General features: G+C 42.0%; 2 protein-coding genes and 1 long non-coding RNA gene across 10 annotated transcripts; 2 read left to right on the top strand and 1 right to left on the bottom strand.

Moving 5' to 3' along the window:
• Positions 1–66,662: 66,662 nt before the first annotated feature.
• UBR5 (ubiquitin protein ligase E3 component n-recognin 5) lies at positions 66,663–191,454 on the top strand. Of its 6 annotated transcripts, none has more exons than XM_054708410.1 (59): positions 66,663–67,221; positions 107,809–107,853; positions 108,242–108,323; positions 108,801–108,877; positions 110,443–110,562; positions 112,392–112,581; positions 112,759–112,918; positions 113,797–113,946; positions 115,629–115,822; positions 124,944–125,060; positions 125,142–125,252; positions 125,877–126,031; positions 126,808–126,925; positions 130,387–130,571; positions 133,035–133,144; positions 133,312–133,424; positions 136,390–136,533; positions 136,629–136,740; positions 136,988–137,142; positions 137,390–137,587; positions 141,974–142,184; positions 143,114–143,240; positions 147,153–147,304; positions 147,741–147,836; positions 148,199–148,322; positions 150,252–150,349; positions 151,166–151,314; positions 151,834–151,925; positions 153,017–153,163; positions 153,284–153,402; positions 153,485–153,611; positions 153,700–153,829; positions 155,571–155,731; positions 155,850–156,089; positions 159,896–160,019; positions 160,583–160,694; positions 161,757–161,888; positions 162,265–162,522; positions 163,054–163,322; positions 163,661–163,872; positions 167,512–167,742; positions 168,198–168,271; positions 169,430–169,602; positions 169,706–169,819; positions 170,771–170,991; positions 172,697–172,817; positions 172,901–172,999; positions 175,417–175,660; positions 177,190–177,301; positions 177,934–178,078; positions 178,981–179,111; positions 180,624–180,684; positions 182,454–182,629; positions 182,854–182,938; positions 184,008–184,163; positions 185,090–185,203; positions 186,709–186,853; positions 188,331–188,416; positions 190,848–191,454. In XM_054708410.1, the coding sequence occupies exons 1-59, from the start codon at positions 67,160–67,162 to the stop codon at positions 191,058–191,060; spliced, it is 8,379 nt and encodes a 2,792-aa protein (XP_054564385.1). In that variant the 5' UTR covers positions 66,663–67,159; the 3' UTR covers positions 191,061–191,454. The 6 variants fall into 6 exon arrangements, with proteins under 6 accessions (XP_054564385.1, XP_054564384.1, XP_054564386.1 ...); XM_054708409.1 differs by having other exon boundaries at positions 172,901–173,005; XM_054708411.1 differs by having other exon boundaries at positions 115,611–115,822; positions 147,792–147,836; positions 172,901–173,005.
• A 554-nt stretch (positions 191,455–192,008) lies between these two features.
• Positions 192,009–195,578, bottom strand: LOC129147208 (uncharacterized). The gene is made up of 2 exons (XR_008554550.1): positions 195,377–195,578; positions 192,009–194,868 (listed from the first exon to the last, which is right to left on the bottom strand). It is a non-coding gene; the product is annotated as an uncharacterized LOC129147208 (long non-coding RNA).
• A 267-nt stretch (positions 195,579–195,845) lies between these two features.
• RRM2B (ribonucleotide reductase regulatory TP53 inducible subunit M2B) lies at positions 195,846–227,941 on the top strand. 3 transcript variants are annotated; one of them, XM_054708489.1, is made up of 10 exons: positions 195,967–196,070; positions 204,378–204,533; positions 207,969–208,085; positions 208,859–208,992; positions 209,428–209,522; positions 214,689–214,822; positions 221,076–221,180; positions 222,522–222,635; positions 223,874–223,902; positions 224,096–224,201. In XM_054708489.1, exons 1-10 carry the CDS (start codon positions 196,023–196,025, stop codon positions 224,142–224,144), a joined length of 981 nt encoding a protein of 326 aa, XP_054564464.1. In that variant the 5' UTR covers positions 195,967–196,022; the 3' UTR covers positions 224,145–224,201. The 3 variants fall into 3 exon arrangements, with proteins under 3 accessions (XP_008146717.2, XP_054564464.1, XP_028011955.1); XM_008148495.3 differs by lacking the exon at positions 223,874–223,902 and having other exon boundaries at positions 195,846–196,070; positions 224,096–227,941; XM_028156154.2 differs by lacking the exon at positions 223,874–223,902 and having other exon boundaries at positions 196,014–196,070; positions 204,391–204,533; positions 224,096–227,941.
• The last annotated feature ends 60,417 nt before the right edge of the window (positions 227,942–288,358 follow it).

Raw genomic sequence — 288,358 nt, 5'->3', positions numbered from 1 at the left:
TTGTTCTGTACAGACTATTCATAGAGGCTAATTCTTTAGCCACTTCAGACTTGGCATTGACTCCTCAGATTAACAATTGAGTATTATCTGTAACATCTATCAACTCATCATGGGCCAAAGAAAACCACTCAAAATCATTTGCTTTGTTTTTTTAATTGACTACTAATGTTGCTCCAAAAGTGCTCAAATCTTCAAGTAATTCAAGAAAATCTAATAGACTTAAACATGTTAATTTTCTCTGGACACATTTCCTTGGTTGTTATAATCAAACTAGTATCCCTGTGCATGAATCCATGTGCCAGTAGCTCTCTGCCACCCTCCTGTAGCTCTCTGCATGCTGCCCCGCCCTCCTGTAGCTCCCCACTGCACCCCCCTCATAGCTTGCTGCCCTGCCCCCTCCTGTAGCTCTCCGCTGCCCGCTTGTAGTTCGCGGCCCCACCCTCCTGGAGATCCATGATCCGGTCATTACGTGGTCGGTCGTGAGGCGTAACAGATAATTATCATATTCCTCTCTTATTATATAGGATATGATCTCATTAACTCACTATGAATAAATGGCAATCCTTGCTTGGCTAATGATGGGCCACTCAAAAATGAGCCACTTTGGTTGCAGCCTCCTTTTCGTTTTTTATTTTTGTGAAGAAATTCTGTTGTCATGAGATATGCCATTTTTAATTCTGTATTTATTCTGGTTGTTGCTTTTCTGTGACTTTGGGAATATTGTGATGAGTGCTTAATCTAGTGATGTCGATGCACTTACTATTCTTGTAGCGTAGCTATATGATCACTACATGCTTTCCCATCAGGTTCAATATCAAAATAACCCACACTTCACTGTGCCTAAAATGTGACAGTCCAAGTCCATTCTTCTCTTTTTGTTTTGACATGACAGGTATGCACATATTATAAACATATAAAATAAAAAAATACCTATTAATGCCACCACACGGTGGTAGTGCTGACTCTCAAAATACTGTCCAGTTGTGACTGCCACTGCACCTGCAATTTGCGGAGCACCATTGCACTGATGCTCCCTGGAGTTAGGTCAGATTTCACAGGTTGAGGGCACAATTCCCCACAAAACGTCTTTCCCTTCAGACACCAGTCTCAACCTCTGCGGTTTCCAAGGTATCTACCTTTAACCGACTGGCTACAAATTTGGGGTTCAATAGTTCACTAGAGTGACTCACAGAACTCAGGAAAGTGCTATACTCATGGTTACAGTCTTATTATGAAAAAGTACAAGTCAGGATTAGCCCAATGAAGAGAAGCGCAGGGAGAAATCTGGAGGGTGGCGAACGTGGAGCTCTCCTCGTCCTCGGGCTGTGCCACTCTCGCGGCACATTGATGCGTTTCAACAACCAGGGAAGCTCACCCACGGTCTGTGTTTAAGAGTTTTTATTGGAGTTTCATTATGCAGACATGATTCATTGACGCAATGAGCAAGAGGATGAAGTCAATCTCCAGCTTCCCTCCTCTCCCCTCCCCAGAGATCATGCTGATATCCGCCCCAAATGGTTCTAATCACATGATTGGTCTTCCTGGTGTGGCCTGTCCCCATTCTGCCTCATCTCATCAGCATAAACTGTCCGGCATAAGTTCCCTGTAAGTCACCTCATTAGCATAAACCATCAGTAACCACCAAGCGTAACAGGGATACTTCTGTCACTTGGGAAACCGAGGACCTAGAAGATACCTCCCAGGAGCTAGGAATAAAGGCCAGCCCAATTCTTTATCGTACAACAGCCACTGGGCAGCATTGTAGATCAAAGAGGGTGCCACGTGGCTACAATCTGTGTCATTGTAGCGTGCATGGGAGCAGCCGTAGCTCAGACGTAAACAGATGAGTGAGTACCAATAAAACTTTATTTACGGGCACTGAAACTTGAATTTCATATAAGTCTCACATGTCATAAATCGTCTTCCTTTGTGTTTTCCAACCACTTTTTTTTTTTTTTTCAAATGTAAAAATCATCTTTAGCTCACAAGCTACCAAAACAGGAAGCAGGCCAGATTTGGCCCATGAGCTCTAATTTGCTGACTCCTCTCTCATCCAGGTCAAGGGCTGGTAAACTATAGCCTGTGAGGCGAATCCTGCACACTAACTGTTTTAATAAAGTTTTACTGACACAGCCATGCTCATTCATTAATGTATTGCCTCTGACTGCTTTGGGGCTGCAACAACAAAGCTGAGTAGTTGCAACAGAGACTGTATGACTTGCAGAGCCCAAAATATTTACAACGTGGCCCTTTTGAGAAAAATTTGCTGACCCTTTGCTAGATCAATGAAGGGGAGGAGTCCAGGTATATTGGCTTTATTAGTTCATCTAATTCTTTAACACAATTAGGTAGGAGATATTATCATTACTTTACAAATGGGTACCCAAAGCTTAGAGAGATGAAGGAAATTGTCCAAGGCCACACAGCTTATAAATAAATGTTGAAATTGGGGTCAAACGCAGACTTCTGGTGGCTATTGGCATTCCTTGGGATGTGGCCATATGACTCCAACCTGCTTTGTGTCACATTACTTTCTCTTCTTGCCTCTCTCTTATAAGGACACTTTGTGATTGCACACAGGATCCCCATTGCAAGATCCTTAATTTCATCACATCTGGAAAGACCTATCTTCAATATAAGGTACACAACATTGAGAGGTTCCAGGGATTATGGACCTGATATTGTTGAGAGCCATTATTAAACCTCCTACAAGTGGTACTGCCCAGTATCTGTGTGTGTATTATAGAGAAACTAGAGGCCAGGTGCATGAAATTCATGCACTGGGGGTGGGGAGGGGTGTCCCTCAGCCCAGCCTGCACCCTCTCCAATCTGGGACCCCTCAGGGGATGTCTGATTGCCAGTTTAGGCCCTGTGGGATCGGGCCTAAACCAGCATTTGGACATCACTCTCACAATCCGGGACTGCTGGCTCCTAACCACTCACCTGCCTGCCAGCCTGATCACCCCCCAACTGCCCTCCCCTGCTGGCCTGGTCACCCCCAACTGCTCCCCTGCCGGCCTGGTTGCCCCACACAGCCTGCTGTTCAGTCCTTTGGTCATCCCTCACTAACCCCCATGCTGGCCTGGTCGCTCCATGCAGCCTGCTTGTTCAATCATTTGGTCGCCCCTCACTAACCCCCCTGCCAACCTGGTTGTAGGCAGCCATCTTGTGAGGGCGTGAGGATTAATTTGCATATTACCTCTTTATTATATAGGATACACTGTATTTACATATATTTATATATGATAATGCCACTTTTCTAGAGAATTATTTACATATTTACTTGTACATCTATATCAAACGTATTTTACATAATATATAAGACATGCATGTTATAGAGAGCATGTGTGTATATGTACGTGTATCTCTTTTCCAGGTTATTCAGCCCTTTAGGCCCGTGGTCGGCAAACTGTGGCTCGTGAGCCACATGCGGCTCTTTGACCCCTTGAGTGTGGCTCTTCCACAAAATACCACAGCCTGGGCGAGTCTATTTTGAAGAAGTGGCGTTAGAAGAAGTTTAAGTGTAAAAATTTTGGCTCTCAAAAGAAATTTCAATCATTGTACTGTTGATATTTGGCTCTGTTGACTAATGAGTTTGCCGTCCACTGCTTTAGGCTTAAAATGAAATTCGTTGTAGCCCCTATTCCATGTTTGTGGAAAGTACAATATCCTGCCCCAGGCTTATCCAGATTCCCAGGGGCTCACTGCTGCCTCAAGTCTCATTCTCAGCCCACGGAGGCTCCGTTTTCTACTTCACTGCCCCAGCTCAGACGTGGGATTGAGCCACTTCCCTGAATTTCTCCAAAACGAGTTGCACAGGCAAGTGTGTGTGTGGCAGACTTTTCCTTGGTGTTCCGAGCACCACGTGGCTACCTTTCCGGCAGTAAGCATCTCCACGATCCCAGGCTCTGACCACAGTGAGGGCAGGCTTGGCCTTGGCCGTGGGTGGGCGTGGCCACAGTGGGCGTGGGCGTGGCCTTGGCCAAGGACTTGGCCATAGAGCTGGAGCCAGGGCAGGGCAGGTCCGCTCTCTAGGTTCTTCTCTCTTCAGTCCCCCCCTCCCTCTTTATCTCGTGCTCTCCACCCCAAGATTACAAACCATGACTCCCTGATGACTCTGTCAGAAGTCAGCCCGGGGCAGAAGAGACCAACACGGAGAAACTGAGTGGTGAGTCCCTCCCGCCTCCACCGGTCTCTAAGTCTGTCCCGCGCGTGCAGGCCCAGCCCATCGCTTGCTTCTCCAGCAAACGAGCAAACCCCAGCTCTCCCACTTACCGGCTGTGTGGTCCGGGGCACGGTTCTTCACGTGCCTCCGTTTCCTTATCCAGGAAACCAGGATGGCACTGACATCCTAGGGCTGCTGAGAATTAAGTGAGTTAAATACAAGAAGAGTACCTTTGAACGTGGTGATAGGCAAATGTTCTTAGAGCTGATAATGTGTAAAGTGCGTGGAATAATGTTTCGGCAAAAAGTAAACACTATGGAATGTTAGCTATTTTGTTTTTTTCTCTGCAAATATGAATTTTGCCTCACCTCACCCCTCCCATGAACATGCAGGAGCAGTTACAGGCAGTTCGATTTTGAATTAACGTATTTCCGTCAATAGCTATATCTAAAATACTGGGGGGAAATGTCAATATGTTGGAAGCGAGATGATGGTATTTATTTTTTCCTTTCATTTTCCTTGTGCCTTTTCAAGTTTTGTACATGGAGCATTTATTATTATTATTATTATTATTATTATTATTATTATTTTGCAGCTACGGAAAAATGCAAACTTTTTTCAAAAGAAAGGCAAGGAAAGCCTCATGGTCTGATAATGGTGTGGGTTAGAAATCTTTCCCCTGGGTAAGCGGGTCAAACCCTCAAGTCCAGGCACGGCTCCTTGGTTTTTTGGGAAATGGGTGGACTTGAAAATTAAGGATGCCCCGCTGTTGGCATCTCAGAAGAAATCTGTGATTATTTACTGCTCTCTAGACTTGCCATTTCAGCACCTTCGAAAGAAACCAAACAATGAAAGATTAAAATGCAACACTTGATTTGTTCCTACAAACCAAATTGTTCTGAAACCTCCCCCTTTGATTCCTAGATCTTAAGAGGCTAAACCTGCTTCCTGCCCCTAATTGCTCCATTAATTTAATCTGCTCAGAGTCTCCCCAGACGGTAAGTCGTGCGTCTTTGGGGCTGGCTCTGGCTGGGCTGGTCTCTTCCACAGAGTTGCATGGAGCTGCTTCTCATGTTCCCCTGAGTTCTGTTTTGCTAGCCTTTTCCTTCCAAGAGGGGTCCCGGACCCAATTAAAAGAGCTCTGGTGCTTGCGGGAAGTCGCACATTACGTGAAAGGATCTGGACTCGTTTTCCTTTTCTCCAGGAGAGAGTCATGGGCTACACATTTGTCCTCATTTTCCCGTCGTGGTCCCTGGTCATTTCTCTTATGGACACTCAGTAGCTTTACGTTTATCGAGCGTACATCGGTTCTTTGTGTAAAAACAGAACCCAAGCAAGTTAATTCACTTTCATTTCCTTATCTGTAAAGTGGGGATAAAAGCATATACTGGTATACTGGTTTCCTAGGAGTGCTGTAACAGATGATCGCACGCTTGGCTTAAAATGAAAGACGTGTCTTCCCTCCATAAGTCTAGAGGCCAGAAGTACAGAACTGAGGTGGCAGGAGGCCGTCTTCCTCCGAAGGCCCCGGGGAGGACCCTCCAGCTCCTGCCTTCCTGGGTTTGTGGCGACATCACTGCATCCTCTGCTTCCATCACCACGTGGCCTTCTTCACTGTCTGCCCGTTCCCTTCTAACGACACGCTTGAATGTGGGGCCTACTCTAAATCCAGGATGATCTTATCCCCAGATCCTTCATTACATCGGAAAGACCCTATTTCCAGAGAAGGTCACATTCAAAGGTACCCGGAATAATGATTGGGTTATATCGTGTTCAGTATCATGAGCTGAAGTGCAAGACCCCGCTTTTACTAAACCACTGATAAACTCACTCACACACACACACACCCTTGAGTGAGAGGCTTTTAAAAAATACATACTTTTTTTTTCTTTATTTCAGAGAGGAAGGGAGAGAGGGAGAGAGAGAGAAACATCAATGATGGGAGAGAATCATTAATCGGCTGCCTCCTGCACAACCCCCACCAGGGATTGAACCTGCAACCCAGGCGTGTGCTTTGACCAGGAATCGAATTATGACCTCCTGGTTCATAGGTCGACACTCAACCACTGAGCCATGCCTGCTAGGCTCCATTGCTTTTTAGAAAGAGTGGAAGGGAGGGATGGAGGGGGAAGGAGAGAGAGAGAGAGAGACAGAGAGAGAGAGAGAGAGAGATGTGAGAAAGACACATAGATTGGTTGCCTCCTGCATGGGCCCTGACCAGGCCCTGGGATCGAACCTGCAATGGAGGTACGTGCCCTTGACCAGGAATCAAACCGCTGACCCTTTGGTGTGCAGGCTGATGCTCCAACCACTGAGCCACGCCGGCCAGGGCTTAGCTTCCATTTTTGACACAAAAACCACCCCCCACAACCCACATGCACAGAAATTCCTCCCATATGCCAGGCCTCCCTTGCATATTTAAGTTTAATTTTAAAACACCAAAGTTTTAAAATTATCATTCCTAAGGAAAGGCTCTTTTTAAACTATCAAATTCGAAGGACAAATCACCGCCCCCCCCCCCCCATCCCTAGTTTTTGTCTGGATATTAGGGAAATGTGGTGATGGTTTAGTTTTCTAGTTACTCCAATTCCCAGTTTCCCCATCTATGAAATGAGGATGTAATAGCACTTGCTTTGTAGAAGTGATGTGAGAATGAGTACGTTAATGTGTAAAGTCCTTCACACAGTACTTGGCACATGATCCACTGAAAAATGTTACCTATTCTTTTTTTTTTTTATGTATTTTATTGATTTTTTACAGAGAGGAAGGGAGAGGGATAGATAGAAACATCGATGAGAGAGAAACATCGATCAGCTGCCTCCTGCACACCTCCCACTGGTGATGTGCCCGCAACCAAGGTCCATGCCCTTGACCGGAATCGAACCCGGGACCCCTCAGTCCGCAGGCTGACGCTCTATCCACTGAGCCAAACCGGTTAGGGCAATGTTACCTATTCTTATTTGTTCCCTCTGCGAGCTCTCCCAGCCACAGCGAATCACGCCTTCCGATTGCTCCCTCCAGGCAAGGAGGAATGCAAAGATGCACAAGACAAGCCCCCATAAGGGTTTTCAACCTGGAGGGAGAGAGGCAGGGGCATATAGGAGAGGTGATCCCAGGAAGCCAGGAAGCGGGCAGGGGAAGGACAAGCTGAGAGGTAAATGAACCAGCTTCAGGGTCTCGAGTTCAGAATCAGCAGCGTGGTCACGTTGCCAGGGCTGCCAGCCCGGAGGACCATCATGCAGTTCTTCGGTCAGCTTGTCATCTGTTGCTCCTTTTATCCCTGCCACTGCTGCACTGTGTTGATGATTTCAACATGAGTGTGCCCGTCGGGGCCCAGCAGGAAAGCAGAACCACTGTGAGCTACGGGATAAGGAATTCACTAGAGGAAATGGACCTTCCATACTTTGGGGGAGAGCTGGGGAAGTCAGGGTCTGGAAAGGGGAGTTGAAGGCTCAGAGACAAGTCACTACCCAGCCCTGACTTGCAGGGAATCTGGGCCCCAGGCACCACCAGCTGCTAGAGCAGGATCGGAGGGGGCTGGGGTAGAAGCCTCGGGGGGGATGGCTGGCTCCTCATGACGCCGCCTCTGAGCTTCACAGCACAGCATCTGCTGGCAGCGCCAGGGCTGCTGTGGCTGGCAGAGCAGGCAGACGGGAAGAATGAGGCCAAACCGGAGCCTGCTGGCACGTCTGAGTCTGTCTCGCCACCTCTTACCAACAGCAACCTTCAGGCGGTGGTATCTGCTTCGTTTCTGCTTCCAGAATCTCACACAGCTTCGCTTTTGGCCAAACTCAACCCAGAGTCAGACAGAGAAAGGAATTCTAGGAGAGAGTTCCCAGTGGAGTCATCCAGCACACCCTTCCCTGTGGATCTCAGCATTCCCTGCAAATTGGATACATGACTTGGTCACTAATACCTACTTCTTGGAACAAAGAATACAAAACACCAAGAGGGAAACGTTAGAGGCTCTGGGCAAATGGCAGGATCAAAATTTTAGAACAGAGTTCATCATGAGACTCCCACAAACACAGATACGGAATATAGGTTAGAGGTGGTTCTGCAACAATGGGGAAAGGACCGCCTTTTAAAGTAACTGGTGCTGGGCCAATTGGATGTCCAAATGGCACACACATGCATCTTTTTAAAAAATATATATTTTATTGATTTTTTTACAGAGAGGAAGGGAGGGGGATAGAGAGTTAGAAACATCGATGAGAGAGAAACATTGATCAGCTGCCCCCTGCACACCTCCTACTGGGGATTGTGCCTGCAACCAAGGTACATGCCCTTGACCGGAATCAAACCTGGGACCTTTCAGTCCACAGGCTGACGCTCTATCCACTGAGCCAAACCGGTTAGGGCACACACATGCATCTTGACCCCCTATGTCACAACATATGTAAACATCAACATCAAGATGTAGATCTAAGTGTGAAAGGTAAAACACTAAATCTTCTAGAAGATAAAACAGGAGAACATCTCCTTGGTTTTGAAGTCAGCGAAGATGTCTTAAATGGAACACTAAAAAGCACCACTAATCCCCTTTTGGAGAAAATGCAAAGCAGTTTTAAAGTACAGATGTTGGATGGAGTATAAGTCAGTCCTGCCACTTTGGAAACCTGTTTGATGCTGAGGGGAAGCAGAGATTGCTACCCTAAAATGTGCCTTTGGGGAGATTGATTGCCTTAAGCTGGTTATTTTTGAGAAACCAAAGACTCAGGAAAAATCTTTGACCTTCTTAACTATCTGAAAGAATTCGGACAGAGGACCTGCTCCAGGAAGGGAGATAGCATCACCTGTAACTATAGGTTAACAGGAACTAGGTACGATGGATCTGGATTGATGGATCGACGAGGGGAGGGTCGTAGCAGAGCCCATTTAGTCAAACTCCCCTCTGTGTCCCATTGTTAAAGACAACCCAGCAAACATTCATTTGCCAAACATTTGCTTTTTCATCTCCTCTGCATTGCCTGACTGCCCTTTGAAGCCCCAAACCACAACCCCCACTCTCTCCTAGCCTCCACGGCCTGATCTGTCCTTGTATCTCATATTCCTATGGAACCCCATCTGTTCAAAAGTAGTACATTTGGTCATTTTCTCCAGTTAATCTGTCTCATGTTAATTTGATTATTAGACCAGCCAAAATAACTTAAAAGGGTAGAAACTTATTTTTTCTTCAGTGGGTGTTTGTTAAAGTTTAATATAGTCGTATGCTATATTCCAGCAATTTCATTTCTACTTACATATGCAATGTAAATGTGTTATGTAGGTATACAAAAAGATGTATATAAGAATGTCTATAGCTGCTTTATTAATAGTCAAAACCAGGAAGCAAGCTCAATGTCCATCCACAGTTGAGCATAAAAATACATTTTGGTAGATTCACACTATGCGTTACTATACAGCAATGAACTGAACAAACCCCTGCATGCAACAACAAGGATGAATTTCACAAACATAATTTTGAGCAAAAGAAGCTACAGTGTTTGACTCAAAAAGCTCAAGTGGGCAAAACCAATGTATGCTGTTAGAAGTCAGGATGGCGGTTTCCTTTAGGTAGTGAGGGTTAATGATTGAGAGAGAGGAGGGAGGCTTTGGATATGATTGGGCATATCCTGGTGTTTGATCTGGAAGTTGGTTACAATCTGAGATAATTCATTAAGCTATACATGTATGATATATACTTCCTATATGTATGTTTTACTTAATGTTTTTTAAAGCTTATTTTTAGAAAAACTTCTAAAATATCCTTTTTTTAATCCATCATCAGTCATCATAGCTGGTAGTGTTTTTCTTCTCAACCTCTTTTATCTCTTCTATGTTATCTCCTTTCTTCCTGCTCTAAAAATGTTTTCTTTTCATAATTCTTCTTGCATCGTGGGCTCCTTTGTTACTCAACAATTATTTCTTGAGTACCCACAATATGCCCAGCCCTGAGCCAGGCCTGGAGTTTATGATGGTGAATACGCTAGCGAGGATCCTGACCTCCATCAGGTACCAGGTGTACCGGTTGATAATGCGGATTTTGTAATCAAAGAAAACACGATAATTTCAAGAGAAACATCAAAAATGCTTTATTCAAAGTAATGTCCATCGCTAGCTACACATTTCCCCCATCTTTCAGGTAATTTGTGGATACCGTCCCAATGGAACTTGTCTTGTTTTGAGGCAAACCATTCAGAGACCCAATTTTCCACTTCTTCATACCTTTGGAAGTGCTGCTCAGAAAGTGCGTGTGCCATCGATCGGAACAAGTGGTAATCTGAAGGAGCAAGGTCTGGTGAATACAGCAGGTGGGTTAATACTTCCCAGGCAAGATCTTTTAACGTGTCTTTAACCGGTTTTGAAGTGTGTGATGGTGCATCATCATGAAGCAAAATTACTTTGCCGTGTCTTCTGGCACATTCTGGTCGTGTTACGATCAAAGCGTGGTTCAAAATGATTATTGGATGTCGGTAGCGACCAGTACCAGTATGTCTGAAATGTGTGCGCCCACTCCTCCTCCTTTCCAGCTCTGTGGCTTCCATTCCAAGTTGAAATCCTTGCTCCTCATGTAGGTTTCCTTCGCAGAAATAGAAGCCACTGAAGCTAGCTTGAGCAGGACTCTGGTATAGATGGCTAACAAGTTGTTGAAAAATCTGGACAAGGCATCTGAAACAGAGCTTCCAGGAACAGCACCAACGCTTAGGATCTTACTACCTCTGTCAAGAATTAGAAAGGGACTCCTGTCATTACTGAAGTGCTTGCATCAGGAAGCAAGTGACCCTGGCACCATGTTGGCTCTGTGTCATTCATGCCAGCCAAGGGGATCCTTGTCCAGGAGTTTAGGTGCAAAGAAGTGAGTTATAGTTTCCAGGTTTCCAGCTTCAGTGGCACAGGTTAGAATGGATGTAGGTCTGCCAGTCCCCATGCCTCCCTTACCTCCTAGCACATCGCCCGGCTTCCCTGCTCTTCTCCATAATCCCATCCTCATTACTGCTTCTGGCTCTGATCACATCGCTCTGCAGCTCAAAAGCCTGTGATGACTCATCCTCTCCACTGACGGAGGTTAAAATGCCCTCACTTGTCACTCAAGGCCCAACTTGTTCTCCTGGTTTATGTCCTACTCCACTTCTGCAATTTTCTACAGATTCTGCTCTTTCCCACCTCGTGGGTTCGTGCATCCTCTAACCTCCCCACCATCATGTCCCATTAAAATATGTAACAGCATTCTAGCCCATTCCTAATGTCACTTTCTATATTCTCCTCTGATCCCCTTAACCAAAGTGGCCTCTCATTCCTGCTCTACAAAGAGCTCCTCTTACTTGATTTAGACAGGATGTCTTGGGCCGGAATCCTAGCTTTGCCTGGGCAAGTGAGATCATCCTGAACTCAAAGCCTCAGTTTCCTGCCTTGTCAAAAGGAGATAATGATAGTACCTACTTCATAGGCATGTTGGAAGGACTGGTCGAGATAAGAACCTACGCTGTTAGTGCACGCCCTCTACAGATGGCAATTATCATCTTGTCTGGTTTATCTTCGCACCCCCTCAACCAGGTACTTGCTTAATAAATTCTCGTGCAATGAATGGACAAATCTAACCAAGCAGCAAGGTAACAAGGTGGCCAGTGTCAGGGCCCTGGGCAGGGTCAGCTTAGGACCCGGGCATGAGCAGATGAAGGGTTTCCACTGTTCTATCGAGTGAGGGGAAATAAAGGCTAAGAGTCTTAGTAGTTGGGCTGGAACACAACCCCAGGGTGTAGGCCACAGCAAGTTACCTGCGCCTCATGGATTGAAAACAAGTTGGGAATGACGCCCCCCAAAAGCCTTTACTTGAAGGGCTCTCATCTCTGTGCTTGGGGACGTAGCTGTCAGAACACAGAGGGGTGAGAGGAGGCAGGAGGCCTCAGGTCAGGTGCATTTCCTTTTTTTAAAAAAATATGTTTTTATTTATTTCAGAGAGAAAGGGAGAGGGAGAATAGAAACATCAATGATGAGAGAGAATCATTAGGCTGCCTCCTGCATGCCCCCTCCTGGGGATTGAGCCCACAACCCAGGCAAGGGCCCTGACTGGGAATCGGACCTCCTGGTTCATAAGTCAACTCTCAACCACTGAGCCACACGCACCGGGCAGGGCAGGTGCATTTCCCTCTGAGCCCTGTGGTGGAGAATATTGGTGACATCTCACGTGCTGCTGGAGGAGTGAAGACGCTGGAGACCCCCTTTGGCCGTTCTTATGAAATATGCACATACTCTGTAGCCTAGCAGTTCCATGTCTAGTGTCCACCTAGGACACACTCACACAAGGAGACTCCATCACGGAGATGCATTGCTGCATTGTTTGTAAGATCAAGAAATAAAAAACAATCTGAGTACCTATCCATGGTGAAGACAAAAAAATGGGATACATGCTAAATTGAGCATTGTAGTTACTCTTGGGAAGAGAAACTAGACCAGGAATCATGAGGACTTAAAATTGTATCTGTAATTTTTTTCTCTTTTAATTAAAAAAAACTTGAAGCCTTCAAGGACAAACATTAACAACTGAATTTAGGATGGTGGTTGGGGTATAAGAACATTATTCTATATTGCAAAGATTCTTTTATTCTCAGAAAACAAAAATATGGCTATGAGTCTGACTTGGGGTATACTAGTATGTGTTGTGCTGTATTGTGTTGAGCAGGAAGACACTGGCGAATAACCTTGATCGTGATCCTTCAGGGATATCTATTTGCAGGCGACAGAAATTAATATTACCATGGCATTTAAATGTGAACAACTTGCTGAGGTTCTGAAACACCTTCCGACCTGTTGGACTCTCTGATGACAGCCACGACCTCTTGCCTCTAGGAGGGAATGTTCATATACACAGTTGGGCACATAATTCCAGGGGTGGCCCTCGGGTTAAGTCTGCACTACTGTAGGGTACCCAGAGGTTGGCTTTTTATGACCCTCAGAACAGCTGTTAGTGCAAGGGAAAGAGACCAGGGAGACTAGTTAAAATGTAATATAGAAATACAATGCTCTCTGTGCAGAATGACAGTTTGGAGTGCGTGTGTGTGTGTGTGTGTGTGTGTGTGTGTGTGTGTGTAAAGCGGCTGGAACCTTTTATGAGGTAAATAGGCACAGCTTTTCAAGAGCTTTCAGTTTGCACCCTGAAGTGTAACGCCAATAAGGCAGACGGTTCTGGGAAACGTGAGACGCAGGAGGCCCAGTTTCTGCCAGTGTCCACGCCAGCGCACCCGTCCTGGGAATCGGCTGCTCTCAGCCCAGAGCAAGGCATTTAGAGAAACCCGTCTGGGCTTGCAGAGGGACCGCAACGTCGGTTCCTGCCACAGGGACCACGTGGTGTCCAGCTTGCTGCGTGGCCAGCCTCTGTCGCCCCTTGCTGGAAGGCCTCGGGGTTTCAGCCAGCATGCCTGAAGGGACAATTTCCCATTCAGGGCCTATGCTGCCCCCCTTTTTTTTTGACCCCAACTTCAGGCTGGGACTAAGATGGCTTTTTAAACTAAATATTTTTGTTGTTGTTGTTGTTGATCCTCACCATAGGATATTCTTTCCATGGATTTTTAGAGAGAGTGGAAGGAAGGGAGGGATGGAGAGAGAGATAGAGAGAGATAGAGAGAGATAGAGAGATAGAGATAGAGATAGAGATAGAGATAGAGATAGAGATAGAGATAGAGATAGAGTGGCTGCCTCCTACACAAGCCCTAACCAGGGCCAGGGATCAACCTGCAACCAAGGTACATGCCCTTGACAACCCTTCAGTGCACAGGCCGATGCTCTAACCATTGAGCACACCAACCAGGACACTAAATATCTGTGTATTTTTATTATTACAGATATCTCCCATTTCCTCCCCTTCCCTCCCCCCGCTCCTTCCAGCCCCTACCCACCACCCCAGGTCTTCACTATCCTATTGCCTGTGTCCATGGGCTATGCATATCCTATGTAATAAAAGGGTAATATGCAAATGGACCTTAACGGCGAAATGATCGGGTCCTTTCCCCGGCTGGCAGGCTCTGATCACCCGATGGTGAACGGGGAACCGGGGGTGGGTGGCAGGGGATGCAGGTGGCGCCAGGCCAAGGCTCCCACCCCACCAATCACCCCACACACAGAGGGCAACCCGTGGTGGGGGCGGGGCCAGCAAGCGGGTGGGAACGGCCAACCTCTTGGTCCCTTCCCCTGGCTGTCAGGCTCTGATCACCCGATGGCAAAGGGGGAACCAGGGTGGGTGGTGGCGGGGGGCGGAGCCGGCTGCATGCAGCCAGGGAGGATGGCCCTGATTGCAGGCCAGGCCTAGGGACCATACCCACGCAGGAATTTCGTGTGCCGGGCCTCTAGTAAGTGTGTAAGTTCTTTGGTTTCTCTCTTCTCGTCCCCGCAACCTCACATCGAGGTATGTCCATCTGTTCCATGCTAAAGATCCTTTGAAACAATCATTTTGGTATTTGGAATTTTTGAATTTGACTTCTAGCAAAGGAAGAAAAATAGAGCGAATATAATGAGAACAGTAATAATGCAGGTTTTAGGTCTGCTGCATCCTTCCCAGTTGATGCAAAGGCCTGCTGAGTGGGGGGGACGAGCTGCCAGCACCCCAGGTGCAGAGCTCCTTGTGAGCATCCCCCCTGGCAGTGCTGTGGCCAAACCCCTAGAGAAGGCATGAGGCACTTACAGGCCTCATTTCATCTCTTCCAAATACCCGAGTCGGATGGAGCCTTAAATATTTTATAAGATCACTTGCTGACAGAGACAGCTGGCATAATGATCCCGGCCCAGAGTGTTCTGGAGCCATGAAAACCCTCTCAAGATACACATATAGACACAGAGTGGGGCAAACATCGGCTTCCCGTTGTTAGTGTGGAAAAGAATACAGCAATGAATAAATACTGACACGAGCATAAACTCTGTGTCCCCCACACGCATTTGCCAAGGTGAACTGGTTTCGGATTGGGCGAATAAAGCTGAGGTAGCTCTACTCTGAAACCCAGAGAAGAAAAGTGACAAGGGGGTGGGTGGGTTGGGGGGCGTTTCATGCAGAGCCCCCACTCTGCTTATGTGGAAACAAGAATTAGCCTCAACTCTCCTTAAACATCCCACCTGGGCGGATGGGGCAGGTCTGCAAGAATTCCTTGCCTGTGGACAAGCTGTGGTTCCCTGGGCCTCCCCTGGAACCTCCCGCAGGTTCTTGCTTAGAGACCCAACTGGGAAGTGCACACCGCCCTCCGGTGCCAGCTCTCTGGGGAAAACATTCATCCCCAAGAACACGCACTTGGCAGTGTTAGGATCCAGGCGGCAGCTGCACGCTGTGCACCTCTCTCTACCCCAGAAGGGATACCCTGGGCACCCCTAGTGCCCATGTGCCCTCTTGTTGCTTCTAAGCTCCATTCTGCTAACTTGGATGCTAAGGCAGATGTCAGCGGCTCCTGGAGAGCAGTGGTTCTCAAACGTTGGCTTCAGAATTACCTGGAGGGCTCTTTGAAACAGAAACCGTCTGGCCCCATCCCCAGGGTTTCTGAGTCAGTAGGTCTGGGGTGGTGGGAGCCAGCATTTGCATTTCTGGTGAGTTCCCAGGTAATGCTGAGGCTGCTGGTCCTCGGACCAGGCTTTGAGAATCACCGGTCTGTGCTTTGCATCTCAGATGCCCCTAATTCCTCAACTTGGACCCAATCCCTGAATGAAGCCCTAAACACGCAGCCCTCCTCTACATGGATGGTAGGGATGTAGTTCGGCAGACACAGAGTCCAAAGTCACTTATAAAACACCCCTTTCATTTTACATTCAGCAGAACACTCCATTCCATTCTAGAGACCACAAAGGGGCAGAGTCTGACGTGTACTATGTGGTTAGGCCTGTAATGGTTGCATCTGTACTGAACACGTATAGACTGTTTTTTCTTGTCATTATTCCCCAAAACAATACCATACAGCAACTACTTATATACTATCTACATTGTGTTCGGTATTATAAGGAATCTAGAGATGATTTAAAGTATACGGGAGGATGTGCATAGGTTATATGCGAATGCCAAGTCATTTCATATAAGGGACTTGAGCATGCTTCGATTTAGTAACTGAGGGGGTCCCGGCACCAATCCCCCTTGGCTACTGAGCGATGATGCCCTTCACTTCTGTGGTGTTCTTTCTCCGAACCCATAACTTCAGTATAACCATAAGGGAAACATGAGACAAACCCAAATTGAGGGACGTTCTACAAAATACCTGGCCAGGACTCTTCAAAGCTCTCAAGGTGGTGAAAAGACAAGGAAACGCTCAGAAACTCTCACAGAACGGAGGGGACTAGAACACGGTGACTAAGTGTAATGTGATGTCTCAGATAAGCTCCGGGAGCAGGAAAGGGATATTGGTGGAAATCCAAGTGAAGTACGGAGTTAAGTCAATAATCAGAGACAGAAACAAAACGCCAGGCAGTTCCCAGGCAGCCAGCTTGGCTCCGCGCTGCCATTAGGCACTTTAGAGCCACACCGGTAGACGAAGTTCTCAAACTTGGGTGTGCGGCAGACTCACCCAGGGAGTTAGCCCTGTCGGTCCCACCATAAAAGTTCTGAGGCAGTAGATTCATGGAATTTGGGGATATGCATATTTTATTAAAACAAGGGCCACTTATTTGTTTATTTGTTTGTTTATTTATTGCCCTTAAATTATACTTCAATGACATCCTTTTAAAAAAACACACAATATTTTTATTGATTTCAGAAAAGGGAGAGGGAGAGAGAGATAGAAACATCAATGATGAGAGAGAATCATTGATTGGCTGCCTCCTGTAGGCCCCACACTGGGGATCGAGCCCACAACCTGGACATGTGCCCTGACTTGGAATCGAACCCTGACCTCTTGGTTCATAGGTCAACGCTCAATCACTGAGCCATACCGGCTGAGCTTCAGTGAAATCCTTGAGATTCTTTGCTATTATTGTCCTTTACTACCACACAACCGCAGCCAACCAATCCACTCCGCAGCGTTTCCCCTCAGGGTCATCTTTACGGAGGCCTGCCCATCTCCCCGTTCCTTATTGTCGTGAAACTTAAATAGTTTGATTTGTTGTTCGGCACAAAGGGCTTCCACCTACTTGGCATACGTAGACTCATGACAGTTGGACGCAAGCACACAAAGATGGGCGTGGTGCCAAGACACTGGCAGCGTCACAAATGCCCCCGGCCTGGCCGTGTGAGAGAGGGAAGCGCTCAGCACCTCGTGTGTGGCAGTGGGTTACACGTGGAGTCAAGACTTGGATGCACCCGAGCCTCTGCCTCCGTCCATCTCATTGGTGTCAGGGAGAGAGGGAATATACATTTTTAATAAGCACTTCAAGGGCTTCTGAAATGCCACAATTTGTACACACCACACGGGAAACCAAAATCTGATATTCTACTCGTAATTGCTAGGTCCATCAATAAAATGTGAGTTCCACTGGAACACAGATCTCCTGAAGATGAAAAGATCATGAACTTCCATTCATTATGTAACATCTCCGGCCTATTGGGGGCATTCAATGAGTTTTTCAATAGAATTCTTTCCACCATGTGACATGTGATATGTGTGAAATGAACAAATACTGAAAATAAGGAATTAACAGGAAACCTCCTGATCCTCACATCATCCCTTCTGATCACCCCAAACTGGTATAACCAGAAGAGTTCATTTTTACAGCACGTAAGTGGCATTTAGGTCACATTCTGCTCTTTTTCAACACAGGCACAGGGTGAACCATGGATGTGTTTGCAGAGTGGAGCCCAAGAGGTATGTTGTAAATGCATCCTGTAGCCTCTCTCTTCAGGTTCTCCCTGCCCACGGTCCCCTCTCCCTGGGACTGTACTTCCAAACCAATCCACAGCACCCATAACACACATTTCTAGTTAATTCCTACTCAAGTCTGAGCTTAAAGATCATGCCTGACCAGTGTTGCTCCATGGTTGAGTGTTGACCTATGCACCAGGGGGTCACGGTTCAATTCCTGCTCAGGGCACATGCCCAGGTTTGCAGGCTCAGTAAGGGGCGTGCAGGAGGCAGCCAATCCATGATACTCTCTCATCATTGATGTTTCTCTCTCTCTCCCTCTCCCTTCCTCTCTGAAATCAATGAAAATATTTTTTAAAAAATAAATAATAAATTAAAATATAAAAATTTTTATATAAGATATGGGAAAATTGATTCACATTTGATCTTGGAGAGTGAACTTTAAAATTATAACAATATAATGACCTTTATTTTATACTTTATTGTTGAAAGTATTACATATGTCCCTCCCCGCCGCCCCATTGCCTCTCCCACCCCCCTCCTACCCTAATGATAAATTTTTAACAAAAGTTAGGTAGTGATTGTCAGTCTGCCCTAATTTTTAGAGTGAAAAACAGTTAGTGTTGATTTAGGGCTTGGCAGTGTTGGAGAGGGGGCGTTTTCCCCTTACCTCTCTTGCATTCCTGTGACTGGACTAACAACAAAATTGACACAAGACATTAACAGGAGAAAAAAACAATTTCATTTCATGCACATGCAAAATCATAAAACTGATGTTCGGGAGTGGCTGAAAAGCAGGCAGCTTTTATATCTTTTTAAACAGAGAAACAATAATTTGTGAGGAGTTGATTAGGTTTGGGTGCTCATTATTGAGGAATCTAAGCAAAGTTTGGGCTTGGGTAGTAAATTAATAAACAAGTGGCAAGGTTTGTTTATCCAGGCTCCTGGGCCCTGGATTCTCTGCCGGTGGTGATAAGGAGGTCTCTCTCAGCCCTCAGGTACGGGGTGGGGACCTTTCACAAGCAGGTTTATTTCCCACATTCAGGGACACAGAGGATTAAGGACGCATCCATCTTACACCAGCTGTTTTTTTAGTAACTTTAATTCAAAATAATCAATATGCCAAAACGATATGTTTTGGGGCAGCTTACTCTGGGCCCCAAGAGGAGTCCACTTAAAAAAAAAGAAAAAAAAAAAAAGTCTGGTAGCCCTGACTAGTGTGCTCAGTGGTTAGAGCGTCGGCCTGCGTACTGAAGGGTCTTGAGTTCAAGTCCCAGTCAAGGGCATGCACCTGGGTTACAGCGTTGATCCTCAGCCCTGGTTGGGTGCCTGCAGGAGGCAACCAATCAATGTGTCTCTTTCACATGGAAGTTTCTCTCTCTCTCTCTCTCTCTCTCTCTCTCTCCTTCCCTCTCCCTCTTTCTCTCCCTCTCTCCCTCCCTCTTTTCCCCCCTTCCTTCCTCCTTTCCATTTTCTCTAAAAATCAATGGGAAAACTATCCTCTGATGAGGATTAGCAACAACAAAAAAACCTCCTGGTAGCACATTTGACAATACGTTGAGGTCCTTCTTTTATTTTTTTTCAGCTGCCTCCTTTAATCTATGATTTTCAAATGTTTCTCTTTTGAAGATCCTATTATGCCCATTTTCCCCCTCTTTAATTGTTAGCTGGTCTAACTCTGCAAGACTTTGATTTACCAGTGTTTGCCTGTGATTCTAGCATTTCTCAGACATTACTCCCATCAATTTCATGAAACCGTACATCAGGGGTATTCATATTATGGTGATTTTTGTGCCCAACCTAAATCACCCAGCTTTTGGGCCCACACTGACATTTGGATAATGAGTGTCAGCTCAAGAAGAACTGCCTACCGTTTGTATGGCTGGAGTTCAGGTATGAGGTAGGGAGCAGTGGGAAAACCCCTGGACACTTACCAGCCGGAGGCCTTCAGCGAGTAACTGACTTTCTGACTTTCAGATTTCTCATCTACCTCGAGGAATCTGTTGCAAGGTTTCAATAAAAACTACACAAGTGAAAACACCTACCCTTATGCCAGAACATGACCACCCCTCAGCACACACTCATGTTCTTCCTTCAGGATGCTTTGGAGATCCTGCGTTGCATTTGCTTGATTAATTGATTTGTGCACCGATCAGATTTTTGTCCTGTCACTCTGTCAAATAAACACAAAACCCGATCGCAGAACTTTTGTACTGCAGAGAGACAAAAAAGAAAACATTTTTCAATGTTTAAGACAGGGGTTCCCCAAGAATCTAGTTTCTCACTGAACAGGGAGATAAGGCAGAACAAGAATGTGAAATATTACATATGCCGAGGATGGTATCACTGAGACTAAACACACCTGGCACTGGCAAGGCAGGCAAAGACGTTTTATTCCGGGCCCAGGGGTTCTGGAATCCAGCCTTCCTACATGTCATTCATCCTAGAGAAATAAATAAATTAGACAGCGAAACAGGAGAATCGGCATTTCTCATCGCAGTCTTAAAATTGAATTTATAAATAAAAGTAAGAAAAGGGAGCAGCTTCCTAGGCTCTTCTGAGGAACTATTGACAAATGTAGGCCTCTACCAAGAGCTGATCCGAAATGCAATTTTTTCTAGTCTATTGTTCTCTGAGATCTGTTCTGAATTCATATTTTAATGCATTTGTTTTTTGAATGTTGTATGTCCCTCAAGAACAAAGGGATTCTTTGAAAAGAATTACATGTGAAAATTAGCTGAGTGGCTTGCAGCCATTGACATGGGAAATTTACACTGAGTGGCCAGATTATTATGATCTCTGAACACATAATAATCTGACCACTCAGTATATATATTAGAGGCCCGGTGCATGAATTCGTGCATGGGTGGGGTCCGGCCAGCCTGGCCAGAGGGAGGGGACATGGGCTGTTGGCCGGCCTGCCTGCTGGTCGAACTCCTGGTCGAGGGGACAATTTGCATATTAGCCTTTTATTATGTAGGATATACACTGAGTGGCCAGATTATGATGTGTTCAGAGATCATAATAATCTGGCCACTCAGTGTATATGCAGTGGCAGTCGTCTAACATGTAACATTTACGTTATCGTACAATTCCCACTACTTCAGTGAGAACTCAAGACGAAAGTCACCAGGCAGTTAAGCAGTGAGGCCCTGATTTTATAAAGTGGCACTGAAAAATAACAATGAGATTTGTTATCAGATTAGAATCAGAAAATCATGAACAGAGGAAGGAACACATTTGAGATGTTAATCTTTGTGTTCCATGTTCCAGCCACATGGTAATGTTATCACAAGAGAAATTTCTCATAGTTTCTCAGAGGTGATAGTTGCAACTATTTTCCCGATGTGGGTTAATTTCATGGAAAATCTTCTCAAGGATGAATGATCATGTCTAAAGGAGGAAAATGCGAATAGGCGGTCTTACTCCTACACACCCTCCTTGGGAACTTTTTAATCAAGAATTGAGCATGTAAGCATTAAAGAAATATGTAAAGAAACGACTGATTTGAGAAAATTTTGGAGGAACAAGACTAGATATTAACACAGGGCAGAGAAAATCTACGCTTCCCAACACGGATGTCGGAAAAGATCAGCATGTCTTCTGTGACTTGCCATTTCTATTTCCCCATGGAAGAGCGTTCTTTTAGGTTAATTTTCTCCGTATATAAACTTTCATAAGTTAGTAAGAGAAAGCTCAACAACCCAACAGAGGACATGAACAGGCAGTTCCCATGGAAAGACTACAAACAGCTTTTAATCATGAAAAATACTTTTCTGGGCAATTATTAACTCAAAGGGAAAAAAAAAATAGGAAGTTGTACAAGAAATGCAATCTTAGTTCACACATTGGCTCCGCAACAAATAACATTGATGTAGAAATAATAACCTAAATGCTGAACCAAATATAACTGTAAGTAGCGTATTGAACAAGATGTATTTGGAGGGTTTCAGCGGCTGACCTCTCTGTTATGGTGTCTCCCTTTAGCAGCTCCGTGGATGAACTAGCAGACAGTACCTATAACTTTTGTTAAGTGCTTTTAGGTTATTGATGAATTGCCTCAATTCTTTTCAGGTTATCCAAAGTCCAGTGTAGTCTGATACCCAATTTCTCCTTCTCCTCTCCCACAGTTTGGGCCTGACCCAGGCTTGAAGTTTGCAGTGGGCAAGAAGTCTGGGTAGGGCTGCCAAATAAAATACAGGACGCCCAGCTAAATGTGAATTCCAGAAAGCAACAAATACTTTTAGGAGAATTATGTCCCAGATATTGCATAGGATGTACTTGTGCTTTCAAAAAGCATTCATTGTGTATCTAAAATTCAGATTTCACTGGGCTTCCTGTAATTTTATTTGCTAAATCGGGCAACCCTGGGTGGAGGGTCAGCATCACCTTATCCCACCTTGCTCACTGTGCTGCCGCTGGCTCCTCCAGACTTAGTTGCAGACGTGGAAAGAGCAGAAACAAGGGGGAGAGGAGCGCCCAGCCTGCAGAGTTGTCATCTGCCGTGGATGCCTTCTTTGTAGGTCACACGGCCAAGGCTGACTCGTGGGAGCAGCTCATCACTTAGGACGTGTTAGCTGTAATTGCCCAGTCCTGGACAAAGCCTCATTTGTATGACCACTGACAATTGTCCCCTCAGCATAGGGCTTCCGGTTGACTGCTCTCTGTTGGGGTCACTTTTTACCCTTCAAGATGGTGCTGTTGTGCGGGGAACTTTTGAAAGCCACCTAGAGGCAGCTCCCTTCCACAGAATCCAATCTGGCCCATAGAAACCACATCCTCACCCCACCCCACCCCCAATCCCTGGAAATGTTGGCCAACCTTAACTCTTTGTTCTGCTTCCAGGCAGGCTGCTCCAGGAAGCTCTGGCCTTCAGGTTTTTTTTTTTTTTTTTCAGGTGTGAGTCATGCACCAAGTTATGGGACTATTCCCCCAAACTTCAGGGAGCACATATCATACTCTATGAAGATCCTCTTGAAACCCCCCTCACTCAGGGTAGGATGAATTGGGAGGAGTCCTTCTCCCATTCTGCACGGGGGTGAGAAACATAACTCCCCCCAAGCCCCCTTGCTCGCTGCTGACAGTGCAGGAAGTTAGCAGCTAAAGCTAGAAGAGTCCACTCTGGGGCCTACCAATTTGCGAGCCCTGCATGGATGGTCTAAAATCTCTATTTAGAACATGGGGCTTTTTAGGCCTATTTTTCTCAGCTTTGGAGTCTCAATTCAATCTCAGAGAATTAAAAAACCTATTTTAGTTACCTATTACATAACGAAAAAATGGCTATATAATCATATCATGAAAATGACGAGGGGGGAAGTGTGTGTGTTTGTGTGTGTGTAAGAGGGTAGGGTTTTTCATAAATCACAATTCTTATCATAACAGGAAAACAAAAGAGAATGTCTAAAACTGAAAAATTAAAAACTGATAGTATAAGCATATTACTTAGACATATGGATAAAAACACCAGAAGGAAGACCCAATTGAAAATGCTTGCTTTTGGGAAGTAAGATTGGGGGTTGTAAGATGAGTAGAGAAAAATAATAATATTTTCCATTATATAACTTTTAGTACTAATTTTAAAAAATGTATTGTTTTGATAATATATATTTAAAAGATAAATTTTGATGAAACCACCAAAAAAGTCATTAAAAGAATGAGGCATCAATTGCCTTGGCCAGGCAGCTCAGTCGGTTGGAGCGCTGTCCGGTATAGCAAAAGGTTGCAGGTTCAATTCGCGGTCAGGGCCATTGCCTAGTTTGCAGGTTTGATCCCCGGTCAGGGCGCATTTGAAATACTTGTCTTTCTCTGACTGGCTTATTTCGCTTAGCATAATGGTCTCCAGTTCCATCCATGCTGTTGCAAATGGTAAGAATTCCTTCTTTTTTACCACAGCATAGTATTCCATTGTGTAGAGGGTAGGGTTTTTTAATCCATTCATCTGCTGATGGGCACTTAGGCTGTTTCCAAATCTTAGCTATTGTAAATTGTGCTGCTATGAACATAGGGGTGCATATATTCTTTCTGATTGGTGTTTCTAGTTTCTTGGGATATAATCCTAGAAGTGGTATTACTGGGTCAAATGGGAGCTCCATTTTCAGTTTTTTGAGGAAACTCCATACTGTTCTCCACAGTGGCTGCACCAGTCTGCATTCCCACCAGCAGTGCATGAGGGTTCCTTTTTCTTCGCATCCTCGCCAGCACTTGTCGTTTGTTGATTTGTTGATAATAGCCATTCTGACAGGTGTGAGATGGTACCGCATTGTCGTTTTGATTTGCATCTCTCGGATAATTAGTGACTTTGAGGATGTTTTCATATGTCTCTTGGCCTTTCTGCTGTCTTCTTTCGAAAGTATCTATTTAGGTCAGTTGCCCATTTTTTTGATTGGGTTGTTTATCTTCCTTCTGTTAAGTTGTATGAGTTCCCTGTAAATGTTGGAGATTAAACCCTTATTGGTGATAACATTGGCAAATATGTTCTCCCATGCAGTGGGTTTTCTTGTTGTTTTGTTTGATGGTTTCTTTTGCTGTGCCAATGAATATTCTTTCAGTAATGCCACCCCTGAGCCCGCAGAGTGACGTAGGTAATATTTTATGGAAGTGTGTGAGGAAACTATTTGGAGGAAATGACCTAACCACTGGTTCCCAGACAACCTCTTGAAGAAAGACAATTGCTTTAAAGGACTATTTTGGTGGCTATAGAACTTTGGATGGTGGAATAGTATGCAGCCATTAAACTTGACATTTGTGTAGAATTTTTAAATGATATTGGGAAATATGCTTACAAAATATGGAGTGAACTTGTATGGATAGATATTCAGTTACCTTTAAAAGCAATGCTGAGGGGGGAAAGCTAGAAGGACATAGGCCTAAATATTAACCATGATTATTTTGGGTGAAAGAATTATGGATGGTGTTCATTTTCTTTTTTGTACTTTTTTCTTGTTTCGTCTAAGTCTGAAGATAGGATGTAAAACATTTCATAAAATGCTAGAAGTATTTCAGGTGAGCTGGAGCCATTCCCACATCGACCACCACCCTGGAGAGATACAATGAGCACAGTGAGTGTGCGCACCTCCAAGAATTTTCCCCTTCTGTAGTCAGCTAGGAATCCACTTTCCCATGCAGACACATCGCTTACACTACCACTTTCCTAACTTGATCCCTCACCAAGATTTAAAAAAAATATATTTTATTGATTTTTTACAGAGAGGAAGGGAGAGGGGTAGAGAGTTAGAAACATCGATGAGAGAGAAACATCGGTCAGCTGCCTCCTGCACACGCCCCTACTGGGGATGTGCCGGCAACCAAGGTACATGCCCTTGACCAGAATCGAACCTGGGACCCTTCAGTCCACAAGCCGATGCTCTACCCACTGAGCCAAACCAGTTAGGGCCTCAACAAGGTTTTTTAAAGGCGAACCAGGCGTGAGGCTATTCTGCAAGGTATCAGCTGTCACACTTGGAACCCTGTTAGGAGTGTTCTCTTCAACTGGCCGCAGGTATGTTTGTCCTGCAGGCCAGGGTCAGCCATTGACGGTGGGGCGGTCCCTGAAGACTCCTCACACTGTGCGCAGCGCATCCCAGGGCTGTGGTTTATGGCCGCGGAGGGGCATAGTGTCTCCTACTGAGGCGCATGGGAGCTGCTCTCATCATAAAACTTAGCTCGTTTCCTGGAGAGGCTTGGCCTTCTTCTCTCACTAGCCCGTCTCATGTCACTGTCCTGCTGAAATAATATAACTGGGGGCAGCTCTCTGCTCAGCTTCATCACAGAGGGTACCTGTCTGCCGGGTGGGCTTCCACGGGGCAGGGGGTGAATGACAGACATCATTAACCACCCTCGGCCCAGAGCCTGGCTGATCCTCCAGAGAGCTGGGGGTCAGGCCCTCAGGTCCTGGTCACTGGCCAGCAGCACTTCTCAGCTTGCGTTCTAGGAGGGATTTCTGTGGCATGCTGAAGGAGGGCTACTTTAAACATCAGACTAAAATAATTCCTGCTGTGAAGTAAGGTGTCCTTCAGGGGCTGGAATCACTCAGATCTCAAGTCCTCCCTTCTTTTCAGGCTGGGAGGCACCCTTGGCCCTCATCACTCTAATAACCACGGAGATTGACATAACACTTCGAAGTCTACAGAGTGTTATTTCTGCTGATGTCCAGGTAGTATAGTGGAGAGGAAAAGGAAGTTACAGAAAAGTTTTGTGTGCTTGATCCCATTTGTGTTATGATAATCACAAATCAATAATGATCCTAAACATATAAAGAGATGTTTAGAGGAATTTAAATACTATCCGTGGTTATCTCTGGGTGGTAGAATTTGGTGCAAATTTTTTTTTTTACTTTTTTATTATAATTCTCGGTCTTATAGAAACTGTTTTTAACCATAAGCATGCATTATTTTTATAGACTAAAGACAAACTATTTTTTTTCCAAAGAGTAATTACACATCTCTCTCTCTCTCTCTTTTTTTAAATGTTCTTATTGACTTCAGAGAGAGGAAGGGAGAGGGAAAGAGAGATAGAAACATCAATGATGAGAGAGAATCATTGACTGACTGCCCCCCGGCATGCCCCCCACTGGGGATCAAGCCCACAATCCCAGGCATGTGCCCTGATCGGGAATCGAACAGTGACCTCCTGGTTTATAGGTCAACACTCAACCACTGAGCCACACCAGCTAGGCACACACATCTCTCTGGATATGTGTATAACCTTAAGCAAGTTAGCTAACCTGTCCGTGCCTCAGTTTCTTCCAATATAAAATGAAGATCATAAAAGTTCCTACTTCATGAATGCGTGAGGATGAAATGTGTTAGTATGTGTGAAGTACTTAGAACAGTGCTTCAAACACTGAAATGCTCAAGGCTATTGTTATTTTGGTGGTGATTGATGTTAGTTTTATTATTATAATTCCACATTGCACAATGACGTCAGCAGGTCAGGAATTACTCAGAACAAGAAAAGCCAAATCATGTTTGCAAGTCTGTGAGATAGTATAGTTGAAAAATTAAAAAAAGACTTAAGTGCATCAACACACTAAACATCCGGTGGTAAAATGCTTCAGTGAGGTCACTTTCTAGGACACAACTTTCCAGGGAAAATGTGGTGATTTTTAGGTTAATGAATTTCAAAGAAACGTATGAAGGTCATAATGAACAAGAGCTTCTACATGAAAAGCCTTTGTAATATAGGCCATGGGCCACCTGCAACAATTCAGTATGTTTCATCAACACAGACCCTTGAAGTAGGAATCCGGGAGAGATGTGGGACTGAGTGGTATATATGAACCCCTTGGGTTTCTGTTTGCAGTGGGGGTCCCTGCCTGGCATGTGTATGTTATAAAAGGCCCGGAGAGCGAAGGGTTTGTAAAGGTGCACAGCTCCAGGCACTGGGCTCTCCACGTGGGTGAGCTCGTGAGCCTAACCCTGAAATACTAGCTCTCAAGCTCCCCCTAAGTCAGTTGCTGGCTCCGACGCCTGTGGCCCCTGCATTCTGCTGATGAGGGCACCTTGTCTGGCATTCCTGGCCCGGTCTCTCATCTGATGATGACTGGTAGAGGATGTGGCAGCCAAGGTATGTCATCATTCAAGCTGATGCGAACCAGAGACCCAGGTGAAGAAACCAGCGTATGCCCGTATCGTCGCCAGTGACTGCCACGTAAGGATGTACAACAACAAAGATCCATTATCATTCCACGGAGAGGAAATCTGTGCTTCAAACGCCACAGTCAATGTGAGCACTTCTCACCAGCAATTTCATGGCTGAAGAGAGGAATCATTGTCAGCAGCGCAAACAGATAGATAATGTTTATGAACCCGGCCTCAAGAAGGGCGCGCGTACTTCTTTCTAGCAGATGGATTGCGTTGTCACTCATTGTCGCCCCTTGACAAAAGGAAGATATCCGAGCCACTGGTAGAAAGCAGACAACACAGATTATTCAAAAGGGAGAAGAAAAACCCATTTTCGCATACATGTATCAGTTCTTACAAACAAAATAAAGACTAAATATAAATATTTTGAAGTAAATTCCAGCTCAGTGACCTGCGTGGGCAGGCTCAATGTGATGTTATTGTGTTTATTTGCACCATGCTGAGAGTAGAAGTGATTATTGAGAAAACAATTTGCAACCTGGTCTAATACAGACGGTGGGAAAAAAAAGCCCCAAGCCTCCACCCCCTTGGCAATACAGGAATGATTTGACCTTGAAGGGTTTTAGAACAGTTATACCAATGACCACCGGGGTCAATAAAAGAAAAAAAATCTTTATTGATTTGAGCCACAGAGCTTCTGGAGGTGGTTTCCAAGATAAACACGCTGCAAAATATTTGCTTGTCAGTATTTGTAGGCTACTGAACGGCATCTCAAGAGCCTGGAATAAGATGATCCTCTGAGAGCTACACTACAAAATCAAAACATAATGGCTTGCAGTGGAAATAGTGAAAATCTCCTTGAAGAAGGAGAATGCTACCCAGCCAGGTCTTGGCTATCCGACAAAAGGGATAGAGGGGCTGGAAAGGCTACTCCCCATGTGGGGGCAGAAGCAGGAGATTGTTACCAAGTGGCCATAAATGTTCAGATTCCTAGGCAAGAACCTCCCGAAAGTGAGCTGGGTGTATCACGCTCTGTGTGCGTGATACCATTAAACATGCAATTAATCCCCCTTCTCTCGTTCGCATTCCGTGTTTATAAGCAATCTCTTGATTTCCCTAGCTTCTCCTGTCAGTGTCCCCACAGAGAGATTTTGTATGGAGAATACGGACATTGTGTATTCCCATCACAACAATTATCTTCGATGTTGTAAATGAATTTAATTGTTACTCAGTTGATGATTTGGCTTCCCATACAACTTGACTACGGGGAGAAAATGGGCTCCCCATGCCCACTTAGGCATTTCAGTCTATAATCTCCATTATGTTTTGATTTTTGTAGCTTAAGTCTCAGGGGGCACCCTTATTTCCTGGTTGTTAAAAGAATGCCTTCTTTGTAGCCTCCAAGCATTAATGAAAGCATGTTTGGAGCACACCTCTGAGTACATTAATGCAGAGGTGTTTGGGTTTTCTATCTAATCTCATATGCCTGGTTAAGGTGAGCATTATTGACACAACTAGTTTTCTAAACCCGTAAGGCCAAGGACCACCCAGCAGACATGGCAAATTGTCAAAGGTGACAGGTGTCACCTGAGGCTTCCTGAGGAGCAGAGAGCCCTCCCTGGAGAAGCAGACCCTGTGTCTCGAGGTGGGCAGAACACACCCCTCTTCCTTTTCCCCATGAATCTTGGACCATCAATGGTCTTACTGGTTTTATGGACTGATTTGAGGTAAAACATTGAGGGATATCTATTCACAACAGTGGGTTTGGTTCTTGAATGATGGCCCCAAAGCTGTTCTTTCTGGCAATAATTAGCCATGAGGACCAAGTGCCTGTGAAGTCCACTCTGATGATGATGACAAATCCCCAGGGGTAGCCTGCACAGGAGGGAATGCTGTGTCACTATCCTCCATAACAAGCAGTTATGCATCCAGCTGACCCAAAAGTAGTAAAAATATTATTATGATCTAAGTCTAAGTCTAAAGGAGGGGAGGCCAAAAACTTGTTTTACACGTCCAACATCCAATTATTTGAAAAGTAGAAAAGACAGAGTCATTGGTAAAGTAGAGTCTTATGGTGAGAAGACCCCAAGCTGCTGTTGTCGTTGTGAGTTCTCGGATCCAGAGACTCCACACCGTGCCGCTGAGTAAACATCACCTGGACACATAACCCCCCTCTCTGATCCCCTCTCCTCTGGGAGTGCCCTGGTCCGTCTCCACTTCTGGAGAGGAGCCCTCTGGCCACAAGACTCTGGGGGTCTCCTACTGTGAGACTGTCTCACCTGCAACCCTGTCCAAGCACAGCCCAATCCAGCTTGTATACTACTTCCTTTGTGGTTTTATCTCTTTCTTTGATCATCCCCCCAATTCCTTAAATCTCCGACGGACATCAGGAAAACAGTAGCTTCATACAATGAATTGAGAAGTACTCTTTCCTGGCAGAGATCATGTAGCATTGATGTTATTTTTTCCTTAAGTGTTGGGTAACATTTTCCAATGAAACTCTGAGTCTGGAAATTTCTTTTGGGGATCTTTTATTTAAAAATTCATTGTCCTCAATAGTTATAAGGCTATTCAAATAATCTATTCCATACCGGGTGCGGTGAGGTTGTTTTTGTTTTTTAAAAACCCCAGTACTTTTTCATTGTTGTTTTCTTTCTTCTCTCTTCCCTGAGGCACTGTTCATTTTTGTATGTGTGGGGTTTCTCCCCTCCCCACTCAGTCTATTTTCTCTCTGTGGTTCAGATTGGGTCATTTCTATTGTTCTAGCTTCAACTTCGCTGATTTGTTCCTCTAGCCCCTCCATTCTGCTATTGAGCCCATCCACCGAGTTTTTAATTCGTTACTGTCTTTTTAAATTTGGTTCTTTTTTATATCCTCTATTTCTTTGCCGAGACCTTTTATTTCTTTGCTGAGTCTATGTTTGTTTTTGTTTCAAGCCTGTTCTTAATTGCTCATTGAAGCATTTGTACGACGGCTGCTTTAAAACCTTTGTCAAGTGATTCTAGCATCTCTGCCACCCTCGATATTGGCATCTGGTGGCTTTTTTTTTTCATTCAGTTTGTGATCTTCATGGGTTTTGGTATGATGAGTGATTTTTAAAATTTAAATCTGGAATTTGGGGGTATTATGAGGCTTTGGATCTTATTAAAGACCTTTTGTTTTAGCTGGCTTTCTCTGACTTTGTTCTGGCAGGGGCAGGGGGAAGGTTCTGCCTCATGGCTGCCAAGTGGGGGTAGAAGTCCAGATTTCCCACTCAGCTCTGTTGACACTTGATTTTTTTTTTGGGGGGGTGCTCTTCACTATGGCTGGGTTGGGGTGGGGGTTCCCGCTTTCTGCCAGGCCTGCACTGACACCTCTCTGGCTGGGAGAGGTAGGAGTGCCTCAGTATTGCTCCTCATGTGACACCACAGAGTGGGGCGTGGCCTTGTCACCGATAGGCAGTGGTGAAAGTCCTGACTGTCCACTAGGCCTCCCCTGACATCACTGCTGTGGGAAGGCAGGTGCTGCATCACTGTGGAGGCGACGAGGGGGAGGCCCGGCTCTCCACGTGGTCTCTCTCCACTGAGTCCAGGAAGGGTGTCGTGTTACTTCTGGGGATGAAATTCTCAGCTCCCTATTCTGCCCTCTCACACCACCCTGGCAATGGGTTTCACCTTTTGCATTTTATATTCATAATGGACGTTACAGTCTCAAGAAGGAACCATCTAGGCTCTCCACTCTAGCATGGGTGGGGGTGGGACTACAGTTTTTTTCTGTGGTGTTTGGCGACAGTAGAGCAGTTTTCAACTAAAAGTCTTCTGTTCTTGCCAGGCTGCCCCCTTTCTGGTTCTTTGGCTGGAGAGAGCAGGCTTTTGTTGGGTTATTTTTTTGTTTTTTTCTTAGCTTGTTGGCATTTCTGGGTTGTTGGCATCTTTAACTCCAAGTATGAGATAGGCAAGGCAAACAGAAAGCCCAGAGAACTAACCCCTGTGTTGCTTCTCAAGTCTCAATGGCCCTATAAGATGGTCCTTAATTGGTCATCTATCTATAGAAAAGGCTAATATGCTAAAAGGCTAATATGCTAAGTGTCCTTCTCACCTTTTGACCGGTCACTATGACGACTTGTTGTCTAGCCAGGTGGAAACACTTTACACTGTAACCAAATGGCTGTGAAGCGTTTTCCTGTGCCTCATCTCATTGGATCCTCACAGAATCCTCCTATCTGGAGTAGGTAGATAGGAGATTCAGTGGAATCCTATTTTCTTTTCAATAGCTGGAAAATGGAGATTTAGAAAGCTTAGAAACTTGACCCGACTGAAAAGAAGTAAGAAATGGTGGACCTTGAAAATGACTTCAGGTTTTCTCACTGCACAGAATATAGTCAAACACTGCTGCAGTTCAATATTTTACCCTTTGTTCTCCCTGCATGATCTACAATAATAATGTGCTTCCTGTTGATATTTACTGCTGTGTTGCTGACAATTACCTGAAAGAGAAGTTGGGGTGCTTCACTGGGCTGGAAAAAGTTTAGCTACATCAGAGAGCAGGTCTAATTAAGCAAGTTTATTCTATATCTATAAAAGGCTAAGTTGACTCACACATGCGTGATACATATAAAGCTCTTGCTGGTACCAATCACACGCATGTGTTTTCATCTGTCATTGTCGATCATGAATTTGGTTGACACTTCTATTATAGAGAAAGGGCGAATAGTGATATGAAAATATTTCTTCTAATTATTTTTCCTTTCAATGTGCACAAATTCATGCACTGGGCCACTAGTTTTGAAATATAGACAAAACCCACATTCTGGGTCAAACCAGAAAGCAGCGTATCCATGGGTTTCATGAGGGGGACCAGATTGCTAATCATGTGAGCCGACTGTCCCGAGTGGCCCTCCCAGTAACTTTGCAGGCTGGGAAACTCCTCCAGGCATTTATTCAGCTGCAAGTGTTTGATCCACTATGTAAAATGAGGCATAATTACCAGTTTCCAGTCAGAGGAAGATCTGAGCAGTTGACCTTGTTCTGTGAATCAGTGGGAGACACCCATATCTCACGTGGGAGTTTTGCCTCCAAGACCTCAGCCGTCAAGTTTATGTCTTTGCTGCCTGTGACCCGGAATCTACCTCGTCATTGTCTCCGTCAGCCAGACTCACAGCCTCCACTGGGATTTATAATTCCTACTATTTTTTAGGTGATGAGAAATCTATAATTAGCCTCAAATCTGATGATACTTTAATCACATGTACTATATCCTCAATCTTTGTCAACACCGATTGTTGGAGAGTGTGTACCAGGCCTACCAGGGCACTCTGCAGGTAGAACTGATCTTTGGTTATCCACAATTCATTTGTAAGTGGTAAGAGAAGAAGTTTCACCCTAAAGACGGAGTTTTAAATAGATCTCAGACAGACAGTAATAGGTCACCAATTGCATTGAAAGGTCTTGGTCTGAACTCCCCATTTCAATCTGATGTGCACCCAGACTCTGCATTAGCAAGAAAAGAAAAGACCACTTCCTGCCTAGTGCACAATATTCATTCCAAAGATGGGGACTTTATCCGGATTAGAGTTAATAGCAGGTGACAGAAACATCACAGTGGCAGTGGCCTGTACAAGATGGTAACATATTTCTCTTACGTGAAAGTCTGGAAGGGCAGTCCAGAACTGGTATGGCGGCTGTGCCCCGAGCAGGGACCCATGCTCCTGTCTTCTTCTTGCTTTTCTATTCTCAACATAAAGCTTTCATGTCATGGTTTGGAGAGAAAGAAGTAGACACACTCTTTCTCCATAGTGAGACTTCCTCGAAACCATGATCACTCCTTCCCACTGGTCTGATCTAAGACACAGGAGACAGAGGGCAGGAAGGCTGGGTAAGATAGTGCTTTCTCTGAGTGGCCAAGTGCCCACATAACCACCCATTCTATTGCTGAGAAACAAAGGGAGAATAAATATTGGGGGCAAATAGCAAGTTCTGTCACTGAGACTAGCAATAATAAAAAGCTACAACATTAACTACGGGTGACAACCCCAACTCCTGATTTACTTTCACATGTTGCCATTCCTAAGTATTTGAGGATTTGTGGTGGTGATGGTTAATCCTCACCCGAGGATATTTTTCCATTGATTTTAGATAGAGTGGATGGGAGGGAGGAATAGAGGGGAGAGAAAAAGGGAGGGAGGAGAGGGAGAGAGAGGGACATCTATTGGCTGCATCCTGCACACACCCTGATTGGGGCCGGGGATCGAACCTACAACCCAGCTACGTACCCCTGACTGGGAATCAAACCCACAACCCTTTGTTGCATGGGCTGGTGCTCTGACCACTGAACCACACCAGCCAGGGCATAAGTATTTGAGGATTTTTGTTTGTTTGATGACTACATCTGTCTTGAAGAGTAGGGTTCATGAGGAAGCAGCCCTCCTCTTCTCCAGCAGCTCTATTTATTTATTTTTAAATATATTTGTATTGATTTCAGAGAGGAAGGGAGAGGGAGAGAAAGATAGAAACGTTAATGATGACAGAGAATCACTGATTGGCTGCCTCCTGCACATCCCCTACGGGGGATTGAGCCCGCAACCCAGACATGTGCTCTTGACCGGAATCGAACCCGGGACCCTTCCGTCCGCAGGCCAATGCTCTATTCGCTGAGCCAAACCAGCGAGGGCTCCAGCAGCTTTCAGTGAGTGTGTGCTGACTCACTAGCAGCTTAATGATCAGGTTCCAAGAATGATTAATCTGCCATGGAGTCTGTGGAATAATACAGAATAAATATCATGGCAAAGAGATCACAAGACCAAGCAAATAGCATGCCCTGGGCAGAGGAAATACGGATGTTAAAAACAAATCACATCCAGTTTGCCAGGGAGCCAGATCAAAAGTGTCAGAGCTTTAGTTTCCCTGATGCTAGCAGAGATGTGAGTGACCAACCACCCTCCCCAACCCCCACCCCTTCTCTTACTTTTCCCTCAAAATATGGAGAGATAAATCCACAAAACGAGGACATTCACCTTAAAGTCTGGCTTGATTATACGCAGATAAAGTGAAAACCCACCTGCAAAGCTGATGTTCAAGGTTTATAACGTCAGGGTACTCCCTAACGTCAGGGCACCCTGGGACTCAGGACTAAGCAACTGTCTGAAATGTACCAAAAGCATGTGCTGACACGGCTCTACTTTGAAATAAAACCTTCATCTGTTTACAACCTCTCACTTCTCTAGAGCTCAGCAATCTGCAGCCTCTTGGGAATACAGCTAAGAAACCCGTGCCTATGAGAAAATGAAACAGATGGTATAAGAACTCATGTATTTTCCCCCCCTAGGAAGCCCAGACTACCCACTGGGTCCTGACTCACAGCCCCTGTGTCCTGCGGGACACACAGCCCGATAGGCATGCTACCTGGCTTCCAGCTTACAAGCGTCTTGGAATTGTACAACCAGGAAGAGGGCCCTGCAGACTGGCACGTGAACAGCAACAGCAAGTGATGATGGTCACCCTGCCAGCAAGAGAGGGGGCAGACTTCTACCAAAGACAGACAGGAACTCCCACAAATCTGGCTTTCACAGACATTTACTGGGTGGACAAAGAGCCATGTATGCACCTTAGCAAGCACTGGTTAGAGCACCACATCTTCACTCAGCATTGATGGGACACGTACGCTGTTACCCTTGCATCAGGACTCGGGAATGCATTCTGGCCAGTGGAATATAGACAGAAGTGCTATGTGCTGCGTTCCGGTATGGTCTGTCAAATTTCTTGTAAAATACTTCCAATTCTCTCTCCCTCCCTTATGTTCCAAAATGCAGAGGAGTCAGGGATGGACTCTGAGACCCTAGAAGATACTGGAGCCTCAGATAAAAGGATCCTGGGTCCTGAGTGACCGCACCGTGCAAAGCCCTTCTACGGGCCCACGTGGGACTGTGACGTCAGCTAGAAATAGCTGGTTGGGTCAAGCCACTGAGTTCCGGGGGGTGGTTTGTTACAGTAACCAGAATTTCTCATCCCAGATAACAGAGAAATTAGTACTAAAAATGCTGTAAAAAACAAAAACCCCAAATAACTTGTGGCATCATATAGTAAACAGCACTATATTTCTAGCAGGTTGATGTCTAGAAATCTGATGTCAGGGGAAAAAAAAACCCCAAAAAAAAAAAAACAAAAAACTCGGGTAAAATTGTCACCTGTGATATCTTGGAGGCAGACTCTATGCCTGTTGGACTTGTAGCTGTGTGTGGGGGGAAAAAAATTGGAAAACAACCTATTGTGTTGGTTCTTATTGGCTTCATTTAACAGACAATTGAAAGAAAGAGATGAGCACAGGAAAAAATTTAGCCAATCTGTAAGCCAAAGTGACGAGAAACAGAGAAAAGTCCAGAAACTCCGGGTCTCACAGAGTTGGAAAACCCAACTCGTTTAGGCTCCAAATGAAAGATACAAGAACAAATAAGGCTTTGAGCAGCGAAGTCCCAAGAACATTTCTCAATTGAACGCGTGGCCTAGCCTTGCATTAAAGATCAGGTTGGGGGTGTAGCCTCCCAACCCAGGGCTGATAGTTTGAAGGTAGACGCCACTAAGTTGACAGAGCCGTGGGGGAAGAGGGCAGATGGGGAACAAGAAGATAAGGCAGCTTTGAGAACGATGCCTGGGAAGGAATTTGGGGCGAGGTTACTGGCACATGGGACTGACTTGAGGTAGAGACGAGAAGCCTACAAAGCTTTCGAATCCAGCAGCCCCGACGTAACCATCTTGACTATTCAAGCTTGGAGCCCTAATCTTGCTTCCGAGGCGGACATCCTTCCGAATATGCATTTCAGTTGTAGCCAAAGACAAGGAAGCACAATGAAGACCATGCCAGAGGGTAGGTGCAGAGCTACAGAAAACGGTGGAAACTTCCTCTCAGAGAACAGAACCGGGGCTTAGTCAAGGGTATGGATGCCTAGAGGATTGCAAATTCCTATGGACCAGTGATTGCTGTGTTTTCCATCCCAATGTGAGTGATGAATGCAGTAATTCTGTGTTCCGCCATTTTCTTAGTATGTGCAGAAGGCAGGGCCGGGACCAGGGTTTGAGGACGAGCTCGCTCTCAGGGGGGTGCAAGTGCTGGCGTTGCACACAAGGAGCCATATATGCAGACCTGGTGGAGAGCACTGCACAGTAACACGTGGTCTGAAAATCCCGAGCTGAACGCAGTAACTGACTGAGACTGGGTTGTTCCTTTCTGCAGGGTGAGGGGCAGTGTTCTATGTGCTGAAGAAAGAACGAAACAGACATTTGGTTACCAGAAGCCAGGGCGTTAGCAGGGACTGGCAAGGCATTCCCCAGTACCTATGCCCTCTCTGCCTTGGCACGCTGGAAAGCCACCTCTTCTTATCCCTTTGCATGCAGGTGGTGCCCTATGACTGTTCTGCCCAATAGGATGGGTACTGCCCAATACAATGGGATGCAGCTTTAGGCCTGGTTCCTTGCCACGTGGCCTCCACAGGCAGTTGCTCACATGGATGTTTGCTGGCTTCCAGGCCAGCAGGAGTGTGTCTCCTGGCCTTCCCAAAGGGCTCAGTCCCTTTAAGGACTCACCTGAGTAGGTTCGGCCCACCTGGATCATCTCCCTTTGGATTGACTGACTAGAAATCTAATCACAAGAGTGATATCCCATCATCTTCACAGGTTCTGCCTGCATCCAGGAGCGGAGATTATACCAACCGTGTACACCAGGGCTGCGGTCCTTGGGGGTCATCGTAGAATTCTGCCGGCCATCGCTACTGTCTCACAGCTGCCTCCAGGGAGGCCCCTTGGGTTTAATAGGAAGTTGTGTGGTTTTTTGAAAAGCTAAGACAAGCATCACCATCCAATGGACTTGAGCTGGCGTTGATGGAGCTGAGGGCTGAAAGCCCGCCTCCCTGAAGTCTGCGGTAGTGACTGCAATCGTGGCCAGCGAAGGATGGGCGTGGGTCAGGAACACCAGGGCGCTCTACAGCTCCTCAGCTTGCATTCCTTACTTCATTTCCTTTGTTCTCGAGTCAATGAAGTCATCTTTGGCAAGGTCGGCTTCACGGCTGCCATCTCTGTCAACAAGGAACGGATTACAGAGTCACTTTCCACTTGATTGTTTGAGGAGAGACACGCTCCGAAGGATTCCGAGGGCTCTGTGGTCACTGCGGTTTTCTGGCCGCAGGAAAACAGAGACAGCGTCTTTGTCCCCCTCCATGCCAGCCTGCACAGGCATTGGCTTCAGTGATGGGACGTGTGACGCTTCTTCCTTCCAAGGTATTCTTCCAAGTGTGTGGGCTTGAACAAAAGAGTTTGCAATTTTTTTTTCCCCCCAGCAGAACTAGATTGAGGACTCCAAGAGCGTTGTCTGAACGATTTACCTCATTCATCGTGACAAAAACGACCCGCCTAATACTCCACGCCGTGAGCCACCTCTCCCCGGTGGAATTACTGGGAGAATTGGCTTTTCTTTCTCTCAGAAGCACGCATGCGGACTACTGCTTCACAGCCAGCCAGCACTGCATGACCTGTCTTACTCTGCCTGGTTGATATTCGGCTACTATTAGCTGACAAAATCTCAGGTGAAGATGGCAATTCAAGGCCCTGGCTGGGAGGAAGATGGAGGTATCCAGGGCTGAGGCCAGGCTGTTGGCAGGGTCTTTGGCACGGATGCCTGCTGGCCAGCATGCAGAGCAGCTTTCTCCTCATAGGCAGTGCGACCAGATGGGCAGCTGAGCTTCCAGGGGTGCCTCCTAGAACCTGAGCTGGAGTTTCCTTTCCATCTAAGTTTGCTTAGTGCCCAGCTGGTGTGGCTCAGTGGTTGAGCGTCGACCTATGAACCAGGAGGTCATGGTTCAATGCCCAGTCAGGGCACAAGCCTGGGTTGCAGGCTCAATCCCCTGTAGGGGACATGCAGGAGGCAGCTGATCAATGATTCTCTCTCATCATTGATGTTTCTTTTTCTCTCTCCTCTCCCTTCCTCTCTGAAATCAATAAAAATATATTTTATAAAAATAAATAAAAATGAAACAACTGAAAAAAATATTTTTTTTAAATAAATTTTAACTAAGTTGTAAAAGAAGAAAGGTATTCTGTGAAATATAGTTTAAAACAATCAAAACATAATTAAAATACAATTACAGTTTGGCTCAGTGGATAGAGCATCGGCCTGTGGACCTAAGGGTCCCAGGTTCGATTCCGGCCAAGGGCACCTGCCTGGGTTGCGGGCTCGATCCCCAGTAGGGGGCGTGCAGGAGGCAGCTGATCAATGATTCTCTTTCATCATTGATGTTTCTATCTCTATTCCTCTCCCTTCCTCTCTCAAATCAATAAAAATAATTTTTACAAAAATAAATAAAATATATTTACAAACGAATTTTAACTGTTGATATGGTGTTTTATTTGTTGCTATGGCATTTGGAAGCATTACAAGCATTCAAATCGTATGAACTTTCCCAAATAAAATGTAGAACTTTCCCAAATAAAATAAAGAACTTTATTCTTTACCTCAAAAGTATACCCTGTGAACTCAGCAGAGTGGTTATCCCTCAGGGTGGCGGGGCCGGGGCCGGGGCCAGGGACGGGGCCGGGCATAGAGGGCCTTCTGGGGTGGGAAGGCTCTGTTGCACCAGAGATGGTTGCATGGTGTGCTCCCGTGATGTGCTGAGTCCATGCAAACCAGCTCTGAGAACTCACTTAATTTTCAGGAATCGGTGAGCCAGTGTTAAACACAGCCATCAGTAAACTTTTTATTATGTAAACTTAACATTAAATAAATTATACTAAAGGGTACTCAAAACTTCCAATTATTTTACTACAAGTATCCATGTTCTTCAGGCTATTTATGTACATTGCATCTATATGTTGGGAAGATATAACATGTAGATATAGTATATGTATGTTCTTGTCTATCTCTTCCCAACTCTGCATTCAGGGCTAGCATGTTTGAAGTGGGTCACGGTGGCCAACTTCGTTGGTACCATGGAAATTGACAAATGCTTCAGTTTTGTTGATTTTTCTAGATTTAGGAAGTAATGGAGAAAATGTTAATAATGCAGATTAAACTTACAAGTGTATCGCATCTGTAGCCGTTACATTGTAAAGAGCATAGAAAAATGAGAAAATATTCTTCCAGTATTTGAAAACTGTTACCCAAGTCAACAAAGAAGTTGCTCACATAATTGACAAATGAGTGACATTCAGACATACCTCTTCATTATTTCACCTTTGTGTTATTCAGTAATGTAAAGAAAAACACCAATTAACATTCATATTGAAATTACACTCATTAGTTGCCCCCTCAGATTTTAACTGTTGATACGGTGTTTTATTTGTTGCTATGGCCTTAGAAGCATTACAAACATTACTACAGACACAAGGATTCAGTAAAAATCAATTCTATCCCATGATTTCTTTATTTCCACCCCATTGTTTCTGTTCTTTTACTGTAATTATAATGAATGGGATATTGACCTTATTACTCTCATATTTTCCTCCTCTCTGTTTATTTGTTCTACTTTCTGAGAGGTTTTTCCAACTTTATTTTCCAAGGCTTCTATTCGATTTTTAAAATTTGGCAATCATTTTGAATTTCTAAGGTTTTGTTAGATAAGTCAGGGTCTCAAGATCTGGGCAGTTCTAAATGCTATTCTTGCTGGATGTTAAAATGTAGCACAGTGTTTTGTAGACAAAGCTGTAAGCAGGATGAACTTGACAGGAACTCAACCGGATAAATGTAGCCAATTGCAAGGCAGAAAAATGCAAATACCATATGATTTCACTTATATGTGGATCTAAAGAACAAAATAAATGAACAAGCAAAATTGAAACAGACCCATAGATGCGGGAAGTGGACTGGTGGTTACCAGAGGTGAGGGAATTTGGGGGACTGGGTGAAAATGGTGAGGGGATTGAGAAGTACAAAATAGTCATGGGATGTAAAGTACAGCATAGGAAATATACTCAATAATATTGTAATAACTATAAGTGCCAGGTGGGTACTAGAAATAGCAGGGGAAACACTTTGTAAGGTATCTGATTGTTTACTATGCTGTACACCTGAAACCGATATAAAATAATATCCTATATAATAAAAGGCTAATATGCAAATCGACCGAATGGTGGAACGACCGGCCGCTATGATGCACACTGACCACTAGGGGGGCAGATGCTCAACACAGGAGCTGCCCCCTGGTGGTCAGTGCGCTCTCACAGGGGGGAGTGCCGCTCAGCCAGAAGCCGGGTTCACGGCTGGCGAGTACAGCGGTGGTGGCGGGAGCCTCTCCCGCCTCGGTGGCAGTGCTAAGGATGTCTGACTGACGGCTTAGGCCCGCTCCTTTCCTGCCTTCCTTTGGGTAGAACAAATTTTCTTCTCACAAAGAAAGCATATATGACAGAGAGCCTTTCTAGTCAATGTTTTATCAATAAATGGCTTCTTGATTTTTAATATCCAAATTTCGTAGTGCATAACTATATTACAATCTGAGACTTTTGTGGCTGATATTTATATGGGGAAAAATTATATTTGCACTCCCCAAGCTCAGTACATGCTGAGAACATTTTAACAACACAATGAGATGGAAGTGTCAAGTTACATGCCCAATAAAATTAGTGAAATGTTCGAATCGTGTGTAGACATTCTGAAAAATGCACTAAGTGCAGAATAAGGGGCTGTATGTTTCCGATGTTGCAGAAGCAGAGACAAGAGGGGACAACATTTCAAAGCCGGTGAAGCATGTGGCTGAGTGGTAAGACTTAGCAGAGAGGAGAGAGCTGAAACCCAAGTGATTTCAAGCAGGAAACACCACACGAACCGGCAGCATCGTGTCATTCTGAACACAGGCTGAAGTACAGGCTGAAGACAATGGCAGGAAAAATGTAAAAGGTCAGCATTCTGCACCACGGGCCCCATTCCCAAACCTGGCCCTCCTAACACTGGAGGTGGTTCGTATTCCTATCGCCACCTCCAACCCAGGCAGTTCTAGAGGATTAAACCTCCAGAGAAAATGATCGGCCACAAAGAGGACATTTCAGATCCTTTAGTCCGGGAGGGTTGCCAGAGAGGCTGGGCCCCATCCAATTACCCTTCAGAAAATGCCATCAGAACGATCCCCAACCACTCAGAGCGTCTAATCAGCATCCGTCACAATGATCGCATGGCCTCCATGCCTCATGCATTACAGGTTCTTCTTAACCAGCTTACATCTAACAGACCGATACTCACCATCTCTTGGGAAAACTTACTGACACATGTTTATGGTACAGTTGACCCTTGAACAGCGTGGGAGTTTAAGCGCCGACCCCTTCGCAGACAAAACTCCGCATATAACTTTTGATTCCCTAAAACTTAGCTCCCATTGCTGCTTGGTATCCTTGGAGATTGCTTTCCGGACCCACGCAGATACTGAAATCCTCAGATACTCAAGCCCCTTATATAAATGGCATACATCAAGGCATACAGTCGCCCCTACCTGCACCCACATCCACAGATCCCCAACAGCAGATGCAAAACCTGAGGATGCTGTGGGCCAACTATATTTATTGAAAACAATCCATGTAGGGCCACACCCACCACCTTCCCCCAAGCCTGACAAGTATCGCCCCTCTCCTGACTGCCAGTGGCCCTGCCCTGCTGAGATGGGGCTCCTGGCAGACTTTGGGACAGATTGAATTGTGTGGCTCCGTCTAGGACGGGAGAGGTTTTTCCCTGGCCTACAGTGCAGTGCCTTCCAGTCACATGGCCAAATCTTGGTCTCTTAGGGCCTGATGAACTCTGCTGGCCTCACCCCGATGACTCCCAGAGACCTGCCCCCCACCCCCCCTTACCACAAAGGTATGCAAGCACCCAGTGGGTGGCGGCTGGACTTGGTATCCCTGGGACTTTCGCCCAGTGGCCTCAGACCCAGCACTGGCACTGAGCTGGAACCTGTGTCAGCCTGGGGAACCCCACTTTTCCCTACCTGGTGCCTCACTGAGAACCTATCCCATGTAACTCTTTCAGTGACGGAGCCTACCAGGCAGCCGGAAGGTGGAGGCAGCCTGGTGGGACCCTACGTGGAGCCCCCTGAACTTCTGACCTGCAGGCCAGTGAGATGGTAAATGGGTATTGGTTTAAGCAGCTAAGATTGTGGCAATTTGTTACAGCAGCAGTGGGAAACTAATACACGATTGAAGCCTAAACTAGGACTTTGAGAAGATATAACAAGACGAGTTGCTAAAAAAAATAATAATAATAAAAAGAAAAGAAAAAAAGCTGCTTTTGAATTTGATGTGAACACAATTGTAAAAGATTGGAAAGACGATGGTGGAAATTTGGCAGAAAAATACATTCGAGTTCCTTCACCCGGGCTCTTCTGTGTTTGCTCCACTTTAGGGGCACCTCTCACCTGGACGTTGAAGGCAATGCATTATGGGTATGGCTTCTGCAGGAAAGGAAAGGTAACTCCGAATCCCACGGATCCACACTAACAGAAAAGCACGCAGCTCTACATTTAAAGACTGGTGTTTGTGTGTTTTACGTTAAAACAACGTGTATACGGTAGCTATGTCATTTTTAAAAAGATTCTGTGCTCTAAGCAAGTTTTTTTTGTTAATAGACAAACGATCAGCCCTGTTGCCCCACCTGTAACGTAGTAAATCATCAACTGCTTTCCTGAAGTTCTACGTTTCTGTCCTGACTGGCTCTCCTGGGCTTGTGCACTGCCCCCCACTGCGCGCCCTCTGCAGGATGATGCCTGTTGCCCTGGGGTGGGGTGGGGGCGGTCTTCCCTCCTGGGCTGGCCTGTCTGTGGTTCTCCCTGGGCAGCTGCCCATGTTGTAAATGTGGGAAGGCTTCATTGGATGCCATGCGTGTTCATTTTCCAAGTGGGCGGGGCCTGCAGCCGTCTCCCCGCTGCACAGAGGCCCATGAAGTGCTGAGATGACACATTCCTGGCTTCAGCTTTTCAGGTTTTTACTGCCTCCGGGGCTGCAAACTGAAATGCTTTCGGGGTTGAGGCAGGTGACCTGAATGAGCAAGGGAGCAAGGAGACCTGGCAGAAGCAACAGGGAGTGGTCAGTCCGGTGACAAACCAGAGTACCTGCCAAGAAAACAATCGAGTGCCTGTTAGTGACCACAGCTACCAATCTGAGGCCCACCACCAGCGGCATTCGACATCGCTTCTACTTCCATTTTTATTTTTTTATTGTTTGAAGTATTACAAATAGTAGTGCATATGTCTCCTTTTTTTTCCCCATTGACCTTCCCCCCGGCCTCCCCTACCCCCAGTACATGCCCTCACCTGCTCCCTCCCTCCCCCGTGTCTTGTATCCATTGGTTATTCTTATATGCATGCGTACAATATTTCCATTTTTTAAAGGCCACTTTACCTGACAAAAATATAGACAATTTTATAAATAACGAAAAGGTATATTCATTGCAAGTAGCTGCCTAAAGCAAAGCTGTCTTTTGTAATATAGCAAGACATCCTCCCCCCAACGCACACACGTTTTAGTGAATGACCGACGCACTGTTTTGTCATTGTATGGTACTGTCACACACATGAGAAAGAACCAGAGGGTCTGAGAGGACCCCTGTACTTTTCCTGGGGAGAAAGTTGAGAAAAGAAAAGATAAGAGGAAGTTGAGGAAGGTAGAAATGAAAAATTACAAAAGAGCACAAGAATTTTGAGGGGCAGTGGGAAAAGGCCTTGGAAATTTTTCATCACTAACTCAGCAACTACAGTTTTCTGGATTGAGTAGGTATACTGCCTACTCAAAAATAAGTTCAAATAACATGCAGTGACTTTTTCAATACTGCTTTATACCCGACAGAGGATCTTGAAAATTTTCCAGGTGCTTTTGAGGAATTCTTCTTGAGATATTGCTCTCTAATCATTGGTGAGAAGTGAATTTTAATGACTTCAGAATCCCTTTTGAAAAAGTTGTGTATATTCCTTCCCACAGCTCTGTTGCATTAGAGTGGAGATTTTTGGCACAACAAAGAACTAGTGTGTTTTGACTATTGTGTTAAAAGTTTTAGGGCGAGGTTTCATTTTGTTCTGCAAAGTCTGCCAGACTCTGGCTAACACAAAGCAAATAGGCCAGCAGTATAAAATTCGACAGCAGTGACATGTCTTTTTTCATTGTAACTAGATAATTGCATGAAGAAATTATAATTATAAAGGTGATAAAGAAATTTAAAAGTAACGACTAACAAACTTTCTGAAACACATCAGAACCAAAAGCCTAGAAAGAACTCTGCTTCACGGCTCAAGCAAACAATAACCGAAAGATATAAAAGTTAATTCCCTATTACAGTCTGTTTTAGAGAATTATTGAAGTTCCTGAAGATTAAGGATATAGAAACAATTATAATTTCGGAGGCTGTCTTGTGATGTTCTGTAGTTTGAAGCAGGATGTGATTAGGAGATAATTTTTCACTAATAGGATACAGAGGGAGGAATATCTAGAAAGAAATTTTGGAATAATTGCAAATATTTGGTAGTGTAACCTTGGTAACTAGTTAAAAATGAAATATTACCAACAGTAGGGGATTTTAGTTTTTGACATTTTGTGACTTATGTGCACTTAAATAAGACTCTTTTTCCATAAATATTGAGTTGTTGAGGAATTATTTTAGGCTGTAAGCCAGAACAGGAAGTAAATTCTTAGAGCAATGTCAAAGTGCAGTGCCAACAGGGACCAGGCAGAGGACGTAGAAAATAGAGTGGCCGCTGTGAGAGTAGGGGGAAGAGAGGAGACAGGGACCAACTAGGGGTGGGCATTGCATCCAAAGGGTCAGCTGTTGACAAGTGGGAGTGTGCGTGATGAGAGCTTCAAATTTCTAAAAGTGATTTTGGATACTTGGATTATATGTAACATCTCTTATTTAAAAAAATATATTTTATTGATTTTTACAGAGAGAAGGGAGAGGGATAGAGAGTTAGAAACATCGATGAGAGAGAAACATCGATCAGGTGCCTCCTACACACCCCCTACCGGGGATGTGCCCGCAACCAAGGTACATGCCCTTGACCGGAATCGAACCTGGGACCCTTCAGTCCACAGGCCGACACTTTATCCACTGAGCCAAACTGGTAAGGGTCAAATTTCTAAAAGTGATTTTGGATACTTGGATTGTATGTAACATCTCTTGATTTCGAATTCAGCAAATCCATTTTTTAAAAAACCCTATGAGTCAAATAAAGCTCATACACTGTTTGGATTCAGCTTGACAATCATCTCTAGATGACCCAAAGAGGAATGGCATTAATATTACTTGAGCACCAGTAAGTGCTTGGAGATGTGCAAATCTTAGTAGAACATGCTGGAGCCACAGAATCACGTGAGGGTAAGCCATGGCGAGAAATGATCAGCTCTGACTCTTTTTTACCCCCACCCAGAGTCTGGGCTGAACAGACATGCTGCCTTGTGGTCTCCCCATGGTGGTGGGTGGATATTTTCCAGTTCTTACCTTTCCCAAGGACAACACCCTTCGAGGGTTGTCGCTCCCGACAAGGCTCTCAGCTCCATTTTTCATTTGGACCTTTGGATTTCTCTTGCTTCCTTAGGAGCTCGGCTGCCTATGTAAAAGGACGTGTGCTGAGTTTCACCCAACGTTCAAAGGAGCTGGTGAAGGGAAGGGTTTTATATTCTCCAACCCCCAGGAGCTCTGGAAACGCAAGCCCACAGTTCCTCCGCACGCCCATCTGTTCTCCTTCTCCGTTGTACCTTTTCAGACCAAAGCCTCCTGCCTCCAGCACATGGAAGGAGTTCCAAACGGGGGTTGGCGTTCTTCTCACACAATAAATCCCACTCGGGATCTGGACTAAATCTTTGATTCCAGCTACAGGTCACTATAGAGTCAGCACAAGAAGCCACCCCAGGGAATAGATTCCAGGGATAAGACCCCAAGTCTTTTCCTTTTATTCTAATTTTTGCAGATTCTATTTAGATTTAAAAAAAAAAAAAACTAATAGAAATGACTCTTATTAAGGTTAAATCTCATTCACATTTTAGGGATTCCCAGGAGTTGGGCGGGAAACCCCTTTTGTTGGCCATATTGAAACGAGTGGGACGGACTAGTTCACAAAGCTGCTTTGAGTTGCTTTACATTTATTTTGAATGAAATTCACTATAAAAGAGAGCCTGTTACCCGCCCAGCTGCTGGGACTGCAACCAGACGTGAGCCTCCCCTCAGGATGGTGAGGGGCTGACTTCACCTGACCTGCCACCCCCAGACTCGGAGCCCTCCAACCTGTCATCAGGTGAGTTCCTTGAGGAGAGGCATTTTCTTCAAAGAAGGAAGTCAAGTCCAATGGTTTGAATGATTCTGAAGACACATCCAGACCGGGGCACCCTTGGTGGGCCCGGTGCCTTCCTGTCCTCTGCTCCTTGCACATTAGCTATAATAACCGTACAAAGGGAGTTTGCTGGAGAACTGGTTCTCTCTTCTCCCCACAAGTCATCAGCTAAGGAAATGCCAAGCGTGGTCAGCGGGGAGAGAGCGGACAGGCCGGCACCTGCCTTCGCGAAACCTAGGACGAAGGCGCCTCTGGAGAAGACTCTCTAGCTGGCAGCAGCCCTGAAGTTGTCCTGGGGAGAACATCCCAGGCCTGTACCTCGGGAGAACCCCTGGCCGTTTTCCCTCCAGTCTCTGGCCCTCCAGTGCTTGGCTTTGCTGAGAACATTCCTTGGTCCCTTCGGAGCCCCAACAGCCCAAGCACAACTCCAGAAGGAAAGCAGTGGGGAGTAGGACAAGGCAGTCCCAGCTGGTGGCCCAAGAAGATAACAACCCAAATAAAGAGCCAGCCCCGAAGGGCCGGCTTCCAGCAAACAGGCCAGGGCCATCTAGCCTAGCCTTGCATTTTGGAGGCTATAGCAGTGGAGACCCCAAGATCAAGGCCTTCCAAGGTCCAGGACATGCACAGCTTTTGGCCATGGCCCAGGAAGGAGTCCCGCCCAGAGTGCGCCCACCCTCAGGTGACCAGGGGCCACTTCTCCATTCACCACGACCTGGAGCACAGGGCTGCCCTCATTTCCTGTGCTGCAGAGAGAAATCGACAACCTTAAAAAAATCAACTTGTGGCTGGTTTTGCTCAGTGGTTAGAGCATTGGCTTGCGGACTAAAGGGTCTCGGGTTCGATTCTAGTCAAGGGCACATGCCCGGGTTGCAGGCTCAATCCCCAGTAGGGGGCCATGCAGGAGGCAGCCAATCAATGATTCTCTCTCATCACTGATGTTTCTATCTCTCTCTCCCTAATCAACTTGTGGCCATGCACTGCCATACACACACACACACACACACACACAGAGAGAGACAGAGAGAGAGAGAGAGAGAGAGAGAGAGAGAGAGAGAGAGAGAGCTGTACCTTTTCAATCCAGGACCTACAGCCAAACTGGTTCCCTGTTCTCGTTACCCACTTCTCATCAGAATGCCCACTCGGAGTGGGGCTGAGGCGGGGAATTAAGGTCAGGAAGCACTGCCTTAGGGTGTATTACTTTCATGTAATTTAATTAAAATGAACCCAGATGAGCACTAAAGGAACCGGCAGGGAAAAGATTAGGAGCTTTGAATTTACAGTGTGAGGAACAGAGGAGAGAAGGAGGGGAATGAGGGAGGGTCTCAGTGAAGGGTGGAAAGTGGAGCAAGCTGTGGGATGGTATAATGGTTAGGGGCCTGGCTGAAATTAGATGGCACTCTCAAAAGAGGCCATTGAATAACATTTAATGAAGGGGCTATTTAGAAAAACCAACAAGGGTTAGTGAAGCATGGGGCGTAGGGGTCAAGCAACTCCCAGGTTATCATCCCCAGCCCGAAGAGCAAAGGAGAGAGAGTGGTTACTGGGAACTGGGCAGAGCCATAGATGTAGTAGTCCGCTGTGGCCTTCAGTTAGCAAGCCCTGTGAAACCCTGGCCCAGCAGAGAGGGAGCTGGGGGGGTGGGGAATCTCCTGCTAGTGGCAGCCATTGGTTTAGCACCAATTGAGGCCTTGGCAAGGGAGCCCCACTGGTGCCGTCAGCTGGGATTGGCCTCCTGGGGTGAGAGCTCTGTGGAGAGTGGATTTGGAGAGGCAGACAGACTGGCCAGCGCAGGAGGACCTGCGCCATTGGTTGGACGGCGTGTGGGCTAATGTGGGTGCAGGGCAAACACGCAAAGCATGGGCGCTCCTCGTCAGCCTTCTTCCCACTTTTCACAGTCTTGCTTTCATGCTGCTTCTGCTTGTTCATGTCAGAATAGTCCCTCCATGATCGCTGGAAAGGCACCAGTTTTGAAGGCTGTCTTCAGGGGGTGTGAATGCTTCCCCTCGTCCCCACTTGCCCCTCCCAGCTATGGTTCTCATTGGCAGGTGACAAGAATCAAGCCATTTCTCTTCCTGGCAAATTGTTCCGCATCTTGGTGGCAGTCAGAGTGGCAACGCACAATAGGATCAGTGGTGAGTGGCGCTCATATGGATGAAAATAAAATATTAAGGCAAATTGAGAACTCCACCCACCCTGTCATTTTCCCAGTGGGATCCAGTCTCCCCAGGCCACCTAGGTCAGTACAACCTTTTCAATTTAGTCTCTTGTTGTCTCTGTTCAATCTCTGACCTCTCTTCATAGGGTAGCTGTGGAGAAAAGACAGGAAAAGAGGGGAAGGAAGAAGTGAAGAAATGAGTGTGTGGCTGTTCTGCTTTCTCTCTTACTCGTTGAAATACTGCACTACTGATTTCCCTCTGCATGGGGCCGTGAGCGCTTGAACCCGGTCAAGGGAGGGCTCCATAGCCAACCTTTAATCGCTCATCAATTCAATAACCATGACCTGTAATATTATTCTCAGCATTTTACAAGGACATCACTCATGATGATTGGTATCTTTGTGTATGGACGGGGCTTGTAAGCCAAGGCTAGGCTAATGTTCCCTTTTAGGCTGCACATATAAAATCTATTTTCCTGTGGAAATAGACACTAATTGAATCATCTGATGCCATCTGTGAGGCTGCCTTTTTTGCCCTGTGGTTGGTCACTTCCCTTCTGTAAAAGTAGTCACCCCATTTCTGATGACAAAGCATCAGGCAGGTCTCTCTGCCTCCGTCACTTCTCTGCTAATCACAAATGCCATGTCCCAATTCTATTAACGGTGTATCCAGAGAGCAGCAGCACAGAATCCTAGTCTGACCATTGTAACAAGTGCTGGGTCCATCACATAGATGCTCAACAACATCTTTTGAATGAATAAATGAATGATCTTGAGAGTTGCACTTACTAGTCGAAGGTGAAAGGGTATAATGATAATATGGCTAAGAATTTAAAAGCAAATATTGGGATAATTAATAACAGTATCAACCTTTAGGGGTTGTTGAAGATTAAGTGAACTATATGTGAAACAGCCTCATAAAACTTCAAAGCACAACGTACATGTTAATTAGTATCATTATAGATAAAATAGAGGCCCGGTGCACAAAATTCGTGCACAGGTAGGGTCCCTAGGCCTGGCCAGCTATCAGAGCCAATTGGGGCCTTCCTTCCGGCTGCTGGCTGGGGCCTCCCTTAGTTCTGTGCCACCCCCTGGTGGTCAGCACATGTCATAGCAAGCTATTGGTCTCCTGGTTGAACTCCCACAGGGACAATTTGCATATTAGGCTTTTATATATATAGATATTGTTCATAACCAATCTGTCTGGAAAGAGCATAAGATTTGGAGCCAGAAGATACTTCCCCCTTCTAAGCCTCCAATAGTGTGATCTTGAAAAGTTGCTCAGAGGTGCACTCTGACCCTTAGTCTTCTCATCTGTAAAGTGGGGGTTTTAATATTGTATTTTCCTCCCACATGTAGCTCAGAGGGATATGGAATACTTGAAGGTTGTTAAGCACAAGTAGACATTGACTTTAGTTTGCTTGTTTGGGTGATTCACACACCATGACTCAGTGGACAGAATTCAATGGGAGAGACACAATTACCCCTAGGAGGGGCAATACATTTGAAAATATACACTTCTCATAAAGTGTATCCTCAGAGCTTTTGATATCTTGCTCTCCTGCATAGGTCATCAGTTTGCTCATAAAAAGTCTTATAAGAATTTTGAAAGAAAGAAAGAAAGAAGAAAGAAAGAAAGAAAGAAAGAAAGAAAGAAAGAAAGAAAGAAAAGGAAGGAAGGAAAGAAGGAAGGAAGGAAGGAAGGAAGAAAGGAAGGAAGGAAGGAAGGAAGGAAGGAAGGAAGGAAGGAAGGAAAGATGGAAGGGAGGGAGGGAGGAAGAAGAAAGGGAGGGAGGGAGGGAGGGAGGAAAGGAGGAAGGGAGGAAAGGCCATACAGATGTTGAAGCTGTGGATCACTCAAAGGTGAATGCCACAGCCTGGCTGCCGAGGTGGAATGTCCGAGCCAGTGGGCCCACAGATTTAAATCTGTGGGTTGCTTCTAATCATCTTGTCCGGAAACCACTCTCCCATCCAGTTCCTCCCATGACTTCTAATAGAGAGGAAAGTGGGAAATTAGCATTCTCTGATGGGTTTAATAGTAACAACTCTGGACAGAGAATCAGAGGTTGGGTTCAATACCCAATTGATGTACTTTCTGGTTGTGTGATGGCAGACAAGTCATTTATCATTGCTTAGCTGGAGAAAGAGAATCATGAAATCTATTGGGCAGGACTGTTAAGAAGCTAAAATAAGTATATATATATATATATATATATATATATATATATATATATATATACACATATATATATATATAGTGCCATTTTGTGGACTGCAAAGCACTAAACAAATGTAAGCATTCGTATTCTTCCCAGACACGGAGGGAAATGTTACGGAGCAGTAAAATTTCCTCACTCATGAATAGCAGAAGCAGAGAAGAAAATGAGCAAAAGGCCTGGGTCATGCACACGCTGGAACAGCCAGCTCCCGAGTCCTGCAGACGTGGCTAGGCGGCGTCCAATATACTTCAGTGGCTGGAAATTTGAGCCCCTGAGCAAAATCTGAAGGGGCTATTTCCTCTGCAGAAAAGATGGATGGGAGGAAACCTAAGGACTTCCAAGTACCCATAGGGCAACGTGGGAAATGCGGCAAGCGGTGGCACCATTTCCACGGAACACAGAGCTGTTGGGGGGGGGGGGGGGGGGGCGGGCGGTCTGGGCCATGGGGCAGGCCAGGCCTCGCCTGGGGGACCGACACTGTTATGGAGTTTAATCATGTTGAGCAAACATGGGCTGACCTCTAATATTGAAAGGCTTATCTTGGTGAGCTGGAGCTTAGAGGGGCCCAGGGGACAGGAATCTTCCTTCGGCAGGTGGCTCACCCAGGAACTAACCTGAACTTTAATTCCTACGTCAGTCACTTGGGACAATTTATTACAGCCTCACATAACCTTAAGTACAAAGCAAAATTCGGAGAGTCATCATCTATTCATTCATTTTCTATCTATTGATCTGGTTCCGGTGACAGTTATCTATGCATGGGCAGAGAAACCAGGGTGAACACGGCACAGTCCTCTCCATAAGGAAGTGAACTGAGAGAAGAAGGGGGTGAAGCTGGTAAGTAACTGGTGTACAGTCGATGGAGAGTGAATTGTGGAGGTTCCGGGGAGAAAGCAAGGTCACCTGACCGAGGGGATGATGGCTAACGTTATAGGGAAAGCGGCGTTTGGATCGCAGACTCAAAACGGGCAAGTTTTGGCAGGATGTTTGCAGCAATGGTCTAGCATGAATCTTTGTGTGGAGGTATTTGATTTTTTATTATTCATGGTTTTTCTTGACTGTAATGTTTTTTAATCCTCACCTGAGGATATGCTTATTGATTTGAGAGAGGGGGGGGGGGGGAGAGAGCGGAAGAGAGAGAAACATCGATGTGAGAGAGAACATGGATTAGTTGCCTCCTGTACAAGCCTCAACGAGGGATGGAACCTGCAACCTAGACATGTGCCCTGCCCGGGAATTGAACCCGGGCCTTCTGGTGCATGATATAACGCTCCAACCAACTGAGCCACACCGGCCAGCGCGACTGGCTCTTTAATCGAAGTGTAAATAACTTTGTTAAGAATGGTGACTGTGAACAAAAAGATAGATACAGAGGCAGTAAAGCATCAAACAGTCTGTCAAATTACAGCAGGAAGGTTAGGGAGAGGTGGGGAAGATAAGAGATCAACCAAAGGACTTGTATGCATGCATATAAATATAACCAATGGACGCAAAACTCTGGGGGGTGAGGGCATATATGGGAGTGGGGGGGGGGCAATTGTAAGATATGTACACATATAATACCTTAATAAAAAAAATTGGAAAAAAAAAAAAGAATGGTGACTGTGCATTTCACGTTTATGGCTGCGAGGCTCTTACACTGCGTTCCATCCATGTCTGGAGTGAATGGCCCCTCTGTCCAGCTTCTCTTCCACAGTTCCTCCGCAGAGACTGTTCTGCTGAAACCCTTCCTCTTGGCTTGCATCTGTCATTCTCATGTTCAAATCAGCCCCAAATTGTGAGACTATTTTCCCTGGGGAGAGAGGACTCAACCTCTCTCTAACTCCTATTTGTAAAGCTGAACCACATGATACTGTTGTTTCTGTAGATCAAAAATGGTCAAATACTGACAATTTTATATGGTTCAACCTAAGGGATTATCTTCCACTGACTTGGTACCCGTTTTGGCCTCACTTTGTAATACTTCCCACTATTGGAGTTTAAATGATTTTGTTTCTTTCTTTCCTGGCTTTCTCCCTGCTCCCACCCCCACTCCCACCAAATATAAGCCGCATGAAAGTAAGAAAGATGTTGTCTTATGTTCGCTGTATCCCTTGTTGCTAGCATACTGCACTGGGTAGGTGTTCAATATTTGTTCGATGAATGAATAAATGCTTTGCCTTCCTGGTTCTATCCAGGGTTTTGGCGTGCGCGCACACACGCATGCACATGTGCGCGCGCACACACAGCTATTCCCAGGGTTGGGCATTAAACATATTTTATCTAGTTGTGGGATTGAGTGAGTCTTTCCGGGTCTTGCTTATCTTAGCTCTAAAAGCCACGTTGTGGGGTACACTAGGTTATGGTTCCCAAACCTGACTGCTCACCATAGTTGCCTTAGGGAAGCATTAAAAATACAGATTCCTTACCCAGCCAAGTGTGGCTCAGCGGTTGAGCGTCGACCCAGGAACCAAGAGGTCAACGGTTCGATTCCCGGTCAGGGCACATGCCCAGGTTGCGAGCTCGATCCCCAATGCGGGGCGTGCAGGCGACAGCCAATCAATGATTCTCTCTCATCATTGATGTTTCTATTTCTCTCTCCCTCTCCCTTCCTCTCTGAAGTCAATAAATAATATATATTTTTAAAAAAAATACAGATTCCAGTCTGGCTGGTGTGGCTCAGTGGTTGCACATTGACCTATGAACCAGGAGGTCACGGTTCCATTCCCGGTCAGGGCACATGCCCAGGTTGCAGGCTCGATCCCCAGTGTGGGGCATGCAGGAGGCAGCCGATCCATGATGCTCTCTCATCATTGATCACTGCCAGGCTCCCAGTACACAATACAATGCCTAGCACGTGGCAAACAGCAATGAACAGTGTGGAATGCATGTTGGAGGGCTTCCCCATATCTGAGGGGCATCTTAAGCTGAAAGGTCTTACATGGATTGACCTTGAGAGTTTCTAGGGTACCCTTAGGCTCCCAAACTTGAGATGTACAAGCCATGTGTCACTGAGCAGTGTGACCTCTCTGAACCTCAGACTTTTCTGTGAAATGAAGGCACTGGATGACATGACTACTACAATCCTATTGAACTTGATCCTGCTTTCCATAATTGACTCCTCTATGTACTAACTGTGTGATTTGGGCACAAACTTACCTTTTGTTAAAGTATTTTAACAAAGTACTTTTTTCTTACCCCTTGACACTGGATTGTAAGCACCATAGGGCAGAGACCTTGCCTAACCCATTGCATCTATCTGCAATACTTAGTGCTTGGCATATAGTTGTCACTCGATAACTCATTCTTTGAATGAATGATGGAGACATTTTTTAAAAAATTCAATGAGAAGCCCTAGCTGGTTTGGCTCAGTGGATAGAGCATCGGCCTGTGGACTGAAGGGTCCCAGGTTCGATTCCAGTCAAGGGCACATGCTTGGGTTGCGGGCTCAATTCCCAGTAGGGGGTGTGCAGGAGGCAGCTGATCAATGATTCTCTCTCATCATGGATGTTTCTATCTCTCTCTCCCTCTCCCTTCTTCTCTGAAATCAATAAAAAAATACATTTTAAAAAATTCAATGAGAAGGTAGAAACTAACTTCATTAATTAAAAATTGCATATCTCAACCTGAACTCCCTGTAAGGATAGTGGGAGTATAAAGTCATACAATCACTTTTCTTTCTTCTTTTTTTCGAATAACAAACGTTTCCTATCTAATAAAAGAGTAATATGGAAATTGACCGTCACTCCAAACACACAAGGTGGTCGCCCCCACGTGGTCAAAGATGGCTGCCCCCAGGTGGACACAAGATGGCTGCCACAAGATGGCCGGCAGGGGAGGGCAGTTGGGAGGGACCAGGCCTGCAGGGGAGGGCAGTTGGGGGCAATCGGGCCAGCAGGGAAGCAGTTCGGTGTTGATCAGGCTGGCAGGGGAGTGGTTAGGGGGTGATCAGGCTGGCAGGCAGAAGCGGTTAGGGGCAATCAGGCAGGCAGGCAGGTAAGCAGTTGGGAGCCAGCAGTTCCAGATTGTGAGGGGGATATCCCACTAGGATCGGACCTAAATGGGCAGTCGAACATCCCTCGAGGAGTCCCAGATTAGAGAGGGTGCAGGCTGGGCTGAGGGACACACACACGGGCCTCTAGTTAAGATATAATTAACATATCATAAACTGACCCTTTTCAAGCTATACTTCAGTGGTTTTTAGTATACTAGTATTCACAGACTTGTGCAACCATCACCACCATCTAATTCCAAAACATGCTCATTACCCCCATCAATAAAACTCATGCCCATTTCCTCTTCACCCTAGTCCCTGGCAACTACTAATCTACTTTCTGTCTTTATGGATTTATCTATTCTGGACACATCCTATAAATGGAAACATGCAACATTTGGCCTTTCATGTCTGGCTTCTTTCACTTAGCACCGTGGTCGGCAAACTGCGGCTTGCGAGCCACATGCGGCTCTTTGGCCCCTTGAGTGTGGCTCTTCCACAAAATACCGTGGCCTGGGCGAGTCTATTTTGAAGAAGTGGCGTTAGAAGAGTTTAAGTTTAAAAAATGTGACTCTCAAAAGAAATTTCAATCGTTGTACTGTTGATATTTGGCTCTGTTGACTAATGAGTTTGCTGACCACTGACTTAGCATAATGTTTCAAGGTTTATTCATGCTGTAGCATGTATCAGTACTTCATTCTTTTTTATGACAAGTAGTATTCCATTGATGGATATACCACCTTTAATTTATCCATTTATTGGTTGATAGACATTTGGGTTATTTCCACTATTTCTCTATCATGAATAATGCTACTTTGGACATTTATGTACAAGTTTTTGTGTGGACATAAGTTTTCAGTTTTCTTGGGGCTATGCCTAAAAGTGGTCTTACAGTTTAAGTCTATGTTTGACTTTTTGAGGAATTGTTAAAACTGACGAACTGTTTTCCAAAGTGGCCACTCCATTTTACAGTCTCATCAACAATGTATGAGGGTTTCAATCTCCACATCCTCTCCAACATTTGTGATTGTCCATCCTTTTTATTTTCACCATCCTAGTAGATGAGAAGTAATAGCTCATTGTGGGCACGATTGCATTTTTCTAATGACTAATGATGTTAAGCATCTTTCCATGTGCTTATTTGTATATATTCTTTGGAGAAATGTCATTCAAATCCTTTGCCCATTCCCCCCACCCAACTCCCAAAGATTTTAAAATGTCTATTTGTCAGTATGGTGTTATCTGGGTCTGGAGGCTTGACTTCATTTAATACAACTCAGTGATCTCTGATAGTGTTTTTTTCTAATATGAGCTTTAATTATTCACCTTCAAAATACCTTCTTTCATTTCCTAGACAGCACTCTTTTGTTGTTGTTGTTGTTAACATTCACCCAAGGGTATTTTCTCCACTGCTTTTTCTTTTTCTTTTTCTTTCTTAGAGAGAGTGGAAGGGAGGGGAGAGAGAGAGAGAGAAACATCGATGTGAGAGAAATATATCAATTGGTTGCCTCCCACACGCTCCCAGAATGGGGCCAGTGATGGAACCTGCAACCCAGGTACATGCCATTGACTGAGAATTGAACCCAAGGCCATTCAGTGCAAGAGCCAATGCTCTAGCCACTGAACAACAGCGGGCAGGGCTAGACTGCAGTCTTTGATGGAGCAGTCAGGAGTATATGCTGTTAGCATTACTACAGCTTCACAAACCAGTGCTTTCCCTGTTCTTATTCACCTTTCATAAACGTTAGCTCATCCTCAGCTTCTCCCTTCCCCTTTGCCCATTTCTAAATTGGATTATTTGTCTTTTTATTGTTGAGTTGTAAGAGTGTTTTAAATATATTCTAGATGCTAGTTCCATATCAGATATATGTCTTGTAAATATTATCTCCCATTCCATGGGTTGCCTTTCTACTTTCTTGTCCTTTGAAGAACAAACATGTTAAGTTTTTATGAAGTCCAATCTATCTATTTTTTTAGTTGTTTGTTTTTTTGTATCTAAGAAACTATTGTCTTCTCTGAGGTCACAAAGACTTGCTTCTATCTTCTAAGAGTTCTGAAGCTTTTGCTCTTACATTTAGGTTTATGATCTATTTTGATGGGTCTATATGGTGTGAGGTAGAGCCACATAAAAAAATCTTAAAAAAATTTTTTTTCTATATGGTGTGAGGTAGAACCACTTTTCTTTAAAAAATCTTTTTCTATAGTAAAATTTAGCACGCATACAGAAAAACACAAAATAAAAATGCATAGCTAAATGAATTATCAAAGAATGAACACATTATAACCAACACCCAGGTCAGGAAATAGGACACTGTCAGTATCAAGAAGGTCCCCTTGTGCTACTTCTAAATATATACCATGACATTCTATTTTTGATGGTCATTTGAATTGCTTACAATTTGGGGCTTTTATAAATAGTGCTGCTGTGAACATTCTTTGCCTTATCTCTTGGTGCGTTTATGCACATCTTACATTTAGGTTTGGTATATACCTTGGAGTCGAATATTTGGACATATGTAGAAAGTGAAAAACTGTTTTCTAAAGTGATTGTATTGGTTTAAGCTCTCACCACCTGTAAATATGAGTTCTTATTCCACACTCAGTGCATAGCCTATATAATAAAAGGCTAATATGCAAATTGTCCCCTCTACCAGGAGTTTGACCAGCAGGCAGGCCGGCCAATCGCCCATGTCCCCTCCCCCTGGCCACACACACACACACACACACACACACTGAGTGGCCAGATTATTACGCATTCAGAGATCATAATAATCTGGCCACTCAGTGTAGTCTAACATAATGATCCTCTTTATTTATGATTAGAGCTTTTGTGCCGAGTTTAGGAGGTTTTCCCCTATTCTAATGTCATACAGCTATCCTTCTATAATATCTCCTTAGAGATTTTAATATTAGCCTTTTACATTTAGATCTATAGTCCACCTGGATCTTCATGTATGATGCGGGTAGGGGTTAAGGTAAATTTTAAAAAATGATTGCATCCAATCATCCCAGCACAATTTATTGCAATCACTTGCTTTTCTAAACTGCCTTGCAGTGCCTATGTTGTATTTGTCCTGTATTTGTTAACCTTTGGTCTGTGTCTGAGGTCTTTATTCTATCTCAGGCGTCCTCAAACTACGGCCCGTGGGCCACATGCGGGTGTTTTTGCCGTTTTGGTTTTTTACTTCAAAATAAGATATGTGCAGTGTGCATAGGAATTTGTTCATAGTTCTTTTTAAACTATAGTCCGGCCCTCCAACGGTCTGAGGGACAGTGAACTGGCCCCCTGTTTAAAAAGTTTGAGGACCCCTGTTCTATCTCATTGATCTCTTTGTTTCTCCTTACATGTCTATATAAGATTAAAAACCAACTTGTGAAGTTTCACTGGGGTGGAAGAGAAGTGTTGGAATTGATTTTGAGATTGCACTAAACCTGTAGATCATTTAAATAGACTAGGCGACTTCACAGTTTTAGGCATACTAGCCCATGAACATGGTACACTCCTTTATGTATTCAGACCATCTTTGATTTCTCTCAAAAAAGTTTTGAAGTCCTCTGTGTAGAGGTTTTCCACATCTTTCATTGAATTTGTTCTTAGATATCAGCTATTTTATTGTTTTTATATTATTTAAAAGTTGTTTTAAACATTTTATTTTCTAATTCTTTTTTTTATATATAAAAACAATAGATTTTTGTTGGACATTATACTTATTCCTGCTATTTTGCTAAAGTTGCTTAGTAATGATAACTTTTATATATTAAAATATGTCCTGTGGAAATAATGATATTTTATCTCTTACTTTCTAAAATGTATATATATATATATATGTGTGTGTGTGTGTGTGTGTGTGTGTGTGTGTGTGTGTGTGTGTGTGTGTAAACAGCTTTTTTGGGGTTTAAATTAGGAGTCTATGAGTCTTGAGCACCTCTGTTTACTTGTTGGTTTCCTTCCCTTCGTTTTTCTTGGCTTGTTTGAGCTGCTTCCTCCAGTAGTGAATCTTGGCCTCTTCCTGCCTCTTCCTCTCCAGGGTGGCTGTCACCACCTGTTACTTCCAGTCAGCTTCATAGATCAGGTGCCTCAGGTAGGCAAACCTGTGTGTGGCCTTCAGACACAGAAACCTGAGCAGAAATGGTCCGCTGCTTTTTCTTGTCCAACACCTTGAGATGCTCTACATTGTCCTGGCCATGCTTAATCTTGTGGGGCAGCATGCATTGCATAGTCCAGGCGTCCTCAAACTACGGCCCGCGGGCCACATGCGGTTGTTTTTGCTGTTTTGTTTTTTTACTTCAAAATAAGATATGTGCATGTGCATAGGAATTTGTTCATAGTTTTTTTTAAAACTATAGTCCGGCCCTCCAACGGTCTGAGGGACAGTGAACTGGCCCCCTGTTTAAAAAGTTTGAGGACCCCTGGCATAGTCTATCTGAAGATGTGCCTGGGGATCCAGAAGTGACAGGAATGATCGGATGTCTACGTGCTTGTGGAAGAAGGCCAAGGCTGGTATCTCCACTTAATTCTGTAGAAATTGCCAGAAATGTTAATGGCCTCACAGACCATGGCCACCCTTTTCCAGCCTAGCAGTAGCTGCCTGGCCACTCTGGCTCCCAGGTGCCCTGAAAGTGCTTTCAACCACTGATTACCACAATTTGTCCCTCTGCTAACGTTGGCAGCTGCCTTGGGAAAATTAATTTCGGTACTTAACATTTTTTTTCTTGTCTCATTGCACTACCTGGGACCCTACTGCAATGTTAAAAAGGAATGGTGAGAATAGACATTCGGTGTCCAATCTTAGGGGCAAAGCTTTTAACATTTCACCTTTACAAAAGGTGTTTACTGTAAGGTTTTTAGAAATGCCCTTTTCAAATTAAAGAAGTCTCCTATTCATTGTTTGCTAAGAAATTTTCTTTATGAATGGTTATAGCATTTTATAACATCCTTTCTTAATAATTTTTCTCTTTTATTATGTTTATATGGTGAATTACATTTGCTGATTTTCTTATTTTTATTTATTTTTTATTTATTTATTTATTTTAAATATATTTTTATTGATTTCAGAGAGGAAGAGAGAGAGAGATAAAGGGAAGGGAGAGGGAGAGAGAGAAACATCAATGATGAGAGAGAATCACTGATTGGCTGTCTCCTGCATGCCCCACACTGGGGATGGAGCCCACAACCCGGGCATGTGCCCTTGACTGGAATCGAACCTGGGATCCTTCAGTCCACAGGCGGACACTCTATCCACTGAGCCAAACTAGCTAGGGCTATTTTTATTTTTGTTAATCCTCACCCAAGGATATTTTTCCATTGATTTTTTAGAGAGAGTAGAAGGGAGGGGGAGAGACAGAGAGAGCAAAACATCGATGTGAGAGAGACATATCCATTGGTTGCCTCCTGCACGCGCCTTGACCAGGGCCAGGGATCAAGCCTGCAAGCTGGATACGTGCCCTTGACTGGAGTCGAACCCAGGACTCTTCAGTCTGTGGGCTAACACTCTATTCACTGAGCCAAACCGGCTAGGGCTTTGCTGATTTTCTTATGTCAAATTATTGAACTTGTTTATAGTCTACTATCCTTTTGAATTTGCTTTGCTAATATTTATTTGAAAATTTTAAAGTAGACTTTATATTTTAGAGCAGTTTTAGGTCCACAGAAAAATTGAGAAGGTACAGCAATTTCCCATAGATTCCTGCCTCCACACATGCATAGCCTTGTCAATCATCAGCACCCCCTACCAGAGTGGTCCACTGGTTACAACTGATGAACGTACATTGAAACATCATCAGCACCCAGAGTCCATAGTTTACATTAGGGTTCACTCTTGGTATTGTACATTGTATGGGTTTGGACAAATGTATAATGACGTGTATCCGCCATTATAGTATCACTCCGAGTAGTTTACTGCCCTAAAAACCATCTGTGCTCTGTTATTCATCCCTCTCTCTTCTCTCTTCATTAACCTCTGGCAAACACTGAAATTTTCACTGTCTTCATAGTTTTGCCTTTTTCAGAATGTCATATAGTTGAAATCAGATTATATAACCTTTCAGATTGGCTTCTTTCATTTAGTTATATGCCTTTAAAATTCCTCCATATCTTTTCATGCTTGATAGCTTACTTTTTTAGTATAAATAATATTCCATTGTCTGGATGTACCATAGTTTATTTACACATTCACCTACGGAAGGACATCTTTGTTGCTTCCAAGTTTGGACAATTATGAATAAATCTGCTATAAGCGTCCGTGTGCAGGTTTTTGTATGGATATGTCTTTAAATTCTTCGGATAAATACCAAAGAGTGTGATTGTTGGGTCATGTGTTAAATGTATGTTTAATTTGGTAAGAAACCACCACACTGTCTTCTTTTTTAAAAATATATATTTTATTGATTTTTTACAGAGAGGAAGGGAGAGGGATAGAGAGTCAGAAACATCGATGAGAGAGAAACATCAACCAGCCGCCTCCTGCACACCCCCCACTGGGGCTGTGCCCGCAACCAAGGTACATGCCCTTGACCGGAACCGAACCTGGGACCTTTCAGTCTGCAGGCCGACACTCCATCCACTGAGCCAAACCGGCCAGGGCCACCACACTGTCTTCTAAAGTGGTTGTACCATTTAGTATTAGCACCAGCAAGGTATGAGAGTTTTTATTGCTCTGCATCTTTGCCAGCATCTGGAAGTCTCAGGTTTTGGATTTTTAGGTTCCGTTGTTTTATTCAGACAGCCATCATATACCTACATTCTTCTAATTCCCCTTTTCATTCTTCTATATTCCTTTAGGCCTCTTTGGGCCTGCATTGGGGAATAATTTTCCTTTTGGTTGAATGATACCCTCTAGTGTGGTTTTGACTAATAAAAGTTTCTCACATTTCTTTTTCTTTCTCTTTTTGGAACGTCTTTATTTTTCTTTCATTGTTGAGGCTGTTCTTTAGTGGTGTGCTTTGACCCCAGCGGGGGGAAGCTTGCCGTCAGGGAGTTAACAACCCACGACCAGTCAACTAATAAGGGATGAAGCGGATGGATAAATACCTACTGTGCCCTACCCCTCAGTGGGATAATTCTGAGGTGTGTGCCACACAGTCCCTCGGTGGTCCCCAGTGGGATTGAATTCCAGCTGCCCACAGTGGTAAAACATTCATCAGCTCATCTTGTTTTTTCCCCTTCTGTGTCTCATTTCTTCATTCCCGTCTAGTGCTTTCTGCAATCACTTCCTAAATAAACTATGTAACTAAATCCTTGTCTTAAGGTCTGTTTTTTTTTGGAAACCAAATCTAAGACATGGCTTATTTCAGAGGTATAGCTCTCCCGGGCTCACCACCAAGTGAGAGAGGTTCATTAGCACTCCCCACTGCACTGGGGGACCCCGGACATCAATCCCTGTTGTCTTAGCCCTGAGTGCTTGTCAGAACTGCTCAGCCTCTCTGCTTCTTGCTCTGTCTTTCTGGAATTGGCATTCATCCCGGAGGAAAAAGGGGCTGCAAACACAAAACTCACTTCTTTGGGTCTTATTCATCCCTTGGATCCTTGTGTGGTAATTCATCATTATTTTGTTAACTCTCTTGTACCATTAAGCAGGTCTACAGAAATATTTGGCTAACTTGTCTAAGGAGAAAAAGGGAGAAACTTCAAAGGGAGAAAAAGTCCTAATTATTAGGGGAAAAGCCCCTCCTCCTTTTCCAGGCTTGTATTGCATTTTGACTTTTCCAAAAGCTTCTGCTTGAACCCTGCTTACCCCCATTCCCTATTAGTATTCCTTCCTCCTTCATCCATGCTGTGGGTTTGCAACAACTCTGCACCTTTATTCTTGCTTTTCCTTGTTCAAAGTGTGACCCACCAAAGTGGGAGACTAAAATTCTCCTTAACATGCCATTCTGGGACAAAAAGGTTGCTACGTCAAGGTGGTTGTCAGTCAAAGGCCAAGTGGGCAGTTTGAACGGGCTGCCTAGAATCAGGAGGCCAGCCTCAACCAGGCCAGAAAGTCTCAGTGCTAGGAAAGTGGGAGGGGATAAATCCAGTTGGAAGCAGGGCAGAACCCAAAAAATGAAGGTAGATTTGGAAGAAAGACTCATGAGGCAAAGTCCGGGTATGGTGTGGGGTTTGTTAAGGGGCAAATCTAAAATGACTAGGGTTAGGCTAGACGTTCCATTTGCCCAGAATCTTCTTGAGAGCTCAGCTCAAGTGACTTTTCTTAATTTTCTTGACTGGAATCACTTCCTTCTTTAACTCCATAGCATTCTTATTGCATTTATCATATCACATGTTTCTTCCTATTGGCTTTGAATATTCTGTTCTTTCTAAATTATCTGCGTGTGGTACAGTGGAAAGAGCAATGAATCAAAGTTAGTTGACCTGGGTTTCAGCCTCAGCTTCAATAGTTACATAAGGTGTTTGAATCTCAGTGTATAATGGGGATAGTGACATATTCCCCATAGTGGGATCTGAGTATTAAAAGACATCCTATCTAATAAAATAATATGCAAATTGACCACCACTCCAACACACAAAATGGCTGCCCCCATGTGGACACAAGATGGCTGTGACAAGATGGCTGCCCCCCATGTGGTCAAAGATGGCTGCCCCCATGTGGACACAAGATGGCCATGACAAGATGACCAGCAGCGGGGGGGGGGGGGGGGGGGGGGGGGGGGGGCAGTTGGGAGGGACCAGGTTTGCAAGGGAGGGCAGTTGGGGGAGATCAAGCCTGCAGGGGAGGGCAGTTAGGGGTGACCAGGCTGGCAGAGGAGGGAAGTTGGGGGCGACCGGGCCTGCAGGGAAGGGCAGTTGGGGGGGACCAGGCCTGCAGGGGAGAGCAGTTGGGGGGACCAGGCCTGCAGGGGAGGGCAGTTAGGGCTGACCAGGCCTGCAGGGGAGGGCTGTTAGGGGCAATCAGGCTGGCAGGGGAGCAGTTAGGCATCAATCAGGCTGGCAGGGGAGTGGTTAGGGGGTGATCAGGCTGGCAGACAAAAGCGGTTAGGGGCAATCAGGAAGGCAGGCAGGCGAGCAGTTGGGAGCCAGCAGTCCTGGATTGTGAGAGGGATGTCCAACTGCCCATTTAGGCCCGAGCCTACCAGTAGGATCAGGCCTAAATGGGCAGTCGGACATCCCTCAAGGGGTCCCAGATTGGAGAGGGTGCAGGCCAGGGCTGAGGGACACCCTCCCCCATGCACGAATTTCGTGCACCGGGCTACTAGTCTTATATAATCCTATATAATAAAAGCCTAATATGCTAAGTGTCTGGTCATCCAGTTGGCTGTTCAACCAATCAAAGTGTAATATGCTAATGATATGCTAAGGCCACTCAACTGCTCGCTATGACGTGCACTGACCACCAGGGGATAGACGCTCCGACCAGTAGGTCAGCTTGCTGCTGGGGTCTGGCCTATCGGGACTGAGCGAGATGGGCCGGACACGCCCTGGAGCCCTCCCACAGTCCCTCTCTGGCTGGTCAACCTCCCACATCCCTCCCCAGCCCCAATTGTGCACTGGTGGGGTCCCTCTGCTTGGCCTGCACTCTCTTGCAATCTGGGACCCCTCGGAGGATGTCAGAGAGCTGGTTTCAGCCCCACAGCAGAACGACTGGTCGCTATGACATGCACTGACCACCAGGGGGCAAACGCTCAATGCAGGACATCCTCCGAGGGCTCCCAGATTACTAGAGGGCACAGGCTGGGCTGAGGGACCCCCGCCTCCCTGAGTGCACAAATTTCGTGCACCGGGCCTCTAGTCCTATATAATAAAACCCTAATATGCAAATTGACTGAATAGTGGATGGACAAACAGTGAAAGACCAGCAAACAACTGGTCACTATGATGCGCACGGAGGGGGGCAGATGCTCAATGCAGGACCTGCCCCCTAGTGGTCAGTGTGCTCCCACAGGGGGAACGCGGCTCAGCCAGAAGCCTGGCTAACCACTGGTGAGCACAGCAGCAGTGGCGGGAGCCTCTCCTGCCTCTGCCACAGCGCTAAGGACCCTTCGGGGGATGTCCAGCCGGAGGGGCCCCAGACTGTGAGAGGGCACAGGCCGGGCTGAGGGATCCCCCCACCCCAGTGCATGAATGTTGTGCACCAGGCCTCTAGTAAGTGTATAAAGTGGCCCATAGTGAGCGCTTAGCAAATAAAAGTTTCCATTTGCAGAACCTACTAAGTGTCATGAAGTGCCCTATGTGCTTGACGTAAGTTATTTTACTTAGACCTCACCACACTCTATGTAGATCTATTCCTTAGAATAATACTTTACCAATGAGAAAAAAAATGCTTTGACAGGTTAAATAATGTAATCAATGTCACATACCTAAATAACAGCATCAGGACACACATCTAGGTCTGTCTGGGTCTAAAACTAGCGGTGTCCATCGGTCCACCCTGCTTCCCCATGGCTCACAGGGACATCTAATAAATAATCTAATAAATGGTCTTGAATTTACTTTTAGTCAACACTAAATCTGTGCCAATTTTGGAGCTGGTGACCTACAAAAAGTGTTCCATTATCTATCCTTATTTACAAATAAACTTTCATGTATTTTGCTCAAAAGAACTTCCTAAGCAAAAGTGTGTGTGTGTGTGTGTGTGTGTGTGTGTGTGTAACGCCTTACCAGAGAAAAAGTGTTATTTAACATTAAGAACTTTTCACAGGACCCCTGATTTTAAGGAACATCCACAGACTGGAGAAGCGGTTGGCTTCAGGTTTTCACTTTTGCTTTGAAATAGGTACTTGATTTTTTATTTTTTTTTTTTTGAAGGGGTCACAGAAGCCTTTGAAGGGAAGCGATGAACGGGCTCCCTAGAAAAAAAAAGCAACTAGGTCCATTCACGAATTTGCGTTACGTTGAAGAACGCCTTTGCGGGGATAGATCATCTTACATCTGAAAGTCGTAAGAAAATCATGAACTATTTAAATGGAAGTCAGTGGAAATTTCCATTTTTTTTTTTTTTCTTTGTGCGGCCACAGGATGAGGGTGGTGGTGGAGGGGTAATTGGGGAAACTTAAGGCGATACAAGAAGTTGGCTCTAGGATCCTACCATAGGACCTTGTGGGAAGGTTCTTACATAACTTACCTTCGCCAATCAAAAGGCTGTGCATTGCCTGCCCCTTCCCTGATTTTTTAACACTTCCACTTTAAATATAACTGCGGAGGAAGGACGAGAAACAACGCTCCCCGCCCGCACCCCCCCCCCCCCCGTCCCCGTCCAAGTCCAAATACACCCCGAGGGTTTGCAAAATAATGAGGGCTGTCCCCCGGAAATCCAGGAGGAAGCGGGAGCCCCTCTTCCTGCCACCTCCCCGGACACGCTCGCACTGCGGGCGGGCGGACGCGCCCCTCCGCCGCTCACTCCCGAACACGTGCTCCCGGGACACTCACCCGGGCGGGCCCACCCCCAGCGGGGCGGGGGGGGCAGGGCTCGGGGCCGAACGGACCAATCCGCGCGCGCCTTACAGCGCCGTGGCCCGACGACGTTGAGCCGCCCAATCGAAAGGGCCTGACCGCCCGTTTCCCGGAGCCCCGCCCCTCGCAGTCGGACCTCCCCCCCCCTCCCCGCCCGCCGGTCTCCTCCCTCCTCCTCCCCCCGTTTGCCCCTCCCCCGCCGCTCGGGAGCCGAGCCTGCGAGGCGGAGAGAAACTGGGGCAGAAGTGAAGATGGCGGCGGCGGTGCTGGCGGCGGCGGCGGCGGCTTCTCGCCAGTGACGCGCGGTGCGGGCTCATCCCCCCCTCCCCCCCACCTCCCCCAGTCCGGATCCCGTCCGCCGCCGGGACCACACCGTCCCCGCAGCCCGCCCCTCCTCCTCCCTCCCCAGCCGCCCCGCTGCCGCCGGCCTCGCAGCCCTGCGCGCTCTCGCCGGGGAGCGGGCGGCGAGTAGACCTGCCCGCCCGCCCGCCCCGCCGGACCGCCGGGCCGCGGACACACACCCGGCAGCGAGCGGCGGCCCCTGCGCATTTGCTTCCGTCCATTTGGGGACTGGGAGGCGGCGGCGGCGGCGGCGGCAGTGGGTTTTGGGGAGGGGAAGTGGGTTCGCGGGGGGGCGGGCGGGCGAGAGCGGGAGGGGGCCGTCCTCGGGAGGAGGACGAGAAGGAAGCACCATGACGTCCATCCATTTCGTGGTTCACCCGCTGCCGGGCACCGAGGACCAGCTCAATGACAGGTAATGGGGCCGGCGGACGGGGGGAGGGGCGTCTCCCCGCCCTGCCCTCCCCCACGGGGCCACGCCGGGGCGGACGCCAGTGTTGACCCGCCGGCCGGTTGGCGGGGTGGGGGTGGGGGTGGGGTGGGGGGGCTGGTGGGGGTGTCCTCACTGCCCCCGGCTAGGCCCTTTCCGGGGCGAACTTCGGGTCCGGGGGCGCGGGGCGGCGGGGGCAGCGCGGTGTCGACGGGAAAGCGCGCTGTCCGCCCCCCTCCCCCCCCTCCGAGGAGCCGCGTTGAACTCGGCGGAGATGGGGAGGGTCCGGCCCCGGGGAGCGGGGGGACGGCGGGGGGGCTGTAATTACCGCCGGGCCCAGGCCCGAGGAATCCATATTAGTCAAAGTTGAATTGAGACAGACAATGCGGATGGGGGATGGTGGAGGTGAAAAGAGAGGGAAGAGGGGGAGCGGGCGGAGGGGGCCCGGTAGGCAGGGCTTTGCCCGGTCCCCCGGGAGTTGTGTCCCCCGGGGGTGGTCTGGACCTGCCCAGCCCGGGGAACCGTGGGGTTGGGAGGCGTGCGGGGACCGGGGGGTGGCGGTGGCGGTGGGGGTGGGGGGGAGACGGGGCGCTGATTCCCGGCAGATCCTCGCGGTGGGGGGCGGGGAGGAAGCGCCATGACTGTTGTTATTATTATTACATTTGAGCCCCTGCAGCGAGGCTCGCCTGCCCCGGGGTTGGGAGGGATTCTGGCGGGGGTGGGGAGGTGGATCGGATTCCCTTTGCTCTCCCGCTCCCTTCCCTGCGGTGCGAGCTTTTTTTTTTTTTTTTTTTTTTTGTTTCCTTTTTTTATTCTAATGATAGTGTTTTCCTGAGTTGTAATTTGACAGCTGAAAACCCGAGCGTTCAAGGAGAAGAAAAACTCCTAGACGTTTGCAGTTCGCGGTGCAGCTTTGCTTAACACGCTGTGAATTTCTGGGATGGGTTTGCTGTGGGCGGAGGAGGGATGGTGATTTTTGATTTTTGATTTTTTTTTTTTTGTCTTTCATAAGAAGGCTGTCTTGGCCGTGGATTCCTCTCTTTCCTCCTCCACCGTTCCCTGCCAGTTTGGGATATTGAATTGCAGGGCCGCATGCTCTCGGGGAGCTGAGATAAAAGCAGGAAAAGTTCCTTGGCTGATGGAGAACGGAGACTCCGAGGCGGTGGAGCGAGGCCTCCATTAAAGCAAGTCTCGGAATCGAGGACTCGGATCTAATGATGGGCTAAACGTTTACGGGGTCACAAAAGGGGGGCATTTTAAGCCGCGTTCTCCCCTGTGCCTTGGCTGCCTGTTTTCATTTGAATGTAGGAGGCAGGCTGGGTCCACGTTTTGAAGTTAGGTAGGGTTTTTGCTAAGTGGCCGGGTGACAGGAGTTGTGTGACACCCTGTTTGTCATGCGCTTCCCGGGAGCGGGGGGGGGGGGTGGGGGGGGGGGGGAGAGGCCTAACTTGCTGCTAAGATGCTGGCCGTGGTCTCGAAGGATCTAACCGCCTCAGGTGGGGCGGCAGCCTTTCAATCCGAAAACTGGCTTGGGTTTCACTCATCTTGGCTGTAGCCGGAGCTTAACATGATTGTGAAACTTTTGGAATACTTTCCGAAAATACTGAAAGAAGTTTTTAGTCATTTAAGATTTTATTACAGGATCCTTAATCTGATTTTATCTCATTAGCATTAGAGATCTCTTGAAAGGCTTTTAACAGATTTTTTTTGGTAAAATTTCGAATCTGGCTAGTAGTGAGGATAGAACCAAATGGGTAGTGCATGGAGTATAACGTCTTGTAACAAGATTCCTCCATGGAGGAGAGAAGGAGGGAGTGTTCTCAGCATTAGTCTTACTTTACTGCATACCAAGAGTCCTGAATCGTTTACCCCAGGACCACACATGCCAGAACCTATTTTGCAGTAGTATTTGGGCAATTTGATTCATTTTTGAGCATTCCTTTTGCTTCAGCTAGTCTGAGAAATTGACCAGGAATGTGTCTCTTTTTAAGCTGCTTCCCCCCCCCCCCCTTCCTAGTACAAACAAGTAATCTACTTTGGTTTTGATTCCTGTAGTGTCAGTATACAATATTTAGATCATCTTTAGTTTTCATTCACGAAATAAGATAAGTGGATTTGATACAGATCATAAAATGTGTGCATCAAGGATGCAGGTATTTTGAAAAAATAGGCAAGTGCTGTAGGTAAAATTTTAGGGACCTACATTTGTATGGAGTAACAGTAAAAATGTCTGGTCTGTTGAGATTTGTGAAGGCAGCATTTGAGACAGCCTTGCACACTAAGTTTTAAAGTAATTGACTTGTAGAGCTTTTCTGTGTGTCTCCCCTTCAAAAGGAAGGAGCCAGTCAACCTATTGCTGCATTGCTCGGGAAAAGTCTGTTTCCAAAGATACTGGTGTTCTGGAATCAACATCTGGAACAAGAAGCCTGGAATATTTACATCTTCAGATAAAAGCTTTATCAAGGTTTAGCAAGTTTTGATAATAGAAAAGAATGTGCTACTATAGCTTTATTTTTATATGAGAAATGTGCCTGTGATAGTCACAAATGAAATGATAAATGATAGTTTTGGGTTAAAAGGGGTATAAACAGGTAGACTTTATTCTTTACACAAAAATTAAGATTGGACAGGCAGTGTGGTGTACTGCAAATAAATTGCTCAGTTGAAAACTTAGGGGACTCAAAACATCAGTATTTTCTTCAGATAAGGTTTTTTTCTTTAGCCACATCCTTTTAAAAATCAAATATTTTGTTCAGTGTAATTGTGTCTCAAACACGTAAGATGCACTCAGTATTAAAAAAAGTTAAACATTGATTTTTTTCCTTTGTGTTTTCAAACTTGCTAATTCCACAGTAGCCTTTGTTTATTTTTGTGTATTAAAGCCTTTAATTATTGGCCCTGGGAGACCAGATAATGAATGCAGTTGATGAATATAGATGGAGATGGCTAGGGCAGAGATGAGGAATTTAGAGATCTTAGCCTGTTGTTGGTTGGTTGTAGTTTCCTGGAGTGATTACAAAGTCCCTGGTGCTGAGTGGCTGGCCTTCTGCAAATATTCATTGTGTTGAATTGAATCCTTCCCATGCTCAGATGCTTTTGTGACCTTTCAGTTTTCTTTCTAGGGAATTTCTGGAGTTGGTGCTGTTTCTGCTTAAAACATGGTCTCAGAGAACTAGGAAAAGGATACCATGAGCATGTGTCTGCCTGTCCAGGTTGAGAGGAGAGCTGGAAAATGCCTGCTCACTGAGACCTGGAAAGTGCCCAGGAAGTCATGCAGACCAGTCTTTTCACTAATGAGTTGAAAAAACAGGCCTAGAGATTTACGGAATTTATCCCGGTACACAGTGAACTACTGACTGAGGAGGTCCACATGATGGCTCTTGTGACTTTTTCCAAAGTCCAGGGCTCTTTCCACTATTCCACATGGTCTGTATTCTGAGAGGCATCCCAGCCTTAGAGCAGTTACTTGACTTAGAGTTTTGATTTCCTTTTCCCTCCTACCTACCTCATGGCTCCAGGCTGACTTTTGCCTTTTGTTAGGGTGCTAACCCTCTCAACCCTTTCCTAGAACTAGATTAGGAGAGGGGAGGGAGGCCTTTTAAAGTTGATGTGGGTATGGCTTGGCTTGTCACTGTCCTGAATGCAGGTTGTTAACAGTACAAGCCAGTTCTCATTGTTTCTTCTATATGTGGACTTTTCCTGTGAGCTTTGCTTTTTGGCATTGTCATATGTTGTGCAGTCATAACAGTCTTGGTTAAGATTTTCATATCAAAACGGCTTTTCTCTAAGGAGCTTCCCCCTGTAGGTGCTATAAGACTACAAGGTACAATAATATAGACAGGAGTTTGAGATTTGGAATTCCTACATCTGGATTTGTTTTAGCCATGATGTTCATTTGCTATGTTGTGGTAGGCTAGTCATTTAAACACTTAGAACCTCACTCCCTGTCTCTCCTTCCACCCTCCACACACCTGCCTCAGGGTCAGTGAGGAGCAGTTTAGATAGTGGGAGAACACAAATATTATAATGCAGATTCTGCAGAAAATATAATGACGAGATGGCTAGTTGTAACTGCTTTTAAGTGTAATGTGTTCCCAAAAAATGTCCCTAGAATATTCTTAGCACTGAGTACAGAATCCAGACTCTTAACCTTAGATCAGTAGTTTTAAATTGGGTGTGATTTTTGCCCCCCCACCGCCCTTGGGCATTTTGGCAGTGTTTGGGGACACTTTTTGATTGTCACAGCTGGGGCTTTGCTGAGATGCTGCTAAACATCCTTCAGTGCACAGGCCAACCCGCCCCTCTCCCCACAACAACGAAACTCCTGTCCAAGATTATTTTAAATGCATATAGTTGTAAAACTAAATGGAAATAATCTTTGACAAAAAATCCAAGCAATATAAGTTAGTCTCAAATGTGACTGTTTAAATTGAAATGAATTAAAATGAAGTAAAATTAAAAAGTCAATTCCTCAGTAACACTGGCCACATTTCAAGTTTTCTGTAGCCACATGGAGCTGGTGGTCACCGTGTTGGACAGTGCAGATAGAGAACGGCGCCCTCATCACTGAAAGTTCTGTTAGAGAGCAGTGAACACAGGTCGAAAGTGCCCCCCCCCCCCTTTTTTTTTTACAAAGGGCGTGACATTTAGTAACTGCTCCTTATTTTTATTTGGAACTGTTGGGTTTTAATTGAAGACTCAGGCATACCCTTGCCTTTGCAGTAGGAGCCAGAAAATATGCCAGGGATTTCATGGAGCTGAACAAAGGTTGTGGTGGGTAGTTGAAAGCAACCTAAAATTTCAGCGTGCTACACCAAAAACACAACTATTAGTCTGTGTGGGATAGAGCATCAATCACATCACCAGTGGGAAATCTCCCTATTTGGTTACTGAGATCGTTACGACAAATAATACAGAATACTGGGAACGTACAGGTGAGCTTCACTAACATGATTAAATGAAGTTGATTAAGGAAAGTAAAGTTAAAGACAGGGTATGAAATAGCCAAACAAAATATTGAAAAGCAAAGCAAAGAAGGGCAGATCAATTTTATAAATGAAGAAATCAGTGACTATATTGCAGGTTTAGTAGTAAGAAGGCACCTGTGGAGGAAATTGCATGGTACACATGAATACAACTGGGAATAATGGGATGAACTTAAGAAAGGTCAGGATTTTCCCTTAACTACTAGGTTATTTCCTTTATTCTCTAAAGAAAAGTATAATTATTGGAGATTATCACATTATACTTCAGTAGAATTTATAGGGTTATTGAAAGCAATTTTAAAGTTTTCCTCTGAAAATTATTTTTAAGCTTTTTATTAATGGAAATTTTAAACATACAAAAGGTAAAATAGTATACTGAACACTCATGTACATTACCCAGTCTCAACAGTTACCTTCTTCTGGCCAGTCTTGTTTCAAGCCTCTTCCACATTTACTCCTTTCCATTAGGTAATTGAATCAGTATTCCTTCAAGATTCTCAGAGATGAAATCTTAAAAAGACAAAACAAGAAACACCTTAATATAAAAATTCAATCTGTTTAGATTTTCCTATTGTCAGATACACACTTATATTCGATCAATAATTTTGATAATTTTACCTGATAAAACTAATTAGGTTCTAGCATGTTACAACATTTGACATTCTTAAGAGAAAGTTTGTTTAGATTGTAGACTTAGTAGGAGGGTCAGCATCACACTGGAAATCTTAAGGTTCCCTTCAGTTTGATGCTGTCACTTCTTAACCTCCAGTGTGGTAGCGTTTTATCAGCAGTCATGTCATGAGTGTGTAATGGTAAGTTGGGATTCTTGAAATTAATTTTCTATGGAACACATTGAGGAATAAGATTGCCATGTGAAAAGTTTACAACATTCTTCTAAGTTAATGTATAGAGGTGAGACTATTGGTAATTTGAATTTGGCTATTAGAAATTATTCCTAATGAGGCCATATTTCATATTCCTGGATAGATCAGTATAGAAGTAATAAACACTTTAAAATGAGAACTATGATAACTATGTTTTGTGACATTGTCATTTTTGTTGGCATCTACCTAATAAAAGAGCAACATGCTAATTGACCGTACCTTCGCAATGCCCACCAGCCAATCATGTGTGAGTATGCAAATTAACCCAACAAAGATGGCAGGTTAATTTGCATATGCAGACACCGAGCAGCCGGGGGCGGGGCAGTGCCAGCAGCCACAGGAAGGAAGGCCCATTCTTGCATGAATCTTTGTGCATTGGGTTTCTAATTTTTAATAGAGCGTTAGAAATCAGTGTTCTTTCATGTATATTCATGTCTTTATTTAAGACAGAATTTCTTACATAGCAAAATTTGCTTAATTTCAGATGGTATGATTAATCATAATACAATGTTTCAGCTTTCTCTGCTCTTGTTTTGTAAATCAGCTTTACTGAAGTATAATTTACATACAATAAAATCCACCTATTTGAAGTGTACAGTTTGATGAATTTTGACATGTATACAAAATTTGTATACTCACCACAACAATTAAGCTATAGCACAGCCCAGCCTGTGTGGTTCAGTGGTTGAGTGTCTACTCATGAACTAGGAGGTCAGGGTTCAATTCCTGGTCAGTGCACATGCCTGGATTTGGGGCTCGATCCCCAGTAGGGGGCATGCAGGAGGCAGCCTGTCAATGATGTTTTTGTCTCTCTCTTTGAAATCAATAAAAAACATTTTTTTTAAAAAATAGAACATTTTATCACACCAAAAGTATTTTTTTGTGTGTGTGACAGCCTGCTTCTTGTGATGTGAAAAGCCGAGGATGATGGATTTTGTAAGCCTTAAGAAAAAGCCAGTTTTGAGACTAGGAAGTATAATTAACTTGATGAGAAAGCCAAAACAGACAATATGGTAGGGCAATTTTGATGTCTGAATGATGAAAACAGGGTTTTATATAAAAGGCTTTTGGGGGGATAGGATATTGGGCTTGTGCAGCTCATCTATTTTCTTATGTTGAAGGAGTGGCTTTGTTTCCTGTCCCAAAGTAATTTGAACTAGTCCAGTTATGGCTGTGTCATCATCTGTGTATGGAAACCTTACATTGTCTTTAAAGGAAGCACTAATCAAGTGATTTTTCTTAAGTTGCATGCAAATCTTGTTTAAACATTCATTCTTAGTACACTTAGAGTTCTAGTGGTGTTTAAAGTTCTAGTGGTGTTTAAGCTGGTCTTCTTCTCCTAGAAACCCTTTGATGTTTTCCTTAAGTGATTGCAGGTGTTGTGATTGTTCTCCATAGACAGACTAATGAGGGAGAGGGACCACTTCCATGCTGTGGACTGCGTGACCTTTCGTTTCTGTGGTATAGGAACTCCTTTTTTTCCTGGGTCTATTTTTTTTTATTTTTATTTCAAGAAAAATGATCTTAAGTATAATAATGTTACATGCAGTAAACAACATCTCAAGAAAAATGATTTAAATATGATAATGTTACATGCAATAAACACCAATTATTCAAGAAAAATGACCTTACATATAATAATATTACATGCAATAAGCATTAATATTTCAAGAATAAAAGGATTTTAAGTTTAATAATATTACCAGAACTTTACTAACATAGTATGGTATCACAAAAGTTGTAGGAAATATTAAAAATCTGCAAATAACAGGATTACTTCTATTATATCCTAGAATACACCCCTCCGCCCCCGCTCTATTTTTGTTCATCAGTTTATGTTGTTCATTATATTCCACAAATGAAACTGGCTTGTTTCGCTTAGCATGATACTTTTAAAGTCTAATTTGTCAGATATGAGTATTGCTACTCCAGCTTTATTTTCTTGGAAAATTTTTTTCCATCCCTTCACTTTCATCCCGAGTGTGTCTTTGTTTTGAGGTGGGTCTCTCATAGACAGCATATAGTTGGGTCATGTTTTTGTATCCATTCAGCTACCCTACACCTTTTGATTGAAGCATTTAATCCATTTACATTTAGGGTTGTTATTGAGAGGTACTTATTTATAGCCATTTTAATTCTGTATGGCTAGGTTTCTCTCTCTGTTTCTTCCTCTCGGCAATCCCTTACAGCAATCCCTTTAGCATTTCTTGTAATGCTGGCTTGGTAGTGATGAACTCCTTTAGCCTTTTTTGTTTGTTTGTTTGTTTGTTTGGGAAGCTCTTTATTTGACAGTCTATTTTGAATGATAGCCTTGCTGGATATAGTAATCTTGGTCTCAGATCCTTGCTTTCCATTACTTTGAGTACTTCATGCCATTCCCTTCTGGCCTGTATCGTTTCTGATGAGAAATCAGGTGTCAGCCTTATGGGAACCCCTTTGTAGGTAACAGTTTTCTTTTTTCTTGCTGCCTTTACGATTCTCTCTTTGTCTTTAATTTTTGGCATTTTAATTATGATGTGTAGGAACTACTTTTTCTTTGCCTCTTGTGTTTGCCAGCAGGGATGAGTACAAATTGCTGCCACCTGCTCCTACTAATTCCCTGTTAGGTCTCTATCACTGCTGAGGAGACGCAGACACAGAACCAGGGTAGGGTGTCTTCTGTATGGGGAGGTTTACAGCTCATGGTCTGCAAGTCAGAGATGACATGTGGACTGCTTTTGTTGGCAGCTGCTCATCTTTCTGCCACTTCTGAGAACAGAGAGCTACTGCAAGATACACACAACATGGACATTCAGAGACAGGAATCAGTCTGCACTTAACAGCTAGCCTGTAACATCCCAGAATTTTTTTGGTTTCACAAAACTGTTGAGGGGCTGGGACTCTGGGCAGTTGGTCTTTTGCTTTTCTTCTCCAGGGCCTCTTGAGGCCTCAGAAGACTCTTTGGAAATGTAAAATGTCTTTTTAGCTGACAGGAAGATTTAATCTTTCTTTGGTAGATTTTAGGACATTCTTGAGGGGTGATAGCATTTGTTTTTGGATATGATATGTTTAAAGCCCCTTTTTTTCATGGAAAGTTTTTCTGGCAATTATGTTGAGGGTTTTAAGAGTAACATAACCTAACCAAATTGTAGTAAGAACATTTATTGTGGTGGCTTTTTCTGATTAACCCTTTGCACTCGCTTGCTTTTTTCTCGATTCCTGCTACCGATGCTAACGGTGTCGAGTCACACTCGACATCCGAGTGCAAAAGGTTAAGAGGTTCTTTGATATAAAGTAGTGCTTTAAATAACCAAATACAAGATGGACTGACTACTTTATGGTACTAAATAGACCACTGTAAAGAAAGCTCTTACCATTGTCTTAGTTTAAAATGAATTGGTGACAGCAAATAGGGTGAAGCTTGTCAGTTCCTCGTAACTCAGCCATCCTTTCCCCCTCAGGTTATGGGTTCTCTAGCTGTCTGAGAATAGGGTATTTTTCTGCCCTTTGAGACTTTTTTGTTTCTACAGATGACATTTTTAAAATTTGAGTTAAGTTACATAAATATTATGTCATCCTCAGAACTGTAAGACCCTGGGATGATAGCTGTTAAAAAAAAATATATATATATATATATATATATATATATATTGATTTCAGAGAGGGAGAGAGACATGATGAGAGAGAACATTGATTGGCTGCCTCCTGCACGCCCCCTACTGGGGATTGAGCCTGCAACCAGGTCATGTGCCCTTGACTGGAATTTGAACCCAGGACTCTTCAAGTCCACAGGCCAGTGCTCTATCCACTGAGCCAAACCAGCCAGGGCATGGGACAATAGCTTTTTAAAAACAGATGTCAGTGCTCATAGGGTTACAGTTGAGGGAGTGAAGCTGATCCACCGACCAGTAGCAAACAGAAAGACTGGTGAAAGAGTTGGCCTGTGTAAATATTTGCTCTGTGTTGCCTGCACAGAGCTTGAGGGCAGTGTTAGATTAATTTTCCTTGGTCAGTAAATGTTTGTGTGCTTCTCAAACATTGTGCTAGGCCAGGGGTGCTGCTAGACCAGGTTGCTGCACCAGCCCTGCCTGGAACTTTGGGTTGAGAAGTAGTTGGAGCGTTTTCTGGCTTATTGGGAAAGTTTGGAGAAAAGTGAGGTGATAGAATAATGGGCCTAGGGAGTGGCATCAGATGGGTGTTCCGTGTGCTTTTTGAAAAATTAAACTTTTTACTTAAAAATAAGTATAAACTCATAGGAAGTTATAAAAATAATGCAGAGAGGTCTCCTATACCCGTAACCCAGCTTCCCCCAATGGTAACATCTTGATTGTGCCAAGTATTTTTCACATCCTTGTCAAAATATTAGAGATGGAAAGGAACATTTTCCTCATACGCATTTTTAAAAAATGTATATTTTTATTGATTTCAGAGAGGAAAGGAGAGAGAGACAGAGTCAGAAACATCAATGACCAGAGAGAATCATTGATTGGCTGCCTCCTGCATGCCCTACACTGGGGATCAAGCCTGCAACCCAGGCATGTGCCCTTGACCTGAATCAAACCTGGAACCCTTCAGCCCGTAGGCCGACGCTCTATCCACTGAGCCAAACCAGCTAGTGCTTATATGCATTTTTGAACATTACTTATTTCTCTGCTAAGATAACATAGTTTAGGAGACAAATATTTAAAGAAAACTTGGTATTTTTAGATGATTTTAAATTGATGGAATATATAGTAGGCAGGGATTAACTTTTTAGTCAGTTCATTTGATGGTGAATGGAATATAAATGGGAGGAAAACAGTGGTTGGGGATTTGTTCTTTTTTTATGTGACACTAACTGGCCATGTGACCAGGAGTAAATGATATAATTCATTTGTAAAATGATAGAATTGGGCCGTATCATTTAGGTTTTTCCCACTCCAATTTCTATTCTCTTAGAATTGTGTCAAAGGGTTTTTGTATTGTGGAATGACTTGAGGAAGAAAGAACTGATAATTTTTGTTGATGAATAAAAAAAATGAACTAGGAAAGTGGGAAAATAAATTTTACTCTTTTGCTCAATTCAATGAGTATTTTGCCAACTAATATACATTGGAATACAAAAATGATGATCTCTGCTTCATGGAGCTTTCAGTTTAATGGAGAGACATACAAATAAAGATTAAATATGGGGTTAGATAAGGTCAGAAGGAAGAAGGACCTGATAATTAAACCAGGTGCTTATGAAGGGCTTTGAAGACAAGGTTTCAGCGTGTGGGGACTGGTTCATTTTCTTTTCATTCTCTTGAGCCTAATGAATTTTCGTTTATAGGATTGAAGATACTGTCAGCAGCGAGGGGTTCATCATTGCTGCCTGTATTTGACACTGATAATGAGTCCAGAAGTCTTGTGCTGTGTGCGAATAGTCTGGGTTTTTTGTTCTTTGCTCTTTATTTGCAAAAGATACTGTCTAGGGATAATAAGTCAAGAGAATTGGCCCGTCAGGGTATGAAAACTGGTTGCTTCATCCTTATGCTTTGACTGCATTGGGAGTTGACAAGGAGGGAGAAGGGATACCTGAAGAGTTTATGTGGGAGTCTGCTCCTTTCTGTCACTGTGTACAGGGTGGGACTGGGATGCTGTAGCCACCTTGAACACTGCCAGGAGAGCAGTGTAGTAGCAAAGACACTTAAAAATGAGACCAAGTGTCCTGACTCTTTCATGGTTATTATTTTTGTTTAAAATACTTAAATTCATCTAATGTACTGCCAATAACTATTTGAAGATTATGGTTGTAGATATTCATATAATAGAAAGGTTTTATTGGGTTTAGAATTTCATTCCAGAATTCAGACCTCTAGGTGAGATGAAATAGTCAAAAATACATTTTTTAAAATTTAGATGTATATGCTTAATCTTTTAAATTTTGTAATACATTTTTAACCTATCTTCAGGTTTGTTTTATGGTATTGACATTCATGATCAAGTATTACAATTCTTACAGAATTTGGGAGTGTTACTGTATATCCAAAAGATTTTGTCCTACAGAAAGGTCCTGATGGGGGCAGAGCTCTGAGAACTGGAAAGATACTGGATCTGGAGGTAGGCGGCTTGGTCTTCGTATTGACCAGTGGTGGGATCTTGGACAAGCCATTGCCTTCAGTGAGTCTAGTTTACTCATTTGGAAGATGAGAGGTTGTATTCGATATTTGAAAATTCCTTTCAGCTTTGAGTTTGTGTGATTTGGAGCCTCTAGATACTGTTTGATGAGTTATAGTTGATGTATGTTGGTCCCCTTTGCCATTTTAAGATTTGATATTATTTCCTGCCTCAGACCTGCTTTTCTGCCCTTTTGTACTTGTTCTAAGGGGTTTTTCGAATTGCGGATATTCTAAACTCCACCTATTTGTTTAACTGGAGGGGAACTCTTAAAAACCAGCCCAAATATTCTGTATTTTTCAAAAAATTTCAAGCGGCTAGGGCTGATGTATTAGTACAATTATATTATTTTTCAATTACACTTCATATAAATTTAATGGGGGAAGGTTCTATGTGACAGAAGCTCCCTTGAAATAATGTGGGATAAAGTAAAAGTACATTGACTGTGTATCACCAGCTGGGGGTGGGAGTGTTTGCTCACCTTTGATTTCTGCTGGGCTGAAACTGTTTTCTTTCCCAAGGCTGTTTAGGAGGTCCCAGTGCTGTCAAGTGCTCAGTGAGAATGGAACCTCTATTTTCTAGGATACCTATTATCATTCTGTATGTTAGGCTGTGGTAATTGATACTACCTTTTGACTGGAGTAGTAGACTGCAGGTCTACTTGAGTTTGATTGCTGAGTAGGAAATAATATTTGAGATGTTCGACATTTTACACCAAGGAGGATTTTAGGATTTTTATATTTATAGCTGCGGAAATTGAGGGTTGGAGTGCCCAAGATGATTAGTTAAGTGGCCAAGACTCCGCATCAATTCAGCTTTATTGCTTTTCCTTTTCTTTTTGGAATGAGCATGGGAAGTTACTTGTGTTTCTGATACACATACGTGTATTATATAAAAGTAATTAAATATTAATATGGATACATTGCATATGTGTATATATATGCCATTAAAATAATTTCTCATCATTTAATTCAGTAAATTTTGGGGCCTTCTGCTGCATGTCGGTCTAGTCTTGAGTGTATGGTGGTGGAGCTGAGTCTGTGGGAAAGACTGGCTAGTATAGGGCAGTGTGATGAGTGCAGTGAAGAGAAAGTTCCAGATTCTTTTCTAGAGGCACATAGGAAGAAGGAAAACACTGGGAGAAGAAATGCTTAAAAGGAGGATCAGGATTCTGAATAGGAAGTAGGCTGAGGGGCCAGTGGGGGAGCTAGCTGTATGATTGCAGGGCAGGGTATTAAGGGTGGAAGAGCTTTCTGCACGGGAGGAACAACATGTGTGAAGACCCTAAATTGAGAGAGTCCGGTACATTTGAAGATCTAAAGCCCAGAATGCTTAGAATAATGAGTGCATAGGATATCAAATCAGTTGAGCAGTTTTTTGGTAGAAAAAGATACCCTGTTAACTATCTTCAGTAATGAGCTTTGTATTATCATGATAAAATAAATCTTATGTGCTAGGTCATATATTGGCTGTGACTGGTTAATTTAATGGGTTAGACTTAGGGTAACTGAACCAGTGCAGTAAGGGGTGTGAATTCCCTTCCAGTATAGTCCCGTTGCTTGATTTCATGACTACAGATAGCATCTGTCTCCTCCGTCCAGCCAGGTTATTGGTGTGTGATATGGTTAATGTGGATGAGCAAGCTTGAATGGATGGTTCAGATCAAATGCCTTATTGCTGTTGGGAAAAACTGCAAATCCTGCATGTGAGCCAGTATCACGGAGATAAAGCAGTCCATGGTGTTAACCATGTTAAAGACAAAAGTTTCATAAGAAGTGCTGAAAGAAAATGGTAATGCACTTGTCTCTGGTTTATGAGTGATTACTTAAAAATTTTTTTATTTTATATACTGATTTTATTTTTTAAATACTTTTTTAATTGATATCAGAGAGGAAGGGAGAGAGAGAGAAACATCAGTGATGAGAGAGAATTATTGATCGGCTGTCTTCTGCACACCCCACACTTGGGATCGAGCCCACAACTCAGGCATATGCCCTGACCTGTAATCTAACCGTGACCTCCTGGTTCATAGGTCGATGCTCAACCACTGGGTTGGCTATTTACTGATTTTAGAGTGAGAGAGAACATAGATTTGTTGTTCCACTTACTAGTATTTATGCATTCATTGGTTGATTCTTTTTAAATTTTTTCTCAATCCTCACCTGAGGATATATTTTTATTGATTTTTAGAGAGAGAGGACGGGAGAGAAAGACATCAATTGGTGCCCCCCCTTCTCCCCCATGTGCCTGACCTGGGATGGAACCCGAAACCTAGATATGTGTCATGACCGGGAATCAAACTGGAGACCTTTTGGGGTACAGGACAGCAGTCCAACCAACTGAGCCCACCTGGCCAGGGCCATTGGTTGATCATTGTATGTACCCTGACCGGGGATTGAACCTGCAACCTTAGTGTATTGGGATGCTCTAACCAACTGGCCAGGGTGAGTAATTACTTTGATGTCTTTTAATATAGTTAGTATTTTATATACCTCTATTTGAGCATATGTTATTTTAATAATATAAAAAGAATAAAACCATAGGAAAATGTTATAGTTTAGTTAGCTATCCATCTAAAACAAGAACATGAAAAGTGTTGAATAAAAAAATACTGATTCAATTTCATTAAATTTTTTTCTAGAAACTTCTTACAGGAAATACAATTCTTTGCTTAAAACCAAGGGATGATTCTATAGATTTATTATTTTGAAACATTATTTTAAGCTTTGATATTGAACAAAGCCCATTAGGATCAGATCTTGGCATAATTTCTGACTTGAGCTTATAGAATACTAGAGGCCCAGTGCACGAAATTCGTGTACGGGATGTGTGTGTGTGTGTGTGTGTGTGTGTGTGTGTGTGTCCCTCAGCCCAGCCTGCACCCTCTCCAATCTGGGACCCCTCGATGGATGTCCAACTGCCCATTTAGGCCCGATTCCAGTGCAGTCGGACATCCCTTTCACAATCCAGGACTGCTGGCTCCCAACTGCTCGCCTGCCTGCCTGCCTGATTGCCCCTAACCGCTTCTGCCTGCCAGCCTGATCACCCCCTAACCATTCCTCTGCCAGCCTGATCGACGCCTAACTGCTCCCCTGCCAGCCCGATTGCCCCTAAATGCCCTCCCCTGCTGGCCTGGTCACCCCCAACTGTCCTCCCCTGCAGGCCTGGTCACCCCTAACTGCCCTTCTCTGCTGGCCTGGTCGCCCCTAAATGCTCTCCCCTGCTGGCCTGGTCTCCCCAACTGTCCTCCCCTGCAGGCCTGGTCGCCCCCAACTGCCCTCTCCTGCTGGCCTGATCACCCACAACTGCCCTCCCCTGCCATCTGTCTTGTGGCGGCCATCTTGTGTCCACATGGGGGCAACCATTTTTGACCACATGAGGGCGGCCATCTTGTGTGTTGGAGTGATGGTCAATTTGCATATTACTCTTTTATTAGATAGGATATGCTCACAACTCTGCCACAAAGGAATGGTGTGTAAAGAAAGCCTTTGGATTTTGAGTTCACCCAGGGAGAAGACAGCTTGTAAAAATCATTGTGGTAAAATTTAAACTTATTTTCCCTAGTAAATTGACCAGAATTTTCTTCCTAAATTAAGTAGAAATGAAACATTTCTCAGAAAACATTTTTTAAAAAGTTGACTTAAAGTTTCTTTTATACAGTCATTGTTAGTCAACACATTTATTGAGGGCTTGTTTGGGCTAGATACTTCGGGGCAAAAATTCCTGCCCTTCTGGAGCTTACATTCTAGTGACATGCTTTTTACATGTTAATAAAACACTTTCATTGAAATGTATGGTGTTTAATATCCATATGTTACATCTATTTGAAATGTATTCTTATTAAAATATAATCTATCTATATATATAAAAGCCAACTACTGGAACGCCGGAACGACCAGTCACTATGATGCGCATTGGCTGGCCCAGCCCTAGATCAGCTCTCCTGCCCCCCCCTCCCCCCACTAGCCCAGCTCAATGGGCCTCCATTGGGGCAGGCCTGTGTACTTCACCTATGCACGAATTTGTGCACAGGGCCTCTAGTCTATAATAATAAAAGTGTAATATGCTAATTAGACTGGACAACTGAAGCTGGGTCTGCAAGGGCCAAGGCAAACCACCATGGCTGCGAGGGCCGAGCTCCTTGCATGAATTTTGTGCATCGGGCCTCTAGTATATATCTAAAACTCTAATAAGCAAATAGACCGAAGGGCAGAACAACCAAACAACTGGGTTGCTATGACGTGCACTGATCACCAGGGGGCGTGCACAGAACATGGTGGGCGTCGGCTGCAGCAGGATGGTGGAGCAGGTGAGCAGGGGCGCCAGACCAAGGCGGGGCGCCAGTTGCTGTCACCAGGGTGAGCCTCTGGTGGTTACTGAAAATTCTTTGCTCCTGGGTGCCAGGGTCCTGCCTGGCGCTCGCACCTGCTGCTGGCACCTGGCGCTGGTCCCGATCGCTCAGCGCTGTCAGTGGGTTGAGTGGTGGCTGCCGGCCCTCATCGCCCCTGAGGGATTCTCCACCTCCCCCTGCTCCTGAGGGGTGATCGGGGCAGCAGCCGCCACTCGCATCTGCTGACAGCACCAGCCCCGCTCACACCCACTGCTGGCACCAGCCCCAATTGCTCTGTGCCGTCAGTATGAGCGGGGCTGGCGCTGTCAGCACATAGGAGCAGTGCGCACGGGAGCAAAGAATTTTCAGTAACCAACTGAGGCTCGCCCGATGACAGCGACTGGTGCCCTGCCTTGGTCTAGAGCCCTCGCTCACCTGCTCCACCATCCCACTACAGTAAACGCCCGCCATGTTCTGCACACACCCCCTGCCGGTCAGTGCATGTCATAATGACCAATTGTTCGGTTCCGACGTTTGGTATATTTGCATATTAGCCTTTTATTAAATAGGATTGTCAGCTAACATCTTATTACCAGCAGATTGACTTCAAAATATGTGGAATTGATAGGCCAGGTTGTGCACTTGTTAAACTTGCAGGGATGTTTGGAGACCATTTTAATAAGAAACCAGTGACTTGGGAAGGGTTAGGCCTTGTCAGCTTTTGTTTCCTTACGCAGTCCCCTGACTGCAGGGATCAGGAAATGAGAACATTCTATCAGTGTGTGTTACCTGGTTGACAGGAGAGTTGGCCTGTCATGTTATATTGGTTACAAAGGTATACAGAAGTGTAAAGATTTTGTTTATGTTTACATAAAGATTGGCGTTTATTTTGAGCAAAGTTTTACTTCAGATTAGTCTAAGATTAAGTAGATCTGTAAATAAGATACTTGAAATAAATGTTTAAGGAAGTCCACAGGTGCAGGGAATATACAGGTTTTTTGTTTGTTTGTTTGTTTTTTACTTTGGCACAGTTAAAGGAAACTGGTAAGGAAGATATCAAAGATGAAGCATGAATGAGGCTCTATTCATATACCAGTGGAATTAACACCAAAGAAAACATTGAGTTTTTTTTTTTTTTTTTTAAATCATTCTGTGTTTGTTTTTATTGCTGTGTTATAAACAACTCTAAACTTAATGTGAAACGACAGTTTTCATTATTTCTGGGGATTGACAGTACTCAGCTAGTGGTTCTAATTCCAGGTGTCTTCTGCAGTTGCAGTCCGATGGTAGCTTGCATCATCTACAAGTCAAACAGCTGGGTCCTCAGGCTTCTCTCCCTCTGTGTGTGTGGTCACTGCAGAAAGGAGGCTTCCAGGTAGCCAGACTTCGTATGTGTCAGCTCAGAGTTTCAAAGGCACGGATCCCAAGAAAGAGCATCAGGATGGAATGCCTTAATATGACATAGTCTTAGAAGTCATGCAGAGTCACTCTGCCTCATTTTTTTCCCAATAAGTCATAGGCCTATTCATGGAGTGATAATTAGACTCCACCTCTTGATGGGAGGCCTGTCAAAGAATTTATAGATTTTTTTCTAAAACCACCACAACCATTAAAAAATATGGTAAACTAATAGTAAAGTGTAATTATTCAGAAGGAGATTTGGGTACTATGAAAGTATTAGAAAAGATTGGTATGCATTTGAAAATAAAAACAAGACTTGGCATTTATGGAACTGGACATTATGCATTTTGTGGAGGTAGTAACTGTTAATAAACTTAATATTTCCAGGCAGAAGTCCTGAACTTGACAGTTACCAGTAAACAACTTAACATCCCAGAGACAGTCCACATCCCAGGTCTGAGTCCCAGGGAAATAATCTAAATGTGCTTCTTTGACATCACTGGTATTACTCACATAGGCAGGTGGTTGACTGGGTGCATTATTTAGGGCATGTGAAGCATTTGATATGTTCTGATGGGCTACTTCTTTACTATGAATGTGCAGATGCATGGTGTATTTTGCTGTGAAACAGAATTTTCTTTGGATAAGAACTACTCAGCTTCATCAGCCATATAATTAGCTTTAGGACTGAATTTTTTCTATGTCCTGAGACAAATATGCCATGAAGATTTTGTTGCTGAGTCAGTTTGTTTTAATGATCATTTGTATGCCTACAGTGTGCCAAGCATTGTACTAGCTACTGGCTATAGTGGCATTCAGAATAAACTTTACAGCCAATTCCTAAAAGAGAGTTTCAGAATTTTTTGGGCAGGGTCATTGATGAAATAAATATGTAGCTTACTAGTATGATTAATATGAAAATAAGGCCTATTTGCAGGTAAAGTTTGTTGGACATAGGTCGTATTTCATAGTTTGTCTAAGTGGTATTCTGGTATTATTTGTTGTCAAGTTTAAAGGGATATTAGTCATTTGTTATTTTTCTTGCTGTTTTTATTAAATGGAATATGTGAAGTTGCATCATGTTTTATGTGAATGTGAAAAAGAAAGGCCCTGTATTTATTTTGTACATACAGTACTTTTTGTTGTTTTGCCAGTTTCTAATAAAAGAGGCCTTATTGTTGTCATTATAAAATGAAGATGTGGGATTGGACTGTGTTTAAGGGTCTTACCAGGTCTAACACTCAAAGTGGGAAAGATTGGGTAGAAGTTCTGGATAGTAAAGATGGTAGGAGGTGCCAGTGAAGTGTCAGTTGAAATTGAATCATATTTTGGACTTTCTGAAAGCTGACATTAAAAGTAGTGGTAGCAAATGGCACTGTTTATTATGTTATACTCTAGGCCCTGTGCACGAAATTTGTGCACGGGTTGGGTCCCTAGGCCTGGCTGGCATCAGGGCCTATCAGGGCCGTCTCTCCCAGTCCTGCCGCCTGCTGGCTGGGGCCTGCTGGCCGGGGGGAGGGACCACAACCACAAGAGGTTTGCTGGCTGAGGGGAGGTTGGCTGTGGGAGCGCACTGACCACCAGGGGGCAGCTCCTGCGTTGAGCATCTGCCCCCTGGTGTTCAGTGCGCGTCATAGTGACTGGTCGACCGGTCGTTCAGTCATTCCAGTCGTTTGGTTGTAACGGTCGCTTAGGCATATATATATATATATATCAGAGAGAAACTTAATCATGCTATTAGATAAGTTCTTAGTGATTCTTTTCTACATTTAGAGATATTAAAAAGCTCAATGAGCCCAGGCGGTGTTGCTCAGTGGTTGAGTGTAGACCTAGGAACCAGGAGGTCACGGTTCGATTCCTGGTCAGGGCACATGCCTGGGTTAGGGACTAGATCCCCAGTGTGGGGTGTACAGGAGGCAGCCGATCAATGATTGTTTCTCATCATTGATGTTTATATCTCTCCCTCTCCTTTCCTCTCAGAAATCAATAAAAATATATTTTAAAAAAATCCCAATGGACAGCGAGTTTTGACATAAGTTTTTTTTTATGTGACTATATAAAAAAAACAACCCACAGTTATAATTGTTTTGTGGACATCATTCTTTAGAGATTGAAGATTGTAACTTTCTGGGTTAGAATTATGTAGTGTTTAGAGGCTGATCATGTAAATCCTGAGGCTTGCTCATTTTAAACATTATTTTTAGTTGTTACTTCTTATTGTGTATGGAGCACGGTTTTTCAAATATCATCTCAGTGAGCATGCTGGCAGCACTTTTGGGGAGGACATTCGAGTTGCAGGAGTCTCAGCATGGTTCCCAGGCTGTAGTGTGAGTGGCAGATCTCCCAGCACAGACCCTCAGATAGCAAGTCGCATAATAGGCTCTGCTGCAGAGAGGCTCAAGGGTACTTTTTTTGAACTGCAGTTCTAAATATTTGTAGATAAAAACAAAACGTCATGGAAAAGAACTGGGTTCTAGCCTTTAAAAGCAGTATCTTGTGCCTACACGAATATATTTTTAAAAATTCTTTAAAATATTGATCTGTTTGCAGAGGGCAGAATCATCATTGTGTGCCTTTTCCTCCCTCTTGCCTGGGGTTTGAGGGAGGAGAAGGAACCATGTATAAATTGATGAATAGTTACCATGCTCAATTGAGTGTTGAAACTAGGGATATTATTCATTTCTGAAGCCAGTGTGCCTGTATCTATTTTTTAAGCTCTTCCTATAGACTCTTCATCCTGACATGCTAGGGTGTCTGATGGTAGACTGGGGAACAGTAGACTCATTATCGTAATTACACTGAATTGTTTCTATCTTTCATGTGTTGTTTGGGTGAGAAAGTTGTGAACAGTTGGTCTCTGGTGTTGTATAATATTCTAGTATATTTAGGCAAACTATGCAGTACCTACAATGTGCAAAAAGTTAAGTCACAGGACACATTCTTAAGATGTGTACTATATAGTTGGGAAAATAAAATTGAGTTGTAAAAAAATAGCAATATCAATGACAACAGTTCAAAGCAGTAATTGATTATTTGCAAAATTGAATAGAACTGATGAGTTCTAGATGAGCTCAAAAGAGGACGTGCCCTATGGATTGTAGTACCTTAATTATACTTCCTGTAGATAGTTGATATGTACCTTGGGTAAATAGAGGTAATTCTAAATGGAATTTGTAGAAGTTGAGATAACCAGATCTTAATAGATGCTATGGCTTCACATTGTTTTTACAGTACATATGACCTAAGAAGTACAGTTTTGTCCATGAACTTCAGTTAGGTCTAGTGCTGTTATGTGCTAGTTATGAGATCTAGTTCAGATTTCTTTCAGTTCTGTTTTTTATTGGGACATAATGGTAGATATTTAGAATCACTCTTTGCTATCTTTATCCTAAGTGGTGCACCCATCAATGATAGTTGTGCATCTTCAAATTCCCTTTTCACTGGTTCCCATTTAGCAGTTACTTTTCTTTCATTCAGTCCAAAGTGGTAATGACAGTAATAGCAGGAGCAGCTAATATTTTGTACCAGGCTCTGTGTTAATCATGTGATGTGCTATAATACCCTGTTGGTTCAAATGTAGAAGTAAGCTTTGCTACAGTAGAAAATAAATTATGGTTTAAATTATTTTTTGGATGTGTTGAGGGACTCAACAACCTTTCTGGGATATTTCAGATCAAAACGCTTGATTTAGTTTAAAAGTGAATCTTTTAAGAAGTCCTGATTGTTGTGGTTAGAGGTTTTCTGGCTTGTCTACTTTATAGACTCTCTTCAAGCTTAATAATGCAAGACACTGGTGAGAGTTTAAAGCAGTAGGGCAAGGTGCTTTAGACCAGCGGTCACCAACCTTTTGGACCTCACGGACCACCGGTTGGCGACTGCTGTTTTAGACTTACTGGTTTCAGAGAAGAGCTTGCAGAGAAATCCTTAGGTTTTTAAAGAGGCTTTTACAAATCCTAGATGGTCTTTGGTTTTTATTTATTTGATTTTGGTCTCTTGCTCTTCTCCCTTACCCCAAGCTCTTGATTATGTAGATGCACAGTAATGTTCAGAATATTTAAAGGTGTCTAAGGTTGCACATACACATTTTAAACACAAATAGTGATTTTTTTAATCACTTTTGTACATGAAACCACAGTTACTGTGACATTGGTTGGACAAATGAATCTAAATACTTTCTGTATCCAAAAGGCAGGAGAGTGGAAGTTTTGTTTGTTTATTTCTAACTCAGTTAACTGTTTTGGTGACATTTTAAGTAATTTTGGATCTGGTTTTGATAGTTGGTTTTAAAAAAGTTTTTAAAACCTTGTTTCTTTTTTTTTTTAATCTGCTGGACTTTTAAATATACTTTTATTGATTTCAGAGAGGAAGGTAGGGGGAGAGAGAAACATCAGTGATGAGAGAGAATCATTGATTGATGGGCTGCCTTCTGCAAGCCCCACACTGGGGATCTAGACCACAACCCAGGCATGTGCCTTGATTGGGACTTGAACCATGATCTCCTTTTCATAGGTTGACACTCAACCATTGAGCCGTGCAGGCTTGGCTCTATTTTTGTTTTTGGTGTGCCTTTTTTTTTTTTTTTTTCTTTATTTAGATGAAAACAAATTTATTTTTTATCTATGCACTGTTATTGGTTTAGGATTATAATTTCTGACTGGGAATACTTTATCCTCAAAGTGATAACTTCCAGTATTTCTTTTGAGGAGCTCAGTGTCATTTTGACACCTGATCCTTTCTGCTTGACCCTCTTCACCCCAAAAGTTTTAGGGTCTTCCCTCAATCCCTGGTGCTGAGAAATTTCATGTTGATAGGCCTTGATGGTAGGGCCTTTTCTCATTCTTTGTTTTTCTGGGCCCCAAACACTTGGCTAAGTTCCTTTATTCTGGGAGCGCCTATCATTCAATTCCAGGAAATCTTTTATGTTACTTAATACTTTTTTCTCCCATCCATTTTTCTCTCTCTTCTTTTGGACTCCTGGTATTTGGATGTTTGATACCTCCCTTGCTACTCTGATTTGCTCATCTTTTCTCTATTTTCCATTGTTTTGATATTTTGCTTTACATTATGTTGAACATTTTTTTTCTCCTATTGGGCCGGTTACTCTCGAGAGGGAAATCCTAGAAGGTAAGTGTGGCTGCGAGCATTCTGGGATAGGGGTTGGCTGACTTCTGTTTCAGTAAATAGCTTTCACATCTTCCAGCGTGCTCATCCCTGCCTAGCTAGGTATCCCCAGGCTATTATTCTGGTGGAATTTTTGTAAGCAGGGAACAGTTCTGTCAGAGACTGGGAGGGACGGTCTCCTGCCTATAGGGTGGGAATCTTAACTGCTCCTTATTGCAAACTTCCCACAGTCTTCCTGTTAGGGGTTATCTAACCCCAGACATCAGAGGTACCCGGTGCCTTAAATTCCTAGAAATGGGTCTGCTCGTTTTTGGCTCTTCTCCTGGGACCTTTATTTTCAGGGGCTTTAAAGGCTGGGCATTTAGGGGAGGTCTTAGGGGCAGAGCAATAGAATATTCATCAGCTTTATGCTGATGTATCAAAATGAGATTTATTCACTTAATTTGTCCTTGGGTGTGGTTGGCAAATAGTACTTTATTAGATTTATGTTATTTGTCTCCCTGAATAGGGTGATTTAAGCTCTTTACCCTCTGGTTGGGGAGGAGAAGTGTAATCCATGGTTTAGTGAAGATAGGATTTCCTAGGTGGATACAAACAGCTGTTTAACTGTGTGTCTCGGTTTCCATTTCCTTGCCCTGGAATTTTCCTAGCTTTTTACAGTTCTATAACAGAAGGATTGTTGGATCTGTGTCCCTTATATCTGCTGTCCTGTTAAGGAAAAAAACCATCTGCATCTGTGAAGTACACTGGTCTTTCCTTTTTGATTTAGACTGCTCTAGCACTATCCATTGTTTAGATGACTTGTAAGAAAAATGAAATAATTTAAATTTTAGAATTACCTTTTTGGCGTCCTGAAGTATTTTGGAGAATTTTAACTTTTTTATTGCAAAGAGAGAGGGGTAGAATGAGAGAGAGAGGGAGGAGGGAGGGAAAAGGGAAGGAAGAGAAAGAGGAAGGTTGATCGGTTGCCTCCCACATGCTTCCTAACTGGGGCCGGTATCAAACCTGCAACCTTGGTACATGTCCTTGACCGGGAATCGAACCTTGAGACCCTTGGATGCATGGGCCAACACTCTAACCATTGAGCACACTGGCCAGGGCATGCTCCTTTTTCTGAGATGACGAATTTCAACACCAGTCAAGGCCTGCTTCCAAATTCTGACTCTCCTGAAGCCCTGGTCCTCATCGAATCTTCTAAACCAGTGGTCTGCAAACTGCGGCTCGCGAGCCTCGGTTTGCCGCTCTGTTGACTAATGAGTTTGCCGACCACTGGGATAGGGGCTTAATCACAAGGAACAACAACAGCCTGTAATTATTGGAATAGAGAGTCTAGGTCAGTGGTCGGCAAACTCATTAGACAACAGAGCGGCAAACCGCGGCTCACGAGCCGCAGTTTGCTGACCACTGTTCTAAACCAAAGTGAGTTCTGCCTTCTCGTAGTAATTTTTGCCTTTAGCATGCATCTTGGCACCTGGTTTACTATTTTATTTTTTATTTGTCTTTCTGTGTGTGTGGGCCTCTGGGGCAGCGAGCTCACGTCCCACCGCGGACCATCAAAAGCGGGGGAGCTGGGTGCCTGTCCGCTGGTGCACCAGGCCTTTCAGCGGGGGAGCTGGGTGCCTGTCCGTTCAGGCACCAGGCCTTTCTGAAAGGCCTGGTGCCTGAGCGGACAGGCACCCAAGCGGGGGAGGTGCCTGAGCGGACAGGCACCCAAGCACTGAGCGGACAGGCACCCAAGCACTGAGCGGACAGGCACCCAAGCGGGGGAGGTGCCTGAGCGGACAGGCACCCAAGCACTGAGCGGACAGGCACCCAAGCACTGAGCTGGGTGCCTGTCCGCTCAGGCACCAGGCCTTTCAGAAAGGCCTGGTGCCTGAACGGACAGGCACCCAGCTCCCCCGCAGAAAGGCCTGGTGCCTGAGCGGACAGGCACCCAGCTCCCCCGCTTTTGATGGTCCGCGGTGGGACGTGAGCTCGCTGCCCCAGAGGCCCCTTCTGTGCCGCAGCACAGCCATGGCGCAGACGCTGAGCTCGAGCCACCGCTGGCGACGCGAGCTCAGCGTCCCGCCGGCCCAATCGGCCACCCCACCCACTCCGAGTCCCGCCCCCCCGGTGCCTCCTGGCCAATCGCGGGCATAGCGAAGGTACGGTCAGTTTGCATATTTGTCTATTATTAGGTAGGATTGATCCTAGCTTTGTCTTTCTTTCCTCTTCTTTTTACACTTGTCTTTTATAGCTGTGTATTTAGACCAGGAGAGATTTTTCCCAGAGTGAGCTCACGGGCACCATCTCTACTCTAACCATTTCTTCCGCCCGCTGGTGTGCCACCTGCACATAATATTCACTAAAGACTGTTAATTGATAAGTATCTTACACATTTTGTCCCTTCTGTTTGATTTAGTTTCACTCACTTTTTTCAGTCATAAGAGAAATTGGAGGGACTAGGATCACTCAAACCTATGGAAGGGCTTTTTCACTGGCTACCCATGTCAGGCTTGGCGGGGTGCTCAGTGTTACAATAAGAAAGAAGAAATAGAATATTTAATCTGTTCCTAGCAACTGGTTCCTAGCCCTAGTGTGAATTGACAGGATTTATTAAGTGTTTTTTTTTTTTTTTTAATATATTTTATTGATTTTTTTTTTACAGAGAGGAAGAGAGAGGGATAGAGAGTTAGAAACATCGATCAGCTGCCTCTTGCACACCCCCTACTGGGGATGTGCCCACAACCAAGGTACATGCCCTTGACCGGAATCGAACCCGGGACCCTTGAGTCCGCAGGCCGACGCTCTATCCACTGAGCCAAACCGGTTTCGGCTATTAAGTGTTCTTATATTGTAGGCTGGCTTCATTTTAGGTTTGTTAACTGGTGTTTTTTTGTTGTTGTTAATCTTCCCCTGAGGATATTTTTCCCATTGATTTTTTTTTTTTTAAGAGAGTGGAAGGGAGGGAGACAGAGAGAGAGGCGGGTGAGAGAGACACATCAATTGGTTGCCTGTTGCACTTGTCTCCACCAGGAATCGAAACTGAGACCCTTAGGTGCAGAGCGACACTCTAATCTTTGAGCCACACTGGCCAGGGTGGTTTGTTAACTGTTTTGCTTTGTAAACAATAAAGCATTATACAGATGCCACTTGCTTTTTTGTGGGAAACAAGAGGGCTAGCTACCCTGTATGTTGTAGCTCTGATGACAGTGACTGAATTTTGCAGGCATTTCCATTTTAGCCTAGTGATTATTACTAGGACAGGTCTGAGATGGTGGTGATGACTAAGGGCACCAGGCTAGAGATCAGTGTTTGGATCTACCTGGCTCACCACCATCTCCCTCTTTCAGGAAGTTGAAGTAAATTATGAAGAGAGGAGGTAGCGGATTAACAATAAACTTGTTAGTGCCCAGTGTTTCGAGATTAAAAACACAGAATCTCTGACTAGTGCTTTTCAGGCATTAAAATAACAGGGAAACCAACAGTTTGGGGCTGATAATTAGGGCCTGGCAGATAGGGAGGCAGATCTTCATAGTCTTTCCAGGGTTGGCTCTCTATTATATTCACACAGTATTCCAAAGCATTAAGGTTTGCCCGGGCCCCTGTGCTCTGTGATTAGAGCATTGGCCTGCGCACGGAAGGAGAAGGATCACCAGGTTTGATTACAGGCCCAGGTTGGGGCACTTGCAGGGAGACAACCAATCCTGTCTCTCTCATCGATGTCTGTCTGTCTCTGTGTCTCTCCCTCCTCCTTCCCTCCCTTCTCCATCTCCGCCCTCCCTTCCACTCTCTAAAAAAATCAATGGAAAAAATATCCTCGGGTGAGGATTTAAAATAAAGCATTAAGGTTTTTTTGTTTGCTGTTTGTTTTAAGTGGTTGGGAGACAGAGAGATGGGGACTGAGATGGAATGAGAGCCTCTCCATCAGAATTGTCAGTCTGTAAATTGGAACCTGCCTCTTGAGTCAAGGGAAGAATTGGAAGCATTAATGGTGGATCCCTGGGGCCAAAGGCCAGAGCCAGACCTATGCTTTGGTAGCTGTGTTGCCAGAGAGGAGAAATTTGTGTTCATTTGTGCCCTTAGTGATCAAACCAAAGGAACCTGGTAGAGCCCTTACATTGGACTCTGGTGACTTGGGTTAGATCTCTTCGTTATACCTGCAGGAGGGCTTTCTGGGTCAGAGGTGAGATGTTAAGAATCCTGGTTCTAGCAGATCTCAGAGAAGCTATTTGATGCAGCTTTCCGACGCCCTCTGGGTACACTCACGAACATGTTTTCAGTACCGGTAAAAGGCAAACAGGTTGTCAGTTTGATTGTAAAGCTCACTCGATTAGTTTGGCTTCATGGTCATAAAGATGCCCAGTAAGGTTTTCTTATGTAAGGGTGGGGAACCTTTTTTTGCCAAGGGCCATTTGGCTATGTATAACATCGTTCTCAGGCCATAAAGAATTACCAACTTAAAAATGAGCCTGCTGTATTTGGTCACACATTTAGTTAACTCACTCCTAATGCCTTGGGAGGCCAGAGCAAATGATTTTGTGGGCCTTACATAGCCCACAGGCCCGATGTTTCCCACCCCTGCTGTGGAAGGAAATGATACTGAAATGTATTGCTGTCTATTGAAAGTAGATGATTTTGAATCATAGTCTTTTATTTTTCCACTTAAAGGAATGAAAATGCCTGTTGATACATAATTTGGATTTAAAAAATGACCTGTTGAAGGTAGTTTGCATTTTTTTACAATATAATTTTAGGCAGAGTGGGGTTGTTTATGCTGTTGACCTTGTTGTTCTTTAAGTTGATTAAGCAATAAGAAAGTTGGGAAATCATTTTTATTTAGGTAAAGAGAAAAGACAGGAAAGGCAGTTTGTCGCTCTTGAGCTCTAACTTTATGAGAGGCTTTCTCTGGGCCAGGCACCCTCCAGGGTTCTGGGGCAGAGAGTAAAAGTAAGACATTGTCTGTCTCTGCCCCAGGAAGTGAGAATCTCAAACCAGTGTCCTCTGGTTCCCTGAGATCTTACTAGAAAGAATGACCTGAACTGTGTTCCATGTTCAACTTCAATTTGGGAAACATAAGATTAAGCATAGTTAAACAGGTTTCTTTATTGTAGGATTTATCGTCCTTATTGGATGTATGTGAATTGTGATGAATTTCTAAGATGGGACTCTCTTGAGCAACATTAACAAAACTTGAAACAGTAGGGTGATTAATATTTCATTAATCTTGTGATTATTTTAAGCCATCCTTGTGTGTACTTGTATATTAGAGAAGTGTTTTTGCAAATCTAGTTGATCAGAATCACCCTGAGTGCTTAGATTTTTTTTTTTTAAATTTGAATTGATAATATGTTTAAATTTTAAAATTCAAAAAATGTATATTGGCACACAGGAAGAGTTTTTCTCCTTGCTCTGTTCCTTATCTGCCTACTTCCTTTCCTCATAGGTGACTAATGGTATTCTTTCCAGAGGTATTTCATGCATGTGCCATAATTTTTTTAGCCAGAATGTAAATTACTGAGCCTGGTATCTGGCGATTTCTGATTTATTGAGTTTGGGTGGGGCCTGGGAATATGTCTTTTAAAATGTTCCGTAGAGATTGTGATGATCACACAGATGTAGGCACTATTATTTTAGATGGTACATGTTACTTTTGTATGTGGCATATTATCCAATTCTTAAAACAACTCTGAAACAGATATGGTAATCACTGTTTGGCCAGGAGGTGGAAACATGAGAGCAGGAGATGTTAAATGCACGTTCCATCTTTTAGTTTGGAGCTGTGACTCAAAGAGGATTTTTTGTGTGTTTTTTTGTTTTGTTTTTGTGGTTATCTGGGGAGAACCAGGTTGGCACTAATTCTGCCTTTTCATGGCTACAATACTTATGATTGGCCAAAAAACAAACAAAACCCAAACAAATAAAAAATTAATATGGGTATTTATGTCTAATTCTCCCTAATCTGGTACAAAATTTAATGTTAGATTATTTTATTGCATTAGTTGTCCGTAGAATATGTCCAGTGAGTAGACTTTCTCTAGTTTGCATTTTAAGTCACTTAGCCAGATAGACTAGTTTTGTCAATTTCAGGCACTGAAAAGACAGGCTCCTTGTAGACTTTCATCTGTAATTTTGCTTCCTGATGAGCTCTCCTCTCTTTTCTTTGCTTCCAGCTTCCTTAGCACATTTCCTTAATACCAACCCAGATTAAATCACACAGGAAAGAGATGGGAGGGAGGGCGAGAGAAAGCAGACCTCCCTCCACGTGGAGGACACCGGGAGAGCCCATCTCCCAGGACTGTAAAGTAATGTGTGATTTTCCTTTGGTCTGGTACACTCTTTCTCAGAATAATTCTCAAAGAAAGCATTTCAAAATTTCCTCATAGCATTGCGGGACCATTTGAACTAGGGTAGAGCCCCAGGTGGGTTATTTTACAGGACAACGTTCCTGTGATGTGTTTTAAAAAACCCAGTCTCATTATATTGAACATCTAAAATGACTTCGAAGAGAACAGAAAAGTTGTAAATCCACCATTTTGAAGCAGTGTGTAAATGTCCATTCATTTGTTTAGCTACCCAGGTATTGGCAGTTACTAAAGATTCACTGTGTGTCAGGTGCTGGGAATTAAGAAATTAGTGAAACACGGTCTTGCCTTCATAAAGCTTGCCTGGTGGTGAAAGACAAATATTTCATCAAGCAAATAGTTATAGCATGAGAAGTGCTATGGATGAAATATGCCCCAGGTATAACTGGGACTCAGAAATGCCTAGTTTAGCCTGGAGTGAAAGGTGAGTTAAGGTTTTCCACAGTTTTTTTCAGCCCAGCCTTGAGAGACTAGTCACTAGATATGTAGAATGCAGTGAGGGTATAGTTACAGTATTCTAGGCTGAGGGAATAGACATGTAAAAAAAAAAAAAAAAAAGGAGTATTTTGGATGTCTACTTTAGGTAGGGAATTAAGGAGAGTATAGTGATGTTTAGCGTATAGAGTCCTCTGGAAGAGTGAGGAGATAAGATTAGAGAGGTAGTAGCGGCCAGGAGAGAAGGGATCTTTCGCTTTTGTGAAATAAAAACCCATGCACAAGAAACAGAATTATAGTGTGTCTACAGAATTCCAAGAATTCCCAGACTTAGCTGTCATTCCCTGCATCCTTAGGTTCCTACCCGATCTCAGGATTCAATTTGGGCCCTTTTTAATTTGGCATCCAGTTCAAGGGAGGCTTCGCAGATTTGAAACAGCATCTCTCTCTCTCTCTCTCTCTCTCTCTCTCTCTCTCTCTCTCTCTCTCTCTCTCTCTCTCTCCTTCCCTCTCCCTCTCCCCTTCTCTTCCCCCCCCTTTCTCTCCCCCCCCCCCGTCTCTCTCTCTTCCAAGGATGAAAAAAGACACACTCTCTCTTTTCCAAGGATGAAAAAGACACATACACATACTTCTCCAAGGATGAAAAAAAATACAGTTCAGTAATAATGATAATGGCTGCCATTTTTTGAGCATTTAAGTTACATCCATGTAACAGACCAAGAAACTTTCCAGGCTCTGGGATGTTAGAGTAAAGCTTGCCTAGGATTATAGAGCCAGTAAATGGGGGGATGGAATTGAACCCAGGTTTGTTTGCCTGACACTGCAGCTCATTCTTTTCCCACTCCACCATGCTGCTCTTCACAAGATTGCAGGTGCGGTTCCTGGGGCAGATGGAATGGGAGCTCAGGAATGTAAACTGACCATTTCAGAGGTAGTAAAACTGCTATTTCATCTTTGATGTTGAAAGGGCATCAAGAAGGAATCCCAGTAGCTCTAGTTTAAAGAAGCTCGCCTGAATCTAATGGCATCAAGATCTTGGTCAGGAATAGAACCTTCTAATTGTCTTGTTTCTATGGAAAAATCAGATTTTCTTACAGGTATTTTATTTCAGTTTGCAGTTCTATCTTAAGGACTGAATATTTTGCCAAATGGCAGTGTTTATTCTATGAAGTGCATCCGTTATCTCATGAGAGGTTTGATTTGTATGTAGAGTTAAAATTTGGTTTGTAATGATTTGAATACATTATCTGCATTGGGCAGATACTTTAATGAATGCTGTTGCAGATATTCAGAACGTGAATATGGCCTAAGAATAAAGAAAACCAAGAAGTTTCTCTTGAAATTTTGGCTGGTGCTGTACTTTTTGTACGGGAACTCTAAAGAAATCAGCACAGTTTGATTCTTGTATGTATTTACAGTCTTACATTAAGAAAATGAAATTAGGTGAGACAGAAAGACTTATGAAATTCTCAGAAGAATTATCTTTTCCTATCAAATTTCTTCTTGTCCATTTGGCATGCATATTTCCCTTTTCCTGTTTTGTATAGAGCTGAAAATAATATGGTAGGTTTTGCTATAAAGGAAAATGACTCATTTTTGTGTTCAGCATTTAGTTTCTCTGAGATGTGTTTATCTTTCAAATGGCACAGTAGTTTGGAATTTTGTTACTTATGACACTATATAGGAATTTCTAACCAGAAACATGTTCCAGGTTAGAGGAAGAATTTATAGGTATAATGTCATTTTTTTCTATGATAGTTTGCAGAGCATTTCTATAACATGAATTTTGTTAACTTAGTTTTATAGGAATTTTTTTAACAGTTTCAACAAAAATTTTAGGGGGGAAAGTAAAAAAATTACCACTTACAAAAATTTATATCATTTTATGAATTTATAACATTTATTTAGAAACTTCTTTTCTTTTTGGTCTTGAATGCGTCTTGAGGGTGAATGTCCTATATCATTTATTTCAAGTGAACACATTGTATAAACTGACTTTTGTCATCTCCATAAGCATAAAGTATGTATAAATCTTACCTATAATTATTGTTTAGGAAACTGACAGATGGATTTTTTCCTCTACAAAAGCCATCGCTTATGTGATTTGGGATCTTTTAAGAATAAAGTCAGATGTTTGCAACTTGACATAGTTTTCTTTGGCTAGGCAAAAAGTGAGAAAACTGAGGTTGCTGTTTTAGAAATTTTCAAGTCGAATTTAAAGAAATAAAATATGGTTAAGACTTATGGCTGAGCAAAGATATATTAAGGATTAACGTACAGGCTGAAATTTGCATTATAAAACTGCATTCAGATTACTCTTCACCAAGGAAGTACCCTTTTCCCCAGGGTGTGAGGAAGAGTAATCCTGTATCTGTGGTCTCAAACCCAGGTGTCTGTCTCAAGGTGCTAGGTAGGTAAGAACACTTCTAGTAACCACCAGGAAATAAAAGCTCAGTTGGATAGAGCATCATTCTGATATGCCATTGTAGTGGATTCCATCCCCTGTCAAGGGCATAAATAGGTGGAAAAACAAATTTATGTCTGTCTCTCTGTCTCTCCTCCTCTCCCACCCTTTCACTCTCTAAAAATCAGTAAATGAAAAATTTAAAAAATGTAGCCATTTGTAGGCTGGCAGTTTGTGAATTTCCTTAAGTGTGTCTGTAGGGTCCCCGCCTACTTTTAGTAATTGACTGCAGCTTTGCATATAAATCTTAAGTTCTTTTATATCCTTGCCCCTACTGCCTAGTCTTCAGCTATTGAAAATCACTGCCAAATAAATGCTAGACACTTAGTGCCTCATGGAAGTTTAATACCGAGGGAGGCAGTGACATTTTTAATATGCTTTATGGTACTTCGTTGTGCTCTTTTATATCTAAACAGATTCATGCATGGGTAAATAATTTATTCACAGTGCAAGATAGACCAGTGGATTTTAGTATCACAGTATGAAAAGTTCATTGATCAAGTTTCAGGTTCTACTTGGCAACCAACTTTTACAAAACTATCCATTAGACAATTCAGGCCCACTTGCGTGGCTCAGTGGTTGAGAGTGGACCAGGAGGTCACGGTTCGGTTCCAGGTCAGGGCACATGCCTGGGTTTTGGGCTTGGTCCCCAGTGGGGGGCTTGCAGGAGGCAGCTAAGCAGTGATTCTCCCTCATCATTGATGTTTCTCTCTCCCCCTTCATCTCAAATCAATAAAAATATACTTTAAAAAAACACAATAAAAATGATCAATTACTGGGTTTTGGTATAGTATCAAAGAATACCTATTATTTTAAAATATTTTAAAAGTACTTAATTAAGACATTATTTTGGTTGTCATTTGTGGCTGTTTTAGTAAGCAAGAACAATCCCCCGCCCCAATATTAATTTAGTAATTGGTTATGTTAATGCACTGGCATTTCAGAATCCACTACAGCAGTTCTCAGAGTGTGATCTGTAGACCCTGGGGACCCCCAAAAACCCTTTCATGGGCTCTGAAGTCAAAACTGTCCTATCTAATAAAAGGGTAATATGCAAATTAACTGTCACTCTGTCACAAAGATGGAGGCACCCAGTGCTCTCAGCCCCGCTGAAGTCCCCCAGACCCGGGCGGGGGGGGGGGGGGGGGGGTCGGCCACTGACAGCGGGCAGCATGAGTGGCCTGGCGGAATGCTTGCTTCGTTGCTGTGGTGACGAGGCAAGAGTTCCGCGCCCAGCCCTGGATGGGCCTCTGGCCAGGCTGGGGCATGGATGGGCCTCTGGGCCGCGGAGAGCCTCTGGGCAGCGGGCGCAGAGCGGCCAGGCCCTGCAGAGAGCTACTGGTGCACGGATTCGTGCACAGAGCTACTAGTCTTCGTAATAATACTGAGACTTACTTGTCTTTTTACTGTTTTGCCATTTGTGCTATTGTTCAAAGGGATGGTGGAGAAAAGACTAACTTCGTAGCACAAATCAAATTATTGGCACCCAACTCTACTGGAAATTATTATATTCACTTTTTCTTTTTTTTGTATTTGCAGAGGCGAAAATGTCAGTTTCACTTAAGGGGTCCTTGTTGAAGCCATAAAAAAATACTATTAATTTTTAAAAATCGTAACCTTTGAGTATATGTCATTTACTTTTCAGTGTAATATTGGTGTTAAGGAAACACTTTTGCACTTTTTAAAAAATATATATTTTATTGATTTTTACAGAGAGGAAGGGAGAGGGATAGAGAGTTAGAAACATCAATCAGGTGCCTCCTGCACCCCCCCCCCCCCGCCCCCCCCGCGTCCCCCCCCCCCGTCCCCCCCCCCACACACACACACACACACACTGGGGATGTGCCCGCAGCCAAGGTACATGCCCTTGACCGGAATTGAACCTGGGACCCTTCAGTCTGCAGGCCGACACTCTATCCACTGAGCCAAACCGGTTAGGGCTGCAGTTGTTTTAGTTGCAAGTTGAACTAGCTATTTTCTTCATGGGATATAATTGTTATTTGATATATGGTTATTCAGACTTCGGTATTTGACAGACATTTTCTTGAAAATGAATAAAGTGAGCCTGTTACTTCAAGGAAAACAACTGAAGCTATTTGTTGCCTATGATAAAATTGAGCTTTTAAGCAAAAATTAGCATTTTGGGAAATTTGTATCCAGCATTGTGAGTTTGAAACTGTAAATTGATAGTGACTTGAGCAAATGTGGTTTTGAAGAGCCGCATAAATCAGTCAACAAATATTTTTCAAATGACCAGTGCATACTGGCTGTTACAGACTCATGTGTGGGCAAAGATTTTTTCAGTTTATTGATAGATAGGTTTTAGATCCCACATTGCTCCCACCCAGTCTTTAAGAAACTGTCAGTTGTTGAGTTTTGGTGTAATATCAAAGAAGAATATCTACAACGATCTGAAAAGGGTATTATAATATTCAATTCTTTTGTAACAACTTATCTATATAGCGCTACCTTTTCTTCATATACTTCAACCAAAGAGGTGTACTGTGTGACATATTGAATGCAGAAGCCGATCGAGAATCTGTGTTATATTAAGTCTGATAAATAATAAAGAGGCCTGCAAAAATGGAAAACAGTCCCCTATCACAAATATTTTTTGGAAAGTAGTTGTTTTTCATAAGGTAATTTATGTCAAAATGTTATGAGTTTGTTATTTTTAAAATAAATATTCAGCATTTTTCTTGGTTTTTACTTTAATCTTACAAATATCAGTGGATGTAGCCCACACAATCAAAGGCTTTCTGGGGGGTCCTCAGTTTTTAAGAGTGTAAAGTGGTCCTGGGATAAAACAGTTTGAGAAACATTAAAGTACATTATGAGGGTTGGAAGCAGAGACTGTTGAGAACATGTAAAGAATATTTGGGGAGGTGGAAATATGCATCCAAAAATTGATTTACTTTTTAAAAAAATGTGTTTTTGATTTTAGAGAAAGAGGAAGGGAGAGAGAGAGAAACATCAGTTGGCTGCCTCCTGCACATCCCTCACTGGGGACTGAGCCATAACCCGGGTATGTGAGCATGTGCCCTAACACGGGATAACCTACTGAGCCACACTAGGCAGGGCTTAATTTATTTTTAAAGAATACCCTCCTATAGATGATACAGAGAAATAGAATTATGTTCTTTACTTTCTTGAAGCCTAAAATCTTTTGTTTCTGAGTAACAATTTTAGTTCCTGTTTTGGCCATTGCAATAATTTTGCTCCTTGTTTCATTGTTAAATTTGGGAGTTTTCTGTGGTCAGCTATGACATGAGAAAAACTAAGGACAAAATAGGTAGTTTTTAATATAGCTAAACTTAATTTATATTCTAAAATTACAGTCTTTTTATATTTTTGATATGAAAATGAGGTATGGTAATACTTTGCCTGTGTGTGTTGTCAAAATAGCTGTATTACTTCTCTCATTATCACCCATCCCCACTTCCATTTACTGTTTCATGAAATCCCAAATTCAGATAGAAGCACTACAGAATGGCTTTCCAAAAATGTATCTGAAATTGAATGCTTTGAAGTCAAATTTCAGACATGCAATGAGAGAATCTTTCATAATCACAGAGATGAAGGGAATCATCCCTAATGTTCTGGAGCTTCTTGCTTGGGCTGAGGCGACTCTGATCTTCCCATACTCTTCTCTGCTACCCTCAGCCCCATGGCTCAGGGTAGCTCCTAATATTTAAGTTACAACAGAAAGTGGGTGGATAAAGGGAAAGGCTTTATCCCTTTTACACAAAAACAAAGTCACGTGCAACATGAGGAGAAGACTGAGTTGACTCCCTTCACCTGCAAGCCCAAGACCACCTAATGGAGCTCCCCTATGAGTCAGGATTTAGTAAATTTAAATGAATGTGATATGGTCACAGTGATTCTGTGATTTGCATGTCTGCTGAGGAAATGCAAAAGGGAACTTAAAAAATGCACACTTACAGTTAACATCTTTTTTTGCTTGAAGGTTTCTGGGATTCATGTAAATTAATATGTAGGTGGCCAGTTTAGTCATGATAACTGTTTTGAGATTTGGAAGGATGATGCATTTTATATAAACTTTTGGGATTGAATTTAAGAAAAGTAAAATAAAATATTTGGGGAAACATTCTAAGTAAGTGTCCATGTAAAATCAATTTGTATATGAAAGTTTCAGATGGGTAAGATGAAATTGAACATGACAATTCATAAGTGCTATTTCTGTAAAACCATTGCTTATATACCCTCCGCCGAGACATTTGCTTTCATGCATTCATCAGAATTTCAGGACTGAAAGGAACCAGAGATGACTATTCATCTTTCCTCACAAGGGTGAGGACTTGAGATCTGATGGGTTTAAATGAGCCCTGCTAGTAGGAGATGAGTTGGGTGTAATCCCCAGACTACTTCCTAGCCAGTGGGTATTTCCAATACAGATGGGTGTACATTTCAGTTGTGCAGAGTCTGCTATGATTTTTAAGATTAGAAAACTTAATTGATGACAGTAACCATTTTCTCTGTCGCCTTAGTATCTTGAAATTTGCTGAGTTCTTGTGTTATTAAATATTTTCTAGCATTTTGATGTCCTCAAAGCTAATTTTAGTTTTATAAATATTATCTACCTGGAATGATATTTGGAACCATGAAAGGAGTGTTAATTCTTAATTTCAGTTGTTGTCCAGCTTTGAAAAAGCTTTGACAAATCTCTCCTCCCCTCTGTTCCCCCTCCCTTGGCCATACTGTATACTTGGTGAAAACTCTAGAGATGGTATTGAGCTGAGAAAAAACATATGGAAATGAATGGGTTTAGTTGTAAGCCAGTCAGTAAGTACCTTCTAAAAGTGTCACTACTATACTGTGGTTTTGGGGAAGTACAACCTTTCTTAGCCCTTTCTCACATTCTGGCTCTAGTTGGGTGAAAAGTTTTGTAAATTACTTGCAGTAAATGTGGGCCAAGGCGAGTGAGCGCTCCTGCCTCTGTTCTGAGTCTTCTAACGGCTGCTGTTGCTCAGAATGGGAGCCTTGTAGTTTGGAGCCTCCCAGTTTCTCTCCCTGATTTTTATCCAGCCTTCTCAGAGCTCATGAGTTCCACAGTGCATTACTCTTACGGTGTTTTCTCTTGTCTTAGGACGTGGAAGTGTGTTTTGTAAATGAGGAAACCCTTGACATTCCAGGATCAATAACACATTTTGTTAATGAAAATTAAATGTAATACCACAGTATAGAAAGGAAAATGTGTTTTAGTGGGGGTCATATCACACATGATCAGATGCTATTCTTTGGGATTGGGAATAGTCACCAGTGAATATCTACTTTTTGGGAAAGAAATTATGTCATCATTTGAACGTTACTCTTGCTTAGGCGTATGCTTTGGTATTGGTCAGATACTGGACACATTTTAGTGTTTGAAAGATGTTCCTCAGCATTGAACAGAGGATAGAACTACCAGGAGAAAGTAACTTTGAGGGACAACTGGCTGCACCTAGAATCTCTTACTAAAATAATTAGAAGAATTGCCTGTTTATTATATGATTTGTGGTAGCTTTTAAATCCTAAACTGGCTGTAAGGTTTGGTTTATTTATTTTAATTTTTATTTCTTTAAAGAGTATTTTTATTGATATCAGAGAGGAAGGGAGAGAGATAGAAACATCAATGATGACAGAGAAACATTGATCGGCTGCCTCCTGCATGCCCCCCACTAGGGATTGAGCCTGCAACCTGGGCATGTGCTGTAACTGGAATAGAATCCAGGACCCTCGGTCCACAGGCTGACGCTCTTATCCACTGAGCCAATCCGGCAAGGGCTGATTTATTTTTGAGTATGTATTCTATTTTGATCTGTTAGTACAAGTGATTGAAATTTGATTTCATGTATTTTTGCCACTTTTTAGAGAGCAAAGTTTATGGAATTCCATATTGATTTACTGTCCTAATTTTTCCCCATTCTAAAATTGTCAGTTTATTTTTAAGATAATTTTTTCTGAGACAAAGTTTGGGAAGACCAGGCAGTTGGTTTTTTTGTGTGTTTTTTTTACTTCATGGACTCAAACTTAAAATCTCTACATTTGTTTTCATCTTTATAACATTACTTCTGTAGCTTGATAAGTATTTAAATTGGTATTATAGTATATTATATTAATTCAGATCTGTTTGAGAGAAGCAGCAATATAATAGATAATATGAATTAATATTTTTTAATGCAGCTCTGAGATTTTCCTAAGAATATTCAGTACTCTTAAATAATGGGAGGTGTTGTCCTTGTTTTATAGAAGTGGCATTGAGGTTTTAATTTGTACCATTTTTGTGTCATAAAGCCCTTTAAGATGAAATTGAATATGACAGTTAATAACTGCTTAAGGCATAATGATGTGCCCTTAGGCATATGGGCTTTTTCTGCCTCGTTATATTAAATTCTTAATAGATTTGTGCTTCCCATGTTTTTTCATTTCATGATATACATGTACATTATTCAAGAATTTCTTGGCATATATAGCACAGTGTTTAAAAATTGGCTTTCCATTGGATGCTAATTCAAGGTCCAGCTCTACTGAAACATTTTGTTATATAAACTATAGAAGCCTCAGTTTCCTCATGTGTAAAATGGAATTAATATTATTATTATTGAAATTGCTAATGGGATTGTATGGGAAGGGAATTGCAGAATTGTGATTTTTTTGGAGGGAGGGATAAAATATAATATAAAAACACTAGAGGCCTGGTGCACGAATTCGTGCACAGGTGGGGTCCGGCACCCTACCCAGATAGGGGCCCATTGGGCCAGGCCATTGGGGGGGTAGGGGCCATGGGCGGTTGGCCATCCCGCCCCACCCCGATTGGGGTGGTGGGGGCCGATCTGGGGGCCAGGCCAACCAGGGGTGGGGGGCCGACTGGGGCCTAGATCAGGCTGGTTGGCTGCTTCAGTGCACATCATAGCCACCAGTCATTCTGGTTGTTCTGGTCATTTCGCCGTTCTGGTCACTGGACTTTTATATATATACTAGAAGCCCGGTGCACGAAATTCGTGCACGGGGGGGCAGCGGGGAGGGTGTCCCTCAGCCTGGCCTGCACCCTCTCCAATCTGGGACCCCTCATGGGATAACCAGCAGTTGGACATCCCTCTCACAATTCAGAACTGCTGGCTCCTAACTGCTCGCCTGCCTGCCTGATTGCCTCTAACTGCTTCTGCCTACCAGCCTGATTGTCCCTAACTGCTCCCCTGCTGGCTTGATTGCCCTTAACCACCTCTGCCTCGGCCCGCACCTGGTACCCAGGATTCCCTCCTCCAGCCGACCACAGGCACCCGGGATCCGGGCTTCCCTCCCTCTGGTCAGCCATAGGCGCCCAGGCTGGCTGCAGCCTCAGGGGATGGTGGACAGGTGGCTTCGCTTGTGCTGCAGCCACAAGTGCTGGCACCCAGGACCACAGGGTGGGCGGCTTCTCTGTCTCCCAGGCCACAGCCAGCCACAGGTGCAGGTGCCCAGGACCGCGGGGTGGGCAGCTTCTCCGTCTACCAGGCTGTAGCCAGCCGCAGGTGCTGGCACCTGGACCGCAGGCGGGTGGCTTCTCCATCTTCCCTCGGATGCAGTGGGGGCGACTTCTCCGGCTGGCTGCGGCCTGGGATCATAGGGCAGGTGGCTTCTTCATCTCCCAGGCTGCAGCCAGCCTCAGGTACTGGGGCCCGGTTTCTCCATCTCCCCCAGGACGTGGGGCAGGTGGACATGGGGTGGGCGGCTTCTCCAGCTGGCTGTAGCCTGGTATTACTGGGCAGGCGGCTTCTTCATCTCCCAGGTCGCATCCACCCTCAGGCGCTGGCACCCGGTTTCTTGTCTCCCCCAGGACATGGGGTGAACGGCTTCTCCAGCTGGCTGAGGCCTGGGATCACAGGGCAGGCGGCTTCTTGGTCTCCGTGGCTGCAGCCAGCCTCAGGCGCTGGGGCCCGGTTTCTCAGTCTCCCCCAGGACGTGGGGCGGGCGGACATGGGGCGGGCGGCTTCTCCAGCTGGCTGCAGCCTGAGATCACGGGGCAGGCAGCTTCTTCGTCTCCCGGGCCGCACACCAGCCTCAGGTGCTGGGGCCTGGTTTCTCCGTTTCTCCACGACATGGGGCTGGCAGACGTGAGGCTTCTGAGGCTGGCCTGCGGCCTGGGATCATGGAGCAGGTGGCTTCTTGGTCTCCGTGGCTGCAGCCAGCCTCAGGTGCTGACGCCTGACTTTTCTGACTCCCACAGGCCCGGAGAGGCTGGGGGGCGGGGCTGCTGCCATGTTTTTTGTTTAATTTGCATACTCACTCTGATTGGCTGGTGGGCGTGGCTTGTGAGTGTAGCGGAGTGATGGTTTGCATATTACTCTTTTATTAGATAGGATATATAGAAGATTCTTGATATAGCAAACATTATGTATACTACTGTTAAAAATCACCATAATAATGGTATAAGTACCTATCAGAATAGAATCGTTTTATTTACAAAGGATCTGTACATGTGCTTTATTCATGTTTTGTTTTGTTTTTAAAGGTTACGGGAAGTTTCAGAGAAACTGAACAAGTATAATTTAAACAGGTAAGAGCTGTAAAATATTAAAAATTTCCTGAAAAGAGTGTTTTTTTATTAGGAAAAGAAACTCATATTTAGGAAGCATCTATTAGGAATATTTTCATCTAATTCAACTTTTTGTGAGTTGGATTCATTTGAATTACAGTTTCTGTTCATGCCGGCTTTAAAAAAAATCTGGCATACCAAGGAGCTGGAATTATAATGACTATGAGGATACAACTGTTAATTCTTCAGTTATTGCTTTAAAATATGTAAATATTAGTTTTGAAAACAGTTTTTGCCAGCTCCTTTTTTCTTTGGTTACTTGGATTTAAAAAAAAAAAAGGAAACAACCCTAGATGTATTTACCATTTACAAAGTAATTTTACTTATGTACTTTTTTTTTATTCACCAGCCATCCCCCTTTGAATGTATTGGAACAGGCTACTATTAAACAGTGTGTGGTGGGACCAAATCATGCTGCCTTTCTTCTTGAGGTAATTGGTTTATTCTAAGATAGAGAAATGAAAATAAACAGTTAAAATATAGCTGTGCATCATTAGGTTTCTTTCTTTTTAACCAGGGAAAATATCAGTTTCTTGCAAGAGTTATTTCAGAGATCACCCAGTTCCATTTGCCTGTTGTGTGAATTCTCTGGCCCAGATAAAGCTTAAATGATTTACTAGAGCTTGAAACTAATTAGTAACATAATAGAGAAGTTCCTGATATCCAGTCATTTCATTACTCTGATTCTGTTAGATTGAGATATTTTAAATTATTTTTACTGGGTTCTTGATAATGTATTTAAAACACGTTTCCTCAACTCAGGTGTTAGCACTTTCCGGAAGTGAGTTTATTTATTGTTTTCTGAATTGACAGTGATAGGTACATGATCAATCTGTTTATTGAATAAATTCAAATTTTAACTCATATTTTTTTACTTTGGAAATTTCTTCTATTTTCTTTGCTTTTAGGATGGTAGAGTTTGCAGGATTGGTTTTTCAGTACAGCCAGACAGACTGGAATTGGGGAAACCTGATAATAATGATGGGTATGTCCTTTCTATATTTCTAAAGATATGTCCTTTCTATTTAATATTTAGCTCTTACAAGGTATTATTTTAAACCTGTGTTTTGATTTTGGTAGCCCTCTGTTTTAAAAAAGCATTGCAGAAAATGAGACACTTAAAATAGAGTGAAATGGTTACTTTGTAGTTTGACTTTAATTTTTATGCACTCCAGTGATTTGTAGCTAGAAGTGCTAGCATTAAAGTAGCAGCAGAGTAGATGATCAAGAATAATGACATGAAAATAAACCCCCCCCCCAAAAAAAAAAGAATAATGACATGTATTTGGTAGGTTCCAAGTCAAATTTGCTCTTTGATCTAAATAACTTGTTAGATCATATTTTCTTTTCTTCCTTTTTCCTTTGGAATATTTTCAAATCAAGTAACCCAACTTGAAAATGACAGGGTCTTTAAAATTTTGGTCTTTATAAATGACTAGAAGCCTGATGCACCAAGATTCGTGCTAGAATGGGTTTTCCTTTCCCTGGCTGCCAGCACCGCCTTTCCGCTCTGGCCCAGCCCCTTTCCGCTCAGGCCCTGGAGCCGCCTCTTTCTGCTCCAGCCCCACCTTCCGACGCTGCCCAGAGGCCCTGAGAGACTGGGGGTGGGGCAGAACACCCCCTGTCACTCAGTGCCTGTGTATGCAAATTAACCACCATCTTTGTTGGGTTAATTTGCATATCACTCCAGATTGGCTGGTGGCATAGCGGAGGTACAGTCAATTTACATATTTGTCTATTAGGTAAGATAACATATAGAAAAGGTTGCTGGACAATATATGATGAATTTCAATTGACTGCTTCTAAAGAAAGCATGATTACTTTAAGAAATCAGTGCTGACATGTACACATAAGGAACTGTTGGACATTGAAATTGGGTCTCAAAAGAACTGTTGGCCCAGAAAGAAACTCACTAGAGACTGATTCATTTGCCTGTCACCATAACCATTATTGCTTGTCTCATTTTCGATTCTTATAAGTGTATTTCTAATAGCACATGATCTCGGCCATCTAGGGGAAATCATGAACAACATAGACTGATGAACAAGAACAGACCCAGAAACAAGGAGGCATGAGTCAGACTGTCGGGCCTCAGGGGGGGGAGGGTAGAGGAAGGTGGGGGTAAAGGGGGGAGATCAACCAAAGGACTTGTGTGCAAGCATATGAGCCTAACCAGCGGTTAAGGACAACAGGGGGGTGGGGGCATGTGTGGGGAGGGGTGTGGGATGAGAATGGGGGGATGAGGACAAATATGTGATACCTTAATCAATAAAGAAATTTAAAAAAAAAGAAATCAAAAGAATAATTCATCTGTAGTTAAACCTTGAAAATGTTTCAACCAGTAAAGAACTCCAGATTGTTATGGGGCTATAAGTTGTTAGATTTGCTCTTTGATGTGAAGTATAAGTTTTTAGTAGGATTAATCAGAGAATACGTAGGCTGGTATTTTACTATAGGAAGTCCCAGGTTAATGAGTCTTGGAAATCCAGGCTTGTTCCTAGACAGTTTGGGACTGTTCTGTGATTGTTCTACCTCTTGTTTTTTCCCCAGGTCAAAGTTGAACAGCAACTCGGGGGCAGGGAGAACCTCAAGGCCCGGTAGGACAAGCGACTCCCCATGGTTTCTCTCAGGTTCTGAGACTCTGGGCAGGCTGGCAGGCAACACCTTGGGGTACGTTGTGGCTGGATGTCGGCATCCATTGGTCTGGGCCAGTGCTCTGAGTGCTTTCACTGTGCGTGTCTTGTCTTCAGTATCATTCTGTGATGGGATGAGGAAACTTTCCTGAACTCTACACAGGAACTCATTGTAGCTCATGATGAGCTACCATAATAAAAATAACCCACACAGGCTAGTTATAGTTAACCCAGGTTCTTGACCTTTTAAAAATGTAAAGTGTTCACATGTGTTTATAATGCCATTTATTATGTCAGTTTTATATTATTTAAACATTTCAGTGATACCATCTTTGGTTTTGTGACTCATTCTTGGGTTAAAAAACTTAAGATTTTTTTCTTTCTGGTATCCAAATCCTACAGTTTTTTTCTGAATTAATTTAGAGAAGTTTGAAATTCATGTAACTAAATCTTAAAGTCTTTAATAAAGTTATTTTTGCCTTTTTTAAAAAAATTGAGGTATAATTGACATATAAATTCAGTTGTACAACATACTGATTCTGTATTTGTACAGGCACAGTACTTCAGAGATCATTGTGAGTTTGGTTCCAGACCATCACAAAAAACAAATATTACAAGAGCAAGTCATATAAATTTTTGGTTTTCCAGTACATATGAAAGTAAAGCTTACACTATTTTTAGTCTCTTAGTCTGTTAATTGCAATAGCATTATGTCTAAAAAAATAATGTATGTACCTTAATTTAAAATACTTACGAAAAGTGCTTACCATCATCTGAGCCTTCGTGATCTTTGTGCTGGTGGAAGGTCTTGCCTCGATGTTGATGGCTGCTGACTGATGAGGGTGGTGGTTTCTCAATATTGGGGTGGCTGTGGCAATTTCTACAGTAAGACAATAGTGAAGTTTGCCACATTGGTTGACTCTTCCTCTCATGAACAATTTCTCTGCAGCATGCGATACTGTTTGATAGTATTTTACCTACAGTAGAACTTTTTCCGAAATTGGAGTCAATTCTCAAATCTTGCTGCTACTTTATCAACTAAGTTTATGTAAAATTCTCAATTCTTTTCTTATTTTTTCAGTAATTTTCATAGCAACTTCAGGCTCCACTTCTAATTCTGGTTCTCTTGCTATTTCCACCACATCTACATTTACTTCCTCCACCGAAGTCTTGAACTCCTCAACCCCTCAATGAGGGTTGGGATCATCTTCCAAATTTCTGTTAATGTTGCTATTTTGACATTTTCACATAAATCACAGTTGTTCTTAATGGCATCTAGGTGATTAATTCTTTCCCAGATCCACTGGAGGAATCATGACAGCAATAGCCTATGAAATGTATTTCTTAAATAATAAGACCTGAAACTTGAAATTACTCCTTGATCCATGGGCTGCAGAATGGATGTTGCACTGGCAGGCTTGAAAACAACATTAATCTTGTACATCTCCATCAGAGCTCTTGGGTGACCACAGGTGCATTGTCAATGAGCAGGAATATTTTGAAAGGAATCTTATTTTGTGAGGAGTAGGTCTCAACAGTAGACCTAAAATATTCAGTAAACCGTGTTGTGAACAGATGTGCTGTTATTCAGGCTTTGTTGTTCCATTTATAGAGCACAGGCAGAGTTGATTTAACCTGTTTCCTGATGGCCCTATGCTTTTGGAATGGTAAATGAACATTTGCTTTGACTTAAAGTCACCCAGCTGCATTAGCCTCTAATAAGAGAGTCAGCTTATCCTTTGAAGCTTTGAAGGCAAGCATTGGCAGATAGCTTTATCTTAGCTTAAGAGAATGAAAATGAGATCTGAAGTGGTCTTTTCAGAATGAGTGTATAAAATGATAATTCTCGAAATTCTCCAATTTTAGAAGTCGCTGGAGTTCTGGAGTAGGTGGAAGTGGAGGAGGGTCCTCTGGTAGGTCGTCAGCTGGAGCGCGAGATTCCCGTCGACAGACTCGAGTGATTCGGACAGGACGGGATCGAGGGTCTGGGCTTTTGGGCAGCCAGCCCCAGCCAGTTATTCCAGCCTCCGTCATCCCCGAGGAGCTGATTTCACAGGTATGGCCCTTGTAGAACACTTAACATAAGGATGAGGTTTAACTGAATATAGTGAGTTATAATCATGACTCATATCATGAATTGTGAAATACTGCTCTCCTATATTGATCCTAGAAAGATGGTTTCGAGAAATCATCTAATCAAAGGGGAATTAGAATAACACTCTTTTCATTTCAGGCCCAAGTTGTTTTACAAGGCAAATCCAGAAGTGTCATTATTCGGGAACTTCAGCGAACAAATCTTGATGTAAACCTTGCTGTAAATAATTTACTTAGCCGGGATGATGAAGATGGAGATGATGGGGATGACACAGCCAGCGAATCCTACTTGCCTGGAGGTTGGTGGATCACCCCATCATGGTTTTCTCATCTCTGAAGGGAAAGGTTGTTTTTAAACTGGGGAATGGAATTTTAAAGTACAATGAGTATTCTGACTTTAATTTCCAAGGTGGTGGTAGATATTCCTCCCTATAGTGTTCTTTATTTTTAATCCTCACCTGAAGATAATTTCCCATTAATTTTCAGAGAAAGTGGAAGAGAGAGAGAGAGAGAGAGAGAGAGAGAGAGAGAGAGAGAGAGAGAGAGAGAAATATTGATGTGAGAGAAACACATCAATTAGTTGCCTCCTGCACACACCCCGACCAGGGCCTGGGCCGGGGAGGAGCCTGCAACCAAGGTACGTGCCTTTGGTTGGAATCGAACCCACTACCCTTCAGGCTGATGCTCTAACCACTGAGCAAACCCGGCTAGGGCCCTGTAGTGGTTTTCTTTAATTTTTTTATTACAAATTCTTTTTTAAGGAAAAATGGGGAAATGTACTTGTGTTTGGTCCCAATAAAGAAATGGATGTCTGTTCATGGCTTCATCACTGGCTGACAAATGACTCTGGACTATTGTTTTTTGATGCCCTTATTACTGAATATGTCTTAACTGCATTTAAATTTTGACTGTATTATCTCTGTGATGTCACAAGTATCTTAAATAGAAATTTTATTTTGTGATTATTAGTAGGTAGCACAAATAGGCAGACATGCAGTTTTGTTCCTTAAACTATTTGTTAAGAATATTCACTTTATTTCCTAGGTAGTGACTGCTTTTTTTCTCTCAGGTTATGTCAGTTTCGGATTTTAATCTGTTTTAATTTGCAGAGATCTTTCAATGGTCCGCAGATGTTTTCTCTATATCTGCTTCATTTTTATTTGTTTCTGTTTTGTAGAGGATCTTATGTCTCTTCTTGATGCTGACATTCATTCTGCCCACCCAAGTGTCATTATTGACGCGGATGCCATGTTTTCTGAAGACATTAGTTATTTCGGTTACCCTTCATTTCGTCGCTCATCACTTTCCAGGCTAGGCTCCTCTCGAGGTAATTTTGCATTTCTTTCTTTGTGACTATTGGCTGGCTGTATGGAGAGCGAGTGGTAAAATTTGCTGTATTTGTTGTTAATATTACAGTAGAGGAAATAATTATTAGTTTTTTTTGGATGCTTTGGCATTAAAACTAGTTATTTTTTATTTTGAAGAGCCACAATACTTTAGAGATGATCATATCTTCATTGTGGAATACTCATCAAGGGTTACAACTGTATTTTTAAATAGGATTATATGGATTCTGAACTAAAAGCAGAATTCTACTTTATAGTGACATGCAGCATTCAGAAAACAAATCTCTTTAGTTTATTTGATTAAATTAAAGTGATTATTCTGTTAATTTTAAATCTTGGTTAAATGAAAGAGTGAAAAAACTTCTTAGAAAGGGATTGGCCAATTAATAAATATAGAAATGTTTAGCTTAATAAAGTGCTATTTTAAGAAGGTAAAATAGAGGTTAGAAAGATGATTTTGAAATCATCATACAAATATTAAGACTTTGTCTATGTTGTTATAGATTTAGTTTGCATTTTAATTTTGTTAAGTCAATGTTTTTACTTTCCAGAATGTAAAACGGCTTGATTCAATAACAATCAGCTATATAATTTACCAATCATTAATAAATTGAAGTTGCCATATTATATTAAGCTCTTGTTGCAAATATCTAGTACTTAAAAACCAGTTTTAAAAGAACAAACCTATGGGTTTTTTTAAACATACTGAACCTATTAGGTAATAGCTTTTAAAAAATTTAAAATGCATACTTCACTGCCTTAAATGTATCAAGTATTGAGTTTTAAAATATTCAGTACCTAACACAAATAACCCCTTGTAAATGTCTCCCTTTAATTTATGTTATTCTGTGTCATAGTAGGCACTACTTTTAGTTTGAACCATATGAAATTGCTGGTACTTGCTGATTTTTGACTTGCATTGGTGGCAATTTTGTATGGCTCAAATTAATTTTGTTTTTAATCTTTCTTATCAAAAACTTGGAGCTGGAAAAACTGGTTAGAGAATTTGTAGGGGAAGCATTTTGTAAGAAAATCTGTCTATAAAGATTCTTAAAAATAAAAGCCTGTCTGGTTTCTTAAAAATTTTAAAATAACATTTATAAAAATCCAGCCTATAAATTACTCTAAACTAGGCCTTGGATTATGAAAAGTTTTTTTAGTTAATATTAATGGATTTAATCATTTCAAGGTTTTTCCTGTATATATATATGTATTTTTTTAAATAATAGAAGACATTCTAACAAATACTTTTGGTTTACATATGTATCTAACATGTTGAAATTCTAATTTATGCACATTTCTAATAAATAAAAAGTTATGGTAAGCATTTTTAATGAAAGCCCAAAATTTTAAATTCCTTTTAAAAAATCTGTAGCAGTTTAAAATAAAGTAATTCTGCTATAAAAACATGTAGTTGGGATTCAGAAAAGTCTTCCTCTACAGAGTTCTTAAAAATACTAGTTTATAATTTTTATACTTTAACTTGAAAGAGTTAATGTTTTGAATGTTGCATGTCAGGCTTATTAGAAATACATTTACATTAAATTTTTGTGAGTAGATAAACTGCTGTTAGTTGCATCCTGAAGGGTCTTTACTAGAGAGTGGCTTACTTTTATCCCACTGGTGTGACCCAATTGCATACCAGTTCTCCTTCTTCCCTTAGAGAGAGACTCTGAGCTGTTGCGTGAACGTGAGTCCGTTTTACGTTTACGTGAACGAAGGTGGCTTGACGGAGCCTCATTTGATAATGAAAGGGGCTCTACCAGCAAGGAAGGAGAGCCAAACTTGGATAAGAAAAATACACCTGTTCAAAGTCCAGTGTCTCTAGGAGAAGATTTGCAGTGGTGGCCTGATAAGGTATTTGGAAAAAATCCCCACCTTTCCATTTAAATAGATTCTTGGTAACCACCTTTCTCCCCCCCCCCACCCCCCCAAAAAAAAGGTTTCTATTTTATTTTAGACTTTTGTACTATTATTAATATCACACACACACACACACACACACACACACACACACACACACAGTGATATTTTTGTTTTGTTTTAAAAATAAGTTGGTTTCTCAGTGCCTAGAGCCATGGTCGGCAAACTGCGGCTCTCGAGCCACATGCGGCTCTTTGGCCCCTTGAGTGTGGCTCTTCCACAAAATACCACGGCCTGGGTGAGTCTATTTTGAAGAAGTGGCGTTAGAAGAAATTTAAGTTTAAAACATTTGGCTCTCAAAAGAAATTTCAATCGTTGTACTGTTGATATTTGGCTCTGTTGACGAGTTTGCCGACCACTGCCCTAGAGCATTGGCCTGAGCACCAAAAGGTCTTTGGTTCAATTCCCAGTCAAGAACATGTACCCGGGTTGCACATGTGGAAATAACCAATCGTTGACTCTCTCACATCGATGTTTCTCTCCTTTCTCTCCCTCCCTCCCTCCCTCCCTCCCTTCCATTCTCTCCAAAATATCAATGGAAAAAATATCCTTGGGTGAGGATTAAAAAATAAAAAAATATATATGTATGCATGTATATAGGATATCTTTATTTGGCATTGCATGAGTAGTATTAGTGAGCTGTGTTTCAGTGGTACAATTTTTTTTCTACTTGATGAAGTAAATCAGAGAAATCAGAATGGTGATTCCTGATAATACATCAGCCTTCTCTGTTTTAGGACTTTTTTTCTGGTGATAATTATACCAGTAACTGATGGTATATCTCTAATAAGATTTGTTTTGTAATGTCACGTGGACCCCCGTTTTTGCAGGGCATGTTTGTGGTCATTTGGATACAAGCACGCATGTGAGGGCAAGATCAGGATCTGTGTTTCTCTGACTAGTTAGCTGTCCCTGGATGGGAGTGAATTCGGCAGCCTCTGCTCTACATGCCGTGGGAGACAAACAGGCTGAACAGGAATGCACTGGGGGAGTTCTGCTCTGCAAGCTGCCAGGATTTGTTAAGATGATTTGAGTCTTGAAGAGTCCACCACTGCCACTAGTGATGCACCCTGTTGATGGTGTGTGGGTTTCATTGTCTTAAGTGATGGGTAATTCATCTTCAGAGGGTCCTGTAGGAAGCCGTAGGTTTTCACCTCTTTTGGGGTGCTTCTTCTTATTTCCAGAAACAGTTGGGTAGGAAATTTTCATAAGTAGAAATTAAAAAAGGTCAGAATTTTAAGGTTAAACTCTAGCAGATAAGGAGTTTCTGATAAGCATTTCTTTTCTTTCTTTGAAGTTGAATTTGAAATATTAAAGGAAAATATTATCTAACTATTTTTCAAGTTATTATGAATCTTGACATAGTTCATTTTTCTTCTTCTGTATTCAGCTCATGTAGAAAACTTGAATGCAAGAAGGAGCATGAATTTTAATCAGTCTCTTTATAAGCAAAAGGTTATTCTGGTTTCCTTGGCAGCTGATAGATTTTCCCTGAGTTGAATTCATTTACTTATTTCCATAAAACTAGAAATTTCCCAAGTTTTAACTTTCACTTCATATGCGAGAAGGTGGTGTAAACCCTGGGCTTTCTTTTTGTTTGTATGGAACATTGTGTTTCCTGTTTCTCTTGCCTGTCTCATACTAGAGCTGTGTCTGCATATTGGCAGGGAGTCATAGAAGACTCACGATCTCACTTGAAGAGTGCCATTGCATGCATATTAGCCTAAGGTTCTTTATCATTTATTATTTTTGATTAATGAAAGTATTTTGAATAGTACAAGTTTAGCAAACTTTTCCTCTGGCCAATGTACCCATTGTTAGATTTAGCCAGTGGTTTGCCTTTACTGGTAGCCATGTTTTCAGGCACAATTTGTTTTAAGAGATAGTTACTAAGTGCATCATGAAATCTTGATACTGCACAGACCTTACTTAGTATATTTCCTTGGTTTTTAAGACATTGATGAGGAGGAATAGCAGAATGTGAAACAAGATGTAGCTTAGCTATACTTTCCTTTCTTATTAAACACCTAATTTAAAATATTGTCACTGAAAAAGAACCCCTTTTTATTAGTTTATGATTGACATTTAGACATCAAAAATTTTAATTCAGGGAAAGAAAACAGCTTAAGCCTAATCAAACTATTAAGCATTATCAATTATCGACAAATACAAGTAGATGCTTGTATACAGGGCTGAATACTACATTCAGAAAGATAACATGGAGTTATTTAATAAAGGGCAAAAAGACCTTGCCTTCAGGTAACTTTAGGGCAACATGCAAAGCTCTCGTAAGTGAGCATAGGGTAAATACCATATAAAGGAACAGGCAATATGCAGGACCATGGCGGTTCTTCAGAATTGGGGCAGTGATTCCCGAGGAGTAGAAGGTTTTGGGGGAGGCTTCATTTGGGAACGGAGAGGGAGGTGGAGAGTTCAGGGAGATGTCAGCAGGCACTACTTGGAAGCACTATGTCTGTCCGTCTGTCTCTCATTCTTCCTAAAAATATGCATCCCAGCTTATTTTTAGATTATAAATTTGGTTAGTACCTATAGTTTTTTTTTTTTATTCTTTTAGTTAGGGTGCAATTCCATTGGTATATTATCTGGATTAGTACTGACTTTCCCACCACCCACATAGAAGAACAGCTACTTCAAAATTTTACCATTTTGTAGGCTAGTAAACCTCCTTTAAAGGTGGAATATTCTCTTTTCTTTAAGCCTTTATAGTATATTCTTGAGCTGAAAAATGTTTGAGATAGCCTTAAATTACCCTTTCAGTTAAAAGTCAAAACTAGTATAAAAGCATAATTGAAATTTATCATAGGATGTTGAAAACTCCATGAAGATAGGGGTGTGAGGGTAATTAAATCAGTTTTAATTTAGTGTGATAGGTTTCTTGCTTAAGTGTTAGGGTGAGAATTTTGTAGGAAGGCAGAAAAATGATATTGATACTTTCAAGTAGGTACAGTGATAAAATTAGATACAAAAGGCTTTGGGGAGTCCTAGGAGGCCACTCAGAGTAATTAACTAAAAGTGTGGACTCTGGAGCCAGACTCCTGGAGTTCATATCCTGCCTCTGCCACTTACTGGTTGTGGTCAAATTCTAGAACCTCCCTGGGACTTTGTTTTTTGTCTATGAGATGAGGATAATAATGGTTGTTATTTTATGGGATTTTCATTAAATTTAAATGAATTCATATAAGTAAAGTGTACAGGCCAAGGTTCAGGCAAGATCCTGTTCTACAAAGAAAGAAGAAGATGCTACAGGTCATGGAGGGTGAGAGTGTTCTGTGGTGGGTGATATAATTATTAATTACAATAATTTAGCATTATAGGACATTAAAAGGCAGTCTATATGCAACAAAGTAAGAAGTGGAGGGAGTGTTTTACATCTGTGCCTTTAAATCCAGTCCCTGATGTAAAAACTAGCCAAGTTTATACTGGTTTCTGATTGGTATTACCGAAAGTATCAACTTTCTTATTATGCTGTCTCTCCCCCCAAATCTCTCATCAGTCCCCTTTCCTCCCTCCCAGCACTTTTTTCTCTCCCCTATTCCTGCCCCTCTCTCTCTTTGCTTATTGTACTTTACATTTCTGGAAATAGCTTTGATAATTCAGTTACTTCGATGAGAAGATGCAATCTCTCAATTCAGTGATTATCTAACATGGCTCCATTTTCACTTCTCAGTCTTATTTTTTCCCCCAATTTACTTTTCTCAGACTAAAAATTTAGTTCTGTGTTGCTGAATGTGTAACCAAATATGTGTAACTATATGTGAATGTGTAAATTGTAGCTATATATGTATGTATACCAATCTAAAGCGACTATTTGTAAGGGGAAAACGCAATTATAGTAGAAACAAAGACTTAAAAGTAGAATGCAAAGGTAAGAGCAGTGTAATAAATGTTGAAGGGAGAGGAAGGAGAAAAATTACACAGAAATCTGTGCTAAGTAATTCTGCTGAAGCTGAACATAGAAATTTCACTTGTGCCCTGTCACAGAACAAACCCTTCCATTTAAAGGATGCAGGCACGCATAAGCACAACCAATGGACACAAGACACTGGGGGGGAGGGGGTGAGATGAGGGCATGCGACAGGGGGTAGGGGAGGCTGGGGGAAGGTCAATGGGGGAAAAAAAAGGAGATATATGTATTACTATATGTAATACTTTAAACAATAAAAAAAAAAAAAGGATGCAGGCACGAACATCTCCTCTTTCCATTTAAAGGATGCAGGCACACACATCCCTTCTTTCCAGCAAGCTCGCAGAGAGGGGCTTGGTGAGAGTTTTGTGTGGTGGTGATGAAGAAACAGACTGACTCAGCAAGTCAGTACTGTTAATTTGCAGTCATGTCCCTGCTGTTCTGGATCTATTTTCACATAGTCTAGGGGAAATCAGAACATTTAATCCCACCTGCCTTTTGAGTTACAGTTGTATGTAATATAGTCTCAGTTTCTGTGAATGGTGTTGAGAGGAAATAGCTCCATACTGTTTGGCTCCTTACTTAAGCTATTTGGAGCAGCCTCCTTATTGGAACCAATTGATCAGACTCAGTCATATTGCTTCCCTTGCAGGGTTCCACATGTGGAAGCTGGGGGGAGAGGGCTTGGTTATTGTTTTTAATTGACACTGGGAAGTTTCCAGGGTAACGGTTAAAAGTTAGCTAGGTGTGTCACAAATGTATTTTAATAATGAAATAAGAGCAAAAAGAGAAACGGTCCTAAAAATGAACTGAAGGCAGGCAGAGGGTACTATGGAACAGTAGATAGGCAGGGAGAACTGAAGTGTGAATAAGGACAGTTGACCAAATTGCAGTATAGCCTGTGCTGTATTCCATCTGTTTCAGCCATCATACGTAGTACATTGCTTTTGGAGCTCATACTTAATGGGAAGACTAGTGTTTGTTAATAGTAAGAAAATTAAAATACAAAAGATGAAAACCAAGTTTTGTGGGGAGAAATTTAGGAATAGAAAGGCCAACCTTTTCAAAATACAAATTACTAAATATAGATGAGTAGAAGTTAATGTTGCTGGGCTGCTTTTTATTTTTTAAAAAAAGCAGCCCAGCAACATTGGCCAGGAGCTCATTTCCATCATATTTTTAAGTTGTCCCTCTTCCTTTGGGGAAGAATTTCTAATTTGATTGATGACTCACTTATTGCTATCCAGACAGTTGCAAATTTACTAATTAGATTCAACCTCTAATGATTTGATTTTTGTTAAATAGAGCTAAACTACTCATCTTTATGGAAACAATGCATAGTCACTTTTCCAGTCGGGTTGAAGCAGGCCCCCAACTTGTTCAGAAGCAGCTATTAGTCTTTCATTAAAACAATAAAAGCACTGTTTTCTATGACATTGTGAAATGAGGGAGCTAAAACACTGTTCCCTTGTGTGTATTTGATGGTTTTGTATTTCTCTCCCTACAATGTATAGCAGGCAGGAAGCAGTTGGTGATTTTTCCATTGTCTTCCCTTGGTTGGTGGTTGTGCCATCATCCATGTATGTCCATAGTGGGTTTTCAGGGCCTTCAGGGTTGGGTTGGCTCACTCAGGGCTTACCATCCTGGGGAATGGTGCCCCACCCTTGAAGGGTACAGGCAAGTCAGTTCTGAGGGGGCCTTGTGCGCCATGCTTTTGTCACAGGGATGGTTTGCTCAGAATGCACTGCTCTGGTAAGGCATTGGCTTGAAGAAGTTGGAATTTAAATTCATTTGTCCATTCAATTGTCAGTGTGTTCCTACTATGTGCCATGTGCCAAGCTGGCCTTTGGGAATAGAGAAGTGAATACAGTATGATTTTCCCACAGGAAACTTAGTGGGGAAGACAAACATTCAAACACCACATAATGTATTCACAGTGTAATCAGTGATACACTGAAGGTGAGAATTCAGTGCCTCGGGCCCAGAGGGGAAAAACTAATAGCACCTGAGAGATTTGGCAAAGACTCACAGAGAAGATATTTAAGCATTTTTAAGATTAAGTCGGTGTTGACTAAGATGCAAAAGCATTTCAAACATATTGAGCATGGGCCAGTCATGAAAGGTCACCGTGTGTTTGGTAACAATGAGAATTCAGAGTTGCTGCTATGTAGCAGGGAGGAGAAGAGCAAGATGGAGCAAGACTGCCCAGGGTCCTGGACACCTGGCCAAGAAGTTCAGATGTTGCTCTGCATTCCCCAGGACGTCAGAGGAGTTCTTGGAGAAGTGATCTGATGAGATAGGTGGGATTTTGTGTTGTTTATTTTTAGAGAGAGGAACATTTTTGGCATTTAGGGAGAAAGAAAGGAATAGGAAAAATCTAGAGTCGGTTAAGAGACTGATAGAATTGTTAAAGGAATTGTGAGTCCCTCAACCAAAGCAGTGACCGTGGGACAGAGGAAGGGAAGAATTTGAGAGGAATTGGGGACCAGTGTACCACTGGTTCACTAGTCATTAGGTTGTTGAAAGAGGAGGAGAGTTGAGGAGAGTGCCCAGAGTGGGTGGTGATGTCATTTGTTTAGATGGGGACTGCGGGAGAGAGGCAGCTTTGGAGGAGCTGATGGCTTTGCTTCGGCAGTGTTACAGTACTGTACGGGTAGAGAGCTCCTCCAGGTTAGGACATAGGAGGTTCACATGTTGAAAAGCATGGTGCCCTAGTGGGTGCAGTCATTTAGGCTGAGGGTAGAACATAATTGGAATACAGAGACAAAGAATCTGGGGCAGGGAGTGCATGGTAGTGCGAAGGAGATGGAGAAAATAGTCACAAAGATCCGAGTAAGACCAATCGAAAGTAGTTACCTATAAATAGGGAAGGGAAGAGGTTCCAGAACTGATGATGGTTTGAATAGAAGTTTAAAGGGAAGGTGGATTGATTAAATGCATGGGCATTGATATAGCTGTTGTAGGTGCTGTTATGGCTGTTAAGCAAAGCTGATAATGTGAAACATGCCAAGTGATCATTCACTTTACTGTGAATAGCATTGAAGGAGAGATCAGCATGGGTGGTGGTTGGCGTTACAATAGAGGGTTGTATCCAGTGTGTGTGTTATCTTTAAATAGGCGAGAAGGACACTTCTTTCCTTGGATGTGGTGCTTTTTCATTAAATGAATCTAGAAGTGGGAATACTCAGGAAGCTTGTGCTTTCTGGGGGAGTAGGAGATGAAGTCAGGGGAGCAGGTAATGATGGTTGACTTGGACTGACGCTTGTGCTGGGCCCTGTGCTGTGTACTTTATATGTTACTTTACTTGGTCTTTACCCTCCCCATCTCCATATGTGTTATTAATACACTCATTTTAGAGGTGAAGAAATGGGTTCAGAGAAATGGCGTAAGTTACCTGAAGTCATGTGTTTAGTAAGTGTTGGGTCCCAGTTGGACCTCCTTGGCCTGATTGTATCATTCTTTGAACCAAGGGGTGAGAAGGAAGTGTGGTGGGAAATGTTAAGCTTTGATGCAGCAGCCATGGAGAGAGTCGATATGACTTTCAGATACCCTTGGGGAAGGGAAGAGAGGAATTGCTAACTTAGAGCATTTCAGATTTGGTCTCTCCCACCGTGCCTTGAAAATGGGGCTGACAGGTACTGGTAAACTAGAAGGTGAAAATTAGTATTCTTTTTGTACAACTCTGAGTCATAACCTGTTACTATTACATTTAAAATCTTGGCAGAATTCACAGGCTTTTTAGCTGAGCACTATAACCCATCTGACCAAATAAGATTGGAATTTGACAGAAAACCATAAAGACACCATTAGTTCAGCATACCTTAGAGCCAGAATTCCAAAGAAAGTAGTGTATAGACCAGTAGCAAAAAGTACAAGTTAAAATGTTATTGGCAAGTTTGGAGGTGAGATTTCTGGGTAGCTTCATGACTCTGATCATATTGGTTTTATGTTTAAGAAATTATCATTGAGCCCTAGCCGGTTTAGCTCAGTGGATAGAGTGCCACACTGTGGACCAAAGGGTCCCGGGTTCGATTCTGGTCAAGGGCATGTACTTCACAGTTGCAGTCTCCTTCCTGGCTCGAGCCCTGGTCGGGGTGTGTGCAGGAGGCAACCAATCGATTTGTTTCTCTCACATCGATGTTTCTCTCTGTCTTTCCCTCTCTCTTTCACTCTTTCTAAAAATCAATGGAAACATATCCTCGGGTGAGAATTAACAAATAAAAAGAAATTATCATTGATATTGTTTATTTACATTTATTGTCCAAGCGATGTATAATTTAATTGCATTCCAACTCATTGCATGAACATCACCTTAAAACTAAACAAACTTTTACCTTAAAAACCAACACGACATTTGTTTTGGCAGCTTGGAAAAGCCTACAGAGAGGGAATCTGTTTTAACACTCAACTTCCCCTGCTTCACCTTCTGTGTGCACTGTTCTAAGAACTGGGGATACAGTAGGAAACAATACAAAGCTTATATTCCATTGAGATAGATCATAAACAAGTTAATATAATATAAATTGTGAAATGCTATGAAGGAAAAAGAAGGCAGAGTAAGGAGATAAAATATGTGAGTGGTGGTTTTATAGATAGTGTGGTCAGAGAAGGTCTCATCTGAGCAGACTTGATTGAGGAGAGGGAACGAGTCACAAGAGAAACAAGATGAATAAGGACATGGGTGGGTTCCGGGAAGAAGGCCAGTGTGACCAGAGGGAGGGAACTGGGGCCTTATAGAGGGCCTTGCAGGCGGTGCTAAAGAATTTCATAGCTGTGGTTTATGTGTTCACATAATTCAGGTTTTTTTTTTTGGTTTTATTTTAAAATATATTTTATTGAGTTCAGAAAGGAGGGGAGAGGGGGAGAGAGAGAGAGAGAGAGAGAAACATCCATGAGGAGAGAGAATCATGGATCGGCTGCCTGCTGCACACCCACACTGGGGATCGAGCCCACCACCCGGGCATGTGCCCTGACCGGGAATCGAACCCTGACCTCCTGGTTCACAGGTCAACGCTCCACCATTGAGCCACGCTGGCCGGGCCATAATTCAGGTTTTGTGTAATGTTGTATCCAAACCATTAGGTTTGGCAACTGTTACATTTATACCATTGTGATATTTTTACTTTATAGGACGGGACAAAATTCATCTGTATTGGGGCTCTATATTCTGAGCTTTTGGCTGTGAGCAGTAAAGGAGAACTTTATCAGTGGAAGTGGAGTGAATTGGAGCCTTACAGAAATGCACAGGTATTTTATATTAAATCTTACATTGACTAGCTCTACATATCAACATGCAAAATGGTGATCATTTTTCTTATGCTTTCCAAGAATCCTTCATTGCATCATCCACGAGCAACATTTTTGGGGCTAACCAATGAAAAGATAGTTCTCCTGTCTGCAAATAGCATAAGAGCAACTGTAGCTACAGAAAATAACAAGGTATGAAACACTTTGCATTGATTGCTGAACATTTTATTCTTATTTTCTTGATTGTCTTCTCCCTTTCCCATCTTTTCCTTTTGTCTTTCTAAGTAGATCCACATATACAAAGTGTTTCAGCCTCAGTAGAGTAATCCACTATAGTCTTTTTGTTGTGTGTTTATCTCTGTATTATAATCCAGCTCTAGAGGTAGCTTTCTATTTTAAGGGAAGGAAAAAATATTCAAGGTAAGTGCTGACAAAAAGAGATATGAAAAGCATTGTAGCTTGAGATTATATTATAGATTGAGAAAGTATGAATATTATGCCTCAGATTATCAGTTTGGCTTTAAAAGAGACATTAAATTCTTTTTAAAATTGTTGGAGCAAGCGCTTGCTTTTAATTAATGCCTTACATTGCTTTAGACAATCATTTCAGTGACTGCTATTTTGACTTACTTGTGTGAAGAAAGTATTTTACTTTCTAGTCTTAACCTTTTCTGAATTATGTATTTTAATTTTTTTTAGCATTTAGCTCAAAACTGGAATTTTAGAATTCCAGCCCATAGAGTATAAAGTTTTGACCACATTTCTTTTGAAAAGGTTACTTGTTTTTATTTAAACCTTTACTATTTTATTCTTTAGGTTGCTACATGGGTGGATGAAACTTTAAGTTCTGTGGCTTCTAAATTAGAGCACACTGCACAGACTTACTCTGAACTTCAAGGTGAACGGATAGTTTCTTTACATTGCTGTGCCCTCTATACCTGTGCCCAGCTAGAAAACAATTTATATTGGTGGTGAGTATCACCGGGAGGGGGACTCAGCGAACGCTTTATGTGCATAAATAGGTGCTTTGGGTAGTGAAATACCAACATGAGGTCAGGAAAAGATAATGCTTTATAGAGAGGGAAGTTTCACTTCGCAGCAAAGTAACATTAAAAATACCTTAAAAGAGAAGCTTGTAAAAATAATGCATACTTAGTGCATTAGAAATTTTATAAAAATATAAAGTAGTAACAAAAATCACCTACATTCCTACACCTCAAAGATATAACTACTGTTAACGTTTAGTAGTATTTTAGTCGTTCTTTCCTATACGTAAATGTGTACTTTTTTTTTTTACATAATTGAAAGCATAGGTTATAGGGTACTTTCTAATTCAACAGTGTTACTTAAAATGTAATTTCAAGGGTTATTAAAATATTTCATTTTATGAATATTGTATACCTTAGTTATCCTTTCACTCTTAAAAGGAACTTTAAATGTATTCTCTCTCGTGTTTTAAGGTATCAGTATGTTTGCATTGGCAGAAATAATATGTAGGAATATAATAAAATATCAACTGATGAATTTTCTGTAAATTTTAATACTGAAGGTTTTAATAAAAATGGATCCAGTTATGTATTAAACCTATGAACAAGTTATACTTAAGAATGAGTTGAACATGTTAATATTCTGAAGCAAAAGTATTGGAGAAGGAATATGAATGCCTAAATAATATGTATAATTTCAGATTTGTTTAATGGGTTTTTTGGGGTCCTTTTTTTGACCAATTCATGCTTTTTCTTTTCAGGGGTGTAGTACCTTTCAGTCAAAGGAAGAAAATGTTAGAGAAAGCTAGAGCAAAAAATAAAAAGCCTAAATCTAGTGCTGGTATTTCTTCGATGCCTAATATCACAGTTGGCACCCAGGTAAGTGATTAGAATTAATCCTGTCCTACGGGATGTTATTTCTCTTCAAAATCATTCTCTTTCCTGTAAGTAATTCCCCTCTAAACTGAATGTCATTTAGAGGACCAAGTTCCAGTAGCATGTATGTGGCACATTATTCTTTTTTCAGTAGCCGAGTAACATACAGCGTCTGCTCCAATGTCAGGAGGTTTCCCCATGGGGCAGGGTTCCCACACTTGTCTGGTTTTAACAGTCATTTGGTACTTAGATGCCGAGTCTGGAGCCTCTTACTGGAAATGTTCCTTCGGTTTGTCTGGTGATGGGGCCCAGGAAGGAAGTATTGTATTTAACACACATTCCAGGTGATTCCTAATGATCAAGCCATTCAAAACATACTGCTCTCTGGGGACATTAACAGTGGAGGCTGGAAGCTTCGTCAAATTACCCAGGTTTCCACCAGTTTCTGTTTCTTGACTCAGATGGTTTAAGACTCCTACAGGTATCTTATGGAAGGTGCTTTTTCTAATACCGCAACCTTTCCAGGAGTCTGTAGAATCTCCAGTTGCATACCTGTGTGAGATTGAACTGTCTTCCCATATTTACTCAAAGTCACATCACAGCAGAAGCAGACATGGGATTCCAGCTGTCTTCTATTAACCCTTAGCACTCGCTTGCTTTTTCTCGATTCCTTTATTCTACTCGGGATTTAATTTTTTAAATACCCCAGATTTTACAAAGCGCGGCAGTAGAATAAAAAACAAGTTTCTTTTCATACAAACTATTTATTTGGATTTTTTTATATTTCAAATTATTGATACATTCAAAGAGGAATTTTAATCTCGATGCTAACCGTGTCGAGTCACACTCGACATCCGAGTGCAAAAGGTTAAATCGGACATTAAGAGACTTGCAAACATGCAAACAATGCCACTTTTCTTGCTGATTCTTTGAAAATGTAGTGGTTTTTTTTTTCCATAAAAATTGTTTATATTAACACGGGATTTATTACTGTTAAGTGAATATTTTAAAATTTCTCAGTTTTAATTATTTACATATTAAAAACCAACTATATGACCCACATAAAAGATTTTTATGTTCTCAGTGATGTTTAATAGGGAAGAGTTTGAGTGCTAGTGTTACATGATTCATTAGACTTTCAAAGAAGTTTAACTTCAGGATAAAACTTGGCATTTATATTCATTATAGTAAGTACTGTAGTGAATGTGTAAGGACTTTATAATCCCTAACATTTAGACAAACGGTGGATTTTATTACATAATGTGGAGCAAATTTCCTCATCTGACATTTTCAATTCATTTTTTTCTCTCTACCATATTACTTATATCCTCTGAGTCTTAAAAGTTGTCACCATTTTCGCTGTTACTTTTCTCTAAAACACAGCTGAAATGGAGCTGTTCTTTTTGTTTGTGGCTATTTTTTGTCTTACTCATGGTTGTCTTGTTCTGATCCTTCGTTGGCCTTCCACCTAGGACGTTTTCAGCAATTACGCACTGTTTTGACTGTTACTGTGCAGCCGTCAGTATTTATGTCAGTTGCTTTGGACAGCTCTTTCTCTTCTTGGAGCTCCCCTTCTCCTAATTAGTTCAAACACTGCTCTCTGATGTTCTCCAAGTTTCTGTTCACTGGACTCACAATTGCCTTATTGCCATGTAGGATGACATTACTATAGACAGGGAGGGCTGAACAAATACTTGAGAGATATACTGAAGAAAAGCTAAACAAAATAGCATGGCACTAACTTGCTGAAAGATAGCAACATGTTAACATATTTGGTGTAGAACTAAGATTTTGTTTTGAACCTACAAAAAAAAACTGGAGGTTTAAGACAGTCACAGCCACAGAACGAGTGTTCATGTGTTAACATCAGAAAAAATTATTGATCACTTAGAGTTTTTAGCTGCACCTGCACTCACAGATCATAATTGTTGAGAGAAATGTACAGGCATACCTCCTTTTATTGTGCTTTGCAGATATTGTGTTTTTTACAAATTGGATGTTTGTGGCAACTCTGCATCAAGCCATCTTATCAGCATCATTTTTCCAACAGGCTCAGATGATGGTTAGCATTTGAGCAATAAAGTATTTTTAAGTTAAGGTATATAATTTTTTTAGACATAATGATATTGCACACCTAATAGATTACAGTATAGTATAAACAACTTTTATTGCGCCGGGAAACCAAAAAATTTGTGAGACTCGCTTTATTGTGATATTAACATTATTGCAGTGATATGGAACAGAACACACAATACCTCTGAGGTGGGCTTGTATTTTCATTGTATATCTTGTTAGATGCTGGACCCTGGATATACAACTCCTGACTTTGAGGTGCATTTATTTTTATTAGAAGGCTTTAATACATGACTTCTAATATGTCTCGCCACATTTCTTCTTCAATTATAGCCTTCTGGTTGGTCCTTTTTCAGGCTTTAAACTTTCCACCATTCTTTTCTGAAAATTTGTGGATGAAACTTCCCTTTAAGTCACAGCAAAGCAGGACATACCTTTTTCAAGAAGCTAGCCATTAAGAACCATTCATTAGCGATCATAGAACTACACTTGGTGACGTATAACTGTTCTTTGATAGTACTGCGACTCTATGTCATTGTTTCCAGTTCTCATACTTATCCTATGTATAACTGCTTCTGTGTCACTTTAAGTATAAATCACCAAAAAATAGGATCTTCATATATGCCACTGTCAAGTACAACATAATCATTAGTTATTGGATAATTGAACAGAACATCAGTAAGATTGGGCTATTAGAGAAATAGAGAGATTTCCAGAAACGATGGTTATATCTATTTTTTGGTGCTAGCATTAGTGCGTTTGACAGTGCCACCTTGCACGTTATTGGTTTCAGGATGTTCTCTGGCAGTGAAAATTTATAGATTGTTCTTAAATTGAACTATAGATTATTCTATAAATAGATTGTTCTATAGATTGAACTCCGCTAAATGCTAACACTAATGTCTGCATACTCTTTTACTTTAAGAGAAAACTTACATTATGCCAGGAAGCTTCTGGCCTGTAGAAAACAACAGTCTTTTATGGGAAACAAACATCAATAGCTATGAAGTGATAGAGTCACGAATTAAAGAAAATAATTCAAATTACAAGAAACAGACAAAATGTGTAATTGTTTTGTTCACATTTCACTTTTTAAATTACCTTGTTAGTTTCTTCTCTATTTCTATTGTTTCCTTATGGCAGAATGTCAGAATATTTGCTGCCTGAAATTTTAATTTTTAGCAAATGTGCTATAATTATTCTTGCTTCTTGTTTTGGGGAAGAAATGTTTTTAATGGAGACCTTGAAGTCAATGCTTTATCAGCCTCTTGATTGTGTAAAATTGTATTTGGAAAATGGAGGAAGCAATATACTTTCACATGTTGTATTTTTATACACTTGTAAAATAACTTCTATGTCATCTTGATGGTGATTTTTCTTTTGTTTGCCAGGTATGCTTGAGAAATAATCCTCTCTATCATGCTGGAGCAGTTGCATTTTCAATTAATGCTGGGATTCCTAAAGTTGGTGTCTTAATGGAGTCCGTTTGGAATATGAATGATAGCTGTAGATTTCAACTTAGATCTCCTGAGAGCTTGAAAAGTATGGACAAAGCTAGCAAAACTACTGAAGCTAAGTAAGTACTATACCTAACTAATCTTGATTTTATAGCACTTCTAGTTTGCACTGTATATGAAGAGGATAATTAAGGGAGACAGGTGTATAGTGACTCAGAAAAGTGCTAACATGATGGGCTAACATCCTGCCTGCATCTTGATCATTGGAAGGGATTTGCTGGTCAAATGAGCTGGAGAGGGAAATTCTGTAAAGGATTTGTAAATTTTTTGGTGGGAGGAATATGTGAACAGAAATATCACTAAATTGTAGGTAGCCCACGTTCTGGGGCTGGCTTATGGTTTGGGAGCTCAGTACACCGATCTTTACACCTGTATTGTTATAAGCATCTACTCATCTTTAAAAATATTTGTGTATTATGCCCAGGTCTGTGCTGCTTAGTGGTTAGAGTGTCAGCCCGAGCACTGAAGGGTCTCAGGTTCAATTTCTGGTCAGGGGCACAAACCTGGGTGCCACGCATGAGTGGGAAGCAACCAATTGATGTGTCTCTCTCACATTAATGTTTCTCTCCCTCTCTCTTTCTTCCTCCTCCTTCTTTCCCTCCCTCCCTTCCATTCTCTAAAAAAAAAAAAAAAAAAAATCAATGGAAAAAAAATGTCCTGGGGATTAACAACAACAAAATAAAGTTGAATAAGAGTTTTTAAATAACTAATTTCTTAATCTTACAAAAATATGTAATTATTTTGGAAACATGGAAGAAGAAGAATATTACACCCCAGAAATAACTTTTTAAATATTTTCATGTATTTTTTTCTAAATGTAAACAGGCATTAAAAAGAAATAATTGGAATTTTACTATACATACAGGTTTTTTTTAAAGTTCTGAAAACTTTTAGTTTGCTCAAGCGAATATAATGATTATAAATTTACTACCTCTATTGCTGTTATTCCTCTTACTGTTAAAAATGTAAATTGAAATTCTGAAACATGGGGATTACCATTAAATAAGTTAAAAAAGAATCTTTTGCTCTGGCTGGTCGTCTCAGTTGGTGAGAGCTTAATCTTGTACATCAGAAAGGTTGAGAGTTTGACTCCCAGTCAGGGTTCATACCTAGGTTGTGGGTTCGACCCCTCCCCCCAGGCAACTGATTAATGTTTCTCTTTCACATTGATGCCTTTCTTTCTCTCTCTCTTGCTCCCTCTCTCTCAAACAAATAAAAACATGTCCTTGTATGAAGATTAAAACAAAAAAAGAATCTTTAATCCAAAACTATTGTAATTTATGTCTAATTAAAGTTTTTTGTTTATTTTAGGTCTTCTTTTTAAAAAGGTTTATAAACTTTCTCCCCAATTACATTGATTTTTTTTGTCTTAAAAATAAAAGCAACAAGAACACATTTTTATTTTTTTTGAATCTTGGTAAATAGTGTTTGAAATATTTTTGATATGCATAAAAATAGTGTAAACGAGATTAAAATGGAATATGCTTTTTAAATTCTGTACATAAGTTTTTCAAGATCTTCCTTGAAATTTTCCATTTATATTAATAAATTTAGTAAATGAACTAAGTGAAATTAAATGTTAAGAAGATAATCATTTTCATGTCAATCATTTCTTTTTAGCAAGTCATTGAAATGCATTCTATTAAAGGTGTGCTAGTGTTAGTCAGAATCGGCTTGCTTCCAACATCACAGATTTGCATGAGCAGCTGTTCATGTGTGCTTGCACAGAGCACTTTGCTAGAATGCTGGTGAAAACAGCACTGGTTTTCTGTGGACTGTGTCTAAACTCAGGTGAAGTTCCTGGTGAGGGTAAGAAGATGAAGGTTAGGTTAGGATGATGACCCTGATTATAACATACGCTAGGATGATCTATACTGTATATAACACATTCTGACTAAAAGTGACTTTTCTGGCTAAAAATTTTGACTGCTGCCCTTTAATGAATAAAAATATTTATTTTTAGTATCTGTAGACTAACTCAATGAAGAGGGGTACTTCTATAATTTCTGATGTTAGTTATAGCAGGTGATGGTAACCATTGTGAGTAGAGTTCCTTCTTTGAACTCCAAGAAATTAATGATCTAGTGGGCATTTTTATTTATTTGCTTTTACCATTTTATTTTTTTTATTTTTTTTCAGTTAAATTGCTATGTCTCCACATCAGGGTTCACTGAAATGTGAAACTTGTTTGCTCAAGAGGCTTTTGATAAAACTATGTTGATAAGCCAAGTGTAGTTTTCATTGTTATTCCTCGATAAGGCTTATTTGAAGCATTGTTCCAAGTTGTTGATAGCGTTATATGGTATATTTTTCTTCCCTATTTTAAAACAATACTAAAAATTTGAAGTAGGTACTGCGTATTCTCTTCAGTAACTTGAGTACTAAAAATACACCATTTTGTACAAATTTTTAATATTTTATTTACTTATGTAAGAATAATCGTGAGTCTTAAAAATAACATTTGACAAGTGCCTAATACTTCAGATTCCTAATTATAAGGAGAATCTTATTTCTAATCTCAGGCCTGAAAGCAAGCAGGAACCAGTGAAAACAGAAATGGGACCCCCACCATCTCCGGCATCCACGTGTAGTGACGCATCCTCCATCGCCAGCAGTGCGTCAATGCCATACAGTAAGTGTTAGTGTGGTACCGGTTGGTCAGTAGGTCCCCGGTGGACTGCTGTGTTACCTCAATTTGTATCCCTTTACAAATGGTCTTCTGTTCATATACTTAGATGAAATCTATAAAGTCTCTTTTACATTTTCTTTTTGGTACTTACCATTTTGTTGTTGTCTAAGAACGACGACGGTCCACTCCTGCCCCCAAAGAGGAGGAAAAGGTGAACGAAGAGCAGTGGTCTCTTCGGGAAGTCGTTTTTGTGGAAGATGTTAAGAATGTTCCTGTTGGCAAGGTGTGTTTGTGTTCAGAATATCTAAGAACTAATTACTAACAGAACTGTAATGCTATTGGTTATCCAAGAGTTTATGGTTGGTGAGTGTTCATCAGCTCTTTCTTTAAAGCTGTTTTATTTCTCACCTTCAATGACCTCTTTAAGTCCCATCACTTAATGAGATGCCGGTATCTCCTCTGTGCATGACAGATAGATGATTATTATGCCTCTCCTTGAGAATTTATGCTATTTGATTTTTGTGAATAACCCACGTCCCGCGTGGTTTAGGGTTTGGGATCTGGAGAAGGGGCCTAACGCAAATGAAAGAAACGAGACAAGAAATAATAATTTGGAAATTGGGGGGCCAGGGCGGGAGCCCAGAAGGACTTCGCTTGAGTTCAGGTCTTGCCATCCTTTTATTCAATTTGGGATACACCTGTAGCCCTTAGGCAGGCAATTTCCAGTAACACACAGACTATCTTATAAGTAAGGATTTACATGACTGTCTGGTGGGGAAGTTGCTCCAGCTTCCATTGTCTCGACTAAACAGTGGGTGCATAGCTCTGACCTTTGCCAGGGCTCAAGGGTCACCAGTATCCTGGGCTCCTTGTCCACACATCTCTGCTAGTGAAGACAATAGGCGGTTTCCCACAGATTTTTAAAGAAATACTATTTTAGAATAATTTTAGATGTGCAGAAAAGTTGCAAAGATAGATTATCTTTTTATATAGTCCATTCTTTGGAACTATTAGACTGTTCTAATGGAGATCATCTCTATAATAAAGAGCCAGGGTGTAACGACCGATCACGACCAAAGGCTGACCATCTGGAAGTCAGCGCTGGGTTCCCATGGCGACCCAGCACTGACTACTGTAGCTGCAGGCCCGGTGACCCAGCAGTGACTGCTGAGGGGGCTTTGAATTAGGCCCGGAAAGAGACCTTAAGAGAGAAGCAGGGGCTGATCTGTAGCATCTGAGGCAGCTTTTGACCAGCACTTGCCTCTCTCTTTCACTCAGACCCTGGCCAGCAGCCCCGCGTCCATTTCTCTCCAGGCCTCCACCAGGGCTGCTGATCAGCCCCGCCTTTCAGATCATGCCCCGTTGATAGGCCCAGAGACACTGACTGGCATAGAAACCAGCCAATCAGAACACCAATCCGGAAGTCAGTCCTGCAGTCAGCGCTGGGCTGCCATGGGGACCCAGCGCTGACTACTGAGGCTGCAGGCCCGGGGACCCAGCAGTGACTGCTGAGGGGGCTTTGAATCAAGCTCAGAAAGAGACCCAAAGAGAGAAGCAGGGGCTGATCTGTAGCATCTGAGGCAGCTTTTGACCAGCACTTGCCTCTCTCTTTCACTCAGACCCTGGCCAGCAGCCCCGCGTCCATTTCTCTCCAGGCCTCCACCAGGGCTGCTGATCAGCCCTGCCTTTCTGATCAGGCCCTTTTGATAGGCCCAGAGACGCTGACTGGCATAGAAACTGGCCAGTCAGAACCAAATGTGGATCAACTGTGAGGAGGCAGTAGCTGCCCAGGAGACAGAGCTTTTGACGCTGACTGGCATAGAAACTGACCAATCAGAACCAAATCTGGGTCAACTGTGAGGAGCCAATGACTGCCTAGGAGGCGGAGCTTTTGACGCCGACTGGCATAGAAACTGACCAGTCAGAACCAAATCTGGGTCAACTGTGAGGAGCCAATAGCTGCCTAGGAGGCGGAGCTTTTGACGCTGACTGGCATAGAAACTGACCAATTAGAACCAAATTGGTCAGCAGAGGAGGGCATTTGGGGGCAAGATCAGGCCGGCAGGGGAGGGCAGTTGCGGGCGAGATCAGGCCGGTAAGGGAGGGCAGTTAGGGCTGATCAGGCAGGCAGAGGCAGTTAGGGGCGATCAGGCAGGCAGGCAGGTGAGTGGTTAGGAGCCAGCGGTCTCAGATTGCAAGAGGGATATCGGGCCTAAACCGGCAGTCTGACATCCCCGAAGGGGTCCCCAATTGGAGAGGGTGCAGGCTGGGCTGAGGGAACCGCCCCCTCCGTGTATGAATTTCATGCACCGGGCCACTAGTTTTCCATAATATTTAAAAATATTATTACTCTTAAGTCACCTTTCACTTCCCTTCTTTCTGGAGCGTGTCTTGCTTTCTAGGGAACAAATTAGTAGAGGCTATCAGCTGGAGTGCCATTAATTTCCCCTTTCTCTCTGCATATACTTAAAACCAAAATGGAGCTATAGTTGTAGAATATCTGCAAAGTAAAGGTTTTCCTGATTTCCCATTAATTTCTGAAATAAGATGTTCTTTCATATGTTCTTAATGGAAAGAGTAGATACACCCACCACTCTCTGCAATTTACAAAGACCTTTTTCATACTCTATTTCATTTGATTGTCAAAATAAAACTATAGTTTATGGGCAGGTTTTCCTTCTGAGAATGTCGCACTGACTCAAAATCAAAAGCAGTAAGTAGCAGAGGTGGGACTCAGGTATTCTAGTTTCAAGTCTTGTGCTTGCCTTCCTGTGCATTGACTGTATACCTATGCTGTCCACAATGGCAGCCCCTTGCTGTGTATTTGGCTAATTAATTTTAGTAAAATTAAATAACATTAAAGCCTGCTATTTAGTCACATCAACTCCATTTCAAGTGCTTAATAGCACTCAGATAGGACAGCGCAGGTATAGAACATTGCCATCATTGCACAGCGGGGGCTCTAAACTAATAAAGAGGAATGACGGAGGATTTTGTAGATTATACTTATTTTTTTCAGTTGATTGCCAAACATCCACAGGCTATGTAGTTTAGTTTTTCTCTAAAAAATAAGCCTTGCTAATAGATATCAAGCTTTGGTGAGTTTGTTCAGGTTAATTTTACAACTTGGTGATTATTGAAGAAATATAAGGAATTAAATGCCTCAATGTTAAGTTAATTTAATGAATACCGTTTGCATATTGATTTCATATGAATTATTAATGTAGCACATTTACCTCTATTTCTAGGTGCTAAAAGTGGACGGTGCCTATGTTGCTGTAAAATTTCCCGGCACGTCTAGCAATACAAACTGTCCGAGCAGCTCTGGCTCAGATGCGGACCCTTCTTCTCTCCTGCAGGACTGTAGGTTACTTAGAATCGATGAGCTGCAGGTGAGTGTGGAGGACTCACTCAGCGGGTGAATATTGGGACTGACTCCTGGGGGATGTTACGAATTTGAGAGCAAAATTCTTTTCGTGTCATGCAGGTTGTTAAAACTGGTGGAACACCAAAAGTTCCTGACTGTTTCCAAAGGACTCCTAAAAAGCTGTGTATACCTGAAAAAACAGAAATACTAGCAGTGAATGTAGATTCCAAAGGTAAAGATTCGACAAGTTTTTCAGCTGGCATATTCTATATCCCCTTAACACTTGTGTGCAGCAAATGAGCAGAATCAAGTGATTTGGGGCAGTTGACAGTTTATGTTCCCTGGGTGTAATGTTATGGAATAAAAAGTATCTGTTGGAATTGGCTTACAAATATGGGCAGAATGGTCAACATTTGGTAGTACTTATTAGAGATTACTAAAGACATGTAATAACATTTTTACATTTATATGTTTTAAAGGTGTGCATGCTGTTCTGAAGACTGGAAATTGGGTACGGTACTGTATCTTTGATCTTGCGACAGGAAAAGCAGAGCAGGAAAACAATTTCCCGACAAGCAGCATTGCTTTCCTTGGTCAGAATGAGAAGAATGTGGCCATTTTCACTGCCGGACAGGTACAGAGGCTTATTTTTGCTTTTGAAAAGTGACATGACAACATTGTTATTTACGTGAAGCTTGGAATCGGGCTCTAGTTTGCTTGTTATTAAACAATTGAAGAATTTAGAATTTTCAGCACATTTGAATACTAAGTTTCTTATCTGGTCATTATTACTAACACAATCTAATTTAAAAACAAATATACCTATTGGAAAAAATCAGAGGTACAGTTTGGTAGCCATCTTTTATTTCTCTCTGTTATAGGAATCTCCTATTATTCTTCGAGATGGAAATGGTACTATTTACCCAATGGCCAAAGATTGCATGGGAGGAATAAGGGATCCTGATTGGCTTGATCTTCCACCCATTAGTAGTCTTGGCATGGGTGTACATTCTTTAATAAATCTTCCTGCCAATTCAACAATCAAAAAGAAAGCTGCTATTATCATCATGGCTGTAGAGGTAATGTGACTTTGGGAACTACTTGGTATTTGAATTCAGAAGATACTGGAGTCCAGGAAAACAGTCTTGAAAAATCATTCATTGTCCCTCCCTATCGGAGCTAATAGGACAAGAGAGATGAGTAAATTAGTGATTACATGTAATTTAAGTGTTGAGAACAGCGTACACAGTCTGAGGGCCATTATAAATCTGACTGCGATTGTAGAGAAGGCTTCTCTGAGGAGACGATATCTACATGGAACTCCGAATAATCAGAGAGGGTTCTCCTAGACACAGATGAAGGTGCGAGCTGTTGTCTCGGGCATGGGAGAATATGTACAATCTCTTTTGTTGGTTGTTGCTTTTTTTGGTTAGTGTTCATTTTTAGAGAGAGTGGAAAGAAGGGAGGGAGAGAGACACACACACATTGGTTGCCTCCCACACATGCCCCAACCGAGGACTTGGGTCAGATGTGCAACCAGGTATGTGCCCTTGACTGGGAATCGGACCCAAGACCCTTGGGTGCCAGGGCCAACGCTCTAACCACTTTGCAACACCGGCCAGGACATGCACATTTTTTTGATGGAATCAGAAGGTAGGCTCATAATTCGTGAGTGGCACCGATAAGTCTGGAGAAAGGTAGTAGGTAGTCTTGTGTGCTAACCTAAGAGATATCAGAGTTCCCCTGATAGCTAGGAGGAGAGGGAATTTAAGCTGGCTTTTCATAAGGAAGATTTAGCAGTGAATGGAGAAGAGAAGTCAGAGGCCGGATTAACAGGCCAATAGTTATCCAGTGAGAAACAAAGCTTGAATTATTCAAAATGAGGAAGAGGGGATAGATTGGAGAGAGATTGAGGAAGGAGAAAGTATAAAGTTGATGACTGGATGCCAGCAGTAAATGAAAGGAAGGAGTTGGTTGTACAGCTTCTTAGTTGGGTGTGGTTGATGCGGAGAGGAAACAGGAGGAAGAAAGGGAGGAGGAGGAGGAGTTTTGTTTTGAACAGGCTGCTGTTGAGGTATTTGTTAGATGGGTAGGTAACACCTTTGGAATTTATTGGAGCAATGTGAGCAGAGATTGACCTGATTGGAATTGGAGAGGATCGCTGCTGACAGGCTGGAGTACTAGGAGGACGGGGCGTAGGAAGGCCGATAGGAGGCTGTTAAAATAGTCTAGGTGGGAGGTGATGGTGGCTTGGCTCAGGAGGCAGCTGTGAGTCAGAAGTGATTAGATTTTAGATATTCTAGATATGTTTTCAGATAGAGCCAACAGGATTTGCTATGGCTAAATATATGGTGTTAAATAGAGGAAGCAAGAGGGTGAAAGTTTTTAGAAAAATGAAATTACCATTCATGGAGATGAAGATTGTAGTGATGAAGCAGGTTCAGGGGGTGGGATGTGATAGCAGGAGGTTGGTTTTATTTATTTTTTAAAAAATATTTTTTTCAGAGACGGAGAGGGAGAGAGAGAAACATCAATGATGAAAGAGAACCATTGATCGGCCGCCTTCTGCATGCCCCCTACTGGGGATTGAGCCCGAAACCCGGGCATGTGCCCTTGACTAGAATTGAACTCTGGACCCCTCTGTCCACAGACCAATGCTCTATCCACTGAGCAAACTGGCTAGGGTAGGAGTTTGGTTTTAGACATGCTAGATTTAAAATATCCAAGAGGAAATGGTGCATAGAGAGTTAGATGTGTAAGTCTGAAGACAGAACAGAGGACCAAGCTGGAGAAATATACTTGGGAGATGTTAGTACGTATATCTGTGATATTTAAAGGAACTATAATGAAATTACCAAGCTTATGGAGACTCAGCCCAGCATTTAAATGCCAGGAAGATAATAAGGAACCTGCCTAAGAGCTGAGAAAAGGAGCATGGGTAAAGGTTGGAGGAAAACTAGAATCAGTGTTGTCTTGGTCTCTCCAGTTCATTGCAGCTCCTGCTGCTTAAAATTCATTGCTCTGAGCCCACATGTCGTTGTCATTTATTTATTAATACAGTTTGTCTGTCTTTTTACAACCAGCCTCCTTCCTTCATTTATATTACTTCAGATGCTTCCGCAGGCATTTGGTTCTAAGACCCCTTCCCTTTTCCAGCTTCTCAGGGGTAAAGATGAAATGTGTCCTCATCCCAGGGTAGGGTTAAAGTGTGTCATTTATCTTCGTACCTCAGGGCTTGGTGCATAGTAGACCTACAAGAATTATTTTTAGTGAACTCTCCTCTCCCTGCCTTTTGCTGTAAGAATAAGTGACAGATACGACATAGAGTGATGCAGAATAAACTTCTTTGCTTGTAACAGTGAGTGTGGTATTGACACTCCGTGCGAGAGCCCGTGTCCAGTCCAGCAGGTTGGAGATGGAAGTTCCCTTAGGAGTTGCTTCCAATCAGATGACTGGCTGGTTGCTTGAAAACATTGTGTCACAGTGGTGTGCTGCAGAATGTCTGGATTTTCGTTACTTTTAAAAGTACTATGCTTCTTATTCCTTGGACAGACTTTGACATATTTTCTCAACATACTGATTAATGCATATACTAGTATGTCACCAGACTTTGTCAAGGTTAGTCTTATGTGGCTCAACTCATACTCTTGAACTGGAGATTGTAGTTTATGGTTCACCTTAGAGTCTTAGTTTTAATTCCACAATCAAAATGGTTTATTAGATGTGGCGGGTACTGAAAATAGATTTTAGCTATATTTTCTTGTGCACCCTCCCTCCCTCTCCCCACCCCTCCCTCCCGCCCAATCCTGAATTCTCCTCCCCATGAGGATGGGGGAAGGAATGGATTATTTAGGCTGTTTGGGGCGCGGGAGGTAGCAAGTCGTTCAAATGCATCTTTCTTCTCTCCTTTGTATTTCCACACTCTTTTCCCACCTGCTTTCTTCCAGTAATTTCTAATTCTAGTTAAAATGAACAATAGTACTTGTTTTCCAAACCCAATGCTTTATATTCATTCCATTAAATATTTTCGTAACTATAGTTTTACGTTCTGAAAGAATCCCATTTGAACTTTTTGGTATGTTCATGCTGTGGCTTTGTCTGTTTAGGCTGCTATAGACTTGAGTGGCTTATAAACAGCAGAATTTTATTTGTCTCATTTCTGGAGGCTGGAAGTCCAAAATCAAGGAATGGGCAGATTTGGTGTCTGGTGAGGGCCTGCTTTACCCTCATATGGTAGAAGGGGAGAACTCTGCTTTCTTTAGCCTTTAAAAAAAAAAAAATATATATATATATATATATATTATTGATTCAGAGAGGAGAGAGAGAGAGAGAGAGAGAGAGACATCAATGTTGAGAGAGAATCATTGATTGGCTGCCTCCTACATGCCCCACACTGGGGACTGACCCTACAACCTGGGCATGTGCCCAGACTGGGGATTGAAGTGCAACCTCCTGGTTCATAGGTTGATGATCAGTCACTGAGCCACGCTGGTCAGGCCTTCAGCCTTTTTAAAGTGCATTAATCCCATTCATGAGGCTCCAAATTGATGATCTAATCACTTCCCAAAGGTCTCACCTCCAAACACCATTGCATTGGGGATTAGGTTTCAGCATTTGAATTTTTGGGGGGACACAAATATTCAGTCTATAGCATGCTGTCTCTGATAGTTATTATGTTCTACTAGAGGTCTGATGCATGAAATTTGTGCAAGGGGCTCGGCCCTCGCAGCCCCAACTTCATCCGGAAGGTCGTCCGGCTATCCAGTTTAATCAGCATATTACGCTTTTATTATTATAGATGCTTTATCAGTACTACCATGTCTTTGACAATGAAGGACATTTGTTGTCACGTTTGGGGACTGCATGTGTCATAATTTCTGGGGAGTTGAAGGTTTTGGTTTTCATGTACCATAGTGTGATACAACCTTTAAGAGGGTATGAGTAGGCTTGAAATAAAATGTATACCCTTGGCTTAATTGATTAACAGTACTAATTTAGGTCCTAATTTAATAGTTCTATACCACTTACATCAGTGGTCGCCAACCTTTCGGACTTCGGTCCGTGGACCACCAGTTGGCAACCGCTGGCTTACATGACATAAACCAGGGGTTGGCAAAATATGGCCTGCAGGCCAAATCTAGCTGCTGCCTTTCAGTTGTACATTGTATATGGCTGCTTCCCCACTGTGGCCACAGAGTTGAGGTAGTTGCAAAAGCTGAAAATATTTAGTTCTTTTTTTTTTTTTTACAGAAAATTTACCCACCTTTTCCCATTCCTATCAATTGTATACTTTATGTAATTTAAAGTGTACTCTTAAGTTCAGCTCCTTTTGCCAGGCTACCGCATAGTATCTTTACTTATTTGCAGAGCTGATTATATTATTTTGTTGGCCATGAGAAATTTTTGACCTGTGTAATGTTATTCAAACTTATTGAAGATGTTTTCCCTCATTTGTCTGAGCACAGAAACAAACCTTAATGCAGCACATCCTACGCTGTGACTACGAGGCCTGTCGACAATACCTTATGAATCTTGAGCAAGCGGTTGTTTTAGAGCAGAATCTACAGATGCTACAGACATTCATCAGCCACAGATGTGATGGAAATCGGAATATTTTGCATGCTTGTGTATCAGTTTGCTTTCCAACCAGCAATAAGGAAACTAAAGAAGAAGAGGGTGAGATTAAAACCTATATTGAAGTCTTTAAAAGGAATATTAGAATATAACAACTATTAAAGGAAAGAAAAATCACTATAAAAATTATGGTACTTTTATTTTTCTTCATGAAATCTAAGAGTTTGACATTCTTAGAAGGTACAAATTTCTGTCTTATTAGGATTAAGTATGTGACACAAGCAAATAAAATTTCAATCATGTGTTTTTGTTGTTTTGAGTTCTATTCTCTATGATATACAGACTGTATGTGTAATACTTACGAGATTTACAGGTTTTATAATTTCAGATGACTACGTGAAGGCAAGTTATATTAAGGCAACAACCTTTATCTCAAATTTCAGAATGTAGAGGGGAAAATGACCTAATAATTTGTTAGATGGAAAAGCAAATAAGTATTTTTTCCCTATTGTTTTTAATTGATGAATGAAGGGAAAAACTGAAAACCTAAAGTGCAACTGTGTAATTCATGTTTTTCCTTATTTTGAATTCTGCCAACAGTCTTCTAGTAGCCACATTTTTGAATAGTGGTTTGAATACTTAGTGTATAAACTAAGATTGAGGTACTGATACAGGGATCTTTTTCTTCCTTAGTAGTGAAAGCTATTTCATTCTACTTATGAATAACAGTATTCTTGACCTTTGGGGTTTGAAAAGTAAGGCAGATTAAAAAAGTAATTCATATTAAAGGTTGTAGTTCAATATATCTTAAACAAGTTATTAATTGTCTCTGGTACGTGAATTAGAGCATACTCGAGAATACATAGCAGTTAGCGTTTAATGGCCTTATACCAGTGGTTGGCAAACTCATTGGTCAACAGAGTGGCAAACCGCGGCTCGTGTGCCGCAGTTTGCCGACCACTGGCCTGTACACAATCTCTTAGTTATGTTTGAAGTTTAAGTTGATCCTAATTTTTTCTTTTATGTTTCAGAAGCAGAGCGCTCTGAAAGAAATACTTTTGCTGAAAGGCTTTCTGCAGTTGAAGCCATTGCAAATGCAATATCAGTCGTTTCAAGTAATGGCCCGGGTAACCGGGCTGGATCATCAAGTAGCCGAAGGTAATGTGATTTTTACCAGGAAAGCTTAATTGGCGGAAACATAATCCAAGTACAGAAATAAATGTACCTCTTACCTATTATATGCATCATTGGTGGGTCCTTTTGTTTTATTTTTGTTCCTCCCAGTAGCACCCTGGGAATAATATCTGATAATACCTACTTAGAATTTAAGCGTAGAACAGTAGGACCTAGGATGCTTCAAAAATTCGAGATAATTTAGACAAGTAGTTCAAACTTGATTCTTTTAATGTGTTTTAAATTTATCATTTTTGTTTTCTAGGAAGTTATTTTATTTAGTTGGAGAACAACTAATAACAGTAATTGAAAGGACCTCAATCTTTTGTTTTCAGATTGCTTATTTAGGTCAATTTCTCAGATGTCTTAATGATCTGGGAAGAAATGAAAGGCTGGTGTATATTATGAATATTTGGTATTATAAACTTTCAGGCTTTCTGAGTTGTGAGATGGACAAACCTTTGTAACACATTGACAATTACTAGGTGTTTGAATAGGTGACAAATATAAAGAATTCAGGATATAGTTGTTTTTCTGAAGAAAAAGCACACATATTAGACATGACAGCCAAAATTGGATACTTGACAGATCATTAATGGAAGCACTGCTCACTGTGCTAATGTGATAGTTGTAAAGTCTATTCAGAATGAAGTCTCTGCCTATCTTCTGTTCCATATTCAACTTTCCCTTTAGAAATGATTCTTCTAATATTGGTACCAACTTGATAGCTTCCCAGGTTCAAAAACATCCCGAAGTGAGATTTATTAAAAAAAAAACACACCTGTTTTTGGGTGACCAAATTATAACTTAAAACAGTACATAACATTATGTAGACTATGCACAATGGAAATGATGACCAGCTTATTTGTTTAGGATTACACTAAGCAAAGTATTTGGTCTAAAATGGAGAGCAACTTAAAATTCTTCATGAAGAAACTAGTGTCTGAATTATTTCAGGTCTTTCATTTCCTCAGGGAATATACAGGTGCCAATCAAGTTGGATTCTGATATGGGTGGTCCAGTGCCAGTGCTGCCATCTTTTTTTTCATATAAGGATTATTTTTGAAGGCAAAGACTAAAAGGAGCTTCAAGAGTGGGTGATGTGTTGCCCACAGAAATAATTTGCAGAGTAAGCTCCTTTGAGGCATTTGCCGAAGATTTCACTGCAGTGCTCTTACACAGTTCAAACTCAGGGCTGCCGATTGAACAGATGAAAGCACAGGAGTCTTATTATCCACGCCGGGCAGTAGGAAGTCCACAGACTGCTTCATTGAAGTGAAACCTTCCTCTAGCCTACAATGGATTTTCTAGGCGATGCCCCTTGATGAGTATGCAGGCTGGGATTCATGAGCTCTAAGCTCAAAACTGATGCAGTTTCAATGTTGACTGGAGTACTGTTAAATACCTTCAGATGATGATTTGACTCAGAAGTTTTGTTGTGTGACTCACTAGTTCCTGAGTGCAAAGGGCAGAGTTAGTGGAAGGCTTGATTGATGCATCTGATTGCAGGTGTATGTACTCTAGAGATTGTTAATCTGGAAGACACATGACCTTCGCTTTTTTGTCACAGTGGTATGTTTGAACATGACTGGATTCTCAGGCTTCTGTAGCATGGATATTACGTGCTTACAAAGAGGAAATTACATCATCCTTGAATTCTTCCATATTGTCAGAAAATACGATGACTTCCAGGCAAGCCTATACGAAGAAATGTCAAAACTCTGAATCTTAGCAGCCAAGGTGGTATCTCCTCAGTATTGTCCTCAGCCACTGAGGATACAGGTGAATCTCCATGAATTGTGTACAACATCTTGAAGAATAATTTTCTTTTTTTTGTTTTTGTTTTTGTTTTTGTTTTTAAAGAATCTATATGAGGAACTGGGCATTGTACTTAAAAATGTTCCCAAGACCTAATGAAGAAAAGAGGTTAAGGACAACTTTTTTAAATGACAAGGAATGGTCCCCTCATTTAATATTGAATTGACTACATCAAACAACAAAGTTGGGAGTTTGAAAGTTCAAGATGAGACTGTGGTCTCCATTTATCTTCATTTATTCTTAATCTACTCTAAATTAGAGGTTGGAGAATAGCCCACATGTTTTCTTTGGCCTGTGCAATGTTAAATTTTTTTCTTTAAGATTTGAATGCTTTTAGATGAGTCTGTACACCTCTAGTTTGCCATTGTTCCCTCCTTCTTACACCTGCCTGCCCTTTCCTCGACTTATTTTATCTTCTGGGCCCAGGAGGCATTGAGTTTGTGACCCTGGTCTGGTGTAAGCCTTCTTCTCGTTAAGCCCAAAACCATGCATTTATTTTCAGGTCATTTGCAGTGCTTCCCAATTATTGCTGATTCTCTGTGTGTGTTTTTAGTAAGGCACATTAGGATACTAAGTGTCTGTGTTGAGCTTAATTGAAATTGCATAGGAGCATCATAGTGTGGACAGTCACCCTGGTGTGTGCTGTTCTTGGTAAGGAGCCTGCATTCTCTCTGGGTGATGATGTCTTTGGACATGAACGTGACTTCACCCGAAATAATCACTGCAACCTACTCCCCTCCATATTATAAAAACTCTTAAACTCAGATTTCTAAATTGGGAGAGAGAGAGAGAGAGAGAAGACATTGATAGCATAAAATAATTTACTCTAGGTATTTTTAAATAGTGAATGTTATAATAACTGAGATACTACTTGAGACACTAAAATTTATTTCCAAAGAATGTTTCTGTTCCCAAAGGTACATCATCATGCAAAAGCCTTGTAAAATAGACGTGTTCCTGAAAATAGTCTCTAAAAGAAATTTTCATAAATGCTTTAAATAGAAATTTACTTAAAATTTTGAAAATGTATTGCTATGGAAAAACATTTACTATGGATTAAATCATCATAATTAGAGATTCAAACATTAATAAGAATCTTTCTAAATCACTTATTTATAGACATAATAATGCTCACCTGGTAAGGTGTTAGGTCTTTTACATCAGAAATGTTTGGGATTAAATCTGCAAGGGAGAATGAAATCCCTTGCGTTGCCTGGCCCTTAAAATTGAATTTTTACTCTATTCAGAAGCTCTAAAATTGTGTCTGATTTGCCTTATGTGCTCTCTCTTAATTGCTGTTAGTTATTAATGTATTAATTTTGTAGCCTTTGTAAGCTTTTATTCAGAGGTTCAGATTTTTTATAGGTAGGCAGTTACCAGTTCCCCTAATGAGGTCTGTGTTTATGATATTTATTTTTATTTTTAGTGATGTGCACATCTGTGCAGTATTTTGTTTTTTTGTAGGAAAAACAATCACGCCCAGACGTTAATCTAACACATTTTACAAGCTCCAGTTTCATTCGTTAATTTCATTGTGATGCAAGCTGTACTGTTAAAAAAAAACAAACGTGTGTGTGTAAAAAATAAATCTAAATTGGTCTTTGTTGTAAAATTACTTTGTGAATATTAGTTCAATTGCTTTTGAGATCACAGACAAGGGATTTAGTGGGTTAAATCAGTCTGTACTAGTTTTGTGCTTATCAGTCTGTTCACTGATGTCTATTATTAAACTTAATTCTTACTAATTATAAACGGGACAGAAATTTTTTGTTTTGTTTTAATATTCAGCTGCTCATTTGTCTTAACTGTATGAAAGATTATTTTCTGATCTTCACGGCAACTTTTGTTCCCTCTGCTTAAGTTAGTGGTTTTAATGCTGAACTGGGGACTAGGAGCCCCCAGTTTCATTTCTGTCCCTCACTGACTTATTCTGTGATTCCAGAATTGGCATTTGTACTTCACTGCCTTTGCCTGGAGCATTTGCTTGTAGAACAAACTTTGATCTCAGATGAGAAGTTCTGTGAACATTTTCATTACATTTAGTCATGGTAGTGAGTTTTGATTTTGTCCATGTTCTAGTTTGAGGTTACGGGAAATGATGCGACGTTCATTGAGAGCGGCTGGTTTGGGTAGACATGAAGCTGGAGCTTCATCCAGTGACCATCAGGATCCAGTTTCACCCCCGATAGCCCCCCCTAGTTGGGTTCCTGATCCTCCTGCGATGGATCCTGGTAAGATCTGTTATTTTATTTAGTTTTTAACAAAAAGACAGGGTTATGAAAGAAGAGAAATTGAGCATTTTAAATGGGTTATTGGTAAATCTGAAATATTTAAAAGTAGTGTAATGTGTATTGTAACTAATTTAGTTATAAAGATTTGGTAAGGGTTTTGTAATTTAAAAATTAAAATTTCAGAAAATCTTACCAGGTATTCCTCTTATTGAAATATTTCCATACTGGTAAGAAGCTACCTAGCAATACATCTGGATAAATCAGTAGATTATCTAGTGGATTCCTTCTTTTATAGTTAGGAAAATAAGTTTATACTTAAACCTCTGTCTGATTTGTCGTTTGGCTTGTACAGAAGAGCCTTAAGTCCAGTTAAGAGAACAAGTTAGGGATATGTTGCCTATAATGATATGCATCCTGCTATTCTGTTTACTGAAAGATGGTGACATTGATTTTATCCTGGCCCCTGCTGTGGGATCTCTTACCACAGCAGCCACTGGCACCGCTCAAGGACCAAGCACCTCCACCATTCCAGGTGAGAATCTGTGCTACTGTGTTTGCTTAGACATTTGGAGGAACACACTTCAGAAATGGGTTTTCAGATCCACACTTTTATAAGGAGACTTTCCTTGGCTTGAAAAGCATCTAATTCTCTGAATTATCTTCCATGTGTCAGTGAAATTGTGGTGTGGATGTACATATATTTCATCAGTTGAGATTTGTAAAATGTGTTAATGTTTTTAAATTCTCTTTAATGAAGTTAATAATTTATTACTAATATGAGAATATTTTTCTTGTGATGTATTTAATAGATAGTTGTTATGTTATTCCATAATATTCTTTCACTTGGTCTTTTTTATTCTTGTTTTGTTAACAAATGGATCTGCTTAATTACAGGTCCTTCCACAGAGCCATCTGTAGTAGAATCCAAGGATCGAAAGGCCAATGCTCATTTTATATTGAAATTGTTATGTGACAGTGTTGTTCTGCAGCCCTATCTACGAGAACTCCTTTCTGCCAAGTAAGAAGTTTAATACTACTTCATAGAATCCAACATTGTATGCCCTCTGTTACTATGCTCTCTTCAGTGAAAGATGCTTTCTCCATAAAATTCAGTGTCCACTAAATGAATATAAAGTGATTTTATGTTAGCTTGATTTGAGTGTATATATATATTAAAAAGATCATAGCGTTTTACTCTCAATGTGAATCCGTAAATTAGTTCTACCACTGTCGCTTGGAAAACTTTGAATATTATACAGATTCTTCCCTCCAAGCTCTATACTAGAAGTATGACTCAGTAGGTCTGGGATGGGGCCTGGAATCTGTATTTAAAACTGCATGATGGTTCTGATGGTTTCTTTGGAAATTTTTTTGGCTTGCAGAATGCATCATCATGAGATTATGCAGAGTTTTTGATAAGTATTATGTCGTAAATGCTCATTAACCATTAATAGATCATATCCTGCTTTCAGCATGACTGTTTATCTTTACAAGCTCATAACAATAAATATTTTTATAAAAATTAGTCTTCATCTGTGCCAAACTCTACTTGCATTAACTCCTAATTCTAGAAATAACCGTTGGGAGTAGGTGGTATTATTCCCATCGTACATTTGAAAATCCAGGCTTTCTGAGGTTATTGAACTTGCCCAGGGTTCTAAAACTAGTGAGTGGCACAGCAGGAATTCCAGCCTTGGTTCATCTCTTGCTTCCAGAACTGAGACATTCATTTGGGATAGGGAAGGACACATGTATTTTGGAATAAACAGAAGGGAGACATGTGTTCTGTAGTAGGAAGCTTTATGAAGATGAAGTTTGAGTAGAACCATGAGGAATGAGTAGGGAGAAGAGTGAGCAACAACATTAAAATGGAGAATTATAAATATTTTAAGACAGTAACATGTCTAATCGAAGGTGGATGGTCAGAAGAGAATAGTAGCCAGTGAATCTGAAAAGTTAGGTTAAAGCCACCCTTTGGTCTATTCTTTGGTCTTGAATCCTCTGAATAATGGCTTTGTTTAGACTGTATCAGTATCAAAGTGGGGTTATAAAAATAGTAATATGAATGTGGTATTAAAAAAAGCATTAAAATTAGGCAAGAGTAGAAAGTAAAGTTGAGGCTATATTGAGTATGCCTACTTACAGCCTTCATTTGTGTGTTGCAATACCCTGATTTGTTAAAGATGGAAAAGATTAGAAGCAAAGGTAAATAATTGATTTAGAAGGAAGATTTTCATAAAGAATCCAAGTTTTGCCTTAGTTACTAGTGACAGTGATACTGTTGGCTGTCAGAGAGAAGTCAGGTCGAGAGCAAATTTGGGAGAAAGATGACTTTAGCGGTTAGGCATGTTGAATGGGAGGGGTCACTGGGAAATCCTAACTGGGTTTATCAAGTAAGCAGGTGTAGGTGCCAGGACTGTAGTAACCTCATAGAAGTGGCAGCTGCTGTGGTGGATGAGAGAGGGAGGCACACATGTCTGAGCTTGGGATTTTGGAAATTCCAGGAGGGAGTAGAAATTCAATAAAGAATATTGAAGGCATGTGTGTAAGAGAAAATACACAATAATAGCTAACGCGTACTGAGTACATATTATTTGGCAGGCATTGTACTAAAAGCTTTTTAAGTAATTTATTTAATCCTCATCACAATCTTATGGGATAGAGCCTTATTCCTATTCCCACGTTTGAAAAAGAGTTGATTTGACTCCAGAGCCCTTGCTGGTCAATAGTGTCACTAAAGGCTAAGAATCGAAAGCACCGTTTAGAGAGACAGCGGCTTTCTTTCTTAAATGAGATAATATGAGATCAGAAAATTCTTTGAGTGGTGGGACATTATTTAACAAGACATAATTAGTTACTGCATCATGAACATGTCTTTCTTTTTTACAATCAGTAAGGAAAAGTAATTGATAATTAGTATTTTTATGTACAATTTTTCTCATTTTAGGGATGCAAGGGGAATGACCCCATTTATGTCAGCTGTAAGTGGCCGAGCTTACCCAGCTGCAATTACCATTTTAGAAACAGCCCAGAAAATTGCAAAAGGTAATTTATTTCAAGTCCTAAATGAACTGCATATTTTTAAATTTGAATAGATTCTCTTCTCTACACATAATATTGTAATTACTCAAATCTGATTTCTGTATATGGAAATGATATGATTGATTAGAAATTATCAAGATAATTATTTTGTGCATGTATATGTTAGTGTTTGTGTGTAAAATTCATGTTTACACTTTTTTCAAGTGAGTTATATATTCTAACTTTCCATCAAAAAGCAGCTGGTATAGATTTCTTAAATTTCAAAAAGTTTCCATAATATATAATGTAATGACCTATCTTTAGAAAATAAAGATGAATTATTGATAGAACCTGCCAGTGATTAAAATGGTGTTAGTGATAACATTTTATAGAAGTTAGAGGTCAGATGTCTTATTGTTCTTCTGACTTGGGATACTTGCTTAATAGAAAACATTAAGGAATATCAATTTCTGTCATCTAGCCTTTAAAAGATTGAAGTAGTTATCATCTTTAAAATACTGGCTATAAATACTTGATATGATTGTCTATACTTTGTTAAATAGGTTGGACTTGATTCTTAACAGCAAAACTCAGAGCTAAGGACTAAGGTGGCTGATGTGTGGTGCATTTGTATTGTCCTCAAATGTGGTTATGATATAGTTACACTTTGCACAGAATTGACTGGATTTCCTTGCATGTTGACTTTGTATATCAAGGTGTTTGTTTTTTTTTTAATTAATATGTAGTAGTTTCTTATTTATACTATGTAAATGTTAGAGCTTTTCCATTAGAGGAAAGTAGCAGATGGCTGTGATTAAGTCCTTTCTTTAATCTTTGTAGCTGAAGTATCCTCAAGTGAAAAAGAGGAAGATGTTTTTATGGGAATGGTTTGCCCATCAGGCACCAACCCCGATGACTCTCCTTTATATGTTTTATGTTGTAATGATACCTGCAGTTTTACATGGACTGGAGCAGAGCACATTAACCAGGTAAGTTATTTTACATTTTCCTATGTTTACACTATCTTCAGGTTTTCTTTTTTTCCCTATTGCAAGTCTGATATTTCCTGTTACTCTGAGTTATAAAATTCTCTAAAGAAAATTAATTTTTATTTAATTCATAAATAAATGAAGCAGAGAAGTTGATTCTTAACTTAGTTATTGGGATATCATGAAATGAGAAATCTTCAGTGGGTAGTATAATCTGATCCACCACACTTGATGTAGATTTTATAGCTATAATTCTCTTTTTGGGATGGTATAAATTATTTTTGTCCACTGGTAGAATATGATTATATGATTTGCATTTGTCTAATATTGTAAAATGTATATTCACTATAATATCCATTACTTTGTTTCCAGATTTTGTTGCTCTATCATCGAAATGTTTTAGAATATGTCAGAAATAATTATGAGATAAATATATATATATACATATACATACACACACACACACACACACACACACATGATTGTGTGTTTTATTGAAGTATACCTTTTTAATTTTAGGATATTTTTGAGTGTCGAACGTGTGGCTTGCTGGAGTCACTCTGTTGTTGTACGGAATGTGCCAGGGTTTGCCATAAAGGCCATGATTGCAAGTGAGTACAATCTGGTTTACTCTAACACTGTAAACTGCTTAGATTCCTATTGCTGCATTAAAATGATCTGTACCACGTCATGTTTTGTTTTATAGTTCAGAAGGCGTGAGGTTTTATCATCTAGTCCTCTTCAAGCCAGTTTACGTATTAGAATGTGGCTCTTGATTTAAAGTGTACTTTGAAATGTTTGTTTGTTCTTTAAATAAAAGGAGGCTAATACGCAAAGGAATATGTGGTCATACATTGTGACTAGGATTTAATTAATCTTTTGAGATGTAGTGATAGGATATTTTGTCTGTATTCTCCAGTCTTAGGTCCCTTGTAGCAAGAAATCACATTAAGAGAATCATAGTGGGTGTTAAACTAAAGATGGTAACCTTTCAATTCAGCAGTAGAGTTACCATGCCTAGCTTGTTAGTTTTCACAGATCTGAGAAGCAATAAGTACCCGAGTGCCTTAGAGTCTCATAGGCACATGAGCGTAACTGGTGCAGATGGGTAGGTGTTATAGGTAAGAGAGACTGGTTTGTAAAAACCACCTATTCTTCTTTAAAATAAGCAGTTATGTAGGACAAGTGGAAAATTTTTATAGATATTGTATTAATACTTAAGATTTTTATTCAAAGAATTTTGGCTGTTCATTTACCTTATTTTAAGCATCTAAAATTGCTCATCTGTATTCATTGATTGCTTACTAAGTGCTCTCATTGTGCTAGAAGTTTGGGTGGTGGTGGACAAAGTTAGTCCCTGTCCTCACAGGGTTGACACTCCTGTCAGAGGACACAAGCAAGAAACATCTGCCCATAGGGTTTTGGTTCATTAGAGGCACATAGGAAGATCCCATAAACTTAACTGGCGCTGTGGGGAGATAGGGAACACATTCCAGAGGAAGTGACTATACTGAGTCATTTTTAAGATTCCTCTTCTCATAAGAGTTTTGTGTAATTCTTGTTACATATATTTTAACAATTGCACTTTGCATTCAAAAATTAATAAGAGTTCTGTTTGGTTCAATGCCTCCATAATTTCAATATAATGTTTGTGTCTTTAAAAAAATTTCAGTTTTTATACTTGTGTATGAATTCTTTCTAGACTCAAACGGACATCACCGACAGCCTATTGTGATTGTTGGGAGAAATGTAAATGCAAAACTCTAATTGCTGGACAGAAATCTGCTCGTCTTGATCTACTTTATCGCCTGCTCACTGCTACTAATCTGGTCACTCTGCCAAACAGCAGGCAAGTGGGGTTTTCAGGACATAAATTAGGTTGAAAAAGCACTGCACATCTGAGTGCTGTCCCCAGCCCCCCCCCCACACACACACACAGTCCCCCTCACAACAGTGTTCTGTTTTGTAGGGGAGAGCACCTGCTATTGTTTTTAGTGCAAACAGTGGCAAGGCAGACAGTAGAGCATTGCCAGTACAGACCTCCTCGGATCAGGGAGGATCGTAACCGAAAAACAGCCAATCCCGAAGGTGAGTAAATTTTAGTTATGGAAACATCCACATATGAAAAGTGGATGTTTACTTTTTTGTCCTACCCATTTTTTCTTTTTAGATTCAGATATGCCTGATCATGACTTAGAGCCCCCAAGATTTGCCCAACTTGCGTTGGAGCGTGTTCTACAGGACTGGAATGCTTTGAAATCTATGATTATGTTTGGGTCACAGGAGAATAAAGATCCGTATGTATTCATTAAATTGTTTTTAGATTCATATACTTCCATGTTAGTGTAGGCAGTTACAGTGCCTTCTCTTTCCTTCCCCATTCAGTCTCAGTGCCAGCAGTAGGATAGGCCACCTTTTGCCAGAAGAGCAAGTATACCTCAATCAGCAAAGCGGCACGATTCGGCTGGACTGTTTTACTCATTGCCTTATAGTCAAGTGTACAGCAGATATCTTGGTAAGTAAGTCCTTTGAATGTTTATTTACAAGCACATGAAAAGGCTGTTTTTCTTACTTAGCTTCCCATAATTTTACTAGTCCAAATTCTTAAGTACTAATAAGCTCTAATTAAGCAGTACATTAAGGGAAATGGAATTTTTGGGTGATTGAAATGTCTCAGTTAACAGCAGAAGCTCTTTTCATTCTAAGTAAATTCCTAAAAGGTGTTAAAAATACAACAGTGTAAAAATGATTGGAGCAGTGTTCAAATTAATAGTAACTTGGTGCAAACTTTTTAAGTATCCTTTTTGCTATGAAATTAGAAAAGGATATAAACTATAAAAACCAGTGTTGATGAGGTTATGGTAAAGACACACTTACACTGATGAGTGGCATTGTATTTGGCACTCTTGGAAAACAGCTTAGCAATGTCAAGAGCCATAAAAATATCATTGCCACCAGAACTTGTTATCTACATATATATATATAAAAGCCTAAGCGGCCGGCTGGCTTACTGGCCAACTGGCCGGTAGCTGTGATGCGCAGTGACCATCAGGGGCAGACACAGGAGCTTATGAGCAACAGCAGTATTGCAGAGTGCCCTCTTGCACTCCAGGACCTCTCAGGGGATGTCGGACTGCCAGCTTCAGCCCGACCCTGCAGGCCAGGCTGAGGGATCCCACCTGACAGAGGGACCCCGCTCACTCCGCAGATGCCCTTCGAGCCCTGGCGCTGCCCCCGGTGTGGCCAGCCGGGGCGGGACTGTGGGAGGTTGGCTCTAGGGCGTGTCTGGCCCTTCTCGCCCAGTCCCACCCTCCTGGCCACCTTTTAATTAATTTACTTTCAATGTGCATGAATCTGTGCACCGGGCCTCTAGTAAGGTAATAATTTATGATATAAGAAAAAGTTGTGTCATAATGTAATGTAAAATTAAAAAACAAAATACTTTATGGACGAATGAATCAAATTAGAGTTAAACCACTACTGAATGTAATATAGCAATTTACAAATAAGGGTTATTTTGTCAGGCCAATATGGCTCAGTTGATTGATCATTGTCCCATGTACCAAGAGGTCACTGGTTAGATTCCCAGTCAGGGTACATGCCAGGGTTGTGGGCTCAATCTCCAATAGGGGGACGTGCAGGAAGCAGGTGATGGGTGTTTCTCTCTCATCAATGTTCTATCTCCCTTTCTCTCTCTCTCTCAAATCAATAAAAATAGATTTTTAAAAACATATTTGAATTAAAAATAAAAATAAGGGTTAAATAACATTAAAAAACAAACAAACAGAAAATAACATGAAATTGGGTGTCCTCTGTAATTGATACTTATATGATAGACCATGCATGGAAATGAGACTAGAAAGTAATAATAGTTAAGTGATAGGGATGGGATTATAAATTTATTAATACAAATAGTTAACTCTACTTAGCTGCTTCAATAAGTACCCTGTAATGAATGAAATATATTCATCCTCTGACCTGACATACTTGGTATTGTTCTTCTAAATATTAATTGCTATCCATAGGACTGTGAGACTGAACACAAGCAGTCAGACATCTGAGACCTATAGGCCAAGCACTGATCAGCATGTGACATAAACTAATCACTGACTTTGTAAATGTTTTGGTTACATTTATTTGGAGATTTTTATTATGAAACGTGAACATTGAAAAGGGTTGGAACTTTTTACTTAATGAAAGGCTAAACATCTTTTGCGATGTCTCCACGCTAATGGAGTGGTTATAATTTCTTAAAGCTTCTGGATACCCTCCTGGGCACGCTAGTGAAAGAACTCCAAAACAAGTACACACCTGGGCGTCGGGAAGAAGCCATTGCTGTGACAATGAGGTTTTTGCGCTCAGTGGCAAGAGTTTTCGTTATTCTTAGTGTGGAAATGGCTTCATCCAAAAAGAAAAAGTAAGGCATCCCTTTTGATTTTGACATTTGCATTATTTTGCACAAACTTTTTGTGAAAATGACATCATGTATATGAAAGGATTCATAAAAGATTCCTATATTTTCCTTTTTGCTCTAGCAACTTTATTCCGCAGCCAATTGGAAAATGCAAGCGTGTATTCCAGGCACTGCTGCCTTACGCGGTGGAAGAATTGTGCAATGTAGCAGAGTCGCTGATTGTTCCTGTCAGAATGGGAATCGCTCGCCCAACAGCACCTTTTACTCTGGCTAGTACCAGCATAGATGCCATGCAAGGCAGTGAAGAATTATTTTCAGTGGAACCACTACCACCACGACCATCATCTGATCAGTCTAGCAGGTAAATTTCTAACTGGTAACAGATTCTGATTAATTCTTTCTCTGGAAATGTCACATTTGACTTACGAAAACCTTTGCACGAGCATTCAGGTGGTGTACATGATCATTTGTATGTCAAATGGTGAAGATTTTACTTTCTTTGGAACATGTGAAAGTACTTTAAACATTATACTTACCTCCATGTAGTTGTGGGTTTTGGTTTTGGTTTGGAAAGGCACTATCTTTATTAGGTCATTATGGTAACCTGATAAGAAACATTACTTAAGACTTCTGTAGACATCGTTACTTTCTGTTTTTTCTTAACTTTAAGTAATAGCCTGTTGGATGGCCAAGTTAAAGAATGAAAAGATAACTTTCTTTGTGTCCAAAGGCTGGGGCTAGGGGGCGCAAATTATGTAGATAACAATCAGAATGACAGAATTTTAAAATACTCTCTACAACAGCCATATTAACTAGGAAAGGGCTAAAACAACTCAGTAATAAAAAGATTTCTAGTTACAAAGTTATTTATTCTTTAATCTCATTTATCTTTTCCATTTAGTTGATAATTTACCTTACTAGACTGAAGTTTGTTGAGTCAGAACGTTTAGAATCTAAAACTAAATGTTCTGGTGCCTTTTATTTAGCACAGTGCTTCTCAAGCTTTAATATGCGTGCAAATCACTTGGGGATCTTATTTAAAAAATGCAGAGGCTGATTCCTGAGATTCGGTATTTCTTAAAAACTGTCAGATAATGCCAAAGCTGCTGGTTGAGGGGTCACTTTTTTTAAAAATATATATTTCATTGATTTTTTTACAGAGAGGAAGGGAGAGGGAGAGAGAGCTAGAAACACTGATGAGAGAGAAAAATCGATCAGCTGCCTCCTGCACACTCCCTACTGGGTATGTGCCCGCAACCAAGGTACATGCCCCTGACCGGAATCAAACCTGGGACCCTTGAGTCCGCAGGCTGATGCTCTATCCACTGAGCCAAACTGGCCAGGGTGAGGGGTCACACTTTTGAGTGGCAAGGCACTAGAGGTCATTAGCAAGTAACTTGTTTATTTTATTGGTTTTTTAAGTCTGATTTTGTTACTGTGTGTATATGTAATAATGTTTTAATAAGGATCTTTAAGACCGAAAGACCCTTCTTCTTTCTAAACACCTGTGTGTTAAGATTGGCCTCCTTTAGGATATGGAGTTCCCAAATCTTAACCCCTGAGTTTCGTTTGAGTTGATGTTGAGTATCTGCTCTCACTATTCTCCTTATACTCTACATGCCAGTATGTGTCCCAACTTTCCATTTATTATCAGGTCTTGTAGGATACCCTGTAATCTAAACTTAGGTTTGTCTGTCAAAGCTCTCCCATGGTAGCCTTGTCACTGATGTACTTCCAGGATTTGCTGAAAACTGTTACAAATCAAGCTGTATATTTTCAGACTTGCCAGATATACCCTAGTATCCATAGGTTCTGCTAGTGAAATCTTCTTGTACTTTTGTGATGTTCCTGATTCTTGTACCCTGTGAGGAGTCCCCCATTACTTACGTGGTACTTACTACCTTGTGAATTTCTTGTGCCCTTCCCTTGTGTCGTCGTTGTCCCCCCTCCGAACGTAAAATTTTTTATTGCATTGAACAGATTTTGGAAGCATCTAATCTCTGAAGAGTATCCATGAGCCTGTTCCTACTAAATTTTAAGATTTTTTTCACCTTGCTTAGTTTCTTTATTGAAGTATTGTACACCCTGAAGCTCTGCTCTTTACTCCATTCCCCTTGGTGTATTGGGCCAACCTCTTATGTCTTTCCAGAGTAGATCTCATTTGATAATCAACAGATATCAGTGCTAATGTTTCTACTTCATAATATAGAAGTCCTTCATTACAATACAGTACAATCACTCCTTCGCATAGGCTGTCTTCTGACCAGGGTTCCAAGCATGTCTCTACACTTGACCAGTTTCTGGGATTTCTCTTGTGTTAGATGGTAGATGGTGTTTACCACTACATTGAGTATAAATTCTTAAGTTCAATTGTTTTGCTTTTCTGTTGCTTCCTCCCACCTCTTTAAAACTCTTAATGTCTTTATTAATTCATTTGTGTCTACTCTGTCTCTGTGCCTCATATAATAATTGTTACTGAAAGTTTAGTATGAACTAGGAACTTTCCTAAGCATTATAGATGTATTACCTGTGTAATACATCTTCCAGTTTTAAAAGGGAAGAAACCGAGGTTCCGAGAGGTGTTAGATAACAGGTTCCACAGTTATTGATGTTTAAAAATATTTAAAAATCTAGACAGGTGTTTTCCTTTGCTGTTACATTAGGCAGAGTATTAAATGGCAGAGTAGAGAGAGAAATTGCTGCTTGGTGCTTACTGATAGTGTTGAGGTATTGGATTGACCAACACTGAAGCCCACCTCCCCTCAAAGTGCAAATTGCAGCTCCAAACTCTCATGAGAACTTCTAACTTTTAGTTAGAAGTTCTTTGAAAAGATGTTCTTCCTGTCTCCAACTTGGCTGATACAGGATAAGTCTCTTGAATCTGTTGTCCTTTCTTGATTTATGTTTGGCTCATGTATTTGATAGAAGAGAAGATTTCTATGGTGTAACTTCCTATTTTGCTCAGACCCCAGGCTGTCTTCTGTGAAAACTATGGCTCCTTTAACCCTTCTAGTCCAAGAGACTTGTTTCTTGAAGGCTGTGTCTCAGTTGATGACTCTTCATGTGTAACTGGTTTGATTTTGTTTCGCAGAGCAGCTGAGATGAAGTGATTTAAAATCTATAATAAAAGCATAACATGCTAATTAGACCAGATGTCCTTCCGGACGAAGCCGGGGCTGTGAGGGAAGCCTGGGTCCTGGGTGCCTGCTGGCGGCTGGAGGGGAGCCGGTGCTGGCAGCTGGGGAAAGGAAGGCCTGCTCTTGCACGAATTTCGTGCATCGGGCCTCTAGTCTGTAAATAAAGGATAATAGGTAGATCACAGGGTAAGTTAGCCACTACCTGCATTTTAAGCTGCACTCTCTGCTTCCCCCATTTTTATTTATTTTTTAAATTATGGAGGCTTCTGTCCTTTCTTGGCTGTTTCTCAATTTGATTTTTAGGAAAGTAACATTATTTTGTCACCCACCTTTCATTATGATTCTATTTTAACATCACACTTTTGAACTGATGTGTTCCCTCATATCACCCAGCAAGTCAAAGGTTAATAAGCTGATGCAAAGTAGGTAATGTCATGTCTCTTAAAGAGTGAATTATTTATAGTAAGCACACTTTTGTTAATGGATGAATGCTTCTTGGAGCCTTTGGAAGTTAAGAACTGCTGGTGTTGAAATCATTGGAAAAGGGAAAACTTCCCTTTAAAATATTTCAGTGTAGGGACTCATGAAAAGTAAAGTAACAACAGTTCTGAGCCTGGCCAGTGTTGCTCAGTGGTTGAGTGTTGACCTATGAACCAGGAGGTCATAGTTCAATTCCAGTCAGGGCACATTGCCAAGATGCAGGCTCGATCCCCAGTAGTGGGTGTGAAGGAGTGGACTGATTGATGATTCTCTCTTACTGATGTTTCTATTTCTCTCTCCCTTTCTCTTTCTGAAATCAGTAAAAATACATCTTTAAAGAAGACCACAATTCTGAGATTTATAAGTTATTCTTTATGATAAAATAACTTCTTTGGGGTTTATATTTTCTGTGAGACTAGAGCAGTTATTACTGGTTTCCCAAGAATTTTCAGGTCCTATTTAAAATAGCATTCTAGCAAGTGAATCACACTGAGTAACATTATGTCCGAGGTATGACTGCAGTGTACTTCTGACCTCTGCTTCCTTACAGCTCCAGCCAGTCTCAGTCGTCCTACATCCTCCGGAACCCACAGCAGAGGCGCATCAGCCAGTCTCAGCCTGTTCGGGGCAGAGACGAAGAACAGGATGACATTGTCTCAGCAGATGTGGAAGAGGTAGTTTTAATTGGGGTAGACAAGAAGCTTTATTTGGGAGGGGAGGAGGGGAAAGTAGTCTAGAAGTGAGCTTACTATTGTTCAATGCATTTGTTTCCAGCTTCTGGATTTTTGTTTTCATTTGTGGTATACATCTTAAAAATGTTTTAATAGTGCTTGATTTACTGGGTAATAGGAAATTGGAAACGTAACTTGTTTTAACTTAAGGATTAATAGAGAAGATATTCTCAATGTTAGAAACAGTTTTAGTAGTTTTGTGCAATGTATTTGAAGTAGAGAGAAAACTGCATATTTTTTGGGGTAAATTTTATAATTGCAAAAGTTAAAAAACTATACATTGTTATAGTTCTAATTTTGAGGTTCTATATATGGGCAATAATTATAAACATTGAGATAGGTCAACATAATTTTTGGTAGCAAATTGTCACTAGCAAATGAAGAGTTCAGTTCCCTGTATTTAGGGATCCTTATGTTTTCATTGACTAACTGCTGTGGAGGAACATTGGTAGAGAAGTAGGTTCATTATATGCTTTGATGGTCTACAAGTAAGGTTCTGGATTTAGGTTGAGGTGGTAGAAGGTGTGGCTGGAGAAGAGGATCATCATGATGAACAGGAAGAACATGGGGAAGAAAATGCTGAGGCTGAGGGCCAACATGATGAGCATGATGAGGACGGTATGCAAGTTGAGAAATTTTTCAATATGAGTAAATCAGGTACCTTAAAGAGAGATTTTAATACAGAGAAAAGCCCCATTTGATGTTTAGCAAATTGTTCAACATATTTTCTGCCAAGGGATTCTGTAGCATGTTTCAACTGTTAGGAGGTAGTATGTGTGTGTAGATACAAACAGTTGTTTGTATGGAAAATAATATAATAATAGTACAAGAATAAATTGTTTCATGTGCTCACAACTATCAACCTACTTTTGCCCCACTATGTACATATACACATATATTACATATACAAATGTGCATATAAATATACTTATGCATGTACATACACATGTGTATACATATATGCATATATAAATATATGTATATTTATAACATAATTCTCTTCTCCCTTTCTACCTTTTGGTCTAAGTCACTTTATTTGTTTATGAGGCTTTTAGAAATTAAAATAATCATAACTGTATTATGAGACATTTGGAAATTAGAGAAAAGGAAAACATATGACCCATAATGCCAGCTGTATGCTAACAGTTTGTATTTTACTTTCAGTCCTGTTCTGTACTGCCCTAGTCCCTTTCGTGTCCTTTAGATATAGTATATGACATTTTTGTGACTTTCTTTTTAACTTGAAAATAATCATTTTGGCCTTTTTGCTACATAGTCACCTTAACCATTTTTATCAGTAGTTATAGAATAGACTTGTTTTTTGGAACTAGCTTTATTGCAGTATAACTAATGTACAATAAATTTTACATAAAGAATAGACATTTTTAACTTCCTTCCCCATAAACGAGAAGGAAGCAGTGGGCCTAGCCCAGAGCTCTTCCCCCTGCTGAAGTCGTCAGCTCAACACTTTTTCCATAAGACTCTGCAGGGCAGGCTTGAATTGCTGTGTGATAATCCACTTAATGCCATAGTTTACCTAGGCATCCCTTCCCTTTGCCCCTTCTTCCCCCTCTTACTTTCTTAGTTTCCTCCCTTATGATATTCTGACTTACAAAACCCAGTCTGGACCCACAGGGAGTTTGTACTTCTTTTTTCTTATTACTTAAATGTATTTGCTAGGGAGTGACATGGAGCTGGACTTACTCGCAGCAGCTGAAACAGAAAGTGACAGTGAAAGCAATCATAGCAACCAAGATAATGCCAGTGGGCGCAGAAGTGTTGTCACTGCAGCAACTGCTGGTTCAGAAGCAGGTATGGTGCCTTTTCCCAACAACTCTCACTTACACTAAGACTGTGTGTATTTAGCATGAATTGGTTAAACTGTATTCTGTTTACTAAGCACAAGGGTGACAATCTTTTTATAACATCATCTTTTTTTTCCTATAAGTGCTAGTAAAGAAGGTGCTATTTTAGTAACTTTTTTGCTTATTTAAATAATGGATTAATTTTAAGATTCATTTAAAAGAGTTCTTTCTAATTAAACTATTTTAATGATGTGTTTTGTAGACTGTTGAATAGAGCCTGACATTCTGTTTAATTCATATATTTTCCTGAATGAGGGGGTACACTGTAGTTTTAAATGTCAACAAACTCACAATGGTTTTGCTTTTAAAAATTAAAAATTTAGGTGCAAGCAGTGTTCCTGCCTTCTTTTCTGAAGATGACTCGCAGTCAAATGACTCGAGTGATTCTGATAGCAGCAGCAGTCAGAGTGACGACATCGAGCAGGAGACCTTTATGCTCGATGAGCCTTTAGAGAGAACCACGAACAGCTCCCACGCCAACGGTGCTGCCCAAGCTCCCCGTTCCATGCAGTGGGCTGTGCGCAACACCCAGCATCAGCGGGCAGCCAGCACCGCCCCTTCCAGCACATCCACGCCAGCAGGTGAGTCTGACGACTTGGTGTTCCTCAAGTGTTGACTAGATATTTTTTTGAAGTTCCACATGTTCCTCTAGAAAACAAATAGTTTCATAATAGTTTTCTAATGTTTTGCTGAGGTCAAATATAAACATTATTTCTATAAGCTTATACCATGGTTTCTCAATCTTTGTACCATTGCTAAATAATGGTTTATTTTTGTAATTGTGCATTGCAGGATGTTAAGCATAATCTGTGCTGTTAGCCACTCACTAGATGCCTTTAGCAATCCCTCACTCTCGTGTGACAACCAAAAATGTTTGCATATGTTGCCAACTGTCCCCCCCTTTTGTGGGGGCAGTAGCAAAATTGTCTCTGGTTTATAGTAATTCTTGTCTCTGTTATCATTCCTAAATTAGCGTGGCTTAAAAAGTTTTTGGCTGTTTCCACATTTGCAAGTACATTTGATCTTTTAGCTTTTTAAAATATGAATAGTGCTCAAGAAACACAGTTAGCAACTGGCATTAGCTTATTGTGCTTGTCCTTTTTCCCTTACAGCAAGTTCAGCAGGTTTGATTTATATCGATCCTTCGAACTTACGCCGCAGTGGTACCATCAGCACGAGTGCTGCAGCGGCAGCAGCTGCGTTGGAGGCTAGCAATGCCAGCAGCTACTTAACATCTGCAAGCAGTTTAGCCAGGGCTTACAGCATTGTCATCAGACAAATCTCAGACTTGATGGGCCTTATTCCTAAGTATAATCACCTAGTATACTCGCAGATTCCAGCCGCTGTGAAATTGACTTACCAAGATGCAGTAAACTTACAGGTATGAAACCTCTGAAAAGTTACTCGTGCAAATATATTTTTTGGCTGTCAATTGTGAGAATTTCAGTATAATGGGAATTAAGGTTACAAATACTTACATATTTACATAATACTACTACAGTAAGTTCTCCCTATAGGTTCTTTGACTTGAAGCAAAATGAAACCAATTTTACCATAACTCTAATGGATATAAACAAGAGTTAAGTTTCTATGGTATCACATCAACAAAATGACATTATTCAAGGACCTGCTGTGTATCTAATTTAACTTTATTTTGTTAGTTTTAACTATTTTAGTTTGTTTTTTACAGTTTTAACTATTTTAGTTTGGTCTTCATAGAACTATGTAGAAGAAAAGCTTATTCCCACTTGGAACTGGATGGTCAGTATTATGGATTCTACTGAAGCTCAGTTACGTTATGGTTCTGCATTAGCATCTGCTGGTGACCCGGGACACCCAAATCATCCTCTTCACGCTTCTCAGAATTCAGCACGGAGAGAGAGGATGACCGCACGAGAAGAGGCTAGTTTACGAACCCTTGAGGGCAGACGGTATGGAAGTCTTCAGTTATGCTTGTATGTTTCGACAGACCCTTATATTCTAGAATGTTTTTTACATAAGATCTCAGTTTGTTGTGAAGGAGGAATTTAGTGCCTTACATTACTTCTTTTAAAACTGTGTAGCTGAAGCAAAACAAATTAGTTATAATCCAGGCTATTTAAAAAAAATTCATTTGTATTGTAGGAATCTTATGCTAAATACGTCGTCATTTTTGAAGTAGTTGGTTTACATCAGGGATGAGGAACCTTTTTTTTTTTTTGTCAAGGGCCATTTGGGTATTTATAATATTCTTAGGCCATACAAAATTATCAACTTAAAAACTAGCCTGCTACATTTGGTCAAACATTTAATTAACTCACCCCTAATGCCTTTACAAGGCCAGACCACATGATTTTGCAGGCCTATACGCCCTGGAGCCAGACATTCCTTACCCCTGGCTACGTCCTTGTCTTAATCCCCAAGCTCCACACACCATTCTCCTTGAAAGGCATATATTCATGGAAAAGTCATAAATTCATTGAACATGATTGAATATGAATGTACTTTATACTCAGGAGGGGGAAATTCTGTAATTACAAAAGCTATTCTTTGGTTTTTCAAATCATATTTCTTTTTTACCTTCTCCAGCCTGCTGAATCATAATTAAAGAATATTTCTTTGTGGATTTGTTATGTTCTTTCTATTCAGTTACAAAATAACCTTTTTCAGGACTAGGAATTAGGTCAAACATTGATCCCTACTAGAGCAGTGGCAGTGCTATGTAGTGAAAGTGCCTGTACCTCAAGTCAGAGTCCTAGGATTTGGTTCTAGCTTTGGCTCAGGCTAAACAACCTTGCTTCTTTGAGTGGAACATAAAAGGGGGAAAGCAAGGTCTAGGAGAATGCTTAGGAAATTTCCAGACGATGGTTGGAGTGTAATAGTTTCTAAACTAAAGTGGGAGGTAAAGGTCAGGAAGGAAGAGAGAGAAGCTTTGAAATCATAAACAGATTAGGGCCTTGTTGAGGGATAGAGCAAAAGGAGGCAGAATTTACTTTGAGATTTTCAGACTTTCATTATGAATAACTAATAGGAAAATATAAAGAAAAATAGAGGAGTGTAATGAAAATACATACTTGCTTTTGAACTTGTTAAGAACTACAAGAGAATTTGATGGAAATGTTCATTATGCAAAGTTGAATGCTTAGCAGAGAGATCTGGACCAGAGATAAGATTTTGGTGGCATCAGCTTTCCTGCTGTAGGAAGCCTGCTCCACAAACAGGCACAAGCCTTGTCTTCATTAGGCTCGTCTACTCCAAAGAACAGAGTTCTGGTAATAGATCTTTCATTGGTGACAGGGTTCTCCCTTTCTCTCTTGCTCTCACTCTACTATAACAGCTTTATTGAGATACAACCTGTTTAAAGTGTATACAGTAGTTCCATAGTTTTGAGCATATTCATAGCTATGCACAACCATCACAATGAATTTTGGAATACTTTAATTATCTACACAAGAAACCCCATGTCTATTATCAGGCATCCCCATTTCCCCTAAGGTCCAACCCTAAGCAACCATTGATCTACTCTCTGTCTCTCTAGATTTGTCTGTTGTGGACATTTCACATAGATGGATTTGTACAATATGTGGTCTTTTGTGCCTGGCTTCTTTTACTTGGCATAATGGTTTTAAGGTTCATCCATGTTTAGCATGCATTAATACATTATTCCCTAGTAATTTTCCTTTGTATGGATATGCCATATTTTGTTTATCTGTCCATAAGATTATGGATACTTAGGTTGTTTTTGGCTATTATGGCCAAAATATGCTTTTGGTCACCTTTTGGCTGTTACGAATAATACTGCTATGAACACTTGTGTTCAGGTATGGACATGTATTTGTGTGGACATGTGTTTTCAATTATCTTGGGCCTATACCTGGTTGTGAGATTGCTGGATCATATAGTAACTGTTTAACTGGAGAAACTGCCAGACTCATTCCTAAAGTGGCTGTGCCATTTTATATTCCCAACTAGTGGCCCGGTGCACGAAATTTGTGCACGGAGGGGGTGTTCCCTCTGCTCTGCCTGCACACTCTTCAATCGGGAACCCCTTAGGGGATGTCCGATGGCCGGTTTAAAACCGATCCCTGTGGGGATCCCCTAAACCGGCAGTTGGACATCCCTCTCGTAATCTGGGACCACTGGCTCCCAACCGTTCACCTGCCTGCCTGCGTGATCACCCCTAACTGCCCTCCCCTGCCGGCCTAATCTCGCCCCCAACTGCCCTCCCCTGCTGGTCAATTTGATTCTGATTGGTTAAGTTTCTATGCCAGTCAGCGTCAAAAGCTCTGCTTCCTAGGCAGCCATTGGCTCCTCACAGTTTACCCAGATTTGGTTCTGATTGGTTGGTTTCTATGTCAGTCTGTGTCTCCAGGCCTGATCAGAGAGGCGGGGCTGATCAGCAGCCCCAGTGGAGGCCTGGAGAGAAACGGGCGCGGCTGCTGGCGAAGCCTGGAGAGAAAGAAAGAGGCAACAGCTGATCAATAGCTGCCACGGAGGCTGTGGATCAGACCCTGCCTCTCTCTTCAGGCCTCTCTCTAAGCCAGATCTATAGCCCCCTCAGCAGTCAGTGCTTGGTTACCACGCCCGCACTGGTGGCAGTCAGTGCTGGGTCACCACGGCAACCCAGCACTGACTGCAGGACTGACTTCCAGTGTTTGGTCGAGCCTTTGGTCAGTCATTACAGACCCTGGGTTTTTATATATTAGGATACCAGTGTATGGAGGGTTCTAGTTTCTCCACATCTTTGCCAACACTTGTTATTATCTGTCTTTTTTATAATAGCCATCTTAGTAGGTATGAAGTGGTATCTCATTGTGGTTTTGATATTCATTTTCCTAATTGCTAATGATGTTGAGCATCTTTTCATGTGTTATTGGCCATTAGTATATTGTCTTTGGAGAAATGTCTATTTAGATCCTTTGTCCTTTTTTAGGTTGGCTTGTGTTTTTTTATTGAGTTGTGTGAGTTCTTTATATATTCTGGATACGATACTAGTTCCTTATCAGAAACAGTATTTACAGAAATTTTGTCCTATTCTGTGGGTTGTTTTCACTTTCTTGATGGTGTCCTTTGAAGTACAAAAGTTTTTACTTTTGAGAAAGCCCAGTGCTTTCTCTGTTTTCTTCTGTTGCTTATGCTTTTGGTGTCATTTAAGGTAGTGGCTCTCAAATGTGGTCCCCAGAGCAGCAGCATCAGTATCACCTGAGAACTTGTTAAAAATGCAAAATTTGGGGCCCTACCCTACACCTACTTGAAACTATGAGGGTGGGGCCAACTATCCCTTTTAACAGGCTCTCCAGGTGATTTTCATGGATGCTAAACTTTGAGAACCATTGTCTTTAGGGAAGGCATTCCTTCTGCCATTCCCAAGGATACTAGAATTTCTTTTCTGTATGAAAGTACAGGACTGTAAATTATACATAATGGTTATATTTCTGAAGCAGAGCCACAGGCTTAATGGATAGTTTAAGCCTGTGGGTAGTTTTTATCTATGGATAGTTTCAGTTCCTAATTTTGCATATTTATGATGGTGGTAAATTTCATGTTTGTGTTCTTTTTGTAAACATGTTCATTTCTTTTTATTCCTATAGCCGTGCCACATTGCTTAGTGCCCGCCAAGGAATGATGTCGGCTCGAGGGGACTTCCTAAATTATGCTCTTTCTCTAATGCGGTCTCATAATGATGAGCATTCTGATGTCCTTCCAGTTTTGGATGTTTGCTCACTGAAGCATGTAGCATATGTTTTTCAGGCCCTTATATATTGGATTAAAGCAATGAATCAGCAGACAACATTAGATACACCTCAACTGGAACGCAAAAGGTATCCATACTTGCCCTGAGGTTGGTTTAAGAAATACTTGCTCAGTGTGGTCTTCATTAGTATATTGTCCAATATTTGGAGTAAGGAGAACAGCTTTGCAAAAGAGAAATAGTGCAGGAATATTTCATGTGGGAAAGTGGACTTGAGTATATCCAACCCTATATTCGAGATAGTTTGATCTGATTGATCATATATTAGAGTTTGTATAACCACTCACTCGCTGTTTCTTGGTGTGATTAGCTTTTTACTTCTATTTAAATCTATTTTGTAATTGTGGCACACATGGCTGGTCAGTCGACCATTCCCAGAGTCTGAAACTTGGTCAAAATGTTTGAAATTGTTTAGATACTTAACAACCCTTTTCATTGTTTTTTTGCTTATAATTCCCAACATCTTTGCTTCTGTTCATATTACACAAAAATTTCATGTAAAACAACTCATTTGTCTTTTTAAAGGACGCGAGAACTCTTGGAACTGGGTATTGATAATGAAGATTCAGAACACGAAAATGATGATGACACCAATCAAAGTTAGTGTACAGAAAATCTGCTAATCTACTGCAAGAAATGGCTGCCTCAGTAGTTCCCTTTCAAGCTTTTTAATTTCCATTATTTTCTGTCTGGGTGGGGATTTCTCTATGCTTCTATATGTTCTATTTCTTGCCTTTTCTGTCCATTTTTCCTTATAAAACTTTGCACTATTTGCTTCATAACTAAGAATGATTAAGAAATATAATGAACTTTTCAATAATCAGTATTTTTCCTGCATAATCTTTGCATCTCTCCTGTACATTTCTTAGTTTTATTTTTACTCTTTTAAGTAAAGTGTGTAGGCATTGCATTAAAATCTTAGCAGAACCTTTGTTAATGATGCAAAATAGATTTAGTAAAGAAGATGAGAAATACTAATTATGACTCCCAAATATCAAAATTTGTAACAGTTAATGTAATAAAAAGAAAGTATTCCAAACTCAAGGAATTTTGGGAATTTTCTTCAGTTTATTTGTAGTTTTCAGCTATTCAAGTGGAATTTAAAAAAAATTTTTAATGGGTCAGTTAGTCCACTTGACAGCTAGCACTTTCACTCAACCCAGGGAAAGTCAACTGAGCTAACTGGTAGTTTTTGAGTACCCAGCCATTGCTTCCTATTGTTTTCACAGCACACAGGAAGCCCCTCTCAAAGTTTAATTCCATTAAGGGGAGTTGGTGTGCTGACTTCCTATCGGGATTCATGAGTGCCCAGAGAATTTCTCTGTCTTCTTTACTTACAAGTAAGCAAATGCTCAAATTTCAGCTCCTGACCATCTCCTCTTTTTGGAGTTATGTGAGCCGGGTCAGAATATGCTCAGGAATCTACCTGTATTCAGGTCTGAATCTCTATAGAGAGATAAAGAGAAGGATATGGGAAACTTCCATCTAAGACAAAATGGAGCAATATTTGTTACTGCTAATTATTTTTTTGGCAAGGTCTTACTGTTATTTAAAGTACACAGAACATAAAATTTACCATTATTACCCTTTTAAACTGCTAAAAACTTAAATTATCATTTAAAAATATTATATTATTTTTGAGTGCCATTAAAATTTATAGAGGTAATGGGAATTTTGGATTGAGCAGATTCTTTTACCCTTCCCCAGTGATTAAATCATTTTTCTAAAAACCATACATTTCATCTCTTTATGTTTAGGTGCTACTTTGAATGATAAGGATGATGACTCTCTTCCTGCAGAAACTGGCCAAAATCATCCATTTTTCCGACGCTCAGATTCCATGACATTCCTTGGGTGTATTCCCCCAAATCCATTTGAAGTGCCTCTGGCTGAAGCCATCCCCTTGGCTGATCAACCACATTTGTTGCAGGTGATTTAAATTAACTAGTATTCAGCTTTTTTTTTTTATTTTATTGACTTTTTTTTTTTTTCAAATGTACAGTGTAACTAGAATATTTCTGTTAATATTGCAGCCAAATGCTAGAAAGGAGGATCTTTTTGGTCGACCAAGTCAAGGTCTTTATTCTTCATCTGCCAGTAGTGGGAAATGCTTAATGGAGGTTACAGTGGATAGAAATTGCCTTGAGGTAAGATAGTAAAAATCTTTGCAATACAATATTTGTAAATAAGCATTTTTCGATTTTTGGAAATGCATTAATTCAGAATATTGTATTTCCTCAAGTAAAAGAAGTATCAGAAATTCCTGTTTTATGTCAACAACAGGAATTCCAACTGTTTCATTAGCCAGCTTTGAGACTAAATTGTGCTATGTCATGTTACTTCATCGATAAAGTAGTAGTTTCATTATGTGCTCATCCTATTTTACAGTTTATGGTTGTAATGTTTTTGAAAATTTAAATTTATATGTACATATATGAATACATACTTTATATATATGAGCATGTATAATAATTAGCTTGAAATTTTTCTTTTTGAATTTAGAATGTGAATAAATAAGGTAATATTAATAATTTGTTAAATAATTATATCTCCTAAGCACTGTCTCAATTAATCGTTATAGCCATGTTGGGTAGATTATCTTGATTTTATGGGTAATAAATTCAGGCTTGGAGAGATTACATAAATTTCATGTGGTAATGTCTATTGTTATACAGCTGGTTAAGTGAAAGATCTAGATTTTAGATAAAAGTCTGGTTTGAGAGCCTAAAATTATTCTGGACTGTATCTCCAATGAAAAAGTAATAACATGTTTAAGAGCAGGCATCGAAGAAATTAATTGAATAGATTTTTTTGTTATAGAAATGATAAAAAAAAAACTGAAGATGCATAAGAGACTTAATTACCACAGATAGTACAGAGATTCTTTTAAAAGTTCTTGGAGGCTGCTGTGGTAGATGCACTGGACTTGGTGATCAGTGAGGGGAGTCAGACAGACAAGAAATAGCTGCGTCTTTGTAGGTGAAGTGCCAGAAAGGAATTCCATCACTTCCATGTGATTGCTATGGAGTACTAGTAGGTTGAAAACAAAATCTAGTTAGTTTTTTTAATGTGCAACTTTTAAATATAAAAATTCATAGGTTCTTCCAACTAAAATGTCTTATGCTGCCAACTTGAAAAATGTAATGAACATGCAAAATCGGCAAAAAAAGGAAGGGGAAGAACAGAATGTGGTGCCAGAAGAAGCCGAGAGTGCAAAACCAGGGCCATCTGCTCATGATCTTGCTGCACAGCTGAAAAGCAGTTTACTGGCTGAAATAGGACTGACTGAAAGTGAAGGGCCACCTCTTACATCTTTCAGGTATTTGCTAAGTGAAAATAGTTTTTCTGTTGTATTATGTACTTTTATGGCTATGATATAATTGTAAGAATTTTTTATTTTAAATTTTAGTTTTATTTCAGTTGTAGATGAATAGTATAATTAAATGTTATTTTAGATGTTTGTGTTTTCATAGGTTATAAGCGGATATTTAAATACTGAACTTTAGTTTTATGGATTTTTGTCTTTTTGTGACTGTGTTGTCAATGGTTGGCATTATGATTTTCTCACTTTGAGAAAATTCTAAGACTGGTTTTTAATGTTTAGTACTAAGTTAACCTTTTGCACTCGGGTGTCGAGTGTGACTTGACACGGTTAGCATTAGAATAAAGGAATCGAGAAAAAAGCAAGCGAGTGCAAAGGGTTAAAGTATATATATTAGAGACCCGATGCACAAAATTCGTGCAACGGGCTCGGCCCTCACAGCCACGGCGGCTTGCCTTGGCCCTCGCAGCTCTAGAAGGACTTCCGGAAGGTCATTCAGCTGTCCAGTCTAATTAGCATACTATGCTTTTATTATATATATATATGTATATCTCCATGTCAAATAACCAATTATAGACTTATTTCCAGCAGCTCAGTTAAGGGGGGGACATGTGAGTAACTAGAAAGGTTTCTAGATTTGTGGTTCTCACACATACTTGAAGTTCTTCGCCAGGTCCACAGTTGGTCATTCTCTTGCAAGAGATAGGCTCTTTGCTTTCCCAATAAAAATTTGCCAATATACACTGTGGCTCAATATGGCTAATCACCAAATGATTTATAGATTATTTACTATATATATGCTCTGTGTTTTTTGCTTACATAATGTCAGATAATATTTTTGCTTAGGAGGAATTAAACTAGTGTAGGAAACTATATATACTTTACATACATGGCCTAACAACCATAAAAGGCAAGGAAGAATTACGGACTAGGTGGCCCAAGTTTCCTAGAGACAGTATGGCTTGAGCCGAGGTGATTAGAATGTGTAGAAGCAGGTGGATGATAGAGAGAAGAATTAGAGGTAGGGAGACAAGTTAGAAAGCTCTTATTAGTTCTGGCTAGTGGTTAAAAAAAAAAAGAGGCTGACATAGATTATTGCCTATGCCTTTAGGGTGGGGGGTTGGAAAGGAAATCATGGAAAGGAAGGAGACGCTCATAAAGGCCTTACCTTGATCACTCTGGAGGAACTCGGGGAAGAAAAATTAAAATTTGTTTCATGTTGGTGCAGTAAGGAAGTGCATGTGACTACTGAAAGAAGTCTGGAGGCAATGTCACTATAGCAAAGAGGCCATATTCAGTTTACCATGCTGAGTTGAGTTGAGTATCATTAGAGTGGTGTTATATTTAACATAGTAGAAATTCTGGTCCATTGTGAAAGTGTGAACTAGAGAGGTGTCTGGGAATCACCTAGATGGGGATAGACATTGTATTTGAAAGAGAAGAGGTAAAATGAAAGCTGAAAATAGGAGGTAGCCTGGGGATGTATCCTTACTTAAAAGACAGGAAAAATTGAGTAAAAATGAGATGTTCTGTGAGGAATGAGTAGCTATAGAAAGTTCTCCATTGGAGAAGATACGGTTTAAAATACTTAAAGCCTCAGAATATTAAAAGACTAAGTAAATTACTGCCATTGGCCAAAAGTCAAAGAATTTTTAGCTTTTGGCTAAATTACTTCCCCTTTCTCCCCTTAAAATTCTTACAGGCCACAGTGTAGCTTCATGGGAATGGTTATTTCCCACGATATGCTGCTAGGACGTTGGCGCCTTTCATTAGAACTGTTCGGCAGGGTATTCATGGAAGATGTTGGAGCAGAACCTGGATCAGTATGTATTTTGAGCACTTTAAATTCTATTTTGTCTATAAGAACGTATTTCAGAGAATAATTCTGTCATGCATTTTTTTTAAGATCCTAACCGAATTGGGTGGTTTTGAGGTAAAAGAATCAAAATTCCGTAGAGAAATGGAAAAACTGAGAAATCAGCAGTCAAGAGATTTATCACTAGAGGTAAAGGTATTTAGAATTTCTTATGCTATACATATAATATGCCATTTATATTAAGTTTAAAAACAAAAATTAATCTTGCTTAGGGATATGTGCTGTATAATTCAAAATTTAAAGACAGTAAGTGGTAATCACCACATTTAGAGCAGTGGCTGTCCCTGGCAGTTAGCTTCCTAGCATCCTCTCGTGATGGTCAGCGAGGTTTTTGTTTCAGTTTCTCTCTCTCTCTCTCTCTCTCTAAGTATCATTAAGAACACATGGATTTAAATGTTTCTGATGGGCTTCATTTCATTGAGGATATTATTCCAGTTGATGCTCAAATTGTCTCTCCTTTGACTAGTGGGAGTCTGATTCCTTTTTGGCTCTTGAGTCCTTTTGACATGAATAACCTTTGATAACTTCCTTACTTGTTGGTATGTCTCATCTTGTATATATCCCGTCACAGACCTTACTTAAGTTAGCCATTTCTTCAAGAAGTCCTTGTTCCTTTTGGTAAGAAATTGTATTTTGAGATTATGATCTGGGCTCTTAACGTTGCTCGCTGCCTCCTAGGGTGGTCATTGATTCTAGGCCTTTTTAGTGGAGAGAGCTAGGAAATGCTTTTTAACAAACAAAAAAAGCAAACGAAAGAACAAGAAGAAAATTATGAGTTCATCCTGATAATCTCAGTCAAATTTAAGATTAGGGACCACAAGGTTTTTTGTTTATTTTCACCTCTTAGTCTTTATCGCCTTTCTTCTGAACTGAATATCCAAATTCCCAACAACACTGATAACTTCACTCATTTGCTTTTATCGTATAGCATACACGTATCAGTCTGAAAATCACAATGTCAACACTACCACAAAGTGACTATTGAAAATAGCTTAAGATTTATTTGCAGTTTTTTGTCCTTAGAGCATATCCAGTTGGAGATGTACAAATTACTTTGTTTTCAAGTTATTTGAAATAATTTATCTTTGTGTGGTTTTGCTACCATCTCCATACAATTAAGGCCTTTTGTTTTATTTTGCTTTCAGCTTTAAGGGATTATTTTCTCCTTTTATTTTTTTATTTTTCATAATGAATGTAAAATATTTACAATGTTGCAAGGTCAACTCTACAAAAAAGATATATGTATTCAGAGAAATCTAGTTTCCATTCCTATTTTTATCTCTTTTACACGTCCCCTGCCCTTCAGGTTTTAAATTAAAGTTTATTTCCCTCCTCACTTTAAAAATTTATACTCATGTATATGTATTCATTACCTTTCTCTCTCCCACTTCCCACCCCTACCGTGCTATACAATTTACTCCATCTTTCTTTTACCAGTAAAGCGTATATACTAGGGATAAAGCCTTAACTGCATGTAGAGATATTCTGCCTTCCTATTACAGCTGTTTAGTCCTAGTGTTACTGCTAGGACATTTTATGATTGTATCTAATTTTTTTTTTAAGTCTCCTATTGATAGGCCTTTTGATTTGTTTCCAGTCTTTTTGCTGTTAGAGTAATGAGTGTGATGAGTAGCCTCCTGTGTTTCTCTTGTGGGCTAGTGTATCTTATATTTTACCTAGGTTGAGAGATTCCTAGACATTGAACCTAGATATCGGTCAAAGGGCATGTGCATATGTAATTGCCAAGTATTGGCAAACACCTCTGCATAATGATTGTATATTTTTACACTTTCAACATCAGTAGGAGAATAGTTTTACCAGCATTTTGTCAAATTTTTAGACTTTACCAATCTGACAGATTAAGAAGTGGCATTACAGTATAGTTTTAATTTGCGTTTCTCTTACAAGTAAAGTTACACGTTTCATATATTTAAGGATATTTCTTTTTTTGTGAATTCTTTGTTGATGTATCTTGCCCATTTTTTTCCTATTTAAGTTGTTGGTTTTTTAGAATCACTTTGTCTTTAGGCGATAATGCATACTACTCATGAATATCTATCTTTGTATTAGAAGGTGCAAAATTTTTCCCTAGTTGTCGTTTCCTTTAACTTTGTGTGTGGTGTTCCATATTTTCTTTTAGTATTTGCTATTTTTAAAATTTTTTCACACTTCAGATCCACTTGCAGTTTATTCTGATGCATTCCAAAATTGAATGAATTGCTGTTTCTAGTAGACCTTTCAAGAAAGTGTTAGACTTGAGTTAAATTCCATTATCCTGATTTAATACAAGACATTCTTGTATACTTTTGAATGTGTTTATTTGGAATGTATAAGTTTCTGAGAACCTAAATTTTGTTAGTTATTTAAATCAGCGGTCGCCAACCTTTCAGACCTCACAGACCACCAGTGGTCCGTGGACCACCGGTTGGCGACTGCTGATTTAAATTATCAAGAAAAAGCTAAAATTAGATGTTCAGATGTTACATAGAAAATTTTTGGGATGGTTTCCAACACTGAATTTATTACTTTTTGATATGTTTTTATAGGTGGATCGGGATCGAGATCTTCTTATTCAGCAGACCATGAGGCAGTTGAACAATCACTTTGGGCGAAGATGTGCTACTACACCAATGGCTGTACACAGAGTCAAAGTCACATTCAAGGACGAGCCAGGAGAGGGCAGTGGTGTAGCACGAAGTTTTTATACAGCCATTGCACAGGCGTTTTTGTCAAATGAAAAATTGCCAAATCTAGATTGTATCCAAAATGCCAACAAAGGCACTCATACAAGTAAGTACTCGACAGATAGCAAAAATCATAAAAATCTTTTCTTGTTTGACTGAAACAATGATAATCATGGTTATACGTACTTATAGTGAGAGAACTTTAATGTACATTTACATTTTTATATACTTTCATTCTAGATTAATGATTTAATCTTGTTTACACTATTCTAATCGACAGTTTAGCCCTTTTGTCACATATCTTTTCCTTAATGTTGATGAAAATTATAATTTCTCATTTTAGTTGTTACAGGTTTAGGGGTGGGAGGTTGTAAGATCCATGGTACATTTCATAAAGTAAAACAAAGATCCATGGTAATATACAAGTTCAGCCTCTATATTTAATTAGTACAGATACTTGAGAAGAAAATCCTGTTTCCCAGAGCAGTGCTATTAAACGAATGCTTTATAGAGTTGCTACTGGCTCTCAGTAAGATAATGGAGCTTGACAACCAAATGTAAATTGGTTGACCTATATCACTAACCTCACTGTTTGTATTTTGGTAGTGAGATTTCTGTTAACATTCTAGTGTAAGCTCTTTACCTCCTTTGAGGAGCAGCACTTTGGGATTAGAACTTTTGCCTAAATTTCAAGATTCCAATTAGCAAATAAAAAAGTGAAAATTGCAAAAGGCTTGAGTAGGTGATAATTTGTCATTCATGAATAGGGGACAGAATATTATCAGTTTTGTAGGTGGAAGGATGTAATAATTGAGGGGGAGAGGGAGTTACTAAGAAAATCCTGTATTTTACCTAGGCTGTAATGCATTTATTGGGATTCTGTAAACCACCACTGTAGAGGCTGAATGAGCTCTAGAAAGGATTGAGGATGAAAACATGGGGAGCATACCCCAGCCTTTCATCATTAGTTTTACCATTTGACTTTCTGTCTATAATAATAAAAGCATAATATGCTAATTAGACCAGACAGCCAAATGACCTTCTGGACATCCTTCCAGACAACCTTCTGGATGAAGCCGGGGCTGCGAGGGCCGAGCCCCTTGCACAAAATTCATGCATCGGAGCTCTAGTAATCTAATAATAAGAAATTGGCAAATGTAAATGAGGAAACCTGGGGAGTCATAATAATTCAAAAATAACTTTTCTGCATATTCTTTGGAAACCATAGTCATGCTTATATTTATAGTTTTAAAAATAATAATAGCTAATGTTCTGGATGACCTATAATATATAAAATCAAATACAAATAATAGGGAAGATGTTCGAATATGATTCTAATCCTGTAAGAAATGTCAGCATTATTTATGGTGAAACTAACATAGCCCAGTGGCTACATATTATTTCACAGCTTTGATGTGACAAAGGAGGAAAAATTCATTAAACAAATACTGAATTAACACCTAATATATGCTAGATACATTCTGCACAGTCACCCCAACCCTTAAAACCATAGGGAGAGTGATGCTCTAAAGCTGTTATGTCTTTCTTACTATGTTAGGTCATGTCCTCACATTGACTTCAAAGTAGTTGAAATTACATTCATCTAAACAAAGTGTATTTCATATTTCCTTCCAGGTTTAATGCAAAGATTAAGGAACAGAGGAGAGCGGGATCGGGAAAGGGAGAGAGAGAGGGAAATGAGGAGAAGTAGTGGCTTGCGAGCAGGTTCTCGGAGAGATCGGGATAGGTGAGATAATTTTGTATCTTTTGTTGAATTCTACCTTTTTGGATTAATTGAAGGCAGGTTTGTAAATAAAAGCATCTTAATTATGGACTATTTTTTAGAAAATTAAAGTTAATATTTGGATATAAACATAATAACTAACATAGCCTCACGTTTTTAAAATGTTCTTTAAAAACTCAAGGGCAGTTGAAATTATATTCACTTTTTATTTATCCTTCTCAAGTTCTTAATTTTTGAAATTTCATAGCATTCTTTCTTAAGTTTGTTTTAAAATTATAATTGTTGTAATTATGTTATTTAAACCTTTCAGTTTTTCTCCAGGTAGGATGATTGGCATTTTACTTTTGACTACAAGCTCTAGGAATTATGGGTGGGCTCTTGATTCTGGTATTTTAAGGTCTCTTCCCTTAGAATCAAATTGAACTATGCATCGTGAGTTTATAGATTTCTAAGTGAAAAAATCTAGATTATCTTTATTTCCCAGTCATCATCTAGTTAGGTATTCTACCACCGTGGTGTGCCATAATTGAAACAACCTGTAAGCTCTGGTTTTCTACCTTCATTACCTGTTGTGCTGATATTTTCATTTTATAGACAAAGGAAATAAAATCATAATAGCTTTGTTCTTCTTTCAGAGACTTTAGAAGACAGCTTTCCATTGACACTAGACCCTTCAGACCAGCCTCTGAAGGGAATCCTAGTGATGATCCTGATCCTCTGCCAGCACATCGTCAGGCGCTTGGAGAAAGACTTTATCCTCGTGTCCAAGCAATGCAACCAGTATGTACAGTGCAATTAGCTGCACTTAATTAAAGTTGGTATTTTAAAAAATTGTCAGCTCCTGGCAAGTCATGTGCTTGAAGACTGTAGTAAGAATAAAGCTTAGGAAGGAACATGCTTCCTGGAGGGAAATTGTGTAGATAGCTTGAGGTTTGTTCCGTTTTCCTACCTATGCTACCTTCGCATTCTACCTAGTAAGTTCCTTGTGTGCTAAAGAATTATCTGTGCATTGTATTTGTGCCATATTTGCACATATTGTTACATTTGAAAGCAGACTTTTTATCTGTTATCAATCTGTAGTTAGAACACATTGCAAATACTGTACCTACTGCTGATATTACAAGATTTTTATTTTGAATGTTCTCTCAGAGGTTTCTTTCATAATATGAAACAAACTGGTTGTGATTTTTGTCTTTGTACATAATTATATGTACAAGTTATAGCAAAAGAATAATAAAACAGAAACCCAATTATATTTCTGTCAGTAAATCCTTAGCCTTAAATATTGGCATCTTTTTCTCTCTCTTCCCCCTTCACTTCTTCCCTCTCTCTTTTTTTCTACCATTAAATGAAAGAAACATTTCTGGCATTCTGATAGGAAATAAAAACAGGGAAATTATTTGTATGTTAACTCATGAATATCAAAAGCGTTACAAAAAGGCTTACTATATAAATATTAAAATAGCTTTAACAAGACTGCTAGTGCATGGACTATACATTCCCTACCAAAGTTCCCTATAATTAACCTTCTAGTTTAATAAAATAACTTATTGGTTCAGAAGTTTTTGAATTGTTATCTAAGTTTCTTATTTTCCTTTTTCTTTTTGGGGCGGGCAAGATTGCTGATTTAGACAAGAAATTCCAGAGAGTAGGGGCAATTAACATTTATTCATCATTTACAGGCTTTTGCAAGTAAAATCACTGGCATGTTGTTGGAATTATCCCCAGCTCAGTTGCTTCTCCTTCTAGCAAGTGAAGATTCTCTGAGAGCAAGAGTGGATGAAGCCATGGAACTCATTATTGCACATGGACGGTAATGTGTACAGTTGGGAAGGCATTTCAATTTACATATCAGCTACTTTATTATTAGGATGTGGATGCCACCATATCTTAGAATTTATACTATAAAGTATAATACTTTAAGTGGCTTCTCAAGAAATGGCTTAAAATCCATGATTGAGAGAGCTGAGTTTCACATTTATTAGAAAGTAGAGTTTTAGCATTCCCTTATGTACGAGATATTAAGAAATTATAAGAAATACATCTCATATTCTCCCATCGGGATACAGTCCTCATTGCAGAAACTAAATACCTCAAGAAATTGGGGTATAGTCCCTGAATTCTTGCCATAGAATGAAATTTCTTTTAGGCCTCCTGATTTATCTCAATCCATGCAAGCTTTTGCTTTCCATTGTGCAATTTATTTGTTTTAATAGAAGAAATTTAAATTTCTTATCAGTTAAATTACCCTTCTTTTTCCAAGGTGACAAGTGACATTAGGAAAATATGTCATATTTGTATTGTGCCTTCTATTCTGGGACTACCATAATATCTAGTTTGAGATGTTACTTACTTTAGATGAAAATATATATTTCTTCTTCTTAGTCATGATTTCGAATGAGGAACTTAGTTTAGATATAATCCTAGAGATGGAAAGCAGGTAGGCTAACCTCTGAAACTAAATAGCCACTTCCCTTATTTCAGACTTTGAATGGTCCAAGCCAAAAACTATTGCTAGAAATTTATTTTCTTTGCTATTACTACTTTTCTTCTCTAGACTTTATGCACTATTTCTTTATTCCTCTTTCCTGTCTCTGGAGGTATCAGCACACTGAAAGAGCTTAGCCCATTATAGAAAATGTTGAGAGGATTATACATTTTTGATAAGAAAGAGTTTTGTAAACATATGTAAGGTTTGCTAATATAGTAGTGTTTTCTATAGAATGCAAAAAATACATAATATTGACTGCTTCCTTCACCTACATGGGGTTATGGAGTATGAAGTTATTAGTATTCTAGAATAATAACTAAAAAATTTGATTCCATTGTGGTTGCTTTATGAACATTTTTCTGTTCTTTATAATGCTTCCCCAAGCTAACTTTTAGCACCCCTATGAAGAGCACATTTATTTTGTCTTAGCCTTTAGTTCATTATCTTTTTTTTAAAAATATATTTTATTGATTTTTTACAGAGAGGAAGAGAGAGGGATAGAGAGTTAGAAACATCGATGAGAGAGAAACATCGATTAGCTGCCTCTTACACACCCCCTACCGGGGATGTGCTCGCAACCAAGGTACATGCCCTTGACCGGAATCGAACCTGGGACCCTTGAGTCTGCAGGCCGACGCTCTATCCACTGAGCCAAACCGGTTTCGGCTAGTTCATTATCTTGAATCATGCTTGGAACATCTAGTGCTTTTTATTTACTTCAAAACTTAAATGTATTTATAAATTCTTATAAATTTAAATTCACATGTTTTCTCTACACTAAATTCTATAAATTTCAGTTATCTGGAATGTGAAAGGCATTTTGTTTGTTTTTAGGGAAAATGGAGCTGATAGTATCCTGGATCTTGGATTATTAGACTCCTCAGAAAAGGTACAGGTAAGGGATATTTTGTATATGTGCTATTAATAAGCACTTGTAATTTGAATTACAGGAGGGGAGGAAAGCCATATTTATGAAGGAACTATGTCTTTATAAGTAAAATGCTTGATTATAGTAGAGAAAAATACAAAGATAGGTGTCATGTACACAATCAAGTAATGAGATTAGTTTAGTTAGGGCTCAATATACTAGTAACCCCATTCACTGGCTGCCTCCATTTAATCACAGCCTGAATTAAGCTGTAATTTACAGATGTCATGAATTAATAGCAGAGGAGAGGCAGTAGGGAAGCCTAGAGCTTATTCTTCAAAGAAGCAGTGAGTGCAAAAGATGCAGACAAAATATGATGTAGTATAGTAGTAAGGTTTTATTCTTGAGCTACAAAGGACTTTCATTATCGGCCAAGATGGAGCAAACCCAGTATAATCTTATCTCTTTCACTGCTTACATCTAAAAACTCTAGACAAATACAAAATGGAACTGCCTGAGGATCCTGAAAAATAAACAGTAGCAAACAGATTGGAGCAGGAAATCAAAACTTGAAAAAACAGTTGGTATGGCATTGTTTTAAGGAGGGGAGTAAAGCTGATCATTGCTACTCGAGCAAAGGCTTTGAGAACTAACCTACAGTGCATAAACCACTGTCCAAGTCCCAGAGTACATCAGATGGTGAATATGCAGAGCAGGCCCTAAACAGTAAAATGAAAAGCTTTGGAAACTTAATTGGTATTGGAACCACTGCACATAGAAGGTAACACTTCTAATCTGAAGCTAACCAGGTTGATTGCCAAAATATCAACATTCTCTGTGTCATTTTAATAACACCCCAACTTTCACAATTTAATATTCAGAATCTGGGAAACACTCCAAAATTACTCAACATCAGAGAACCAGGAAAGGCTGACCAATTCTCCCAGTAGAGGTTAACTTAGAGATGACCCACTTGTTGGAATTATCAAAGATTTTACATCTCATGTTCTTTCTATGAAGTAAAGCAGTAAACACTATGGATGACAAAATAGAGGTTCTAAGCAGAGAAATTAAAACATAAGAGAATGGAAGGAAAATATTAGAATTAAAGTACAATGACTAAAAGAAAATACTTCACTGGATAGGTGAGTAGCAGAATGAAGACAGAAAAGTGCCAGTCAACTTGAAGAGAGCTAGAAATTATCCATGTTGAAAACAGATTTCAAATGGAACTATTTCAGGGACCATGAAAGATCAAACATTCATGTCATTGGAGTATCCAGAAAAGAGGAGAAAAAGCTTGCTACAGAAAAAATATTTGAAGAAATAATAGCTGAAACTTGCCATAGATTGTATAGATTCAAGAAGGGCAGTGAACTATAAACAGGATAAACTAAAAGAAACCTATGTCTAAACACATTATAATAAAACTGCTTTTGTAAAAATAAAACAAAGCAGCCAAAAAACAGTGCCTTACATAGGAGGGAAATGATGATTTGAAAGACTGGATTTCTCATCAAAAACTGGGAAGGTTGGAAGAGAATGAAATGGAACATCATCCTTAAAGTGCTTTAAGAATTATCATTCTAGACTTCTAGATCCAGTGAAAATATATTTAAGGAATTAAGGTGAAAGAAGCTAGCAGAGTTTCATTAAAATGCTTTTGTTTATATGAACAGAGAAGTGAAAGACTAGTGTTGCTCTACCTACCTGACTTCACTTTGAGTGATTTTAAGTTCATATGGTTTGTTTTTAAAATTAACTTTGGCACTTAACCTCTGATACTCTGTTACTAGGAAAACCGAAAGCGTCATGGCTCTAGTCGAAGTGTAGTAGATATGGATCTAGATGATACAGATGATGGTGATGACAATGCCCCTTTGTTTTACCAACCTGGAAAAAGAGGATTTTATACTCCAAGACCTGGCAAAAACACAGAAGCGAGGTTGAATTGTTTCAGAAACATTGGCAGGTAAAATACCTCCCATCTTATATTTGAATTTTCAAAAAAATTTCAGTTAGACTTTGAAAATACATTAGTTTTTTAAATGTGTATATATTCTCAGTCATACTGATTAGAAATTGGGCTATAGAAAATTTTTCAAAATACTGTATGGATATTATCTCTGTATGTGAGGGGTTATACATGTTTTAGAATTATTTGTAAATTCAAATATTTCCTGGTTTTATTTTTAGGATTCTTGGACTGTGTCTGTTACAGAATGAACTATGTCCTATCACATTGAATAGGCATGTGATTAAAGTGTTGCTTGGTAGAAAAGTAAGTGTTTTAATGAACCAAACTGCTCTTATAATTGTAAAATTTTTCTTTTATAAATTATATACTAGCATCCTGTTTGTGGCATTAATTTGATATTAAATTTTAAAGCATTATAGCCATTATAAATCATTTTAAAATATTTTTAATCAACCCACTATTGTTTCTGTTAATATAGCAATATCATATTATATATTCTTTAAAAAAAAAAAAACCCTCTGACCCTATTGAATTCTTAAAAGTGTCCTACCTAAAATGTTCTTATACATGGAATCACTGGAATAAAAGTTCAGCAACGTATGTTCAGTTGCTATGTCTAGCCTTTAATAATGTTAATGGAAAAGATCATGGAATCAAATAGATTCAAGTAAACGCAATGACATGATCTTCAGCAAGTTACTGAATTCATCTGAGCATCAGATTTATATCTGGAATTAATAATCTGTATTTTATAATTATTGTCAAGACTTGGATTCATATTTAGTTTAGGATCAGTTGCTCAGCATAATCATTGTTTAAAAATTAGTGCTGGTTTTTGCAAATATATATTTTTGGAACTTAAACATTATACTGTTGGCTTTAAATTGTTTCAAAAATATGTTGTAGTTGCTTTAAAAATTAAAATGTATTATCAGAACCAAAGATTATTAAATTTTTACCCCTTTAAATCAATTATTAGTTATTTATTGGAAAATTATTCTTTATCAATACACTGAGTGGCCAGATTATTATGATCTCTGAACGCATAATAATCTGGCCACTCAGTGTACTTCCCTTGAGTACCTCATTTATTTGATATCAAAGATACTATAAATCATGCACCTGATCAGTTTTCCCCTTTGCACTGGCTGATAGAAAGCTCAGGGCAAATAGGTGGTTGATCTCCAGCAAAAGTCTAGAATACTTTTGGTACCCATTTGAGATACAAATACACTGAGTGGCCAGATTATTATGCGTTCAGAGATCATCATAATCTGGCCACTCAGTGTACATCTTCAAATTATTCTTTATCATATATTTTAATTTACTAATGAATAAAGTAAAATTTTTTTTCATATGATTACTTTCTTAGGTCAACTGGCATGATTTTGCTTTTTTTGACCCTGTAATGTATGAGAGTTTGCGGCAACTTATCCTCGCTTCCCAGAGTTCAGATGCTGATGCTGTTTTTTCAGCAATGGATTTGGCATTTGCAATTGACCTGTGTAAAGAAGAGGGTGGAGGACAGGTAAAGCAATTATGTAGTTTTTTTATTCTGGCAAGAGCATTTGGTTGGTCTGTTGTGCTTGTTTTATATAGAAAAAACTTAGGTAGATAGGAGCTGAGAGAGAGGGAGGTCGTGGTGGGGGCGGGCGGGAGACAGAGAAAAGACACAGGAGATTAGCAGACAGATTTGAGAGGCAGAAGAGGGGTTTTGGGGGCACTTAATTGTTTGTATCTTTAGATACTTGTCTGATACACAATTGTCTTTAGATTAAAAAATGTAGGAAATTGCTTTATGAACTGTGTTATGCAAAGTGCTGAGGTCCCAGAAAACCTCAGCTATTGTTCGTGGATTCCGAAGAAATAACCTGGAGGACTGACTGTGGAAGACATGGGTTTATTAGGAGTTAAGTGCTCACGGGCAGCAGCTGACTGGTGCAGTTTACTGTGAGGGTGGCTAGCCAGTGCTGCTGTTTTGCCACCACCCAAACTTTCAGCACAAGGTTTTATAGCATATAGAAGACAGAGAAAAACCATGCATGCAGGGGGGGGATATGCATGAGATCAAAACACTAGCTGTTTACAATCCAGGCTAACTTTTTTTTTTTTTTAATAGTATTCCATTGTGTTAATGTACCACAGTTTTGTGTGTGTGTTTTTGTTGGGGGGGGGGGGGGTCATTTTAAATTTTTTTTATTGTTTAAAGTATTACATATAGTAGTACATATGTCTCCTTTTTCAGCCTAACTTCTAGAAGCAGTTTCTCTCTGGCCTTTCTTAGACTGAGGTCTCACAGTGTGCTTACAGAAGGCCTTCACTATATTTCCTACAGGGTGGGAGCGGGAGTTGGATCATGGGAAGTGACCCATGTTCCAGTTTACCATACAAACTGTTAACTTATTACTGCTTTGACAAAATTGCTTTTAAATTGCATTGCTGAATTTTTCACAGGTTGAACTTATCCCTAATGGTGTAAATATACCAGTGACTCCCCAGAATGTGTATGAATATGTGCGGAAATATGCAGAGCACAGAATGTTGGTAGTTGCAGAACAGCCATTACACGTAAGTGTTTACTAAAAAAGTGTTACTTGATCTGATGAGGCTCTGTGTGATCCTGTGTGGTAAACTAGCTCAGAGTATATTCAACTGTCTATAAAAGGTCAAAAATTTTAAACCAAAGTGAATTTATTTACAGTGTAAATTGCACCTGAATTCAGACCTATTACTTTCTTTGGGTGAAACTACATGAAAAAACCATGTAATCATCAGAAAGTTAATTTGATGGGCAAAAGTTTGGAAAGGATGTTTATGGGACTGAAATGACTACTGTTTTGGGGTCCTATGACCATCCATACTTTTGTTGACCTACTTGTTGGATTCCTAGGACTCAGAGGCAGTTGTGTTCATGTTATGGTTTATTTTAGCAAAAGGGGGAAAAAATACATCAGGCATAGTATAGAGGCATCCAGGTGCAGGCTTCCAAAGCTGTCTCTCTGGGGACATGGGTTGTCTCAGAGAGCACTGTTCTTCCTCCAGCAGTGAGTTGCAGCAGTACATGTGCAGTGCTTGTGCTTAGGGATGCTTGCTTAAGAGCCAGCCTAAGGTTTTTTAATTGGAGGCCAGTTCCGTAAGCATATTCCTGCCTGCACAACCAGCCATGATTACTAGAAACCAGACTCCCAGAGAAAAGCACGTGTTCATCGTAAATCACCCTATTTGCTCAAAGAGTTTAGGCAAGATGTACAGCAGCGTTCATTGCCCCAGACATTGAGTACAGCCGCATCAGTTAGTAATGTAGGGAATATTCGAAAAACCAAGTTAAGTTCCTAGGTGCCAGCCAAGGGCCACCTAGGCCCTTCTAAGAGCAACATCACGCTTGCTACATTAACTCCCCTTCTGTGGTAAATGTTTGTTTATGTAGATTTAGGTCTGCTAGTGTCAAGTGTTTCTGATGCTTGGGCTGGGAATAACTGTGCAGGCTCTGGCGTCATACTGTCAGGGTTCATTCAGATCATGGCTGCAGCACCCTGTAGCTGTGTAACATTAGATAACTACTTAAGTTCTTTGTGCCTTGGTTCCCTCCTCTTCAAGATGAGGATCGGGTTGAATGAATTAATACATGTAAGGCGCTTAGAACAATTCTTGGCACATGGTCATTTCTCAGTAAGCTTCTAGATTTTGGGCTTGTGTTGGAGAAGTCTGTTTTGTCATTATCATACCTAGCTTAGGATGTTGACAGGATAGCATGTTTGACAAATTGAAGCTATTATTATTCAGTGACTACCCTGTTTGTTACTAATACGGTTTAAACAATTATTTCAGTTAATGACTGGCATATAATACTACTTCACTTTTGAAATGAAGCCCATTCCTGAAGCCATTTCTCCCCCTTTGACTCTATTATTAAGAAATTAAAAATACAGAACCTAATGTTTTTCTCTCTGGTTTAAAATGAGAACTAATATTTTTAGAGAGAGGCTGCTAAAATTAAATATTGGGACTTAACAATAAAGGCTACATGGAAAAGTACCAATAGTAATAAAAAGATGATTTCTGAAATTCTCTAGGCAATGAGGAAAGGTCTACTGGATGTGCTTCCAAAAAACTCATTAGAAGATTTAACAGCAGAAGATTTTAGGCTTTTGGTAAATGGCTGTGGTGAAGTTAATGTGCAGATGCTGATCAGTTTTACCTCTTTCAATGATGAATCAGGTATGGAATTTTCGAAATGTTTATTTAAGGAATAAGCTACATAGATAGTTTGGTCAGTCAGCATTTTCTGAGTTTCTAGTTCTTAGATACATTTGCAGGGCTTTGGAAATGTTGTATTACTGATGCTTAAAAGTTTATATATTTTTTTAACATGATTGGATGATGATGGCTTAGTGTTAGGTTATTTTTTATTGCTTAATTTTCCTAGATTTTAAAGAATATATGGTTAGTAAAAGTAAAAATTCCTTGTGGTGAGCAACTGGGTGAAAAGGATTTTATATACTAGTTAAGAAAAAACAATCCATGTGTCAGTTCCATTAAACTTACCCAATTGATGTCTCTCAAACTCTCTAATTAAAGAATTGGGTCTAGTTGTAGAACTAGACCCCAAACACACAAAGATAATAGCAGCACACAAACACATGGATTAGCTAGAAAGAATAAAGAGAGATAGTGATAATCCTCCTAGAATAACATTTAACTTCAGTGCTTGATTTGCTGCAACTTTTTTTTTTTTTTTTTTCAAAGTCCTGTAGTCTAGGAATAGACTTTTTAGCTGTGACTACACAATAAAACACTGGAAGTTCCAAGAAATTCATTATGAGAGGATTATACCTATAGTCTAAGATTATTGCATACATTGAAGGTACCAAGTTTTCCCCCTTTATTTTTCATATTTTGCAAACAGCTTCAGCCAAATTATAGTAAGTTAAATTTGGATAAATTTTCTTGTTTTTCCTTCATGCTTGGCAATATATAGGTCATCTTGTAATCATTTTGTGCTATTTTTTAATATAGTGTTCAGTATTTCTCATTTACAAGTCAAAAACCTAGGAGGGGAAAGAATATATCTAAAGATACTCCAAGTATGATCCTCAGATCAGCGTCATCTGAAGCTTTCTAGAAATGTAGAATTTTTGTTTTTCCCCCACACTCTTCCCCTAGACGTAGTGAATGAGAATCTGCATGTTTAAAAAGATCCCCAAGTGATGTAAAACTCATTAAAATTTGAGAAGCACTGGTTTAAGAACAGTCATGGAATAATCATGACTTACCAGATGAAATTAAAATCATGTGATTATCAATTTTGAGATTGGTGGTTCATTTTTCTTATCTTGGTCATCTTGAGTTACCATTGACAGTAAGCTATAAATAGAGGTCTTACATTATGCAAATGGTCCTAATTTTCTATATTAGGAATTAGGCCTATATAACATCATATATATATAAAATTGATTTCAGAGAGGAAGGGAGAGGGAGAGAGAGAGATAGGAACATCATTGATGCACGTTGGGGATTGAGCCTGCAACCCAGGCATATGCCCTGACCAGGAATTGAACCATGACCTCCTGGTTCATAGGTCGACACTCAACTACTGAGCTATATAACATTTTAATTATGTACATTTTTTTTATAATAAACACTCTAAAATATAACTACTGATACAGTATATTGAATTTATATTCTTCATTCTTAGGAGAAAATGCCGAGAAGCTCTTACAGTTCAAGCGTTGGTTCTGGTCAATAGTAGAGAAGATGAGCATGACAGAACGACAAGATCTTGTAAGTTAAGTTCACAGAATTTGTAGAACAAAATACAAAAATTTAAAATACTGTATATGATAGCCTTTTGTTTTAAGTTTGGAATGGTGGGTTATTTTAATTTTGGCTAAAGAAATTATAGAGAGTCAGAAATAATGGACAGTTTTGTTTTTCTCTATAACAGAACATTTGAAGTATTAATAAAGCTGCAAGCAGAGTGAAATAAATACATCTTAGCTATTAATATGACATTGTTATATTAGAAGACATTGTTATCTTAGAAGATAATACCAGCATATTGTTGAGACCCCCCCAACCCCCTCCCCATAGTGCTTAATATATCTTGGCTGCTCCGTCATCCTTTTGACTAGTAGTAAGCCTTTGCAACATTTCTGAATAATTTAGTGTCTTGACTGTTATCTGTCACTAGGAATAGAGTAGCTTTATTGTGATTTGTGAATATTAAGCCTATCATTTTAATCTTATTATTATTAACTTAGAAGCATAGATTAGGTAATATAAACTTTGATCATAATGAAAAGTTGATCCTAAAGTCAGTTCAACCTGGAATATATCCATAACCTGTCCATTCATCTTGAAAAACAAGTCTCCACTGGACCAGCCTTAGTGCTCAGTAATCTAGACTAGACTATTCATGGAACGTCTAAAAATGATCACATGTCTAGTATAGCCCCAAATTTTATTCGAGAGGGGGAAATGGTTACTTGTACTTTTAGTATTCCTTAATCTTTACATGTGCACACCCCCTCTCCCCCCAGCCTTCCAGTATTTCTTCACTAATATTTCTGTTTGTTTAGCCGGCCTGGTAATTGATTTCCACTTAGATTATTCCCTAGGTGGTAAATTCTATGTAATTGGTTCCATATAATTTGACTTTCCCAATCTTGTGGACCCTAAAGTCCCTTTCAGTGCTAACACTATATCTGTTCTTGTTGCCGTCAAGAGCACCTACATAGCTTGTGAGGGTTATATCACTTAGAGTCAGTCTTTGGATTTGGGAACCTTGTTTCCCGGTATCAAACAACGTATTAGTTTTGTAAAGCCTACCAGAAACAGAAATAGAAATGATTGGCTATCTTATATGAATTCTTATCTATTCCCTAGTTTTAATTTCCTGCTGTTTTTAAACCAATACATCCTCTGTCCAGTTAGTCAAGTTAAATCTCAGTACAGTTTCTACTTTCCCTGGAAGAGAAATGTGCTAACTCTTCAGTTTTGAGAGAGCTAGCAAGAGACTCTCTCAATATAAGGGCCTTGATATTTCCTATCAATAGCTGTAATTTATGAGCTTCACTCTTTAAACGCCTGCATAAAACCTATTCCTAGCGCGGTAAGCAGTATATCAAGGTGTCTTTTCCTCTCTTCCCTTTTCCTTCACATATTGTTGGGTTTATCCTGATATGTCTGAGGAGAAATGCTGAGGGATATAAGAATATCAGGGTTTCTCAAACGGTTCTCCCTTGAATTTTAGTCCTGCAAATTATAGGGTTTCTAGAGTTACTGGATTTCTTATAAAACTGTTTGCTTCAGGAATTATAGCAAGTTAGTTCATTTAGGTTTCCTCTGTAATTTTGGATATATTTGTTTAGCTGTATACTATAAATGTATTAGATTTAAAAAGCTTTATCTTAGAGATTGGCACTATTTTATTATCACTGAATAATGATATGTATATATATATGTATAGGTCAATGACAAATGGAATGTATTAATAAAAATAAAGATTATGTTATATTTAAGTAAAAAGGTAAAATAGAAGTTAACATTTATCTTACGTCACACAAAATAGATGTGTAGTAAAACGTAATGTTATATGGCTTATTGCATGGATTTTCACGTACAGTAGATGTTCTCATTAATTACTTTTATAAAGTTATTCTGTGTCACAGTGTAGCACTGAAAATACTGGTTGTTTTGCTAGTAGATAAAATGCAAAATAACTTCTTTTAAAATTTCTTTATTGATTAAGGTGTTAGATATGTGTCCTTATTACCCCATTACCCCTCTTATCCTCCCTCCCCTCTCAAAATAACTTTTTTTAAAACCTGTGCGAACTTTGAGCCTTTGGTGGTGGTGGTGGTGGTGGTGGTGGGTGGGAGAAGAACTGCATTTTTCCATTATGAGGTACGCCATGCAATTTAGCCCCTGGAAAGACCCTTAGAGAACATTTGGTCCAACAGCCTCATGTTAAAGATGAGAAACTGAGAGCCTGAAACAGTCTCTTTTCTACATATCTGACACTTTTTTTCCCTTCTGACCCTGAACCTTCCCTTTTCAGTACAAAAAATAAATTAAAAACTCAGTTCAAAATAATACAGTACCCTTATGTAGATTTAATACAAAAATGGGTCTTTGTGAGTATATTGCCAGAATTAAGGGTTGAATGTTAATCTGCTAAAAAACAAAACTGTAATTATATATTCCTGTTTAGGTTTACTTTTGGACATCAAGCCCATCATTACCAGCCAGTGAGGAAGGATTTCAGCCTATGCCCTCAATCACAATAAGACCACCAGATGATCAACATCTTCCTACTGCAAATACTTGCATTTCTCGACTTTACGTCCCACTCTATTCCTCTAAACAGATTCTCAAACAGAAATTGCTACTCGCCATTAAGACCAAGAATTTTGGTTTTGTGTAGAGCATAAAAAGTGTGTAACTGCTGTGTAATATTACTAGCGAATTTTGTAGATTTTTTTCCATTTGTCTATAAAAGTTTATGGAAGTCAGTGCTGTCACACCCCCTGGAGGTACCTTAAAGAGATAAATACAAACATTCCTTGCTGAGTTTGTAGCATAAAGGACTGAGGAGCACTAGCAACATTTGACTTTGATTTGCTAGTTAACAACTTCTGGGTCTAACCCCAGCCAAAGATGACAGCAGAACAACATAATTTACACTGTGATTTATCTTTTTGCTGAGGGGGAAAAATGTAAAATGTTCTGAAAATTCACTGCTGCCTTTGTGAAAAGTGTTTCAGCAAAGGTTCTTGTATAGAGGGAATAGGGAATTTCAAAATAAAAAATTAAGTATGTTCTGTGTTTTCATTTTAACTTTTTTATGGTGTTGAATTTGTGGTTGGCTGCAATTGTGTATCATGTATATGGAACTTGTAAAAAGTTCTGGACATTCAGATCTTAGAGGTAAAATCACTTTTACCTATAAAAACCACTTATTGCGGTTTATTTTGGCTGCATTGAACTCTAGGATATTAAATGAAATCACTAATATTTTGCATGTAATTGTTCATTTGAGTGAGGGCACTTTTTGTACATATGATGGGGCCAATGCACAATACTTGATCACAATCACCTTTTCCCCTTTGTATCCTTATTCAGTGAGCAGTCAGTCAGGAGGTTACTGCACTTCAGTTCTAACTAGACATTTGTACTAAGGTATTCAGTTATGTGAACTCAGCCTGGGCACTTTCTGATAACTGTAAAATGTTTTATAAGATCATGATTACTGAAGATACATTTTGGTAATTTTAAATGTTCGTGAGCAGCTTAACTACTTTTGTATCTAAAGCCTTTTTTAAGTATCTTGTTACATTTACTTTTTTAAATAAATTACAGAAGAAATGTCCAGTAATATTGAAGAAACAATAGTTTTTATTTATCTAGTTGTACATTTTTAAACTAAGGGTAATACACCGGCATGGTTATGTGCAAAAATTTTTGATTTGAAGAACTGAAAGTTTATATACACATGGACTATAAGAAACAAGAAAATCAATCCACATTTTACAGTTAGCAGAGAATCCTGAATGGCGCTGGCCAGGCCACCTTTTCTTTTTATAAATGGGGGAAGTGAAGTTGGGACCCTTACTTGGCAAGGGAATTAACTCACTTATGTGACAGGTTCTATTTTGATGACCCATTATGTAGCCTCGGACCAATATCTAAATTCTTGTGGTAGCTTCATTCAATGGCACAATATGGACAACGGTTTTCTTCACAAAATCTTCAAATAAAGTGACTTAAACTAGTCACTCTACATACTGAAAATGAGCAGAGAGTCTCTGGAATCTCTCCTACCTTTCAGTTCCTTCATAGGACTGGCCTTCAGGATGTTTTTCATGTTCAAAGGCACTACACTTTTATTATATAACTTCCTTCAGAAGAATGAACTACATGATGTTCTCAGCCTTGCTGACATATATTAAAAACTAAAATGATAGTGAAACTCGTTATTACTCAAAACTTACGCAACATGCTGTTAGATTTGTGTAAATTAACCAAAGGTTATTTTATAAAGTAACATTGGTTTTTATGTCTAAATGCTATTTCTGAGTGAATGAAATAGTAGTTAGATTAAGAGCTGATTATTGATATGTCTGAAATAGCTAACATTTATATCACCTTCACTTCTGTATGCACATTATGGGATTGATAAAGTATGAAATGAGAACAAAACAGATATGAGTAGGACATTTGAAACCCCAATTGTGAACTTATTTTAATAATTACTGAGAAAATGAAATATTTAAAATAATGCAAAATGTCTTAAGTCTTCCTAAATCAAGATTTTGGTTAAAATGCTTTTAGGAATATTAAAAACAGTGAGTTTTTTTTTTTTAAGTAAAGCATAAAATGATTTTAAATGTAAAATAAAGTCATGTAAAATAAAGTTCTCTTTTGGTCTTGCTTAGTGATTAAATCTAATAGAATTGAAAACAAATTTAGGAAGAGAAGACCAAGAATGAACTTTACTGAGGATTTTCAGATTGTTGCTACTTTTAATTTTCCTCCCTAAGTCATCTGAATATCAAGACTCCAGGGCTTACTGGGACAGACTTGAGAGGGCTTAAGAGTATGATTTCACTGCTTAGTATTTGCCCCTGAACATTTCTCTCCTAAAGATATTTTGTGTGTTTAAAGGTTGTCAGCAGTTTTTAGGTCTAAACTCAAACAGAGGTCTTCCCTTGAGGCAGTTGTTCTCGAGTGACTATAGGCCTAAGATTCTCTTGTGGAACTTGTTAATGCAGATCTCAGTCACGTTCTTGTTCAGTAAATATTAAGTGGAAGTCAGAAATCTTGATTCTTAAACAGCATTCCAGGTGACTATGAAACACTGCCCAAAGAGCATTACTTTTTTTTTCTTTTTTCTATTTTTTACCCCAAATATAAATGCCCCTGTTTGCAAACTCCCAAGAGCCAAATGGCTACAATTTATAACCTATTTAAAAGTGCTTCTGTTAACCACCTTGTCCTGAATTAGGTTCTTCTTCCTGATAAAGGACTGGTTAAAGTGCTTTCAAAAACGGCCTGAGCAGTAATTGAAAATATTTTCAATGTTTAACTTAAGTAAGTAGGCATGAACATACAGATTAATTCTTTAAACATCATTTGATTAATGTAGAAATTTACATGTCAAGATACCTTAGATTAAATAAAAGGAAAGTATCTTACATTACCTCTTAAAATTAAAAAAATATATATTACTGGATTGCTATGATTGTATCCTGAAGTTTCTCTTAATTAGTAACTGTGTTAGTACTTATGTACACATGTATTATATTTCATTTTATCCTATGAGATGAAGCCTGTCCATCCTCAGATAGGAGAAGACACAAGGTAAACAACTTGCTTAATTAAGGTTACACAGCTCATAAGTGTGAAGTATCTCCAGGTATCTGAGCTTGCATTCTTAAACATTGGGCTATACACTATTTTGTGGAAGGTCTGATTATAGGTGAGTTGATCATTCAAGTTTCTGATCACCCAATTCCAATATCAGGGGGGGAGGTGGTCCTGCACACCATCAAGAAGTGCTGTGACACCAGCTGGGTGTCCTGCAGGTCAACTCCACTCTGACCCTGTTCCTGGAGGCAGCGTCCGCTTCCACAGGTCTCAGTCTCACAAGAGCCCCCTCCACGTGCCAGCTGCAGGCCCAGGTCCCGGGACTCCTTCCCTTCCTGGGTTTGAGTAATTTGCCAGAGTGGCTCACAGAACTCAGGAGAAACATTTACTAAGTCACCGGTTTATTATAAAAGGATATAAATGAGGAACAGCCAGAGGAGCCGGACGCATTGGGAAAGGATGCGGCGCTTCCCTGTTCTCTCCAAGCGCGCCACTCTTCCGGATCTCCACGTGTTCACCGACTTGGAAGCTCTCCAAACCCTGTCCTTTTGGGGTTTTATGGAGGCTTCATGACAGGCATGATTGATAGAGTCACTGGCCACTGGTGATTGCTTCAGCCTCCAGCCCCTGGCATCCTGGGCAACCAGCCCCCATGCTCGGTGCGCTCCAAAAGTCTCCTCGTTAACAAGACGCCTTCATCGCTGTCATCGGAATTCCGACCCTATTGACCCTACTGCGCACAGCCATTCCCCGAGCAGGTGCATGTGGTTCAAGGCTCGCTTTTTCAGCCTCCAGCTACCCACGCCAATCTCTGTCACCTCGTTTTTGTTTGTTAGCTCAAACAATTTTCCCTTTCTGATGGGTCCCTGAAAGAAACAGGTATTAGTAATTCAACCAAGTTATTGTGACCATCAGTCGCCACTGCCTTCCGCTGTGACGGGGGAGGCTCTCCTCTCTCCACGACTTGAGCACCTTCCAGGCGGATACTTTTCGTTTCTTCAGCTGCAACACGAGGGACTTGGCTACCGCTACTTCACAGAGCCGTCCTGACAGTTCAGGGCCTTAACTCAACAAGACTGAAAGCTCCGCGGGCTGGAACCACCTCGGAGCTTCCCAAGTCTTTTCCTGAGTGGAGGCATCGCCCCCGCCTCACTCTGAGCTCCACCCACCCATGCACACGCACCCTTTTCCCTCCACCACTTCTTTTCTTTCGGGAGCTTAAAGACAGCACAGGGTGGCTGTTCCTACTGGTTCATTTGTTAACGGTGCGGCTTTTTTTTTTTTTTTTTCTTTCTTTCTTCCATCAAGAGTGTGGCTTCCCCCTAATCACCACCTGGCACAGTCTCTCGGGACAGGCCGAGTAGCGCGACACACCGTGTTCCGGAAGCAACGGCGAGAGCTGCTGGGAGAGGTGGCCTGGCACTGCGGGCACCTCCCGTCCCAGGGCCGTAGAGCCCCAGCCGCCATGGAGGGCGTGGCCGAAAGCCGCAGGCGGAGTACCTCAGGCCGAAGGCGGGGAAGCGAGGCCGGCGGGGTTCTGGGCGAGCTCCCCAGCCCCGCAGGCGGGAGGCGGGCCCCTGCGGCAGGGAAGGCGGGGCCGGAGGGCACAGGGAGAGCCCTCATTGGGCAGGCGGGAGGCGGGGCCGTCGAGGGGGCGGGGACACCGGAGTGGGCGGGACCCTGCGGCAGGGAAGGCGGGGTCGGCAGGCACAGGGAGAGCCCTCATTGGGCAGGCGGGAGGCGGGGCCGCCGAGGGGGCGGGGACACCGGAGTGGGCGGGTCCCTGAGGCATGGAAGGCGGGACCAGGCCTGCGCAGGGAGAGTCCCTCAGTGGGCAGGCGAGACCGCTGGGGCGGTGCAGCGGAGCGAGGCGGGGCCGGCCGGCCGGCGTGGGAGGGTCTCTGCGGCCGGGGAAGGGCGGACTCCGCAGCCCTGCGGGCCACCTGGGTCCAGTGCCCGTCGGAGGTGGCCTGAAGCGCTCGTTTCCCTCTGCGGCCGTCGCTCTGGCGGAGTCTGCGCGATGGGCGACCCCGAAAGGCCGGAAGTGGCCGGGCCTGAGCTGGAGGAGGTAAACGTTGCCGCCGCTTTTTCTCAGGTCCACGGGCACCCCGGCCGCTAGAATGCAGGTGGCGGCGGGGACTTGCAAGGTGCAGGGCCGCTGTAGGAAGTTTTACCCGTTGCCGTCGGAAACCCTGTGGAGGCCGGGCCTGGAGCCCTCGCCGCAGCCTGGTTCCGTCCTTCCCAGCGCCCGGGAGGCCGTCCCCCGGGAGGGCCGAGGTGGGAGCCGGGTTTCTGCTCCACGGCGCTGCGCCCAGGCCGGGAAAGGGCAACGTTCCGAGGCTCAGGCCGCGGCGAGGCGCACCCCCTCCTTTCCTCTCCCCGCACCCGTCCCGTGTCTGGAGACCTGGCCGGGGAAACCGAGGCAAGGAACTAGGGCAGGTGGATGGAGCGGAGCAGTGCATGCCATCCGGGGGATGGATAAAATGAGGACGCCTGTGGAAACGGACACGGGTAGATGGGGTGGAGATGACCGACCGGAAATCTTCATCAAAATAATCAGTTCAGGCGGCCAGTTTTGCTCAGACCCGGCTACTTAGTTGTGAATCTTTGGGGTGTCACTTTCTTCATGTACACAGCAGAAATGAGAGCATTAAGTAAAATGCTTTATGCAAAGTACCATGGGTTATGCATGCTTCATAAAACCTAAATTAACATGCTTATTATTAACATCCTCTCCTCTGCTTCTGTATGAATAAAAGTACATAATGACAGTCAAGAAACCATGATTTAGTGTTGTCGGGTAGTTGAAATTGTTGCTCCGTAATTTTCATGCCCTGTTATTTTGTAAATACTTCTAAACCATTTGTTTCGCTTGAACCTGTTGCTGCGCGTCGTCTCTTGGATTTAATCGAGTTTCAGCTCACAGACAGAGAATGATGCTTAGCCCTACATTTCTTTAGAAAGTTGTAGGTTCCAGATTTGGGACTTTATTTTTATTTTGAAAACATTTAGTAGCCAACTAAAAAAAAATTGTACATATATCCCTCAAACTTTTTCTTCCTGTTTTGAAACAAATACGTTTAGGACTGATTTTCCCCCTCGAATGAGACAAGGCAGGTGTTTCCTTTCGTGCTAACAGCACCAGCAGTCATTTAGGCTAAAGACCTGGCAGTTGATTTTTACTTATTATCCCTAAGTGATGCACAGCCACAAAGACAGAAGCAGCACTTTAGGTCTAGGATGAATTTTAGTGAGCGTGTTATGGTCTGAAAGTTTTAAACTTGCGATGCAAGGATGCCTTAAGTACTTGGTCAGATTTGAGGTGCAGCCTGGGCCCCCTGCATCAGAATCACCTGGAGTACTTTGTAAAAAATGTAAATCACTGGGCCTGCACCTAGTAATCCATGTTGGTGATGAGTCAAAAGCTCTTGGGGTGGAAGAGAAGGTGGAATGTTGCCTAGGAATACCTCTGTGAAACTTCATTTCAGATTCTCATCACTTCACACCTAGTTGTCTACCTCCAGTCTTACCTGCTCTCCCGTCCTGTCCTGTTGACCACTGCCACCTTAACCCGTCATTAAACCAGGGCCTCCATGTCACTCCCTCCAAGTAAAAACTCCCCATAGGGTCTCAGTTCCCACCCAAAAAATGCCCGGCTCCTCAGACTGGCAGAGTCCCATTCAAGCAGCTTTTTCGTGCTAACTGCCATATCTTAATTCAGGTTGTCATTTCCACCTCTGAACGTGACACCATAGTTACTACCAAAACCTAGGGTGTTTTTCTTTCTGAATTCATGGATATCTGATTAATCTTCCTAATGCCATCTCTATTCATGTTCATTGCTACTCGGGAATTTTCCACGTCTGTCCATAGAAATGCTTTTCAAATTGTGCCGCACAAAGAATGTCAGCAGCTGGAGGTTGGGAGCAAATGGGGAGAATGAGAGTCTGAGCCTCCCAGCTCCCCAGATGTTTGAAAATCTTTGGCCCACAAAATTCATAACCTCTTAGACCCGTGGTCGGCAAACTGCGGCTCGCAGGCCACATGCGGCTCTTTGGCCCCTTGAGTGTGGCTCTTCCACAAAATACCACGGCCTGGGCGAGTCTATTTTGAAGAATTGGCGTTAGAAGAAGTTTAAGTTTAAAAAATTTGGCTCTCAAAAGAAATTTCAATCGTCGTACTGTTGATATTTGGCTCTGTTGACTAATGAGTTTGCTGACCACTGTCTTAGACTGATATCCAGAGTGGACCCTTTACCGAGTTCCTCGATGTCTCAGCTGTTGCCCCTTTAGCCAAATCAGATCGTGTCTGCCTTTGCTTTACATCCACTTCAGTGGGTTTTAATCCCAGCTGGCTCCTGTTTTCTCATCCCCCCTTGCTGTAGGCTTGGTCCTCAGTCATGCTGCTGCTCTGTATGATTCCCCTGGATAATCTCAACCCTTCCCGTGGTGACTACCAATGGCATCTTTATCTTATTGGGGAGGGAGTGGAGATAGTGCCTCTGCCTACCATAGTGTTATATTTTCAGCTCTCCACTGGATATCTTGAAACTGAACCCATTATCTTTTTTATTGACCGAATTGATTTTTAAAGACTTTTGTGTTTGCAGCTTTTTATTCTTGTTGTGGCTTGTGTTGGTGGGGAGAGTTCATTCAAATTAAACTTTTGTTAAACCTCTAATTAGAGAAGCAAGAGTTTTTGTCAGATTTATTCCGTTATCCTTCAGGTGCTGAGCACTTTGTATGTGTCTTGAATCAGTTTTCTTCTGTGTTTCTACTGCTGATTTCCTATTTGGGGCAAGAGATGGGGAGTGCAGTAATTTTTAAATTGTCCTCTCCACCTCCAATTTCCTTTCTAATCTTAACCAGATTTCTACAAATGTGATCTTAAAGCACAGATCTGATAATATTTCTCACCTGATTAAAAACTTTCTGCAGCTCCCAATAGTCTGCATGATAAAGGCCAGATGCCAGTGTTATATATCAAAGCAGATCACTTGGACTTGCTCCAAATGTTTTTCAAGTCAACATCTTAATATTCATTTAATATGCAAAATAGACATATCCACCTTAACCTGAGATAAAGCCTAGAAACGGAGTACAGATTTTAAAAGCTGAAAGCTAACTATTTTTTTTATTTGTTTTGTTTCATTTCATCAAAATGATGACACGGGTAAAAAAGTGTCAAAACAGTTGCATCAAAATGGCAATAGGGAAATAGCTGTGGCAAAATTCATGTATATTTGCATTTAAGGCCCTCCCATGGCTTTAACACCTGGGCCTATTTTCCAAACAAAATTGTAAGTGCAGCACTGATTAAATCCACTTTTGTGTATTTTATGAATGTAATTTTTTAAAAGTAAACATATGTAATATTATAAATCAATTAATGGAATAATGAGGCTGTTTTGATGAACCTGCTGCTTTGAATTGGGGTGTAGATGATAGTTGAAGATTTATACCAAACTTAGCAAACAGTTTCTTTGCATATTTACCAGAAGTTCTCTTAATATATTTACTGCTAGCCGGTGCTGTGCCTTTATCAACCCATGGGCTTTAGAGTGCATTTAGGCTGCTCCCTGATGCATTCACATAATTCTGAGTTTTACCTTACCAGCATCAGTTGTCTTTATTTCTAGTCCTCTTTATACCAACTATACTTGTAACGATTGTAATTTAACTATTATGTAAACTAATAATATGAGTATGAAAAGAAAATTGTTTATGAAAACTTGAAAGCTTAAGAAACTCAATAAAAATAAGTTGTTAAAAACAGAATCTGTAGACTTAGATTAAAACAAAAAAGATTGGTGATATTTATAAAAGAGGTAAGGGTTCTGCCCTCAGATTGCTCTATCTTAAGTAAGTTAAAACTAAAAAGCATAGGTGATGCATCATAGTGTGTTTATGCCAGAAAAATTTGGGATGTCAGTCAGTGAGCCAATTTAACAATAACAAAAAGCTTTGGCTTTATAAAAGAAGATTAGTAAGTAAATGTAAGTTATATGTTTTAAGCTAAGTCATTTTCTTCTGATTTCTTACTTTAGCCAATTTTCAACTACCAGTTTGGATTACTTTGAATAGGAGTGCTTCTACTGTATTATTGGTACTATTTAATATTATTTCTTTTTCCTTTTTCGGGGGTAGGAGAAGGGTTAAACTTTATTTTGGTTTACTCCTGAAAAATAGATACAAATGATTACAGGGTATTTTTTAGTTTTTGCTGCGCTCTCTCTCTCTCTCTCTCTCTTTTTTAACTGCCTGTCTTTTATTCTCATGGTATTCTTCAGTTAAGCAGAGCTAGCTAGAGAAACTTTCATCTGAGGTTATCCCCTCCCCCAAACACACACACAAAAGGAAAACGACAACCTGGAAACACAAGTTCATGCATTGGTAGTTTCCTTGCTGTACAGTAGAAAACAATTTGTTATTTTTATTACTATTTTTAAAAGGTTGAAAACACATTGAAAACTGAAGTTCTAATCTAATGTTTGTGACACTAGAGAGACCACAGAGTTCTTCAGAGCACATTTGGAAAACACACTTGGGAAGTATTCTCTGCGTTCTTTCTGATTTCATCTCCTTCCATTGTCCCCCATACTGTAAGTCCAAATTTACAAAGATTCTTCCAGTGTTTAAAAAATGTTACATGCTCTTAGGCCTTCTCTTCCCCCCCGTCCCGCCCCACCCCCCCTTTACATTGCTTTCTTTTCTGTCATATGGCTTCCTAACCCAGGTCCATAGAGAGTCTAGCAGGGGTCCTCAAACTTTTTAAACAGGGGGCCAGTTCACTGTCCCTCGGACCGTTGGAGGGCCGGACTATAGTTTTAAAAAAAACTATGAACAAATTCCTATGCACACTGCACATATCTTATTTTGAAGTAAAAAAACAAAACGGCAAAAACACCCGCATGTGGCCCGCGGGCCGTAGTTTGAGGACGCCTGGTCTAGAGCTTTGGAATGTATTCGTGACACTCCTGACATTGCATTAACATGTTTGTGGATTTTTCTAAGCATCATGAAAATAAGCAATATTTCCATGTCATATCTAGCTCTCAGTTCAAAGGTTTATGTTGGTTAAACTTCATTTATTCACATTGCAAAATCTTTCATACTGCCCTTCTAATCCAGCTTCTTCTCTTAACAACCCACATATTGTCAGGTTGGAATACGAAGAATAAATGTACCAACATGATTTTCATTCTAATTTAAAGGTACAAGTCTTGAGCAGTTTTCATAGAGCCTGTCGTTGATCAATTGTTTGTCAGCATTTAAAAACTCCAGGATGCTTGGTGTGAAAGGGTTTCTGCTTATGATGTCCTTCTCAACTTCCAGTATGGCCCACATAGCAAATATAGTGAAGGTAAAGGGTTCTAGCTCTGTAACCCAGTGACAAAACATATTTAAGAAAGAAAAAGAAAAGAGAAATGCAGAATCATATCAAAATGCTATAAATGATGATAAAAGCACAGTCTAGAAGAACTAAAGGAAGAACAACCTGGGCCTAGACGAGTTTGAAATATCAGTTGACTGCAGACTTCTGCCTTTTCGATTGGGCTTTAAATGAGAAGCTTTTCTAAGAGTTCTTTATTTCATGAATGAAAGTTTCCCGAGGGCAGTCATGGAAGGTATTGATTGATCAAATAATTAACCACTATAATAGTTCTTTTATTGTTTCTTTAAATATAGAGAGAGAGCCTTTAAAAGGCCAACCAGAAATTATGTTCAATAATAACAAAGTAATAATTTTAAAAGTATATAGCACTTGAGAGTGTGCAGAGTATGGCAAGTATTATCTTTGATTTACAGATGATGATGCTCAGATTAAATAACTTGCCTGAAAACATGAATGCGCTTATTTTAAATGAATACAATTGTGTACTATAAAGAGCAGTCTAGAATAAAATAGGGTTATTTGGTTCACCTATAGATGTGGCAATTTCCAAAATGTTTATTTTCAGTCTTATTTTTATTGTCTCATTCACTTGTGAAATATGTCCCCATCAATGCTTCGTAATTTCATTACGTATATTAATTTTAACCTGGTAAAAGGGAAGGCAAATGCATTTTGAGGAAGTATTACTCTGTAGATTTTTAAACTTGCATCAGTTAAAAACCACTGCTTTAAGCCTTACCTATTTGGCTGTGTGCTTTTTCTTTCTTTCTTTTGTACCAGCTTCAAGTCACATTGGTTCTTTCAACTTTATTGACAAAGAAATTATTTTTTCCTAAAGTCAAATTTGGTGGTTTCCTCCTTTGCCAGTTATATCACTACCGCTTTGTTGAAGGAACTTTGCTTAGCGAGAGCTAGTAATGTATACTCTTCTTTAGGCTTAGTTCATTTCAGTGTTTTGAATTCTGGTTTTTAGATAGAGGCTGACCTTCCTCTAGCTGCTGTCCATGCATACAGAGGTGTAGCTAAAGGCAAGGCTTTGAGTTCAGACATATCTCAGTTCTAATCTTATTTCTGCCACTTATTAGTTGTAGGATCCTGGGTATGTTATTTACATCCTTCAGGATTTAGTTTCCCCATCTGTAAAATGGAAGTAGTTTTCTATGTGTCAGAGTTGTTCTACAGATTAAGTGGGATAATGTATATAAAGCATCCATGTGGTGATGGCTCAAAAGAGCCTCCGTGCCAGACCCAGAGGACCTGCTCTTATTATGCCTGCCTCCTGTTCTGGAGCCTAGAACTGCAGTGTGTCAGTATCTTATGGTTCTTTGGAGATTGTACGCTCTCAGTGGCAACACACATACACATTAAAAAAAACGTGACCACTTCCATTTAAAAAATTTTCTTCAATGTTTCTGGAATGAATATCGACTAAGTGCCAGGTACTATGCTAGGCTCTGGGGATTCCACTAAAGTAAAGCTGGTTTTTATTCTCAGGAAGCATAGTCTAGAGGAGACTATAGACACATAATAGGGAGTTAAATTGAAGTGAGTGATGTGCTTTGTTGGACTTAATCCAGGCATTTGGGGTGATGGAGGGTGGGGAGAAAAATGGGGGCACTCAGAGAAGGCTTGATTTGAGTGGTCATTATATTATTTCACTGATGTATTGTGGCCTTTTGTTAAATTTTAAAAAATTCTAACAATATTCAGTAACCTGAGCCCAGGATAAAGAGAAATTAGCAGCCCATTCATTCACTTGCTTAGCTAATGCTTATTGACCTTTTATGCTTGACACAGTTCTACAGGAACATCCCAATAGAGAAAAACTAGTTTCTACACTCTGGGGCTTATGTGTTCTATCTGGGGAGGCTTGTACCTTCAAAATAAGTAGTTACCAAATAAGGCAGTCTATGCTGCAATGTCGCATGTGTGAAATGTGTAAGCCCACCTATGTTTGTGTGGTCTCAGGCGTTGATTATGAGCCTTTCTGTCATCTGGTCTTGCTCTTAGCCTCACAGCTTCAGCACACCTGATCTGGAGAGGTATGAGGACTGGTGGAGGCAGTGGTGAGGAAGACAAAGTACGGGCCTGGTACGGAAGAGAAGCAGTTTGAGTTAGGAGTCCAGAATTGAAATGCATCCCAATAATCTCGATTTATATACATTTTAGCCTATTTGTATATACTTTATATATAATCATTCTCATGGACACACAACTCTTCTGATACTCTTGCTGACTATTTAAAAATCTATATATGGCACTCTACCTTGTGAGAATGCCATCTTGTTTCCAAGTGGTATATGTAGGTATGTGTTCCTCACCGTATTCCACAAAGCTTTGAGACAGCCCACAGTGACACTATATGCAGTAAGTTTAACATGTAAATAGCAATAACAAATTGGTATATGGGCAGCTTCAGACAAAACCTCTGTTGGTACAGAGTTTTTAGGTAAGATTACATTTCAGTTAAAATTAGAAAAGAAAACATTAAACTAAAAAAACCAAAAAGCTTATAACAGTAGCTTATTTCTATCTCTAACGAGCGTTCTATCTTTGAGAGAGGAACAAAAGGGAACTTTTTGTTCACAAACTTAGAAATGTTCCCTCTGTGACATTTATGGGTCTAGTTTTGTGCTTATCCTCAAAGTAGCATTAATGACAATAATTTTGTTCAAGGCTTATATGTGCTAGGTTCTGTTTAAAGCACATTTAATCATCAAAATTAATTTGATGATCACCTGTGAGAGAGGTATTCTTTTACTGATGAGGAAACTGAGGCTCAAAGACATTAAGCAACTTGCTACGATTACACAACCAACCCAACACTATTAACCAGCTACGAGGTGACAGTAAGGATTCAACCCAACCAGACTGGATCCCAAACCTGTGCTGTTGCCCCAACTCCCTCAGATGTGTGTTTAGCTATGAATAAGGAGGAGATGTCTACACAAAATGGGTGTTTGTACTTTAATTTTCAAAGAGGTTATCTTCAGATTCCAACGAAAATGAAGCGAAGTCAGATGAAGAACCACTCCTAAGAAAGAGTTCGCGCCGATTTGTCATCTTTCCAATCCAGTACCCCGATATTTGGAAAATGTATAAACAGGCACAGGCATCCTTCTGGACAGCAGAAGAGGTAAGTGGCTTCGCCTTTCGTCAGTAATCATGTTCTGTGTTGCAGTGTTCACATCTTCTGTTACAGGACATCGAAAAAAATTGACATTGTAAGATACATTGAATAAGATCACTTGTATAAAATAATGTTTGAAATTACTGAGATTAAATACAGTGTTTGCCAATGTTGGTGTTTAGACTAATGTCTATAAACATGTTTCCTACTGCAAAAATGGCATTTTAGTCTTCCAGATTTTTACTTCCAGTATATTTTAGGACATTTTCTATTTTTAAAGACTTTTGGTTTGTTGTGATCAAACTAGTCTTTACGTATGGTCAGCAGAATAAGTAAAATGGCAGCTATAGCCATAAAAAGGAAGGGAAAGCTTTAGGGACCCTAAGATATATATGTAATATACAGCATATATATATATATATATATATATATATATATATATATATATTGATTTCAGAGCAGACAAATCCTGGATCCACCATTTGCTGTGGAACTGGAAAAGTTGCTTAACCTCTCTGTGTATCTTCGTCATTGTTATACTGAGCTAATGGTACCTGGTTTTGGGGGTTTTTATGAGGATAGATCAGAGAAATCTTATTAATGAGATTAATGCCATACTAGGTATTTAGAATGTTACTTGGCACTTAGTAAGCACCAGATAAACTGTAAGCTATTATTTTACACAGAATGGGGGAAGAGTTGCACTAGAAATCAGAAGCACCAATTTTTGAAGCTTCTGTTATGAATTTTACCCACCTAGTCAACCTTATTATATTGTTATCATCTTTGTTATATTTGACATATAGAGCAAAACAAAACCCCAGCATTTTTAAATTGGGCTGTAGTGCTTGGCACACCTGACTGTCACCAACTGTTTGTGGTTTTTGGAAAGTTTTTTTGTTAGATATAGTTAAGAGAACAAAGGGAGCAAACAGGTGGCCTTTTCATTCATCGTGTTTAGAAGGTACTTGTGATGCTTGAATTTCTTGAAATTCATTTGAAAATTATATGCATTTTTTAGCAAATGTAATATATGCTGTATTATGACTAAGAAACACTAATTTTAAGAATTATGCAGGGTGTAGCAAAAAGTTTACAGTTCTGAGTTTATTCTTGGATTATTATTTATTAATTAGTGCATTATTTTCCATATGAACAACTGTAAAACTATTTTTGCCCCACCCTGTAATACAGGTTGTATATATTTTGTAGGCAGCCTAGAGGAAGATTCAAACACATATTTTGAAGGGAAGTCTAATACATTTAGTTCCACATATTTTTCATTTAAACAATTATGTGAGTTATAACTTAATCAACTTTAGACTTTATTGTTTTATCAGTGGTTTAGCTTTATTCCTAAATATGGCTTATCATCAGTAACCTTGATTCAAAAGACAAAGTTCTTGGATTTTTTTTTTTAAGCTATCCACAGAATTCTGATAACTAGTAGTTTGGAATCAATATTTAGATGGTAAATTGGAGGCTTTACTGAAATAAGATAAAGCTGGACAGAGGGTTTACGCTGGGAATGGAAAATGACCAATGTAATATAAATAAAATTTATAGGACCTTTTGAAAGCTGAGTGTTTGAAGAGATACATTTAATATATCAGAGTGAGCATATTAAAATTTAATATCAGGAGTTATAATAGCTAAAAAGCAGGAAGGTATCCTTCAGTTAAACCTCAGTTGAGCTAAAATAATATAGGAACTGATTTTTAGCTTGTATATTTTAAAAGATATTTGCAAATATTTTCCCCTTCCTGCCCCATTGTATCTCAATGCTTAGCACAGTGTCTAGCATTTGTAGTGTTAGTTAGGACAAGGGTTTCACAGTCTGGGCATCTAGTTCTTACTAAATGCTATTCTTGCTAAATGTAAAATGTAGCACAGTATTTTGCAGATGCAGCTGTAAAGAGGATGAGCTTGACAGGAACCCAACACTGTAAGTGTAGCCAACGAAGAAACCAATGTAGAATTAGCCAAATAGTGTAGATAAGCAAGGGCTAAGCGTCCCTTTCGCAAGACAGTGCTTTGAATGTGAATCCTGTCTCCTCTACTTGCTGCAAGTAAATAAAAATAACTAATGAAAGCCACTTCTTGTTCTTTTTTAAAAAATATATATTTTTATTGATTGCAGAGAGGAAGGGAAAGGAAGAGAGAGATAGAAACATCAAGGATGAGAGGGAATCATTGACTGGCTACCTCTTGCATGCCCCCTACTGGGGACCGAGCCCGCAACCCTAGCATGTGCCCTTGGCCGGAATCGAACCCAGGACTCTTGAGTCCACAGGCCAATGCTCTATACACTGAGCCAAACCAGCTAGAGCCACTTCTCATTCTTGACTAGAACACCCCAAGCATCAAATCCTTTAAGTTCAGGAATAGTAAGTAGGGGCTCAGTAATCACTGAAAGAATAAAGTAATGAGGAAAGGATTTTCGAAAAGAACACAAATGATGAAAAGGGTGAACCAGTCCTTTTAGAATGGTCAAAGAGATTAGGGTTTTGTAGGATAAATAAAAGAAGGACAAAGGACAATTACATATCTCAAGTGTTTATGAGGTGACTGTGAAACAGACTTAAGAGATCTTCCCGAGCTGAAATGGTATCTACAGGTACATTTAAAGACTGTTTTTGAATTGTAGATTCCACCAAACTCTAGAGTGCATCTTCGCTATTAATTCCAAGGACTAGTTCTAATAAACATGTTCGAAACATTTCTATTCTCAGAGGAAGTAATGCTTATAAATTGCTTTAACACCCAGGTTTGTGACCTGCCTGGCATTACTTGTAGATACGAAAAAGTAGATTAGCCTGCATTAAAGTAGCAGCTATAACTGCTTAATTATCTGTCTATATATAAAGGCCTAATTATCTAACACTATTGTGTTATGTAATCTGTTATGTATTATATAAAATGTTAAAGCAACAGCTGCTGGAAATCATTAGTTTATTCACTTCAGTTCTTTCTTGACCAGTTTCTGTTCTCTCTCCTGCCCTTTGCCCCTTTCTTCTTTTGTTCCAGTGCCACTGAATTATGTTTCTCCCCCCAGCTTTATTGATATACTTGATATGTAACATTTTTGTAGTTGGAGGCTGCCTTCTTGCTGTGTCTTCACATGGCAGAAAGGGCAGTGGAGCTCTCTGGGCCTCTTTCATAAGGGCACTAATCCCACCCATGAGGCCTTCACTCTCATGGCCTAATCACCCCAACGGCTCCACCTCTGAACACCATCACTTTGGACCTTTCACTATAGATATTTGGGGGTGATGGTGAATACAAACATTCAGTCTATAGCAGTGATGTTAACATTTTTTCCTTCTTAAAAACTTTCCTGCTAATGAGGTGTCCCTCCTTAACTTTGAGGTGGAAGTTAGTTTTCCAAATATTTTGAGAATTTAACTTCAAGTAAAAACGTTGAAAATCTTTTTATTTCAGGTTGACTTATCAAAGGATCTCCCGCACTGGCACAAGCTTAAACCAGATGAGAAGTATTTTATCTCCCACGTCTTGGCCTTTTTTGCAGCCAGTGATGGAATTGTGAATGAAAACTTGGTAAGATTTTTGTTTCATTTTACTTTTATTCCCATTTAGCAGTTGAATGAGGATACTGGCAGTAAGATAATTAGACTGAACCTAAACATTTTTGTCTAGGAAATGAACTTGATTAAGCTTATTTCTTGAATTTGTTTTTCTGACAAAGTGTCAGAGGAAAGAATACATTTCTATTATTTGACCAGCACAATATCATTATATCAAGCATCTTGTGCCAATTTAAAATGCATAAGCATGAGTTTGATTTTTACCCTTTGATTTTTAGATCCTAATAAAGAACCTGCACCTTAATAACCCTTCTGGAGCTCTGTAATAGAGCTCTGGGTTCTGGCTCCCCGTTTTTAAACTTGTATTATAGTTGGCCAGGAGGCATGCCTTCTTGCTAAAGAGAATAGAGATATATGAACTTTTATCATTAACTGGAAGGGGCTTCAGTAGATCTACTATCTGCTGTTGGGGAAAAAAAAAGTCTTAAGGTCAGTTATACAAAGTGAAATAATTATTTTTTGGTAGATGTTCTACAGTTTGTCATTATAGTCAGTTTCCCTACCTAACAGATCAATTCATTTAATTGCTTAAGAATTAATTATGCAGCCAATTTATTGTGGAGGGATGATAAATAGTACTGCTTAAAATAATCCATAAGCACTTTCTGACCTGTTAGTGGCATGACAGGCAATTTTTAAGGGATAATTCTGATGTCCAGATTCTGATTTGCAGTGTTTAATGAGAGCCCACAGAATTGGATATATTTGTTTCCCTCATTTTCATAGGTGGAGCGATTTAGTCAGGAGGTGCAGGTTCCAGAAGCTCGCTGTTTCTATGGCTTTCAAATTCTCATCGAGAATGTTCACTCGGAGATGTACAGTTTGCTAATAGACACTTACATCAGAGAGCCCAAGAAAAGGTATCACTGGGGTTTTATTTACAAAGTTTTATCATATTGCTTGGTTATGTTAAGAGCAGAATTTACTCTGAAACGAAATGTTAGGGAAATATTCAAATATGGAAGTTTAAGAGTATAATGTTTTCTATTGCTCAATAATGTGTTCACTTAAAAAAAAAAAAAGAACTTGTATAGAACCTGTTAATCTGTGGAGCACATTCTGTGTAGCAATTGAATATCATAATTAATTGGTCTTGTATCAGACCAGATCCAAACCACTAATTTGAATTTTACTTTAATTTCTATATTTTATGGATATGCAGAAATACAGAAAAATTACAAATCTGGTAGTAGACCATAGAGTTGCAATTATTGTATCTGATTAGCCAATGAACATTTATTTTGATTAAGAAAAACACGTTAATAACTTGGCCATTAATTATTTTGTTTTTACAGGGAATTTTTATTTAATGCAATTGAAACAATGCCATATGTTAAGAAAAAAGCAGATTGGGCCTTGCGATGGATAGCAGATAGAAAATCTACTTTTGGTATGTAGCTTTAATTTAAATATATCAAACTTGCCTTGAGTGTTATAATACTATTTTACCTGGTGTAACTGTCTCAAAGTCTCAATGTGCACCTTCATTCTTTCTAATAATTAATTAGAAACCAGTATTAAAATGATCTAAAACTGCCCTGTTCAGTTGGTTGGAGCATTGTCCTGGACACCAAAAGGTGGTGGGTTTGATTCCTAATCAGGGCACATACCCAGGTTGTGGGTTCATCCCCAGTGGGGCAAGATCGATGTTTCTCTCTCTTTCCCTTTCTCTCTCTCAAATCAATAAAGTTATTTAACAAAAATTAAAATAATCTAAAACTGTATCTATTCTGTTTAATAAATTGAAAGTTGAAAGGCTAAAATGTCAGTGTATAATAACAAGTAAATAAGTCAGTCACATAGAATCTGGCAAGAGTCTTAAAGCAATCCACAGTTTATATCTGCTTTCAGGAATGTTTATTTTTTAAATTTAAGGTGAGCCAAAGTCTTACATTCTTCAGGAAACAAATATATAGTTTCTGAAAAACTAAAGATTAGTGCACTCAACTGTTTGCAGGAACAGGCTTATTTTTCACTCTTCTGGATGAGTTGAAGTTCAATAACTCTTTTAAGGAAGTGATTAACATTGTATCTTATATGTAATAGTTGCTCAGAAAATCTCTTTAAAATTAATTAAACTATTCAGATAATTCATTTGAATAGCTCTAAGTATCTGTCTTATTCTTATCTATTTTATAATTTGTGGTCTTTACTTTCTGGTTTTAATTAAAATGTGGGGAAGCAGATCTCAAGATTTTTTATTTCAGGACTCATTTGTACACTTAAAAATTTTTGAGGACTCCAGAGTGCTTTTGTTTGTGTGGGTTATTGATATTTCCTTATTAGAAATGAAAACTAATAAACTTTAAACATATTTATTAATGCATTTTTAAAAAGAGAGTAACCTTTTAGATTTTAACATATTTATGAAAAAACTATATTTTCCAGAAAAGAATTAGTGAGAATGGCATGCTTTTTAATTTTTGCAAATCTTTTTAATGCCTGACTTAATAGAAGACAGCTGAATTATATCTGCTTCTGTATTTGCATGATGTTGTTTTAGTTGAAGTGTACAAAGAAAATCCACCTTCATTCAGATATGTAGTTAGAAAAGGGAGAGTATTTTACTAGGCTTTTCAGATTATTATGGTAATGCCAGGTAGCATCTGCAAAACACTATATACTCATGAGAGAATGGTAGTAAAAAATATAAAATAGTGCCTTAGTATTATTAAGAAAATAGTTTTGACCCCACAGACCTCCTTGGTCTGTGAATTTCCAGCGATCCCTGGAGCACACATTGAGAATCAGTGATGTAGTGTAAGGTATGACAAGCTTATAGTATATTAGGGAAGAAACAGATATGTTTGTGTTGCCTTCAGTTCATTTTAAGAATGAGAAAAGCAGTGATTCTAAATGTGCATAAAAATCACTGGAGAGCCCTAACTGGTTTGGCTAAGTGGATAGAGCGTCGGCCTGTGGACTGAAGGGTCCCAGGTTCAATTCTGGTCAGGGCATGTGCCCTGGTTGTGGGCACATCCCCAGTGTGTGTGTGTGTGTGGGGGTGGGGGGGTGCAGGAGGCAGCTGATCAATGTTTCTCTCTCATTGATGTTTCTGGCTCTCTATCCCTCTCCCTTCCTCTCTGTAAAAAAATCAATAAATATATATATATATTTTTAAAAATCACTAAGGAATTTGTGGAAAAGCCTTGCAGAATCCTGGTCTTCACCCGAGTGATGTAAGAGGCCCAGGTGGGACTGAGGAATCTGTATTTTATACATATTTGATTTCCTCACAAGTGGTTTGAAAAGCACATTTTGAGAAACAATGGCTTTAGAGATTAAAAAAAAGGGCGGGGGAATTCCAAGGTGTTCAATATGCAATGAAAATATTAGGATGGCCCTAGCCGGTTTGGCTCAGTGGATAGAGCATCGGCCTGCGGACTGAAAGGTCCCAGGTTCGATTCTGGTCAAGGACACATGCCCAGGTTGTGGGCTCGATCCCTAGTAGGAGTCATGCAGGAGGCAGCCGATCAATGATTCTCTCTCATCATTTATGTTTCTATCTCCCTCTCCCTCTCCATTCCTTTCTGAAATCAATAAAAAACATATTTAAAAAAGAAAAGAAAATATTAGGATGGATAATTACTGATGGAAAATTGAGAACAGGCAAAAAAAAATAAAAAAGAACAGGCGCCAAGAAAGCATGTATTTCATGACACTGCCAAAGAAAGCAGCCTAGAAATACAGAAATTAGAGGAGGGTGCAGTCACCATGCAGCACCAGAGGCTCCATTTAAATTCTCCCTATTGCTTACTCCCAAGGCAAACTCCATTTAAGGTTCTGAGTCAGGGCCTCGGGGGAAAGAACATGGTCTAAAATGGTGTAGCAGAGTGGAATGGGTGGTGGGAAAGGAAAAAGTGAAGAACCACAGTGGTGGTCTTTGGGAGAGGAGCTAAAAGACATGAAAACATTGTCTCGCTTCACCAAACACCTGTACTTCCTGTTAACCGGCTGGGGAAGTGCAGTTTTATGAACTAGTTGTGCCACCTGCACCGTTAGTGCCTTTAGCTTGATGAAGCTGGCTTAGGGCTTTGCTAGTATTTTAGGTGACCTAGTAGGATGCAGTAGAGCAACTGTTCTTTCCTCACATCCAGACTCTTCTAATCCTTTACATTTAGCTAAGAAGAACCTAAGAATATTCCTTAAAAAAGCATTAGCTTGTTTGAAAGTTAATATGTTATAAGGAGATTCAACTCCAATAAAACTAAAAATTCTTAATTATATATCTGCTTAGTATTTTAAAAATTGAGATATAGTGCTTAATTTAAAAAAGATTTTCAAAGAACTTTAAAACATTAAATACATAGATTCAACCTCAATGTATGTAATGAAATTTAATCATAAAGCATGTAGTTATACAATCTTAGTGCATTGCGTCATAGAGGTCAGCCTCATCTTTAATGTATATCCTATTTCTCATCTCTAAAACAAATCGTGAGCCTTCACATTCATTATAGCTTTTAGAAGAAATGTTTTGGAAATCTCGTTTTAGTCCACATCTAGTCATGAAAATCTGTAAAATTTACCCTTTATAATCCTTTAATCTCCAAAAAATAATAGCTTTCTATGACTATATCTGTTATGATTTTCATTCTTTAGCATTCACATGAATGCACAGCATAGTTAAAATAATTTTATCCTTATTCACAACCTTTATATTAAATTATAGTCTCATTCCTTTATAGATAAATGTCCACATGACATAATCTTTATGTAATGAAAATGTATCAATTATAACTATTCATTATCTTATTAATAGTAAAATGAAAATAGAGTAATCTATATTTAAACTATGATAAATCTCCATATTAAAAACATAGCTAGTCTAAAGTTCCATTTTTGTTTTCAAGAGTCAGCAGAGCATAGTGATGATGATTATTATATGTTTTAAGATTTAATTTTAGTTTATTTCATATATATCACACTAAAGAGGCTTCTTTTGGTAATTCCTTCTACACAGTATGTTCTCAAGTGCCTATTTATATTTCTTCTGCTATTTTTTCAAAGTGAATTTTTAAATTGTATCAATGAAGGAAATACTATAAAATATTATAAAATAAAATATTATAAAAGTTTTTCTGGTGTTTTGGGCTAATCATAGATACATATTTGATATAATTGATCTATCTGATTTGGTTTGTTTATGATAATCAGGGAAAAGAACAAGGACAAACCAGAGCACTATTTAGAGACAGCCAGTAATATTTAAACTTAGTCTTCTTTCTTTTTGAAATTAAATATTATAATTACATTTGTTTGGGAAGTTATAAATATTTATTCAGGTTTTGCATCAAGTTTTAGCAATTTTATAATGTCTTTTATCATCTAGTACTTATATAGTTTCCATTGATGTAGTTCAGGACACATTTATGAAGAGCCTGCTATTGTGTATTTGGTCTCCCAACAAGTACTGGGATACCAACTATGATGTCATCTGTGGTCTTCAGTTGGTTCAAGTGCTGAGTTGCCTTTGTTTTACAGTCTTATAGAACAAACTTTTCTCCCTAGACAGACATATATATAAATATTTTGAGTATGCAGTGTGGCTTAAGGGGCTTAAGAATGATCTTTTTGTTTTTTCCATTTTTTAAAAAATATATTTTTATTGATTTCAGAGAGGAAGGGAGAGGGAGAGAGAGATAGAAACATCAATGATGAGAGAGAATCATTAATTGGCTGCCTCCTGCATGCCCCCTATTGGGGATCGAGCCCGCAACCCAGGAATGTACCCTTAATTGGAATCGAACCTGGGACCTTTCAGACCTTTCAGATGCTCTATCCACTGAGCCAAACAGGCTAGGGTGAGAATGATCTTCTTTTGGGTTAGACCTATAATCATTCCCAAGAGATAATATTGTAGATATGCTGCCACTAGAGACATGTTAGGAGATTGGCTTCTGCAAAGTCATTTCCTAACAGTGAGTAACCTTTGAAATTGGGCCTTATATATTTAGCAGAAGACAGTACTTTTCCTATGTGATGGGACATTTTACCTGATAGATATAGTTACCGTATATTTCAGCTGAATTTATCTGTTTTTCTCTAATTGCAGATGCAGGGCAATGATTTTTGAAATGTTTATAGCTAATCTGTTAGATAGCTTAGGTTTCTAAAAATATAAACCTCAGTGACTTCCCTTCCCCCAGCCACAAATAGGGAGACATTTGTTATAAAAGCCATCTTCTGCTCTCCATTCTTGAGACACACACACGCACACACACTTACTGCACTTACAGGCATGCATGGTGCACAGATAAATCACCTCTTCTTTTTTAGTGTAAAAGGTTCTCCTTTGTCTACATACCAAGACCTATAGGAGGGTTCAGTGTTTGACATAGGATTTGAAGTAGATATACCTTTCTGTACTTTTCTGCTCTAGTAGGTAGAGGTGGCAGATTTCCTCCTAAGGACTCTTGGATATTGCACTAGTTGATTTTGTTTCTGGGCAGAATAGTTGTTATATTGTTATAAAAATATGTAAAGTGTGTATGTAGCTTAAAAATGTCTGCAGCATATAATATTTCGTACAATGAAACTAGTTTTTGTCTCCTAGGGGAAAGGGTGGTGGCCTTTGCTGCTGTAGAAGGAATTTTCTTCTCAGGATCATTTGCTGCTATATTCTGGTTAAAGAAAAGAGGTCTGATGCCTGGACTCACCTTTTCCAATGAACTCATCAGCAGAGATGAAGTAAGGAATGAAGTATTCTTCCATTAGTATTTGTATTTATACTTGACTAGAGGCCCAGTGCATGAAAATTCATGCACTGGAGGAGAGGTCCCTCAGCCTGGCCTGCCCCCTCTCACAGTCCAGGAGCCCTCAGGGGCAGGAGGCAACCCAGCGATCAGGGGAAGGCGACGCCCCCATCACACCTCTGCTGCTGCCACTGCCGGCAGCACAAGCCTCGGCCAGGCCTGGTTACCTGAGCCTCGGGCGGCCCTGGGCGGCTGGGCAGCCGCCATCCAAGGCTTGCCTGTACCTCGGGCCGGCCCTGGGCATCTGGGGGGCTCAGGGAACTAGGGGACACCAGAGGCAGGCGCCCCAGCGGGGCTGAGGGGACTGGGCACCGCCATCTTGTGGCTGTGGGCGCCGCCATCTTTGAGGGTGGGGTAGTCAATTAGCATATTCCCTCCTTATTGGCTGTGGGCACTGCCATCTTTGAGGGCGTGGCAGTCAATTAGCATATTCCCTCCTTATTGGCTGTGGGCACCACCATCTTTGTGAAGGTGTGAGGGTCAATTAGCATATTCCCTCTTTATTAGCTAGGCTGTTTGTTTATTTTTCTTTCCCCTGGAAAAGGCTTATGGTGACACAAGGATCCTGGTAATTAAAAGAAAATAAGTCATTTCTTCCTTGGCTTTTAAGACACCGCTTTCCTCTTGCCTCTTAACTATTTCTCCTCAGTCTCCTCTGCTCATCCTTAAATATTGTATTCTGGTTCCCTCTTTCATTGTTTATGACCTCCTGGCTGTTCTTATGTATTCCCATGGAATCAGCTACCACCCAGATGCTCATAACATCAAAACTTTATCTTAAGCCCATATATTCTTTTCTAAGCTCCAAACTTGTGTATTCGAGTACATGTTAGATGGTTTTTCCTGGAAGGCGAAGTCAAACTCATCTTTCTCCCAAGATTGATTCTTCCTTCTGTTTTCTCTAGAAATGTATTAAGAATTTCCAACTTCCATCCACTCATTTAAATTTGAAATCTTGGAGTCATTTTAGATGGTTTCTTTTATTTTTCACACACAGACACAGACAGTAACTAAACCTTGTCTCCCTCTACCTGCGATACCCTTTCCATCTTTCCTGCCAATTTTTTAATTTGTTAGTTTCCTTCTTAAAGTTGCAACTCAAAACTTTCCTAACCTAATAAGGTAAAATTGACCACGCTTTCCTTCATGTATCTCTTTGAAACTAGAACTTCTTCCTATCTTACAGTCCATAACATATATTGTACATCTTTTCTCTCTCCTTTGTTAGTCTCTAAGCTCCTTGAGTTTATCTTTCTATTCTCAGTATTTAGCCCATTACAGCAATTCAGTTCATATTTATTGACTACACTAATCCTGGCTCAGCTTATCTCTAAGTGACCTTAATTTCTCTGAGCCTCAGTATCTTCAAATATGAACCTTAAAAGGGTTTTGTTAAAATACAATTAAATAGTATGTGTGAGTACTTTTTAAGTGCCATAAAATGCTTTGTATAATTACCTTTTGTTGTTTTATGCCTTTAAATTTCTTATATATTTTTATTATTAATGTCATATCTGATTATTATAGAGAAGTAAGAGAATAAAACCACTCAATCTGAATACAGATAATCAATCACTTTTAGTATTTCATTGTTTTTCTTTCTAGGTGGTTTTTTTTTACATTTAAATCTATGTAGATATATACAGACATCATATCTTTACAATTTGAGATATTCTTGTATTTTTGTAAGCTATTCTTTTTTCACTTAGCAGCATATTGTGAGATTTTTCTATGACAGTAAGCATTTTTTGTAAACAGTAATTTTGTTAGATATATAATATTCTAATGAATAGTACTATTTGACTATTCTATAGTTAGAAATTTAGGTTGTTTCCAGATATTTTGTTTATTTGCTTTGCTATAATGCAAAATGCATATCTTTGTACATAAGCTTTGTCCCAAATTCATAATATTTTCCTAAGCTAGATTTACCTAGAGCTAGAATTACTAGATTTTAAGGTATAAACATTTGAAAGGTCATTCATACTTGCTTGCAGATTTCTTTCCAGAAATTTTATAGCAATATTCAGCCCTACCTAGCAACCTATGAACATGTCTTTTCGTACCATACCCTTACTAGAATTTGGATTTATGTGATAAATGTTTGACAAATTTTTTTAAAATACGTTTTTATTGGTTTTTTTGTTTTGTTTTGTTTTTGTATAGAGAGAGGAAAGGAGAGGGATAGAGACATAGAAACATTGATGGGCTGCCTCCTGCATGCTCCTTACTGGGGATTGAGCCTGCAACCTGGGCATGTGCCCTGACTGGAAATTGAACCAGTAACCTCTTGGTTCATGGGTGGATGCTCAACCACTGACCAGGCTATTTGACAAATTTGATAAGAGTAATGGTATCTCATTATTGGTTTTATTTGCATTTGTTTGATTACTACTTAGATTGAACATTTAAAAATAATATTAGTCATTTGTATTTTTTTCTGTGTTTACTTATTCTTGTCTTTTTTTTTAAATATATTTTATTGATTTTTTTACAGAGAGGAAGAGAGAGGGATAGAGAGTTAGAAACATCGATGAGAGAGAAACATCGATCAGCTGCCTCCTGCACAACCCCTACTTGGGATGTGCCCGCAACCAAGGCACATGCCCTTGACCGGAATCGAACCTGGGACCTTTCAGTCCGCAGGCCAACGCTCTATCCACTGAGCCAAACCGGTTTCGGCAACTTATTTTTGTCTTTACTTTTGTTGATATATATACCTAATGCATAGTGATTGGGCTCTTTCACTAAATATTTTTAAATGATTTTTAAAAATATTTATTGCATGATTATAATATAAAATATGAATTTTGTTATATTTATTGCAAATATTTTCCCAGTTTGTCTTGCTTTTTTATTTTGTTTGCTCTTTTAACATACAAAACCCTGAAATTTATTGATGAGCTTTGAGTGATGAGTTAAGTAATCACACACATTTTCTTCTTGGCTTTTTAACATTTAGCTTTCTAATGCAATTGGAATTTGTTTAGTATAAATATTGAACTTAGTATAGATATAGTATAGTACAGGATAAGTTAAAATTTTATTTTACACACTCTTGGGAAGTATTTCAGTTCTTTGTTAAGTAATCCATCGTTCTCATCTTTATTATGTGTTAAAGTTTTAAGTATTCTAAAATCTATTTCAGGGCTATTTTTTCTTTTTCATCAGCCTACCTGTCAAATTTCATGCCATAATAAACTATTTTAATTGTATTTTATTTTATGTTAATAGTCTTTTATGTTTTGACTAGTGGCTCTGCACACGTAGCTTGCTGCTGCTTGTCTCAGCTGGCCATCCCACCCACTGCCGCTCATAGCTCTCCGCCCCACGTAGCTCGCTGCCCCGCCCTCCTGCTGATCAGTCATTATGTGTCACGGCGTAACACCATTTGCATATTACCTCTTTATTATATAGGATGATAGGATAAATCTCATAATTTTCCTATTAAAAGTATTCTTACAAGACTGTGTCCATTCTTCCAAATTAAGTTTTAAAAATTGAAATATATTTGACATATAATATTGTGTAAATTTAAAATGTAGGACATGTTAATTTCATACATTTATATATTGTGATATGATTGCCATTGTAGTAATAATTAGCACCTCTATCACATTATATTCTTTCTTTTTAGTAGTTGGAATAATTAAATTCCAGTCTCAGATTACTTTTTTAACTAAAAACAATCTTCTTAGGATTTTAAGTAGAATTTCTTTAAACCTCAAAATTAACTTTATTCATTTCTTGATTTAGCAATACAAGTACCCACATTTGATTTACTCATCACTGGAATTGGTAGCTAGCTTTCATTTTAATCACCATTTTCTTTAACACCCATTAGCAGCTTATTTTATATTTATTCAGCCTTTGGTATTTGAAGTAATCTCTGGAGTCAAGTCTGAAGAAAATGTTTCACTAGCAAATTTTTTAAGATTAGCTATCAAAGAGGTTTCTTCTCATGGTTTCTTCTGGGAATGACAATTTAGCTAAGTAAATAATCTTTGAAACACAACTTTGATTTGAGTCTTATCTTTCAACTAGAGGCCCATTGCACGAGATTTGTGCAGTGGGGGTGGGGGTCCCTCAGCCCAGCCTGCGCCCTCTCGCAGTCCGGGATCCCTCGGGGGATGTCTACCTGGGGATCAGGCCTAAGCTGGCAGTCAGACATCGCTTTCGCAGTCCAGGGCTCTCGCAGTCCAGGACCCCTTGCTCCTTACCACCCGCATGCAGTGGAGGTGGGAGAGGCTCCTGCCACCGCCATTGTGCTCGCCAGCCGTGAGTCCGGGTCAGGGCTTCTGGCTGAGTGGTGCCACCCCCCCCACCCCCATGGGAGTGCACTGACCACTAGGGGGCAGCTCCTGCGTTGAGCACCTGCCCCCTGGTGGTCAGTGCATGTCATAGCAACCCGTCGTTCTGCTGTTTGGTCGATTTGCATATTGGCCTTTTATTATATTACTAGAGGCCCAGCGCGCACGATTTCGTGCGCGGTTAGGGTCCCTAGGCCTGGCCTGGCCTCCATCGCATGGCCTCTGCTGCCCTGCAACGCTACATGAAGCTCCCTACCCCAGAACGCTCCACGATGCTCGCAGCCCCACCACTGCTCCGCGAGGCTCCCCCGCCCTGCGACTGCTTCGCGAAACTCGCTGCCGCCTGAGTGACTGCTCTGCTAAGCTCACGGCCACCCCGAGAAGCAGCCCACCACCGCCCCTCAACAGTCCCCAGTCCTGCCCCACCACCAGCCCCCCCTCATGGTGAGCGGCTTGGGAGCTGGGGAAGAGGAGGGACCGAGAGGTGCTCCATGCACTTCATGGTGACCGGTAGCCCATTCAGTCGTGATGCCACCTAGCTCTTTATATATATTAGGATTATATAGGACTAGAGGTCTGATGCACGAAATTTGTGCAAGAATAGGCCTTCTTTCCCCTGGCTGCCAGCACCAGCTTCCCTCTGGCACCTGGGACCTGGGCTTCCCTCACAGCTCCAGCTTCATCCGGAAGGACTTCTGGTCTAATTAGCATATTATGCTTTTATTATTGTAGATAGTTTTCAGGTACTTGTTGATTTACTTAGAAAAACCTAAGCAAATTCTGATTCGTAACCCTTTAAAGTGTCTGTGTCTTCCTCTTCTTCACCATTTGGTAGTTTACAAAATTGTTTCTTTTTAAAAAATATATATTTTATTGATTTTTACAGAGAGGAAGAGAGAGGGAGAGAGAGTTAGAAACATCAATGAGAGAGAAACATCGATCAGCTGCCTCCTGCACTGGGGATGTGCCTGCAACCAAGGTATATGCCCTTGACCGGAATCGAACCTGGGACCCTTGAGTCCGCAGGCCAACGCTCTATCCACTGAGCCAAATGGGCCAGGGCCAAAATTGTTTCTTTTTCCTTGTGGTTTAGAAATGTTAATCGACTCTGCCTTAGTGTCCTTTTCTGTTAATTTTGTTTGGAATGCCATTATCTTTCTGTATCTCTGGCTTCTTTCTCTTTTTTTGTTTTGACTTTTTAAAATTTTCTTCTGTTATCTTCAGCTTTAGAACATCTATTCTGTGTTCATTGTGGGTTAAATTATTGTAGGTTGAATCTCCTTGCTCTGTTCTTCAACTATTTAACATTCTATACCATTTCTTGTATTTGCATAACCATTCTGTTCTCAAGGTATTTCACAACTTTTTCTTCTTTGGTCGAGTTATTTGCAATGTCATTTCATCTTCAAATGGTATGCTTAATCCTTCACTTTCCATTTTCATTGCACTAAACTCATTTTTAACTTGAGCCATTCTTATTTAATATAAATGACTTTTCAAAATCTGAGTGTTTCATCTGTTCTTTAAATACTTACATTTTTCAATCATTTCTTAATTTTTTAGACATTAAAAATGAATGAACTTTTATAGCTCTTCTTGCTTTGTTTTCCTTTCCAAAATGCTTTTGATTGTAGGTTTTTGTTGTTGTTAATTAATTCTTCTTTCATGTTGATGAGCTAAGATTTGCTGGCACTGAAAATTTTTTATTATGGGTTATTATAACTTGCATTTTAATGAGAAGAAAAGAACCTCCTGGACCTCTTAATCCTTTTTCTATCTTCTTGCATTCCTAGAACCTATTCTATAGGATGCCTGACACATCACTGTGTGAAAATAGCTGATTAAACTTTTTTTGACATTTTTTTTCTTCTGTTTTAGGGGCTTCACTGTGACTTTGCTTGCCTGATGTTTCGATACTTAGTAAATAAGCCTTCAGAAAAAAGGGTCAAGGAGATCATTGTTAATGCTGTTGAAATTGAGCAGGTAAGCAGGGAAGCTTATATATGATTAGCACATCTCTCTCTGAAGTTTGTATCATTCTATTATTAGGTTGACTCATATGAAACTGCCATTTTGCAGGTAAAAATAAAAATCAACAATTTTATATGGTCAATCTGACAGTACCAATAGATAATGTATTACAACTATTATGTCAGTTTATAATTTGGTTTATAAGTAAGTATTATACATTACTTTATGTATATAAAGTCCGTTTAAGGACTGTTTTTTCTGTCTCATTGACCTGTCAAATTTTGTGCCATAACAAACTATTTTAATTATTTTAGCTTTATATTTTTAGATTGTTAGCTGTTAGACTAAAAGTGATGGTTTCTTGTTTGTTTTGTATTCTCAGAAATCTAGCAGGGTATCTAGCTAGAAGCATGCACCAGATGCTTATAGAATAAATAAATAAATTAGTGAATAGTAAAACTCAATTTATAGCATGTAACAATCTATGACTAGAAAGATCTGGATGCTCCACTTAGGATGTGTTTTATTATTTGAAAGAACTAGTTTAAAAGTAAAACAAATTTTTTTAAAAAAAATGTTTTTAAATACTGCATAGTTAAACAGCCAAACTTCTTATATTGGGAGAGGGGAAAAGGCATAAAATACATTTTGGTATCTGTAATCATTTTGAGAACTAAATTCACATGGTTAATGTTTTTATTTTTCCTCTATTAACACTTTACCATTGTCTGTTAATGTAATTGGAGTACAGTTTATCTTCCAACCCTCTTCCAGTCTCATTTTCATTGTTAATTGTGTTTTCTCTCTTTTGTAATGTCTTTCCATAATGATGTTCTCCACAATGATCATCTTTGGTGAATCTTTTTCTACATATTTCAGAACAAAGTATCTCCCAATATCATAATTTACCCTGGCCGGGTAGCTCAGTTGGTTAGAGCATCCTCTCAGTACGCCAACGTTGCGGGTTCAATCCCCGGTCAGGGCACATACAAGAATCAACCAGTGAATGCATAAATAAGTGGAACAATAAATCGATGTTTCTCTCTCTCTCCCTTTCCTCTCTCTCTAAAACCAATCAGTATAAAATTTAAAAGTACTAGTAATTTGGTAATTAGTTTCCATTAATTTGGCTATTTGAGAATGTGAAATAATGTGAACAGTAAATATCCCAAACATTTTTAAACAAATGGACATTGTTTGCCATGTTGAAAGAATTTAACCTAGTGTACTTTCCTTGGACAAGATTAGTGACTTAGAAGATTAATAAGACTAAAACAGTCCTTTTATTTGGAAGATACATACTTATTTCATGTTCTGTCTTTGTACTATATTCTATTTTTGTTTTTCTCTCAGGAATTCTTAACAGAAGCCTTGCCAGTTGGCCTCATTGGAATGAATTGTGTTTTGATGAAACAGTATATTGAGTTTGTAGCTGACAGATTGCTTGTGGAACTTGGATTCTCAAAAGTAAGATGTTTTAAAATGTATGACTACTAAGCTAAAATGTTATTGTCAAATGAGGTGACTAAAATATTACATTTCAACTGAAAGCATTTGTAACATACTAGTTTACTTTTAAAATGTCCATTGCATTGTTTTTTGTTTTTGTTTTTTTTATTAAAATATATTTTTATTGATTTTTTACAGAGAGGAAGGGAGAGGGATAGAGAGCTAGAAACATCAATGAGAGAGGAACATCGACCAGCTGCCTCCTGCACATCCCGGGGATGTGCCCGCAACTAATGTACATGCCCTTGACCGGAATCGAACCTGGGACCTTTCAGTCTGCAGACTGACACTCTGTCCACTGAGCCAAACCGGTTTTGGTCATTGCATTGTTTTGCATGAACAAATTGGCTTTGCAAAATCCTTTGAAATTTAAAATGAAATTCATAACAGAAGTAGGATGCTGATAAATCTTAGAACTAATAAGCTCAATAAGTTATTTTCTAATAATTGCATGTATTTATTTAAAATCAGATTATTTTTAGATAATTGTATTTCATATGCATTTATGTGTTTTACCCTCATATAAATCTCCATCTGTCTTTGTTGTAATTTGGAGGTTAATACTTTTTTAAAAATATATTTTTATTGATCTCAGAGAGTAAGGGTGAGGGAGAAAGAGATAGAAACATCACTGATGAGAGAGAATCATTGATCGGCTGCCTCCTGCACACCTCGCACTGGGATTGAGCCCACAACCTGGGCACATGGTTCATAGATCGATGCTCAACCACTGAGCCATGATGGCTGGGCTGGGCTAATACTTTTAAATAGGAAATAGTTATTATGATGACATTAACTATCATAACTTACTCTTTGAACTCAGTTGTCTTGAAGTTATTTCTGTCATTTTGTTTATCAGATATAATGTATCCGGGTTTCGTAAAGAGGTGTGATTTTCAAAGGACTTAGCAGATGGTGGTTGTAGCCAGACTACCCGGGTTTGAATCCTGGTTCCACTACTTTCTCGCTATGTGACTTAGGCAGGTTGCTTAACCTTTATCTCAGTTTCCTATCCATAAAATGGAGATGATAATCATAGTACTACAAAGGATTATTTAAAGCACTTAAAATAGTGTAAAGGCACACCAAGTGGTCATGTTTTATTCACAGAACTTGACTGTGTTCTGCATTTTGGTTGGTTGGTATTAAATCTTTCATTTCCTGAGATAACCTCCTTTTCCTTTTCTACTTCTTAGAATACCAGAGATGCTAGTAACTTGAAGAGGTTAGTAGGTGATCTTAGTCATCGGAACATTTATCAGCCTTGAGCCTCTCCAGATTCTTAGGGAATAGTGTGGTACTGTGGGTGACTAGATATGTGTTAGAGACTTGAGCTCTGTTACCTGTTGCTCTTCTTGTGGGATATAATTTGGCTTCTTCAGAATATCTAATAACATTTCTTCTTTTTTTCTTTTCAGATTTTTCAGGCAGAAAATCCCTTTGATTTTATGGAAAACATTTCTTTAGAAGGGAAAACAAATTTCTTTGAGAAGCGAGTTTCAGAGTATCAGCGTTTTGCAGTGATGGCGGAAAACACAGATAATGTCTTCACCTTGGATGCAGATTTTTGAAACCCTTCCCTTATCTAAACTTATCATTGGTAAATAGCAGTCTATTTTTCTCTGCTTTAAAAAAATATAAAAACAAAAAATTTCTTTTTTAAAGTATCTCCTTTAAGGAATTCCTAGGAGTTTTCTCAAAAGGAAATTCAAAACCAAATATCAGTCCATTTGGATCTGTATGAATACCCTTTAACTTTCCAGTTTAACAACCAGAGTCTGACGTAAATGCTTTTGTTTTGTTACCAAAATATAAGATGGCATTATGTAGTGATTAATAGCTGAGGTGAGGTCTCAGATATAAATTTGAGATTCTGTCCTTACTATTTTGTGTGACACTTGGCAAGTCAGTTAATTGCTCTCAACCTCAGTGTACTTACCTTTAAAATGATTATAACAGCCCTGGCCAGTGTGTCTCAGTTGGTTGGAGCATCATCCCATTAATCAAAAGGTGGCGGGTTTGATTCCTGGTCAGGGCATATGCAGGAGGCAACTGATTGATGTTTCTCTCTCCCATTGATGTTTCTCTCTCCTTCCTCTCTCTAAAATAAATTTAAAATAAAAATAAGTAGAGTGTAATAGTAGGTCCTAAATTCAGAGAGTGAATGTGAGGATTTAGGCACAAAATAAGTGCTTAGTCAGTGCTACCACCACCACCACCACTACTGCTATTACTACTAGTACGTATTATTATTAATAGTGTTAATTGCAGTGATATTGTGATAAAATGCTCCCATTTCAAGGTAATTATAATTCTAGATCCTAAGATCCAGAGTTAGATCTTAGCATTTTTAATGTTTGAGGAAGGATATAAAGAGTTCCTAAAGATAATAATTCTCATTAATTTGAGAGTAACTTCTTTGAATTCCTTGGTATGGAGTAAAGGAAATTTAGTTCTTAGTTGCTTTGGGCAGGATACTTATGGAGTGGAATCCAGGAGGTTATTATAATAGTTGGCCTTATAAGCAAAATGATTCTGCTCCTTTAGAAATTAAAAAGGGTAACTATTGCCAAATGTAACCCTGGAATGTTTAAAACCAGGCAAATTAGCTAGACTAGCATTTCCCAAAGAGTGTTTGAAGAGTTATTAGCCCTCTAGATATTTTGGGGGGTTCTGTGGTCAGATGAGTTTGGGAAATGCTGTACAGTCTATTCCTCTTTACAGTATACACTCAGTACATCAAAGACTAAGAAATTCTGTAGTATGTAAACTTATTTCCCTCTGCATATTCCAAACTTAACACAGATATGTTTTTCATTTGTTAATATCTAACCTGACTAGCATTCCTCAGAACATACTCCGGAAAAAGCTGGCCCGGGATAATTTTATACGTAGAAGAAGGTCTTGTGGCTAAGCCAGGGAGAACCTGCTGGGGTTATGAGCCATTTCAGATTTATGCCAAGCTGAGTAATGTACTGTGATTGGGCTCATCTGTATTTAATACTCTTAAAACTTTTTTTTTTTTCTGTTGTGAGATGTAGTTCTTTTAATGGAACTGCATGCTGCAGGATAGCAGATGGTGCGGGAGATGGAGGAAAGGACAGAAGCCAAGCTCTCTGAGCAGTCTGCCCCTCTTTACAGTAAGGAAGTGTCAGAGGTCGCCTGAGCCCCAGCAAGCAGTGGGGTGCCCCACTCGCAGCATAACACCAGGTCATAAAACTCTGGAAGCTCAGATTTAGAGATTTCCTCTTTGTATAAATTTTTGCTCCATGCATGCCACAACTATCTAATTGATTAAAACTGGATGCTCTCAAGTGGATGCAAAAGGAAATGACTGTAACCTTATTTGTTAGCATAATATCAGAAACTTGAGATATCTGGCCTATGATAATACCATTTGTTTGTTCAGTGCTTCATAGTTTGCCAGGTGTTTTTAACATCACGTCATTTGGTCTCGCAACAGTGTTCCGAGCTTGACAGAGCAGCTAGTATTGAAATTTTACCAATGGAAAGAGTGAGGCTCAGAGAAGTTAAATGACTTGGCCAAGGTCTGTTCATAGTCACTATCCCTACAATGTAATTTTTTAAAGGTCATCATATTTCTTGTATTTAGTCATTTGTCGACCTTCTTGATTTGATTTTGCCTATTTCCCCATTAAAGTATTACATACTTTAATTAAGGTATCATATACATTAATTAAAGTATCGAAGTATCATAAACATCTTAACTATATTCAGGTAATATGTTCAAATATATTTATTGCCATACAAAAGCTTACCATTTAAAATTGATAATATCTGTAATGATGGAATGGAAGAAAAATAGTCCATATTTACAGTCCATATATCCTTTGTTTTGAATCCAAATTTTTCTCATAGGTAATGACAGGTGCCTTAATTTGAAGCTTATTTATAGTAGCAATAAACCTAACTGTATTGAGATTAAGAAATTTTAATACTGAAATACTGGATTTTTAATACACTGGTGTATTATATTCGGTATTCTATACCCTTTCCCAGGCCTCCAGGTTGCATATTTATTTATTATGTTTAGTATTTTGGTTCTTAGTTTTGAAGGAATCAAGAAATTGTGGAATTTCTTTTTAGTATTATCTCGCAGGTAAAGAAAGAAAGAGTATGTTTACAATTTTTTAACAGCACATGTATTTAAATCATTGCTATAGCAGTTAAAGTTAATTTTTTTAGGAATATAAAAACTGGTAGTCCTGTGATATATTGCATTTATTTAAAATGTTTCATTTTAGTATGTAGAATCATGTCTTAGAAGGATTTGGGGAGACAGTTTGATCCAGTGCTTTCAGACAGGGCTGTTTTTGTCCAATTATATACAATAATGAATAATTATTATTGCAATACAAGCTTACCCCAGTCATGTCTCTATATATGAAATTTTTACTGTTGTTTCATTTTGGAAATTCAAGTTTTCTGCTTTTGCCATTTTGTTTTTCATTTGTTCACTAAAAAAGTGATTATTGAGAAAGACAGCAGCTTGCATATTTAAAAAATAAATTATTGAATTGTCAGAGTCTTGCATTTCACATTTAAATGTGCTAACATCACTGTCATAGAATTCCCAAATTGCATTTGTGCAGATTAAGCTGAGGGCCAAGTGTCACTAACTGGTTTTCAGTGATAAAGAAGGGCTGATGGGCTTACATGACAGCAAATGGAGTCCCCTAATCAGTTCTTACGTTTTTGAACTAAGTTGAGTGAATTGGTAGCCGAATCAGGAACTCGTCCCCAGCAGAATCTGCATACATGGTACAGAAGTGAGATCTGGATGTCTTTGTTTGAAGTGGTCTGCTCCTTTTGAGACAGCTGCGGGTATGAAGGGGAATCGGACATTCCTGAGGCTGTCCGAAGAAAGAATTTAAGCCTTCGAATTTTAGGTTATTTCTGTTCAGGAAAATATAGGTGCAAATGAAAGGCTGGAGAATGATTTTTTTATACAGATAAAAATATAACAACTCAGTATATTCTAAATTCACAAGATTCATAACTCATGCATTTGACTTTGTTTTATGACCATGTTTTGATATTTCCAAATGTCTGGTCATTTAGCAAAGTTATTTGGTATCTACTGTGTACTGAGAGCTTTATGAGGTGTGGTGTAACTAATATTTTTTTGCTAAAATACATTATGGTCAATCAGGACAGCCCTGCATACATAGAATTTCCCCCCCCCCCAAAGAAATGAGTTATTTTGTTTTAGTTTAGTTGAAATAAACTGTATCATAGCTACATTACTTGTGTATGTCCTTTTTGAGTAAGAGTGTTTATTCGTGCAGGGGCTACCCTAATCAAGAAATGTATATATTTCCCCAACCCATTATGAACCCAATAATCCAGTTTTTCCATATTTGCATCCAAGCAGCCAAATACTTCTAGAAAAAAAGTCATACACGATAAATTGGATCTACTATAAATTCAAGATTGCCCACTGTCTTAGTCTAGTCAGGCTGCTATAAAAAATAATAGGTGGCTTAAACAAGATACTTATTTCTCTCAGTTCCATAGGGGCTGGGAAGTCCAAGATCAAGGTGCAGACAGATTCAGTCTGGTGAGCCCAACTTCCTGGTTCACAGACAGCTGTCTACTCGCTGTGTCGTCCGTGGATGCAGAGCCAAGAGAGCTCCCCGAGGTCTTCTTTTAGAGGCACTAGCTCCATTCACCTCTCAAAGGCCCCACCTCCAAACCCGTCCCATCGGGAATTTGGTCTTAACATGAGGTTTGGTGGGACACAAGCATTCAGCTCATAGCGCCTACCTGAGCCCCTTCTTGCAGTCCTACTACACTTTCCTGGTAAACTCGGTCTCCATTCTCCTCAGCTGCTTTTTCACCCTGTCTCCCCTCGGCTGCTACCCTCACTCCAGACTTACAGAGCACATGGGACCCACTTGCTTTGTATATGTCATCTCGTCTCATGCTCTTAATGATCCTGTTGGGAAGGTATTCTCCCCCTCCTCTCACAGTTATTTGTTGAGTGTATCCTAAGTGCCAGGCACTGTGCTGGGTGCTGGAGATCAGAGCAGGGGAAGACGTCCTGTCTGCTTCATGGAGCACAGTGGGGTAGACACGTAATTAACAAGCGAAGTAAAGAAAAGGTTATTTCCTCCATTTGGGAGAAGACTTTCAGAGAGGTCCACCTGTCTACTCCTTGCTTCAAGTGGTTCAGATAGAGCCGGCATTGTGGCCCAGTTCTGCTTGACAGCAGAGCTCATGCTCTCTCCAGAATCCCCAGGTGAAGACATGGCTGCGTCTCTGATGGGCAGAGTCCCAGGCCCCACTCCTTCAAAGGGCTGCGTGGCCTGGCATGGCAGCGGTGAGACCGGGCCAGAGAGCCGGCAGCTGCAGGTGTGCTCAGGCTCCAGGGGAGAAGGCCGGCGGGGGTGAAGGTTAGACTCGGCCCCATCCTGCTAGCAGTTGCAGGGGGCCCTGTTGAGATCACTGGGGGATTTGGTGGGCAGGGCTGACAAGAGAATTTAGCAAAGCTAATTCCGTCTAATTCTCCAAAAGGGGAAACAGCGTCGGCATCTTGCCAGCTGCCACCAATGGAGAGCTCAGCGTTGCCAGCCCCCCTGGGTCCCTCCTGGAGCTGGGGAAGCCCAAGGAGGCCATTGTGGCCACTGCCTTCCCTGAGGCTGGGTGAAGCAGAAGAGGCTGGGGTGGGGGCGGGGGGACACTGTGCCAAGTACCCTTCTGTGCTCTGCAGGCCAGAAGCATGGCCTGGCTGCTCCATTTGGGTGGTCCCTGTACCCCATCGCCAGCCTCTGGCTTCTGGTGGGTGGTACCTGCTGGGGTGATGGTGGTGGAAATGTTCTGCTGGAGCTCCTTCCCTGACTTCCGCATGGGGGAGCCATTGAGCTGCTGGTCTCAGCTCAGGCTGCTCCTTCCTGCGGGAACGAAGGAGGTAGATTGTAAAAGAAGAAAGACTGTGTTTCTAGATGAGCTTGGGCCGCCTGGCAGGCGTGGGGCCTCCGGACACATAGAAGAAATTCATGCAAAGCCCCGGCCCTTTAGAAAGGGCAAGCTCCCGGCAGGGGCCATGGGGAGTCCCAGCCCAGGCTGACTGGGTAGAGATGAACATCCAGGAGACAGTGCCACACGGAAGGCCTGCATTTTGGTACCAACTGAAGGAGAAGCCTCTTTCCATAAATGGAGGCTGAGCAGTTATGAAACAGCTAACAACACCACATCTGGGAGGTTCCAGAGGGCTGGGCTCGTCGCTGAGGTGCAGTGATTGGTACTCGCCTAGGGGGAGGGGGTGGTACAGAGGGCAGCGTCCGATGGCAGAAAGATGGCACTTACCCTCTGGCCCCTTCTGAGAGGATCTGAGGATGGAGGGGAACATACTAGCTCTTGTCTGTTGTTCCAGGAGGGCTCACGTGAGTTCCCTTGGCCCTGGATATCTGAAGCTCCCGCCCACCTCAGTCTAGGAAGGTGGTAGCTGTACTAGGGGCCGGATGGGTGTCTTTTCACAATTCAGATCTAGGGAGATAGGGGGTCATGTAAGGATGCTCCATCCTGTGAATCTGTCTTGACCCAGGTGCCTCACTTGCAACCCATAGAAACTCCCTCAAAATGTGGGGCCCACAAGCATCCCTGGGTCCGGGTGAGACCATGTGTCCCTGGATCTGGGTGAGGCCTTGTGCACCTAGGCCCGGGTGAGCCCAAGTGGCCCTGGGTCTGGGAGAGGCCAAGCATCCCTGGGTCCGGGTGAGACCATGTGTCCCTGGATCCGGGTGAGGCCGCGTGCACCTAGGCCCGGGTGAGCCCAAGTGGCCCTGGGTCTGGGAGAGGCCAAGCATCCCTGGGTCCGGGTGAGACCATGTGTCCCTGGATCCGGGTGAGGCTGCGTGCACCTAGGCCCGGGTGAGCCCAAGTGGCCCTGGGTCTGGGAGAGGCCAAGCGTCCCTGGGTCCGGGTGCGACCATGTGTCCCTGGATCCGGATGAGGCCTCGTGCACCTAGGCCCGGGTGAGCCCAAGTGGCCCTGGGTCTGGGAGAGGCCAAGCATCCCTGGGTCCGGGTGAGACCATGTGTCCCTGGATCCGGGTGAGACCGCGTGCACCTAGGCCCGGGTGAGCCCAAGTGGCCCTGGGTCTGGGAGAGGCCAAGCGTCCCTGGGTCCGGGTGCGACCATGTGTCCCTGGAGCCGGAGGAGGCCTCGTGCACCTAGGCCCGGGTGAGCCCAAGTGGCCCTGGGTCTGGGAGAGGCCAAGCGTCCCTCGGTCCGGGTGAGACCATGTGTCCCTGGATCCGGGTGAGGCCGCGTGCACCTAGGCCCTGGTGAGCCCAAGTGGCCCTGGGTCTGGGAGAGGCCAAGCATCCCTGGGTCCGGGTGAGACCATGTGTCCCTGGATCCGGGTGAGGCCGCGTGCACCTAGGCCCGGGTGAGCCCAAGTGGCCCTGGGTCTGGGAGAGGCCAAGCATCCCTGGGTCCGGGTGCGACCATGTGTCCCTGGATCCGGATGAGGCCTCGTGCACCTAGGCCCGGGTGAGCCCAAGTGGCCCTGGGTCTGGGAGAGGCCAAGCGTCCCTGGGTACGGGTGAAGCCAGATCCTGGGTCCGGGTGAGGCCGTGCGCCCCTGGATCCATCCGGGTGAGGCTGGGTCCCAGGTCTGGGTGAGACCACGCGCCCCTTGGGTAGGGGTGAGGCCACGTGCCCCTTAGTCTGGATGACACCGTGCCCCTGGGTTCGGCTGAGACCAAACCAGAGGGAGTCGGACCTCCATTACCACCATTTGTCCACCATCCAGAGCTGAGGGGTCAGTGCTGACATGTACACATAAGGAACTACTGGACATTGAAATTGGGTCTCAAAAGAACTGTTGGTCCAGGGGGAAGCTCGCTACAGATTGATTCATTTGCCTATCAGCATAACTATTATTGCTCGTCTCACATTCAGTTCTTATTAGTATATATCTAGTGACATATGATCTCGCTCATCTAGGGGAAATGATGAACAACATAGACTGAGGAACAAGAACAGAACCAGAAGCAAGGAGGCATCGATCGGACTATCGGGCCTCAGAGGGAGGATAGGGGAGGGTAGGGGGAGGGTGGGGGGAGGGGGAGAGTTCAACCAAAGGACCTGTATGCATGCATATAAGCCTATCCAACGGTTAAGTTCAACAGGGGATTGGGGCATGCGTGGGGAGAGGGGTGGGATGGGAATGGGGGGATGAGGACAAATATGTGACACCTTAATCAATAAAGAAATTTAAAAAAATAAAAAATAAATAAAAAAAAAATGTGGGGCCCGGCTATTGTTGGGGGGTGGGGGGGAGCTGGGAGAAGCACAGGCTTTAGAGCCAAACTACTTGGTTTCAAATCTTGGTTCTAGACTTACTGGCTGGGTGACTTCGGCAAGTTATTATCTGTGACACTGGGAAGAGCAACAGTATGGACTTCCTGTGTTGTACTATGGAGAGCGCTGAAAATAGCACCAGCATACAGTAAGCACTCAATAATTGAGGCTTTTATCTCAAAGCTTCTATCTAGCACTAAAATCCCAACTCGAGGCCTGGAACATGCGCATTAGCTTAGAGAGACCTGGCGGTCAACAGCTCCTTGGAGGTTGAGCTGTGGGTTTCTTGCTGTGTCCCCGAAGACCATTTCATTGCATGGGTTTCATTTCCATCTTACAGACTGGTCGTTCAAATTTTTGGCATAAATTTCTTTTTCTTTTTTATTAATATATTTTATTGATTTTTACAGACAGGAAGGGAGAGGGATAGAGAGTTAGAAACATCAATGAGAGAGAATCATTGATCAGCTGCCTCCTGCACACTCCCCACTGGGAATGTGCCCGCAACCAAGGTATATGCCCTTGACTGGAATCGAACCTGGGACCCTTCAGTCCGCAGGCCGACGCTCCATCCACTGAGCCAAACTGGTTAGGGCAAATTTTTGGCATAAATTTCTAAGTGGCCTTAGTATCCAGCATTCTAGTAGGCTGGGGAATATACCCTTGTGTTCCCTTAAGAAGATAGCTTTGCTCTGCCTACGGCTTTAGGAGCAGGTGAAATTCAGTTCACCTCAGTATCTGTGCAGGTGTAACATCCTTGGTTGCTGTTATCATGAGCACTCCCTTTTAGGGCTAATGAACAAATCGCAAGTCCTAATACTGAATCATTGCCATCTTGTTCTACAATCAGCAGAGACAAACAGCTTTAACGCTACCGCGAATCCCGGCTCTAAGGAGAACCCCAGGCCCCCGAGACCTCCTCTGCTGTGCCCTCGCCTGGATGGAGAGCTTGCAAGGGGCAGACTTGCGGCTGCTCTGCCTGTGAGGCCCCTCCCCGCACCAGGTGGGATGCGGACGGGTTATCCTTCGCAGCGGGGGTCTCGGTTGGAGCGTAGGCCATTGGGTTTCAGGCGTGGCTGGGTATAGTGGGAAAACGTGTGTGTACCTCACCTGAAGTTGCTCTGCATGGGGTCTCCTGGGAAGGAATCAACCTGGGGCAAGCCGACAGGTCTGATGGGTTTGACCCGCGTGACGGGATGGGGCAGAGATCCTGAATGTAGCAGGGAGGCCGTTTCACAAACCCTCCCAGATGGGACGAGGCCTTGTAGGAGCGGGGGTACAGGACGTCGCCCAGGCTGGGAGCCAGACCACACCAAGAGCAACACAAAGGGAAGGTGCACCCCCCCTCCCCCGCTCTCCTTTCCAGGCCAACTGGGAGCCTGGCAGAGCAGCATGAAGTGGGTGTGCTTGATTGTTCCAACTCGTGCCGTTATCAACATCGGTGCTGACATCCGTGCATTCACCTGTCCACGCGTCCATAGTCAGCCTTATACACACCCATCATTTTTCCCTGAGACACATTGGGTCAGAAGCAGCAGAATTCTGAAGTTGTCCCACTATTTTTTTTTTTTAACTCTATATGGAAAAAAAAAAAGCATTTACAGCTAGGCCTGTTTTGTGTGTTTTTTCGGCCGCACTTCTATTTGTCTCTGTGGCAGATACTCTCGGCTGTCTACTCCAGAGCCACTGCCAGCCCTTGCCACTTCCAGTGAGAGATGGTGGGGAAGCCGCCTGCTTGCTCTCTCAGACTCCCTCGTGGCTGGAAGTGGCTAAGCGGCCCAGTCTGGCTGATGAGACATAAAGGAACGCCTGTGGAGCCTCACGGAGAAGCATGTTTTCCTCTCCGCTCCGAGTGAGGCTTGTGAAAGGAAGCTCTCTGCCAGCAACACCCTCCGGGCCCTGCCTGCAAACAACCGCGTGCGGACGCAACCTTGGGACAGTGGCGGCCAGCTTGTGCTCATGAGGCAACAGGCACGAGGAAGGACAAAAAAGCAAGACACTGAGGAGGAAAGAGTTCAAAGGAAAATTGCCTGGGTTTTGAGGGTCCTGTTCCATGGCTGGAACCTCCTACCCCCCCATTTTCTGTTCTGTGAGACGATAAGTACCAAGATCATCTAAGCCATTCTTACTTCTGTTACTTACACCAAGTGCATCTTAATGGAAACAGCCTCTCCTTTTAAAAAAAAATTCCAAATAAGATTACCCCTCCCCCCCCCCCCCCCCCCCCCCCGGCCCATCCTGCATTCCTTAACTATGTATGCATAGGGGGATTTGGACACTCCCACTCTGATTCCATTATTTATAAACCATTTAAAATGTAAGACACCATGTCCATTTCCCAGCAATTCTGGCATCCATCACAAACATTCCTGCCCGCTCCGCCGGGTCAGCCTGGCTTTTCCAGGGCTGGGCAGAGGACACAACGTAGCCACGAGCAGGCAGGTGCTTCCTCCTGGCTTCCCCCTGCGGCTCCCTGGGTCCCCCAGCACAGCCAGGGCCTGGACCTGCTGTGGGGCAGCCCTGCCTGCTTCTCACATCAGGACTGACCCAGCACCTTCCTTCCAGAGGAGGGTCAGGGTGGGTGGGGGTCTCTGCCTTTTAGTGGAGGCCAAGTTAGAAATGCTTAATGTTAAAACCAGAACCCTGGTCCTGAAACTAGTACGTGAAGTGCTTCTGTCCGGGATACAAAGAACTCAGCGATTCCTCCCAATGCAGGGACAGCCGAACGGTGCTCCCTTCCGCAGGTATGTTTGGACGGGTGAAACGTCTGGTCGCATTACTCCCGAGTGGCTGGCTTCCCGCTGTGATTTAGCTAATATTCAACTTCCCTGAGACAGGAATAAATAAATTGCAGGGCCTATTCCGCCCTGCAGCCCACACCTTTCACAAACAGCGCAGTGGGAGACTGAGGGAACCTGTGATCACGCCCAGTGGCCAGGTGGGAAGGCAGGCAGGCAGGTCAGGAATGCCCCTTCCTGGTTTGGAGCTCGGTAACCGAGGAGAGGGTGGAAGGAGGGGCAGAAGCTCGAGTGGAGGTGTTGCAGGCGTGGACCAAGCTGCCCAGTGTGCGACGCAGTGAAAACCTGAGTGCTGGCTGGGAGTCACAGAGAGCAGGAGCGTGGAAAGACGAAATACTTCAGACAGACAAGAGAACTCTCGGCTCTGCCATGCATTAGCCATGTGACCTCAGGTTCGTGGGTTAAACCCCCTGAGCCTCAGCTTTTCTATCCCTGAAATGGGGGTTTGAAGAAGTTGTAGTATAACAATTCACTGCAGTAATAGCTGAGGAGCCCAGATCTGAGCTGGTGTAGAAAGGGGAGATGGCTGGGAGAGAGGAGGGGGGTCAAGCCCAAGTTGTGGCTGAGCTGGTCCTGGTGGGTTTTAACTGTTAAATAGGTTACAGTGATGATTGATTCTCCTGTGGTCAGGCTAGCTCCCCCAGTCCCCCCCTCCACTCGCCTCCCAAAGCTGTGTTCCTCGCAGGACTACCTAAAGCCACTTGCAGGCTTCTTTTTTGGAGAAGTAGACTTGCCCAAGGTCCCCCCGCTGTTACAAGTTAGGACAGTAATGAGAACTAGACCTAGGTAATCAGCCTTAACTTAAAATCCTGTTTGCTAACTAGGACTTTAAAATGTCCAGCCTCAAGTTGGCCATGGGCAAAATGAAGTCCAATGAATGAATTGCAGGCCATCCCCACCCTTTGCGGCCTTTCTCCGGTCCTCACCCTCCAGACTCACTCCTCAGCTGCTCTTCCTCCTTCCTCTTCCAGCTCCTTCGTGCATTCTGGCTTCTTCCAAGCTGATTTGGTTTCCTGAAGAGCTCCCTTTAGTCTATCACCTCCCATCACACCCCGATTTTGGTTCCCGGCCCTGAAATCTTGGAGGCTCAGCTTCTTGAACATTTAGTCCTCTCTTACAAGCTCATGGGAACAATTGCACAGAAGTTCCCACCACTGGTGGTGGTTCCTTGTCGGGCAACTTAACTCATTTTCTTCATCCAGCCCTCAGAGCAAAGCCACGGCACCTGCTCCTCTGCCCGATCCATGTGTTTCAGGATCCTTCCCCTACTGACCTCCTTCTAATCAAAATGCAGCTCTCTGGCGAGTGGCAGACGCCCTTGGGTGAGAAGCTTCCGTTGGCCATTTTGCTCTGTGAACTGAGTTCCCCCAAGGAGGTTGGCCGTGGGGTTGTGAGCACAGAGGGCATCTTTGGAGGCCTTTGCCTGCTGGAGTTTGGACCCCAGAGAAGAGACACTTTTTTGGGCCTGGTTCTGTTGCTAGCAGGGAGAGTCTGGCTTGACATTTCTCAAAATGTTAAATAAAATATTTTTAAAATGTAATTTTAAGAATTCACTTTCATCTCATAGCCAAATGCTTTGGGGCATGTGTCTCTCATCCACGGGGTGGTGTTTAACTTGATGTGTTTAACACGTGGTGATTTAGCTCTGGGACAATTACGGGATTGATGGAACCAATCACTTAATCACAGGCTGGACCAGAAGGCGCCAGCCTCCTGTGGAGCTGGGAGTCTGAGACGATCCCAAGCTGAATCTCTGAAAGGTCTAAACAGAGAAAGAGAAAAGTCTGAAAGGAGACCTTAACGGCACAGTTCCTCGGTTTCTGGCAGCCGCACATGGCGATCCCTTGTGAGGACTGGGTATGTGGCTGACCTAGTTAAGGGGACTCCTTGCATAAGACATTAAGATGAAGACGAGGTAGTCGGTTGGATTTGCCCAGGGTTCACTACCCAGGGCTGGTTTACAATATCTGAAGACATTCTTGAATGCTCCCATTTTTTTTTTTTTTTGAAACAATAAGAGGAATTAGCTGAGAACACAAACATAACTGTGGGTGAATGACACAGCCTGCTGAAACCAGAGCCTTCACATGCATATCAGTGTTGAATATAACATACATTACAGGCGCGTTCTTGCTTAAATTCAAATTCCTTCTCAAGATGCTGGCAGACTCTTCCAGCCATGCTGGTGGCAAGTCTCAACTCTGTTTCTAGCCCACGTTTCCTGAATCCCGTCCTCTGGTGCTGGCCCATGTTCATGGCTAGAATCTCACACTGATCTGTAGCTTTCAGACTCTTGAATGTCCTCGGGCCCATGCCACCGTGCATTCACACACAGCCATCTGGCCTCGCCTATGCTGGGCTTGCTCCCGCTCCCATCTTCTTCCACGTTCTGCCCTCTGCTTGGCCTCTGAAGACTTTTCCTGAGGCACCTGCGTATCAAAGCCGAATCTTCAGCCTGCAGACCTCCAACGCAACACTCGTTCCCATCATAGCACACCAAGGAAATGATGCTTTTGTTTCCCACTGTGACAAAGGAGCGCGATTTTGAGCCTCAGTGGAGTTCTGCAGGGGCTGGGGGTGACCAGCTCAGGGCTCCAGCCACTTGAAGATTAAGGGTCAGCATCTTAGGGTACACTTGTGGGGATGCTCTGCTCTAGTAGAGACTGCCGTGGCCACGTGACTATGAGGTTAATGTCTGCCCTGGTTTCCTAGCTCTTTCTGGTCCCTCTTCCTGTTTTGACTGTCCCACTCAGTTAAACCTAGCCTCTCAGCCAGCGCTGGCCTCTCACTGCCTACACCCTTGTTATTCTGAGTGTGGCCCTCAGACCAGCACTGTAGACATCACCTGGGACCTCGATAGCCATGCAGAATCCCAGATCACACATTCATCTATTGAAAAGCGGACCTATGGACCAGGAATCTGCAGGAATCTGCATTCTTATTCTTACCCTTCTGGTCATACTCCTGTAGTTCATTCTAAGTGCCTTTCCCCATCATCAATTTGTTGGCATGTTTATCTTTCCTGAAAACAGCAATACAATTTTTTTTTTGGTATAGCAAAGGTGGAGACTTATTGAAGAACAGGTACAAACTTCACTGTGGGGAAGGGGAAAGAGTCACCACAATACAATTTTAAAAAAATACTTTTTAATTTTATAATTACAGTTGACATACAATATTATATTAGTTTCAGGTGTATAACCCAGTGATTAGACATTTATATGACTTATGACATGATCACCTCAATAAATCGAGTACCCATCTGACACCATACATAGTTATTAGAATATTATTGACTATATTCCCTATGCTGTACTCTACATCCCAGTGACTATTCTGTAACTACCAATTTGTACTTCTTAATCCCTTTCACCGTTTTCACCCAGTTCCCCCAAACTCCCTCCCCTCTCTGCCTACTGTCAAAATGTTCTCTATATTTATGAGTCTGTTTTTGTTCTGCTTGTTCATTTATTTTGTTTTTTAGCTTCCACATATAAGTGAAATCATCTGGCATTTATCTTTCTCTGTCTGACTTGTTTCACTCAGCGTAGTACCCTCTAGGTCCATCCATGTTGTTGCAGATGGCAAAGTTCCATTCTTTCCTATAGCTGAGTCATATTCCATTGTACATACCCACTTCTTCCTTATCCATTCATCTATTGAAAAGCTGTTCTTCCAACCCTCACTGGACAATTCCGTTCCTCCCCACTTGTCCCTGGCACCTTTCAAGCTGCTGTGAGTCTGAGGAAGTCTGTATGCAGGCCCTTTAAGAAGATTGCCTGGGACTCCAGCAGCCTCGATCCCTGCTGGTTTTTACAGCCAGAAGTCATGGGGACTTCTCTTCCTGGCATTGGAACCCTGGGCTGTGGGGCCTGGTGTGGGGCTGGGACCCCTTTCTCCTCAGGGGGGACCTCTGCAGGGAAAATATCTGTCTCAATTTTAAAAAGAATGCTTTTTTTTAAAAAAAAAAAGAATTTTTTTTTTTTTTTTTTGAGGTGGGGGGAAGAGAGAGAGGTGCAAGAGAGAAACATTGATGGGCTGCCTCCCATATGTGTCCTGACTGGGGGTTGAACCTGCAACCTGGGTATATGCCCTGCCCAGGCATCAAACCCACCACTTTTCAGTGTATGGGATGATGCTCCAATCAACTGAGCCACACGGGCCACATGTGGGTGTGGGGCCAACCCGTTCTGCATCTCCAACCCTCCCTACTAGTCTCTACATGGCTTTTTCTTTAAATCTTTAGTTGTAGGACTTATATTCAGCTAGATTTTAGGTGGTTCTGAATGATAGTTGTTCTATAATTTAGTTGTAATTTTAATGTGGTTGTGGGATGTTCCAAGCAGTGTTTACCTACGTCACTATCTTGACCAAAAGCCTCAAGTTCTCTTTTTGAGAAAAAGAAAATAGGAAATAAAAATATGAGTGTTCCTTTAAGAAGAAATTCACTTTTAATAGGGAATCTCTGAAGAAACCACTCGAACCATTTATTCCAACAACACTTATAAATCGCTTTCTTTGCTATTTACTGATAAGAAAAAAACCAAAGGATTTAATATATTTTTGACCTTCAGGAGCTAAATATTTACTCTTTAATCAGATGGAGAAAGGGTCTCATATAAACTTGGCCTGTTCTAGGTGGTAAAGTTCTTTGCTATTCAGTGTAAAGGAGCCTGGTAAGAACTCTCTTGATGTCAAATTATTTCATTACAGGAACCTGTTTCCCCCTTCTGATAAGTAAGCTTGCCATGTGTTTGTTCCTCTCAAGAACCATGAAGTGGGATTTAGGTAATTAGGAGGAGTCAAAAAACATGACCAGAATAAGAAGTAATAATGGTCCTTAAATTATATTCATTAGTCAATTCAAATATAACTGAACTTAAAATACACCTTCGCCAGTTTTAAATTCTGTTCCTGACAAAAGCTAAGTTCCCTGTTCTAATGTTCTAAAAACCACCTCCTAATTTCTGGCCTGTGAAACGCCAGTTCCCTGTCTCCCCTTGTATAGTGGTTGAAATAAGACCAAAGCACAAGACAAAGCTCTGCTTATGTTTAGTTCTACGCTCTCAGCACACTGATCCTATCATCTTTGGCAGGAAAAAATATCGTTGGGACAGAGCATTGTTAAGAAGACTGTCCCTCCTGCCACCAAACAGACCCTTAATTTATTATATTTTACTGTTTCCCTTTGTAAACTTTCTCCTCTGCCTGTTCAGAACCAGTGTTTTAGAGTCAGATCCTGCTTTCTGTAACTGATAGAAATTATGTCTATGATTAAACAAATACCTTAGATTACTTTTTAAAAATTCCATGAATAGCCACATCCTCCTAGGGTTGGGTTACGTGTCCTGTTCTGTAGATATGTACCAGATGATGCTGAATGAGGGAGTCTGACCTTAGGACTCGTGTGGCCGTTTAGAAGGAAACCAGGTGTAGAGCTGGGCCTGGGTTGGACATCCCAATGCATGAGTGTCTGTAACTCATGGAGAGTCGATGCCAGAAACCCTCCACCAGGATCCTGTGTCCATCGTTAAACAGAATCGGGGACACCTCTTGCTCCTTTAGGTTTTAGACTTCCTCTGGGATGGAAGGCTGAGTGTTTGTGGGTACAGTGGCGCTTCTTTCCTACTTTCTTTGGAAGTAGTACAGTCCAGTGGGAAGAAGAGGGTGTTGGAGCTAAACATCTGGCTTGAGATCCCAGATCAACCATTTACTATGGGAGACTGAGGTTATTATTTAACCTCTGGGCCTCCTTTCTTCCTGTGTCACGTAGGATAAAAGCAGCTGCCTGGCAGGATTGAGTAAGATAATGTATGTAAAGTGCTGAGAACAATGCCTGGCACTACTGAGAGGGCAACTAATGTTTGTTCTTCCTCTCTCCTTCATCTGCTTCTCTCCCCCTATTTCTTGGCTCATGGACCTTCTACGAAAGCAGATGAAAATAAACTCCAGCTCAACTCTCCCTCTTTTTTCTTTTTTTTTAAAAATAGCATTTGTGTTCTCCCATTCTATCTTTGGACCATTCTCCTTCTCTTCCATCACTACATACCTTTGCAGAGTGATTTCATGTGTTTCCATGACATTAACTGCTAATCGCATGTCGGTGACTCCTAGGTCCTCTTCCTCTCGCCTGAACTCCAGACCCACGTTACCATCTGCTCACAAGGTACCCTGCAGACCCGGAGGTCATTCAAATCAAACTCATGTCTTTCCTACCACTTACACCATTATGGTAAAACTAGAGGCCTGGTGCACGAATTCGTGCCAAGGTGGGATCCGGCTGGCCTGCCCTGATGGGGGCCCATTGGGCTGGGCCTGTGGGGGGAGGGGCTGTGGGAAGTTAGCCAGCCAGCCCTGCCCCCAATCGAGGTGTTGGGGGCCAATTAGGGGCTGGGCCAGCCAGGGGGAGGGGGGACCAATTGGGGCCCGGATCAGGCTGGTTGGCTGCCACAATGCATGTCATAGCCACTGGTCATTCTGGTCATTCTGCCATTCCAGTTGCTGGGCTTTTATATATATATAGATTCTTTTTGTCAGTATATCTTCCTGATTAGGATCCCTGATCTTTTCAAGGGTTGAGACTATTTCTTACTTATTTATTATTATTATTTTAAAACATATTTTTATTGATTTCAGAGAGGAAGGGAGAGGGAGGGAGAGAGAGAAATATCAATGATGAGAGAGAATCATTGATTGGCTGCCTCCTGCACGCCCCACACTGGGGATGGAGCCTGCAACCTGGGCATGTGCCCTGACTGGGAATGGAACCGTGACCTCCTTGTTCACAGATGGATGCTCAACCACTGAGAAACACCGGCCTGGCTGTTTCTTATTTATTTTTGAATCTTTAGTGTTCAGACAGATTTTAACTGAAAAAGTCTTTATTTTACTTCTATTTTTTGAAAGACAGTTTTGCTGGGCATAAAATTCTGGGTTGAGAGGTTCTCCCTGCCAGTATCACCCTCCCCCTCCCATATCCATTTCAATGACTCCATTGGATGCCTGAAACTGTAGACAGTACTAAACCCTGTATGCAGTTGACCCTTGAACACATGGGTTTGAACTGCCTGGATCCACTTACATGGAGTTTTTTTCACTTGACCCATACAGTTCAAACCCATGTTGTTCAAGGGTCAGCTCGTGGTTGGGAATCTGTGTAAGAGGGCCTGCTGTAGTTATACCTGGACTTTTGACTGCTCAGGAGGTTGGTGCCCCTAGCAGCAGCATTGTTCAAGGGTCAGCTGTATCCTATGTTTTTCCCTATACATACATACCTTTTCAGTGAAAGGAAGCACTTTATGGCTTTTCTTTGGCATACACAAATTGCCAGTATCTCCACTCTTGTACTTTGGGGGCTATTATGCAAGTAAAATAGCTGGATAGCAATTCAGTTTAGAAGCCAACAATTTTTGATGGATTTAAATTTGTCTTTTCCCTTGAGGAAACCCTACAAAGTTGTGAAAATCTATCCAAGGAGGAAATACAAAATGATTGATTTCTATGGTAATTTTTCTACAACATTATTATTAGAGAGCAGATGCTTTCTCTTCTTGAATGAGGACAAAAAAATCATTTCAGTTCATAAAATCACAAATTTCAGAGAATTTTTAATGAGAATGGAAGGAGTTCAATCACGAAGACACTCATTTTTATGATGCTGTGGTTGGTGCTAAATTTAATGGAAAAACAATTAGGATTATAATACCCCAAATTTCCTGAATCCTTTTTAAAGAAAGCATTCAGTCATTAATCAGTTAATTAATGCAATTCATCACAATGTTTTTGAAATCAGAAATCTAGAATGTGTAATCACAATATGAATATATTTGTGAAAATAAACATTGCCTCCCCAGCCTGTGGAATGTTTCATGAATGAGCTACATTTGTACCTCCCTGATTTTTTCTACAGATTGGCTCATGGTGGTGATGATGAAGATGAAAAAGATGAGGCTGATGCTGAATGACGATAATAACTATACCTTATTAAGAGCTTATCATATTTCAGGAATCTTATCTCATTTAATCTTCACTCCAACCATATGAACAAGTGCTAATATTACCCCCACTTATAGATGAGAAATCTAAGGCTCAGACAGGTTAGGTTGTTCAAGGTCACACTGCAGGTGAGTGGCAGAGACAGGATTCAGACTCAGGTATGCTTGACTCCAAAGGCCACTAACTTTGCTAGAACAAGTCACGCCACTCTACAAGCGTGGTTGGTTTTTGAGCTGCTCACAGGGCTGAATCTCACATCTTGATTCCAAAAAACAAACAAACAAAAAAACCCAGCCCAGACAGGATCCCTGACAAAGACCATTTTTATTTTCCTCTGCCATGTCAGTGTCACCTTTCAAGCATTTCTCTGACACCTCGAGATACAGAGCTGTTTGTAACCCTACCAAAATGCTTATGATTTGGAGATACCCTATTTTTAAAGAAATTGTTTTCAATTGTATCTTACATTCAATATTATTTTGTATTAGATTTAGGTGTATAGCATATGGTTAGACAATCAAAATAGGGAGATACCCTGTTTTTATCCCAACTATTTTTGCATTATTAGATCCTGTGGGTGATTTTCCATGACTTACTTAGAAAAATGATAAAACCAAGTTGTCTGCCCCAGAACTCCATACCTTTCAACAATTAGAAATAAATGGTCACTTTCTCTGCAGCCGAGGCCCACCAGGGGAACTGTCCATGGTGGTTCCTTACAGAGCTAAGTCATGTTAGGACCTTCCAGAGTTGGACTTGGTGCTGAATTTCTAGCTCTCTCACTTCCTCCCTCCTTCCTCTTACCTTTTTCTCTCTTTCCTTCCCCCTTACACGTGTTTATGAATTTCAGAGATGTTACAGAAATACAGGAAAAGTATGTATATCCATCTAACTTGTCCCCTTGCATTTCAGATGTCAAGATTCTAATTTTCTGATGATTAGAAATAGCAATATGTTTATCATGTGCTGAAACAATATCAGAATGTTCTTTGATGAGCAAGTTCATAGGATGTCTACCACACATCCAAAGTATTTGGCGTCTTTAGATGAACTGTCTTGTATTGTTAATCTTTAAGTCCCATGAATATAAAATGCAAAGAACCTTATACGTACAGTCCTACTTTGGTTGAATTTCTGAGTATATAAACCACTTCATTTTAAGAGAGGGAGGAAGGGAGAGATATGCAGAGAGAGAAACATTGATGTGAGAGAGACACATTGATTGGTTGCCTCCTATAGGGGGGATCGAACCCGAAACCCTGGCATGTGCCCAGACCAGGAATCCAACCTGCGACCTTTCAGGTTATAAACCACTTTTTAAGGAGCAAAAGAAACCACCTCTCTGTGGTAGGCTCCATCACTGTTTCCCCATAATTTTGGTGCTCCTCTCTATGGTGTCCCTGTTTATGGGAGGATTATACATCCCTGCCCTGTTGAACTCAGAAGAGGCCATGTGACTTGCTTTGGCCGACATAAGATGGGCCCCTTCTGAGCAGAAGCTATAAGAGCCAGCATGTGCGGTTCACAGGGCCACAGTGCGACTTCTCCCTTAGCCTGAGTCCCAACGTGAAATTAATGGGATCAGAGCAGCAGCTGACCCTCACTGGACAAGTAGAACGAAGGAGGAACAAATCTTTGTGGTAAGTCACTGAGGTACTTGGGCCATTTATTACCACAGTATATATAACTTAGCCTTTCATGAGGGACACTCCTACCCACTCCCACTGGCCACTGCAAAGAAAAATAAATTTCTAGTGGTGATAAACAGTAGACTTTGAATTTTATGTAATAGAACCCATGTGGATTACAAAATATTCAACCTCCTTTTCTCTCCTTTTGGCTAGACCTAAGGAAATGTTCCTGATAGCCCTTCAGAACAGTTTCTGGCCACTCCATATTAGTTTACACAGGCTGCCATGACAGAATACCATACATTGGGTGGCTCCTAACATGCCAAGGAGGCGCTGGTGTAGGTGGCTGTGAGAATTCTAGTCACGACGTACAATATTTGCCTTTAGAACACAACAAAGTTGTCTAAATTCAAAATGAAAGTCTAATGGCACCCAGCACTAACCTAAAATTAAAGTAATTCCTTGCTTTCTTTTCCATTGTGCTTACTTTGTTAGAATAAGTGGAAGCTTTAGATCTTGTATTGTGTTCCCTTGGAAACAGGTTCTGAGACAGGGAGTTGTATGCAAAGGGAAGTTTTGGGGGAGTGATATTGGAACATTGACTTATAAGGACACAAGGAAGGCAGAATTGGTTGAAGTGAAAAGCTGTCCAACAATGTGGTAGCAACTGAGGCTTCCGCTCATCCTTTGAGGAGCCCCGGAGGGAGGAAAGCCCTTCCTAGCTGTCCCTCACGGAGGCAACGAGGTCTGGCCCTTGTAACCCTGCATCAAGCAGCCATGGCTGTGGACTGCCCTCTGGGAAGGGGCACAGCCTCGGGCAAGGCCACGCCCTGTGGCTGAAGACAACGTTCCCCTGAGTTGTCAGTGGCTGAGATTAGCAGCTGGAGGAATGAGGGCAATGGCTCCAAAGAGAAGATCTGGGCGGGCCCATTGCAACCCACCTTCGTGCCGTTCAGATGAACTCCCTTCTTGTAGTAAGTTTGCCCCACCTTGGAACAGCTTTCACAGGATTCTTGTTTACCTTGTATTTTGATGAGTGAAATCCTTTGGTCTCCAGAACCCATGTATTCTACCAATCAAGACCTAGCTCCATGCAGTGGTCACTGATGTGGAATGGCACCCAACCCCTTCAGCTCAGCATCTCTGGATTGGCCCCTCAGATGTCTTAAAGAGACCATTCTGCTGCTATCGGGCTGATGGCTCCCATGGTGTGTAACGTAATGGCACCAATGGATGTCGTGATCTTGTTCTCATTGCTCCACCTTCTTTCCTGGAGGGTGTGGCTCTCATTCTGAGGCAATGCTTTGTGGTGTTCCATGGAGGTAGACCAAACGCTCTATAAGTCTCTGGTTGGTGCTTCTGGGCGAAGGCCCTGAAGAAAGAAAAGGCAAACTTCTATCCAAGGTATGTGTTGATCTCAGTTAACATCAACTGCTGCCTCTTTCGGGGTAAAAATCGTCAGTCTCCATGAGGGACGGTGTCATATCCAGGAGCTTAGCTCTGTTGCTGGCCTGTTGGACATCCAGCAGTGGCAGTAGCTACATCGGCTTTGAGTGGAAGTCCATGCTGCTGGGCATAAGCTCCACCCCTGCCAGGATGGCTGTCATTCATGAGCCCAACGCAGCAGCAGTGAAATGGGCGAGGTTAGAGGCTGGCTGATGACACCTGGCCAATCATTCTGTCTCCTGGGTTGTCTAGTACCTCTTCCATTGTGCATAGTCAGGCGTTAGCACGTGATACAATGATATTTTTGCCCATATTTAGTCCATAGGTCTTTTTCTGAGATCTTATTGACCCTTATATTTCAACTAGAGGCCCAGTGTACAAATTCATGCATGGGTGGGTTTCCTCGGCTTGGCCGGCACTGATCCCATTATGGGGGCTGGACCCTCATGATCTCATCTAAGTCTAATTATGCTCTGAAGACCTCGTCTCTAAATATTATCCCAGTGGGGGTTAGGGCTTCAGCATATGCTATTGAGGGGGGGGGGGCAAAATTCAGTCCATCGCACAAGCCAACTTATCCACGAACCAAGATCAGCCTATTTTCCTCCTCTTACAGATGGCAGTAAGTCCCACCTCTCCCCCTTGTAGCCACAGCTGTGAGCTGAAATAGAGCAGTTCTGGGCCTTCTGCCTCTGCTGCTTACTTGCACCGTCTGGCCCTGCTGGTGCCTGATCCTGGACCCACCACTTCCACCTTACAATGGATTGCTCCCCTGTGGCAGCACCTACGTCCTCATGGGCAGCTTTGGCTGCACGGTCATGTGATGTTCCATGCTCCGCCTAGCAGAAATAGATGAGCCACTCTCTTTCTACTAAAGCCTAGTAGCATGCAAGTAGCTGCCTTTGAATTATGCATATTGCATGTATTCATCATAATGATAACAAGTGGCTTTTTAAAATGTAACCTAATGATTTAGGAAATGGCTTCCCGTTACCTTCAAGATAAAAATCTACACGCACTCTTGACAGAGAATCCAAGTCCCCCAAGGACCCGGTTCCTGCCAACTTTCTGTCCTCCTCACTTTCACCATAATCCACGCACACAACCGTCAGGTCCTGGCAGGAAACAGATAATACTCACAAAAGGGCTAATTGAAGAGTTTAGTAGACTATTTACAAAGGTGTGGACAGAGTTAATGGAAACAAGAATGGAAGGTCATTCCCACCTCTGGACCCGAAGGGGCAATGTGAGAGGGCTGTTCCCAGGACCTAGAGAGAGAAGGGCCATCCTAGGGAGCTGGGGCTGTGGTCTCCCCCTGCTCGGCAGGGAGGGAGCCCCGGGGCGGGGGAGGGAGGGTGGTGGTGAAGGGGGCGGAGGAGGATAATTATCTGAAATTTGTCTCCCACTTCCCTCCATTCTCCACCTGGTGTTGCCCCTTGGCTGAACCCAATTAGAAGCTGGAAGGCAAGGAGCCCCGGAGACCCATTCTGAGGAGGCCACCCCCAGTCACAGAGCCGGGTGGGCAGACGTGGAGAGGCAAACAGAATATGGAGCAGATACACGGTGCTTCATCCTGCCCCAGCATGTGCCTCTCCCTTCACCCAAAATGCTCACCTAACCCCCAACCCCTTTCCTTCCTGCCTTGTTCACATGATAAACTCACCCTCAACCATCAAGACTCATGGGCAGCCTTTCCGATTGAATAGCAGCCCATGCATATCTCAGTGACTGCGTGGAGCACATTGCACCGTGATTGTCTATTTACCCGTCTGTGTCCCTAACACGGGAGCTCATCCAGAATAGGAGCTGGGCCCTTTGTCTCTGCTGTTCCAAGAGCCCAGCAGTAGCCTGCACCTAGCGGGTGCACAACAGCTATCCATTGATGAGTATCTTTTTTTTCTTTCTTTCTTTTTTGGCTGCAAAGAGCTTTATTGTTTCATTTGGCCCAGTGCATGGGAGAGGGCTCCAGGGTGGTTAAAGAATGGCTAGTAGTTTCGGGAAGAGGCTCAGGTAAAAGCCAGGCCCCAGGGGATGCAGAGGGGCCCCTCAAAGGCCTCTGGGCTCCACAGGCTCCTAGTGGTGCTGGAGGGCGAGCTTTTCCGAGAGACGCTCGCCCAGCCCAGCCTGGGGCCGCAGCCTGCGGAGGGGAGTCAGGTGTGGCCCCTCTTCTTGATGAGCTGCACCTCCTCCCCCGGAAGTGGTTCTGCAGGAGGTCCCGGAGCTGAGGGCCTGCGGGGAGACCCAGGGCCTGCAGCTCCCCACGGGCCTGGGTCAGGCCCCTCTCCCAGGCCAGGCGGCCCCATGGCCCTGCGTGTGGCCCCCGCACCGGGGAGGCCTCGGCACGGCCTGGAGGAGGACGCCCCGCTGGTGTCCGTCTCTCAGAGGCTCCGCGCCCTCAGCGGCTCCTCCGCCAACTCTCGGGGCAGCCCCCCCCTCGGAGCCGCACGTCGCGGTGGAGACGAAGCCCCGAGAGAGGTGGGTGCGGGCCCAGAGGCCGCTGCCAGGCGGGGGGCAGCCTCCCCTCGGGGGGTCCTTCTGGCGGATGGGGAGCTCCTGGGGGTTCGGCAATAAGGGGTGAAGGTGGGAACCCGGGGTGCGGGCTGGGCCCGCAGGTGGCGGTGAAGGTGGAGATGGAGGAGAGCAGGAGGGGCGGAGGCTGGGGGCAGGGGGTCCCTGGGGCTGTGCCCCCAAACACTGTGGAAGCAGGAGGCAGAGCCGGGCCGCCGAGGGCGCTGCTGAGCATCTTTATTTTCCTGAAAACAGAGCTCCTTTGGGGGCGGGTAGCTCTGTTCAGTGTAAACTGGGAAAGGTTAGCTCCTTAAGAGGAAGGATATTCCCTTGAGTTCCAAGTTGTCATAAGGTTTAAAAAGCACTGTGGGGCGCGGCTACAGTGTTTGGACAGGTCCAAGCCTCGGACTGACGAGAGGGCACAGTCCTCTCGTGCCCACGTGCAAGTCCCAGCCTGGAGGGCAGAGCCCTCCCCGCACAGTGATAGCCAACAGCTGGAGTTGTCAGCTTGAACCTCTGGTCGGAACGCGTGGCCCCACGTGCCTGAGTGATATAGGCTGCAAGTAAACAAAGCTTGATCAGGTGCATGTAACTGAGTAGGATCGAAACCCACGAGAAGGTTGTAAACATCTTGACCACGCCCTTACTTTGCCTTGTGGCATCAGCTATAAAATAAAGACACGGCTTGTAATCTATGGTGCTGTCTCCCCACCAGAGAGGACAGCGTCCCACCCAGACCCAGCTTTCATTCTCTTGTCTGTCTTTTCTCAATCCTTCACCGCCCCCTCTCAGGGTCACTGCACCTGGCTGAGCTGGCGCGGCACATAAGGTGCCCTGGGGCGGAGTATGCCATGGCTGTGCCGGCTCGCCACAAAGCCCCCTTCTATTTAGGGAAGAAAGCCACTTACCCAGCATCCCTCTAGTAAAGGCTGAGAAGTGGGTAGAACCCAGGCCTTGTGCCTCCTAACCCGTCGCTCTCTCCTCCTGCCCCTAGACATCCCCAGAGGGGACTCAGTGCCTCAGGTGGCTCTGTGGGGACAGCTCACACAATTTTAACAGGAGGCGATCTCAGGGGGGACATTTAAAATGAAGGATATTAAATACCTGGATGAAGAAAATGAACCACTTAAAAAACAAAAACGCTTACTTTTTAAGGACTTTGCTGGGCCATGAAGAGTTGAAGTCCAAAAAAGGGGATATCCAGTTAGATGGACCAGCTTCTTTTCTTTCTTTTTCTAAAGTGAACACATGTGACGTTTGCTGACTAACGTGTAGGCTGCTTGAGGTCAGGGCCAGGTTTCCCGGATGTCTGCTTCCCGAGAGCCTTCGCCTGATGTGTTTGAGGAAGGGCATGTTGCACAAAGCCGCCCGCTGAGGGAGGCGCAGGGATGCTCAGAGCGAGTCAGAGCGAGATGCTTGCTTGGGTTCGCTGCCCGAGGAGTGAATGCCCAGCATCCACCTGTCCTTCTGACAAAAACATTCCAAACTTCTACTGGGAACGTCCTTCTTCCATTCCCAGCTTTGTGGTGTGGGTGGGTGGCCTTGACTGGCTAATCAGCATGCCACATTTCCTGGGCACAGTGTTTCTTTCCGGAATGAGCCAATGCCAGGGTCCTCAGGAATCCTGGGAAAGTGACTCTTCCTCTCTTCTGGTTGGCCGAGAGAGAGAGAGAGAGAGAGAGAGAGAGAGAGAGAGAGAGAGAGAGACAAGAGACAAGAGACGAGACAGTTGTTGGAGCTGCTGCAGCCATCACCTGGGGTCAGAGGCTGGAGCTAAGACTAAGGAAGTGGAGACAGAAATGGAGGGAATGGAAATTGTGTCGGGGTGACATCGTTTGAGTCCTAGATCAGGTTTGCTCCCGAAGCCACACTGAAGGGAGCCCCACAGCCCTAGGCTGAACCCGGTTTGCGTTGTGCTGACTGTAGAAAATGCCTCATCCCGGGAAGCAGCGTTTGTGGGTGAGCAGGAAAGGAGAGTTTCCTGAGGCTTTGCATGTTAAGCCAGAGAAATGGCTGGGTTGTGGCTAATGATACAGAGGTGTGTTTTGTGTTTTTTTTTTAAATCCTCCCCCAAGGATATGTTTTATTGATTTTAGAGAGAGAGAAAGGGAGAGGGAGAGAAGGAGAAACATCGCTATGAGAGAGAAACATGGATCAGTTGCCTCCCATAGGCACCCGGACCAAGAATCAAATCTGCAACCTAGGCCTGACCGGAAATCAAACCCGCAAACTTTCGGTGTACTGGAGGGTGCTCCAACCGCTGAATCACACAGGCCAGGCCACCAGGGAGCTTTTAAAACCTCTTTCTCCCCGTCTGTGTCAGGACCCATTCTAAAATCACTTGGGGGGTGTGTGTATATGTGTGAGTGAAATGTTTTTGAAGCCCCGCCCCAGGTGATTCTGAGGCAAATCATGGGACTGATGCCGATGCCCCTACCTTGACCCTGAACAGAGTGCCTCGTTAATTCCACGGGGCCAGTGTGCAATCCAGGCCCCAGCCCAGGCCCCCGCTGGCTAACTTAATTCAGGGTATTGAGCACTCAGCGCTCTTTTAGGCCCTTAGTGTGCTCACCTATCAGCTCTCCCCTTCTCCGGGGAGCTGCCCATGGCCTCCTGCGTCCCCCTGTCCCCCATCTCCCCGCTCAGGACCTTATGCAGGCTGATCTTTTAGGTTCTGTGAGCTCACCTAGTCACAGAACTAAGGCATTTAGGGAGCGAATTCACAATGCGATTCCTACCGACAAGAACTGATTACAAAGATGTGGAAACACAAAAGAATGGATATTTAAAGCCATGAGTGGGAAGCGAACACTAGGAAATAGGGCCTTTTAAGCCTGGAGGTTCGGCCCCTTCCTACCCCTTCCCACAGTGTTGCCACACCAATTCTCTCTCTCTCTTTCTTTCTCCCGAATAATACTTGGTTAAGATTTTGTGATATAGTTTCTCATGATGCAAAGCCAGTTAATTCTCCCTGCACTGAGCTGACCCATCAGAACCAAAACACTCTTTAAAGGAAGTCGGGGGGTGGAGGGAGGGAGAAGAATCTGCTGTTGTATCACAAAAGTGAAAGCTGGATGGATGAATCAAAAAACAAAATCGTAGCATAGCTTCCTCAATTGAAAATGCACAATTAAGTAATTAGACAGGCTCTCCATATACGGTTTGCAGGCTGCCTCCCACAAGGGAACCTGATGGTTGCTAGCTGGCTGAAGGAGAAGGGGCGGGCACTGAGAGAGAATAGAGAAAAGTGACTACAGACAACCATTTCTCAGCTTCTCTGGAGAGAGGACTTCAGAATAGTCCCTAAGGTGACCCCCTAGAACCGTGGTCGGCAAACTGCGGCTCGCGAGCCACATGCGGCTCTTTGGCCCCTTGAGTGTGGCTCTTCCACAAAATACCACGGCCTGGGCGCGTCTATTTTGAAGAAGTGGCGTTAGAAGAAGTTTAAGTTTAAAAAATTTGGCTCTCCAAAGAAATTTCAATCGTTGTACTGTTGATCTTTGGCTCTGTTGACTCATGAGTTTGCCGACCACTGGCTAGGCTAAACTTTTCAGTTATTTAATCAAACACTAACCTAGATGTTGTGGAGGTAATTTTTTAGGTCTGATTAAAATCCATGATCAGTCGGCTTTACCTGGGATATTGTCATCATCTGGGTGGGCCTGATTCAGTTCAATGGCAGAGCTGAGGCTTCCCCGAGGAGGAAGAAATTCCATCCATGTGCAGCTGCTGTAGCCTGTGTCCCGCCTTCCATGTGTCCTTCCTGATGGCCTGTCCCATTGATTTCGAACTTGTCTAGTCAGCCCCACAACGGTGTAAATCGGTTCCTTTTAATGAATCTATGAAAACATATCTCCTACTGGTCTGGTTCTCTGAACTCTGACTAAACGAACCTGGCTGAAACGAGGTTCGCAAATGTTAACAATGATTATTCCTCAGGAATAGGGTTGGTTTTAGGTGATGCACTTTTTGACTTTCTTCTCCCCCTGTCCCCCGCTCCTCCCCAGTGTTCAAGTGTTTTAAAAGAACATTTTAAAATAGAAATAATAGTTAAAAATCAGCATTTTAAAACAAAGTATTAGTTAAAAGTCAGCAATTTCACAAAATAATCTAAAGCCTAATTCTATTTGCAAAATGCTCACAGAACTCTAGCAAGTGTTTATAAAACTTAAAGCTTCTAAAAACACAATAAAAAAAACCACACCCTTTGGCCTTTTTTACAGACTTGGACAAAATAATTAATGTAAATGATAATCTGTTGTGCCCTTTTTGCCTCTTGAATGCTTCTTGAGCCCAGGGACCGTATTTTACTTTTCCTTTGTTCTAGTTGCTGTGTCTTCAGGGCTGAGTATCGTGTAGGTCCCTGTCAATGTTTCTTCATTAATAAACATGTCCTGCCCTAACCGGTCTGGCTCAGTGGAGAGAGCATCGGCCTGCGGACTCAAGGGTCCCGGGTTCGATTCCGGTCAAGGGCATGTACCTTGGTTGCGGGCACATCCCCAGTCGGGAGGTGTGCAGGAGGCAGCTGATCGATGTTTCTCTCTCATCGATGTTTCTAACACTCTATCATCCCTCTTCCTTTCTTTCTGTAAAAAATTAATAAAATATATTTTAAAAAAATAAAATAAACATGTCCTAACTTCCCTTCACTCTTTTGTAGTAAGTTTCCCAAAGTATCCACTTCACCCTTTCAAACTAGGGCGGGAAGCCCTATAATTTAAAAATATACTAAACATTAAATTGTTACATGCACATTTTCTTTATTTTATTAAAAATATATAGACAGTGTTTATTTTTATGAAGTTGAAATAGCTTTGCACTTACCATTTTGTACTTTGCTCTCTTATTAATAATATTTCAAGCCCACATAACCTTGAGTCAACACAATCCATAAACTTGTCATTTTAATGATTATAGAGCAGTCCATCGTGTAAATATGCCACAGTCTGCTCATCCATATCTCTATTTTTAGACATTTGAGTTGTTTCCAGTTTCTTCTTCTTATAAATAACGTGACTCTGAAGGTTTGTTTAGACCAATAGGTTTTGAAATTATATTTTTGGGGTCATTATCTTAGGTCGATATCCCTAAAGATGAGTTGCTTGGAAAAAAAGGCACAAACATTTTCTTGCCTATTGCCAGACTGCTCTCTAAAAAGATTGAAATAATTTCACAGCATTATCAACAATACGTTTCCCTGAAACCAAATCCACAGTGGATTCTTAACCGTATTATTCATTTTCTGCTAGTTCACTAGGTAAACAATGGCATTAAAGTTGCTTTACGGTGCTGTGGAATAATGGCCTTAATATCCTCAGAAACTCTATTGTTGGGGGGAGGAGCCTTAAAATGCTTAGAAGTATCTTTGTCTGGCTTAAGGATCTCTAAGGCACCAACTTACAGCTTTCTAAGGTTTTTGCAAAAAAAACAAAACAAAACGTAGACTTGCACCTTTGATCTAAATTTCATATTGAAGCTATGGTTTCCTGGTGGTACCTTAGATTTCATCTTTGCCTTAAGGCCATTTTTTTTACGTTGAGAACATTTTGCTGCCTTGAAGACTTTCCTGACTCTCCATGCCCTCTAAATTCTGCTCAAAGAGTTCTTCATTTCGTTCATTCCCTTCTTTTGTATTCTGTCAGTGCACATAAAGGGAAAAGAAGCCACTGGCGATTTCATTTTGCCTGGAAACCTCCTTCCCAGACCCACAAGCTTGTGGGCACCCTTTCTATTGGTGATGTCACCACAGGCAACAGTTTCAGTAAAATTTCCCCTGGTTTCTTTTTTTTTTTTTAATATATTTTTATTGATTTCAGAGAGGAAGGGAGAGGGAGATAGAGATAGAAACATCAATGATGAGATAGGATCATCGATCCTGCACACCCCCTACTGGGGATCGAGCCCACAACATATGTGCCCTTGACTGGAATCGAACCTGGGACCCTCCAGTCTGCAGGCCAATGCTCTATCTACTGAGCCAAAGCAGCTAGTTCAGTGGTCGGCAAACTCATTAGTCAACAGAGCCAAGGATCAACAGTACAACAATTGAAATTTCTTTTGAGAGCCAAATTTTTTTAGACTTAAACTTCTTCTAACGCCACTTCTTCAAAATAGACTCGCCCAGGCCATGGTATTTTGTGGAAGAGCCACACTCAAGGGGCCAAAGAGCCGCATGTGGCTCGAGAGCCGCAGTTTGCCGACCACGGAGCTAGGGCATTTCCTGGTTTCTAAATTGCATCCCTTTGCCTCACTGCTCTGCCAGCCTTCACAGTAGTCTTCTGGAGAGTCTTCAGGCCTCCATCCACCTTCTGCTCCCAAAGCCAATCCCACACGTTTCAGGTTTTCCTCACATCAGCATCATGTGACCAGTTGCCAGTTCCTGTTTCCGTTATCACTGTGAAACGAATCCCCCCAAACTTAGTGGCTTAAGCCAACCACCAGTGTGTTATTTTTGTGTGATTTTGTTGGTTGATTGGTCTTAGGTGGGAGGTTGTTTTGTTCCTAGGCTGCAGAGTTGAGACTGGGCTGGAATGTCCGAGACGGCTCATGCACATGATTGGCAGTTGGTGCTGGCTGTCCAATGAGGACCTGGTGCCCCCCATGCAGCCTCTCCGTGTGGCTTGTTTCTACAGTATGAGGTCTAAGAGGAAGGAAATAGAAGCTTCTAGTCTTTTTTTTTTAAAAATATATTTTATTGATTTTTTACAGAGAGGAAGGGAGAAGAAGAGAGAGTTAGAAACATCGATGGGAGAGAAACATCGATCAGCTGCCTCCTGCACACCCCCTACTGGGGATGTGCCCACAACCAAGGTACATGCCCTTGACCAGAATCGAACCCGGGACCTTTCAGTCCACAGGCCGATGCTCTATCCACTGAGCCAAACCGGTTTCGGCTGAAGCTTCTAGTCTTAAGGTCTGGGCTGGGAGGTCCAGGGTGTATTTCTACTGTAGTCTACTGATCAGAGAAGTCCTAGGGTGTGCATTGATTTAAAAGAAGGGAAAATAAACTCCACTTCTCAATGGAAGGAAGGCACAGGCATACAGGAAGGAAGGAAGTACAGGTATCATCTTTGGAGGCTATGTATCATGTCAAGGTGGCTGGGTCACTCATTAGCTTTTCTCAGGAATACTGTGAAAGTAGAAGACACCCACTGCTCATTCATTCATTTCCAGCTTTTTAGAGAGCTTCTACTATGTGTTGAGTGCTGTTGTAGCCATTGTGGATATAATGGTGAAAAAGACAAAGTGCCCACTCTTTTGGAACTTATAGTCCAGTTGGGAGAAAATCAAAATCAGTCAACAAGAAAAATAGTAGATAGTTGTTGTAGGTTGAATTGTGCCCCTCCAAAACCTGTTTACATGTGTTTCCTAATTAACATGGAACTCCTCCAGAGACCATTCATCTTCAATATTACAGAGACCTCCAATTCATTGACCCACCACTATCAAACACCCATCCTGACCTCACTTCTTATCCAGGTTAGACACCAAGGCCCAGCATTTTAAACATTCCTCCTTGGCCTCATTCTCTATTGCACTCTCCTGGAATATCCCAAACCTCATTAAATCCAACTATTTGCCGACTCCACTCCTGAACCCAAGCATGTAACTTGCTTTAGAAAATGAAAGTGATTGGAATTGATGAGTATCATTTCTGAATAGAAGTTTTAAAAATCAATGCAAAACTCATTACCCTTCCTTCCTTCCTCCCTTCCTTCCTTCCTTCCTTCCTTCCTCCCTTCCTTCCTTCCTCCCTTCCTCCCTTCCTCCCTTCCCTTCCCTTCCCTTCCCTTCCCTTCCCTCCCCTCCCCCCCTCCCCTCCCCTCTCCTCCCTTTCCCTCCCTTCCCTTCCCTTCCCTTCCCTTCCCTTCCCTTCCCTTCCCTCCCATCCCATATATTTTTCTTTTTCTTTCACTTCTGCCCCAGTGCCTGTATAATTTACTTTATATTTGCTACATCCGTAGTTGCTCGCTCTAAATGGGGGCTGCTGTAACCCTGGGTTCTGGAGTAAGGAGGAATCAGCTGGTGCATGATAGTCATGTAGAGTAAGTGAAAAATAAACTTTTAGTTTTATGTCACTGAGAGTTTATGGTTTGCTTCTACAGTACAGATGAGTACAAGTCTGCCCGTCAGAAAAGACAGGTAAGAGTATCTCATGCAGAGAGAATATTGTGTAAATGCGCACAGAGAAGTCTAGGGGCATCGTGGAGGGAATGTGGCATAGCTGAGTGGAGTAAAGCTATAAGGATGAGCCTGGAAGAGCGGTTTAGGATTCTTTCCTGAAAGGCATGTGCTGAGATGATACGCAATCTAACCTTTGTCATGGAAGCCATTTGGAATCCGTGTAGGTTTTTAAATAGGTTTAAGTTTACAGCAAAATTAAGGGGAAGGTACAGAGACTTCCCATATAGCCCTGCCCCTACCCATGTACATCCCCTCCCTCCCAATATCAACATCCTCCACTGAGCAGTGCATTTACTACAACTGATGGACCTACACTGACACGTCATAATCACCCGAAGTCTATAGTTACATTAGTGTTCACCCATGGTGTTGTACATTCTATGAGTTACCTGTATCCACCATTGTAGTATCATACAGAATCATTTCAGTGCCCTAAAAATCCTCTGTGCTCTGCCCATTCATCCATCCTCCCCCCCCCCCCCGCCCCGCCCCACCACAACTCTTGGCAACACTGAGGTTGTTACTGTTTCCATAGTTTTGGTCCCCCCCACCCCCCAGGATGTCATATAATTGGAGTCATATAGTATGTAGCTTTTAAAAAAAAAAAACACATATTTTTATTGATTTCAGAGAGGAAGGGAGAGGGAAAGAGAGACAGAAACATCAATGACGAGAGAGAATCACTGATTGGCTGCTTTCTGCATGTCTCCCACTGGAGATCAAGCCTGCAACCCGGGCATGTGCCCCTGACTGGAATCGAACCTGGGACCCTTCAGTCCACAGGCCAATGCTCTATCTCACTGAGCCAAACCAGCCAGGGCAGTATGTAGCTTTGTACATGGGCTTCTTCCACTTAGTGACATGCATTTAAGTTTCCTCCATGTGTTTTCATTTCTTTTCAGTGCTGAATACGATTCCATTGTCTGGATGTACCACCATTTCTTTATCCATTTACCTACAGCTTCACTGCTTCCGACTTTGGCAATTATGAGTAAAACTGCTATAATCATCCGTGTGCAGGTTTTTGTGTGGAGATCAGTTTTGCACACTGTTGGATAAATACCAAGGAGTATGACTGCCATGCCATATGATAAGAATATGTGTAGTTTTATAAGAAGCCATGAAACTGTTTTCCAAAGTGGCTGTACTACTTGGCATTTCCACCAGCAGGGAATGAGACTTCCCATCGCCCCCATCCTGGCTAGCATTTGACATCAGGGTTCTGGATTTGGGCTGTTCTAACAGGTGAGTAGTGGTATCTCATGGTTGTTTTAATTTACATTTTCCTGATGACATACGATGTGAAGCATGGTCTCACATGCTTATTTGCCATCTGTCTATCTTCCATAGGGAGGTGCTTATTGAGGACTTTGACTATTTTTTAATCAGAAAGGACCAATTTTTATGAGCCCCAAAGTCCTTACCTACGAAATGGGGGCCTTGATGCTGGCACTGACTTTATCACAGGGCTAGGGAGAGGTTCGAGGTAGGATAAGATATGCAAATGATAAGGCTCTAATTACTTAGGAAGTATTATTTGTGTGGTTGTCCCTTTAACCGTCCCTTCAGCATGATTCTGTTCTTTGTTGTGTTACTTCTGATATGTCATTTAAGCTCTAAGACCATCAAATTAGAAAATTAAAACCAGAAGAAAAAAAAATTCACATCCAAAGAGAGTAGCAGTCATCAGGCTTGGAATTCTTCAACTGCTGTGGCTCCCATGATGAACTGGCACCTGTCCCTTCCCAGGGGCTGCGGGAGGTGGTCTTGTTCCCATCCCGACGAGGACGGGGAGACGTTGCTGCCATGGAGAAACCCACAGGGAACAAGATGAGCAGAGCTCTGCTCCCTGGTGTGCCCCCCGCTGGTGCCCTGCCCCATGCTGACAGGAGGCATAGCTTTAAAAGAATAGATGTGTGCAGGATCTGTTCCCTGGATGTCAATGAAAGCAGTGCTAATTGAGAAAAACACAGTGCCAAATCCACATTTTAATATTTGAGAATTTACTTTATATTGGCTACACCAGTAGTTGCTCACCAGGCTGGCTGCAGAAGACTCACTTGGGGGAACTCATACACAGTTTTGTTCCTTTAAAAATATTTATTACTAGAGGCCTGGTGCACGAATTTGTGCACCAGTGGGGTCCCTCGGCCTGGCCTGCAGGATCGGGCTGAAACCGGCTCTCCGACATCTCCCGAAGGGTCCTGGATTGCGAGAGGGTGCAGGCCAGGCCAAGGGACCCCACCCATGCACTATCGGGGACAGGGAGGGATGCTGGAGGCTGGCTAGCCGGGGAGGGACCGTGGGAGGGCTCCAGGGCATGTCCAGCCTATCTTGCTCAGTCCTGATCAGCCAGACCCCAGCAGCAAGCTAACCTACTGGTCGGAGTGTCTGCCCCCTGGTGGTCAGTGCACGTCATAGCGACTGGTCGACCAGTCTACTGTCTACCCCCTGGTGGTCATAGTGAGCGGTTGAGTGGCCTTAGCATATCATTAGCATATTATGCTTTGATTGGTTGAATGGCCAACTGGTCAACTGGACACTTAGCATATTAGGCTTTTTATTATATAAGATGTCTCTACCATGTACTAGTACTAACCTGTACACTAGACATGGAGATAAAACAATGAACCAAACCAAGTTTTGGCTCACATGGGGGTTACATTGAGCGTGGGGAGATTAAGTGATAAACACATAAACGTATACTATGTCAGATGGTCCCAGATGCTATGAAGATAAAGCAGAGTGAGGGTCCCAGAGGTGATGGGGGTGGAGACATGTTATTGTAGACAGGGGGTCAGAGAAAACCTGTTTGCTAAGGTGGCATGTGAGCAGAGGCCTTGAGGAAGTGAGAGAAGAAGGCATGTGGACATTGGAGCAAAGAGCCACTATGCAGACAGAATAGCAGGTGCAAAGGTTCTGAGGGAGGGGCATATTTTTTCCTTCTTTAAGAAACAGCAGTAAGGCCAGCAACTGAAGATGAAAAAGTTGGGGTGGAGGGAGGCTTAGGAGATCAGAGCAGGAAGCTGGAGGCTTGGTATGGATTAGAAGGGACCTTCAGGCCATTGAAAGGGTTTAGGATCTTCCATTGAGTGCGATAGGAGGGCATTGGAAGTTCTGAGCAGATGAGTGAGATCTGGCTTTGGTGTTGAAAGGATCCCCCTGCTGTCCTGTGGAAGAGCACAGAGTAGAAGACAAGGGATGGTGGGAGACCGTCCTGCCGTATTTCAGGTGGGAGATGCCAGTAGTCTGAACATGGGGGCTAGTGGAGGAGATGGTACAAATATCTGTCTTTTTACTGCCTCTTCCATCTCTCCACTTCTAATTTAGAAGATTTAGGATGGAGCTGGGAAAATATATATATATAAAAGTTCTACAGGTGATATCTGAGTCATGGCCAGGTTTCAAAGCCAGTGACTCGCATGAGAAATCATACCCTCCTTCCCCCTGAGTCTATCCCTGGACTCTCTGCCTGCCTGTTTTACTGGTACCTCCTCCCCTGTCCAGGGCTGCCTCAGGCTCTGCTGCCCTCACTGTTTCCTGTTCTCTGTTCTCCTGGTTATTTCCTGCGAGTCTCCATCTGCCAACCCCCAGGCAGCTGCCCACTCACGCCCTGGAGGTTAAACCCACACTGCAGCTTGATTTACCTCCCCCAGTGCCCTTTCCTTTTATCTCGTCCTTTCCCAGCCAGGATCTTTCTCACGGTTCTGCTCTGCCTCCTGGATAAGGCCCAGTCCACCAGCCCCTTGCAGCCTGGTCCCAATTGTCATCCCATCCCGGTGTGCCTGCCCAAAGCCATCCTCAGGGGCCCAAACGGTCTATTTGCGTTGCTTCAGAAACACCAGGGAAGTTCCCACTTCTGCCTCTTTCTTCAGATAATCCATTTCATTAGCAGCTGGGATAACTTTCTTTTCTGTCTTCCCAAACCCCGCATGTCCTGCAAAGGCTGTGCACAACTTTTTATTAGAAACACTAGAGGCCCAGTGCATGATTGAATCATGCACATGTAGGGTCCCCTACACGCTTTCGCTTTCGATCACGGTGGAGCTGGGTGCCTGTCCGCTGGTGCACCAGGCCTTTCAGAACCCTCCAGCGTGGCGGAGGCTTTTGAAAGGCCTGGTGCTGGAGCAGACAGGCACCCAGCTCCCCCGCTTTTGATGGTCCGCGGTGGGACGTGAGCTCGCTGCCCCAGAGGCCCCTTCTGTTCCGCAGCACAGCCATGGCGCAGACGCTGAGCTCACGCCACCACTGGCTACCCCGGCCACCCCGAGTCCCGCCCCCTGCACCTCCCTCTGACCCAATTGTGGGCGTAGCAGAGTGATGGTAATTTACATATTACCATTTTATTAGGTAGGATATTTTTTTAAATGGTTGAGTAGTTAATACATGTACATGGTTCAAAGTTCAAAGAACTAGAAAAGAATGTACATTTTAAAGTGACTTTCCTGATACCCCCAACTGCCAGCCAGTAGTCCTGCACCCCAGAGACTTGGCTCTTCCAGCTGCAGGTTTTTTGTATGCGCATGTTTTCATGTCCTTTGGTTAAATACCAAGTATGATAAAAGTATGTTTAGTTTTATAAAAAACAGCAACAACAATAACCAAAAAAAACCCCCAAACTGTCTTTCCAAAGACAGTCCCATTTTGCAGTCCCAGCAGCAATGTATGAGAGCTACTAAGGTGGAAACTATTTGTACTGATATGAATTATTTTGCTGCCTGAGTAGGGTTTTCCTATTAAGGAAGGTGCTGTAGTTGAGATCATATTTTATTGTGTTTGGGAATTCCCTGGGTGATCACCGAGAATACTCCACCCTCACTGGTCAGAGTGCTTGTCTTTCCACCATGTGAACTCTTGGGAATTCTATTTACAACTTTCTGGCCGTTTCTTTTTGCCCCACCGTGTGAACTATCACTCTATACGTGCCTAACCCAGCACTCATCGAAGACTCAAGTAGACTCAGATGACTATTTTGGGTCTTGTCTACATAGCTCCCTCCAGGCCAGATCTTTGGCCCACAATTTTCAGCTGCCTCCATCTCCCCAAACGCTCATCTCCATGTCTTTATTTCAGTGAGGCCAGCAGGCTCTGCTTGTCGCCCCCCTATCTGTACCTGTGACCTCCAGGCGAAAAGCTGGGCTAAGTAGAAAGCACAGTTGTTCGTCCTATTCGCTCATGGATCACTGCCCCGTGCTACCTGTCGTCCAAGGTCTGAAAACAGTTGTTTCACACATTTTCTTCAGTTTCTGACCAAGGAAGGTTGAGGCCTGTCCTTCTTACTCCATCACGATTGGAAGCAAAGCTTTTTGGTTTGGATTTTAAACTACAACTCCTTTTATTTATTTACTAGACGCCTGGTGCATGAAAATTCATGCACTGGAAGGGGGGGGGGCGTGTCCCTCAGCCTGGCCTACCCCCTCTCACAGTCCGGGAGCCCTCAGGGGCGGGAGGCAACCTGGCGATCAGGGGAAGGCAACGTCCCCATCACACCTCTGCTGCTGCCACTGCCGGCAGCGTAAGCCTTGGCCAGCCCTGGTTACCTGAGCCTCAAGCGGCCCTGGGCAGCTGGACAGCCACCATCTGAGGCTTGCCTGTGCCTCGGGCTGGCCCTGGGTGGCTGGGGGGCTGAGGGGACTGGGGGACTCCAGAGGCAGGCACGCAGAGTGGCTGGACCCACCTGGGGGCAGGCCCGGCCATGCTGTGCTCCTGCCACCCCGGTGGGGCTGAGGAGACTGGGCACCGCCATCTTTGAGGGCATGGCAGTCAATTAGCATATTCCTTCCTTATTGGCTGTGGGCACCACCACCTTTATGAGGGTGTGATGGTCAATTAGCATATTCCCTCTTTATTAGATAGGCTTTTTATTGGTTGCTCTAGGGATTACACTACGCATCTTTGTTTATCACTATCTTTTCAGACTTTATATTGAATTACTTCAAGAAAAATGTAGAAACTTTGTAATAGTACAGTTGTATTTCTTCATTCTCTTTGCTATTTTTATTGTATATATTACATCCATATACTTTTTTGAGATACAATTCACATGCCATAATATTCATCCTTTTAAAATATGCAATTTGGTGGTTTTTAAAAATTATATTTTAAAAGCTGTGCGCCCACCACTCTCTAATCATTGTCAGCACTTTAAAAGGAAACCCTGTACCCACCAGGAGTCACGCTCCATTCCTCAGCCCCTTGGCAAACACTTATTTACTTTTTGTCTTTATGGATTTGCCTCTTCTGGAAATGTCTTAGAAATGGAATAATGTAATAGCTATACACATTTTAAGCCCAACAATACTGTGTTATGATTTCTGCTTTAAATAGTCAAACGACTTTCACATAAATTAAGAGAAGAACAAGTTTTCGTATTCATCCATACACTACCATTTTGGTGTTCTCATGTGTTCCTGTGGACCCTGCCATATGGTGTCATTTCCTTTTGTTCTGAAGCGCTCTCTTGAGCATTTCTGGTAACTCTCCCTTCCCAGTTTCAGATCTTGTGCCAAATGGGCACCAAGGAAGCACCTGTCCTATAGCAAATCCTCTGCTTGATAAGTTGAGATTTTCAAGGAATTGACCCATTTTATGGAAGCTATCGAATTTATTGGCATAAAGTCACTGATATTGTTTCCTTAACGTACTTTTGTTGTTATGTTTTTTGGAGTGATAGCCTCTCTTTCAACCCTGACGCTGCTAATTTGTGTTTTCTCTGTTTTCCTTTGGATTAGGCAGACTAGAGGTTTATCCGTTACGATCTCTTCTAAGAATTCATTGTTGGTTTTATTAATTTTCTGTATTGTCTTTAAAGCATCAATTTTTGGTTCTATTAACATTCTGTGTAGTCTGTTTTTCTGTTTCATTGATTTTCTGCTGTACTTTTATTCTGTCCATCTTCCTACTTATCTCAGTTTGAGTTGCCTATCCTTTTTATCCTTCAGGTTTCAAGTTATGCCATTGATTTTACACCTTCTTATTCTTTCATATAGACATTTAAGGTTTTCTTTCGTTATGGCTTTAGTTGCAGCCCACACATTTTTATATGTTGTATTCTCATTATCATTCTGTTTACAATATTTTCTAATTTTTCTTGTGACTTTTTTCCCCCCGGGGGCTATTTACAAGTATATTGTTACTTTCCAAATCTTTGGGGCTTTCTAGCTATCAGTGAGATCTCTCCATTCAGGCATTCCCAGCTGTCTCCCCCACAATAGTCATTCTCTGAAGGGCCTTGTAGGTCCTCTCTTGCAGGTGTGCAGTCCAACTATGATAGGCTGACTTCTAAGATGGCCCTCAAAGGTCCCCCTCCCTAATTTTCATACCCTTATATAATCCTCTCCCCTTGAGTGAGGGTTGGACCTAGTGACTTGCTTCTAGCCAATAGAATACAGCAAAAGTAATGGCATGTCCTTTCTGTGACTGAGTTATAGGGTGTCATGACTTCTGTCTTGCTTGCAGACTCACTGACTTTGATGAGCAAGTTGCCATATTGGAAGGGCCCAAGTGGCAAGCAACGGAGGGGTAACTTCAGGCCATCCAGCCAACTGAACGGGACTCTCCGTCCAACAGCCCTCAGGGGACTGAATCTTGCCAACCACCAGGTAAGTGAATTTGGAAGAAGATCCTCCCCAGTTAAGCCTTCAGGTGAGACCACCATCCCTGGCTGATTGCAGCCTGTAAAAGTCCGGAAAGAGAGGGCCCGTGAATGGATTTCTGAGCCACAGAAACTGCAAGTTGATAAATGTGTGTGTTGATTTAAGGTGCTAAGTGTTGGTGCTAAGCAGCAGTAGATGACAAATACATCAACCCCTGGCCCAGGAGGTGCAGTGAATCGGCTCATGCTCTGGGGACCCTCCTCTGTGCAGCTGCCTCTTCTTAGGTACTCTGCCTGGAAATTCAGAGGTCCAGCACTGAGTTACAAACTTGTTTGTATCCTCCACAGAGCCTAACCGAGTGCCAAATGTCTCATGCATGTTTCTATAGTATTTATTTATTTAGTGCTTATTTATCATGCTTTCCTACTTGGACTGCTCCTGGTGCAGCTTTGATCAGGGCCGCATCTCAGTGGGAAGTAGTGAGGGTCTTTGCGGGGCTCCCCAAGGTGAAGTCTTAGTGCTTCATGGCCACCCCTACCCCCTCCCACCCCCCCCCCCCAACAACACACACACACAGAACTCATCTGCACCCAGTCACTCTTTTCACTTCCAGACCTGGATGGAATGCCATCCTACAGGTGGGGAGTCTGGCGTTCCCCGTGCCCCCAGGGGGCCGAGGCTACAGCCTGGCAGTGCAGGGAAATCCATTTGCTCTCCATGGGTAAACTTTAAGTAATAGGAAATGGGAGAGGGAAGGGAGCTGGGCAGGTGAGTTTCCTTTCCTTTCTTCCGTCTATAGACCTTCCCGACCGAGGTACAGCTCCTCTGGGCAGCCCTTCCAAGAAAAAGTCCCACAGCCTCAAATGAACCTGCTGAATAACCAGCGACGTCTCTTTGTGACTCAGTGTGAAGGACGAGCCAGACAGTAATGACTCACCTGCCATTGCTGTACATCTTCCTTTGTCTCGCTTCTGCTTTTCTTCACCCTCGCCTCCTCCTGGGCTTGCACCTCTCAGAAAAAAATCATCCCTACTTTAATTCAGGCTCATCTTCCTAGAGAACGGGGCTGAGAGAGAAGGCCCTCATAGCTTACCTTTGCTGTTAGTGTCCATCTCCATGAACAATTTCTGAGTATGCTTTAGCAGAACAAATGGAACCATGACTCACCGTTGATAATTCAGTCAATTTCACATATTATCTTGTGTCATGTTCTGAACATCTTCCCCCAGATCCTCACACTTTATGCGAATGGCAGTGAATGTTAACATTGGCAGATTAAAGACAGAATCAATTTGAAAGAAACTTGACTGAAGATGGATTTGGCGGTTTGCCCCTAGATTTCATTTTGACTGGCTGGAGGGAGCTAAACATTTTTTTTTTTTAATGGACAATGTAAAAACGTACTTTTAAGGTCCAGGGAAAGATTTTGCCTGCATTCCATCTCGCCTTCCTGCCACGGCTTCTTGCACTTTGTACCATCTCTCTTCAGTCCTGAGAAAATGTCTGGGGATTTGTTCAAAGAGCAACCCGCAGACAAAGAAAGGCACGGACCCTCCCTTCTCTCATCAGTTCTGATTTTCAGCAGCACAGCAGGAAGAAGGAGGAACTCAGAAGTGTTATGGTTTTCCCCCTTAAATAAGTGGGAGCAGGCCATTCCACCATTCTATTAAGCCAGCTGCTTCTGGGTGATGGGGTGTCTGGGTTTGAGGGGCAGGAGTTCCCTGCTGCACGCCTTAGTGAACTGGACACAGAAACCAAGGCGTCCTAATACGAAAGGCAGCACCTGCAGGAGAGAGTGTGTAGCCTGATGGGACAAAAGAATCCTGGAAATACCATGACCTTTAATCCTAAATGTGTATCTCTCTGTCAGATCACCAGGTTTTCTTCCATAACTTTTTAAAAATATATATTTTATTGATTTTTTTACAGAGAGGAAGGGAGAGGGATAGAGAGTTAGAAACATCAATGAGAGAGAAACATCGATCAGCTGCCTCCTGCACACCCCCTACTGGGGATGTGCCTGCAACCAAGGTACATGCCCTTGACCAGAATCGAACCTGGGACCCTTCAGTCCGCAGGCTGACGCTCCATCCACTGAGCCAAACTGGTTAGAGCTCTTCCATAACTTTTCACCAAGATATGAAAACTATTCATCAAATCCCTTTGTAGCTGAACTCCAAATTATTTTATTAGAATGGGCTCTTAGATGGGTGAGACTTACCATCATACAATTTTATTACTCGGGGATTTGCTGTAGCAGAGATGCAACCTCTAAGGTCAGGTAAGGATTGATCAAGAGCAGTATTCTGAATCTTTTTGGATGTAAAAGTTCTTAATACCAGTCAAGAATGAAGCGAAGTGTTTCTTAACTAGGCCATGGCAGATAAGGGTTTGTGCAGGAGTGACTTTTTTATTTTATTTTTTAATGATTCTTTAAAAAATAATTCTTTATTGTTGAAAGTATGTCCCCTCCTTTTCCCCCATTGAACCCCTCCAGCCTGCCCTCACCCCCATCCCCCCCCCCCCCCCCATCGCCCCATTGTCTGTGGCCATGGCCATGAGTATATGCATACAAGGTTCTTGGTTGATTACTTCCCACCTACCCACCCTCCCCCGCCTACCCTCCGAGGGGGTGTTTTTTAAATGGAAATATAAGATGTAATCTATGAAGACATTGGTATTTGAGTCACAGGGTAAGAATCATTGATTCTCCTTTTGATTTGGAAACAATTACCAGCAGGATGTCAGAAGCAGAATGCAACATAAATGTCAGAGTTGATAAGCGCACTTTGAATTTTAATAATTATCTTTTTTTTTTTTCATTTCCCTGATGAGTAATGATATTAAGCATCTTCTCATGGGCATATTAACCATTTATATATCCTCTTTGGTAAAATGTCTGTTGAAATCTTTTGCCTGTTTCTTAATTGAGTTATTTGTTACTGGACAGGGAACTGCCTCAGGCTGGCCTGTAGTGTGTGGGTTCTTCATGCAGGAAAGAGTTCACATTACATCATGCCCAGGTGATTTTGAGAGGGCATTTATTAAAGCTGGGGACAGAGAAACAAGGAAGGGCTAGGATAGAAGCCCTTCTCAAAAACATTATAGGAAAGTGAGCCAAGGCAGGGCTGCTGTCACCTCACTGGAGAATCAGAGAGAAGGGGGCCTGGGGGTCAGGTTCAGGGAGTTAGTCAAGGACAAGCTCCCGCTGCCATTGCTCCCTTGGTTGTGAGTCTTGTGGGGTCCCTTACAGTTTGGGAGATGTATGAATGTGGGAGAAGAGGAGGGAGAAGGGAGAGGCACTGGCGGCTCCCGAGAGGGAGAGTGTGTCAATAATTACCTTTTTGAATGAAGTTTAGAATATTTTGAAGCTACTCCATTTATTTCAAGCCACTCTTCAAATTTAGCACACTGTCCAGTACCCAGAAGGCAATTTTTCCTACCTACATATTTAAGTGCATTTTCTCCATTTCCATTTCTTTAAACATGTCCATGATACAGTTGTGTCTTTCAACATAATTATACACATACTTTGCAAATATATCTATAAATGGCTCATAGAATCTATAGGAAAGAAGAGAAAACCAACATTCTAAAATATTATCTTCTTAAAAGAATGAATATGTACACTGAAAAATCTGCATATGATATAGGTATCCAAATCTCTGAAAGTAAATTTTATTTAAGAGGAAGAAACTTGCATATTTTCCCATGAGAATTGAAAACAAAAACAAAAGATACATAAATAGTCTGATTGTCATGTAGAAAAGACAAAGAAAGAAAGATGGGATAATTTTCCCAAATAAAATCTTACTTAAAAACACAAGCAGAGCCCAGCTGTGGTGGGTCAGTGGTTGAGTGTTGACCTATGAACCAGGAGGTCACCGTTCAATTCCCAGGTTTCGGGTTCGATCCCCAGTGGGGCACATGCAGGAAGCAGCTGATCAATGATTCTCTCTTATCATTGATGTTTCTATCTCTCTTTCCCTTTCCTTTCCTCTCTGAAATCAATAAGAATATATTTAAAAACAAAACAAAACAAAAACAAAAAATACAAGCCAATAAAAGAGATGAAAGCCGAGTTGATCTGGTTGACTGGGGTGGGGGCTTGGGAGGTGAGGGAGGTGGAGAAGGTAAGCCTAAATTAACACTCCCCGCTCCACCCCACCACTCCACCAGGCTGTGTGGAAAGGGGATTATATAGCTCAATTTTTAAATCATTGCCTTAAGAAAAAAAAACACTACAAAATATTTCTCTTTCCAATATCATAGGTTCTGAGTGGATGATTGAACTGATAGTGATGGCTACTGGTCCAGTCTTTTGGGAGCAATGTTGTTATTGCGTCCTCTGCTGTTCCCGCTCCCTCCCTCCCTCCTGCATGCTGTTACTCTGTACCTTTTGCCTCCCAAACCCTGCTCATCCTTCAAGCCTCTGCTCAAAACATACCTCTCCTATAAAGTCTTTTCTGATCTTTCCAGTTGGATGTGGCCAATCCTTCCTCTGAGGTCCAATAGTTACACATAATTTATGTTTGCATTGCTTAATTAAACATTTGTTGTTGAATGCACAGGCATAGGGGATAGGTACTAGGAATATGGTGGTGAGTGAGACATGTAAGGTCCCTGCCCTTTAGAGAGCTTTTCTCGTGGCAGATGGCAGTGGCAGAGCAGACAATGAGAAAGTAAACACATAAATGACCTAAGTACAGATGATGATAACTGCCATGAAAGAAGAACACTGGATGATGTGATAAGAGTACTTGGACCTCTGGGTGCATCTGTGTATGGGGCTACATTAGGTGTGATGAAGGCCTGTGTGAGGGGCGGGCGCTGTAGGAAGAGAAGGAGCCTGATGGGGAGAGAGGAGGGGGAGAGCACATCTGGACTTGGGATGAGAAGTCCAAAGTCTGGGAACAGAGATCAGAAGACGAGGAACACAGGTACCAAGAGGCAGAGGAGTAAATGTTAGGTCTGATCAAATAATTGAATCGATGCCCCCTCCCCTGGGAACTGACCTTTAGGCCCCTTCACAATGGACATTCCACTTGCTTAGGCCACATTCCACTTGCTAAGACCATTATCTCTCCCCTCCAGAGTTTCCCAGAATCCAGCCCTGCACAGAGAATTCTCCGCCCAGAAAAAGCCCGCCTAGAGTCCTTTAAAAACCTCCGACCCCCCGTCTTCGGGGGATGGTGCTATTTTGGGGCTCAGCCCATCTGGTATTCAGATGACCTAATAAACTCATAATTCTTCACCCTTTTTGGCCTCGTGCATTCCTCCTTTGGTGACCTTAAAGAGTAGCAGCAGGGAACGAGGAAGACAAGCTTGGCACGACCGCGAATGAGAGCTCAGGTGCCCAGGGTCCTTCGGGGAAGCCCCTCCCCGTTGCCAGCTGTTCTAACGAGAGAGTCCACATTCAGAGTCACCTTTGTGTCCCCACGGGACCTAGCACGGGGGTTTGCCCATTGGAGGTGCTCAGTAATTATTAACCGAACAAGGGATAGAGGCCCAACTGATTCCTTCATGAAGACTTTTCTGATCTTAACCAAACATCCTCTTTCCTCTGGACCCAGCGAGAGCCTCTGCCCTACAGTGCACCCCAGCCGGAGTTTGTCTCCATCATGTCCTCAGTGTTCGCTGATGGAACTCGCGCTGCCTCGGGGATTTAAGGACTTGCTGAGGAGCCAGCACTTGAGCTTGGGAGGTCTATATTTCTTGGTTGTTGACTGTGCGTTCCTTTCTGTCCTCACGGCCTGGAAGCGGAACCGCAGCCTCAGCTGTGGTGCTGGCTCTCAAAGGCAAGAGAAAAGGCAGTGTCTCGGAACGCACCAGGCCGTGTGACCCAGCGGGGGCTCAGGGGGCCAGCTGCGGGGCAGGAAGCAGGTGGCGAGACCTTCTGATTTGTAGCATTGATCCATCTCTGTTGTGTAACGACTTTCAATGGGATCACAAAATTCCTGACTATGTGACCGTCAGCTCTGAAGACTCCGGCGCCATCAGCATGACCTCGGGTTGGTGCTGGGCATCCTTGACTGCCTGTTAGAAGGTTTTCTAGTCAGTTGCACTTCATTGCGGGCGCTCCATGACAGGAGACCTAGAGAACGTGCTGAAGGCTGTGAGGTGATCAGTGAAGATGATAACATGATCAGCAGCTGGGGCTGGTGACGCAGGCGAGAGAGAGCCCCCCTCTGCACTTACTCTTGGGGTCTCGACAGCAGACCAGCAAACTTGGTCTCCTGTGCCCTCTTCACTCATCTTTTGGGGAGTTGCAGGCAAGGCAGACACCTGAATATGCAGGGAGAGAAGCTATTTTCTTCCTTCATTCAAGGTTACTGAGGCTGTATTCACCCCCCACAAAAGCTGCTGGGCTGGGTGTGATGGGTGCAGCGGTGATAGCCTGGTTGATGGGGATCAGTGACTGTGTCTGATGAAACTGTTGCTCCTTTCTGGTCATGGCTCGTTACTTACTGTTCCCTTTGCCATTTTTGGCAATGTTGTAGAAGAACATCGGTACATCCTGATTTTTTCTGGTTTCCAGACGAATTATAGATGCTCTGAGAAATGCCACGGGGGTGGGGAGAAAGTACAGGAGGGCCTCGTGGCGATGCATGAGGGTTGGAGGGCAGCTGACGCCTTTCATAGTAGATACTAATAAGGTGAGGAATCCGGGGCCAGATATTCCAGTCTATGCATGCAGCAATACCGGCTTATATTTTTCTATGTTAAAACTGAGGAAGAGGTCCTGGCCAGTGTGGCTCAGTTGGTTGGACGTCGTCCCGTACACCAAGAGGTTTGATCCCCAATCAGGGCGCATGCCTGGGTTGTGGGCTCGATCCTAATAGGGGGTATGTAAGATCAACGTTTCTCTCTCAACAATGTTTTTTCCCCTCCTCCATTCCTCTCTCTCTAAAAACAATAAAAACATTAAAAAACAAGGACTCAGGAGGAGGATTCTGGAGTAAGGCCTTGAGCTCTGAAATGAGAAAGATCTGGCCTTGTATTCATTTCCTAGGGCTGCTGTAACAAATTACCACCAACAGTGGCTTAAAACAACACACATTTATTATCTCCCAGTTCTGGAGTCAGAAGTCTGCCACGGGCTGAAATCAAGGTGCTGGCAGGGCTGTGTTGCTTTCCGGAGGCCCTAGGGGAAACTCTGTTTCCTTGTCTTTTCAGCTTCTAGAGGCCGCCCACATTCCTTCACTTGGGGACCCCTTCCTTCATCTTCACGCCCCCAGTGCAGCATGCCTCTAATTTTCTGTGGCTAACATCTCTTTCTGTCTCTTCTTCTGCTTCCCTCTCCTACTTCTAAGCATCCCTGTGATTGCATTGGCTCACCTGGATAACCTAAAATAATCTCCTTATTTAAAGCCAATAGATTAACAATCTTACATCGATCTGCAATTTTAATTCTTCTTTGCCATGTAGGGTAACATAGTCATGGGTTTTGGGATTCGGATGGGGCATCTCTGAGGGGCCATTTGTATGCTTAATAACCTTCCTCTGGATTCCCACCCAGCACCTTCAGAGCTGTGTGGCCATGGGCAAGTCATTCATCTTATTAAAAACCTCACTTGATAATCCTATATAATACAAGGCTAATATGCAAATTGTCCCCCCAACCAGGAGTTCCACCCAGAGTTCGACAGGGAATTCGACCAGGGGGCAGAGCCGGCCAGCCAACTGCCGGTGGCCCCTCCCTGCATCCAGCCTGGCCCCGCTGGACCCCAACTGTGTACCAATTCGTGCATTGGGCCTCTAGTGGGGTAATAGTAGCACTTTTCTCGTTGGCTTTTGGTGAAGATTAAATGTGCTTATAAGTGTGCCCAGCACAGAGCAAACACTCAGTGAATGTTCACTGGTTTTATTTTAGAATTTCAATAAGCTTGCTCACCTTGGGTCTGCATTAGAGACCCCTCTTCTCATCTTCCACAGAAGCCTGTTCTCTGCCCAGGGCACAGCCCACATTGCAATGCCATTGTCTGTTTATGTGTCTCTTTCCTCTATTAAAGAGTTTCCTGAGTAGGAGAACTAGCTGCTATATCTTTGTAACCTCCTCATGCCTGGCACAGAAGAGGCTTCCCAGTAAATGACTGGGTTGAAGTGTGTTACCATTAATAGTGAAAAATGAGTCCTTTCCTAACCATTAGAAAAACAAAAGTTAATGGCCAAAGTTTTCTGAATTGCCTAATTTTCTCCCATAACATTTTCTTCAAACTTCAGGATGCCCTACCATTTGTCTTCTATAAAACCCTTTCAGATTAAACAAAATTATTATGGTTAAATGTATTAGTTGATGAAAATTATTAATTTTAGAAAATCACTATTAATAAGAACACTTAGAAAATAATGAGTCACTCAGCCACCACTGTCCAATGTTATTGGTCTGTTTCTTTACATATGTGCTTCAGAGATGAAGTAATACTGTGTTGGCAGCAGGGGATAGTCCATTTTAGTAAAAATCTCCCCCACCCCAGTGATGATGTGATTTTTGTGGGGTTTGTCAATTTATCCTTAGCTAGTGGGCATGAGCTATAATTAAATGAAGTATATTATTAGATGTATATGTAGGAGGAAAAACACGATCTAAATGTCGGGTGTAAAGATATGATCACTGCTGATTGGAGATGAAACAAGAGGCATTTAAAAGAAACAAGACTCTTTTTAAAATATATGTTTTTTAAAAAGTGATTTTTAGGGAGAGAGGAATGGAGAGGGAGAGAGAGAGAAACATTGTTTGGCAGCCTCCCTGAGCCCGAAACCGGGGCATGTGCCTGACCAGGAATCAGACTAATGACCTGTTGGTGCATGGGATGATGCTCAACCAACTGAGCCATACCAAGGCAGAAATGAGACCCTTCCATAGAGCTTGTAAGGTGAAGAGGAAAAAAGAGACCTGAGGCGAAATTAAAAAGTCCTAATTAACATGACAAGCTCAAATGATCTCAAAGGGAGTCCACAAATTCTGAGGCTCCATAACCAAGAGAAAGACTCCTTTGTTGGGCAAAATCCAGAAAAGATTGTCTTTAGGTGGTTGTGAGGATCCAAGGCACCGTGGCTTCAGTTAGAATTCAGCAGCACATTCATCCCTTCTTCAAGAATCTAGGAAATTAAGAGTGAGTAAAGCAAGTACATACCTTCAGTCGGCATTTACACTTCACTGTTAACACAGGCTTATGTGTGAGTCTCCCCCATTAGACCTTAAGGTTAGTGAGGGCACGTACTGAACTTCACTTTCTGTAGAGAGAGGGCCTAAAACTGTGACTGACATATAAGAACACTGAGTAAATATTTGTTGAGTAAAAGAGCTTGTTGAATTTAAGAGCCATTAGGGAGCAAAGAGATCTTACAGACCTACAGATCTAACCAATCTATCTGGACATTGGCATCACTTATAGAGTATATGGTGGGTGATTTTTAAAAATATAGACTTAAAAGACATGGAGGATACGCCCCTTACTTCTTCCAAGGAAGACACCCAAAATACCCCCTAATCAGACTGAATATTTCCCCCAAAGATTGGGAATAAGGCAAGGACTCTTGCCATTTCCATTCAACATAGAACTGGAAGGTCTATCAAGTGCAATAAGACAAGTAAAAGAAATAAAAGGCAAAAGAAGAAATATTACTCTCTCTATTCACCAATGCCATGATTGTCTTCAAAAGAAATCTATAAAAAAGTTCCCAGAACTAAGTGAATTTATCAAGGCTACAGAATACAAGATCAATATACAAAAAAAAAAAATCAAATCATATTTCTATGTACAAGTTATAAACAATTAAAATTTACATGTGTACATGTTTAATAGAATAGGAAAAGAAATACATAGTTATAAAACTAATAAAAATGTGTAGCATCTTTATGTTCAAAATTACAACACCCTGATGAAAGGAATCAAAGAAGACTTAGAGGTATTTATGGATGATAAATATTTCATGGATTATAAAACTGAACATTGTTAAGCTGCTAATTATCCTCAAATTGTTCTATAGATTCAATGCAACCACAATCATAATATCAATAGAAATTTTGTAGATATTGACAAAATATTCTAAAGTATATGCAGAAAGGCAAAGGAACTAGAATAACCAAGACAATTTTGGAAAAAATAAAATAAAGAGCAAAGTTAGGGAATATGCACCACTTGATCTCAAGACTCGTTAGAAGCCTACAGTAATCAAGACAGAGTGGTACTGACAAAAGGACAGGCACATAGATCACTGGAACGGAATAGTGAGTCTAGAAATAAATCCACACCAGTAGGGTCAACTGATTGCAAGATGATTAAATGGAGAAAAAATAGTCTTTTCAATAAAGGGCGTTGGAACAATTGGATATCGATAAGCAAAAAGATGAACCTTGATCTATACCTGGTTCCTTATGCAAAAATTAACTCAAAATGAATCAGAGACCTAAGTATAAATGTAAAACTATAAAACTCTTAAGAGAAATGATTTGTGAGATGGGATTAGGTAAAGAGATATAACACCATAAGGGTGACACATTAAAAATGTATGAATTAGATTTCATCAAAGTTTAAACTTTTGCTTTGTGAAAGACCATGGTAAAAGAATAAGAAGACATGGCATGTGTGGTCCGGCCAGCGTGATTCAGTGGTTGAGCATCAACCTATGAACCAGGAGTTCACTGTTCGATTCCTGGTCAGGGTGCATGCCCGGATTGCAGGCTCTATCCCCAGTGTAGGGGGCTTGCAGGGGGCAGCTGATCAATGATTCTTTCTCATTGTTGATGTTTCTACTCTCTGTCCATTCCTCTCTGAAATCAACAAAAATATATATTTTTTTAAAAAGACGGCGCATATTGGGAGAAAAATAGTTGCAAGTCACATAACTGACAAAGGATTTGTATTTAGCATACACAAAAGACACTTAAACTCATTAATAAGCAAACAAATGAACCAATTAAAGAATAGGAAACATTTTGAGAAGACATTTCAATGGATTTGAATAGGTGGCAAATAAACACATGAAAAGATGCTCAACATCATTAGTTAATAGGGAAATGCAAATTAAAACCATTAACCACTATTTAGTGTGACTAAAAACAAAACAACAAAAACCTAGAGGTGTCAAGTCCTGAAATGGATGCAGAACAGCTGGAATATTCCGATGTTGCTGCCAGGAATGCAATTTCAAAGCAGCTTGGCAGTTTGTTTACTTTTTATTATTTAGTTGTATTTTTTTTTTATTGAGGTATAATTGACGTATAACATTATATTAGTTTCAGGTGTACAACATAATGGCAGTTTCTTATATAGGTAAACACACACACCGTGGGATCCAGCCATCCCAGTCCCATATGTTTACCCAAGTGAAATGATAACACTATTCACACAAAATTACAGTAGCTCTATTCATAACTGCCCCCAAACGGAAATAACCTAAATTTCCTTCAACTGGTGAATGGATTAACAACCTGTGGTACATTCATGCAATGAAAAGGAATAAACCAATGATGCACTCAACAGCACAGATGAATCCTACTTGCATTATGCATTATTAAGTGAAAGAAGCCAGACTTGAAAGGCTACACACTGTACGATCCCATTGATAAGATCTTCTTGAAAAGGCAAAACTATGGAGGCAAAGAGGACATCAGTGGTTGCCAGGGTTAGGGTACAGGGGAGGGCTTGACTACAAGGGGCAGCAGCATTGTTGGGGCGTTGGCACTGTTTCGGGTCTTGGTGGTGGTTACACAAATACGCATTTATCAAAATTTGCAGAGCTGTTCCTTTAAAGAGAAAATGTTGTTGTACACACATGTATAAAGAGCCTTCCATGACCTTGTGTTCTTAGAATAAATTCCAAATTAAAATAGGTGCTATGTTCTTTATCCTGACTTGCAAAGCGACTCATGGGCTGGCCCTGCCATTCTCTGGCCACATCTCACTCTCCCCCTTGCCCGCTGTACTGATGACGCAGCACCAGTTTACTAGAAAAATCTAGCGATGGTTTGTGGTCGTGGAGCCAGGCTGCTGCTACTGGTGTCACACCATCGCAGACGAGGAGCTCACTGTGACCGCTGCTCCCAGTCCTTCAGGTTGCCTCCCCTCCCACCATGTGCCTTTTGCCTTCCACCTTGGGACTTGCCTCGTACTTCCCAGGCACCTGCTCACATGCAGCCCAGGAGTGCTGATGAGTTAACATTGACCAATGGGAGTAAGGAGCCCGCAACTAAACTTATCCTCTTCCTTCACACCAGTGCTCTTTCCCATCACCTCCCACAGATGTTTGGGGCTTCAGAAGAATGACATTGCTTCTCTGAAGACCAGAAGTCAGCACCTTTCTCTTGGGTCCTTCTTCAGCTGAGGCCTCCATACTGCTGTATATAAACCCGTGGCGCTTCCTGCAGACTCTGCGGACGAGGCGCTGTGTAACACACCTCCTTCCAGGTGCTCCACCTCTTTTCCTGGCTCACTCCTCTTTTCTCTCAGTTCTTCTTCCCTGGGGTTTCACTTCCTGATAAACTCTTAGCACCTAACCTTTTGCTCCGGCTCTACTTTCTAGGGAGTTTGGCTACCAACACCCACAAAGCTCCAACCACATTAGATTTCCTTGTGTTTCCAGAATAAACTGTGCCATTTCCCCTCCAAATTAGAGCCTTGCACAGGGTTTCCTCTGCCTGGCTCTTCCCTGGCTGTCCCAGCATGCATGCAAATTTTCGATGCAGCACTTACTAGTTATGCATCTTGCTCTCCATCTCCTGCCGCCCCCTCACGGAACTGGAAGCCTCACCAGAGCATGGATCGTGTCTGTCTTCTGAAGTGCTGCTCGTGTATCCTGAGAACCCAGAACAGTTTCAAGCACATAGGAAGCCCTCAGGAAAAATTTGTGGAGTGGGTGAATACATACATGCTATTGTTGGCCTTGCTACTCCAAAATTTATACACTCAGCCTCCTTGACAGAACCTTGAGGTTCAGTGCCCAAAGTTGGCCAAATGCTGTGGAGGGAGAGCTGTCCAGGTAAATCAGACCCGAGACTCTGACCACAAGCCTCAGGCCAGTTGTCTCGGTGTTCCCCATTTCTACTATCACGCAGTTAAGGAGGATGTTAAAAAGTAGGGTCCAATATTCAGGTATAAATCTCTGTGACCTCGAATTAGGCAAAGCTTTGTAGATACAACACCGAAAGTACAAACAGCGGAAGAACACATAGATAATTGGTGCTTCATTAAAATGGAAACGTTTGTTCTTCAAAAGATACCACCAAGAAAATGAAAAGACAGCCCACAGGAGGAAATATTTGCAAATTATATATCTGATAAGGGACTATACTCAGAATATTCAAAGAATCCTTATATCTGAATAATAAAAAGACCAATAAAAAGACAAATGACCCAGCTAAAACATGGACCAAGGATCTGAAAAGACATTTCTCTAAGAAGATAAACACATGAAAAGCTGATCAACATCCTTAGCCCCTAGGAAAATGCAAATAAAAACCACAATGAGATAGAACTTCACACTAGGATGGAATAACTTAAAAGAATAACAAGTGTGGAGGAACTGGAACCCTCACACACTGCTGGTGAGAATGCAAAAGGGTGCAGCTCCTTTGGAGAACAGCATGGCTATTTCTCAAGATGTTAAGCACAGAGTTACCCTGTGACCCAGCCATTCTACTCCTAGATAGACACTCAAGAGGAATAAAAAAATACTTCCACATAGAAACTTACACCTGAAGGTCCATACCATATTATTCACAATGGATATTATCCTATCTAATAAAGAGGGACTATGCTAATTGACCGTCACACCCTCACAAAGATGGTGACCACAGCCAATAAGGAGGGAATATGCTAATTGACTGTCACACCCTCAAAGATGGCGGCGCCCAGTCCCCTCAGCCATGCTGGGGCGGCAGGCGTGTGGCATGGCTGGGCCTGCCCCGAGGCATAGGCAAGCCTCGAATGGCAGCTGTCCAGCTGCCCAGGGCCGCCTGAGGATCAGGTAACCAGGGCCGGCTGAGGCTTGTGCTGCCGGCAGTGTCAGCAGCAGAGGTGTGATGGGGCGTCGCCTTCCCCTGATCGCCAGGTTGCCTCCCACCCCTGAGGGCTCCCAGACTGTGAGAGGGGGCAGGCCAGGCTGAGGGACCCCCCGCTCCAGTGCATGAATTTTCATGCACCAGACCTCTAGTTTGTTCATAAAAAGGAAGTACTGATGACATAGATGAACCATGAAAACATTATGCTAAGTTAAAGAAACCAGTCACAAGAGACTTCATATTGTATGAAGATTTCATTTAATGACATGTCCAGAATAGGCAATTCTAAGAGACATGGATCGTAGATTAGTGGATGCTAAGGGTTGAGGTTGGGAGAAAGACGGGGACGGGTGCTAACAGGTACAGCATTTCCTTTGGGGGTGATCAAATACAGTTCTAAAGTTGATTGTGGTGATAGTTGTACAAATCTGTGAATGTACTAAAACATTACATTGTATACTCTAAATGGATGAATTTTATGCTATATAAATTATATCTCAAGCTTTTTTAAAATATAAAAAGCAGAGATCATTGAAGCAAAATTAAAAATAAAGAAAATGGGTTTTGAAATCACTCAGAGACACCGCCACCTTCCCACCCCTGCCTCTGACCCACCAGGTTCTTCCTGCAGTGCTTGCAGGCAACCCCAGCCCCACACTGTCCAGACCAGCTGTCCAGCTACGGCTCTGGGGCCCCTCACGGCCCACAAACCTTTCTTAGCCCATAGAGCACTGAAACATTTAAAAAAATTAGTTCCTCATATCTTAAAATGAGAAGAGTTCACATTAAAGGTGGATTTCTGGCTTCTCTGAAAAAGAAAAACCAAAACCAAATGAAAAAAAACAAAACAAGAAATGCCCAACTTGGTGGCCGCACTGGACCTGCATTTCCCGTGTAGAAACATGAGCCTGTCCTCTTGAGGGCATGAAGCCCCTCCCTGTTGGCCCTGGACACCCAGCCTCAGTCACTTCTTCGTTACCGCCTCTGAATCCCTAGGGACATTTGAGTTGGCAGCACCTGCTCAGACCTTCCCTGGCCTCAAAACTTCCTTCTTCTGTATCCCATTGCCTCAGGCTCCGTTTGGTGATTGGCTAATCCCCAGTTTCCAACCCTGGCTGTACATCAGAATCTCCTGGGGCCCAAGGAAAAACATCCCAGGCCAGGCTGCACCCTTGACCGGTTAAGGTTAAATCAGAATCTCTGGAGGTGAGGCCCAGGCCTCGCATTAAAAAACAAAACAAAAAGCCAGCTCCCTAGGTGGTTGCAGTGTGTATGTATGGGATCCACACAAAAGGTTTAGTATCCAAGAGTGGTTTACTGGCCTCTTTGTTTTTCCAATATTGCCCGAAGGAGTAAACGGTTAGGAAATCGAAGGCAGAATTGAAGAGGAGGGTGAACCTTTTACTTGATTTTCAAATCAGAGTTGGCAGCTGTTTGGACTTACATGTAACTGTCATTTCTATTACTAGTCATATTAAACGATTTTGTAATCATCGTAGCAAACATGGACAGGTTTTGGTGACTTTACCGCTTTACATGGTGCCTTTTTGTTATTTTTAATCAGCAAACTTTTTTTAAAAAAAATGCTTTTATTGGTTTTTAGAGAGAGAGAGAGAGAGAGAGAGAGAGAGAGAGAGACATTGATGATAGAGAAACATAGATTGGCTGCCCAGCAAATTTTTAAATCAATGAATCTAAGTTGCTGCTGAGACCTGCTATGGGTTCTGGAAATGTCGCTGGGCTGACAAACACAAGAAGTTACAGTGGCTTTTCGACAGGTCATGAGTGGCCCACATAGCAAGAGAAAACATGTGCTGGCAGCCACTCAATCGATGTTGGTTGAATGAATTGGCATTTGCTTCTCGGTATCTCCAGTGGAGATGGAAGATTTGGTGACATCCTGGAGTGGACACCGGCCTCCTCCCGAGTTTTTGTTAAGCCGCCCCTAGACCCCTAGACGGCTCACAGAGCCTCTGACTAGAGAAAACACGGGTTCGGCCAGAGCAGCCCCCTGGCACTTGTGAGCATGTCCTTCCCAGGCCCCCCTGGAACCTCACTGCAACCAGCAGGGACTACAGCCACCTCCCTCTTCCCCTCCCCCCCCCCTCCCCGCGCCCCCATTGAAGCCTAGAAGAAGGTGCTGTGGGTTGAATCTGACCTCCCCACGACCACGTGACACCCCTTGGAAAGTGCCGGTGCAGCCAGCCAGAAACCTGGGCGGTGGGCTAGGACAGGGGGTGCACCCTGGCGGCTGCACCGGGGCAAGGTGGGGGGGGGGGGGCACCGACTGCACCTGCAAACCCCGTAATTCAGCTTGGCTTCCCTGTCCCTTGCGGGAGGCTACCTGCGGGGGCCGCAGTGGGGAGGAGGAGGGAGGCTGGGGAGGGGGCGCGGCAGGCGTCCGTGCTGTCCAGGGGGGGCGGGCGGAGGGAAGGCGCTGCCGCTGCCGACGCCTCTGCCGCCGCCTCGCCCGCGGCGACACAGACGCCAGGAGCAGCCAAGGCGGTGAGTCGCAGCGCCTGCCCTCCGCTTCTCCGGAGCCGGAGCGGGGTCAGAGGTGCAGCCCGGGCGGGCAGGCGGGGGGCGGTGGCGCCGGGAGCGGCCGCGGCGGGGACGGGCGCACTAGGGGCGCAGCGGGCGCGCGGGTGGGCACGAAGAGCGCGCGGTCCTGGGGACCTGTCCCCGCAGCCCTGCCCTGATTCAGTTCGCCCAGTCAACGCCTCTGAGGGAAAAGAAAACAAAACCCAAGACCCTGAAGGCGGGTGGCGGAAAGGGAGAGAGCAACTTTGGCGAGGGACGCGCAGAGGCGCGCGGGGCGGGCTGGATGGGGGCGCGCTGGCTCGGAAGGGGGCGTTGGTGCGCCTGGTGGCCGGGGGACCTCTGGAGCATCCCTCCCGGACGGGGGGTTGGGGTCGAGGTCCAGGACGCTCCCTGCTTCCCGGACCTTCTTCGTTGTCGGCCCTGAGCCGCCACAGAAGGCGTGTGCGAGGGGCGGAGGCCGGGGAAGGGGACCTGGGGAGGGAGCGCGAGGTGCGAGTTGGACGCAGAGGAGGCAGTGGTCTGCTTTGGACTCCGGACCTGAACGATTTGCGTCTCGTGCCCTCGGGGCCTCGGGAAGGGGTGTGCTGGGGAGAAGTGTTTGAGTAGTTTTCAGTGCATACCGATTTATTTTTAGCTTCAGAGAAGCAGGATGTGCAAAGGGGGTTGTATGGGCCGGGAGGGGCAGGAGGTCTCCCTGCCCGCAGGAAATACACAAGTTTCTCGCTGCAGATGCTCGCTCTGACTTCCCTGGCGGAGAAAGAGAGCCATGGGGGCGGCCTGAAGATCTCCCTCCAGGAACACGTTCTTCCTGCGTGTCTGTCCGAGGCTGCAGGCCAGGCGGGCCAAGGGTGTTCCCCGCCGGCCTCGAAGGCGGGCACACATTGTTCATGGGGCAGCAGTGTGGAGCACAGGGGCAGGGCCGCCAGGGTCTTGCTGAGGAAACCACACCAGCTTGCTCCGGGTTTTCCCGGTTCTGTCTGATTTGAAAAGAACAGACTTAAAGCGCTATAGTGCCAAGAGCAGGGTTCTCTCATGGGGTTCCTCACAGAAGGAAGCCTGTGTTTTAGGATCAAAGGCAGGGTGCAGGGATTGCAGAGGAGAAGGGGGTGTGGTCTGAAGGCGGGGAGTATGGGTGTAGGGGGGGACACCATGGGGAGCTAAATGCAGACTTGGGGAAGGGCTTCTTCAGGAAGCTGAAACCCACATGTTCAGGTACCCATGACAGACCCCTGGAAGTTGCCTGGAGCCTCCTTCAGTTAAGCCACTCAGGGTCCAGTCCTACATACGCTTAGGTGTGTGCCAGGAGAGCGGGCTGGGAGGAGGGGAGTGCAGCCGGACTGCTGGATTTGAGCTGGGACGCGAATAGCTCCCAGCCGGTGGGCTCCCTACCTCACCTTTCTGTTTCCCGGTCTGTGGCCTGAGGCTGCTATCTCAGGCTTGTCGTAAAGATAACATGAGTGAATGCACAAAGGACTTCTCACAGTGCTTTGTCATTGTTAAGTGCTGCACACGTGTCAGCTCTTTTTTTTGTTTGTTGTTGTCACCAATTTGGTTCGTGACCTCATGACCTCTTGCCTGAATTGCTCCAACTGCTTTCACGCTGGGCTCCTTGCCTGTTCTCTAAGCTGCAACCAGAACACTTGTTTTGAAAATAAAAACCTAAGCCTGCCATTCTGCTTAACGTCCTTCAGGGGTTTTCTGTGGCTTTCAGGAGAGTGTTCAGACTCCCTGGGATTTCATGGCCCCACCCTGTCTCCTCACCAGCCTCCTCTCCCAAGCCTCCCCGAGGTCGCCTCGGCCCAAGCTACTGAGTCTCAGCACCTGCCATCCTCCCACCCTTCCTTCCTTGTGTGGTCAGCTCCTATGCATTCTTCCTACTCCACTCCGTGGACACTGCCTCCCCGCAAAGCTCTCGGCACCCCTCCCCCAGCTGCCCCTGCTTCATGCTGGCACGTCACCCTACACGTGCCTCTCACATCATCATCGAGTATCAGTCTTTCCCATCTAAGTGCCTTGAGAGATGGCTTGTGAATGTCGGTAAATGTTTGTTGAATGAATAAACGAACACCAGTCAGGCAGATTTCAGTTCTTTTCCCTAAAGGCAGAAACAAACATGGAGAATAACAGAGGGGAGGACTAAGCCAATCTTTCCATCCGCTATTCCACAATAAAAACTGGGCCATATTAAGGAGTCCAAGATTGGTCAAAAGGCATGTGACATGCTATCTTGGAACCATTTCAGAGGTGTTTTTTTTTTGAAGTGTAAGGGGTCAGACTAACAATGGGGAAATGCAGTGATCAGAGCTCTTTCCTTCGCTCACAAAGAGGTCAGACATCTCAGATTTGGTGGTGGGGGATGAGGGTCCAGGTCTGTGAGGGGAGCTGGTTCGGTGGATTTGGTCTGGAGGCAGAGGTGAAGGTCACCACGTGCGTGGGCTTTGTGCTCTTCCTTCGGCTGTGGCTTCCCCCGGAGTGTGGCCTTCGGCTTGCCCTGGCATTGGTGTAAGGAGAACAGGAGCTCCCCCGTCCTCAGAGTCCTCTGTTAGTTTCCGGGCAGTTCAGCGTGTTCTGCGTGGGCACCTCTGACGGAGGCAGCATTTCCTAGAGCTCCGTGACTGGGCGCCCAGGAGCCCTACAGGGGGAGATAAGCCGGTGCCCAGTGCTATGGGAAAGCCTCCGAGTCTGGGTCAAGGCTCCAGGGCAGGGAGTTATATCCACCTGGTAGAGCAAACATGCATTTTACATGTTTAAAGGGCTGCAAACAAATCAAAACACGAAGGGGACCATGTGATAGAGACCATGTGTCAAATCCTGCCTATGTAGTTCTTTCTAGAAAAACTGCCATCTGCCGTCCTGGTGCTGAGACAATTGGTTTCATTTTGCATGTCATCTTGGATGGATTGGCAGTGGCTGCCTGGAGAGCTGGGTTGAATTGTGAATCCAAGACTCAGTAGGAAGGAGCGCTGTGGTCCATTAGTGATGTCTGTCAGGGTGTGGGTTAAGGAAGTGGTGGCAGATAAGCTTTGTCCTCACCATCTCTATCTCTGTCACCATGATAGAGAGTATCCGTGAAGGTCCAATCCCAGGACAGAGCAGGTGAGTTGAAAGTGATCCCAAGAAGAAGCCAGGAAATTTCTCCCACAACAATAAACTATCACCACAATTGCCATTAGTAGCTTCCATTCATCAGGTGTGCAATATGTATGTACATGAGGATCTCATTTAATCTTTATGATATTTTTTTTAGGATATGTTTATTTTAATTAGGACTCAGTTCTGTTGCAACTGTCAAACTATGTCAAGTAAAAAAAAGAAACATTATTTTGGCTCTGATCACTCCTTAGTTCAGCCATACCTGACGTATGGCTGACTCCAGGACTCGGGCATCATCACCAGGACTTGATTTCTCTCCCACAGTTCTCAGTTGGCTTTCTGCAGTTGTGACCATGTTTAGGTCCCCTTTTATTTTAGGATGGCCGTAAGAGCTCCAGGCCTTACATGGTCTGGGTTTTAAATCCAGCCAGAAAGAGGGAGCCTCTATGCTGGTATTGCTCACAGTGACTGGCTGTGGCCACTGGGTTTGCTTGGGTCCCAGGCCTGTTACTGTGGCTGGGGTTGCACGCGTTACTGAGGTGTGGGCTTGGTCACAGGTCTCCTGAGCTGTCATCAGGAGAAGGGCTAGTGGATTTTGGATTGCAAAGCAGCAGACCTCCACCATAGTACTGTTGCATCCCCACTTCACAGATGAGGGAAGCAGGTTTAGGGGCACGCATTAGCTTGCCCAGGGACACAGGGCTAGCAAACAGTGGGGTTCTGATCGGAAACCCACAGTGTATGTACTTAGTAGAATTATTTGTGAGCAGAAGAATTTAAAGTGAGCTTTGCATGAAGCTCTATTCGTTTATTTCTCAAAATATAGCAGACGAACTTCAAGAAATGTTAAGTACTGACTGGCTGGATGATATGAGAAAAAAAAAGAAGCAGATGCAGACTTCTTTGGCTGGGTTGTTACTTGTTCAGTCGATATTTTTGAGCAGTTTCTACATGCTCAATATCATGTTCAGCTCTGGGGATATAGGATGAATAAGAACTGGTCCCTATCTTTAAGGAATTTATATTCCAGCGTGAAAGTGCAAGACACAATTAGGGGATGGGTTGACTGGAATGAGGGCAATGTGGGGGACGTACAGGGGCAGAACCCTCTCAGTGGGGACAATGACCTTCTAGTTTGTTTACTGACGGATCCCCAGTGCAGTGCTCTGTGCGAGAGTCAAGCAATACATAGTTCTCAAATACGTTATTTGTTTTTACTGTGATTAAATACACACAACATACATTTTCCATTTCAATCATACCAGTTAGCTATGGCATTAAGTGCAGTAAGTACATTCACATTTTTGTGCGGTTATCACCATCCATCTCCAGAATGTCTTCATCTTTCCGAACTGAAACTCCATCCCCATTAGGCAAAACCATCCATCTCCCGTGCCTCCCAGCCTGGCAACCACCGTCCATTCTATTCCGTTCCTATGAATTTGCCTAGTCTAGGTACATTACATAAGTGAAATCACACAAGATTTGTCCTCTTGTGACTGGCTTATTCCATGCATGTCTTCAAGGTTCACTCATATCCCAGCCTATGGCAGAATTTCCTTCCTTTGTAAAGCTGAATAACATTCCACTGCCTGTATATACCCTATTTCTTTTTCTTTTCTTTTTAAAAAAATATTTTATTGATTTTTTTACAGAGAGGAAGGGGAGAGGGATAGAGAGTTAGAAACATCGATAAGAGAGAAACATCGATCAGCTGCCTCCTGCATACCCCCACTGGGGATGTGCCTGCAACCAAGGTACATGCCCTTGACTGTAATCGAACCTGGGACCCTTCAGTCCCCAGGCCAGTGCTCTATCCACTGAGCCAAACCGGTCAGGGCTACCCTATTTCTTTTTTTATGCATTCGTCTGTCCATGGGCACATGAGTTGCTCCCACCTTTAGACTATTGAGAACATGGATGTACAAGTATAAGTTTGAGTCTCTGCTTTCAATTCTTTTGGGAACATATCCAGAAGAAGAATTGTTATAGCATATGCTTCATTTTTTGAGGAACTGCCACACTGTTTTCTGTTGCTGCTGCACCATTTTACATACCCACCAGCAAAAGACAAGGATTCAATTTTCCACATCTTTTACAACACATGTTATTTTCAATTTTTAAAATAATAGCCATCCTAGTGGGTGTGAAATGTTGAATACATTCTATCGGGATTGAATTCTGAGGGATAGTGGGAGAGTTTGAATTTCATTCAGAGAGCTGTGAGTAGCTATTGAATATTTGTTGAATGTGGCAATGGCATGATCAGAAGGATCCTGACGTTCGAGAGAAAGGGGAGAGGACGAAGGCAGAAGAGGAGTTAGGGGCTTATTTTATTTATTTATTTATTTTTTTTTTTTTTTTTAAATATATTTTATTGATTTTTTACAGAGAGGAAGGGAGAGGGATAGAGAGCTAGAAACATCGATGAGAGAGAATCATCGACCAGCTGCCTCCTGCACACCCCCTACCAGGGATGTGCCCACAGCCAATGTACATGCCCTTGACCGGAATCGAACCTGGGACCTTTCAGTCCGCAGACCGACGCTCTATTCATTGAGCCAAACCGGTTTCGGCTGGGGCTTATTTTAATTATCCGGATGAAAGAGAACCTAATTGTTTTCTCTCTCCACAACTGAGCATACACACACACACACACACACACACACACACACGCACACACACACATATATATCTTTATCACCACACTAAATGGTATTGGACTTGGGGAGGAAAGATAAATATGGCCCTGAGCTATCTCATGGCCAAGGATTCTTTAGACTAGTTGACAGCTGGTGCTAATAATAACAATAATGATTGCAAATGCATTTATGCACTTCCTCTGAACGAGTCAGTGTTCTAAATACTAAGTATTAATCCAATAAATTCTGATAAACCCTTTGCAGAGTTCACCAGTCAGGGTTCCCTAAGGCGGCAGATGACACTCTCAAAGGGTATCACTGAAGAAGGTTTGATGAAGGCACCATTCACAAAGACACGGGCGAGGTTACGGGGAATCAGCAAGGGTGGCTAGCAATCCATACAAGCCTCTACTCCCCCAGCCCCGAAGCCGTGATGTGAGAGGGCAGTTTCTGGAATTGCTCTTTACGGCTACTGCCAAATTGTGCCCTGTCAGGGAGGCACCAGGTGAATGAGTCTCCAACCACTCCTTTCTCCCACCTCTGGTCTTTGGCTGCTGCCTCCCAATTGGCCAAACCAATGAGAAGCCAGAGGGCAAGAAAGCTGGTTGTGGGAGGGACTACCTGGTACAAAGAGAGAGCCTCTCAGGTGCCAGGGCAGAGTGGAGGAGGAAGGAGGGTGGGTGTGGAGGGGCCAGCAGAGAGAACCCGTCATGGTCATTACGATGACATTTATTTCACACATACGGGAACTGAAGCATCAAGAGGCTATATGACCTAGCCAAGGCGAGTAGCTAGCAAGTTGTGGAGCTGGGACTTGAACCCAGGAACATTTTTTTTTTTGTATGTTTAGTTGGATCTGAAATGTTAGGTTTCCCCCAAACCTGTGTGTTTTGATTCTATGGGAATAATCTGATTTGTACAAACTTAGCTTGGCTATCACAATGTATAAATGACTGCCCAGAATTTCCCTCTTTTTGCTAAGTCACACGTATTTCATAGGTGTGTGCTTGAAACTCATGTGCAAAAGATGTAGGTTTTGTTTTGCTTTAAGTTGCAAGTTCCAAAGGAGTTGCCAGTTGGCTGCTTAGACATTAGTGAGACGTTGGGCTGCGCTCGAAGAGCATTCAGAGAGATGGCAGTTCCCTCTGTCCTGTCCTGGCTGCAGGGGATGCAGCAAGCAGTGTGGCCAGTGTCGGGGACGGAGCCCACCTCCCTTGAGGCTCGACCGAGGGCCTCTCTAGCTAGAAAAAGCTCTGTGGGAGCCAGATTATTGTGGCCTCCAAATACATGAAGCACGGCATTGGGGACAAGACCTATTCTGGGGCCAGAACTCGGACCGCTGTGAAACGGATTGGGCTGCTTTGGGCGGCCTCATATTTTCCATTCTAGGCGGTTGTGTAGCTGAGGCCACGGGTGAGAGATGTGGCTGAGGGCTTGTATTCATTTCCTGTGGCCACTGTGACAAATTACAGCAAACTGATGGCTTAAAATAGCAGCACTTAATTTTCTCACTGATCTGGAGGCCAGAGGTCTGAAATCAAGGTATCAGCAGGGCAGCGCTTCCTCCAGAGGCTCTGGGGGAGGAGTCTGCCTGCCTCTTCCAGCTTCTGGGGGCTGTCCGCACTTCTGGGCTCCATGCATCACCCCTATCTATGCCTCCAAGGTCACGTGGCCTTCTCTGCTCTGTGCGTCTCTGAATGGTACCCAGTCATTGGCTGTAGGGCTCATCTGGATAATCCCGGTTGATCTCATTTCCCAATCCTTAACTGCATCTGCAGAGACCCTTTGTCCAAATAGGTTGCATTCGCCTGTTCCAGGGTTTAGGATGCAGACATATCTTCTTGGGGGGTGGGGTGGGAAGGGACACCATTCACCCTACTACAGGGCTGAACATTGTACACTGCAGCCCTTGA

Source organism: Eptesicus fuscus, chromosome 19 (genome assembly GCF_027574615.1).
Source record: "Eptesicus fuscus isolate TK198812 chromosome 19, DD_ASM_mEF_20220401, whole genome shotgun sequence".
Lineage (NCBI taxonomy): Eukaryota > Metazoa > Chordata > Mammalia > Chiroptera > Vespertilionidae > Eptesicus > Eptesicus fuscus.
This window is presented reverse-complemented; position numbering and strand designations above follow the sequence as displayed.

Excerpts from the sequence above, each read along its gene's own strand:
- UBR5 (XM_054708406.1), top strand. The coding sequence starts at position 67,160 with ATGACGTCCATCCATTTCGTGGTTCACCCGCTGCCGGGCACCGAGGAC. Across the intron at positions 155,732-155,849 it reads GCTTCATCCAAAAAGAAAAA|CAACTTTATTCCGCAGCCAA; the intron begins GTAAGGCATCCC and ends TTTTTGCTCTAG. Across the intron at positions 167,743-168,197 it reads CCTCAACTGGAACGCAAAAG|GACGCGAGAACTCTTGGAAC; the intron begins GTATCCATACTT and ends GTCTTTTTAAAG.
- RRM2B (XM_008148495.3), top strand. The coding sequence starts at position 196,023 with ATGGGCGACCCCGAAAGGCCGGAAGTGGCCGGGCCTGAGCTGGAGGAG. Across the intron at positions 209,523-214,688 it reads AGATAGAAAATCTACTTTTG|GGGAAAGGGTGGTGGCCTTT; the intron begins GTATGTAGCTTT and ends TTTGTCTCCTAG. Across the intron at positions 221,181-222,521 it reads ATGCTGTTGAAATTGAGCAG|GAATTCTTAACAGAAGCCTT; the intron begins GTAAGCAGGGAA and ends TTTTTCTCTCAG.